A 208,299-nucleotide genomic window follows, 5' to 3' on the forward strand; every position below is an offset into this window, starting at 1 on the left:
CAGGTCACGTGATCACAAAATATCATCTAATACATTTCTTAAATGTCGTCTTCATCAATCAATCAATCAAAAACGATTCTGAATGTCGTCTTCATTGGGTCCAACAATTCCAACCAATCAGAACGCTCCATTCAGGTCACGTGATCACAAAATATCATCTAATAGGAGCATTCTGATTGGTCGCTGCTCGTGTCATCAAACTCTGCAGAATTCACTACTGACAATAATATCAGTATAATGAAGACGACTTTTTATTTAGTTTTTATTGTTAAAAAGCTTTTCTCGAATTACAAGTTTACAAGTAATAAGAAGCTTTTTAAATTGACAGCTTCTCTTGGTTTCCTTGTTTTTCTGTATCTAGATATAAATCAAATTTGAAATAGAAAATCGTCTTCATTATATTGCTTTAATCGCCTACCACCAAATATACAGGGTGTCCCACATCAAATTAGACCGCGTGAATGGGTCTAAATTACTATTTGGGGGACAAATCAGAAAATTTAAGAAGAATGAATCATTTTGAAAAGTTGAATAAGGCTAGTAGAAATTTTTTTTTACAGAAAATGCTAGATGTTTCGAGTATTATGTGCGTATTTTTGCGTAAGAGATTGGAGATAATCTAATATGATATGGGATATATATACACATATATGATTTGATAAGACAATTACTTACTTTGTTTTTATTTGTTTTTTGACAAAATATATTTTTAATTTTTAAATTCTTCTACATTTTTTACATTTTCTTGATTTTTCAAAAATTTAACGTGTTTTTTCATAATAAAGAAATTAAACTGAAATTTTGTATTTTATTTTAATTAGGAAAATCAAAAATCGGAAATGAACCAAAAATTTGCGGAAACGGATCGGAAACCGACCATTAAACTGAAAATTTACAACTTTTTCTGAAAACCGGAAACGGGCCAAAAATTTGCGGAAACGGATCAAAAAAAAGGAAACCGACCAACAAATTGAAAATTTATAACTTTTTTAAAAACCGGTAACGAACCTAAAATATGCGGAAACGAATCGAAAAAAATTAAACTGACCCAAAAACTAAAAATTTACAACTTTCTGAAAACCGGAAACGGACCAAAGATGTGCGAAAAAAGTTAAATATAGCGGAAATGGGTAAAAAATATTCGGAAATCCCTCAACACTTTTTAGTATTGAGGGATTTCCGATATTTCTTGAACAAAGAAGGAAACGGACCAAAAGTCACTTTTTGGCCCTGGTCCGTTTCCGTGTTGAGGTGTTTCCACAGCACCAAAGGAGAAGCAGAGCTAAGAAGATTCCCAAAAAGATAGGTATCCACTATCCAAGGAACCTGTTCTGGAAGAACTGGATCAAGGATGGAACAAGGTGCCATGTCAGGGCTGAATCTCAAGAGGAACTGAGCTGAAAACTTTAGAATGTGATATCCTTAATCCCGATCGGTAACTTAATCTGGAGATTAAAATAAAGAGGAGAACAAGCATTATTTAATCTGGAGATTAAGAAAAAGAGTAGATCAAGCATTAATCCTGATATCCACCATTCAAAAGTTCCCAGCTCAGAGATGGGAACTTTTAAATGGGATATCCTTAATCCTGATCGGATAATTAATCTGGAGATTAAAAATGAGTGGAGAACAAGCAATATTTAATCTGCAGATTAAGAAAAAGAGTGGATTAAGCCTTAATCCCGATATCCACCATTCTAAAGTTTTCAGCTCTGTGCTGAAAACTTTAGAATGAAATATCCAGATATCCCGTCGAATAATTAATCTGGAGTTTAAATTCATGTGGAGAACAAGCAATATTTAATCTGGAAATAATGTCTTTCTGTGGATATCCAACACAAAAGTTTTCAGCTCTGGTTAAACAGGAAATTACACTGTGAAGTTTCTTCATATTTTTCGCGCATTTCCATGAATTGAAATCATGATTTCTGACAATTCATAGAACACATATAATTTCAAATTTTATATCTTGAGTTAAATTATTTTCTAAATTGATTGTGTTCATTTTATTCATTTTTCGTTCTAGTTGGTGGAGCCCCTCAAGTGAAAAATATCCGGGACCTAAAGGCTCCGATGGATGCTCCCAAGCAGAAGAGAGGAGGAAGAAGAGTTTGACAAATGAAAGAAAGATATGTTGTAACAGAACTACTAAAACAAGCAAACAGGTAGAGACAAAAAGAATCACTTTTTTTACCTTAATATTAACTTTTTTGTCCACAAAGATTTTATATTATTTTTTATTTTTTGTCTTTTTGCTTGATTTAAATTTAAGAACCGTCATTTCATTTCATTCTTCTTTGGGTTTCCAGAATTTATTTTTATTTTATAAATTAGGATTTTTCGTAATCTAAAATCATGTCAGGATGACCTTTGGGTGAAATATCGTTTCCACTAATGATTGATCTAACTAACGTACATTCGTACTAACGTTTATCCGCACTATATAGTGCGGATAAACAAATAATTGTTCAATCAAACTTAAGTCCGCTTGGAAAACCAAGACATAGGAAACAAAAATTAAGAAAGAAAAATGATTTTTTTTTACAATTCTAATGTTGGTCTGCTGACATTTTCAGATTTAAAATCTTTTTTTTTAAATTTTTCAATTGATAATATACCATGATTACTATTTTTGCTTTATTTTTCATTACTTAGGCATTGAATCTATTATTTAACTTTTTAAACACTCACTTCAATAATTGAATTTATTACTTAGTTCATTCAGGCACTTACTATCCTATACTAAATCAACTTAAAATTTACTTAAATCATTCATTTATTACTTAATTTTTTAATCACTTACTTAATTATTTAATTTAATTATCTAATTTAATAATTTAAGACCCACAGAAGGGAAAGAGGGAAAAGGAGTATAGGGAACTACGGAAGGGAAAAGGAAGAGACGAGAAGGGGAAGGTAGGGTAGATAGGGAAAGGGAGGGTAGAGAACTGTTGGAAGGTTGGCAAATAAAGAAGTGAAGGAGAGGGGAATATAGGACAGGGAAGGGCTGGAGCTGTTTACCTCTACATATCCACATGACTTTATCCAAAATCAGAGTTTTTTATAAATAATTTTCCCCAATAGTTATAATGCAGCATATAAAACGTGTTAAAAATTTGTCAGACTCCCCGCACAACTTCATAACAAATATGATAAAAGAATAGGATAATCTATTGCTAACGAAGGCCTGCGCTAAAGAATGCATCAAGATTATTTCATCGAGTTTAAGAATTCCATTATTACATTTTTATCCTCATAAGATTAATATTATATTATATTTGTGAGGTTCCTTGAGCACATACCCAAGGGCATATGTTTTTTTTGGCAGGTCATATTTTTCTTTCAATTATTTGCTTTTCCCTACTAAATCAGAAAACATTTCAGCAGCGTCAAATCAATCCTTTTATCATGTTTTTTTTAACAGGAATTTCTTGAAAAACCAAAATATTTTTCAGATGAAAAATTGAGTTTGTGAACTTCGAGGCCAATGCTTCAAAATAAACAAAAATGTTATTTGGTTTTGAGTTCAATATGTAGTTAATATTCTTTTATTTATATTTATATTTCATTGTAATTAAATGATAAATATTATTTTTGGTCTGGATATTATTCCCATTTTCACCAGGGTTTCATCTTTAAATAAATAATTTTTAATCTGAATCATAGATTGAGTCGGTTAATAGATTCCCTGCTCCGCCTGGAGAGGAGAGAGGGACGGGATGGCTGAGTATCCGGGGACGGAGTATCGGAGAAGAATGGAATGAGACGGATCAGGGTTTCTTTCTCCGGAGAACTAGATAAAGAGGAGTCGGTACTCACCTACAGAATAAACGACATTAAACTTCTTCTAGGACAAAATGGAAACATTGAAAATTTGTCTTTATGTAATGAATTATGTATTATGTAATGAAAATATCTTTTTCATAATATATATATTGTACATGTAATGTTATTATTTTTATTATTGCATATGCAATATACATGTTTACTGTATGTATATAGTATAGTGTAACTGGCCTTTGATTATTAATGATAAATTATTACAATACGAGGAAATTGATCATTATAAAACAAAAAAATATTCATCACAAACTTTGACTGATTTTGATTTGTATCCAAATTGAATTCAGAAAAATGTGTTTTTTAAACCAAGCACAGATCGAATTCTTATCATATTGGCAAGAATGCAAAACTTGCTAAAATTTTGTAAGATTGTTTACCAAATAGTTGACAATAGTTCTGAGATAGGCTTGCAACTGCTTTCTCCGACTCTCAACAAACCTCTCGGATCTTGAAAATGAAATTTTTTTTTTGGAAAAATGTCGCTTTAAAAGACACTCCATTTTGCTTTTTTTATAATTATGTAAATTTAGGAGATGCTGCAGTAATTTTACATATACTTCATACTTATTGAACTTATGTTTTGTTGATATCTGTTATAATTATTTCTGCAGATTTGATTTGATTCGATTTGTTTATGCTAATTAAATTATAAAAGTTGAATAAAAATTAATTTAACAAAAATAAATTTATTTCGAAAACGACATTTACCTGTTCCCAACAGTTTTCTTTGGTGGAAAGTTAAAGGATGAGACTACAGGATCAGTTCTCCGTGTTTGTAAATGGAATTCAAGGAACTGATTATATCTTCTGTAGATATTCCATTCACTATCTCTGATCCTAATATAAACCTAAACAATGAAGGTAATTTGAAACAAAAGATTTTAAAAGATCTCAATTAATCAAGACATCAATCATGTAATTAATCAATCATGTAATCAATCAATCATGTAATCAATCAATCATGCAATTAATCAATCATGTAATCAATCAATCATGTCATCAATCAATCATGTATCAATCAATCATGTAATCAATCAATCATGCAATCAATCAATCATGTAATCAATCAATCATGCAATTAATCAATCATGTAATCAATCAATCATGTCATCAATCAATCATGTAATCAATCAATCATGTAATCAATCAATCATGTAATTAATCAATCATGTAATCAATCAATCATGCAATTAATCAATCATGTCATCAATCAATCAACCATTCAAGGAACGCATTTAAATATCCATCAAATAATTCTATCAACATAAAATTGAATTAACCTATTATAATTAAACTATCTAACTTTTAAAAATCAACCTTTATCTTATTTATTATTAATTATTATTTTTATTATTACAGACTAGTTGCCCGTGGAATTTTTCACAAAAACTTCAAATTGTTGAAAAATATTTCCATTTTAAATTTTTTTAGCCTATGTTACCCCCAGGGTATCCATGGGTTCCCTTTAAAAATTTGGTCCAGACATTTGGCCAGCTATAGCTAACATATAAATATATATATATATATGATCAAAAAGCTTTATTATCTAGAATATTTTGAAAAAACAACTACAAAATTATCCATATGTCTCGAATAAATATTAATGGTTCCATAATTTAAAAAGGAATAAGACTTTTGAGAGGTTTTCAGTTTTTTAGTGCTTTCCAACTTAAATACATATTTTTTTGTCTAACATTGTATTTGAATGGGTAAAACTTCAGGGGGGATGAACACTCAACAGAAACAGGACAACGGAAAACACGGAAATATCAAAAATAAAAACCAAAAAATTTAGACCTGATAAACATGATGACGGTTTGAACCCTCTCCAGTAAGAAACACCGAAGGTATCCAAATATTAACAAGAACCCGACTGTTGCCAACACTAATCTCTGAGCTGGCTAGACTAGATGTATCCCAGTTCTCCTGGTCCTCAGGTAGGGGACCACGGAGCAGAACTAGTTCATGACGGAGCCGGTTTATTACACCATCACGGCTCTGTACTCCTCTCTGCAGACATTCATTAAATTCAAGTAGTTCTCCGTGCATCTCAGCTACCTAATATTATGTTAGCGTGGAAATTGTAAAATGTTTAGACCGCCAATGCTGCGGCACTCGAAGGGCAAAAATTTATCTGTTCTTTTAGGTGTTCCGGGGGGGCGGGGGCAAAATTTTATTTAAAAACAAAGCCAGAAATCTTAATTCTAGAAGAGGAATTTCAAAACCCAAAATGAATACATAAGTGTAAAGATTGTCACAAATTTTCAATAAAATTTAAGTAGTGTTATGTTGATGGTGATTTATATCAAGATTTCCTACCTGGATCAACTTCTTTTCGTACTCGCTGGCCTCGAAGTGATAATCCACGTACTTGTTGTTAATCTCGCTGCTCTCGTTCTGGCTCTCCAGCCTAGCCAGGGTCTCGTAGGCCTGTATATTTAATCCTATTTAGTTAATCGGTTTAGGTCAAGCTGAATATTTCATCTTTACAGCTCAGGTCAGCTTTCCTTAACATTTACCAAAACTTTTGAATTTTAAGACTTAACTCATAAGAGTGGTAAATACAAAAATGCGAAGATTTCTTTATCAAAAGTTGTTTGAACTTCAAGATAAAAAAATTAACCCTATAAAAGTTATACCTCCAAAATATTAACATAAAAACGACTAAAAGATGTGTTTGAGGCAAGTTGGGCGGCGTAAAAGCCTTAGTTTAACTTATTATATAAGTATAGAACTCTTTTTTATATTAATGAAATTGCAATATTAAAAGTTTGATTGAATCGCCATTCGCCAAAATCTCAATTAAAACTGAAACTATTTATTTATTTTGATGTAGATCAGTTTTCCTTCAAGCATTAAAGAACATTCATTATAAATGGGTTTAAAAAAATTCTCTATAAAAGTTTATTTGCTCGACATGATTGGAGGAAATTCTAATTAACTCTTTGATATTTATTAACACTAAAAACACGTAAAAATAATCATGAAAAAATTATAACCTGAGGTCCGTCTCTAAGTTTTTGAACAGCTCCGACATATTTCTTGAGCTGATGTTTGAGGAGTTCGTTCTCACGAGAGAGGACGCTGTTCCTACTTTCCAGCTTTTCAACCTAGGCATTTCATTCAGATTTTAAAAGTAAGCTCGAGCTTTAGTCACGCCCGGTTCCATAAATATAAGTGTTTGTTTATAGAATCTTGCGCTTTGTCGCGTAGCATAACCAGCGTTCGCTGTAGGAACGATTTCGCTCCAGGCATGACACCGGTTCTCTGCACTCTACTCTTAATGATTCTGAATGATTTCACAGAAAAATACAAAACAAACTTTAAAATATTTTTTAATGCTTATTTCATAGATAACAATTTTCTAGTTATATGCCTTGGCCAATTACCTAATCTAATTAAAAGAATATATCTAATTTCTTTAGTTCATGGTTGCAATATTAAAAAATCCACTTTCACTATCTGTTGAATCGCTAAAAGAGATCTGCAATTGTACACGGTTTTAAGTGTATTTAAGTGTATTTGGATACACATAGGACAAATAATGTTTCTAGATTTAAGCCGGCGCTCAATTGAAACCGGGTTTTGGGGATTTGAGACGCGGCTCAAATTTATTAAATTCGAACTCTGATTATCCTTGAATATTATCCTAACCTGTTCCTGTTTCTTTAAATTCAGATTTTCTAATTCTGTTTTTATTTCTCGGTTGGACACTGCTTCACTCTCAAGGGAGGACCTAAGAAAAACAGATCAATATGTTAAATATATTGAAATTAAAACTTTTTAATGCTCAGTTAAAAGTTCAAAATTAATATTTTTAAAGTTAAATTTCCCATTACTTCTTTTCTCCAGATTGGTTTAAAATCCTTCTTATTTCTCAAAAAAAAAATGTATTTCTCTAAAATACGGTGAAGTTTTTAAGGATTTTTTTCTCGTAAAAATATCAATACAAAGTTCACCTTAAAGTTTTAAGTTGCTGTTCTAGTTCTTCCTTTTTCTCCATTACAGATAAAAGCGCTTTCCTAATTATTAATTTTATTCAGACAATTGTACCAACCCAGAGAACCCAAACCAAAATATATTTTTGAAAATAAATATGTATCCTACTTTTTGTTTGTTTAGCAACTATAAAGCAAAAAAAGCCAGTTAATCGAAATAAAGAAGAAAAGAATTATGTCGTTGCAACTTATAATTTCTAATCCCTTTATCTTTGCAACCTAATGGCGTAAACCTTTGAAATGTAGATTATTTGATTTAACAGAATTCTTAGTTTGAAATATCTAAGGTCTACTGCATTGGGATGAAAAGATTTGAGGATTAGAAAATAAGAAAAAATAAAACAATTCCTTGATTACATGAAGAATTTGTCACTTTTCGTAATAAATGTCGAGAAATGAATTCTAGAGACCTGAGTTCCTCTGTCCCCAAACTCTTATTACTCCGATCACTCTCTCCACTGCAGGAGCTAACATTACTAAACAATTCAGTTTGTAATTTTTTTTGGAAAAACTTAAAAGTTAAAATTTCAATTCTGCCTATGTTAAAATGCATAATTTCTTGAGAAATCAAAATCAAAATTTAAAAACTCGGGAGAGCCACAGGACTGGTATTAGCTTGGTATTGAGATTCTAAGTAAGTGGGTCGGTTTTGAAGCGAGAATTTAGTTTCCCAGTAAAAATCGTCTAAGTGCGGGTAAATGGCGGGACTAACTATGACCCTGTGCAACGCTGGGTTTCCAAGCTAGTAAATATATATATACCTAATATTATCATTATTAACTGAGAGCTTTAAGTTTGGCATTCCATTAAATGAGTTTGTATCTAGTGGATTAGAAGTAGGAGTGTAATCGAACTCATCCTGCTGCATAGTCGGGGGAGAGGACCGGGATAAATCTCCGGGATGAACAGGGAACAGAGCTCCCACGTCCTAAAGTTCAAGAAATAATGTTTGGAAGAATTGAGAGAAAAATTAAAATAAATTTTTGAATCTTGTCATTTCATATTTAGAGTCAAAAATGTCATTAAAACGTCAATGATTAGCATGATAAATGCCAAACATGTTTTTCCGCTCCAAAAATGAATTTTAAATGAGCATTATGGTTTTGTATTTATCATGTACTAGAATATTACCTTATTAGTTACAGGAGTAAGGGCATCTAAAAATTTTATTGGATTGTCTTCACTTTCTAAAAAAAGAATATCTGAATTTAACAGAATCTATCTATCTACCTATTATGACTCCCCAATACCGCAAGTGTTTTCAGGTAACCACCCCTCCCTGCAACCCAGAGCCCCCTTCTGGGGTGCATGGATCACAGATATAGCATGACATATGCAATGATGCTGTTATGCCCGAGTGGCAGTAGCCGAAGCAGTTAAGCCCCAACTACCGTGGCCTGTATCTACAGCCTGCATGCAACTGTCATTAGGGATGAGTTTTCAAGGTTTGGGTGAAAAAAGGAAAATTGAACATTAATTGGGACAGTGCTTAGGATCCATTTGATTTTGATGCGGATCCGGATCCAGGGCATGAACATTTCTTTAAGATTTAATCATCTTTCACCTGAAGAAGAATTTTAAAAAAATTTATGATTAAAATTTTAGAGATAAGGAAGTTTTTGATAATATCTCTTTTTCAACAATTCAGATTTTTTTGTTGATATTTTGACCCCTGGATCCGAATATTTGTGCGGATCCGGTATAGAAAGCCAAAATGTTGGGGATCCAACGGATCAGCATCNGAAAATGTTTATCCTTAAAATATTAAATGTTGACAGTTGAAGTATTTTAAGGTTTACCTTCCGTTCTATAAGGTTGATTATATATATCAATATCATCTGGTTCCGTGTCCTGCTTCTCCGTCTTCAACCTGACAGGGTCGTAGTAGAGATCCATACTTTGAACACGCTCCCGAGTCTGCTCCGATGCACTTGAAACTTAAAAAAGGAAATTATGCCGCTTTATTTCTTAATTCTCTCAATGAAGGGCATTTTGCGTATCTCATGGTAAAAAAAATCATTTTTATGGAGATGTATATAGAATAAATTGTCAAAATTACGACCTAACCATTGAATCAAAATGAATCATGTATTTCTGAAAATGTTTTTAAAAATTTATAGTATACCCTGTCTTAATTTAGTATAACCTTAGACTAAAATTATAGTTTTGATTTTAAACCAAATTTTCATTTTATTTCTACTCCTTGGATACCTGCTGAACTAAAGGAATCAGTCCGTTTCGGTGATCTACTATTTCGACTTGGAACCGAGCTAAAATCCTCCTCAGGCTCCTCTTGTTTCCGGCTGAATAGAAACGAATCGTCCGTCGGTTGTGAAGAGAAGGGAGAGAAAGGAGACTCGGGAATAGCCTCCTCTCCAAGCTCTGGGGTCGATATAGAGTCCTCAAATGATATAACTTGTGAAGAACTTTTTACTTTCTTCTTCACTTTGGACCGACTTTTAGATGTTGTGATAACTTGATCAGTCTTCGATCCTTGTGCGATCTCTTGGCTTGGATCCTTTGTAGATTGGGATGGTTTAAGAACGGGGAGAAGAGAGGAGAGAGAGTTAGAGAAAACCTGAGGAACGCTCTCTAATTCCCCATTCAGTTCGGGATCATCAATTCTAATCAAAAACTTTTTCAAATATTTAGTTTTAAAAAAGTCCTCTGTAATTCTTTTGTTTTTCAGTGCTTAGGATCCGGATCCGTTGAATCTGCAACATTTTTGCTGTCTGGATCCAGATCCTCAAAAATATGCAAATCCACGGATCCGGATCTAAGGGACAAAATATCAACTGAAAAACTTTTTGCTTTCAAAAGTCAAAACCCAAACAAGATCTTCTTATAAAACGAGAGATTATTAAAAAGCAGGATCCGGATCCGTATCAAAATTAAATGGATCCTAACCGCTGGTTTTATAAAAGTAAAGAATTGAAAAAAAAGTTTCCTGATTGCAAATCTCACAGATGTTAAACCAGCCGCCATACTTGGAAGTAAAACTGATCTTTCATCATCCCTATATTAAAATTAATTTAATATTATGAAAATTAAACTTTAATTGCAATAATCTAACCTCAAAAATGCCCATTCTTCATATATCTGGTTTAGTTTCTGCTTTTCTCGGAGAAGAGAGAGAAGAAACCGTTCTAAGCTCTGCTCATTCAAACTTGACCTGAATACAATTAATTAGAACCTTGACGTGAAGAAATTAAGAAAAAACTCGTGTATTCATTTTCATCATCTTGAATTCTTTTTTTGTACTATTAACGTGATTAACATACGTGATAACGTCATAAAACTATATCTGATGCGATCCCGAATAAAAAGCCACTATGAATACATTACGCAATACACAACATAAATCGTATTACACGTATGTCGTACACATTAAACTTGCATAAGTTCACATGGAAACATACATGGTATCATCACTCAATCGGAGAAGAGAAAATTGTTTGTGATGTGAGTAATAGGTGTGCAGTACAAAATCAGGGAATAGTAGATCTCTATCAATAAGAATAAAGAAAGGTTCTAACCTAATCCAAGCTCTGCCTCTGCCTAGATCAGTGCTAATCTTACTGAGGAGCATAAACCTCTGCTGTTCATGAGAGTTTAATAAACTCTTCAGTAGATTCCAGAGGTTACGTCCTGCCACCTCTCCTCCTCCCACCAAATCACGAACATTTCTAAAAGCATTTATATTATTTTTTTAATCCAAATTTTNGAAACTGTGGCCATTCAACCCAGCCAAGTCCTTCGATTAACTTTGAAATTACATTTAACACTTAAGAAAGAAACCTTTAAAGCAGTTCTTAGATCAATTTAATTTTGATGCGGATTCGGAGACTGGGTTCGCACTAAAAAAATGAATCCGGATTTTTAGGTCAAAAGAAAAATTTTCAAATTAATTTTCTTCTTTTTTTCGCTTATTTTTATGCTTTAATATCATGAATCATTGAGTGATAAATTTTTTGATAATCTGGTAATTTCTTAGTTTACGATTTTGCACCCCCCATCCTATCTATTTTGTCCATGAATCTCATTTGAATCATGTCATGTGGCCGCAGCGCCCGGCCCCCTAGCCTGTCCTAGAGCGGCGCTCGGCCCTTAGCCTGTCCTAGCCGCAGCGCTCGGCCCAGAAATTGTCTTAACCTAACCTTACCATAAAATAATACTAAATAAATAATGATTTTGCTGTTGAAAATTGAATATTGGTCATGTACAAAATTGATAGGAGGTGGGGGGGGGGGGTCCAAAAATCGTTCTCTAAGACAGACCCTGATAATCTCTCGTTTTAAACAGTTCAGATTCGAGTTTTCAGATTAAACAGGTATTTTGCATCTTCCAGGAAGCCAAAATGTTACGAATCCAACGGCACTGCTTTAAAGTTAGGCTTTTTTTTAAGAATTGAATATAAAAGGTCATTTAAAAATTGCTAAAAATATATGATAAGAGTAATTATGACCTGATGACAGCTAGACCCAAGTTAGTATCCTGATCTCTGAGTCCATGGTTCAGGACCAGCTCCAATTGTCTACAGAGCTCAACAATAGTTTCCTCTTCTCCGGTAGCAAGCTCAGTCCGTCCTCCGTATCTAACCTGGAGCAGGACCCTTAGAATTTGTTGCGCAACACGAATATTTTTAGGTTTTCATAGCTGGGAACTTGTTTTGGATGCTCATAATCCCGATAAATTGATCTCGATATCCACAATGGACACTTTTAATTTGAGGATCAGTGCTTAATCTCATGATTTTAGTTATTCCTCCAGGGTAAGATTACCATGAGGGATATCAAATAAAGCGTAAATTAATCTGTAGACCAACAAAATATCGAGATCAAGCATTGATCTCGTTATTAACAATACAAGTGTTCCCAGCTCAGGTCAGTTATTTGAAATGCATCATTATAAAATGAGAAAAAAATTTTGTATGAACATTGAACAGAGCTGTTATATACTAATAAACTCTTAGCAGTTATGTAGGATAGATAGCTTATCCATTATCAATTCTATATATGATAAATATTTGTTTATTAAATTTTCTTATTATCACAACATTACTATTTTTAAAAAGAATATCAATAATATTGACACATTTCAAACAACTCTTAAAATAAGCTATTGTGAAAAAATTGTAGTAATATCGATTTAAGAACTTGTTGAAGTTTATATAAAACACATACCTGACATTTTTTAACGCAGTCTAACAGTTTTTCAAGCAATTTCTGTCTCACCTAGAATATATTAATGACGCATCAATTATTTATTAATAAATTATTTGTAAATATTTGATAATCAGGTAGAGAACGATCTATGGACCCCCCCCCTCCTGTCAATTTTGTACATGGATCTCATATGTAACACATGAATGTAATTGGTCATGTGGCCGCAGCCCGGCCCCCTAGCCTGTCCTAGCCACAGCGCTCGACCCAGAAATAGTCTTAACCTAACAACCTGACTCTAAAAAACAAAAAATAAATAAAAAAATAAACAATTTTGTTGAAAATAAGTGGTCATGTAAAAAATTGAAAAATCGTTCTGCTGGACAGACTCAAGTATCTTATTTTTTTGTTGGGGTCTGTCCTAGTATACGATTTTTGGAAACATATCTTTAAGATAAATATTAAAAATAAGTAGCATATAAACCTGTGAGGCTGAAGACGCCATTTTAAAACAAAAATTAGGAGTTTATTTTTCATCCAGTGGCTTCTTAATTATTTAGCAACATATTATCTAGGAATCGATTTATTTATTTCGTTTTTAAATTCTTGACTTACTGTTGCCTACACAATATAAAATGTAATAAAGAAATAAAACATAGTCAGATGCTAAATCTTTTCCTGTATCGCATTTCAAGATTTTCACAATTTAAAGGTTTCTTTTCCAAATAGATGTTATGTTATTGACATGTTATTGTGCGAGTCTAAACTCCCCTTGTACTTTTTTGTACAGTCCAATGTTTACTGTGAACTGCAGAGAGCAGCTGAGTTTTAATAATTCCGACTTACATTCCTTACATTTATATACTAAACTAATTTTTCTCCGATAGGAATTAGGAAACGGAACAGCGCTGAGGCGGCTCGCGGCCGGGGGGGGGGGCGGGGGGACATCCCCATGGAAAAATTTGGGGCGCAGCTATAGAGAGGGGGCAAATTCTTAATCTTTCTTTAAATTGATAACCCTGGTCCAGGCATTGCCAAAATGTGTCAATGCTCCGACATTTTTAACGTTACTTAATATTTATTAACTCACCTCTTTTATTTAAAGCCCTATAGTGTTATCTATAATCATATCAGAATTTTGGTTAATCTCATTTACAATAAAAGTTATAAGTATTTAAAGAAATTGCAGTCAATAAATAATTAGTTTCCGCAATTTTATATCAGTCAAAAGGGATAAGGAATAAATTGCACTATGCTTTGCAAATTGTTTTAGTGTTTAAGGGGAGTGGGGATAATCGGAGATAGTTTGTTCTTTTTCACTCTCATCTTCTCTCAGTTTGGCATTCAGCTCATAATACAATTTCAGAATTTCATTTGTAGTCTACACGTAATACTTTGCTTGTCTGTCTGCCTGTCCGTTTGTATCCAATAAACGTCAAAACAGCTGAACTGATCGGGCACAAATTTAGTGTGGGACCATACATGACCTCTGGGAAGGTTTATAGATGCTCAGAAGTACAAAAGTTGTTTAGTTCTTCGTAAAATTTTGAAAATCCATGAAAACATATAGTAAATCCGCAATTTGTTTACCATTGTTCCATCGAAAAAAAGTCGCTGAAAGATTGAGCAACAATCAAAAGTTAAAATAGCGATCGACTAGTTTTATAAATTCCGGAAACTTTAACACTAAAACTTTTACATACCGTTCCACATTGGAGAATAACCAATAAATCATATAAAAAAATAACCAGTTGTGTTTTCTGCATAATTTTCTATCCTAGAACCATTTTTTAAAATGATAATTAAATCTTCTAAAACTTTTGTCTAGTTTCAAAAATTCGAAATCAGAGCTGTGAAGTATTTACATGTAAACAAAAAAAGGTTCATGTAAATTGTAAATATTCATGTGCGCAGTTGCCATCACGGACGAGCGCAGATTTTATTCGGTCTTTTTCAGGACAATGTATTATGTAGTTCCCTACATCACTCATTTCATGTCTTTGACAAAGAATTCATAAAAGAAATATTTTATCGGTAATTCTGAATAAAAAATGTCTTTTCTAGTAAAAATTAAAAATTACCATGATAGTCTTAGATCTCTCTCTTTGTATAACCTTATAATTTTCATATAATTGGCTTAACTTTAAAAAATGTTGGTCTAACTGTGGAAATCAGATTCTCTGATATACAGTCTATAAAAAACATATATCCGTGTTCCATATTTTATTTCCATTTCCATTTTTGTAAGAGCACTGAGGAATGCACTGCATGGATAACAATACAGTACAATGTTAGGAAGTTTGATATGAAACACCATCGTCCACGAAGTTACAATAAAGTACATAAGAAGAAAAATTGTCAAAAAATATACATAGTATACATAATTATTCATAGAGCAAATTCTGATTAGATCCTATCCTATCCAACCATATCCTATCCTAACCAACCCTATCCTATCCTATTTGAAGATAGCTTTATGAATAGTGACAGGATTATCCTGCCTAGATAAGGCAGTGGAGAGAGGTCTACCAGTACAAGGTTCCATCTCCTTCCACCAGCTCTCACTACCCCTAGAGACAATAATAAAGTAAACAAATAAAAAAATTTTAAAAATAAAATAATTAATCAATTAAATTTTCCTTTTTTAAGCCCTGAAATTTTGGTAAGGAAGTGTAAATAAAAAAAAACAGACGATTCTAATTTTACACCAAAGTTTTAAAACAGAGATACTTCTAATTCTAAACCGATAAAAAAACGACAAAAGACTTAAAGGAATTGAATCATTGCCACAAACTAAAATTTTCTAATCCCTATAGATATTTGCAACCTGATGGTGTAAACCGTTTATATTTTTAAACTTTGATTATTTGATATTACAGAATTCATAGTTTGAAATAAAAAGTTTTACGACATGTGTTGCAAAGATATTAGGATTAGAAGAAAAAAGAGTTTAGATAGAGTCAGTTGAAAAATGTATTTACTAAAATCAGCCCATTTTTCTTTTCTTATCTTGGTTTTGACCTTTTAAACCGCATAGTTATAATTGTTTAGAATCATCTGATGACTATTTAGTAACTCCAACATTTCTAAAATATCTTAACTATCCCTTTAAGTGAAGGTAAGGATTGCGGTTTACAAAGTTTTTGGATTCAATCGTGTTTGTTGAAGTTTTCTGAATTGTACACTTGTACACACGGGTCTTGTAAAACTATAGAATAGACTGAATAACCTGTGCCCCAATTTTATTAATTTGAGCCGTGTCGTAAATACCCCCAAAAACCGGTTTCAATTGAGCGCCGGCTTAAATCTTTAAGCAATGAATACGATTTTAAGGGGAACCGACCACATTTGAGCCGCGGCCTAAATTTAAGCCACGGCTCAAAATCTTTAAATTCGGCCTCAGGAGACTTTTAAACCTGCATTCCGTATTTAGCATAAATGTTTCTACTTGTTCTTATAACGGTGTATTCCCCTTGATTCAAACTCCTTGAATTTCACGAGTTCATAATCTGACTTGTCTGAGGCTTGTGGAACCTTTCCACGTATATCTCTCAACTCTTCAGCAATAGCTCTGAAAATGTCAACTTTTTAGTAATTTCTAAAACAGGAGTTACTAGTTCAGTCACTTCTTAAGTGCGATATATATGATAGGGTTCAAACCCACAACACCCTCCAATATATCTAATTCCTAGGTTTTATGGTTATTCAAGAGCTCATAATACCTAATATGATAGGGTTCAAACCCACAACAGCCCCAAATATATCTAATTCTTAGTTTGTATGGTTATTCAACAGCTCATAATACCTAATATGATAGGGTTCGAACCCACAACACCCTCCAATATATCTAATTCCTATGTTGTATGGTTATTCAAGAGCTCTAATACCTGATATGATAGGGTTCAAACCCACAACAGCCCCCAATATATCTAATTCCTAGATTTTATGGTTATTCAAGAGCTTTAATGCCTAATACGGTAGGGTTCAAACCCACAACAGCCCCCAATATATCTAATTCCTAGGTTGTAGGATTAACTCAGAGCTCTAATACCTTATATGGTAGGGTTCAAACCCACAACACCCTCCAATATATCTAATTCCTAGGTTGTAGGCATCCCTAGCAAACTTCTTCGCTTCCCATCTTGTTATCTGACGGGGTTCACAAGCTGAAATAGAAGATTTATATGAAATCAATTGTTTGTATATTTACTTTAAAATGATATTTTAAATGTTTTTCGTGAATTAATGGTCACATTTCTATTCATAATGAACTGAGATTAAACATTTCTAAATGATCAATCCTCTAAGCTGACATATCTTACCAAATGGAAACTCCGGAACAGTCACCCATCCATAGTTTCCCCCATCAGGGCAACGGAATCCTGAATATATATATATAAAGTTGTTATCTCTGTTTGTCTGTTTGGTCGTTTGTCCGATCATAACTCAGGAACACCTGGACCGATTTGATTTTGTAAAATCGTTCAAGTGCGGGTAAACGGCGGAGTAACTTTTAAAACCTGGCCAGCGCTGGGTTCCCAATCGAGCATTATAATTCTCTTCAACATCAAGGGTTGGTATCTCTCTTTAAAGGGGTTGTTCGCAAGTTTAAAGTTTGAGTATTTGAGAAAATTTAAGGAGGATAATTAAAATATCTCTCTTTATAAGGATCGTTCGCAAAATTAACTTTTTTAAAATTTGAATATTACAGAAAATTTAAAGAACGATCATTAAAATTTTAATCGATCTGAACTGTTTATATTCCATTCTAACGATCCGAAGAAGTTTGATTTGATCCAAAATATGTTACCAAGAGGTTGAACCATGAGATAGGGATGAAGATTCTCCTGATCTAGAGCAGCTTTCATTTCACTCATCACATCCAGAAGAATATTTGGATCAAACAGACAGTTAACACCGACAAGATCTGCACCTGCTCTAGCCATCCTAGGATCATATCATGCATTAGAAAAACAGGATTTTTAACCTTTCACACCTGTCAATTAAATAAAGAAAGTTTTTTGCCACAAAGTCAAATTGCATATTGTGTAGTTCTCAAGAATACATACCTGACAGCACATTCTCTGACAGATACATTGTTTTCATCTCCTGAAGGGGCCATACACATAGTAGCTGCTACTGGTTTATCTGTCTCCTTTGCTACTCTAATGGCAATCTCCATTTCCTCAATGTTCCGGAAATACTGAAATTTTTCATAGAAAAAAATGGATATGCGAGATTCTTGCATCATAATGGTTACCGACATAACATTTAGTTAGACATTATCTTGTCCTATGTATATTAATTACCTCACAGATAATAACATCAATATCATTTTTAATATAGATCTCCACAGCTCTTCTCAGATCTAACTCCGCCTTGGCATTTGAGCTGGAATCCACGTAGTTTCCAGTCTGGGACAATCCAGCTGAATTACAGACGAATTTAGTTATTCACAAACTCTGATTTTCTTAGTTCTATATCTTTGCAATTCGATCTCTTAGACCTGTTCGATAAAATAATCTAAGTTTTGAAATAGCAAAGGTTACCCCATAAGGTTGGAAAGATATAGAAATTAGAAAATTCGAGTTTTGTGGCAAACCGCAGTTCAATTAAATATATTTTTTTTGTCGGTTTAATTAAGTTTTTCCAAAAACTGTGATTTTGTAAGGAACTATATTCGTAGACCTTCGATATTTCAAGCAATTAATACTGTTCGATAAAATAATTTAAGTTTGATCAATATCAACGGTTAACCCCTTCCGGTTGCAAAGATATTTGAATTAGAAAATTTGATTTGGTGGCAAACACTTGATTCTTTGCCATTTTAAAAATATTTTTTTTCTTCTTCTTAGAGTTACATAACTAAAAGTCGAATTCGAAGCGTTTTAAAGTGTAAAGTCAGTGAAAATTCGTTGTTTTATTAAACCATGACAAAACTTTCTTGAATCTGCAAAATATGAAGATTTCCCTCCCATATAAACCCATATGAGGGGCAAAGTCGATGAGTTTAACATTAAATTTTTGTCTATTCTTTTCACTTTATGTTACCTGCAGTAATGGTTCCATATTGCTTTGCAATTTTTTTGGCAATGTCACAAGATGTTTGGTTTATCTCATCGCACTAAACACAAGATGTTTGGTTTATCTCATCGCACTAAACACAAGATGTTTGGTTTATCTCATCACACTAAACAACAACTTATTACAACGTTAAGATAAATTATTTTATAGACATTACCATTTTAAACTATTTAACAATTATTTCAGACATTTATATTAGGAGAGTTTTTCAGTTTTTTTTTTGCTAAATGAATTTCCTGTATAAAAACCAGTCATACAAGGCGCAGAGTTCAACCTTCATATATTTTTGCCAGCCTTCATAAAGGCCTTTCTTAATACATAATAGTATTGTATTTCTGTGGCTTCGATCTGCTTCTATATTTATAATTTGTGCTTTTTCCAGTTTTTCTTTTAAACCATTAACACTTCCAAATTCAAATATTCTAATTAGCATAATTTTGAAAACTGCATTGGTCGTAAACATTAAATATTTTAAACTATGGTTTATGTAAGGCCAAAAAGTTTAGATAAAAAATATTAAAGATTACACAGAATATATGAAAACTATAGAGGGACTAGAAAATATTAAAGATTACACAATCAAGTTGCAAAGATAGTTTGTTGCGAGTGTTCAGTCACTTAAAGAAAAAGGATATTATTGTGTTATAATAATATACCAAAACTATAGTATTTATGATATCAAATTATATATTTTTATTAAAATTGTATAAATTTACCAAAATTGTAGTAATTATGTAATCAAAATTATAGATAAATATTAAAATAATAGTATTATATCAAAATTACAGTGTTTTATCAAAATGATAAGCATTTTATCAAAATTATTTAGTATTGGATTTCCAAATTATTTAGTATTGGATTTCCAAATCAATCTTTTTACAAGTTTTTGTCCTAAGGCCGAATTTAAAGAATTTGAGCCGCTGATTAAATTTAAGCCGCGGCTCGAATATGATTGGTTCCACTTAAAATCGTATTCAATGTTTCAAGACTTTAGCCGGCGCTCAATTGAAACCGGTTTTGAGACGCGACTCAAATTTATTAAATTCGGACTCTGGTTATTTTAATGAATTGTTAAATGTTACCGTGTACTTGCAGTCCTTGGGAAGATTATCCTCGTGACACCAAAATGTAAATGTTTGAGTAACATCTGCACCTGATCTGCAGAACTCTATAGCAAGCTGTTCAACTGCTCTAAACAGAATGTAAATGTTTGAGTAACATCTGCACCTGCTCTGCAGAACTCTATAGCAAGCTGTTCAACTGCTCTAAACAGAATGTAAATGTTTGAGTAACATCTGCACCTGCTCTGCAGAACTCTATAGCAAGCTGTTCAACTGCTCTAAACAGAATGTAAATATTTGATTAACATCTGCACCTGATATGCAGAATTCAAGCTGTTCAACTGCTCTAAACAAGATTTTAAAAACAATTTTACCCATTCTTTGGAATATCAAAGGGTATTAAAGAGGGGTATGCCCTATTCACAATGGTTTCCTTTTAAAGCTTTATCTGTTCAAAACGTGGAAGATATCGTGTATTTTTCTGGCTTAACAAGTTTTTATTTTGACAATTCCTTGCATTAACTCTGCAGCATTATTCAGAGACACAACAATTTAAAATGCCAATTTTCAAAAAGAAAAACATAGATTTCTATTATCTAATTCGTTCTTAATATTAATAAATGTTTTAAAAATGATGATAACTTACTGTGGATGTTCAGGTGCAGCTTCCGGTGTCCAATCTCCAGCTTTCACATAACTAAATATTAATTTATATATTCTTATTGAGTCCTGGAACTAAACACTGTACAAGTTTATACACTCAACTAGAAGAATTGGAGAAGGTCGAATTCATGCAACTGCAAGACTGGTAAATTAGCAACATTTTTGTTCTTCATAATGAGGAAATATGATCGAAAACATATCAGATTTTAACGTAATCTAAAAGAAATTTTGAGTCTTTGCCCCAAACTCAAATTTTCTAATCCCAATTGAAATATGTAAGCTCAACGACATTTGGTTGCAAAGATGTAGAGATTATTTAAAACTGAGTTTGTGGCAAAGACACAATTTCTTTACTAATCCTTTATGTGACTTGCCACAAACTCTAATGACCTTAACACAGTTCTTGGCAGAAATTTATTTTATATTGCAAATGATTGTTCTGTAAATCCTTCGGATCTCAGTAAAATGTTAGTTAAGAAACAAATGAAATATTTTGATGTCCCATTGGAACATGCATGGAGAGTTCCGGTTTTACAAGAACTTTTAAATACAAGAATGAATAATTTATATGTTGAAGGATTCGATGATTACGTAATAACTGAAATGATTAATATGTTATGTAATGAGTAAAAATCAATGTTGTCTATTTGTGCATAATTTTGCATATCTTTCTCTTTTCTTTTGGAAACCTGTATTTTCAAAAATTCATTTAAACAAATTTAAAATACACCATTTATATATGTATTTATATCTTTGTGTGTGAATAAATCTTTATAATAATAATATTAATTTTTATCCCATTTTTCTTTGTAACTTTATGTTACAAATTTCGTTCTAATTTATATAATAATCAAAGATCTACGACATCAGGTTGCGAAGATGAATGGATTAGAAGCGCTTATTGGTCCTTTACCCTCGTTTCTCCAGGGTTACAGCGTAGCTACCATCTCCAAGTATAACCTCCCCAGCTGCAAGTCTGGACAACATATCCTTAGAGAAAAAAATCAATTTTACAATCTAAAAATGTAGGAAACTCGCAATTAAAAATTTGCAAATTTTTTTGATTTTCTTGTCTTTTTTAATAGATAGGTAGTTCAGCATTATTGTTATGATTTTTTTGTACATTTATACCTTCTTTTCCATTTTCTAGTGCCTTAATGTGATTTATGAATCTGAAAATAGAAAATAAGCATTTTTCTTTCATTACTCAAAAATAAATAGACATAGACAAGTTTGATTTATTTGTTTTTTGAAATTTCAAAACAAGAAATTCTAACAATTAGAACTGGCAAAGCTTCAGATGCTAAATAAGAAAGTTCTGTTAAATTAAAAATAATAACATGTCTTCCGTATATTCAGTAGAAAAGGTTTTGGATTGAATTACAGATATCGCAATTTATTAATATTTAATTTATTGCCTCTCTCTGATTTCAGACTATTCACAGTAGAGTGTTAAGTCACAAGAAGAACTTGATTGAATGATATGAAAATCAAACTTGATTATTTATTTATTTAAAGTGACTGTACCCACAGTATTTACCAGTAATTTGTTGCCGTCTTTTTTATTCCAACGTTCCATTTATATTCCAGAATTCCCTTTCTATTCCAGGGTTTTCTATCCGTCCTGCATTGTTCCCTTTTTATTCCATAGTCACTTTTCTTTTTCAAAGTCCCCTTTCATTTGGACGGTTCCTTTCCTATTCCAGGGTTCCTTTCTATTCCAAGTTCCCAGTTATTGGATACTTACTTACATTTTGGTGATATGCGGTCACTTATTTTTCAGGGTTCCTTTAACATTCTAGGGTTAATTTTTTTCACGAGTTCCTTTTCTATTCAACCGTTTTTTGTCTATTCAGTTCATTTTCTATTCAAGAGATCCTATTCTATTCCAGAGTTCCGTTTCTATTCCAAAGTACCCCTTATCATTAGCAGGATTCCTTTTCTGTTCCATGGTTTCTTACTAATTTAATTAATTTTACTTATTTACTTAACCACGTTTCTCCTGCATTTAGGTGAATATGATCACTGATTTTGCAGAGTTCTTTTCATATTCTAGGGATAGTTTTCTTTTCACGAGTTCCTTCAACGGTTTTTGTCTATCTTTAAGTTCCATGTCTATTTAAGGGTTCCAATTAAATTCAAGGGTTCCTTCCTTTCCTTTCCTATTCTAGAGTTCCTTTTATATTCAAGGGTTTCTTTTCTATTCAAGAGTTCCTTTCCTATTCAAGAGTTCCCTTTTTATTCAAGGATTTCTTTTCGATTCACGATTTCCTTTCTATTCATTAGTTCCTTTTCTATTCAAGGGCTTCTTTACTATTCAAGAATTCCTTTACTTTTTCAGGGCTCCTTTTCTATTCAAGAGTTCCTTTTCAATTCAAGGGTTCCTTTTCTATTCTAGAGTTCCCTTTCTATGCAAGGGTTCCTTTCCTATTCAAGAGTTCCTTTACTATTCAAGAATTCCTTTACTTTTCCAGGGTTCCTCTTCTATTCAAGAGTTCCTTTTCAATTCAAGGGTTCCTTTTCCATTCAAGAGTTCCTTTACTATTCAAGAATTCCTTTTCTTTACCAGGGTTCATTTTCTATTTAAAAGTTCCTTTTCTATTCAATAGTTCCTTTTCTATTCAATAGTTCCTTCTCTATTCAAGGGTTCCTTTTTTATTCTAGAGTTCCTTTTTTATTCTAGAGTTCCTTTTCTCTTAACGATTTCCTTTTCAATCCACGGTTATTCTCTATTCCAGGGTTCTTTAAGGGTTCCTTTTCTATTACAGGGTGTCCTTTATCTTATTTTTTATGTTCCACTGTATTTCTTATTTTCCAAGGGGTTCTTTTAATCAGAGATCACACGTTTTTCCTCTTTTATTTTTTTTAACCATGAACCGACTCTTTATTAGTTACCGCATATATCAACATTATTGCGTAATTTAAAATCTAATATTTTCATACTTCAGTAACCGTGCACTAAACCTGATTTGAAATAAATAGTTGTTTTGATATTTTTTGTTTAATTTATATATTCCGGAAAATAAACATATGTTAGCACTATAGATATAAGTTTGCCTATAAATCAAAAAAGGGTGCCCTAAAATACTGAAAAGTTTCTTCGTGGATTTTTTTCAATAAATATTAAAGGGAGTGTTCGCGAAAAATGAAAGGGGGTATAGGCTTAATGCGATAAAAAAGCACTTTATTTTATTATTAAAACGACTAATACCGATCAGAACGTAGTGTCCATAAAAATTCAGAAAGATGCACCATTCAACTCGGATCGTTAACAAATCAATTTAATTCCAAATAAATCATTCAGATATTAGAAACAATAGTCATAGATTATTTTTCGACGCACTCGCAAGTAGTTCATATTTCATAATATTTTGTACTTTTCATGATCTGAGAGTTACTTTTGAAAACATTTATTCCTGTTTCGAGGACTTTTGATAATAAAGACGATATTTTCATATTTTCCAGGAATGTTCGAAAATCCAGCGCCAGCGAAAATTATTTTAAAAAACAAAATAAAAAATTTTTAGTTGTAGAATCTGAAAATCCCAGCGACTATCACCTGAAAGTTCCAGTTAAGGAGTAAAATACGAAAACATCAGAAAAGTGTAGTGCAGTGTGGTCCAGTCTAAAAAAGGTGAGGCGCACACGTATTTTCCGTTTTGTGCTAAATTGGCTTAATTATATCGTTTTATTTTTCAAACAAAATGCATTTTAAACAAAATCAAATCATAACATATGACGTTGCCTAAATTTGAAAAAGTGTTTTAAGGCATAAAACATACATTTGAAAACACAGAAGCCACGCCTGGATGAAAAGAGGTGTGGTAGGAGAAAATAATGGTGAATTGTTACGTCATTTTTGGTACGGACAAAAAAATGTGTGGTAGGAGGAAATAATGGTGAATTGTTACGTCATTTATGGTACGGACGAAAAATGGTGTGGTAGGAGGAAATAATGGTGAATTGTTACGTCATTTTTGGTACGGACGAAAAATGGTGTGGTAGGAGGAAATAATGGTAAATTGTTACGTCATTTATGGTACGGACGAAAAATGGTGTGGTAGGAGGAAATAATGGTGAATTGTTACGTCATTTATGGTACGGACGAAAAATGGTGTGGTAGGAGGAAATAATGGTGAATTGCTACGTCATTTATGGTACGGACGAAAAATGGTGTGGTAGGAGGAAATAATGGTGAATTGTTACGTCATTTATGACTTGCAAATTCCCGTCTAGCTATTCAGCAAGGGGAAAAATGGCTAGATGAAAATACTCTTTTCGTAAAACAATGTGCGTGAAAAAAATACATAAACAAAAAGATTGAAATCTTACGTATGCATATCATTTTACATAACCGGCCACATGCATCAAATTCTACATAATAACGAAAATACACATGTGCAAGAAAACACATGAATAAAATTTAACATTATTACAGCCATAAAAATGTACATGCAGACCGCCAGATTGAAATTGTACATAACACAATACTAAATTATGAAACATTGTTTCACAGAGTTTCAATTTTTCCAAAAACACTTTTTAAAACCGAATTTTCGGTTTAGCGTTTCAGTTTTCTTTTGAAATTTAGAATTTAAAGCAATAGAAGTTTTCTAAAATAATCTACATATTCTTAAAGAATCTACATAATATAGTAATATTTATTTGTCGTTTATATAAGTGGAAATAAAATTTTGCGCCCTAAAAATTCCACCAACTTACACTTTACATTTAATATTTACGAGATAGCTTAGTTAGAATCAATATTATTAGTTCAGAAATATATATTTTCTTGCTGCTCTGCTAAATATCATAGAAAATATTTTGAACCATTTTAACGCTTTCAGTACTCAAGTTATGAACAAGAATTTCTTCACATTGATTTGAGAATTCTAGAAATATTTTTTTCTTGTCTACATCTTGCTGGGAACCGGAGATATGACCGCTAGCATGGCAAACTTTTCAGAAAAATATGATTTCAATCAATAAATCAATATTGCTTGAGAAGATAAGTTTTCAGAGTTTGGTGAAATAGCTGGGGAGTTACTTGGAACTAATTTGAAGCACCCCTGTTGTCAGAACCTATGGAATAATTCTATTTTAACACACATTGTTGCAGTCTGGTGAGGTTCGTTCAACAGTTCAATTTCTACAATGTTCCCAATACTAACTTTATTTTCTGATTTTACCGACTGCATGCTGCAGATAAATCTAGATTTTTTTTTTACAAAATGTCTGAAGGTCGATTACACGTACGTCGTTATATAAAAGTACATATGATGCAACCTTTAATCCCAACTAATTAATCCGAATATCCACTGTGGAAACTTTTAATTTTAGTCCTTAATCCACTCTTTTTCTCTCTCTTTGGATATCCGTACATTATTTTCTCCAATGAGAGTGCAGGAATATAGTTCGTAAATTGTATTGACCAATGACAGCCTTGAAAATAAATACTATCCCATAAGAGAAATCCGCAATTTCTAAGAAATAAAGAATTTGTTGTCAGCCATTTTGTAAATTAATCGGTGAAGAAAAATATTTAACAGGTTTGAGATTCTTTCGTAACCAATTTTAAATAATGTATTAATAAATAAATGGAAGAGAAATTAAGTGAGGGCCCTTCCAGTCAAGAAAACGAACCAATCTGGCATTCTTAGAATCCAATTTGTTGATCTAAATATTTAATCTCAAGACAAACATAATCTCGAGATTATGTTAGTCTTGAGATTAGCAAAAACAGAGGATTAAGCATTAATTCTGATATCCACCATTCTGAAGTTCCCAACTCTGTACTGCCACAGAATTTCTTCGTGAGAGTTTGGGCTTAAGACTACTAGCCCTCGTGCATCAGGGACAAAATTTCCCCGATTGTTCAGCAGATCTTAATCTTAGGCAGTGACAGAAACCCACCAAATAACATTAAAACCTTTCGTTTCCAGGATTATCACTTCAAATATTTATATTGGTAGATACCCAGATAAATTACCTAAAATGGCCATCCTAGAGTTTCTTGAGAAAAACTCAATGAAATTTAGACAATTTAATCCTGTTGAACATTGGTATTCCTTATGCATGTTGTTACTTTCCTAAATCAATGACTTACTAATAATTTCAAAAACTGGTAAGAGTATGGTGTAAATATTTATCTCCTATCCCATGACTTATAAATCTAACCGTTTCCTAATATTTATCTCCTGTCCCATGACTTATAAATCTAACCGTTTCCTAATATTTAACTCCTATCCCATGACATATAAATCTAACCGTTTCCTAATATTTAACTCCTGTCCCATGACTTATAAATCTAACCGTTTCCTAATATTTAACTCCTGTCCCATGACTTGTAAATCTAACCGTTTCCTAATATTTAACTCCTGTCCCATGACTTGTAAATCTAACCGTTTCCTAATATTTAACTCCTGTCCCATGACATATAAATCTAACCGTTTCCTAATATTTATCTCCTGTCCCATGACTTATAAATCTAACCGTTTCCTAATATTTAACTCCTGTCCCATGACATGAGTAAGTTATGATTTTTACAAGAAAATCATATCATACCAAAGAAGATTGTAAAAATAAATTGAATATCAATTTTTGTTAAAAACTACAAGAAAATGGAAACATAAACCACGGGATTACTTCTACATTCTACAATCTTTATTTTTTTCATTCGTTTCCCAAGATTGGTCAAAAATTTATTACGTAAAGAGAGAAACAACATAAATAAAAACTAAAATATATAATTTGTAACTAAAGAGGTTGATGTCCTTTCTGTTTAAGTTTACTGGTTGTATATTGTTTAACCTCCTCCTCCTTCTCTAGCTGGAGTTTGGTGTTAGCCTCCTGGTAGCTCTTCACCAGGTCCAGGGCAGCTTTGATCTCAGTAGCGTACTGCTTCTGCTTGTACATTCGCTTTATCTGGGGGAAACTGAAAACAAAAACAAGTTTGTACAGGGGCGGATACAGGGGGGGGGGGCGGCGGGGGAAATTCGCCACCCCTCATGAATTTGGAATTTTTTGTTCCTATTTTCAGAATAGCTTATCAATAGCATGCTTAAGGGAAAGAAACCCTAGTGCAAAACAGGAAAAAGTCAAAAAAAAAATTTCGCCTGCAGCGTGATTTTTTGTTCCTAATTATGAATTTTTGTTCCTAAAAAATCTCCCCCCCCCCCCTCACTTAAATCCTGTATCCGCCCCTGAGTTTGTAATTTACATAGTTCAAGATTTTTTATTTTTACAATATTTAGGGGACGTTACAAAACGTATTAGTAAGTATTCCAAGGAAGAATTGTGAGAAATTCACATAGAAAACATGAGTAACATGCATACATATATTTTGCTAACGAAGAAATTACATGATTTATAAAATATTCTTAAATCTCAGAAAAAAATTAAACAATTATTTTCTGGGGTAAATATTCTTTGGTGGAAAATGTAACAAATTAGATATAAACTGATCACAAAACGTCATTTTTTCCCCCCCAAAAATAATATTTTTTCAATTCAATGAATAAATCCCTTTAATATTATCTAGCGTTCACACATTTAAACTTAAAAGTTTATATAAGTTTATATCTAACATATAAACTCATATATGGAACTAACCTCTACTTTATTAACTTTATTAGGTTTGGTCCATCAACACCAAAATATAAACTCATATCGAGTTACTGGGTGGGGTGAGAGTAAAAAAAATGATTTTATTTCGTATAAAGAAATATAGATCCCTATTATTTTATTTGAATTCTGACCTGGGAACACCGGGTCGGCCGTCAGCAAAGGACCAGTCCATGTCGTCTATTAAAGGTCCTTCAGAGTGAATATTAGATGGCAAACCCTAAAAATCAAACATAATAAATAAGTAAAATAAAAAAAATTGCAGAACATGCAGTTTTACAACCAGAAAACAACAAAAAGCATATTAAGCGATTAACGATAAAACCAAAATAGGAATTTTTAAAGATCCACTAACAATGTTTGATGTTGCGGAAACATATTAAAATGAGGGATAATATTGATGTCTTACAATGGACAGTAAGCGTAGTTTGCAGTGATCCTCTAGGCAATTGGAAATGTCTGACCCATAATAATACCGTAAAAGCTTTCTTGGAGATTAATGTTTAAAATTTTGAAAACTGATTAATTTAAAATTGTGGGTTCTCGACAAAAGTGACTTGTGCATCTCCACTGCAGGAAAACATATTTTTCTTATTCAGTTCCAACTTATACACTACACCTCAAGAATTGAGAAGGATATTTAAAATCCGTTTAATTTTGATGCGGATCCCGATCCTGGATCCGCACTGACAAAAAAATGGATCCGGATCCGGGTCATTTCTTTAAGATTTACTGAATGTTTTTAACAAAAAATAATTTTCTAATTTTTAGTTTTATTTTATTCGTTTATTTTTATCCTAAAACTTGATGAACCATTCAGAAATGAGGAAATTTTATAATCTCTTTTTTTTATCAAAAGTTCAGATTTGGGTTTAAGGAGTAAAAAAGTTTTTTTTTGCAGTTTTTGGTTAACATTTTACCCCTTGGATCCGGATCCGTGAATCCGCATATTTTTGCGGATCCGAATCCGGATCCAGGAAGCCAAAATCTTGCGGATCCAACGGATCCGGATCCTAAGCACTGTTTAAAATATCGAAATATATTTTTGAGACCCATCTTTTTTTTTTGAAGCAGTTGAAAAACTCTCTACCACAAAGGAATATTTATAATATTTAAATTAACAGAAATAAACATTTAAACCTAGATTAACGACCAAATCTTTCAGATTATTGATAACAAGAAAGTTTCAGGAGTACCATTGTGAATCGGGCACTGCCATTATTGCATGTAGGGTACCCTCTAAATTATGCGTACAGTCTCATTTAAATACAAAACATTTAAAAACGATTCATATATTGTTTATACTGACGACAAACAAAAAGACAAACGGTTTATACAGACAACAGACAAAAAGACAAACGGTTTATACAGACAACCGACAATAAGACAAACAATCAAGTGTTACTTGATGCTTATAAAACAAAGAAGACAGAAAGGAAAGAACCAGTGTTTAATAAGCCCCATGGGCACTGCGCAGTGAACAAAGGTGTGTATTTTTGCGAAAAATGAATTGTTCTCCCCCCCCCTTTTTGAGTATAATTTATATAAGTTATATATTATAATATATATTAAATATGCTTTCGCTTTATATCAATGAATTTTTGATTAAAGAGTATTTAAAAATGTTGCCCTATGATGTTCGATTGTCCATTTTCCCCCCAAAATCTTCAGATCACTCCCCTCCCCCCCCCCAGGGGAGAGGAGAGGGGTTAATTATGAAAAATATACACCCCTGCCCATGGGTTAGAAAAACCCGTAATTCTTTGCTAATTTCACCTGATCTTCTCTCCAAACTCCGCCCAAAGCTTTCCTTTTTCTTTTCCGAATCCAGCGATCTTTCCGAACCTCGTTCTTAGTATCGTGCCCCTCCTCCACACCGTAAATAATGTGCCTTAAATAAAACTTGGTTATCAATCGGAAATTAATAACTGTACATATGTTACATCAAATCCCAAATGGTTATGGCCTAGGAATTAGGGATGATCATTTATCAATATTTAGCACTATGTCCAACGTGCATTTTGCATAGGATTAGTTTTTATAAAATTCTAGGTTAAAGAATTCACAGATATAAGTGATCGATATGGGTATCAAAAGATCCACATTGAAACACCGAATTCAGAACTTTTAAAGCGTAAAAATCCGTTGAATTTTTAACAAAATAGAGGCAAAAAACTGATGTTTAAGAACAAAAATATCCGATTTTGGCAATAAATCAAATAAGTTTGATATCAAATGCGACATACTATTTGAATTTTTATTTTTTTTACATGTGAATTTTTTTGATTTTTGGCATGCAAAATATCAATTGTGGTCACGGTTTTAAGACAAAGGATCCTGAAATTTGTCTAAAGTCTTATAATTACAGGCACATGATGACATGATTTTCAAAAAAACATATATCTAAGAATTGAATTATGTTCACCTTGTCGCAGTTCTGGATTGCACCACTAAAGGTAGTTGTGAGCGTAGTCTACTGAAAACTCCGGCCTGTACCGTTTGAACCACAGCCATCATATTGTCTGTCTGTAAGAATATTACATTGGTAGGATACATGGAGATTTCTTTTAAGCCAAGTACAGCAGTGTACAGTGTACAGTGAACACTGTACAGTGTACAATGCAGTTCAGTTAACAGTGAATACAACTATGTACAAAATACAGAAACATCACAGTAGCATAGACATTAGACATATAACAATTTTAACACTTCTAAATTAAATAACAAATAAATAGAATTCAAGTTTAATTTAAAGAAAATGTTAAATTGTTGCTAGTAATCCGCAAAAAGAGGGAAAAGGTGGAGAGTATAACGTCGAGTTCTTTAAGTAAAACAGTTTTATTTAATGTATTTATAAAAAAATTTTATCCTTGCTGAATGAATTTAATTATGAGATGGTTATTCCTGAAGGGTGGAATTGAACATCGTATATTTGGAAAAACGATCCTGATAACAAAAAATTCCATCCTAATTAAAAACTAGAAATCTTACTGAGTAATTTTGGGAACAAATTTTAGAAATAAGATAATTATTCTGCTTGGCTTAATACTAGCTTAGACAAATAGTACATAGTATACAACTTCTTCAAACTGATGAGAAAAATTTAAATTAAATTATTATTAACTATTGCTATATAAATGTATTCATAATAATGAACAAAAATATGGGATTCATAGTCTTTTTTGGTGACTCAAAATGCCTCCTGTAAATTGGCATATATTATTGTATATTTGTAGATTTATGTATGTATGTATGTCTGTATAATGTATATGACGTATGTTGATATGGATTCTAAAAAATAATATGTTCTCAAAAAAATTTGGGGTACATGGAAAGCTTAACAACGCCGAAAATTGCTTCATGAAGCCTAAAACCTGGGATTTAAGGGAACTGTAAGCGTAATTTCAAGTGACCCTCCATTTAAAGATAGCAATGCCAGATTTACAACGGTACCCCTGAAACCTTAAATTAATCAAAATTGTAAAATATACCGTCCTTTCTTTTTGCCTCAAAATGAAATTAATTCTGACAACTTCTCCATTGCTTCTTAAAAGCAACAAATGTGCAAGTCACTTGTCGAGAAACCTCAAAGGATAAACAAGAAAGCTTTTAAGGGTACCGTTGTAAATCGATCACTGCAACCTTTAAATGGAAAGTCACTAGAAATTATGCTTACAGTACCTTTCACTCACTGAACGCTTCGGAAAATAGAATTAAATTAGTCTGCTCGCTTGTTCCCTATTCCTGGTTCTGATTCTCAGTTCTGTGGCAGGTTCTCAATAGGAGTTGTAAACTTGAAATCTGCAGGGAACAGATCCTTCGCCCTGGGCAACATCAACTTGTAGGATTGTCGGATTGTTACATCAGCAACTCCTAAACAATATATCTACATCAGGAGAGAAAAAGTACAACATTTTTTAGTGTAAATCCGATGAATTTTCTCTGCAAAAAAAATTATCTGTATTTTATGTCTCTCCAAAAAATCATTATAACTTTAAAAAAAGAGTGAAATAACCTAGGAAGGGGTTAGAAGAAAAAATAGAATATTTTCAAATTTGTGGTTTTATTGATTTATATTTAAACCTGCAATATCGGCAATCTCTCGCTGTGTTCTCTTGTCCTCGCTCGCCTGACTCGCCATATATATTGCAGCAGCGGCTACACTGATCGGCGATCGGCCTGGGACAATGTCGAGATCTACAGCCTTTTTAGCAATATGTGTCGCTGCTTTCTGTACGTCACGAGGAAGACTAAGAGTTCCGCAGAATCTGGACATGAAGTCACCAGTAGTGATTAGTTCAACACTTGTATCATGAGCCTTCAAAATCAATTTGAAGCAGCGACCTGGAATATGTTATGGAATTTGTAGAATGAAAATCAGATTTATTATATTAAACTACTAAAACCATTATCAACCCAAATTACAAACATGAATTTCAAAATTATTTTTTTTTCTTGGGGCGGGGTTGAAAATATGATATCAACAGGAACGTTTATTCTCGTTATAGATTTTCCCCACAAGTATATTCTTTTTATTAAAGAGACTGTTGACCCTAGGCGGTACCCTTAATAGTTGTGCCTGGTCATCGACGACAGAGCTTATAAAACAGCTTGTAAACAAGTTTTCGTAAAACTACAAGCATTTCTGTAGATAATTCCGTCACCATTGATCAAACAAAAGTTTAAAGGGTACTGCTCTGAATCGGACACGCAACTATATAAAAATGGAATGTCACTTGAAATTACGCCTACACTCTACCGAGCCAACACAGTCCCTTTAATATCTTCAATTTTTTAAAACAGAGAAATTAATTTCTGTCTTTTTAGTTTATATCTATCTACTCCCCCATCAACAGAGGATAGGCCAATAACAAAAAATGGGAGGAAAAAACTGAACATGAACTCAAAAGAAACTATCAAGAATAAACATAAATTGTCTTAAAACAGAATATATCCTCCAAAAAACAACAAAAAACTATTTTTACCTATTTCCTTCTTACTCACTGTGCTGACCGCGACAATCTCCTTGAAGGTTCTCGGCACTCCTTCCTGCCGGCAGGAAATGTACAGACACGCAGCAGCAATAGCATCATTAGACCGCCCCTTCAGATTCTTCCCGTCATGCACCATCTTAAACAGATTGTTGGCTCGGTCCACTATAGTTTTAGTCAGGTTTATTCTGTCCGCCATGTTGGAAATAGTTCTGCAGAATTAAAATACTTAATTAATTTATATTGGAGTTAGGAACATTAAGATTAAGAAGTTTGTGAAAAAGAGAATATAAATAATAAGAAGGGGACAGGAGGAGGTAAAAAAAAAGATAGAAAACATTTTTTATTTCGTCACCAAAACTTAAAAAATACAACTTCTTGATAAAAATTAAAAATAATATTTGATAGTCATCTAAAAATATTTAATTATTTAACTTCGAAAGAAATAAATAAGGTGGACGAGGGCAAAGGATGAAAAAATCATAAAAAAAGAAGAAAATGGAGGGAAGAATAAAATAGGATAAGGAGATCTGAGTAAGAAAGAAAAGACTAAAACGAATGAAAATGTCGTTGCTTTTGACTATTTAAAGATGAGTTAAAGTATCTATTTCCCTAAATGCGTTGATGAGTGTTCTATCGGAGCTGCTCTGTGTTTTCCTATTGTTATAAAGAGCTGTTCCATCTGATGTAAAGGATGCTCCCCCACGACCAGGACCTAAAGAAGCAGCATTGTAATTATCTTTAATAACAAATCAACTTAAATGGTGATTTGTTTTTGTGATTCTTGAGAATTCCTTCTGAACCTATCTCCTATACAGAGTTTATCCGGTAAACCCCCAAAAAGTTAAAACCTTTTCCTTCTTCCAGAAAAAAAACTGTTTCTTATCAATATATGTACAATGTACCATGTTCATGGCAATAATCAAATAAAGCATAAAAAGATATTTTTTAAATAGACGATTTTTTATGCAGCCCAGATACGTCTCAGTTAAATATCATGAAACCTATTCACCACATTAGACTTACCAATCATTGTGGTTAGATCACTGCTACCCAGAAGAGTATTCTCCGGTCCACCAACCCTAGACCTATCCTCTCCTCCCTTCTCATTAGAGAACGTTCTCCATTCGGAACCAACATCGATCACTCTAAAGTCAATCAATTAATCAATTTTGGCCTGTCTCTCTAAAATCCAAGCAAAATTTCATTCATTATCTATAAATTAATCTATATCCCGTCTCATTCGCAAGTTCTAGTTATTAACACAATTTATCCACATCACTTCTCTTCACCCTTCAAAATAAGCTTAAATTTGATTCTGCACAATCTGTATCTATCTATCAATCTGTTCATCAATCAATCAACTGAACGATCAATTAACCAACCTATTTTGAACGATCTCCCCTTTGAAACAAGCACAGTTACATTTACTTTATATCATCAACCTACAATCGATTATAGCTTCCTTTGATGATGATTTAAATATTATTTATGGTTAGACGTTGATAGTCTTCAGAAATGGTTTATAAGATAAAATCAATGACGCCATTATAAACATAGAAACAAAATCATGCAAAAATATGTAATGAATATTAAATGAAATTTCTTCAGGAGTTTTATAACTGTAACAGAGTCGGAGTAATAAAATACCTGTCCTTCACAACAATGGAGCAGTCGGAAAAAAATGTACCTTTCGGTCAAGTCTAAACCGCGGTGCAACTACTTGTTTACCTGTCTCCACAACTATACAGCAGTCGGAACAAGTAATTTACCTGTCTCCCAGAACTAAACCGCAGTCAGAACTAGTAATTTACCTGTCTCCCACAACTATACCGCAGTGGGAACTAGTACTTTACCTTCTCCCACAACTATACCCCAGACGGAATTAGTAATTTACCTGTCTCCCACAACTATACCGCTGTCAGAACTAGTACTTTACCTGTCTCCCACAACTATACCCCAGTGGGAACTAGTACTTTACCTTCTCCCACAACTATACCGCAGTCGGAACTACTAATATACCTGTCTCCCACAACTATACCGCAGTCGGAACAAATTGTATCCCCCGCCCTGTAATCCTCGATAAGAGGAGCATCAGGATGGTATTTACAAGTAACTTTACTGGACATTTATAATCTGAAATTTAATTGAAATGATGCGAGTTTATTCTACCATTAAAACAAGGATTCTATAATTTTTTTAAAGATGAAAAGTACAAACAATTATTGATATTCTATCCTCAAATAAGTTATAATTTAAATACTATGCATGAAAAACGATACCATGATGATCACAGATAAAACATAAATATAAGAAGAAAATTACTAAGAAGAACTGAATTACTGTTCACAAGTTCTAAGAGGATTTCTATCAATTAGTGAAGAAATGTTCCTAATTCGTCGATCGGAAGAAAAAAAGTTAAGATGAACAACATGCCGTAAGAAGATATTTAAGCGCAGAACAGGTTAAAGTTTTATAAATCTGAAGGAGGAATGTAAATTGAACATTTAATAAATTAATTAAACTATTACAAACACAATATATTGACATTTATCGATAACTTTCTATCAAAAAGTCCAAAAGTATGATATTAAAGAAAAATGCGCTCCAAGTTCAAATTTGTGAACAGTTTTTACGTTAAATATTCATTCTAACGAATTATACATTGTCAGCTGCTTCAGAACTTTGGTCTGACTGGTTTCCCTCATCTCCCCGGCCAGAAACATCTCGTCGACGACAGTGTAGACCTTGTAGAAGTTGAAGACGAGGTCGAGCTCACACACGTTGTGGAAGTACTCGTTGAGGACCTCGACAAAGTTGTGTATGGCCTCGAGGTAGAAAAGGTTGTTGTCGCTTACATCAACACAGATACAGAAATACAGACCTGAAAGTAAAATGAAAACTTAAAATCCAATGTATGTAAAAACTATAGTCTTCAATTTTAAAGATTAATATTGATATGTTAAAGATAAATCATTTCATTATCCATGTTTCTACATTTTAGAAAATTTAAAAACTGTATTTGGCCTTTAGTCCCCTGCTCCCTCCTGGAATAATACAAAATACGTCATATTCTTTAACCATAATTTTTTTATGAAGGAAGGGGGATGGGGGCCAAATTCTTTTTACAGGATTGAGCTATATGAATTCCTTGTTTAGCGTACCCTTCTTTATACCTGCGTATCTTCGGTAGATGATTTTAAAGTTTCTAAACTCCACAAAGTTTGTGTGCTTCTGATCACGCACGGTGACAACGGCGTGCACCTCCTCGATCAGCTTCTGCTTCTCCTCGTCGTCAAAGTTCATGTACCACTTGGCCAACCTGGTCTTCCCGGCCCTGTTCTGTATCATCACAAACCGGATCATTATAAATAATTTTTTCTTTGGGACAATGAAATAAATTCTGAAATTTGATAAAAAATTAATTTCTCATAGTCTCTGCTGTTGATACGAAGGGATCAATTTAATATTGAGACCTGCTATGGCTCTAGTTTTGTGCTAAAACCACCCCTATCCAGAAAAGTGCTAACTTGACCCTTGAGTAACAATCTGTGAGTCAGTCCAAAAATTAATTAATTAAAGAAAATAAGATCTCAGTAAATCAGCACTAAAGTATCAAGTGCACGATGTATACACCATCTTGGATCAAAATAATTTCGTTAAGAATGATTACGCTATTATAATATACGTAAAACAAGGTTAAATCATAAATACAATGTTCACATTAAGTGTTATCGATACTAAATTATCTGAATTGATTATTGAACGTATTGGATCATTTCAATCCTTATATAATATCGTAATTAGTATTTCAACATGCCAGTTTCTCATCAAAAAGGGTAATCCAGGGGTGTATTCAGTAATTTTTCCTGAGGTGGCTTAATGTTTTTGGCCAAGAAACCCTGAAAATCAACGATTTCACTGATAACATGGATCTCATTTGTAACACATGGATACAATTGGTCATGTGGTCGCAGCACTCGGCCCCCTACAGAATGGCCAGAATGTACGGATTGTACGGATTATTTTTTTACTCATATCAGTAAATTTGCATGGAAAATTTCCAAAAAAAATCTTGTAAAAAATAAGTTGGTTTCACTTAATTGTTGTTTCAATAGACAATTAAAATTCTTTCATAGTTTTACAAGCACATTGATTTATGTTATATAATGAGTTTTCTAAAAAGCTTTAAACAAAAATTGTACGGATTGTAAGGATCATTTTTTAAATGTATGGATTATACGGATTTAAAAAATATTATTACGGATTGTATGGATTTAACCCCAAAATATGTACGGATTGTACGGATTTTTTTTTAAAGTTTTGACCACCCTGACCCTAGCCACATCGCTCGGCCCAGAAAGTGTCTTTAAAATATTTTGTATCAACTACACCATAGCACAGAAAAAACTCCTGTCAATTAAACTAAACTAGTTCCTCACGCGGCAAAACAGAGAGAGACTAAGAGAGACAGAGAGAGAGATTTGGTTTGGTTAACAGATACAGAGTTAACCAGGAAGGACCAGATTTTAATGACGACCTGAAATTCCGACAGGTAGAAATAAAAATGTAAAAAAAATACTGTTGGAAGAATTGTGCATGATGGGGAGGAAATTAAAAAAATTTTAAAAACAAATTCTTTGTTTAAAGGTATTCGAGAATTTATATACATATAACTAATAAATAAGGGAAGTACGGGAGCATTTGTGTGGGGGTCACTTTTGTGCCCCCCCCCCTCGGCGACATTGTGCCACCCCCGTAAAAACCCTTTTCTTGAAAAAATATTGATACCATTTCTAACTATAATGTAAACTATTCGATCATATACACACTTCCAATCAAGTGTTAATAAATTATTTATGTAATAATTTCTTAATTGGACTCATCTTCATATGTAAGCTTCAATGGGTGAAACACAGAGATGGAAACGTATTGACTAAAGCTTTTTTTAATAAAACTTTTTGATGTAAGGCCCCCCCCCCCCCTCCGTACGCCCCTGTTTAAATACTCGAAGTTTTTAACATGAACGACCTTAACGTTAACTAGTATATATTATATATAATTCAGTTCTAAGTCAGAAACCTCAGTATAATCCATCCCTTAAGTTATCTCAGCTCTAGACAGAAACCTGATTATATTCCATCCCAAGTTATCTCAGCTCTAGACAGAAACCTGATTATATTCCATCCCAAGTTATCTCGGCTCTAGGCAGAAACCTGAGTATATTCCATCCCAAGTTATTTCAGCTCTAGACTGAAACCTGAGTATAATCCATCCCAAGTTATCTCAGCTCTAGGCAGAAACCTGAGTATAATCCATCCCAAGTTATCTCAGCTCTAGACAGAAACCTGAGTATAATCCATTTCAAGTTATCTCAGCTCTTGGCAGAAACCTGAGTATATTCCATCCCAAGTTATCTCAGCTCTATGCAGAAAACTGAGTATATTCCATCCCTTAAGTTATCTCAGCTATAGACAGAAACCTGAGTATAATCTATCCCAAGTTATCTCAGCTCTAGACAGAAACGTGAGTATAATCCATCCCAAGTTATCTCAGCTCTAGACAGAAACCTGAGTATATTCCATCCCAAGTTATCTCAGCTCTAGGCAGAAACCTGAGTATATTCCATCCCAAGTTATCTCAGCTCTAGGCAGAAAACTGAGTATATTCCATCCCTTAAGTTATCTCAGCTCTATTGACAGAAACCTGAGTATAATCCATTCAAAGTTATCTCAGCTCTATTGACAGAAACCTGAGTATATTCCATCTCAAGTTATCTCAGCTCTATTGACAGAAACCTGAGTATAATCCATTCAAAGTTATCTCAGCTCTATAGACAGAAACCTGAGTATATTCCATCCCAAGTTATCTCAGCTCTAGACAGAAACCTGAGTATATTCCATCTCAAGTTATCTCAGCTCTAGGCAGAGACCTTAGTATAATCCATCCCATGTTATCTCAGCTTTATAGACAGAAACCTGAGTATAATCCATCCCAAGTTATCTCAGATCTAGACAGAAACATGAGTATAATCCATTCCAAGTTATCTCAGCTCTAGACAGAGACCTGAGTATAATCCATCCCAAGTTATCTCAGCTCTAGTCTAGACAGAAACATGAGTATAATCCATCCCAAGTTATCTCAGCTCTAGACAGAAACCTGAGTATATTCCATCCCAAGTTATCTCAACTCTGGTCCAAAATCTGAGTATATATTCCATCCCAAGTTATATCAGCTCTAAGTAGTATATATAATATATATGTATATAACTTGCAGGAACTCATTGACCGACTTGCCTCAAATGATCAAGGAACTATAGGAGAACTTGACGGGAATGTTCTGAGCTTGGTTTAGAAATTTAATGCAAAACTTAGTTTCCAGGGAAAGCTGGGTTTCTGCAGGCTTTGATACAAAGCTTACCAACAGCTACATAGTACATATGTCTCAGAAACTATCACCTTAAAGTAAACTCCGTATAAACAACAAAATTACTTTGCCGAAGACGACATTCCACAACCACTTGTAAACGTAATCATTACTAACCTTGGCTTTAGGCCTACATTATAACTTATATTTCCTACGCCCCGGTTACGCACCTTCCGCGTATTATTCAAGAACGCGTTCGAATATTACGCACAACGTTATGATCATTCAATTAAAATATCAAAAAAGTTAATTAAAATAAGTTTATAACTTTAATGCTTTTATAGGTTTAAAATTATCATATTTTCATGATTCCCATGAAATATATGAATATAAGACCCCTAGGGCATGTATTGTTGTGTTATGTGTGTGTGTGTGTGGTGTGCGTGTGTGCGCGTTGCATAATGTTCAGTAAGACTGGGGACCGTCTAGAGGTGCACACGAGCGCATCTGAGGAAATAAATCAATCAATAAAAAATGTATAACCCCATTATGATCTCAGGAACTGTTCCTTTTTATTTCCTAAATCCTCTCCTCCTGGCCCCCATCACCCCACCCCCTCCTGCCTAATATGCCCATTATGTCCATGGTATACTTATTCAATTCTATTATTCTACTGCATGCAAGGGGGGGGGGGTTTAGAAGTGAGCAGATTGTAGCGAGATTATACTTTATAATTCTATTAGAACATTCTGCAAGGCATAAACTCTACTATGGTGCATGCAAGGGGGGGGGGGTGTTAGAAGTGAGCAGATTGTAGCGAGATTATACTTTATAATATACTATGGTGCATATACAGCGCGATTCAGAAAACATAGGATTAAAGTGACGATATAAAATTTAGTGAGACATGAGTGAGAAGAATTTTCAATGACGGACGGTATCTCATCATGTAACGGTGTCTATAATCAAGGAAATATACATCATCAAAAGCACTACATATCATTACATATATATATATATTTCTTACATACATATTTCATGAGAATTTATTTCAATAAGTAAGAAGTAAATAACTATATTTTTGTTTGTTCAAAATCTCCACAATTTTCAATTTGCGTGCAGCATCTGAATTGAAAAAGTTAAATTTTATCATTAAGTAAAATTCTTAAAAACCTTTCTTTTAAAGAGAACTGTGATTTAATTTATTACAAATGTTGTTTTGAAGCAATTTGTTTCGGTTTCCCCCATTTTTTAATATTCATTTTATTTAGAAAGTTAAAAACAAAGAAAAATATCTAATGTCTAATGGAATGAAGCCTTTCCAACAAAATAAAGCTTTCGAATCCCTATACTTATTCTACTTGATGGTGTAAATCTTTGATATTTCAAACTTAGAATAAATTTGATCTAACATAATTCATAGTTTGACATATTTAATGTATCATGGGTTGCAAAGATATAGGGATTATCTGAAGTTTGTGTCAAATACTCAATTCCTTTCAAAACAATAAAAACTTGTTCTTCTATTTATAAAGTTTGTATTGCAGTTACAGTATTGTTGGACAATCACATTGTATTCAGATTTAACAAATCTTAAATCCTTAATTGAAAAGTATTCGTTTATTTCTTAGACTGGTCTAAAAAGCATTGACGGTTGAAACAGATAAAGAAAAAGATACGATTCAATTTTATTGAATTTCATTTCATGTTTTATCCATGCTAAAAATCACGTATCTATGGTGGTAGGCGATTGTAACAATATAATGAAGACGACATTTTTAATTGTTAACAAGCTTTTTTTGAATTACAAGTTTATACGTAATTAAAGAGAACATTTTTAATTGACAGCTTTTCTTTGTTTACATTTTTATGTGTATCCATGCTGTTTAAAAGCTCGATATGAATCAAAATTGAAATCAAAAGTCGTCTTCATTATATTAATATAATCGCCTACCACCGTGTAAAAAGATGGATTAATATAAACAATTAAATTGTGTTTAAAAACAATACTAGAATATATCTCTATTAACACTTATTCCTAAATCTGAGCAGAGTAACATCCCGTCAAATTAAAGTTAATTTTTTTCTGTTTTCAATCGTATTCGTAACTTCTCTTGTTGAAGAGATATCGAGAAGAAGAAAAATGTTCTGAATTTCTAATTTTTAACCAAACGAAGGAATTGAGTTCTTGCTGCAAACTCTGATTTTCTAATTCCTATATCTTTGATTCTAGAAGTCGTAGACCTTTGATATTTTAAACTTTAACTTCTGTTAGATCAAAAATTTTGAAATATATAATGTCTACACCATCAGGTTGCGATATAGGGATTGGAAATTTTGAGTTTGTGACAAAAAACTCTATTCCTTTGTATTTCTCATATTTTTGTCTATTATAGTCTAAAGTAAAATTACTGATATCATTACCCACAAAGAAGAGAGTCCTATTTTTGTTGAGTAACCCTGTATATTAAAACAAGCAAATTCTATTTAAATCAAGGGTTGCCAGTATATTTGGACACCCTATAAACAGATTACATTTTGCACATCATTCCACCATTTATAGACAGATATAAACACCACGGAAATGATTTAATGATGCACATCAAGACATTTTTCAATTTATATTGTAAATATATTTATAAGATGTATTCAGTATTCACTGCACTTAGCTAAAAATGGTCCGATCCACGTCAAACTAAAGTAAATAACTAAAATATTTTTAATTTAATACTTGTGTATACAATATACATCAGAAGAACTAAGAGTAAGCTCACAAAGTCGTACTAGTAATGTCACATACAGTAGACCTACTCTTTCGGTCACAATTCGAGAACTGTAAATATTTGGATACTTTAAAAACTCTTTTATTGACCCCCCTCCCCTCCCCCCTCCTGCTCCTTAGAATTAAAAAGTAAAAATTTGCTATCTTCCAAATTATTCCAAATGTGAATGTTTAATTGATTGATTGATTGTGTAAAGTATCCCCACGCCACGAGATACCTTGTAGTGCGAAAATATTCGCAAGTACAGGTGTTACTAACGGTGCCGCGGATATTCGCTAATCCCGAGTGCGCAAATAATCGTTCATTTACTAAGCAAGGAAAACATATCATCTTAAACTATCAAAACTTAACATTCTTATTTTTTAATCTGATTTATTCAGTTTTGAAAACTCCTTTTATTTTAGCAATGTTTTAAACTAAAAAATAGAATTTGATTATGAAAAAGTTTTGTATGAATTAAAATAAACTTTGAAAAGTGCGAATGAAGAGACCACAATTCATGTGTCGAGAATTTCAAAGATATTTGAGAATTAGTAAAAAAAGAGTTAATATTAAAAGATAAATGATATGTTTAAAGAGAGTGAATACTGAATAACCCCAAGATGAGTAATTTTCTATTTGATTCTGAGACTAATGTTGTTCCCAGGTCAACACAGTTACCAACTCAACCTATAGATGCTATATTCGAGGGAACACAGGTATACACCATACAGTGGTAACCAGTAAATAGTGGAATGTTCTGGGAACAGATTCGATTAATTTTAATATGACTATATAGATACTGAAACAATAAGTCAGAATCTTTGTTTTGTAAGTCTCAGGATTAAGCATGTGATCTCCCTCGCATTGAAATCTACGGATTAATTCGATTCCTCTTAGATATCCCGTGGTGTGGTGAAAGCTAAATAGGACTGAAGGGACTGGGCTTTTATCCTAAAATTGAAAGAGATTACGTGTTAAAAATTAACGATACTTTGACACAAAATTTCCGGCCTTTTGGCTTACAGAGTGGCACAAACGTGATAAGTTTTTTTCAAGCATCAAAACAAGATATGAATCTGGAAAAATTAACTCAGAATGAAGTTATTCTTAAAACAAACGGACCCAGAAAAAAAGTTCTTTTAAAATTGTTTTAATAAAATTTTGAGGCCTCTTAACCCGATACTGGGGACCTGAGCTAGTCAGTAAGTAAATACAATTTAGAAATAAAAAATAAAACATAGAAAATATCCATGTTATTATTTTTTCCCTTAAAAGCCAGGAAATACAAACCATCCTATTTTTAAACGGTTTTTAGAATATACTGTGAGTAAACCTCGGGTGTGGCTAATTATTCAAGTGGCATTTCCATATTTCAAGTCTATTGGTTCATCGGGCAAATTCGGGGGTTTAACCTTTTAAACACAGGGAAGAGAGTTAGGGCCATATTCCACGTAATTTGAATAAAAAATTATGCATAATCTGAATGAAAACTATGTAATATTTTTCATATTTTATTTAAGTTCCCATAAATTCACAAACTTATTAAATATTAGATAGAACTTCATATTTACTAAACCAGTTACACAGTAATGTAGCAAATATCGGGTTACACGATATTCTGTAAACCTACAGTACGTTGTATATTTTTAATAATGTTTGTAAACATAAAAGTTAAACCATTATTCATTAAAACTGCGTTTCAATTGACTACGTAGCAAGATTAGCTTAAATCATGATAAATATATAATGACGTACATCTTAATTGCGCCGATTTTAACTGTGCTGTAATACGTAACATGATTGTCTTAATCATAGCTAGATAACGACTTAGGAATTGTAACTACGCCTATCAACTATAAACTTATAAAACTGAAATACAATAGTTGATATAGTAACTCCGTTTTTTTTTTCTGCGTGAGGGTAATTGTCCCCTGTTTTGATAAACAGGTTGAGGATCGTATCCTAGCTGAGGCATTAATAGTCCACGCCAAAGTAGGTTGTGAAGATCGAGTCCTAGTTGAGACATTGATAGTTCAAGATCGTGTCCTAGTTGAGGCATTAACAGTTTACGAGATTGTGTCCTAGTTGAGACATTGATACTTTACGAGATCATGTCCTAGTTGAGACATTGATAGTTTACGAGATTGTGTCCTAGTTGAGGCATATTGATAGCTCAAGATCGTGTCCTATTTGAAATATTGATAGTTTACGAGATTGTGTCCTAGTTGAGGCATTGATAGCTCAAGATCGTGTCCTAGTTGAGACATTGATAGTTTACAAGATCGTGTCCTAGTTGAGGCATTGATAGCTCCAGATCGTGTCCTAGTTGAGACATTGATAGTGTACAAGATCGCGCCCATTGATAGTGGCGTTGATAGATGAGGGGTCATGTCCTGGTTGACATTGATAGTTGTCCAGATTGTATCCGGGTTTAGACATTGGTATATAAGTGAAACTAGATTGTACCTGGATAGATCCGGGTTAGGGAAGCCATTCTGGAGTAGGGTATTTACTACAATAACACATATTTCTAAATGTAAAGGAACTGAAACTCGAATTTTATAATCCCTATATCTTTGTATGCTGATGGTGTAAAACTTTGACTTTGTTTTCAGTAGCATTCATAGTATGAAACATCATAGGTCTACAATACCAGGTTGCATAGGTATACGGATTAGAAGAAAAAAATTAAAATTAAAATGTTGATTTCTGTTGTCCGTTTAGGCGTTTTGGTCGTAAAATACCAGCATTGGGAAAATATACAACCTAATTAAATGATTTACCAAAAGAAAATGGTCACAAATTGGATGAGATACTTCGCAGTCACCATTTCTCAGAGAAATAGGGTGTGAGGAAAGTCTTTTTGAAATTATATAATATTTACAAAAAAAAATATTATATAATATGTACAAAACATGTGTATAAAGTATGAATTGTATATGTATATCATATAAATGTATATTTACAAGTATATACAAATAAAGATCTACACAGAAATAATTGTTTATTGATCATTAAACAAATATAAAAGAATTGAAAAAACAAAGAGCTATATGAATGTTCCATATCTTTTATTCGTGTAATGTAATGACTTTCTTTCTGTTCAGAACCATGAAAGAAAAATCTAGTCTACAAATCTTGATAATAATAATTATAACTAGCGGAAGGGCCCAGCGCTGCCCGTGAAACAAAAAATTTGGGGAAAAAAATGAATAATAATAATAATAATAATAATTATAATAATAATAATAATTATAATAATAATAATATTATCTAAGGCCCCTGAAGAGGATAAATGGAGAAATATACTGCTCCCCCCTGGAGCTGATGGAGCTACAGGGTTGAGTAAGGATGCTATGCCTCTGGACCTTGGAACCTTGCTCAAGGTTCTGGATGAACACAACAAGGACGGAGAGGTTAGTTTTCTCCTTTTTAAGAATACATTTTGAAAGATAAAATGAATATATATTTCATATTTTTCTCCAACAACACTACCATCAAACAAAAGGAACTGATTAATTGCCGAAATCCTTATACTTTTGCAACCTGATGTTGAAGACCTTTCTTTGATATTACAAACTATGAATTCTCCTAGATTAAATATATAATAAAAGGTTGAAATATCAAAGATTAGCCATCAGGCTGCAAAGTATTAGAGATAATAAAATTAGAGTTTGTGGCGAGCAATCAGTTCCTTTATTGCTAAAATGGTTGTTTAACTAAGCTGTAGTTTGTTAAAGAGATTTGTAATCCTTAAATCTGATGTCGGAGTTAATTATACATGTGTATAGATTTATTCTCAAGCTAAATAATGCAACTTGTTAAGTGAATAAAATACTGATTTTTCTGTTTAATTCCTTCAATTCTAAAATATTATAAAACTAGGCTTTTAGGTCGCTTCGCGCACATCTTCTTTTTCAATTTGTTTACATTTCCCCTTAATTTGTATATATTGTAAAACAAAAACAAAAAAGAGTTTGCGAATTTCATAAAAAATGTCATGGATTTTTTAAATTCAATGAATATCGAATTTGCATGGAGGCAAATTTTTAAAAAACTTAATCATCTATAAACCTTCCCTGAAGTCATTTGAGGTTCCACAAAAATTTGGGTCCGATCTGCTCAGCCGTTTTGACGTTTATTGGACAAACAAACAAACAGACAGACACCCAGACAAGCAAAGTATATATATATAGATATCGACAAATTTTTCAATTCATAAACCTTCTCTGAGAACATGTGTTTGCCATACAAAATTTTAGCCCTATCCGTTTAGCCGCATCGACGTTTTTAAATACAGAAACACAGACAGACAAAAAATCAAACTGTGCGATGTTTTTGTAGGGAGAATGTTAAATTATCTGTCCTCCACAGTCCATATATCCCAAAAATGTAACGGAGCTACCTGACCATTATTGAGATCTGTCAAACTCTATTTACATTGGATAGAAATAGAAACAAATTATTAATAAGCAGTGGTATATAATTTGAGAAAAATAACTTTTGATAATCTGAGGGGAAATTATAAAATTGAACATAAAAAAACAAGTTTTTTTATCCTTTTTGACATTTTCTATCCAAAGTTTTAATTGTGTTTCATCCTTAAAATCATTTATTTTCCCTAATTTAGGGAATCCACGAAAAACATTTCCCGCGCAAACAAACTGAACTTCTGGGGGGAAAAAAAGATTATCAAAAGGGGGGAGGGGATAATTTTTCAAGTAAATAATATACAACCCTGAAATATTTTAATTCTTTGAATCTACCTTCTCAGTAAATTATACCTCAGTTCCCTGTTTATATTCGTCTTATTAAATTCTCATACTTAAAGTTTAGATTACTCAAAACCAGCTTAGAGCTAGATATCTGCCCTAATGGGTGTTATTAAACCACTCCCTGGTCCCCCCTCCCTCATACTCCCCCCCCCTTCCACTAAATTCAATACCGTTAATTCTCAAACGCTATTGTCTATGGCTATTTCTCAAAATTATTTTATCTTGAGTGATTTTTATAAACTCTCCTCTGATTTAAATACAACCATTCTTCAGAGATATTAAAGATATCTAGAGGAAGTTTGGGATGTATTGCATGATACAAGAACAAACAACGGATCAGAATCTCATGGCGATCTGAGAATCTTTGAATACATCGATATTTCTGTAATATTTTATTACTGGGAACCCAGCTTTGCCTAGAAACGAAGTTTTCCGTTATAAAAGCTAAGCTTAAGAGACACATGACAGCTGAAGGGCCCGGCGTTGCCCGTGAAAAAAATTTGAAAAAATACTTTTGAAAAAAAAATATTTTGAAAAAAATATTCCGAATTTTTTTAAGCCTATAAGACCCCCCGACAACCCATGAATGTCCACAACAAATTTCAGCCCAATGGGTGTAGCCGTTTGGCCAGCTATAGACAACATATATATACAAATTTCTTGTTTTATTATAAAGATATACTATACGGATCTAAGAATTATATTTACATACAATTGATATAAACTTCCATACTAGATCACAGAATCAATTCATTCAATCAGACTCAGATTATTAGGTATTTACTTGTAACTTTGTTAAACTTATATCCTCTCTGTCTACCCCTATCAAGTTCAATAATCAATTCGTATTTGTTGTCAACTTCTCGTATTTGGCTTGGCACCGTACATTGACCTTAAACCTGAATATTGTGGAACAGGTTTATATTATAAGTATACAATACATCCTTATATATTTTTATATCAAATAATAAGATTTTATGTTTAAAAGAGATGAAACCTCGATATCATAGATAATTCCAATGGTTGCAGTTGGTTACCCTCTCCCCTCTATATAACTGTCTAACCCCCTCCCCCCACCTTTGTACTTTACTACTAATTCTCTAAACTATTTTATAATATTTAATCGCCCCGAGGTAGTTAGGACCGTAACTCTATTTATCCAATACGGTCCTTCTCTTTTCAGAGCTTCGTACTTTTTATACGTTAAACACTGTGTATGAATGAAATCCCCGTATGACAAGAGATCATTGTATGAAACCCCCTGTACGTCTAGAAACCATGTTTCCCCCCCCCCCCTGTATATCTAGAAACCATGTTTATAACCCTACTGTATGAATAAAAACCATATTTATTTTTGAACCTTTCTGTATTTCTAGAAACCATGTTTTATGAACCCTCCTGTATATGAAGAAACAGTGTTTAAAAACCCCCTGTATATGTATAAAACATGTTTTTTATGAACCCTTCTGCATATCTAGAAACCATATTTTATAAAAAAAACCTGTATATCTAAATACCATGTTTCTGAACCCCCTGTACGACTTAACCATATTTATTTCTGAACTCCCCTGTATATCTAGAAACAATGTTTATTCACCAGTCTGCATGTCTAGAAGCCATGTTTTATAAAAAAAAAACCTGTATATCTAGAAGACATGTTTCTGAACCCCCTATACGACTATTAACCATATTTATTTCTGAAGTTCCCTTTATATATAGAATCCATGTTTTATGAACCCCCCTGTATTTCTAGAAGCCTGCTGACTATTCAACCTGGCAGCTGGTTATGGTTCAAGGTTTGCTGCTCTCAGCTCTAGTAATAGTATCAGTTGGCTGGGCCTGCTGCTGTAAAAAAAGATGCTTCCAAGCAGCTCCAACCACAGTTCAGGAAGCTTTTAGGTCAGAGAAATCTTTTACTCATGAAGCTGATTAGTTATATTCATTCATTTCGTTTAGTTTTAGCTGTCTTTTGGCATATTTCAAACAAACTTTAAATTCAATATTAACAAATGATTGATAAGTCATTCATCTGAAAAAAAAAAAATTAACGAGATTCATTTTTGTTTAGGAAGTTGTCGAACACCAGTACAAAATCTCGAGATTTCCCTCCTTCATACAGCCAGGCTGACCTTCATACACTAGCCATGTCAGTTCATGACTACCTCTACCCTCCACCTCAATATCCAGATCTACATAGGTAAGGTATACAATAAATGGATACCCTTCCACCCTCAATATCCAGACCTACATAGGTATACAATACATTGATACCCTCCCCCTCTCAATATCCAGACCTACATAGGTATACAATACATGGAGACTCTCCCCCCTCTCAATATCCAGATCTACATAGGTATACAATACATGGATACCCTCCCACCCTCAATATCCAGACCTACATAGGTATACTATACATGGATACCCTCCCCCCTCTCAATATCCAGATCTACATAGGTATACAATACATGGATACCCTTCCACCCTCAATATCCAGACCTACATAGGTATACTATACATGGATACCCTCCCCCCTCTCAATATTCAGACCTACATAGGTATACTATACATGGATACCCTCCCCCTCTCAATATCCAGATCTACATAGGTATACTATACATGGATACCCTCCCCCTCTCAATATCCAGACCTAGATAGGTATACTATACATGGATACCATCCCCCTCTCAATATCCAGATCTACATAGGTATACAATACATGGATACTTTCCCCCTCTCAATATCCAGATCTACATAGGTATACAATACATGGATACCCTCCCCCTCTCAATATCCAGACCTACATAGGTATACAATACATGGATACCCTCCCCCTCTCAATATCCAGATCTACATAGGTATACAATACATGGATACCCTTCCACCCTCAATATCCAGACCTACATAGGTATACAATACATGGATACCCTCCCCCTCTCAATATCCAGACCTACATAGGTATACTATACATGGATACCATCCCCCTCTCGATACCCAGACCTACATAGGTATTGGATATTGAAAAATCCCTTACCCCTTATTTATCCAGGTATATCTATGACATATACAATTCTTGGTCTATGGATACCTTACTCATTTATTATACATGGTTTACAATATATGGTCTATATATATAGACATTGGATACTATTCCCATATAGTATTCACCCACATAAGAACTTATATTGTTATATTATTATTAAAAGGACTGTAAGCGTAACTTCAAGGTCCCTCGAATGCAAAGATGCCGCAATGCACGATACAGATCAGTATCCTGCTTTGGCTTGTCAGATTCGTCAGATCAGATATATCAATGTTTATAATTATGATAACTGATTATTTTCAATTTTGGGTTCTCGACAAAAGTAACTTGGGCAATTCTAATGCAGGCAAAAATACAGGGATTGTTAGAAGGTAACAGTTTTCCACCTAGAAAACGACAATATCTTCCACTTGATCAAATAATGGTTTCAAGGGTATAATAGTTGTGAATCGGGCGTTGACATCTTTGCATGGAAGGTCACTTGAAATTACACAAGTAACATTATAAGTCTGTTTCCCTGAAGAATAATATAGAATCTAATACATGAAGTAATGCAACAATAAAAGTCAAGTTTCGTGAAGGAAACTGATTTATTGCCATACAGGGTCAACCATAAGGGAAGAGACTGTGGGGAAGACCGCTCAGAATTCACTAAATTTTTTATATTCATGGTTTCCGGCAGCTCTAAGCTTGTTTCTTTTCTTTGCAAAAGCATTTTATGTAATTTTATATTTTATTTTTATCTTTATTTTAATTCTATTTATGGCGAAATACAAAATTTAATCTTCATATATGTTTAAATTTTTGTTTACGTCTTAACCTTTGTTGGTAACATTGTATACTCTACTAAATTAAATAAATTGAGATTTATATATAATGTATATAGGTTAAAGTAAAAATGATCCAATTAACCAGTTTTGCTAAACTATAAATAATTATCAAGTAAACTCTTCAAGCCATGCATTTATACATTTAATGTAAAAGACATTTAAAAAGAAATGAAGAAGACAAAAAAATTATAATTTAACAATTTTCCTTAGGTTCATACTGGTAGCACAATTTTCCTTGGGTTTATCCTGGTAGCATAATTTTCCTTGGGTTAATCCTGGTAGCACAATTTTCCTTGGGTTCATCCTAGTAGCACAATTTTCCTTGGGTTAACCCTGGTAGCACAATTTTTAAGACGAATCAAACTACAGTGTGCTCTAATAAAACATTGAAATTAGGAGAAGACTTTAATTTCTTTTTTCAAAAGTTAAAATTTTTTCAAATAACCTAAAATCAAAAAATAAAATTTTAGTAGGAAAGGTTCAGGTGACCTTGATTACTTGGATCTTGAAGCCGGTCACACCAGGCTGGCCAGGCTCAGCTTCAGCGGCCAATCTCCACAGGTAGAATATTCAAACAATGACCAAAATAAAGTTAAGCTCTGGGTGCCCCTCCAGCTTGTAAATAACCCGGTATTTTACAAGTACTGGAATGATCAATCTTTATGGTTGGAAGTTTCATCTCAAATAAAAATTTGGAAATTGATCAAAACTGATTTATGGAACTGTGTCTTTGCCACAAACTTGAATTTTTTAAACCCTATATCGTTGCAACCTGATGGTGTAAACCTTGATATTTCAAACCAAGATTATTTGATCTAGCAGAAATAGTTTGAAATAACTAAGGTCTACGACGTTGGGTTGCAAAGAAATAGGGATGAGAAAATCAGAGTTTGTTGCAAAGACTGAATTCCTTTGCTCATTTTTTTTCTAGTATTCTAGGTCTTAATTAGGTTTTGAATATCACGGATTTTTTTTTCGACGTATATTCGTAACAATTAAAACATTTCCATCATCATTTAAGAAAAAACTAATTTCATTCTTATTTCTAATTTCATTCGAATTCAGAAATGTACAAATTATAGTATATATATATATATTATTTATATATGAATGATTTGTTTCATTTTCCTTAATTTTGCATATCTACCTAAAAGATAAGCAAAGCTATATGACTTTGATCTCAGGACAATTTAAGCATCAGGAAAAGATGTATCTTCAATCATAGTGATTCAAGAGATAGCTAAACATTTTGATTCAAGAGATAGCTAAGCATATTGATTCAAGAGATAGCTGAAACTATTGATTCAAGAGATAGCTAAACATATTGATTCAAGAGATAGCTAATCATACTGATTCAAGAGATAGCTCAACATATTGATTCAAGAGATAGCTCCACATATTGATTCAAGAGATAGCTAAACATATTGATTAGAGGGATAGCTGAACATATTGATTCAAGAGATAGCTAAACAAATTGATTAGAGGGATAGCTCAACATATTGATTCAAGAGATAGCTAAACATATTGATTCAAGAGATAGCTGAAACTATTGATTCAAGAGATAGCTAAACATATTGAGCTAAACATATTGATTCAAGAGATAGCTAAACATGTTGATTCAAGAGATAGCTAAACAAATTGATTCAAGAGATAGCTAACCATATTGATTCAACCAATTCTAGTTTTTCATCCTTATTTGATAAAACCTTTGTCAGATAGATTATTAGTGTAATGGATCAAGATAGGAAAAAATACAAAGTGTTTTACAGTAACTAATTGCTCTGTAATTAATATCAAGGTTTATATTCGTTCATATCAATATGAAAACAAGATAATGGAATCCCATGAAATGGGATTTGATCATATTATTTATTATTTATTTATCTATGGATTTGATTTGATTCGGACTGAGAATTTTTTTTCGTTATACTAGCAATATCTCTCTTTTAACTTTTATAAATCTACTTTCAAACTACTTGATTTTCATATTTAAGAAACTGTAGATAAAACTTCATGCGAATCCTCAGTTTTAGAGTCTTGTGTCCAATTCTCAAACAGTACCTTTGACTAATAAAGGATTACAGAGTTTTTTTTATCTATTTACAGAAACGCTTGTTATTATTGATAACTTTGTATCGAGGCTGATTTATGTTTTACAGATATTTTATTTACTTTTTGGGAGTCTCGAAATTAATGTTTTCATTCGAATTTTTAAAAACCGCGTTGAACATTTAATATTTGCGGTTCTTGAGACATTTTTTCTGATAAAAGTTTAGAGGTTCCGTTGTGAATCAGACATCAACTCTGAAATTAAACGTGATAAATCCATTGCCTGTATTAAAAAAAACTGAGAAAAAATTTCTGTTAAAAAACAAGAATTAATTACGATGAATTATTTTACTCAGCTCCTCGCCGGACTCCCCAGACTGTATGGACAGCGTTCCTCTGTATCTTCTTTATCTACAGATTCAAGGTAGGTTTAATACAGACCTGGAGATATACAGGTTCAAGGTAGGTTTAATACAGACCTGGAGATATACAGATTCAAGGAAGGTTTAATATAGACCTGGAGATATACAGATTCAAGGTAGGTTTGATATAGACCTGGAGATATACAGATTCAAGGAAGGTTTAGTATAGACCTAGAGATATACAGATTCAAAGTATGTTTAATACAGACCTGAGATGGAATTTAAAGAATTTGAGCCGCGGTTTAAATCTGCCAAAACCCGGTTTATGATATAGACCTGGAGATATACAGATTCAAGGAAGGTTTAGTATAGACCTAGAGATATACAGATTCAAAGTATGTTCAATACAGACCTGAGATGGAATTTAAAGAATTTTAGCAGCGGTTTAAATCTGCCAAAACCCGGTTTAAATTGAGCGCCGGCTTAAATATTGAAACATTTGATACAATTTCAAGTGGAACCAACCATATTTAAGCCGCGGCTTAAATTTAAACCGCCGCTCAAATTCTTTAAATTCGGCCACTGGTGATATACAGATTCACGGTAGGTTTAATACAGACCTGGAGATATACAGGTTCAAGGTAAGATAGTTTAGATCTGGAGATATACAGATTCAAGGTGGGTTTAATACAGACCTGGAGATATACAGATTCAAGGTAGGTTTAATACAGACCTGGAGATATATAGATTCAAGGTAAGATAGTTTAGATCTGGAGATATACAGATTCAAGGTGGGTTTAATACAGATATACAGATTCAAGGTAGGTTTAATACAGACCTGGAGATATATAGATTCAAGGTATGTTTAATATAGACCTAGAGATATACAGATTCAAGGTAGGTGTTATATAGAACTGGAAATACAGATTCAAGGTAGGTGTTATATAGAACTGGAAATACAGATTGAAGGTAGGTGTTATATAGAACTGGAAATACAGAGGTTCATTGTAGACACCTAGAGATATCCAGGAATACCGTGCACACACAAAAAGCAGGATTGAGCAGGAAATTTAAAGTGTCCACATCGGATGTTTAGATTAAGTCATCGGGATTAAGGGTATCCAATTCTTAAGTTCCCAGCTCATGCCACAAAATAGTAGATTCGGGTACTCGGCATTCAATTAGAGATATCCAAACCCAATCATGTTTGAACTAATTTGGCCATAGTATGCTCTTGGTGAAACCCCAAAGAAATCTGGATTCTTGGAAAGAATCTGGAGAGATTCAAGTACTTGGTTTAAAGATCACAAGATATTAATGTACTTGAAACAAATAAATGTATATGTACTTATCACTGCGATCCTAACAATTTATATGGGCTATAGTATAAATACAAACCTGAACAGGATAACTGGGAATCACTTTAGTTCTTGTTTTCAAAAATGTATTTTGACCAGTCAAGTTAAATTAAATCCTAGATCACATGTTTATATTGTTAAGAGAGAAACGCCCAAATAATTTGATATTTTTGATGAAACTATTTAATATTATGCGAAGAAGTCGATAAAATCGAAACCAGAAAGGGTCGGTAAACGTAGTTTCACATGAACCCCGCCCCCGATCATAGAGTTGCAGGCCAGATTTTTTACTCCTTCATTTAAGCAACAATTAAGATATCGACTTCACTCTTCCTCGAATAGAGAGCAGTTTTGCTAGTTTTCTTTCCATTTCTAGGCTGCATAAATCCATAAATCACTTTTATAGAGAAACCCCAAATAAAAATAATAAATTTTCAGATAGGAAATCCAGGATATTGATTTTGCTCCAACGAAGGTTTAAAGGATAACATTAAGAATGGAGAATGATGTTCTGAAAATAAATTTGTCACTTTAAATAACTTCAACACTCCCTCAAAGGAATGTTCCTAGTTTTAGTTTAAAACATGTCCATTAAAACATTTCCATTAAAACATGTCCATTAAAACATGTCCATTAAAACATGTCCATTAAAACATGTCCATTAAAACATGTCAATTAAAAGAAAAATGCCATCAATAATACTCGTCGTCTTTTAACAAAAATGCTCTTCTGATGGTTTAAAAATCAGTAAATAATTTTTCTAGAAAATTCGAAAACGAAGATTTCTCTTTTTATGAAAACAAAAGAGATCACAATTTGGGATCCGAATTTAGAAATCTTTGGCAATCTTTCATTTACGAAATTCCTCACAAACACGGCCAAAGTTGACTTTTTTTAAAGATTCCTGAGTGGAGATTTTAAAAGCTTAAACCCGAGTAAAACCCAGACTCGGGCTTAGATAATACCCAAGTCAAGACTGGTTCTGATTCGACCAATGAGAGACTGCTTAGAAAGCTTTCTCTCTGTAGCAGACAGATTGCCCACAGATAAGCTGTGACAAAGAGATGTATATTTAAAAAATTCGAACTTTACGTAGATACATTATTTTCATACCATTGATTAAATTAGACACAACAAATAATTCCCGAGATTTTAAATTCACACATGTAATAGTTTTTATGAAATTTACAATCATCAGCTGTTGAAGACCCGAGCCTTAAAGAGCGAAAAACCTAAAGCGGTTGGTTTTTACTAAACTCGAGACCATCCAAAACCCGAGTCCTCACTTGAGCTTTACTTGGGTCTAAGTAGACGCCCAGACTGGGTTTTACTCGAGGTTAAGCTTTTAAAATCTTAGTTCTGGTTTCGTTTCCTGCCCCATGTTGAGCAGAGAACTCCTCGAATATCAAGTTGTTTGATCCAAGTGGTGGCTTGAAGAAAAGTTCTATTATGCTGAAAACTAAGTTTTGATATTTTAGGAAGAGTTCATGCAGCCAGGATTCTCTAAGTAGCGGGAGCAGGAAGAACTCTATCATGAAGGATCCAAACTCTAGAAGATCTTCAACAAGCCAGGTTTGATCTCTTATAGCCGCCATTTTATACCGATTATGATAAACGAAAAAAGTCCACTTCAAAATAGCACCACCATTTTCTTACAGGGTTTATCAGCTTAATTTTAAGTGACCCTAAATGAATAAATAACAATTCCCGATTTACAAGGATACCTTTCAAAAGCTTTGTCCGATCAAGTATAAATTAGAAATACAAGTTTTTGTTTATTTCAGCTGTTTTTTCTTTTGTGTTTACTCAGCAGAAATGAGTTGCGCATTTCTTACTTACAATAAATCATAGAGAATTTATCGGATTAAACGCTTTACAAGTAAGAAAAACGACGTTATCTTCCACATTTTTGATCAGATTAAGGTTTCAAGGGTACCGTGGTAAATTGGGCATTGCTAACTTTGCATGAAGGGAAGGGTCACTTAAAATTACGATTACAGTCCCTTTAAACAAAACAAAACCAAATATAAATAAAGTTCCAAAAGGCTTAGATATTGTCTCTAGTGTAAAATGTTTCCTCGGAAATCTATATAAGCCTCCCAGTCTTATCTAAACTACTTCATAAAGTGTTTTCCTCGGAGAACAAGAATTAAAGATTTGATACTAACAGTCCTAATTTTCTAAACCATAACATAAAATGAATATTAAAATACATCTAATCCTCTGAAAAGAAGTTATTATCTACTCCTAAAATACTCCGGAGTAAAGCTGGTTCTGAGCTACTCTTAAGAAAGCTGGTAGTCCTGAGTAAAATCAGTTTACAACACTCAACTACTATGGAGTTATGTAAACGAGTGTAAAGTAATGTTAATTATTACTTCTGAAGAAAGTTAACATTCATCAAAAACTCTCATATTCTACTTCATATATTTTCGCAACCTGTTGGGGAAAACCTGTAGTATTTCATATTTTGACTATTATTCCTAGTAGTTTTCACAATTTCAAGGGTGTCCGCAGGGGGGCTGGTAGTGAACTACCTGCCCTGCTATTCAGGTTGAGTGTACAATTGATTTTCTGATAGCTATAGGGATGTAAGGAGATTATGGTCTAATCATACATTAAAAACTTCATTTATGCAGTACGCTTTCGCAGTGAGTAAGTGAAGTACGTGGCCTGTACAATTAGTAAAGGATTAGCGTACATCATCATTCTAGATACTATAACCTCGTCGGGTGCATTCCATCAGGTTGCAGCACTGAATTACTCTTTGAAATAATTGTTTTATTAAATGTGTTATATCTATAATAGAGCTCCCTCAAATATATTCATATAATATATATGTTAGCTATAGCTGGCCAAACGGCTCAACCTAATTGTCTGAACTTTTTGAGGGAACCCTTGAGTGCCCCGGGGGTAATATAGGCTAAAAAATTATTTTTTAAATTTTTTTATTTCACGGGAAGCGCCGGGCACTTTATCTTTATCAATGACTTATCTGAGTTTTCTTCCAGATTGATTTTGCGATATTTATTCAAACTTGTTCAGATGACAAGATATTAATTATCTAAACTTCAATTACCTATTATTAATATTGCCAATTTTGATCACGAAATTACCCCCCTCTTCTTGAGTATACGCCCCTCCCTCCTCCCTCCCTTCAATCACCCTCCCTCAATCTCCCCCATCCCTCAATAGCCCCAGTTATTATAATATATACATGAACGAACCAAGGTCAGCAATATTAACTAACTCCAGTTATAAGGGACTGGTCACTGTTTCCGGAATTATAAGGGAAACTTCCAATAAAAAGTGGTATCAACGTTACACAACGGTTTCCCATTTCATCTCTGAAAAAATCCGAGAGTTTGGTGTAAAATCCAAAGGTCTGAGTAAAATTAAAGGGCTACAAATTTGAAAAGAATAAAAATAAATCCCAATTTCTTTAAAACCCAATGTCGTAGACCGTAGATATTTCAAACTATGAATTCTGGTGGATCAAACAATGTAAGTTTGAACTATGAAAGGTATGCATCATCTGGTTGTTGAGATTTAGGTCTAATAAAATTGGCATTTGTGGCAAAAACTCAATTCCTTTGAAAAGAATAAAAATAAAGAAGAAGACAAAGTTTTAGAACATTTTTACGAAAAAAAATAAACATAATTTATCTTTCACATTAACAAATTTACAACACGAGTTTTCATAATTTTTTGAAATCAGCCCGGTTCACTAAACTTAAAGGTTCAGAGTTTAGATCAAACATGAAAATTTTCAAGCTAGACATTCTTATATTATATAAATAAAATCTCTCTGATTTCTGACCTAAAAAAATGTCTTTTTAAAAATTGTGGAAATTTTCTCGTGCTAATCATTACACCTCTAATAATAAACTCCTGGAATCATTATTCCAATCCCTGGATCATCTGTGATTTTACTCTAGCCCCTGGGATCATTATACTCCAAACCCTGAGATTTTACTCTAATTCCTGGGATTTTACTCCGACCCCTGGGATCATTTCTCTAAACCCTGCGAAAATTATTCCAAATTCTGGGATTATTTTTACAAAAATCGGGATCATTATTCCAATCCCTGGGATCATTTCTCTAAAAATCTGTAATTTTACTCCAACCCCTAACATCGTTACTTCAAGCCCCTGGGAATTTTCTCTAACCCCTGGGATCATTATTCCAAACTATGAGACTTACTCCAATCCCTGGGATCATTACTCAAAACCCTGGGATCATTACCACAAACCTTATGATTTTACTTTAACCCCTGGGATCATTACTTCAAACCCCTGGGAAATTGATCCAACCCCTGGGATCATTACTGCAACCCCTAGGATCATTACTCTAACCCCTGGGATCATTACTCTAAACTATGGGATTTTACTCAAACCTCCAGGATTATTATACTTCTGGGATCTTCAATCCAAATCCTTAAGATCTGCCACCCTCCCCTTAAATGGACCATTATGTTGACAATGTAAATAATTGCAGAACAGAACCTAGATTTAAAGTTGCAAAAACCAATTGAGGAAGTTTGCAATATAGTTGCACAGTGCAAACTCGTGCACAGGGAAATAATAGATAATAATATGATACAATGGCTGTGTAGGATTATAGCTTGGAGCTGCTGTAGTTGGTAAACTTGGGGATAGGGTTGTAAATGCTAGACAAAACTTGGCAAATTGCGTAATTTGTAGCAAATTTTGCTTGCTTGCTCCGCAAACTGCACATTTTAGCTAGGCTGTGCAGTTATTATTCAGGGTTACCCACAATATGCCACAAAGCAAAATGTATGCAAAATCACAGGTCCAAGGGGAATATTAACCAAAAATATGTAAAAACCCAAATCTTAACTGTTTAAAGAAAGATTATTAAAAATTTCATCCTCTTTGAATGGTTCTTCAAGTTTTAGACATAAAAATAAACAAAATCCGGATCCGGATCTGGATCTTTATTTTTCTTGTATATTTTCAAAGCTTTGATAGAGATTTCTTATTAAAAAGGTAGATAGATAGCTTAATACAGATTTCATCTTGTTTCAGGATTCAAGAAAGAGTTCACGGATTTCCTTCTCCGAGTCTGTGGAGTGCTCTAACGGTCAAACCCGGAGATTATCCGGGACGCAGAACCCGGATCCCTCCAGGCGGAGTTCATCCTCTTCGGTCAGCAGTGACGGGAGCAGAAAGTCGTCTTCCTCCTCACTCTCCAGGAAAAATGGTCTCAGCCACGAATACTTAAACGAAGTAAATTTTTATACTATTAAGGCGGCCTTAAAGTCGGTATGGTATTTTAAATAAACCTGAGTCACAATGGCTAAAATATCCAAATCTTCTTTATGTTTTCTATATTATCTTTATTCTCTACTATTTCTATAGTGTGACATATCACACAATGGAAAGGGAAGACGACATTTAAGTTACATGTATTAAATGTTGTTTTAAAGGAAATAATTTCATTTGTAGCTTTTCAAGTAGAATTGGTTTGTTAACACTGCAGTACAGTTTACACTGCACAATTGTTGACCTTTATGTACATTGGACTTTGTTAGATAATCATAACTTGAGTCTAATGGTCGTCTTCCTATTCTACTGTTGTATGAATCCCACTGTTTATAATTTTTATTCTATATATCTACAGCTGACCAAACAGCTGAATTAAATCGGCTGTCATTTTTTAAGATAACCCGGGGGTGACATAGGCAAAATTTTTTTTACATTTTTTTGAATTTGCACGGGCAACGCCAGGAGCTTGAGCTAGTTTTCTATATTATTTGTGTTCAGGAGTTAATGAAGAAGTTGGAAAGAATAGAACTAGAAGATTCATTAGACACTACAAGTAGTAGCTTGGAGACAGTAGTAGAACTAGAGGATGAGAAACCTGAACCTAGTTTAGAAACAGTCGTAGAGATCGAGGTGGAGAACACCGAACCCGAACCTTCTCAATCAAAACCTGCTCAATCAAATCCAATCTTATTTTTATAATTTTAAAAGTGTATTTTATTTTATTTATATATTTATCGTTTTTTTCAAAGAAAAGTTCGATCCAAAAATTACTGGTATTTTTTGTCTGAGATTAGATATATAGAGTGGATCAAAAGAGTTGGTGGGTTTAATGGGCCCCCCATGTTTTAGAAAATGATTTTTGGCTCATGAAAATTTAAACTATACGTTTCTTCCTTGCTTACTAAATGATAGTTGTACTAAGTGAATATGTACACATCAAAATAGACTGTTCAGTAACCTATTTGCACAGCAACCTGAAATTAAAAAACTCATGTCTGATATACAGTCTCTCCTGAGTCTTCTGAGGTTCGAGGACGGGATATTGGGATGTTTGAGGCCAGGAATCTGTAGGCTATCATCGGTGATAATCTTGAGGGCGTCAAACATCGACTATCTAAAATTCAGTCTCTGAAAAGAACCCTCCTCACCATATATTAGAAGATCTTCATGAAGACCTCGAAAAGAACCCTCCTCACCATATGTTAGAGGATCCTCATGAAGACCTCGAAAAACTTGACCCACTTCATGCCCAGTCGGATATAGGCTAAGGATAAGGGCAAAGGTCATTTTTTTTAAAGACACTGCATCGCTCTTTTGATCCACTCTATATAATAAAGGGTGCAAAAAAAGAGATACAGGGTTACCCATAAAGGATTAGACTGACTGTGGTAAGGGCCTGAACCTCTTTGATTACAACAAACTAAAAATAGATTTCTTTTACATTCCTTAAAGGGAGTGTTCGCGAAAAATGAAAGGGGGTATATGACATATTAACTATATACGAATGCGTCGAAAAATAATCGATGACTACTGTTTGTAATATCTGAATGATTTGTTTGGAATTAACTTGATTTTTTTACGATCCGAGTTGAATATTGCATCTTTCCGAATTTGTATGGACCCTGCGTTCTTCGGTGTGAGTCGTTTTTAACAATTTTCTCCTTATAGACACAACTGATAGAAGTAAGATTAGTAGCGATCAAAAGCGCTTTATTATCGCATTAAGCCTATACCCCTTTCATTTTTCGCGAACACTCCCTTTAAATATAATCTTTTAATGGTTTACTAAATTATTTGGTACAATTAAATATAAATAAGCAATTGTAGGGGAAGAAAAGAGACTGAATAAATTTCATACAGTCGTCTTCAAAGATTGAAAGCCTTTCCCCGGCCTGGAACTTTTGTAAGTAAAGGGTGTTCCAGCCAGTAAACTTGTATTGGTATTATGGCAAAGTTTTCTTTAAAAGTAATCTAGTCAAAACATATGAATACGAAAACTTCTAGTCCTGGACTGTAATTGTGCCATCAAAATTGACCGATAGATAATTTTCCAAATTGTATCACAGTGTCTAGACATTCAATGTCTAGCTGTTAATTTTAGAGATATAAGGTAGATCGAACACAATAAGACGAACAACACTTCTTGCTGACCTCTTTTTTCAATAATCAATAAAAATCAAAAATAATTATTACGTCTTTCTTCAGTTTCATCTATAAATATATTTGGCTTGTCTTCATCAATCAACGTAAGAAAAAGCCGAACCGATCGGGCCCACATTTTTTCTAGTAACTGACATGACCATGAAAGGCAGGCTTTTGACCGGTAAAAATGTCGACAAATAAGATTTCTTAAAATGCACTGGTTTGAACAGAAACATGTTAGCAACAAGTATGGTTTGATGGAAATCCTTTCAATTGGTCGTTATCACGCTACCTTATCAACAATACAATTGCTTAGTTTTATTATCAACCTGTCTTCTTCTTGGGAGTTCTTCCTTTCAAAATGACGAAACATTTTTACTTTGAAATGCTGAGAAAAATTTCAATTCGGTGTTATGCTAAGTTTAGTCCTCCATTTTTCATTTAAACGTTGATCAAAGGAATATTTTCTGTAAATAATATTAGTTTTTAAAAGACTTAAAAGACTCAAAAAGAGTCAAAATTAATGATTAAAGACTAAAAACTAGATTTTTTACTTTTCACACATTATAGTTTATTAAGACAGATATTTTACCTGTTTTGCACTAGGGTTTCTTTCCCTTAAGCATGCTATTGAGAAGCTATTCTGAAAATAGGAACAAAAAATTCCAAATTCAGGGGGGGGCGAATGTCCCCCCGCCCCCCTGTATCCGCCCCTGATGTTTCATATATTAACCCTCACTGGGGTCATGTGAGGTCCGTTCAGCCGTTTTGACGTTAATCGGAACTTACAAACAAACACCCAGACAAGCAAAGTTTATACTAAATATTAAAGGATGAATTTATAAGATATATTTGGTATATACGGAATTCATGAGAAAATCTTATATAGTTCGAATGAGAAGTATCTATAAATATATAAAGTTGTAATCTCTGCTTGTCTGTTTGTTTGTATGTCGGATAATAAGTCATGAACACCTTAATTTGCCTCAAATATTAATTGGGGAACTCGGGAGAACCACGGGAATGTTCTTAGCTCAGGGTTTTGAGATTTTAAGTTGACTGGGTCCATATTTGACGGGGAAAAAATCTAAAATCGTCATCAACGACTCTGAGTTCCCAAGCTAGTCTGATCTGAAGACAAACGTTATTATAACTAATTCGACAAAACTGCACCACTTACGGACTGGTACGAGTAAATGTGCAAAATTTGGTATTCATAGATACAAACTATATTTTCCATAAGTACTAAGCAATAGATTTTATATTTGAGCTTTTTTGAGCAATAATGAAACAATGTTTGAGCAAAATTTGAGCAAAATATTGAATTAAAATTGATTATCAAATTAGCAATTCAGTTGAAATTGAGCAAATCTAGGTACGATTATAACAAATAATTTTACTTTGTATAAAGTATGAAATGTTAGTTCCGGGTTGGTTACAATGAAATAGATGATATAGTTACAATACATCATAGTTTTAATTCTAAAGGTTGGAAGGGGGGGGGGTGAAAACACATTAAAAATGTTGCCTTAATTACAACATTATGCGAACTTTTGGCTCTGGACGAAGGAAATTGTTGGCCTATATCTGTTAAAAATCTATATCATGTGGATTGTGGAACATGTAATTTTAGAATTTGATTTATCTTTTCAAATTTTTAGGGAGCCTCTTAAAAATTGTTGAATTAAAACATTGGATTGAAAACGATGCCTAATACAGGAGGAAGGGAAAGAAAAAAGGAGAAAAGAATTGACTGAAGAAGGAAAGGTGGATAAATAGGAAAGGATAAAGATAAAAACTTGGTAAAAGACAGGAAGGAAAGAAGAAGAAGAAGAAAGTGAGACCAAGAGGAATCAGGGACAAGGAAAGAGATAAATCAAACCACGAAGAGAGAGAGAGGGAAGAAGAAAAAAATCCCGAGGGAAAAGAGAGAGGAGGGATGGGAAGAAGGAGAAGGGATGGGGAAAGAGAGAAGGGATAGGAAAAGAGAGGAGTGATTGGAAAATAGAGGAGTGATGGGGAGAGAGATAAGGGATGGGAAAAGGGATAAGGGATGGAAAGAGAGAGAAGGGATGGGAAGAGAGAGAAGTTGGGAGAAAAAAAAGGAGGAATGAATGATGATCGAGGGAGAAGGGACAAGTGGAAAAAGACAAGGAGATCAAGGATGGAGATATAAGGGAGAATGAACATATGGTGGAGAAATAATAAGGTTGAAGGAACAATATACACATATTCTAAGAAGTTTCAATTTATAAAGATAAAATATTTCTTAAATCATTCATTTAGTTTAAATTTCTGCAAAAGAATAATTTTAGATATTAATTTCTTGAGCACAATACAATCCAGCTTATACAATATACAATATACATGTTTCATACAAACAAATAATTTAGCCTAATGTAAATTTAGAGTAAAACGGTCCATGCTATAACGAAACTGATTACTTGCTTCTATTTCTAATTTTCTAATCCTTGTATCTTTGCAACCTTTCAAAATATGAATTCTGCTGGATAAAAGAACCAATCAAATTTTGAAATATAAAATTTTTATTTGTTAAAAACAGTTTAAGTCTAAGGCCTTACGTTTTATTTGTTGGAAACCTACCAGGTGCTGTTATTTTTACATAATCAACGATTGTTAATAAAACATATTTAAGATTTTTACATTTCTTACGATTTTAAACTAGGAAATAAAAATTAAAAATTGAGGTAAGTAATCAGTTGAACCACTTTTTATCAATATTTACACAGCATTTTGATTTTCAACCATACAGCATACATGATGTTAATAAACTCGAGACTAATACATAAACGTGTTCCTCTAGTCCTAACAGGGATTTATCACATATTATAATATCAACATTTTTAAAGATCATAGTTTGTACTTGAATTTAAATTCAAAGCTTATGAATTAATTATCTATTCGAAGAATTTTTTTTGTAAAGATTATTTCAGATTTTGAAAGTTGTCATTGCGCGGGACACTTTTTAGAATTATTTCATAAGCGCGGCAGCTCGCTCATTCGCCATTTTAACTCTGGTAATATCAGACCCAGCCTTGGCGTTAATCCTGTCCAGGGTCTGGTTCTGTCGAACAAGAGCAGTGTTCATGTCGTTCGACATATTTCTGATATTCCCGATCATTGCACTCACCTAGTTAGATAATAATATAAAATCTAATTAAAGAAATATAAATTCAAAATGGCGGATTTAATATTTACCTGTTCCATATTCTCTTCCATTTCTTCTTCTCTAGCATCGCAAAGAATTGTTGCGACGAATGCTCCGTCTCTAAGTTCTGTTGCTGGTGGAGGGGGTCCTGCTCCTACAACCTTCTGATCCCCCCACACTGCATCATCCTCCTTAAATCCCTTATCCTTAACCCAGAACCTTGGAATCAAACCAAAACAGGCCATATCCATTGCCTAAACATAATATCCATTGCCCAAATATAATATACCTTGTCTAAATATAATATTCATTGCCTCGACATAATATTTATTGTCTAGACATAATATTTATTGTCTAGACATAATATTTATTGCCTAAGCATAATATTTATTGCCTAAACATAATATCCATAGTCTAACCATAATATCCATTGTCTAACCATAATATATTCATTGTCTAAACATAATATCCATCGTCTAACCATAATATCCATTGTCTAACCATAATATATCCATTGCCTAAACATAATATCCATAGTCTAACCATAATATCCATTGTCTAACCATAATATCCATTGTCTAAACATAATATCCATTGTCTAAACATAATATCCGTGTCTAAACATAATATCAATAACCTGAACATAATATTCATTGCCTAAACATAATATTCATTGCCTAAACATGATATTCATCGCCTACCCATTATATCCATTGCCTAAACATAATATCCATAGTCTAATCACAATATCCATAGTCTAATCATAATATCCATTGTCTAAATATAATATCCATTGTCTAAACATACTATCCATTGTCTAAATATAATATCCATTGCCTGAACATAATATTCATTGCCTAAACATAATATTCATTGCCTAAACATAATATTCATTGTCTAAACAAAATATTCATTGCCTAAACATTATATCTATTGCCTAAAAATAATATTCATATTAATGTCAAAACATAATATCCAATGGCTAAACACAATATTCATTGCCTAAACATAATATCCATTGGCTAAACATAATATCCATTGCCTAAACATGATATCCATTGCCTAAACATAATATCCATTGGCTAAACATAGTCAAAACATAATATCCAATGGCTAAACACAATATTCATTGCCTAAACATAATATCCATTGGCTAAACATAATATCCATTGCCTAAACATGATATCCATTGCCTAAACATAATATCCATTGGCTAAACATAATATCCATTGTCTAAATATAATATCCATTGTCTAAACATACTATCCATTGTCTAAATATAATATCCATTGTCTAAACATAATATCCCTTGTGTAAACATAATATTGTAACAAATTCAAGAAAACACGAAGACGATTACCAATGTGTAGCGCAGTTAACCGTGCAAGATTTACAATACATAAAACTATATCCGCTCCAAATGTGTCTCCTCATGGCCCCCCCTTCACCGCCTCTACTCGTGGAGAACAGCGTCAGTTAGCTTTAAACGTCGAGATGTGAACACCTCCGATCAGGAACTACTAATTCCTTCATACTGCCGCAGATGCCTACTCTAGCAACAAATGCTGCTATTGTCTAAGCCTCCAGATGTCCAAATCCACAAAACAGTCGCATGACCTGTGGTATGAGAGGCAAATCGTTCCTCCCCACACATGTTACAGACTGCAAACCCTCCAGGACCGTCACCTAGATGTGAACCCTTTGCTGCCAAGATGCTGACACCTGCGAGCTGACCATCATGAAGCTCCAACTGTTCCATTCCTTTCATCACCAATAATCAATGTTATTTCACTTTCAATTGTTTAGATACTCCCTTTTAAGGGTCTCTATTTTAAAACAAATTTGATTTTATTATTCAATAAAGTTAAGGAATATCCCTTTTGTTCTTTTATTTGTGTCAACAAATATCCATTGCCTAAACATTATATCTATTGCCTAAAGATTGCCTAAACATAATATCCAATTCCCTAAAGATAGCATTCATTGTCTAAACATAAAAACCATTGCCTAAGTTTAGCAATAAAAAAATGATAAATGTGATCAACAAAAATATGATCAATATGATCAATAAAAATATGATCAATATGATCAATAAAAATATGATCAATATGATTAATAAAAATATGATCAATATGATCAATAAAAATATGATCAATATGATTAATAAAAATATGATCAATAAAAGTATGATCAATATGATCAATAAAAATATATCATGCACAGAAAATATTTCGAGTTTATGTCTTTTTCAAGTTAATGGTGGTTTAGGATATCAATTGTGTTCAAAATGTGTTAACGATAAAAACAAACAATAACAATAAAATTCCTTTTCTTGTTCTTAAAACATATTATTTTCTTTTAAACAATGCAAAATTTAAAAATATTAATTTAAATTCTTGGTGAAAATTTGGACTATTTTTTATCTGGTATAAGAGAACAATACACCTTAACCAGAATATAAATTCACATTTAAGATAAAAATAGTTGATTTGAAGAACCATGATGGATATGAAAAATAGAAATATTTTCTGATTTTCCATATTTCAGTTATTTTTGATAATGAGTTGAGTTTTATTGAAAAATATTACTATTTCGTCCTAAAAACTTGGTATTTTTTCCATTACCAGTTTTATATCAAGGAAAGAAATTATTAAAAATTTTAAAAAGTTGTTTTTTTACAAACTTTCCAAATGCTATCTTTTAACACGTTCAAGTTCAAGTAGTTAAATTTTCTTTTTTTTTAATTATTGCTTTTAGCGGTTTTTGTCATTCTGTTGGCACTGTATTTATCTACACATTTCACACTAAAAGTGTACTCTGAGACAGGAACTTTTGTGTGTAGGATCGTTAATTTTGAACGCTTCAATGCGATATCCATATTTGAGAATAAAAGCTTGACCTCTAACTGAAAGTTATAACTCCCACGATATTTCGAAGAGGAATAGAATAAATCCGTAGATCTTCATTAGATGGAGATCAATGCTTGATCTCGAAATTCACAACATAAAAGTTCTAACTTTTTGCATATCCATTTCTTTACATGAGAGCCATGAGCATGAAACACAAAATACTGTTTAGGAGTAAATAAAAAAAATGAATACAAATATAAAATGACGTAAATAAATTAGGATTTATGCCTAAAACAATTTTTTTATTCTAATAATAGATCTATATAATTTCCGGTTTTCTGAGAATAAATATTCAGGTTTCAATGTCAGTTAGCTTTCGTTTCGTTTATTAACCCCTCTGAATAACATTGAACGTAGTTTTTCGTGTTTTGTCGTCCTTTATTCTAGTTCCTGCATTCTCAGGATCAATATTTTCTAGTTCCTGTATTCTCAGGATCAATATATTCTAGTTCCTGTATTCTCAGGATCAATATATTCTAGTTCCTTTATTCTCAGGATCAATATATTCTAGTTCCTGTATTCTCAGGATCAATATATTCTAGTTCCTTTATTCTCAGGATCAATATATTCTAGTTCCTGTATTCGAGGATCAATATATTCTAGTTCCTTTATTCTTAGGATCCATATATTCTAGTTCCTGTATTCTAGAAGCAATATATTCCAGTTCCTGAATTCAAGGATCAATATAATCTAGTTCCTGTATTCTAGGATCAATATATTCTAGTTCCTGTATTCTCAGAATCAATATATTCTAGTTCCTGCATTCAAGGATTAATATATTCTAGTTCCTGTATTCTCAGGAACAATATATTATAGTTCCTGTATTCTAGGATCAATATACTCTAGTTTCTGTAATTTTAGGATCAATGTACTCTAGTTTCTGTATTCTAGGATCAACATCTTTTAGTTCCTGTATTCTAGGAGCATTATATTTTATAGTTCCTGTATTCACAGGATCAATATACTAGCGGGACTCATGGAACCCAAAAGTTTGGGTTTCGTTGGATCCAAGGTCGGTTCGTGGAGGCTTCTTCTCCAGCTGATGCCTTTCTCGGTTCTTCACTCAGTAGATTTATCTCTATCCTGCTCCATAGACCCATATTCCGGATCTACAGACCCGTATCCTGGACTTATAGTCCCGTTTTCCCGGCTCCATTAGCCATAAATCCGTATATGTAGTCCCGTATCTCTGATCTATAGGCAACAGACCCATATTCCAACTTAACAAGTCGTATCTCTGCTCTGTAGACCCATATCCGACTCTATAGATCCGTATTTTGCATTTGTGGACCCGTATCTCGGCTCCATGGACCTATATCTTGAAACCATGGACATATATTCCGCCTCAATAGCACCATATCCCGGCTCTGTAGACCCGTATTTTAAATATTTACAACCGTATGTATCTGAATCAATTATTTAGCATCTGTGCTCTGTAAATGTCCTTTATTCCAAATCTATAAACGTATCAGTATACTAGATCTGAAGTAAAGTAACCCGGATCTTTATTCCAATATTCCGGATCTCTAGACGTATATGAATCTGTCAACGTATCCCGGATCTATAAACGTATCCGGGATCTTTAGACATTTATCATATCTCAGATCTATAGGTCCATATATTCCGTATATATATAAAGACCAAAAACCCGGCTCTAATAGCCAGTATTCCGGGAGCCAGTATCCCGGATTTACAAAGTATTCACCCGGTTTTGCAGTCCATTATTCAATCCGGGCTGCATAAAGACTAGAGTAGTATTTCCATATTCACGACTTATTGTCCCGAAAATATGGATATATCTTTATTGCATAGTGAAATTATATAATCAAATTAAACCCATTAACCATCAGTAACTGATTACTCACTCGCCATAAACTTAAAATTAGAGATTGAGGAAAGTAATATTTGTTTAACTGATTTAAATAATTTTTTGGATTTTTTTTGCTTTCAAAATTTCAACTATGTCTTTATTATATTAAACTTAAAACAAGTTCAGTTTCCAAATTGAAACCCTGGGAGGTTTCGCTCCATTTATCAAACCCATTAAAATTCTGTTTCCAGCTCATAAACCTTCATAAACCTTATTTAATTTACTCAATTTATATTTTTGAACCTCTCTGGCAGGTTACCCTGCAGTAGACTAGGCCAGGTTGAGTATAATAAATTCTGAGGTTAATCTTTAAACCATTTATTAACCAAACCAAATAAATCCTGTAATTCCTTTATCATGATAGAAATGAAAAAGAAAGGATTTTTATAGTTATTCCCAAAGTTTAGGAAATAATTTTGTGACATTACAGTTAAAGCTTTCGCGTACATTAAATGTGCATTGAGTGTGCACAAAAGTCGTCACAATTTAAGTAATCTTTTGTATCTCTTACATTCATGTTTTTCCTAGAAAATCTGAAGAAAACTGTGACATTAAGCAATCAAATCATAAAACTTGAACAATTTGCTGAAGAATAATTATGAATTAAAGTAAGAAAGAATGGTGTTTTTGCTACAAACTCAAATTTTCTAATTCCTATACCTTTGCAACTTGACATTTTAAACCTTTGAGAGATTACAAACATAGATCATTTGATTTGGCGGAATTCATAGTTCAAAACATCTAAGGTCTTCGACATTGGGTTGCAAAGATTTAAGGATAAGAAAATCAGAGATTGCGGCAAAGGCTCAATTTCTCAATTAACTTTATATTAAAATCTTATATTTATTCAATCACGTCACTTTTTCTTGAAGAACTGTTGAGAAAAACCAAAATGTTTTGAGTTTTTTGATTTGCAAGCTGCAGATAAAGTAGTCTTTCGTGGAGTAAATCTAAACTAGAGGGGTTAGCCAAAAGGGGTCACAAAGCCGTACCAGTAAATTATCAACATTTTCTTCAATATTAACTTTTATTAATAAGAAGCGAATCAAGAGAATTGTCTCATGGACCTACGAAATCCAGGAGGTCTTTTTGGTAAATTATTGAAAATCATTGATTTTCTACCATTTTTTATGTATGTATCTGTATTCTGTAAACTTTGAAAGGTATAAATAGAATTTCTTATGAAATATTGGTACCTAGTAACAATACCCAAATATCTAAGCAATCTCTTTAATTTTCTTTTTTTTTAGGTTTTGAAGAATATAAAAAATGTTACAATGTTAAATATATCCGGGAAAAGATGAGAAACTAGGTGAGAGGCTTATTTAGGAATTTAGGCAGTCCACCAATATTTGCTTTAAACACACATATTCAGGCAGTCCATCAATATTGGCTTTAAACACACATATTCAGGCAGTCCATCAATATTGGCTTCAAACAGGCATATTTAAGCAGTCCATCAATATTGGATTTAAACACACATATTTAGGCAGTCCATCAATATTGGCTTTAAACCAGTATTTGGGCAGTCCATCAATATTGGCTTTAAAACCGGGATATTCCATATTCAGACAATCCATCAATATTTGCTTTAAAACCGGGATATAAACACAAATTTTACACAGTATTCTATGAATAAGAATAAGTTATGCTTGTGAAAATAAAAAATAAAATATTTCTCAACCTGCCACAGTTAAATTTTAATTTCTTCATATTCTTTAACCTTCCCAATAAATAATTCAAATATCCGGGATCCTTTTAAATTATATACAGGATCCTTAAAAACAATATCCAGGATCCTTAAGAAAAAATATCCGGGATCCTTTAAAAACAATATCCGGGATTCTTTAAAACTTTATCCAGGATCCTTTAAAAACGGTGTACGGGATCCTTTAAAACTGTATCCAAAATCCTTTAAAACTATATCCGGGATCATTTTAAAACAATATCCGGGATCCTTTAAAACTTTATCCGGGGTCCTTTAAAACAATATCCAGGATAATTTAAAAACGATATCCGGGATCCATTAAAAACACTATCCGGGATCCTTTAAAAACAATATCCGGGATCCTTAAGAAACAATATCCGGGATCCTTCAAAAACAATATCCGGGATTCTTTAAAACTTTTTCCAGGATCCTTTAAAAACGGTGTACGGGATCCTTTAAAACTGTATCCAAAATCCTTTAAAACTATATCCGGGATCATTTTAAAACAATATCCGGGATCCTCTTAAACTTTATCCGGGGTCCTTTAAAACAATATCCAGGATCATTAAAAACGATATCCGGGATCCATTAAAAACACTATCCGGGATCCTTTAAAAACAATATCCGGGATCCTTTAAAAACAATATCCGGGATCCTTTAAAAACAATATCCAGGATCCTTTAAAAACAATGTCCGGGATCCTTTAAAAACAATATCCGGGATCCTTTAAAAACAATATCCGGGATCCTTAAAAACAATATCCGGGGTCCGTTAAAAACAATATCCAGGATCCTTTAAAAGCAATATCTGTGATCCTTGAAAACAGGGTGCTTAAAGGATTGAATATGAAAAGTTTGAGTGCCTGAGAATGATTGTATCTGAACAATTTTCTGCTTTTCTAACCACCAAACCAATATCAATAAATTTCAAGTATTTTTAGATTTTCCCTCGAATAAGAAAACTTTCTTCTAAGCATAAACAATTTTTTACGAATTTAGATTAAATCTTTTTTTAAAAGTGTTAATGAAGAAAAAGAAGATTTAGACATTAGATTTGATAATTAAGTAAGTACTTCCCTCCAACCAAGTTTCCAGGGGGGGAGACGTCCCCCGTGTATCCCCCCCCCCTAAGTCGGTGTACGCGGAGAGAATTATGTTGCTAAGTGCTTCAAAAAATGAGAAACAGTGAGATAAACTTAAACAAAAAACTGCAAATTCTACAAATTGGTTTCTAAAAAAATTCAGTAAGAATGGCAAAAATGTATTCCAGGCTCTAGAGATAAAATTCATGAAACTTGACTAAATTAACTTCTAGCATAACATACAAGGAAAACAAAACAAAAGAAAAACGAAAACTAATTTTGCTTTGTCTCAATTTACCGGATATTTGGAAAACAGTAAATAATCAAAACATATTCAGTCTTTACTTGAAGAAAGCATGTGATTATAAATTATAATCCAGCTCATTCATAGTTTTTAACTAGTTAAAAATCAAATACACTTTGTATTTTTTTATACAAAGAACACTCTTTTATACTAAATATAAGGAGCCCATACAAAACATAGGTCACAGAAAAGAACGTTTAAAAATGTTTAAAAAAATAAATTTTGTAGTTATTTTAATAAGTTTTGAGTTTGATATGTTTTATAGTTGATAAGTTTTGTTGGTTGATAAGTTTTTTAGTTTGATAAGTTTTGTAGTTAGATAAGTTTTGTAGTTTGATAAGTTTTGTTGTTAGATAAGTTTTGTTTTGATAAGTTTTGTGGTGATATGTTTTGTGGTGATAAGTTTTGTGGTGAAATGTTTAGTGACGATATGTTTTGTATGGGCTCCAAATATCTTAGGTTTCTTATGTTTTACTTTGTTTTTGACTGTACAGTGTAGAACAGTAAATTACATATTATTGTTTCTCTAGATGTTAGATAAACCTTGTATTACAGGATGTTCAGATACCAGAGAAATATAAAGGGATTATAGTATTACATATCCACATATAAAAAGGGATTGTAGTATTTCTATTATCAGTTTATACCCTGAAATATCACTTTTACCCCTTGAATAAATATCATTTTTAAATGTTCCGACTCTAGAGCATTAAGTACTTGAGGGGTGGGGGGGGGGGGGGGGTTTTTTACCCCCTTTATTATGTGTTTTTTTGTATACTCCTTGGTTCGAATTCTCTGCTTAGGCATAGAGTAAGGAGACACTGTTCTATCCAGCAGTTAGAGTTAATAGCAAACAGTTAATTTTAATTAGAACTGAAAATAGAAAAATATAAGATGGTATTTTAATATCCGGGACAGAGAAAACTTTATCTTCTCTTCCAAACTTTCATCATTAGAGGTATTAATAGATTACAGGAGGGTTCCAGAGAGCAATAGGGATCAACAGTGGATTCAAGGTATTAGGAGAGGAGTTCAGAGACTTGGCAGGATTAACATGAACTAAGGGAGGATTACAGTGACTAAGGAAGGATTACAGGGACTAGGGGAGGATTACAGGGACTAGGGGAGCACTACAGGGACTAGCGGAGGATTAAAGGGACTAGGGGAGGACTACAGGGACTAGGGGAGGACTACAGGGACTAGCGGAGGATCACAGGGACTAGCAGAGGATTACAAGGACTAGGGGAGGATTATGGGGACTAGGGGGAGGATTACAGGGACTAGGGGAGGATTACAGGGACTAGATGAGGATTACAGGGACTAGCGGAGGATTACAGGGACTAGCAGAGAATAACAAGGACTAGGGGAGGATTATGGGGACTAAGGGGAGGATTACAGGGACTAGCGGAGGATTGCAGGGACTACCGGAGGACTACAGGGACGAGGGGAGGATTACAGGGACTAGGGGATGATTACAGGGACTAGCGGAGGATTTCAAGGCCTATGGACCACATGAGCTAAGGAAAGAGGAGTGATTTGCTTGGACTTTGGGCCGGAGGAGATCAGGGATTATAAAAAGGAAGATTACAGGGACTGATAGAGAATTACTGCAATATAAGGAGAATATAAAAATATCAATATCCTTATCCTTCCCTTTCCACCCTTCCAACCCTTCCCCCCCCCCCTCCTACTTCCCACACCCCTTCTCCTCTCCCACAATTCTAGCTTAAGAAAACTGGTGTTTGAAATCTATACAATCACATATATCTTGTAGAAGACTATCCGTCTATATTAGATACAGGACATTGAGAGTATACAGGCTTAACTCTTTATAAACCTTAAAATACCTGGAATAGAGATTTGACATAAAATTCAAAACAATATTTTTTCATGGTAAAGAAACTGAGTTTTTGCGGCAAACTTCATATTGCTTATTCCCATATCTTTGCAACCTAATGGTGTAAACCTTTGACATTTCATACTTAGACTTTTTATCTAACAGAATTTTTAGTTTGAAATATCTAAGGTTGAAGAAATCGGGTTTCAAAGATTAAGAGATTAGAAAATTAGAGTTTGTTGCAAGTAATCCGTCTTTTCTAAAATCATTTCCTTAAACTCTAGTTTGTACTATGAATTTTACCGTCGACATTTATTAAAGAAAAAGTTGAAGCATTTCAAGAATCAGGAAATTTAAGTAAATTCCCAAGAGATGGAGATGGATTTTTTTTTATAATTTCCTTTTTCAAAACTTTTAGTTTTTTATATTTAGTGTTTTCAGTTAATTTTTGTTTATAGTTTATTTTTGTTTTCAGTTTAGTTTTGTGTTACTAATAGTGAGGAATTTTGCTCTTGACTTGGAATCTTGGTATTTTAACACATCATTTAAATCCTGATTAAAAACGCTATTCACAGTTTTAATATTTTTATGAAAATAACTTTTAAAAATTAAAATAAAAGTCCTTTAAAAGATTCAAAAGTGCCCATTTTCAAAGCTTCTTTTAATGATATGACGTGTAACCGGTAAAACAATTAAATATTAAAAATAAACAGATTTTTTAACTATTCTCTCAAAATTGTGAGATCTTTACTGGCTCCCTCGCGTCAATCCATATTTGGCGCATTTTTTCTGAACAGTTTTTTTCTGATGACTGAATTAGTAAAACAGAAGAAGAAGATGAAAGATCATTATCGAAAAACCATATCTGCAGTCTGTAGAACAGTATATGTTAACATTACTTTCATGGTCTTATACTAGACTATAAAACAATATTACTACAGAGTTTATTGGTAAACAACTTTCTTTTATAGGCCCTGTTTATTAAGGGACTGAGTCTGTAACTTAATTTTAATTAATAATTTATTTTAAAGAATTAAAAGTTCATTCATTGATGATTTCTACAGCAATGTTGCTGAAGAAAATGGACAAAATTTTTTAGTACAATCTTTTCGAGATGACATGTTGTTTGCTGTGAAGAATATGCATATTTGAGTATTTGAGTTCTAGGTTGTCTGTGAAGAATATGCATATTTGAGTTCTAGGTTGTCTGTGAATAATATGCATATTTGAGTTCTAGGTTTTCTGTGAAGAATATGCATATTTGAGTTCTAGATTTTCTGTGAAGAATATGCATATTTGAGTTCTAGGTTTTCTGTAAAGAATATGCATATTTGAGTTCTAGGTTGTCTGTGAAGAATATGTATATTTAAGTTCTAGGTTTTCTGTAAAGCATATGCATTTTTAAGCTCTAGGTTTTCTGTGAAGAATATGTATATTTAAGCTCTAGGTTTTCCTTTCCGTTCTTTCCATCCCTTCCGTCCTTTCCATCCTTTCCATCCTTTTCTTTTCCGTCCTGCATCTTTTTATCTTAAACCTTTTCCGTCCTGAACCTTTCCAATTCTAAACCGTATTTATCACAACAATAATAAACAAATTTACTTGATATCAGGCAAGAATGTAAGGCAAGGAAAGTCAATTTCGGTTGAGTATACTCTGTGTACATATTGAAACCAGTTCTCTCTGGGCGGAATTTGTAAACAATAATAGATGCATCAGTGTTCGTTTAGTATCCGAAGAGGTTAAAAGCATTAAATTTTGATAATTTTGATAATTCACATAATAATTTCCTATGACCAGAATATGTCATTGATTTTTTATGTGAATGATGGATCCCATGTCAGGCTTCGACATCCGTCTTGTGTTTACATTAGCGCCCAGAGACAGTACCATGGGTACTGGAATAGGGTATCCCAACGAGGCTCGCGCACGAATGAAAGGTCGATACGGTACGTATTCTCTGACGTCACTGATTAAAACTATTGGTGGGGAATTCTCAGACCACCAAAGAAATACCAATCACAATTATGCGTATACTCGCCAGTGTCCACTTTGTGCCCTGTACCGGGTTATGACGTAGGTAAGATACAGAAGCTAGAATTGTATGACTACCTTACCCTATTCAAGTACCTTTGGACAGTACACTGCAGTACTAAAGATGTGTACACTTCTGAAATGACTTTCCTTGCCTTACATCCTTGATATCAGGTGCGTATTTACGGGACTATTTTGTTATTTACATTATCATTTATCTTTGATTTTAATTATAAAGCACATCGGGCAATAACATTCCTTGATAAACTATTTATATTTAAAATCAGAATTCAAATCAATTATTCTCTTTTATTTTACGCGAAACTTCCATTAAAGAATTTCGAGTCTCCCTGTAGATATGAAAGCTAAGTAAATAAACCTCTCTTCCGTAGGTTTTATTCTTCCAAGGAAAACCAATACAACATATTCTCTTTTTCTCCAGGTTATATTTAAAACACTCAGACAGGAAATAATCTTATCTTTTAGTGTCACAGAAGGTTCTATTTAAAATCAAACGCTTTTTATGTAAATTTAAAACAAATATTTGGCTTAAAAATTACCGGTTTCTTTAAAAGGAATTCAACGCGGGGGGAGGGGGGGGGGCCCAATATACTTTTTTCATAAAACCCTGAATGAGAATAAAATATGGATTTAGACTTGAACATCAGAAAGAAATGTATTCTACCATATCATTGATGTATTATGTTTTCTTTCGGTAAAAAGATAAATAATAAGATAAAAACCAGAAAAATGTTATGTCTGCTTACAGTACTTAAACTTCAGTGTTGTTGCCAACAAAAATGGTTTAGAATAAAAATGGTTTAGAATAAATATGCATCGATGCAAAATTTAGATTTAAAAAATGCACAAAGAAAATGGAGAATATTTTAACTCGAAGAAAACTAGTATTTCTGTATTTATTGCTCCAAAGGACTTGAGTCTTTGTCACAAACTCAAATTCTTATATCTTAGCAACTTGATGGTGCAAACCTTTGATATTTCAAAATTAGATTATTTGATCTACCAGAATTCATAGTTTGAAATATCGAAGGTCTACGGCATTGGGTTGCAAAGATATAGGAATTAGAAAATTTGAGTTTGTGGCAAGGGCTCAAATCCTTTGTAAACTTTTTTGTTTTCCAATTATTTTCTAATTTACGTTTGACATGATATGAAGTCGAAAGGAACTTGTGTTTACGAAATGAACTTTATCATTGCATTTTAGTTCTTATTTACAGGAACTGTAATAAATAATCAATAATCAATAATCAATAATCAATAATCAATAATCAATAATCAATAATCAATAATCAATAATCAATAATCAATAATCAATAATCAAATCAAATCAAATCATTATTTTCTGGGATTACTTGAGGCATCCTTAATAGGCAAAATTCATATTAAAGGGACAGTAAGCGTAATTTCAAATAATCTTCAATGCAAAAATGACAATGTCAGATTCACAACGGTACCCATAAAAGCTTTGTCTGATCAAGTAAGACTTATATGTCAATGTTTTGTTTTTTAAAACTGATTATTTTCAATTGTGGTTGCTCTATAACAATAAAGTGACTTGTGTATTTCTACTTCAGGAAAACATCATGAATTATTAGAACTAACACTGATAAAACCTAAAAAAAAAACAATGTCTTTAAAATTATGGATCAGATAAAGGTTTTGAGGGTACTGTTGTGAATCAAACATTACCATGTTTGCATGGAAGGTTCCTGTAGCTTAAGTATTTTTATAAAAAAAAAATCATAAAAATGGGTTCATAACTTTCTTATTAAGTTTAAGTGCTTCTCTGGATTTCTATCTCTTGATAAAATTCTACCATTTTCCCGAAGTTGTCAGTCAAAGACGAAATTCTATTCCTTCATCTTCATCTTTAGTTTGATATCAAACTCAAATATTACAATCACATAAGATTCAGAAACTAGTAATATTACACATACAATATAAACGTTTAAAACAAAGCTATTTTCGCTATTCCAACCAAAAATCATATTTTTTATTATCTTTGAAAACTTAGCTTGAGCATTTCTAACGATTGTTTTTAACATTTTTTACCGCGTATGTTGAAAACCGCCATATTTTTTTAGATACTTTTTTCTCATACTTTATTCAAAGAATCGAACGTTTCTAAAAGGGATTTTTAAAACTGGTCCATGTTCGATTCACAAGATATCATTTAAACATTTATCTGAGAAATAATACGGAAGATATTGTCGTGTTTCTATCTGGAAAACTGGTGAATTCTGACGATTTCCTTTTTTCTCTTCTGGTACTCAAAAATAATTAGATTTAAGATAGAACAAGAGTGATAACTTCATCAATTTTCCTCAAAGTTGAGTCAATTTATAGATTCAGAAGTTGAAGCGTTCTAACCTTTAAAGCTTTCTCTGCTAGCGCCATATCTTGGTTTATTCCATCAGCCGCTGATTCAAACTTATCTATCAGCTCCTCTTGATCATCCAGAGCAATCAGTGTTTTCATCCCACTGTCCTAAACCATGTACAGTGTAAATATTATCTATCTTTATATTTATCTATCTATCTATCTATCTATCTATCTATCTATCTATCTATCTATCTATCTATCTATCTATCTATCTATCTATCTATCTATCTATCTATCTATCTATCTATCTATCTATCTATCTATCTATCTATCTATCTATCTATCTATTTATCTATCTACCTGGTGAATACTTGAATCCCCTACAGATTAGAATAATCCAAATTTTATTAAATATTCCTGCTGCAGTCCCACCTCCAGATCCTACTTTTATATTCAGGACTACTTTATACCATCCTTACTCCAGGTACCCTTTATACCATCCTTACTCCGGGTACTCGATATATACCATCCTTACTCCTGGTACTCTATATACCATCATTACGCCAGGTACTCCATATATACCATCCTTACTCCTGGTACTCTATATATACCATCCTTACTCCTGGTACTCGATATATACCATCCTTACTCCTGGTACTCCATATGCCATCCTTACTCCGGGTACTCTATACACCATCCTTACTCCAGGTACTCCATATACCATCCTACTCGAGGTTCTCTATATACCGTCCTTACTCCAGGTACTCCATATCCCATCCTACTCGAGGTTCTCTATATACCATCTTTTCTCTAGGTACTCTATATGCCATCCTTACTCCAGTTACAGGACCTGTGTTACAGGTATGCCCTAAGGTACTATATGTATATCTCTAAATAATATAAACACTATCGGCACAACGCTGTACATAATACAAATACAATAATCTATATATGTAAGTAGTAATAACTCTGTTTGTCCGACCATAACTTATGAATCCCTTGTCAGATTTGCCTCAAATTTTGATTGCGGAACTCAGAAAAATGTTCTTAGTTTGGTTTAAGAATTCTAAGTTAAGCGTGTGTTTAGTTTCCAGGCAAAGCTAGCTGATGTCCACTATAGATTTGATCCAGCGCAGAAAAATAAACCTAAATGCCCTGCTATAGTTCCAGCGGATAACTTCTTATCAATGATACTAAAACGATTGTTATAACAATTGAATTAAAAGATGCCGTTAGTATACTATTTTAACAGAGAATATATGTATATAATTAATTAAATCTTTTGATTTTGCTTGTTTTTAGATGCTGTGTCCGTACTTTGTGTGGCTGAAAGAAGAATAGACGGCGGTTTGATATATTTTCTTTTCTCTCTCAGATTGTTTGAAGGTAGGTTAGCAAGATAAATTTTAAATCGTTTCAGGCTTCCTTGGATTAGAATTTAAGCCAATAGAAGTTTAATTTAACCAATTTATTCTCAAACCAACTGTACTATATATATACTGTCTGATAGTATCTCTGCAGATTGTTATAAAAGTGTTCAGGATACAGGGTTACCCACAATGCATGAGACTTCAGTGACGAGTTATGTCCTTTCTTGGTTCCCCGCGACTGCAACTAGAAACTTGTCAAATCATTCAGCATTAAAAATCAAATTAAAATGTTTATTGTTATATTTGACGAATGCAAGATCTTCTTTAAAGTCATATTCTATGTTGGAACCCTACAAATATTTACATTTTACTTCTGAACAATAACAAATTATACATGATGATAGCAAGGCTAGGAAGATGATATAATAAAAAAACATAAGAAATAATGCCTCTAAATCAACAAAAATATGATTTAAAAACCTAGCTTGTACTACAAAAATTTACATTTTACTGTTGAACCACAAGAAATCAAATATGATAATGATTACAAAACATACGAAATAATGTCTACAAATCAACAAAACTTTAATTTTAAAACCATTTAAAGAATTTGGAAGGTTACAATTTTAAGCTTTGTTATTTTTTTCTCGAATTGTATACTTTACGTGTTGGGGCTAGGACCAGCTAGGACACACTAGGGCGGGGCCGAACTCTGCAGCTGTGACAGGCTAGGGGGCTGAAAGCTACGTGTAGGACAGGCTAGGGGGCTGAAAGCTGCGTGTAGGACAGACTAGGGGACTGAAAGCTACGTGTAGAACAGACTAGGGGACTGAAAGCTACGTGTAGGACAGACTAGGGGGCTGAAAGCTACGTGTAGGACAGACTAGGGGACTGAAAGCTACGTGTAGGACAGGCTAGGGGGCTGAAAGCTACGTGTAGGACAGACTAGGGGACTGAAAGCTACGTGTAGGACAGACTAGGGGACTGAAAGCTACGTGTAGGACAGGCTAGGGGGCTGAAAGTTACGTGTAGGACAGGCTAGGGGACTGAAAGCTACGTGTAGGACAGGCTAGGGGGCTGAAAGCTACGTGTAGGACAGACTGGGAATGTTTTAACATAGAAAATAAAAGTTTGACATAAAATATTAAAATGGGATTTATGACAAATTACGTATATCTTATATATAAGAAGAGTAACACTGGCAAAGATAACACTTGCAAGCAAAGAATTATAATGTAATTGTAAAGATAGTTACGCATTTTTTGTACTGTGCAGTGTACTGTAAAGTAAGCACAAGACGGATGTCACAGCCTGACATGGGATCCATCTTTCACATAAAAAATCAATGGAATATTCTGGTCATAGGAAACTATTATGTAAATTATCAAAATTATCAAAATTAAATGATTAAATATCCTACTCGAAACATCATTGATGCATCTATTCTTGATTACAAACACAGCCCAGAGAGAACTGGTTTCAATTTGTGTGGAGAGAATACGCAACAGAAGTTAACTTGCCTTGCTTTAATACCTTGATTGCAAGTTTGTCGTAGTCCCAACCAACCAAACATTTAGTCTGTAATTTTTTATTTTTTTACCAAATCAAATGTTCCAAGTTAAATTCATGAATGTATAGTTTTTGTGCAAAATGTTTTTACACATTTGTTATTGTCCTCTATTGAGCCATATAGTTCTAGTATTAGAATACTGCAGTGTTCTATACTTTTTCTTGGTTCGCATACCATCCACCATCTGGCTTTTATCAAAAATATCAAGATTGGTATTTCCTTTATTTGAAACCAAAATATGCCAAACGTAACTTCCATCCATTGTGAGGATATTTTGTAAAGAATTTCTGAATTGAAATTAAACATGGAGTCCTCTTTCATAATAAATGAAAAACAGAAGTTCCGCTGATTTCTGAATCGAGGTCTTCATTAAAGTTTTATGACCGGAGGTTTAAATAGGGACTTTCAGCATTAAATATTAATGTAATTATTTGTTTACATGGGTTGAATATGCATGATTTACATCAAACAAACTCATGAAAATACTTTCATTTTCCAAAATTATGTAAAATTTGAAAAGTATTTTAGGCGTACAAAATCCGAACCGTAAAAAAGATAAAACTTTTCCGTTACGCATCATGGTGATTCATTTACGGTTAAAATTTGCTTTAAAAAGATTATTTTTTAATTCATAAAAACAGGGTATAAGCTTGAAATTAATTTATATAAGTTAGGCATGATTAATTAGCTGGGAAATTAGAATCATTATTTTGTGTTAAAATGGTTTTTAAGGCGTAAAAATAAACAAAGTTTGTTTATTTCCTTTTTTTTCAAAATCCACCAATAATAGGGTAAGATATACCTAAAAACTTAAATAATAAGAACAAAAAGTATGGCAGAGAAAATACGAAAACTCTACATTGTAAATTGTGAAGTTATGACTCACTAGACGTTAACCAGGACCTCTAGTTCATCGTGGCTGGGACAAGAACCGAACTCTTAAATGAGTGTGGATTAAACTAATCGTCTATTGTTTGATAAAATTCACCTTCGCCTCCGCACACATCTCCCTCATCCTCCTGGTGCATTCCAGGGTCTCGTCGGACTTCTGGTTGATCGTCAGCTGGAGCTTATCCAGCTCACTCAGCTCCTGCTCGTTCAACTCTCCGTTCTCAGCCGCCGCCATTCTTTCTGGAACAAACCGTGTAAATTTATCTCGTGTTACCTCTTAAAAAGACTGTATGCGTACATACATATATATAGTAGAGAATCATCAACTTTAAATAAAGAATTAAACATTTTGTGAAATAAAAAATGGATTTCATTTTCAGATTTATTAACATTTCTAAAAGAGCAAGCAAAAATTTTTTTGGCAATTCTTGCACTTTTTTGCTTTTTTTGCAAGATTAACTGTTAACAGATCTAAATCTTTTCTCTATATAATAAAGCTCTGCAGTCATATATATATCATACAGGGTGTCCCACATCATATTAGACCGAGAACGGGTCTAAATTACGATTTTCGGGACTAATTAGAACATTTCATTAGAATGAATCACTTTGAAAAATAACATAAGGCTTATATAAGAATTTTCTTGCGGAAAATGATAAGTTTTTCGAGTATTAATGGTTTATTTTGGTGTTAAAGATTGGAGGCAATCTAATATGATATGGGACGCTCTGTACATCATATGTTTGCTAAAGCTGACCTAACAGCTGGACCGATTGGGCTGACATTTTTAGAGGGAACCCATGTGTACCTTTGGGGTAACATAATCTAAAAAGAATTCGAATTTTTTAAAATTAGATTTTTTTAATCCACGGGCAATGACGGGCACTAAGTTGTATTAAATAAAGGTTTAAAATTAGATTTAAGGTAATTTCCAATCATTGTTTAAACAAATTAGATAGACTAATTATTCTAAGGTCTTAATTCAGTTCAATAGTTTAACTTTAATTAATGGAAAAGGGACTGTGAGAGGTACTTTAACTTTTCCATTTAAGAGAACCAATAATTGAAAACAATAAACTTCAAGATTTTTCACAGTTGGCGCTGGATTTTCGAACATTCCTGGAAAATATGAAAATGTCGTCTTCATTATCAAAAATCCTCGAAGCCGGAATAAATGTTTTCAAGAGTAACTCTCAGATCTTAAAAAATATTTTTTTTTTTTTATAAAATATCAACTTTATACGAATGCGTCGAAAAATTATCGATGATTACAGGTTATAATATCTTAATGATTTGTTTGCGATTAAATTGTTTTTTTTTGCGATCAAATGTTGCAACTTTCTGAATTTGATATAAGTCGTTTTTGACAATTTTCTCCTTATAGACTCACCAGATAGAAGTAAGATTTGTAGCGATCACTATCGATAATTTTTCGCCGTAAGCCTACGCGAACACTCCCTTTAATATAAAAGAAGATCTCTTAATGCAATCTTGACAAAAATTTGAACCATTGCGACATGTTCTTTGATTCAGAAAAAAAAACGAGTTAAAGTTCATATTTGAAATTTATTCTTTAACAGCTTCTTTCTTATATTTTGTACGAGTAATCTTTTAATCTTTTAAATTAATTGTTTTTAATGAACAGAAGCCTAGAGCCAAGAAACCATTATGCAACCAGAAATTTTACAATAATTTCCATGTAAAATTGAAATCTTATATATACATATCTATATATAAATTTGGCTTGTCTGTCTGTTTGTTTGTATCCAATAAACGTCAAAACGGCTGAACCGATCGGGCCCAATCAGGCATTAACTCTTCTTATTAAATAGTTATTGAAAAGAATAAAATGTTTTGAATTTCTAATATTCCACAGGGATAAATTAGATTATCTTGTCTGTAAAATCAAAACTTGAGGATCTACGAGGTCACAAAGTCGTAACAGTAATTTCGCAAAAATTTGACCATATTTCCTTCTGTCTAGTTCAGTGTGACGGATAAATCTATACTAACAAATTTTGAATACAAAATTCATGGTTTTTATCATAGGAAAATAGAAAAATATTTAGAAAGCGTAAATATATGAATTTAAATTTCAACAGTTAAAGAAAACCAAACTTCGAGTTTATCGCAAATCATATGTGGCAAAATGTTAAACTTTAAATTGTTTAATGCGGATGGGTTTAGCGCTAGGAGCGACGAGAATCTGCAGAATTATTAAATATTCTGTATATAAGTTTACTCTTGTATATTATTGAAGTGCTAGTGGTAGAAACGCTGCGACAAACTGCGGTATTATTCAGCGGAGGAAGACGGGGCAGAGGACCCAGAGACTCCGTCCTACCAGACAACCCGTCAGTGTTCAGAGGGGACCTGGAGTGAGAGGAGAAGGTGGATACCCGTCCTTGTCATCTTTTCAAAAAATAATGTGAATTTTATTCCTTAAAAACTTTGAAGAGCGGAGATAGAATTAAAGTCCGAATAAGACAGAGGCTCTATGCCTACAAATGGTATTGACTGAGGAAATGGAAAGAAACTGAAGAGTAAGCCGTCCCACGTATAAATGAGTATGCATTTTTAATGCAGTGTTGGGTTTATATACATTAAACAGTTTAGTTATTCATGTTCGTGAGTGTCTGTGGATTTCTCAACTCCGATCCTTGTTGAGAGCTCAACCTGAAGATAGGTGAAGATATTTTTAACTCCGTGAGTCCTTGTATTCTGGTCGGAGTGCAGGCTCAGGTTTAACAAATTTCAAATTCTCTAGAAGTTCCCAATATCACATTTATCATTACTTCTTTCTCTACTATAATCCTACATGCTTAAACATCTTATTTTTGAACTTAAGTTAGATAAGGTTTGTAGGAGAATATTTAACCTCCCCTCCCCTCCCCTCCCCTCCCCTTACCTCCCTCCCCTTCACTTCCTTCTAAGAATACAAAGTTTGTCAATGCAGTATTCATTAACTAATTAACCAATTCTAACCCGGACAAATTAAATACTGAAGCAGGGTTAATAGTTAAATTCTTTCTTTAATGGCAGCATAGAATTCAACAATAAACAGAAATACAATTTAGAAATTTCCTAGAATACGGTTCAGCTTTCCGGGATACAAAGAATACAGATTTCATTGAATACAGGTTTAGTTTGCCAGGATACATTGAATACAGGTTTAGCTTGCCAGGAATAAATTAAATACAGGTTTAGTTTGCCAGGATACATTGAATACAGGTTTAGCTTGCCAGGAATAAATTAAATACAGGTTTAGTTTGCCAGGATACATTGAATACAGGTTTAGCTTGCCAGGAATAAATTAAATACAGGTTTAGTTTGCCAGGATACATTGAATACAGGTTTAGTTTGCCAGGATACAATGAATACAGAGGCAGAATTTAAATAATTTGAGCCGCGGCTCAAATATTTAATATATAATATCTAATGTTTCAAGATTCAGGCCGGCGCTCAATTGAAACCGGTTTTTGGCGGATTAGAGACGCGGCTCAAATTCATTAAATTCGGACTCAGGTTTAGTTTGCCAGGATACATTGTATACACTATACAGGTCTAGTTTGCCAGTATAAAGAGAATACAGGTTTAGTTTGCCAGAGGTCGAATTTAAAGAATTTAAACCGCGTCGCTGATCCACCAAAAACCGGTTCCGATTTCGAGCGCCGGCTCAAATCTCGAAGCACTAAATACAATTTCAAGTGGAACCAACCATGTTTGAACCGCGGCTCAAATTCTTTAAATTCGGCCTCAGGATACAAAGAATACATGTTTAGTTTGCCAGGATACGTTAAATATAGCTTAAATTTTATTTTTTGCTCAAATTATCGCTTTAGAATTAGACACCGTACCATAAGTTGTGATAACTGAGTTAAGTTTTGTAAAAGTGTATTCACTCTGCACCCTTATAATTAGATATATTTTTCCGCATTCATTATAGGCTTGGGGGGAATGCTGATAGAATAAACTGCCCGCATTATACATATCAAGATGGGGGTCATGATCAGTCTTTTGTCAAAGTTTTTTACATTTATTTTAAATGTGTGGTACAAGAAATAATCATTAATGCATAGATATAATGGATCATAGTTTTCACTAGAGTGGAGCACCAAATAGTAACAACTTTAAAAACTAAAGCTAAAGTAAGTTACAAGGTATAAGGCTACGACGTTGTATCGACACTTTAAAATGATGCAACTTTTCATCTATAGCAGTCTGATTCTTTGCGACTGCAAATTTTTGGCAATTTTGAAACTTCTTCTGAACACCTCCTACAAGTTGCTAAATTAGTTGGTTTATGATTTGCGGACATGCTGCTCCCTTCTTGCAGTTTTAGTTTACAATTTAATCAGCTAGGCCAGGAAATAATTGTACCGACTTTATGTGCCGATGGCGAAGTTTTCGGGTAAATAATTCTGGGTTTTATATGTTCGCCATCGGTTTGTCAGAGACTAAATGTTTGCAGGGAGGACCGTTGCACTATACAAGAGTCAAGATTGTATATATATGGTTAGATACTCTGGATGCGCTCCAATGTAGAAAATGTCGTCTTAATGCAATGGAGACTATAAATCCTTTATGACGTCACTGATACTTAACTAACAATCATCACATTTAACAAATATTGATTATGCTAACAAGTTTGAAGTTAAAAATGGAATTATCCTTGAAGATTTCAGTTTTTGAGTTCGTTTATATTTATTGAGTCGCAAAATTTATTATTCTTTAAAATAAGCAGGGACGTCATGTGTGGATCTAGAGTGTTCATTGCTTTAATAGTCGTCCTTATTATACAATTCCTTGACCATAGCATGATTTAATAAAAAATATCTTTCAAGTATTTATTCCCTTACTTTGATTAACTCTTTAAAATAGAATTATGTTACAAAATTAGCGTAACAAGATAAACATGTGTATTTTGTATTTAGCTTAATTACGTTAGTTTCCTCTGAAAGGCATGTTATGTGGTAATTAATGTAGTAAGACAATAACAAACCTAAGTAAAGATATGTTAGAAATTACAAAGTTCTGAACAACAGAAGAAAACTTTTACAAATAAATTCTTTGTTTTCTCTTTGTTTTGGACGTGAGAAATTATCATGTCTGGTCCTGGAAACTTTTAATTTCTAGAATTGAAGAAAATGGGGGTCAATGTCTTATATTCATTCTAAAAAGAAACTAAAGGGATAGGTATCCGGGTTTCTCTTAGATTACTCAGCAAACAAAACAAAATTATTTTTTCTTAAATATAATTTTGTTTTGTTTGCTGAGATTTGGAAAACTGTTTTTCATACCTTTTTTGCTTAATATCTTTCAATTTCTATTCTTGAAACTTAGGAGACTTAAAATGTATGTATGCAGTGTTGTGGACAAAATTTTAAGGATTCATTTGAGACATATATGCATTGTACATTGTAAAACAACCTTGCAGTGATTAAAAACTATTTTTTGTTTCTTCAAAATAAAAAACAATGCATTCACAAGAAGTACATTTTTTATGTTTCAAGGGTATCAGTCTTTTTATAAGTTTTTCAAATTTATATAAAATCTCCATGAGAAACTTATTATGTTTTTATAGTTAATTATATTAGTCCTTTTATTTCTCCAATATATTGTTCACGGGGTTAGTTAGTCTGAAGACTGTGGGAGCTTTTATTGATAAATAAACCCGATACTAGGAGTTATACTTCCTTTATGATATTATTAACAATTTCTTAACCCTACATCATAGAAGAGACTGGACTATTAGAAAAAAAACACTTTAGAAAAGAATGTTAAGAAAAATTGTTGAGAAAATGAAGTCTATTTTTTCATGAATGAATAAAAAACATTCTCATATTTGATCAAATGTCAGTCAAAGGTATTCGTCGGAACTGAAATTTTAAATAAGGGCAAACCAGTTATGTATCTAAGAAATATCTAATTTTTCATTAGATTTTTAACTCAAACATATTAGGTTATCACTTTCAACTATAACTCCCCTTATACTTAGGGTAAATATCAAGGTTTCAATTAACATTCATAAATTGTATTTAATACACCAATAACGTTACGTCTTTCCCATACTGAGAAACATTAATAAACATTAATAGACTTTCCAGGCCCCAGTTTGCTTAGTATTTGCTAAACAAACCATTTAATAACATTCATGTGAAAAAATGTTAAATTTATTCATTTTAAAGTTTAAAATTTTTTACAAAAACGAACTTTTTTATTATATATACTGGCTTAAAAACGAATATTGTTATTATATTTAAATCTTTCAGATATGTCATTAAAAACTAACAAGTGTTTGTTTTTATTTGGCATTACTAAAAGTACAGAAAACATATATCTTACTTCTTTCATTTTAAATTTATTATGCGAATCAAATAAATATTTAAGAGTTAATAAAAAGGAATTAAAGAACTATACATTTTGTACAATATTGATATTATCCATAAATCAAATTATATTGTGCATCAGGAAAAGTTGTGTCGAATTTTGAAATATTTCAAATCTGTAATATTTGTTTAATATTTGTGTGCAAAGGGTTTACAACAAAGCATTAGACTTTATTGACGACCTAATATACCATTAAAATACCACGCACAAGAAGGTTGAATTTTGTCTCCTTTCTTTCAAGGATTGTAGGCATAATTTTTAATGATTTTTTACCCAAAAAAAAACTGTCTATGGAGGTTTCAGGCCCCAATGGTGCTGAGCCCCCTCCCCTTAAAGAAAAAAGTTTTTAGCCCCCCCTCTCCCCTGAAAAAATCCCTGCATACGCCCCTAACTTTTTGAAATTGTTATTTTTTCTAAAAGATTATAAAATATTAATATTTTCTTTGTTCCAATAAAGAGAATAAAATTAAATCCCTCTTTTCAGATTACTTAAAGTTTAATTTCTAAAAGATTTAAAGTTTAATGGTAACAGTATAAGATTCTGTTATCTTCACAACAATTTGAAAATATGATTTCAACTATTACTGTTTTCAAATCTCGTTTGGCGCAAGACAATTTAATCGGTTTACAATCAGAATAATATTTGATATTATCAGAATTTTCAGAATCGATTTATCAAATTTTACGGAGGGGGGGGGGGGGATAATTTAAGCCAAATGGAACTGAGTTTTTGCCACAGACTCTTATTTTCTAATCCCTATATCTCTGCAATCTGATAGTTTAAACCATTTGTATTTCAAACTTAAACTATTCTTCTAACAGAATTTATAGTTTGAAAGGTCTACAGCATCGGGATGAAAAGATACAAGGATTTGTGACAAATGGAATATTCCTACAGCATATATTTTTGTAACTTTTTGTCAAAACCTCGAAAATTTCTCCTTAAAACATCAAAATATTTTTGTTATCCATTTGAAAAATCGAAAGTTTCAACTGTCATTTTTCCAATTAAACGTTTTAAGAAATTAAAGCAATTACACCTTTTCCTCCTTATTTCAATTAAAGCTTTTTTTCTGTATTAAACAAAATCTTAAAATTAAAATAACTTACAAATCCGTTTTATCTGGGTTATCACACTTTCTTCGTTTTTAGACCAGAAAATATTACTTTCAATAGATTCGGGAATTTTTCAATTATCGACTAAAATAAAATATGTGAACCTATTCTTTCAGAAATTGACCTAAATGGTTTACAATACATCATCCCCCCTTTCCTTCCTTATCCTTCTCATGAAAAATCTGAGGGCGTAGTGCACATATATATAAGAGAAGGAATTGTTCTGGAATGAGAGAATGTCAGAATTAAGAATGACTGCAGAGATACTGTTTCCATGAGAACCTGGAGATAAAAATATATTTATTGGAGAACATATTCTCTCAAACCTTGAACAGACAGATTTCATACAGATCCTCTCAAATATATAGAAACATTTGTCACCACACACAAAGTTAAAAAATGTTTCTTTACAATTCTAGACTCACATTCAGTAGAAACTTTGTAAATCTACAAACTTTTGCTGGTCAAAGCTTATCTTAGAATTTACAGAACTAAATTTATGAGATTATATAGTTAATGGAAGAGGAAAGGGGAAGGGGGTGCCATTGTGTCAAGATTTATGATTTTTATGGCTCATATCCTAAATACTCCTTGATACCTGGAATTATCTATCCTATCCTAAGTACTCCTTGATACCTGGAATTATCTATCCTATTCTAAGTACTCCTTGATACCTGGAATTATCTTTCCTACCCTGTCTTATGTACTCCTTGGTACCTGGAATTTTATATCCTATCCTTTGCACTCCTTGATACCTGGAATTATCTATCATATCCTGTCCGTTATACTCCTTGATACCTAGAATTATCTATCCTATCTTATAAACTCCTTGATACCTAGAATTATCTATCCTATCCTATCTTATAAACTCCTTGATACCTGGAATTATCTATCCTGTCCTATATACTCCTTGATACCTGGAATTATCTATCCTATCCTATATACTCCTTGATACCTGGAATTATCTATCCTGTTCTATATACTCCTTGATACCTGGAATTATCTTTCCATTCCTATTTACTCCTTGACACCTGGAATTATCTTTCCTGTCCTATATACTCCTTGATACCTGGAATTATATATCCTATTCCATATCCTCCTTGTTACCTGGAATTATCTATCCTATCCTATATTCTCCTTGATACCTGGGATTATCTATCCTATCCTATATCCTCCTTGATACCTGGAATTATCTATCCTATCCTATATACTCCTTGATACCTAGAATTATCTATCCTGTTCTATATACTCGTTGATACCTGGAATTATCTTTCCTGTCCTATATACTCCTTGATACCTGGAATTATCTTTCCTGTCCTATATACTCCTTGATACCTGGAATTATCTATCCTATCCTATATCCTCCTTGTTACCTGGAATTATCTATCCTATCCTATATTCTCCTTGATACCTGGAATTATCTATTCTATCCTATATCCTCCTTGTTACCTGGAATTATCTATCCTATCCTATATTCTCCTTGATACCTGGAATTATCTATCCTATCCTATATCCTCTTTGATGCCTGGAATTATCTATCCTGTTCTATATACTCCTTGATACCTGGAATTATCTTTCCTGTCCTATATACTCCTTGATACCTGGAATTATCTATACTATCCTATAAACTCCTTGATACCTGGAATTATCTTTTTTAAGATTTAGATATTTATTATCTTCGTATCGAGATTATTCAAATTACCTGGAATTATCTATCCTATCCAATATTCTCCTTGATACCTTGAATTATTTATTTTATCCTATATCCTCCTTGATACCTGGAATTATCTATCCTATCTTATATACTCTATATCTAACCCATATCCTCCCTGAAGTGAATATGCGAGGATTAGAAACCACTAAGTTTAGTTTAGACTGAACAACAATATAATACAACTATACCCTAACACACAAATTCAAATTTTATCTTCAAAAGTACTTCTAGCTATATAAGATGGACCGCCTTTAAGAGATATAGTTTATTTTAATATATATTTCCTTAATCTTATATTAGATTTCAAATTTAAGACAGATGGATATAAACCCAAAAACCAAAATTTAATTTTTGGTGATTTCTGAAAAACAAAAACAAAATAGTGATGATTAAGTTAAAAAATCTGCATAAATGATTTTTGCATTTTCTCGTTTAGAGTAGACAAAATAAGAATATATGGGTTCAGGAATATGTATATATATTCTGATCAGGCTAATAAGAAAGTGTTTTTTTTTGACAACATTTTGTCTTCTAATTTCAGGGATCTCTGAGCTAAAATGTATTAGATCTGTTAAAAAGTTAGGTTAGTTAAAAAAATGGATAATTTCAAATGACCTTCATGGCAAAGATGACAATGCCCGATTTACAATTGGACCCTTATATATCAATTTTTGTAATTTTAAAAACTAACTATTTTGAATTGTGGATTCTTTACAAAAGTGACTTGCAAATTTCTACTACAGAAAAACATTATTAGAATTAGATATTTTTAAACGACTTCCACATGACCGGAGAAAGGTTTCAAGGGTACCTTAATGAATCGAGCATTGCTTTGCACGGAGGGTCACTTGAAATTACGTTACAGCCCCTTTAAGACTCGTTATCTATATATAAAGTCTTATTAAAATTAAAAAATAATCGCAAATTTTATGAACGATAAATAGCATTCATGTATGAGCATTCATGTATGATAATTAGTACAAATACTGAGGAAAATGTAAAAACGGATCTTCACTAAGTTAAAATATTATTAGATTGGTTTGACTTGAACTTGTCCTTGACTCCTTGAGTAAAATTTACAACTAGAGTTTAAATTTAGTTCGCTTTCTTCATCAAATCATGGGGGAGAGTGGAGTCATGGGCGTACTCTGGAATTTCTCCGGGGGATCTTAATCTTTCCAGGGCGGCTAAGGGCCCGTTGGGGCCCCAAAACCCCTGAAACACATAGATTTTAATGATTCAGAAGGGGGCTGAGACCCCATAGCCCCCCCCTGAATACTGCTCTTTGGTGGAGTGTAGACCTGAATAATGTAAAAAGTTCAAACCAGAAAATTTTCAAATATTCGATATATGTGTGCAGCCAATGGTTTACAAGAATATTTTCAAATATTCGATATATGTGTGCAGCCAATGGTTTACAAGAATATTTTCAAATATTCGATATATGTGTGCAGCCAATGGTTTACAAGAATATTTTCAAATATTCGATAAATGTGTGCAGCCAATGGTTTACAAGAATATTTTCAAATATTCGATAAATGTGTGCAGCCAATGGTTTACAAGAAAACATTTTCTCAATATCAAGTGGGTTAATATTAGGATAGGATTTCAAGTTCCAAAAATACACGTATAACCAAAGTTCGGTAATAAAAACACAACTTTTATTTTTCAAACCGAATAGATGTTAAAATCTTGTGTGAAAGTAAAGTTTTAATTTTATAAAATCCACGTGGTACGCAAATTAACAGAAATCAATTTCTTTTCTTTCCAAACTAGATATACCAGAATAGTACCACACTAGATATACCAGAATAGTACCACACTAGATATACCAGAATAGTACCACACTAGATATACCAGATACCAGAATAGTACCACACTAGATATACCAGAATAGTACCACACTAGAATACCAGAATAGTACCACACTAGATATACCAGAATAGTGCCACACTAGATATACCAGAATAGTACCACACTAGATATACCAGAATAGTGCCACACTAGATATACCAGAATCCTAATTGACCCTCTCTTTACATAGATAGCATCTAATACTTAGACATGAGGAAAAGTTTAGATTTACGCGAAATTACTGGTAAGACTTTGTGATATCATGCTGCTCTAGTTTTGCCCAAGTATGAAATAAACAAATTTATTTGGTTACATAATACAAAATCAAGACATTCTTACAAGTAGAGTTATAATTGACAACATGTAAAATGCCAATCATAGGAATTGGGTTTTTCTCACAAACTTAAATGTTCTATCCCTATTCCCTATATCTTTGCAACTTGATGATGTAATCATTAGATCATTTTATCTAACAGAATTTAAAGTTTGAAATAGCCAGGGTCTACGACATTGGGTTACAAAGATAAAGAGATTAGAAATTAGAGTTAGAGGCAAAGAATTCCTTTAAATATTTATTTTATTCTCTAATACACCAATACAATGTCAATGACAATACATCTGAAGCTTATTCACTTATCAAAATCTCAACTGAAACAGGAATACAAAAGTATAATACCTGATAGTATACAAGCCAAGCTCAATGATACTGGTTTTTTACTCGGCCGGCTGTGGAAGATTCCACCTGATGGGGCTTTAAGGCTTTCAACTCTCCATTTTGCATAAGCGGGGCAGTTATGGCTTTCCTTATTTCCGCTTATGCTGGTAAGACGTTAACACAAAGGAAAGCAGGCATCTTCTACTGGAATCGCTCATAACTTTCCTCCTCCAAACTTCCTTATCTCTTTCCTACCTGCTGCACAACTTGATGTCACAAGACCTAATTGGAGAGGCCTCAAAACTTAGAAACAAGAAACAAGAAAAAAGAAAATTGAACATGAAAAATGGAAAGATAACTCTCTGATGATAAGCTTTACACTATCAATTTATTCTGTTAGCGAATGGAGACAACATTGGAGATGGGGCTGGGAGATGTCAACCCCCCCCCCGCCTCCATTTCACCCTGATAGAAAATACACCAGTTTGTGTTATTTGTAGCTGAATCAGTTCTAATTTAGTTGCTGACACATATAATGAGTGTAATGTAGAAAAATTAGAACCTTGTTCTAAAGCTTGGCAAGGATGTTTCAAATTTTCATTTTTTCAAAATTAGCTGAAATATGATTGAAAGATGTACACAAACAAGAAGAAAATGAAGAACAAGAAATATGGAAATGTCAAAATATTTACATCTGCTATAACATAACTTTTTAAATAATATTGTTAAAAATTCAAAATCAAAATAAATATGTAAAAAACATAAAATATAGGTCAAACCCTTTAATATTCTATGGTTGGAACTTCTCATAAAAATAAGCAAATAGATTTGGAAACTTTTGAATGGACCAAAGCTTTTCAATTCAAGGGCTGAGCCCACAAGGAATTTTGAAACTCCTCCGAAATTCTTTTGAAACTCTTCCGAAACATTTTGTTTCTCATTAGGATTAGACACAGTCAAATGAATGGTTTAAATTAGCCCTCTTCTTGAGACCAAAAAACGAGAAAGCTGAGTTAGTTAATCCTGTCCTGTTCATAAGATCCCAACTCAGTATAAAACTTTTAATACCTTGGACTGCATAAAACTAAAACTTGTGAACATATGGTAAATATTTAACACTCTTAATTTGTTTCTGTGGTTAAAAATCTTAAGTATTTTGAACATGTCACACAAGTATAATCTTCAAATAAATTAGAGCATACTGAATTCTCAAACTAATTAAAATCACACTTTTTTATTACAACTACATACACTTTATATACATAATCGTTCCAAATCAAAACGACAGAAACCTTAAGGAATAAACTAATTTCACGTTCCAATTTCAAAGTTGTTTTACTAAATCAAGACTAAAACAACACATTTAAGCTTGTAATCAACTCATAAAAAATATTACAAAACTTAACTTCCAATTTCAGCAAACGGATTGTGCACATTGCGCAACCTAATAATTTAAATCCCGATCTATGTGAATTTACTGTTGAATTTTGAAATTAGAATGACGTTAAAAATGAGCGTAAAACTAAAACTCTAAATCAAACCAACACCAATACTGAATATATATCTGGATTGATTTGCCGCAAACGTAATTTGATATAAATGAGATTATCCACCACTGCTCTTCCTGTCAGTTTCCTGTCAAATCCTTTTAGTTTAATTACTCAACCACCTACTCTCCTAGCTGCGTTACATAAAGCAAAACTTATTACGACAAAGACTGCGTCATTAAAGGGACTGTAAACGTAATTTCAAGTGACCATCCATTCAAAGATTCCGATTCACAACGGTACCCTTAAACCTATAATCTGATCAAAAATGTAGAAGATAGTTTTTCTGACTCAAAAGCATTTAATTCCTATAATTTCTCCATTGCTTTTCATAAGCAAGAAATGGGCAAGTCCCTTCGCAGAGAACCAGTAAAAGAAAATAAACAGTTTAAAGAAACAAAGACATTGATATCTAATTCATACTTGTTAAAATTGTTAAAAACGACTTATACCGTAGAACGTAGCGTCCATACAAATTAAGAAAGTTGCAACATTCAACTCAGATCGTAAAAAATCAATTTAATTCCAAGCAAATCATTTAGATGTTAAAACCAATAATCATTGATTATTTTTCGATGCATTCCTATATAGTTGATATTTCATAATATTTTGAAAACATTTATGCCTGTTTCGAGGATTATTGATAATGAAGACGACATTTTCATATTTTCCAAGAATGTTCTAAAATTCAGTGCCAGCGAAATATTATTAAAAAAAATAAAATTTAGATATAAGCACTCATTTTTCGCCGTAAGTCTAAACCCCCCTTTTTTTTGCGAACACTCCTTTTAATCCAACAATTTTTTCATGGGTACCTTCCATTTATTCAGTGTAACGTATGAATAATTAAAAAGACTGACTTTTTAACATGCTTTGTAAAAATTGTTTCAATTGTGGTTTCTCTGTATTAGTGATTTGTACATTTCTGTCGCATATTAACAATTGAGAAAAACGTCCTAAGCTAGGAACTTGAGAATGGTGGATATCGGGATTACTGCTTGATCTCCTCTTTTTCTTAATCTCCAGATTAAATATTGATTGTTTTCCTCATGAATTTAATCCCCAGATTAATTAACAGATCGGGATTAAGGATATCCCATTCTAAAGTTTTCTCATCTAGTAAAACTACATTATCATAAACATATTATCAGAGAAATGTTAATAAGGTACCATTGTGATTCGGATATTTCCCTTGTTTAAATAGGAGATTATTAGAAATTACGACCATCCCTTTATGTTAGAGGTACAACGTTATAAATTATGATGATTCTAGCTGTTTGCCTTTTTACTAAAAAGATTAATTACTACTTTGTCTGATATAAACAGTAAAAACTCTTTGGTTTCATTCCACCACCCGCCCCCCTCCCCTTCTCAATAAATAGGTCATATTTGATACTTAAGTTCCATAAAACTATAGAAAATATGTATATTTACATCTTCTCTCTCCTGTCCATTAGAAAGTAAATCCGGCTGTATCTGGGATATATATTATATATCCATGAATCCGGACAGCAAATATATCCTGCTCCTACATCAAATATTCATTATGGATATTCGAGAATCCAGATCAAGGATACAGGGTGTACTAGAAATCCAGGATACAGGTTATACTAGATATCAAGATTATTAGGATATCAAGGATACAGGATATACTAGATATCTAGAATATTAGCATATAAAGTATACAGGATATACTAGATATCTAGAATATTAGGATATCAAGTATACAGGGTATACTAGATATCTAGAATATTAGGATATCAAGTATACAGGATATACTAGATATCTAGAATATTAGGATATCAAGTATACAGGGTATACTAGATATCTAGAATATTAGGATATCAAGTATACAGGGTAAGACGTTCAAGATATTAAATTACAGTATGAACCAAATATTAAATATATTTGATTGCAACTGATTAAACCAAATAGCTGGAATTTTATATACTTCTGATTGAAAATAAGTAATCTACAAGTTCAGATTAGAAAAATGAAAATAAAAATCTCGACCTTGTTTACTATAATAAACTCTATAGATAATATAAGAAATTGATTAGAAATAAAGTAAATCAATAAATATTTATTAATAAAATTGTGGCTATACAGTCAAAAATCGGTTCATATAAGAGAGATACAAATGCATAGTTTCTAACAAAGAGCACAGTTAGAGCTAGTTCTTGTGTGTCTTATCCACAAGAGCTTACTCTATATGTACTCTATGGTTTCTACATATATAGTTGGTTGGTTGAAGAGGGATAAAGTATTAAAAGCATATTGAGACTAAAATCTGACAAAACAAAACTCTGACAGAAATAAAATTGCAAGGTTATTAAGCAAGGAAGATAAAGATAATGTTTATGAGATCAGAAAGCTAATATTGGTTTGAAGCTCAGGGGGTAGCTTAAGAGAACCATTACAACCATTAAACCACTTGTAACGAAAACCAGCGAAAAACGAAATCACAATTGTTTGGACTCCTTCATCATGTGCCTTTTTAGTTTGTGTTATGTGCATTACAAACAGAACTGGTCTTACACAAATCTGAATTCCTCAACGTAAGGTTGAAGTGCTAGTTTTAACTAAGATAAAATTATCAATATGATTGTTTTATCATGATAAAGGTTAATAATGGGAAGAATAATCACTGGAGTAAAATAGTTGACAATTGATCAATAAAATTAATTAGATACAAAATTAATTCAATTAATATCAACTTTATTATAGCCTTGTAACAACCACTATTCTAATGAATAGAAAACTGGGAAATCTCATAAAAGAATGAATCTAAAACATAAACATGTGTTCATCTCTCACCGAGTTTAGGTAATTTTTATTTCCTCTTCAGGTGTCTGTTCAGTTTGTATGTTTGAACAGAACCTTCATGAGTACAGGTTGCATCGTTGTTGTTTCACGTTGAACACATAGATCAACATTTATACAAGAATTCATTAAATCTCATTAAAATCACTCATACAGGTCTGTAAATAACGAATAGATTAGCACAGATCAGTAACATTTACATAAAAGAGAGGAAACAGCAGAAATATTGATATGGCTGAATTTACTTCATCAGCGCTGCGGCCTGGTCGTTGGCCATCTTCACCCTTGTAATGTCCGACCCGGCCTTGAGATTGATCCTGTCCAGCTGAGTGTTCTGCCGCTCAACCTCCTGACCCATGTCGTTGGCCATGTTTCGTAGGTTTCCAACCATAGCGCTCACCTGCTCCATGTTCTCCTCCATCTCAGCCTCGCGGTCATCATTCGTGATTTTAGCAACGAATGCCCCGCTAGGAATATCAACTCCTGGAGCCGGAGGACCTCCGCCTCCTCCGCCCTTCTGCTCGCCCCAGATGGCATCATCTTCCTTAAATCCTTCAGATTTCTTCCAGAACTTAGGGAAGATACCGCAGGCTAGGTCCATGGCTTTTAGAGCTTTCTCCGCCAGACCCATGTCAGCGTTGATACTGTCCAGGCCACCTTCAATCTTTTCAAGCTGCTCCCCTTGGTCATCCAGAGCAACTAGGGTCTTGATCCCGGCATCCTTGGCCTCTGCGCATAGGTCCATCATACGCCGAGTACTCTCTAAGGATTCGTCTGTGACCTGGTTGCATTTTAGCTGAAGTCCTTCCAACTCCGTCAGTTCTCTCTCTGGTTCTGGTGCTGCGGGGGCGGCCATCTTGGATTATTCCTGAAATAAAATAAATATAAAAATGTGTTTATCAACTGTAAATTTAATTAATTATTTATTCGACATATAATGAGGCATTAATATTAAATATTAATGCATGTCAAAAGTTGCCTGAATTCAGTCAGCCTTCAGCACAATAAACCTGGAAGCTTTCTTTTTATATTTATGCATTATTAAATAGTAGGTTTTATAAAACTTGGAAAGTATACAGTAATGATGTACAAGATTTCTATATATTTTTCATATTACAGGTCTGAGTATGTTGTGATATACCCGGAGCCAAAGTTTAAGTTTAGCTGAACCTTGGAGAATGTAAACATCATGCCGGAGAACCGAGATGCACTAGGGAAACCATAAACCATAAAACTAGTTTTCATCTAGCTAACTTAAACCACAAAGGTGTTAGAAGAGGGAGAGATTCTAGTTAAAGTTTGATTTACAGTGGGGGGTGTTAAAGTGGACCTTTGACGTAGTTTCCAAAAGTTTGTAAAAAGTAAACCTGTTTCTTTGTGATGAATGATTTATGATATTTCCGAGTTTAGAAGCCCTGGCCCGAGCTCATGTTAGGTTAGTATCAAGTTAACAAAGAGTGTATTTATCATACTTTTCATAAATAGGCCTTTTACACTCAGCGGGGGGTGGGCATAGCTGTTAACATTAGTATTCGGCTTTTAAAATAAAAAATAGTAATTAGTATGAGTATGTAGTGTAGTGATTAGTATGAGTATATAGTGCAGAGCTCAGTATGTAGTATGGAGATTAGTATAAGTATGTAGTGTAAAGATTACTATGAGTATGCAGTGAAGAGATTAGTATGAGTATGTAGTGTAGAGATTAGTATGAGTATGTAGTGTAAAGATTACTATGAGTATGCAGTGAAGAGATTAGTATGAGTATGTAGTGTAGAGATTAGTATGAGTATGTAAGTGTAAAGATTACTATGAGTATGCAGTGAAGAGATTAGTATGAGTATGTAGTTTAGAGATTAGTATGAGTATGTAGTGTAGAGATTAGTATGAGTATGTAGATTAGAGATTAGTATTAGTGTGTAGTGTAGAGATTAGTATGAGTATGAAATGTAGAGATTAGTATAAGCATTAAGTATTTAATGTAGAGATTAGTATAAGTATGTAGTGTAGAGATTAGTATGAGTATGTATAGTGTAGAGATTAGTAGAGTGTGTAGTGTAGAGATTAGTATGAGTATGCAGTGTGGACTGTAGAGATTAGTATGAGTGTAGAATGGAGACTGCGCAGTCCAGTAATTAATAGTCCTGTGGATTTATCCTACCATGCCACATTGAACATCATGTTCAGATTATTTTCAGTTTTCCTTTAAAATATTATTAGAGAAATCTACGTTTTAAGAGGATGGGGAGGGATATTTTTCTTCAGATTTTAACGAGTATTTTTTAGGCAAGTCGCATTTGCTGTGAAGACAAATGTTATGTATGATGGGAGCCTAGACGATGAATCCCCGGTTCATGGAAGTGCGGTCAGCTTCAAGATCGGAGATTATCTTCATATTTTTGAGAAGTTTGACGCCAACTGGTGGGTGGGAAGAAAGGTGAAGGAAGGGTCGGATATAGGATTTGTCCCATCTCCTGACCGCCTTGAGCAGCTGATTCTACAGAAAGCTCCAGTAGGAAAACTGGACAGGGTGAAGACAGGAGCAGGAGCTAATGGTCCTCCCACTGCTCCCCAGCAACAACAAGGACAGGAGAACGGACAGGGTGGCGAGGAGGGGGCAGCTGGGGTCCGGGTTTCAGCTCCTCCTGTTATTGAGAAGAAGAAAGGTTTGCTCGGGAAGAAATGTGAAACCTTGTCACCCTACGATGTAGTGCCTATTATGCGACCAGTGATAATGGTTGGTCCTTCTCTTAAAGGTTACGAAGTAACAGATATGCTGCAGAAAGCTGTGTTTGAATTTCTTAAAAACAAGTTTGAAGGACGGATAATAATCACACATGTCGGAGCAGATCTTTCTCTGGGAAAGACGTCGGTACTAAACAATCCGTCCAACCGTAAGCTCCTTGAGAAATCTAGTTTATCCAGAGCTAAGGATCTAGCAGAGGTTCAAGCGGAGATAGAGCGAATATTTGATCTCAGCAGGTAACAACTATATTTATCAAAAATAAATTCTTAACTAAAAAATATTTTACTATAGGAATATGCAGATTATTCTCGTGGATTGTGACACCATAAACCATCCTTCCCAGCTCGGTATGTTTAAAAAGAAATAAAAAATATTTTAAAAATAATATTTTTCTTCTTCTAGGAGACACGTCACTTGCTCCGATAATGGTCTATCTAAAAATTACAAGCACAAAAGTTCTTCAAAGGTAAACATTCATTTTCCGATTCAAGTAAATTTTGACTAAAGTTGCCTTTCTATTTTAGGTAAAATGTATAATTTAAGACTCATTTAATGGAGTTGTTTTTATTTTATCAGATTTATGTTGCAAGATCTTGATCATTAAATTAAAGTCAGCCTTGTTTCAGGTTAATAAAGTCTCGAGGAGCCAGCCAGTCTAGAAACATGAATATTCAGGGAACATAATCTCTAAGTTAAGCATGGAATATGAAACAACCCCCCCCCCCACCCTTTTCTCATCTCTTTTCCTCCTGTAAAGCCATGATGCAGTGTGAACTCTATGAGATTATTTTTGATTAGATTGTTGCCACAGAGAAGTTGGATCAATGTGATGCCGAACAGGAACAAATTCTTATTAACTTTTTTATTCTTCAAAATCTCAGAGCTTTAAAAACCTAATTTTTCTTTTAACAAATAACACCCCTTCCATTTAACTAATTTTAATTTTAATTTTTTTCTGGAAATATTGAATTTGGTTTTCATTCTTCAGTTTGATTTAATCCTTGATGAGTTTCAGTTGGAGGACGTGTGCGAGCATATAGCAGAGTATTTAGGTAAAAAATCGACTTAAAAAAAATGTTTTTACAAATTTTCTTTCTTTTTTAGAGGCTTACTGGAGGGCAACCCGAGCTCCCCGCCAACCTGTCCTAGACTAAATATATTTCATCCTTTAGTGCCTGACAATCAAAATACGCCTTGTTATTCTCACAAATACTCTTTAAACCAATTCTTTTCATAAATTCGCACTTGGAGCTTACAGATTTAAGGTAATTCATGCCAGTCATCACAACCAGGACACCCTGTGATGATAATCTTTTAGTATAATATACTCAGGACACCCTGTGTTCTTGATTTATGAATGTTTTACGTCACACTAAGGACACCAGCTCTGTGATTTTATCATAATTTATCTCATTACATTCATGACACCTTGTGATGATAAATCATGAACTTTTTTCACCCTTAATTCATGACATTCTGTGATGATAAATCAAGAACTTTTATCATCTTAATCATGACACCTTGAGATGAAAAAAATATAAAGCCTCCTCTCCTTTAGATCTTTAGTATTATTAATATATTCTATGACAAATATATGTTTTAATTGTGTATGCTAATATATATATATGAAAAGGGAGTGGCAATGTTTTGGTTTTATTATTTTTATTTACTTTATAATTAAAGTTTTATAATTCCGAAAGCTGAACTAACCGGAAGAGCAGTTTTGTACAGAATCACATTAGACAAATGTGAACTTTTTGTGAGCAGGGGAATTAGTGAATGAAAGAATATATTGTACAATTTATTCAATTGAAAAAGAGTTAAAAAACTTGAAATTTTTGAAATTTCCAAAAAAAGATAGTACTTAAAAAGAGTCAGAAGAAATATAACATTTTGAAATACTAATTCTTTTACTTCAAGAGTCAATTAAATATCTAAAAATTGGTTTACTACAGACCCGGACAGTTAATCAGACGACTTTACATATATATCTCTGGTAATTTTAACGCACAATAAAGGCAGATCACATTTGGGAATTGGCAGGACTAGGGCTATTTTGTTATAAACGTTTCATTAATCATATTTTTTAAATTAGATTTCAAAGTCGAATGATTACTTATAAATTAATTCCGGATCGTTCTGATTATGACTGAATAAGAAAACAAAGTGGAATTCGGATCGTTATTCTTTTTCAATAAATGTCGCGTAGGATATTGTAATTGAAAGACCTGAGCTGGGAACTATTGTATTGTGGATATCGAGATCAAGGCTTGATCTCAATCTTTAGTTACTCTATAGATTAATTTAAGCTTTATTCGATATCTAGAAAAGACTAAAAATTGTCGTCTTAGGAAAACGAACAGCCGATCAGAATCAAGAGAGTAAGCGTAAAATTTAAAAGTGCCAGTTGATATCGATGTCAAACCATCGAGATTTTGGTATCCAACACGTAAGTTCCCGGCTCTGAACATTAAAAAAATATGTCGGAAATTAAAAAATGCTCAGCAGCAGTTTTTAAGTAATAGAATGAAAAGTACTACAGGGTCACCAACAAAGGTTGAGACTTTAATGATGACCTAAAAATCCTGAAGTATGTTGATCTAAAGGTATCAGCTAATGGGTGCACAGTAGCAATATACATACTGTCTGTTATCTTGTCAACAAAAACAGGAAAGAATTTTGTTAAATCATCAAAAAGTTTAAATTACAATACTTTTGAATGTTAATTGGGTAAATTCAATTGAAATGTAGAGAAACAATGTCTTTTATTCGATCCTACAGTAGGGCCCATCAAATTCTGGAATGAGACCTGTTTTCCTAGAAACACGTAGCGGATATTTATTGCACCATGCGATCAAGAAAATGTAAAGATTTTCATAAAAAAAAACCGTAACGTGTTCTTTATTTTATTCAGTTGAAATGATATCTCCCGAGATTTTGTAACTTGGAATTGTTATATATATGACATACAAATGATCAGGACACATAAAGGGTGTTCCAAAAAACATGGGACGAATTCAATATCGTCTTTGTTATGAATTAGCATTGTAATACCTAATTTCAAAAGCCATAGTATTATTATGTCTGCTAGAGTTTATTTTATGAAAAGGGTAAGAGACTGTAAATATGTGTCTATAATGTCTCCGCAAGATGAACAGTGTAGACGGACAAGTTTACTCTGTTTGTATACTGCAATGTTCTTGTTTTACTAAGTACAACCCGTATGCAGTCAAAACATAAACAAACAAAATGTAAACATAGCAGACGAAGATTACAGCTTTCTCGGTAGGTATCACTATAGTAAATCAAAAAATTATTTAAAAAGACGATATCGAATTCGTCACTGAATTCCCATGTTTATTGGGACACCCTGTATAAAAAATAAATCAGCATAAAATATAAAATACTTGTTTAATAAAAAAAGTAAAAGACGATATTATATAATTATTCCAGTTCCTGTAGTTTTAAAACATTGTAAGTAACTCAGATTAAGATTAAATTTTAAAGGGAGAATCGTTGATATATATCTCTATTTTAAAGGAACTGAGATATTGCCACAAACTCTGAAATTTTCTAATCCCTAAATCTTAGCAAGCTGATGGTGTAAACATTTGACATTTTAAACTTATTAATTACATAAGAAATCCTTACTTTTAAACTTCATACAATTATAAAATTTAAACCATAGACTTTTTGAATTAACTTCAGTTTGGGACAAGAACTCATATATTTAAAACTTTTTAAAGAACATTTTCCAAAAATCAACAGAAAACTCTCAAAAACAAGGTTAAATAAAAATCAAATTAATACAGTTCCTATACCATATCACTGATTTTTATGTATTTAAAACCAAAGAAAAATGTTTAAAGTTATTATAATATGTTCTTTATAATATGTAAATTCAGAAAAAGGGACGTTCACTCTCCAAAATATAGACATTTATACGTTTGTCCTGTCCACTTTTTTATAAAATATTTATCATAAAAAGATGCAATGAAAAAAGTCGTCTTCCCTCAACCGAAAATGTCAGAAAAGAAAGAAGTTTCATAAATGTCGTATTCCGTATTTTCTCCTTTAAACACCATAATCCCCCCCTCTCAAGTAAGGAATCGAGATTTTGCCACAAACTGAATTTCTAATCTATATACCTTTCCAATCCGATGTCGTAGACCTTTGATGTTTCAAACTATGAATTCTGCAAGCTTAAATAGTTCTACTCCATATCAGGTTGAAACAATAAAAGACCTAGAAAATTTGAATGTTTTTTCTTCAATTCATGGTTCGTTGCATGATGGTGAAACTATTTTTAATCTTATCACTTTAGGAGTTTTATATCAGTCTCGCTCTATAACATATATAATGGACAATCATTCACATTCTTAATTTTCAAACGGTTTTTCTTTTTCTTTTTTCTTTTTCTCCTATTTTTGGTCTTAAACCATTAACAATACAGTAATTATAGAGTTGATAAATATATCTGTAATTAAGAATAAAAAACACTTGTTCTCTTTCAATAAACACCCAATTATTTCTAAAAGAGGAATTTAATTGAACACTATATATAGCGGCTGAGATCGAAGTATTTTGTCAAAAATGTCTTCGTTACAAAATTCATACGAGGAAAAAAATGTCACGGTTTGGTTTTAAAAGATATAAGTCTTTGCCACAAACTCTGTTTTTCTAATTTCTATATATTTGCTGCAACCCAACCTCGTAGATCTTAGATATATACCTATAGATGAAATAATCTTAGTTTTAAATATAAAAAAGTACACAATCAGCTTACAAAGATGTAGGGATTAAAAATTTGAGTTTGTGGAAAAGTCTCAATTCCTTTTGACAATAAACAAACGGAAATATTATTTTGTATTTGAGGAGGTATGAAAGATTCTAAAGATAAACCATTCATTATTTATTCTATGGATCACAATATCTCCAACATTTACAATATTCTCCGGTTTGCAATAAAAGGGGTATGTAATACATATGTAACATATTTATCATTTATGTTTACCCATTTTTGTAAATTTTTATTTTGTCATTTTTACAAATTATAACCCTATACCCCTTTACAATAAACAAAAGTTTATATTTTTTACTGAAATTTAAATCTTGCATATTTTTAAAACAACTCTTCTGAAAAAAATGAGTTTAGTAATCCCTTGAACCCTTTATAACATTAAACAAATTACTTTTCTCACTAATGGCGTAAAGTGAAAACTTGAGGAAACACAAGTATTAAAAGTTATATTTCAGAAAAGTAAATAAGGATTCATTTCATTTGAATGTCCTGAAAAAAACGGATCCGGATCCAGGCCATGCAAATTTCTTCGATATTAACTGATTTTTTGAAAAAATGAAAATTTTCCAATAATTTTCTTACTTTTTTTTCTTTGGGCAAAAAATGAACCATTCAGAGATTATTTTTTAACAGTTATATTTTGTATTTTTAGAGCAATTTTTTTTTTTAAATTGGTTATGGTTGAATTTGGATTTTGGACGACTAGTTTAAAATTTGAAAACTAAAACATTTAAAAATTTGTAAAATGAATTTTTTATTCCCAGTTACTCAACTAAAAAAAATTATTTAAAAAAATAATGAACTTGGAGCTGCTATTAAAAATTGCCATTTATACATTTCTTACAATTTCAATTTCTAATAAATTGTCAGTTGTTCTGAACATGCAATTATTGGAACGATTACTCATTATGAATTAAATAAAGTGTTGATAACAAATTACAGTAAAAATTCAAAGAATTCCAACGTTTTTAATAATTTTATTGGATATATTTCACTTAATTTGTATTTTCAGTAAAAAACACATCTTGCGTGTTCCAAAGTTAAATTTTTTAATCTGAGTTATATTTAAAGAAAAAAGTGTAATTTTGTCATGACATTTTTAATAAAAATAAAAATATTAATATATTGGAACCTCCTTCCTCCACTGTTGTAACATAGAAAGGATATTAATGGAATATCTATATCATAAAACAAGCCATTTATATATATGTTGCGTACAGCCGGCCAAACGGGTGGACCGATTGGGCTGAACATTTTTTGTGGACCCTCGGTGGTGGGCTAAAAAAATCGAAATTTTAACGTTTAAATTTCTACTAATTTTAATTTAATATTAATAATCCTTAAAATGCTTAAAATGTCTCTTGTAATTTTGTTCAGTTCAGAAAATGGAATTGAGTCTTTGCCACAAATTCAAATTTTCCAATCCATATATGCTCGCAACCTGACCTTGATATTTCAAACTTAGAACATTTGACGTAACATACACTATATGTAGTTTGAATTAGCTTAGGTTTTCTACATGGTGCCATGACAAACTCCTGAAAGACAAACTCCTGAAAGACAAAATCCTGAAAGACAAACTCCTGAAAGACAAACTCCTGAAAGACAAACTCCTGAAAGACAAACTCCTGAAAGACAAACTCTTGACAAGACAAACTCCTGACAAGACAATCTCCTGAAAGACAAACTCCTGAAATTATGAAAATTTTCTCTGAATGAAATATGATAATATTCATAAACTTTAGGAAACAAAATCCGCAAATATCCTAGAAAAAATTCTCAATCTTTAGTAATTTGAATATGCTTCAAGCAGCAAAGTATTGCAATGATCAGAATAACAAGCAAATTTATTATAATTTATTTTTTATTATTTTGGGTTAGGTTAGGTTAAGACACTTTCTGGGCCGAGGCCTAGCGCTGCGGCTAGGACATGCTAGGGGGCCGAGCGCTGCGGCCATGGGTTAGGTTAGTTAAGACACTTTCTGGGCCGAGCGCTGCGGCTAGGACAGGCTAGGGGGCCGAGCGCTGCGGCCATGGGTTAGGTTAAGTTATGACCCTTTCTGGGCCGAGCGCTGCGGCTGGATTAAATATAAATTGTGAAACATTTTTTTAAATTTAATATTATGGAGTTTGTAATTCAGAAGTTTTTATTTTTAGGAGTTTGTCTCGTCAGGAGTTTGTCTTTCAGGAGTTTGTCTTTTCAGGAGTTTGTCTTTCAGGAGTTTGTCTTTCAGGAGTTTGTCTTTCAGGAATTTGTCATGGCGCCTTCTACATTGGGTTGCGAAGATATAGGGATTAGAAAAAAAGAGTTTGTGGCTAAGACTTAATTTCTTTTATTATTGTTTTGATTTAAGTTGAAAATTTGAGTGGCGGATTCTACCGTCTGCATGAGTAGCATATATGTAGCATATATGTAGATCTAGTTTTGTAAAAATATTTTTATCACACTTCTAATATTTTTAACATCAAAGTCTACTTTGCAAATAATTTGAATATTCAAATTATATCTGTGAAATTAATTCATTTCACACACGAAATATATGAATGTATTTTGTAAAAATGTACAAGCTTTGAATTAGTTTCCTTTTCAACACTCTTAAAAATAGCTTAACATCCTCATTTAAATTTCTACAATTCATTATATTCTTCCAATCTGGGGCCTTTTTGTTTCTAAATAATTAAGAAAATATGAAAAAAGAAAATTTTACCAAATTTCGACTTTTTTTCTAAATTCTAAATTTTGAAATTGTAAGAAAACCATTATTTCCTTGTCTTCTGACATTTATTGCTTAACTTTACAGGATAAAATTGTTCTTTAATGAAAGCAAAAATCAGTTGAATCTGTAGGAAGTGTAGAGAAACTTGTAGAAAGTGTGAAGTGTAGAAAGTGTAGAGAAACTTGTAGAAAGTGTGAAGTGTAGAAAGTGTAGAGAAACTTGTAGAAAGTGTGAAAGTGTAGAAAGTGTAGAGAAACCTGTAAAAAGTGTAGAAAGTGTGAAGTGGAAACTTGTAGAAAGTGTGAAGTGTAGAAAGTGTAGAGAAACTTGTAGAAAGTGTGAAGTGTAGAAAGTGTAGAGAAACTTGTAGAAAGTGTGAAAGTGTAGAAAGTGTAGAGAAACCTGTAAAAAGTGTAGAAAGTGTGAAGTGTAGAAAGTGTGAAAGTTCGAAAGTGTAGAAAGTGTAGAAAGTGTGAAAGTGTAGAAAGGTGAATGTGTAGAAAGTGTGAAAGTTCGAAAGTGTAGAAAGTGTAGAAAGTGTGAAAGTGTAGAAAGGTGAAAGTGTAGAAAGTGTGGAAAGTGTAAAAAGTGTAGAAAGTGTGAAGTGTAGAAAGTGTGAAAGTGTAGAAAGTGTGAAAGTGTAGAAAGTGTGAAAGTGTAGAAAGTGTGAAAGTGTAGAAAGTGTAGAAAGTGTGAAACTGTAGAAAGTGTAAAAGTGTAGAAAAAGTGAAAGTGTGAAAGTGTAGAAAGTGTAGAAAGTGTAGAAACTGTGAAAGTGTGAAAGTGTAGAAAATGTTTAAAAATGGAAAGGATTTGGGACTGGAGACTTTACATATTTACATATATCATACAACTTTTCGGATTTCAAATGCATTAAAAATAAAAAGGTTTCCGTTTTTATTTATTTCGATCTGAAGTGCCTGGCGTGGAATTTGAAAAACACTATCTATTCCCTTCATAATACAATATATGGTAAAATGAATTATGTTGACATAATGACAATGCACAAGGACAGTTTTTCCCCTCTAAATTCAACCTGAACTTAAGAACATCAATATCTGGTGAATTTTTTTTTTTAATTCTCTGTTTTCCCGAGCTTTTTTGTATTATAAAAAATGATGAGGAAATGTAGAAAACTATCTGATAAAGGAAAAAAGGGTGGTTTCTTCTACTTAAAAATGATTTTTTAAACCAGCACAAAATGCAGTTTAAAAAAGTTTATCTATCAGTAAACAAACTAAAGTATCTTTTTCCCCTGTGGGATAGAAAATAATTTATCTTTGCTAGTTTACATCTATTCTCTTGCTATAGGATATCTGTAAAGGGAACCAATTCAACTTTATAAAAATTCTCTTCTCTTTTTGCTCATGTTTTGATTTCTTTTCTCCCCCTTCCCCCACATTGGACCGCATGTTGAATGTCAATTTGTAAAATAAAATAATTTGAATAATGAAATTCAGAAATGTATTCTAAATTCTAGATTTGTAATATGATAGCCAAGAAAACTTAAGAACCTTGCTGAAATAGACGAACATATCAAATCAAAAGTTCTCTTTTATGAATTGTGAAGCACTTAAACAAAAAAGAAAAACATATTTTTGTTGAGCTCAGCAATGATCATGTTTTTATCATGCAATATGCACATTAATACAGGGAGGTATTCTAAATTGACAATGTTTTAGTGGTTCAACACTACAATAAGGATTCTTAAAAATCCAAGGGTATAAGAAAATTCATACGGAAGCGTTTAAAGGGGGGTTCAGGGCCCCTCCTGTAAAATAATAATTTCCAGGCGGGGGGGGGGGGGGCTTTATCAGATGTCATAAAAGGTTAAGCCCCCCCCCCCTCCAAATTGCTGAATACGCCCCTGAATGCATGAACTTAAAGCACAGAACATTTTTTTAAAACAAATAGATTCGATTTGTGTTTTTCTTTAGAAAAAGATTAATTTTTTTTTATAAAATCTGCATAACATATTATAACTAGTATTTCTGCTAATATTTAACTAAGTTTTGTTCCAGAGGCCAAAGCTGTTCAGAGCAAATTATAGAGAATCAACAGTTCCATTAAAGTGGAGGGAACTAAAAGTTTTCATTTCAAAGTGAACAAAGAGTTACGGAATATGAATGCAAATTCAATGAAAAAGTGATTACACCAAATGGCAATGAGTGACTAAATCAATGGAAAATGTGAACCAAATGGATTTCAGTGATCAGAAGTTTTATGCAGCTGCATTAAATTGCAAGATTTTCAAGGTTTGAAATACCAAACTTGGTTTCTTTTTACAAAATTGCATCGGCTCTAATAACAGGATTAATTCCAGGGTTGAGACTAAAATCCAAGCAGCAAGGGGATTATAGGATCTTATTCTTAAAGGGACTGTGAGCGTAATTTAAGATGACAATGCCCGATTTACAATGGTACCTTAGAAATCTTAATCTGATCAAAAATGTGAAAGATCCCGTCGTTTTTCTAATTTGAAAAGTGTTTATTTCTGTGAGTTTCTCCTTTGCTCCTTTAAACAAGAAATTCGCAAGTCACTGTCTCAGAAAACATAAATGAAAATTAACATGTAAAGAAACAAAAAACATGAATATCTAGTTTATACTTGATCAGATAAAACTTTCAATGGTACCGTTGTAAATCGGGCATTGGCATCTTTGCATTTAGAGTTATTTGAAATTACGCTCACAGTCCCTTTTAGCGAATAAGCAATTCAAATTATCCCCCTCCTAAAACCTTTACCTAGGAAAAGATGCCATAAAAGGATAAAGATAGAAGGGGTATCAAGTCACAAAATTGAAACTTGACATTACTGATAATTTAAGTCTATAATTAAAATATGATTTGGTTGATTTCATGGCCTATGGCTTAATTTTGATCAATACCAATATGTGATCCGTCTATTAGACAATCCTGAATAAAAAGATGTTTTTACAAAGCATGTAAAAAAGTCTATTTCTTTTTTACTTTTCAGTCATACCATGCTCTCTATATGTAGAAAGTCAATTGAAATTACAGTCCCCTGATTTAAAAATATATCAATTGGTTTACTGTGGACTTTCAATTCTCCTCCATTATCATTAATTTTCTCTGAAGTTCTTAACCTAATTTAGTTTGCTAATGTTACTTAGGGGAATTCCACTCTTTAAGTAAGCTTACGAGAAGGAGAGAGGAAGGGATGTTATAATCTTAGATGATAAAACATTATTCTTAAAAATTATTTAAAATTGTTTATCTAGAAGTCAGCACTCTAAGGATCATCTATCTAAGGATCAAGCATTGATCTTCATACGATGCAGATCAATGGATTAATTTAATCCCTGAAGGGACATCTTTTATCAAGGAATTAGGCAGTAATCCTCAAATTTAAAAGTGTCCACACTGTATATCGAGATCAAGGGTTCAAGATTAACAATATTCATACAAAAGCTCCAATCTCAGGTCCTATTTATAAACCTAAGAACTCAAAAAGTGTTTGAGTTACGAGGTCTAAAAGTCGAACTAGCAATTCTGTCTAAATGAATCTCTTTCATATGTTTTAATTGGGTTGCTATATAAGTTAAAAGATATATCTACCCCTTGAACCAATACAAAATAACTCAGAAGTTCATTATATACGTATATACCTTCTCATCTAAATGAATCTCTTTCATATGTTTCAATTGGGTTGCTATATAAGTTAAAAGATATATCTACCCCTTGAACCAATACAAAATAACAGAAGTTCATTATATACGTATATACCTTCTCATCTAAATGAATCTCTTTCATATGTTTTAATTGGGTTGCTATATAAGTTAAAAGATATATCTACCCCTTGAACCAATACAAAATAACAGAAGTTCATTATATACATATATACATTCTCATCTAAATCTTTATGGCGGTAATTTTGCCCAAAAAACCTCCAAAAATTGCTGAATCAGAAAATTGATCAGCATAATTTTTTCTTTCTAAATATCTAAATGCTAGCTAGACAAAATCAAGATTGTTTTGGATAAAAATAGACACAAACTAATAATAATAATATAAAAACCAGATTGTGGCTCTAATTTGTAACTGGGTCGTACATATTCTTTCTTTTTCTTATTTTTCCTCAGTTTTTTAATTATCTTTTCTCTCTGTTAATACTAAATAAGGTGAATCCTGAGAAGGTTTCTTCTTAACGATTTCTCTGTCTCTCATAGCATAGTTATGCCTGGATACAAGATACACCCAATTACGGATCTAGGATAGAACCTGATCCTCCTCCTAGTCCTCTCTTATATCTACCACAATTTATTTAATAACTATACAAGAGGTGGGAGGGAGAAAGATTCAGCCATCAAGTATTCATGAGCAAATCTTTTCCAATTTAGCCCACAGATTAAACAACATTTTTCTTTTCTACTTTTTCAGGTTTTTAAGGGTGTTTTTCTAAAATTCTAGTTTCTGAATTATGCTTTTCAAGCCTTTTTTAGTACATCATAAAATTTTTTTTTTATCTACTTTTTTATGACTATTATTTTTAAATGAAGTTTTAGTGAAGGTTTGCTGTGCCGACTCTCTAGAGAATACATTAAAACTTTACATCTAAATTCTCTACCCTAATTCTCAACCTTATTCGCTCCTCACTTATATCTACCCTGCTATAAAAAGTTACATCAATTTTTAAGACTGGATGGACTTATGCCTTAGAAATATACAATTTAGACCGTTATAAAAGCACTGGTTTTAGCCTTAGTTTTTAAGAAGTAATTGGAAAAATTCTCATCGGTTTTTTGGACCATTGTGTCCTGGTTAATTTCATAGCTTATTTCCTATCTATTCTTACTCTTCTACACCTATCTAATACTACGTATAAAAACCTTTTAATATCCTTTTTACCCCAGTTCTCTTTTGTATCTATTGTTGATTCTGTACAACGTTCATTGAGAAAATGTTCAATCAATATTCTTTATAATAAATCAATATTTCCCCGGGCACTGCATTCTTCTAATAAAAAACCAAGGATAATCTCTAAAAATACCATGAAACATAATTTTATAAAAACAATATATCAGACTGAAGGAAGCAATTTGCTCAAGGGTATTTCCAACCAATACAAATTCTTTTTTTACATCTTTACAAATTGAGAGAAATAACCGAGCTCTGACAGTCGAAATATTAAAAAGTGTGTAGTTTTTCAGGGCGGGGGATCATAGACGTATTCAGGGGGAGGGGGCTTCTCCCCCCCCATGGGTCAGTAAAATCTATGGTTTTCAGGGGTTTTTTGGGCCACCTGAGCCCACCCTAGGAAAATATTCCTGACTACACCCCAGAGGAGAATCAAAAATAGGTAAACAATTGATCAAGTTGAGTTGCCTATTTGAAAACCGGAAATGTTGAGGATATTCTAAACAGAAGGAATTCCCTGGGGAATAAATCCAATATATTGATTGATGCATGAAATATGATTAATCTTCTCCTTGAAATTATAGAAATTATTAATAATATGCTCATAGCAGATTCTTTAAATTGATCTTTTATGGATTTGAGTATTTACTACAAAATCAAATTTTCTAATCCCTACATCTTTGCAACCTGATAATTCAAAAAATTAATTGATATAACAGAGATCATATTTGGGAAATATTTAAGATCACGACATTGGGTTGCAAAGATATGTTTTTATCATTTATTTTTACTTAAAAATTTTTAAAACAAAATTTTAAAAGGGCAGTGAATTTTTTTTCTGGCTGTTATCTGTTTCTAAGCTGACATGCAATCACTATGAAACAGCATACATTCTGCTAGTTGTAGCATGCGGCAACTGCATGTTGTGTGTCTGCTTTAACATGCAGCCACATTACTGAAGCATGAAAGAAAAAGACTTCTATGAATTGATTAAATGTTATGAGCTCGCAATTTAAGGGTTACTTCGAAAACTTAACACCATAAACCTCAAAATACCTCCATTTTCTTTAGATATCTATGTTTATTCATTAAGTATAAATATCTGTGTGTTTGTATGTCAGATCATAACTCATGAACCCCTTGACTGATTTGACTCAAATTTTGATGAGGGAACTTGAATGAATTACAGAAATGTTCTAAGCTTTGCTTAAAGTTAAGTAGATTGATGTTTGTATGAAAACTCAAGTTTTCAGGCACAGTTGGGTTCCGGCCCAAGCTAGGGGGTTAATACAATTATTCTGTTCTGAGGAATAGCAATCTTGCAGTTGAGTGAAGGAGATATACATGATAATTTAGAAGATGATCCTTACAGAGCAGTATTAAAATATCCTTCTTAAGATTGCACTGATCCCAAATTCAAGAGTTTTGACATTTTGTAATAGTAGGTCACAATATATCAAACTGTGCATGATCGAAATTTTTCGGTAATTCCTAATGATCAAATTGCTTTTTTTAGACTTTTACCTTTTAATATATTTTTTGTTGTTGCGTAACCAGAGGTGTAACATGAGAAGGGGGGGGGGTCCTATCATTTTCACGTATTGCCTTTGACAGGGGGGCGGGGGGTCTAACTATATTATATATATATATCTATACTTTTACAATAAAAATTTCCTCCCTTTTTCATTTTGAGCTTGTAATTGATTGAATATTGAATTATGCTATTTACAACCTGTAACAATTAATTATTTTTATTTGTATTAAAAAGAACTTTCTTTAGACTAAATATACATTGAATACACAATATTGTGCAGTGAATATTACTATTGATGATAAATGTTAGATCTCCAGGGGTATAATTATAAACCAGGAAATCCTATTTCTTTGTTTACTTAAAAGTGTATTGCAGTTTTTGAAAGAAATGATATTAATAAACATTTTCGGGTTCCTGGTTTAGACAGTACATTTTGTAACCCTGGCACAGCTGTTTAAAGAAAAATGTATTGATCTGTACAAACTGTTCTTTTACAGGGTTACCCAAAAAAATGAGACTTAAATGACGACACATAACTCTTAAAAAGTATCTAATTCAAGGTCTATTTTAGTCTTTGAATTAGTCTTCACAGTTGCAGAGATAAGAAAAAATTCCAGATCAGTCGTCTCTGAAATCTCATATTTTGTGGGTTACTATCTTAACAAAACGAACTGTACAGTGTACATTTACAATACGGTACAGTACATAATTTGCAGAGTAATTGAGGTTATAAGTAAGAATCCTCTTTAACTTTATTTTATGAATGAAACAAACTTTAAATTAAAGATCACGATTTTGTTTACATAATTGTACTTGTGTGAAATTTAATTAGAATTATTTATAATTTTTATAGAACTTGATTAAACGAGTCTAATAAAATGTTTCTAATTTCATTGTTGTTTGACAAGACAAAGTGTAGGACTGTGTTTTTATATATATATAGTATAGATTGCAACTATTATCTGTTGTTTATATCATGTATTGTATAAGAAAGCTTCCAACTTTATTATTAAATATTTTGTTTTTATAAACCTGAGATAACGCCTCAAAGATGGATTAATACCTGAGTAATAAATGTGGGCGTGTAGGGCAGGGTAGGTGTGTCTGGGAGGAGAAGGCGTGTCTGTAGGATAAACCTCGTGATAAACCTCCCACACTGAGACTGGAGTATGGAGGCAAACCTGACTATGGAGTCCCGAAACCTCCATCTTTATTCCAACCCTTGGAAAAATTAGTAAAAATATTTTTTTTTCGTTTAAAAATTAATCTTAAATTTATAAAGTTTAGTTTGTTGCGAAGAAAAAAAAAATTTCTATGATGTAATAAGTTTCGGGGCCCTTCTTTCTGGTCGGAGGTTTGAGGCCGAGACAGGCAGGGAACCAGAGGAGGAGGGGGTAGATTCCCGGGGAGGGGGGAATAGCAGAGTTGGGGAAATCTATAGATGGCCGGGGGGTGGGGGGATCAAGAGAAGAGGACAAAACGCAGGCGTAGATGTTGTTAAACCAGCTGAGAGATACACGGTTTTAATTAAGGATGACGGATAAAGAAAGTACGCAGGGATTTTGCGTAACTAACGATTTTTAACCGCAGATACGCATTTCTAAAAACCCGACAGGTTTCCCCTGTTATTGACTAAATGTTTGCTTTCCTATTATATGAATTCATTTAACTCTCTTAATGTTTTATAGTATTAAAAAGGCAGCTAGATACAAAACCATGAATGATAAAAAATCATCATTGACCCGTCCTATCATTTCAAATTATTTTATTCCGCGCGTTGGAAGAATTTTTTTGGTTTTGTTAAAAAAGGAAAAGAGAGGAACGGATAAGAGGTGAGCAGAGGCGGACAAAAAACAATAATTTAAAAAAAAACTAATTTTGAAAACGTATCCACCCCCAAAGTAGGAATTTTGAACGTCGAATTTGAGCTCAAAATCAGGATTTACAAATCTTTAAAATTGTTTAATATGTCTCAAATGAATCCGAAAGAAGTTTTCCTCAACACTGCATACTCAGTTCAACTACCTTGCATAGCCGGTCACTCCCTTTAATTCTTTTCTTTTCTTGCAACCATATGGCGTAAAACGAAGATATTTCAAATTTAGACTATTTGATCTAACAGAATTCATAGTTTGAAATGTCAAAGATCTACGACATCGGGTTGCTGAACAGTTAAAGTTTGCGACGAAACTCACTTCCTTTAACAATAGAATTTGTTTACCTTTTCTACATTTAGAGCAGTAAATATCAATATTTTTAAATATATTTTTCACTATTTATACTTTATTCATCAAAGAATTGTACTGAACAAATTGTTTCACGTCCCATAACGATATTCATAGTCGAAGTTCTTTGATATTCATAAATATATAAAAAAGCTGACACATGATTCTATGTTAAATTGTTTCGAAAGTAAAGATTCACAAACGCTAGAACTAAGAAAACTGAATTATCGTGAAGAATTCTCAGAATGAAATACGTATCTTAATTCCCGGCAATTGAATGCGTTTATTTGGGGTTTTCCTCATTCTTGAATTTTCAGAAGTTTTTTTTTCTGTGTCTGTTTAAAGAAGAGCTAAGATTTCATATTTATAAATACAATTTCATTTATGAACTATTTATCTAAAAAATATATGACTCGAACCATATTTAATTTCAAATAGATCACTAAACTATTCAAAATTTAGCTCACAAATATTAAATAAAAACCAAAAGCAAAAATTACGATATAATATAATTCTCATAAGCTAGTTTCAATTTAGAGTTATCACAAAAATCACATTTAAATCTAGTGATTACATTCTACATTCTACATCATACTTTTTTATACTTCAAATTCTAAACTCTCGTTAGCACTGCAATCCTTGCTCTCATCAGCTCCCAACTTCAACCTTATGTCCTTAAACATTAAGTAGATTTTAATCAAGTAATAATAAGTTATTATTTATTTATGTATAAAACATGAAGTTTATAGGGTTTGGTGGGAGTGTCGAAAATATTTTGAAAATGAAAGCGCTGTTTTAAGGACTGAGTCTTAGAGTCTATGCACTTTTTAGTTATAGTTTTTATTTTATTTCTAGATTTGGTTTTCTTTGACCGTTTACCACTCAATTTTTTATTTTGCAAAAAGAAGATACCTGAACTATGTTGATCTTAACGCGGTATCTCGTTGTATCTCGTTATATCTCTAAACGAATGCATTTTTCCATCTTTTCTGTAGGAAAGACGAACTATCATTAAACATTCACTTACCATTCCTTTACATTTCAAAAAAGCTTTACATTTAAAATTAAAGGTTAAGAAAAAGAAAAGTTATGTAACGAAAATTAAGTTTACAATTGAGATATTTCAACTTGATCTCACACGAACTACAATCTAACATGTTTATGTTAAAACAAAAAAAAAACAATTTTCTTTAATCAAAATCTATATGTCGCGGCGAAACAAATCTACGAAGTATTAAATTAAAAAAAGTCCGAAACTTATCAGAAATAGAAAAAAATAGATTAACAAGCCAACGTAAATAAATTTAATGCACAGTAGGTTCTGTCCTCTGGTTGCAAGGACATGGTTACATGGTATTCGAGGTCAGGGACCACGAGTAAAAGACAAAACTCTGGTCTCTGATATGGCTGATAACTGTGGGAAGCAGATCTTGAGGTCGATGTTGAGAATGTTTTTCTACTTCTTATACTCTGCATCCTTAAACAAATTGACAACTTTCACTTTTCAGAGCTAACTCATATTAATCATGAAAGTCAGTGATAATTAGAGAATTCTTAAAATAAGTTAAATAATCTTAAAGGGACTGTGACCGTAATTTCAAGTGAGTGATCTTTCATGCAACGATGGGAATACCCGATTCCTAACGGTACCATTAAAACCTTTATCTGATCAATGATATTGTTGTTTTCTTAGGTTTAAAAGAGTTTGATTCAGATAATTCCTCCATGTTTCTGGACTAAAAACGCGCGCGCAAGTCACTTTGTATTAAAACCACAATTGAAAATAATTAGTTTTAAAAATAATTAACATCAATATATAATTATATATATATATATATATATATAATTAATACAGTCCGTCCCTTTAACAGAAATAAATCAATATATACGACGACTGAAAACAATGAACATAAACAAAAAAATCCATCTTACAAAAAAATCAATTCTAGGGACATTAAGACTAGGACTAAGGTAACCTTAGTCTGAATTTATTTCTCCCAGAAATGAGTAAAAAATCTAAAATCTTACCAAACGTGCCTCATAAGCCTTCATCTCTTCATTGTGCCTAAGTAGTAAAATATGCATGTAAAATTATGTGAAAAAACATTTCCATATCTTAATCCACTCGAGAATTTATAAGTTTAAGAGTATTTACAAACAATGACGAAAATCGAAAACCAACGCATCTTTAAATGCGTCGCAAAAATTAAAATTAATGTTTTTAAACATAGAAAGAAAAATAAGAAAAAATACTGGATGTGAATAAGGTGCAGTCCGGGCGATAAATGGGTGAGCACACTGCAGATGTTAAGTTTATGCATATATGACGCCATTCACGGTCCAAACGAGAAGGTTTACCCTCCCACTCTCGTTGGAGTGGGAAAAATCGTTTTGGTTAATATCTTTGATTAGAATAAAACTTTTGCTTTGTGTAAAAAAAGCAAACTTGTCTTGTGAAGCCATAAAAACTTTAAATGTTTGATAACAGGCCTCAAAACAATGAACATTCTTAGTTTTGTGTAATGGAAAATTTAATATACTTGAGTCTCTGCTCAGCAGCCTTCTCATAGTACTCCTGCTTCTCCGAGTCCTCCAATCCGTTCCATTCTGCTCCTTCACAAAGAAAAGAAACATTTTAAATTCGGTGTTAAATAAGGTGCTCTAAAACTCTAAAACTCTTCAGTTCTTGATATTTGTTTCTATCATGAAGATTAAAAAAAACATTTTAAGAATTTTTGGAGAATTAATTGTAATTTAAAATTTAATGTTTGGATTTACATAAAAAGTGGTTTCTTTCTTTACATATTCTTTTGATGATATATCACGTAGCCTTTGTTCAAAAATTAAATGGGTGGGGTGGGATTTTTGTCGAAGCAATGTAAGGAAACTAGGAAACTAGACGTGAAATTGGAAGCTATTTTGCCTTTTTCATACTTTTCCCCAACTAATTATTAATTAATTATTCCTGTTCATTTTTTCGAAATTCTTTTTAAGTTTTCCAAATCAAACATTAACAAGGGGGTGTGTGACAAAAACATTAGGAACAGCATTTGTCTTTTAAACACTGAGAATATACTGTTTCTTTTCTTTCACATACAACCCGGAAATTTTAAGGGTATTTTTGTGACTTCTATGTGATAACCATGAACTATGAAAGGGCCGGGGCGGGGCGGGTGGTGTCTATCCCTGGATTTGATATCCATGAATTCGTTAAAACGGAGAGAAGTGTCCGCCTGAATTAACCCCCAGTTACCTGCTTGAGCAAACAATACGCGATGAGTCTCTGATCCCCCCTCTTTATCCTTTATCTTCCGCACAGCTTCTTGAACGAATATATTGTACGCAGAGAGAGATTTTTTAGGACGGTTCAAGTCCTTCTCCATCATACGCATTCTCTTCTTCAAAGCCCTCCGCTGTTTCTGATGTTCCAGGGCATCCTTCAAATCCCTCTCCGCCTCCCCAAGTATGTTGTTCGTTATGTGTCTCTTCATCCAGTGTTCAAGGTTGGGACTTGATCCTCCTCCATCATCTCTCCGTTCTACTCCGTCCTGGACAGATCCAGGTCCGTAGGTGGACTGAGCACTGGAACTGATATTATCATTTTCCATCATAATGAAAACTAACTAAAAAAAAAACTATTCAAAACCATGTACATTGTGAAACAATGTCTTCTATATATGAATTTGGCTTGTCTGTCTGTTTGTCTGTTTGTTTGTCTGTTTGTTTGTTTGTTTGTTTGTATCCAATAAACGTCAAAACGGCTGAACCGATCGGGCCCAAATTTTTTGTGGTACATCTAGGGACCCCAGGGAAGGTTTATGAAAAATCAAAATTTCAAATATTTGTCTCCATCAAAATTCAATCGTCATTAAATTTTTAAAAATTTTTAAAATCCGCGAAATTTTTTGTGAAAATCCGCGAATTATTTTTGTTTTGTTTTACGATGTACACAAAGAGAACATGTTCACAATTAATTTAGAAGATGGGCGCGAAGCGCCCTAAAAGCCTAGAAAAAAGGGCGCGAAGCGCCTTGAATTTCTAGTAATTTTACATTTATATAGAAAAGGAACATAGAAAAATGGTTCTTTACAGTGTAAATAGAAATAAATAATAAAAGTTTACAATGCAAAATTAAATAATACAAATAATCACAAGCTAAATCATACAGTTACACAAATTTATTTTAACTAATTCTTTGGAAGCGGAAGCTTATAAAATCAGTTAAAAAGGAATAGAAGAAACGAGAAAACAGATGAAAGGAAATATAAAAAAGGATTTTAAACCAGATAACGCAATCCTCTCTTTGTGTTATTTAATCTATGCATGATTTTATGTATTGTTGCATAAAGGAATCTAGTCGTTGCCACAAACTGAAATTTTCTAATCCCGATATCTTTGCAACCTTATATTTCAAACTTAAATTATATGATCTAATTCATACTTTGAAATATCTAAGATCTATGACAATGGGTTGCAAAGATATAGGAATTTGAACATTTAAGTTTGTGGAAAAGACTTAATTCCTTAATCATTTAAATAACAATTCCTTTGTATTGATATAAATATATTTTTTTTTAATAAAATATGAAGTTTAAAAACTGAAATATATATTTATATATAAAAGGAGTAACTTGTTATATGTCTTGTAATAGACCAAATAAACTAAATTTAAATGGCAATATAATATATGTTTACGTTTATTTTCTACAAATAATCCACAGTTAAACATTCCTTCTCCGCTAGGATCTGATCCAGGGTTAGTTTCTGAATAGACATGAACAGAATTCCATCCGAGGAGAGATTAGCACATACATCATCTCTAGTAGTTCCTTCCGGCAGAGCGAAGGTTCTCCGGAACTGTCTAGATATCGTCCTAGTCCCTGATAACCAATGTTGGTTTTGAAATGCTGATATAACAATCATTCCGTTCTCCTCGACGATCTTAATCTCGTCCGGTCTGAAATGATGAACGTCGAGACACAACATGAGACTGTTCTTGTCGCAATGATACATGATGAGCTCCTCATCTCCGTCCTCTGGGAAGAGGTCGAGATCCCCGGTCAACCCCAGTTTCAAGGAAACCATCCAGTGTTTTGGAAATACCAAAGTTTCGTCCATTTTTATCCCTTTCTCTTTCTCAGCTTCAGTTTTCATTTGTTGTAGAGCATGTTCATCCTTTCTCCGAATCTCCTCGGATACTTGTAGAACGTGCTCTTTCAGCTTGTCGCATTTGTCCCAGTTCAAGTGGAAGAATGGATCTTTGAAAAACAATCCACGAAGAGTGACGGGAACTCTCATTTTTAACTATTTGATCAGGAGGAAACAGCTCTGAGACTGGATTCAATCCTTTCTACCTTTCTTAACCAGAAGCAGTAGACTACTGATTCATGGATTATTCAGCAGTTACATTATTAAGAATCCAAAAGGGTTCATGGAAAACATATTGGTGTATGCAATTGGAGGGGGCCCATAATTTACGCATCAGAAGAACTTGCACTGACCGACATCTACGTCTTAACGATCGCCATCTTCTGCGTTCTTAGTAAAATATCTGTAAAATTATAAAATTAAACAACTTTTAACTGAAATAAATTTAAATTTAAATCTACCAAATATTAACACTATTTTATATGCAATTTATGATGGCATGCAAAAGATCACAAAATACACATCTAAATAAAGATGAAATGAAATATTTTCAGTGTTTACAAAAATGTTTTTGACCCCATCGAACTTTTTATTTCAAAGAGATTGTCACACTGATTCTTAGTTAAGAAAATTGTGCTTTTTTAAAATTGAAACCGAATTCTTTAAAATTACTTTTACAATCCCTTAAAATTTTACATAAAAACATGAGCAATATCACATTATGTCTGTAGTTAATTCTAATTATATTTATTCTGTTTTCCAATCCCAGATGGTTCGACTAATCAGTCCCTCCACAGGAAGCTCTTGCTGAGGCGGAGCTGCTGGGGGAGAGTAAACCTCGTTCAAGAGCAGCTCAACTCCCTGCTCTTCCTCCACCTTGAGCTCATTCCCCTGGAGAACATCTCTTTGCTCCTCTCCCTTCGGGAGATCATCTCCCTGCTCCTCATCACCCTGGAGATCATTTGGTGAGTGTTGATCTCTCTCCTGGAGCTTCTGAACCTCTTCATCATTTGCAGCTTTTGATGTCTCACCCAACCTTCGTCTTTTATCCGTCTCAGATAAAATAGGAATATCAGGTTTTTCGTGGATTTTTATTTCCGTCCTTCCCTCCTCCTGATTCCCACTTTCTTGGTTTTGTGTTTGGCTTTCGGATTCTTGATTTATCTGTTTCAAACTAAAACATTGTGTAATTATAAAAAAATCAAGAAACAGTAGTACTGTGACAGATCACAAGCAAATCGAGTCTTTGGAACAAAATCAAATATTTAAACCTCAATATCTTTAGAACCCGATGTTGTAAACCTTTGATATTTCAAACTCATATTATTTGATCTAACAGAATTCATAGTTTGAAATATCTAAGGTCTGAAACATTTGGTTTCAAAGATATAGTAATTAGAAAATCAGAGTTTGTGGCTAAGACTCAATTCCTTTAAAGAACATTAGGTTTATAATCAATTCAATATCTACATTATATTAGTCAAGCAATTAATGCTAACCAATTAGTAACTCACATGATTTTACTTTGTGGATAATTCAGAGCAAGATAATATTTATATAAACATCAAAATGTTCCACATGATATTTAGATCGTTTATTGCAATGTTGGTGATGTTTTGGACATAATAGAAAATAATAATATATATGGTTTAATATAAAAAAGTTAGTATGCAGAAAACACAGGGATCTTTCGATTATTCTGAATGTATTTTAGAGTTAAAGCTGTGAAATGATCCAGTATTTTAATAAGTCCAGCCAATATTATTATCGTAATTTTGTATCAGTTCTAACCTTAGCTTCGGGAAAAATGAGCAATTTGACTGTATTTTCATGAACAAACTCATAAAGATGTCTTTAAACTAGTTCAGCTCTCCTGGTGTAGTAACTTTACATTTACTTTTTGTTAATATCTGTTTTAATGATGGTTGTCCAAAAAGAACGAGACTGCAAAGATGACATAAACTCTTAAAATATGAGGATTCCAGGATTAAATTAAGTCTTCTATCTTGAATGTATTAAATGATCTAGAGAAAAAGAAAAAAGTTCATAAATGCATGGAGAATTATAAATTCAAGGAAACAAATTGTACATTCTTATTCTTTGTGGGTTCCTGAAAAAAATAAATGATTTGGATTGATTCGATCTGAATAAAATTGTTATATGTACTGTGATGTTTGGGTACCTTGCATGTTTTCTAAACTGCTTGTAATAAGAGTTGAATACCACGACGATCCTGTAGACGAGGAGGAGAGCGAAGACGATGATGATGCTGAGCACGAGATGCCAGATACCCTCGACACAGTAGTGCTCACTTTTCATATTGTCCCAGTCGACAGTAGGCCGGTAATGGAAGAAAACATAACTAAATATTGAGAAGGGAGGTTAGAAAAATTTAGATGAGGCAAGGACTAAGGACACCTTTATTTCTAGGCTTTATTTGTTCCTATTTTATACATTTCAGGCATGTGGACATTTCATGAGTATGGGTATGAGTATGAGTATGAGTATGAGTATGAGTGAGTATGAGTATGAGTATGAGTATGAGTATGAGTATGAGTATGAGTATGAGTATGAGTATGAGTATGAGTATGAGTATGAATATGAATATGAATATTAAAATGAATATAAATATAAATATAAATATAAATATAAATATAAATATAATATAAATATAAATATCAATATAAATATAAATATAGATGCTAAATATTTGTACCAGATGTAGCCATAGATGACGAGCTCTACCAGGAAGATGGGGCAGCAAAGGTAGGTGAGGAACAGGTAGATGGAATTGAAGCTGCTGTTGTAAACGACGTCGTCCCCGACCATCTCTATCAGGCGCTGCTTTAGATCCTGATTTATGTACATAGTAATAAAACAAAACTAACGACCAGAGGCGTATACAGAATACAAAGTCTTGAATATTTCACAAAAAGTCCAAAATGTGTAAAGTTCTTCTAAAAAAAAAAAATTATGAATCTATTTTTATAAGAATCTACAATTTACATAAATATTCAATATGAAGCTTGAGTGCACAATGTATTATTTATATCAACTTATATCTTTATTTTTTTCTAAAACTATTTTCTATATAATCCAGTTTTATGTGAGAGAACATGTTGGTGGTGAGGCCCAAGTAATCATCTTTATACTGGAGTATTGGCTACATTGTCCTTGAAAGCTATAACCATATTTTGAATATTTTTCTAAAACTATTTTCTATATAATCCAGTTTTATGGAGAGAACATGTTGGTGGTGAGGCCCAAGTAATCATCTTTATACTGGAGTATTGGCTATATTGTCCTTGAAAGCTATAACCATATTTTGAATATTTTTCTAAAACTATTTTCTATATAATCCAGTTTTATGGAGAGAACATGTTGGTGGTGAGGCCCAAGTAATCATCTTTATACTGGAGTATTGGCTATATTGTCCTTGAAAGCTATAACCATATTTTGAATATTTTTCTTGTTTCTTTTGTAAAGCTATATAATCAAAAAATTTATTTAAACAAATTTAAACTACACCATTAATATATGTATTTATATCTTTGTGTGTAAATAAATCTTTATAATAATTATATTAAAACTTTAGCTTTGAATTATATCAAAACTGGTCAAGCGAATCAACTACTATATTATGTATAAGAAGTAGGTTAAAATAGAATTTTTTTTAGAATTAATAATATTTTTGAGGTATATTCAAAGTTTAAAATGTCTGTAGAATCTATAGACATAATTTTAGGTGATCCTCCATGTTGTTTTTCTACATAGTGACTTGCGCATTTTTACTTAAGGAAAACAATAAATAAATCATAAGAATTTAACACTTTTCAAACTAGAAACACGACGGTATCTTCCACATTATTGTTCAGATAAATGATTTCAGGGGTACCTTCATAACTCGGACAAGTCCCTCTTTTAAATGGAAATTCACTTAAAATAACATCTACAGTCCCTTCATATGCATACTTTTTTCTTCTAATAAGTAAAATGGTAAAATAGTTTCCGCTAAATATTAATAAGGCCCTTCCTTTTTCTTTATTAGGTTTAACGTAATTAAACAGGACAACCAGAAAACAAGAAGATTGGATAAATGATTATCCGTATTTTGCATTAAATAAATACATGAATCAATATGTGGTAAACGGTAATGTAATTTACAATTAACCTCAATAAATGATGAGATGAGTAGAAGAACTCCTGCTGCCATCAACCACTCCATCACCTCGTTGTTGCAGCTCTCTACGGGGAAGGACAGGCTGATGCTGAGCAGGGCCCCGGTGAAGTTGTCAGCTGTTGATCTGAGAAATATTAAAAATCTAATGTTCTAAACAGAGTGCTGAGGATCCATTTTGATGCGGATGCAGAGTAGGATCCTGGATCCACCCTTTCTCATTATAAAGGAACTGAGTTTTTGTCACAAACTCTACTTTTCTAATCTCTAAATCTTTGCTACCCAATGTCGTAGACCTTTGATATTTTAAACTATGAATTCTGTTAGACCAAATATTCTAAGTTTGAAATATCAAGGGTTTACATCATCAGATTGTAAAGATATAGGGATTAGACAATTTGAGTTTGTGACAAAAACTCAATTCCTTACTGATTTTTTTAAAGACAACTTTTTTCTCAAATTTTTCATTACTTTTTAATGCGAAATTTTTTAAAAATCTCTCTTTTTTCAACAATTGAGATTTGGGTTTGGAGAGCAAACAGTATATTTTTACAGTTTTTGGTGGATATTTTGCGGATCCAACGAATCCTAAGCACTGGTTTTCAATCAAACCAACTTTAAACTACACGAAAAAGAACATTCACCAACTCGGTAGAATGTTGCCAACACCTTGGTAGAGCTTGGTACCCTTCATAATTAATATGCCAGCAGTAATCAAGAGGATGCAAGCTCTCACGCAATTGATGAAATTTTTGCCAAAATTGTTTTTTGAAAAATAAAGCTGTTGTATTTAAATAAACATGATTAGGGATACAAAAAACGTACGAGAAAGTTACTAAGGTCAAATCAACACTTCAAAGTCGACCCAGTTTTGAAAATTGATGTAGTTTTTTATTGCAGCCTGGATCTTTGTGTGCCGTACATTTTTCTGTAAATAATCATCTTTAACCTTAGGAATAAACCTTGCTTAAAGTCTTCAAACAGAAACAAAGCTTTCTTTACGTTCTTTAAGATTTGAAATAAATCGGTTGACAAAAACCGAAAATATATAAAGAAATTCATTTAATTAAGTTTTACGTTTTGGTTTAAAATCATTATTTTTTAAAGTATCAATTCGACCCAATAACCAGTTTGATAAAAAATATTAAGCATATTTGATAATAAAAAACCAAGTTACTTTGCCAGAAGAGGTTCTGAGAATGCATCATCGAAGAATGGTTTTAGTCCATGCTTAACATAAAAATTCTCCAGCACACTCCACACATATCCTTCATTCTTTTTTACACGCCTAAATACGTTTTAATTAATAGACCAGCAGGGATAAATACCGTGGTCGCCGAAAACAACGAAGCCTTTCAAACAAACGTATTGTTTAAGATTGCGCTGTAAACGAAATCATCTTCCCACTGCGAAATATCCTTTATAAGGCCTACGACTCTTTATCAGATAAAAATATAGAATTCGAATCCTGTAATATTCACAGATAAAAAGTAGGACAAGACAGGACAGGACTGATCCTGGTATTATGTATATTGGGGTCTCAGTTTTTGCCACAAACTCAATTTTTAAATGCCTATATCTTTGTAACCTGAAGGCTTAAAAAAATGTTATTTCAATTTTTCAAAATTAGATTTTGTCATCTAACAGAATTCATAGTTTGAAATATCAAAGCTTTTATCATCAGGTTGCAAAGATATAGGAATTAGAAAATTTGAGGTTGTGGCAAAAACTCCTTTCATAAGGCTGCTTAAGATAAATTGGAGCAGACATAGGCATAACAAAAGAATTTTCTGTATAGGGGGGAGGGGGAGACTCGCAAAAGATTTTAATTGAGGGAGGGAAAGGAGCTAAACCAGGAGGAGGGGTGGTGGCAGGCGAAAGAAGCAATCTACCAACCTTCCACGCCAGTTGGCGCTCCTTATTACTCCTTAACCCCTGACCTGTTGTATGGTTGAAGTCCTGAGTGCTTGAAGTACCAGACATAGTACCAGAGTATGAGTATCGACAAGCCTACCAACACCTGACCCAGGAACACTACAGCTCCTAGGGTTACATCAGTGGCCTGACAGTAGTCACATACCTGGCCGGCCACCCCGGTCAGGTCAGAGAATATTTCTAGTATTACACATCGTGGTTTATAAATAAAGACGATAGCTATAATTTATTTATCTTTTGTAAAAAAATTACCGCGGAATATACAGGGTGTCCCACAAATCATGACAGTAGGCGAATGGTTTTGAATGTCTTCTTCTACATATATTATATTATATATCAAAGACTTTTTGCAGTTTATTTCGTTAGCAAAATCTTTTACTGAAATTATTTTACTTTGAAATCAATTTTACTATAAAATGATCCTGCCATTTTATATTTCTTATATATGATAATTAATCTCTTTTATTATGGGAGAAGACATTTAAAACATATATTAACAAACTGTCATGTTTTGTGGGACACCCTGTATGTACATAAATTATTACTAAAAGTTATAATTTGTTAAGTATCAACACAAATCAAATAAAACTATAATATTATTCTGCAGGGAAAAACGTAAAAAAGATTTTAATTCTGACTATTTTCGTCTAAAATAACGACCGTCCAATGAGGATCCACTGTCAAGTGTTACCTGTATTTTTTAACTGTCATTAAATAAATCTTGAAAGTGTTCGTTCTCCATTTATTAATTGTAAATGAATACAGCATCAAAACTATCGATATCTTAGAACTAAATTATGCGGATAAGAAATGAATACAGCATCGAAACTATCGATATCTTAGAACTAAATTATGCGGATAAGAAATTAATACAGCATCAAAACTATCGATATCTTAGAACTAAATTATGCGGATAAGAAATGAATACAGCATCGAAACTATCGATATCCTAGAACTAGATTATGCGGATTAGAAATGAAACCACAAGGTCCCTGTTTTATCTCTGTATAGGACTGCATCCTGCATATTCTGAAAATCTGCACCAGCAAAGAGAATTCGAACCTGAGGGCGTTCAGTATCGTTTTTAGTGAACAGTGTATCATTCCTTAGAATATTAAATTAAACATTCAGTATTAAGGTAAATTTTTTTTAATTAAGAATCCGGGCAAAGAATAAGCTAGCAATTTAGTCAGATACTAGCTTGGGAACCCAGATTTGCATGGAAACTAATCTTTCTCTAAGAAAGTAAACTCGACCAACCACAAATTCTTAAACTAAGATATTTTTGTGGTCATCCAAGCTCCCGCATAAAAATTGAAGGCAAATCAGTCAAGGGGTTCCTGAGTTATGTTCGGACAAAAAAAACAGAGATTAATACTAAATTTAACTAAAATTTAGGGATAAAACTTAAAAGCCCTTTAAGAAGATAATGGAAGCAAGTTCTCTAGAAAAGAATTATCACATATTTAGGGATACAGGGTAATAATTATGTTTAGATTAGGCTTGAAATAGTTCGGATTAACAGACAAGAATTTATCACAAAAAAAATATTTTTTAAAAATAATTATTTTTTACCTGAATATTCTAGCTGAGCAGTTATCGTTCCTGTTAAACTTGATTAATCCATATTGTCTCTTGAAGCTTATTTAAAAAAATAAGATAAAAATTTATCAGACAAAGATAAAAATTGACAAGAAAAGTCTTTTAAACTTTGAGCCACGGCTAAAATATAGTTGGTTCGACATAAAATCGTATTCAATGATTCAAGATTTAAGCTGGCTCTCAATTAAAATCGTTTTTTTGCGGATTTGAACCGCCGCTTAGATTCATTAAATTCGAACTCTTGCGTTATAATTCCAAGTGACCCTCAATTTAAAGAGGGACTTTTTTTCAGTTTTTCGAATGTTTTGATAGTTTCTCAAATTATTTTTGATTTCTTATTAACAGTTTGATTGAATTCTAAAAGTCAGGAAACTAGAATAAAATCTTACCTGAAGACATAGATAAAGTATCCTAAAGTTAAGACTAGAGGGAACTGAATCCCCTGGATCAAAGACAAAACAATGAAGATATAGATAAAGTATCCTAAAGTTAAGACTAGAGGAAACTGAATCCCCTGGATCAAAGAATGTTAATTAGTTAGTATTTCAGAGTCCTAGTGTTATTTCTGTTAATTAGTTAGTATTTCAGAGTCCTAGTGCTATTTCTGTTAATTAGTTAGTATTTCAGTCTTAGTGTTATTTCTGTTAATTAGTTAGTATTTCAGAGTCTTAGTGTTATTTCTATGCTTAATCAAGTTTAAATTATGAAAAAATAATTTGCTATTGGTTTTCCTTTCAACCTTTCTCTCTCCTTCAGGACTATACCCACATGATAAAAAAACCATAAATGCAGTTCCAAAGCAAGGTTGCAATATGGTATCTGTATTTCCGATCATAACTCATGAACCTCTTGACCGGTTTGCTTCAAATTTTGATTTAGGAACTCGAGGCACGCAAAAGTTCAAAGCTTGGCTTAAAAATTCTAAGTTGAGTTGGTTGACTTTAAAAGAGAAAGTTTAGTTTCCAGGCAAAGCTGGGTTCCAAAGCTAGTATTTTTATATTTTCCAAAATTTCATCAATGATCCAAAAATGTTTTATTCCTTTCCTTGATAACATGCATTAATATATTGAGAATATATTTAGTTTGTTGTTGGCTTGATTTACAACTATATCTGTCCTCCATACTGTAGATAATAGTCTCCATGGACATCACAACTATACTCAGGAAGTGACTTAAACCTAAACAAAGCTTTCAGAATTTGTTTACGTATTTTTCTAAAATGTTTTTATATATAACTTTTTTACAACAAATTAAGTATAACATAATCTATTAGTGGTATTGAAACCTGAAATATGGGGAAAACAACTTACAAAAAGACCTATAAAAAGACCTATAAAAAAGTGACAATTTCCATTATCCGATATTCAAATACATATTTGAAGGATTGTGAATTTTTTCAATTTTTTAATAATTTGACACTAAAAAAAATACAACTTTCTTCATAATTTGAGGTTCAGACAAAATGGGTTTTATGAAACACCTTTAAAGTACATTGTAGCAATAAATCTAAATAGCCTAAATCAATGTTTAGTCTTTCAAAAAAGTTTAAAACTTTTAAGTATTATCATATATTTTTAAACTAACCCTTTAAAACGAATGCTTAAAAAGGTACTGACCTAAAAGGAAGAACATAAAGATGTATGATCTATCTTGACAGTTTTCAGCATCATCCAGTACATACGCGATAAACATAGTTTCAACTAATCCAGGCAGAAATATAGAATTACGCCGCAAGCTAGAGAAAAAACCAGTCACCTCATTTTAATTTTAAGAATGAATCTCGTTCAAATTTTAATCTAACAAGAAAAAGTATACTAGAGTCGCCAGAATAAACTCAAAATTGGAAAATAATCCGCGATCGTACTTGATTTGTTGACAACAGTTTGTTTTCTTAACGATAAAATTTCTGCTCAGTAAAAAGTAGAGAAAAAGAAATAAAACCATTAATACAGGATTCCTTAAAAAAGGAATAGACTCTATTGCCAACTTGGAATACTACAATATGACAATATGAAGGTTGAATTAGTAAGTATTTTAAGTATATGTTTGCTCGTAGCGCCATAATTTCTTTTATGGGGTTTTATTCGCTAAAGTGGGGGGGGGGGAATCAATCTTGGTTAAAAGTATTAAAAAACATTAAATAACCAGCCTTTTGATCAAAATCACTCCCCATCCAGAGGTGTGTGGGGGGGGGGGGTAATTCTTGAAATTATATACCTCTGATGAAGCGATTATTATAATCGGCCAAATGACCGCTTTGTCGATATAAAAATATTGTTGAAGTGATCTGATCTATTATCCTGTATCTCTCCAGAATGAATGAGTCGACAAACATCAATGATCGAGGAATCTCTTCTCCCGGCCTAAAGCCCATTTTGTCTATAGCAGCACTCAAACAAGAAGACTTAGATTTGAATGATCAAGTAACAAGCGATTTAAAAAAAATAGCCGTCGAGATTTGACCGCAAATAATTTCAAAAAGTTGTTCAGTACATTATCAAAACTACAGGGTGTCCCACGTCATATTAGATCGTCAATCGGTCTAAATTACGATTTTTTGACTGCTCGGAAAGTAATTGAATAAGGCTTATATAAGAATTTTTTTGCAGAAGTTGCTAGGATTTTTTTTGAGTATTTTGGCGTATTTTTGAGTATTTTAGAAATAATCTAATAAGATTGGGACGCTCTGTATGATAATAAAACATTACACGACACAGCGTTCCTTAAGAGCAAAAAGGTTTAACTTGGTATTGCGGAGCAAATTCAACTTGTTCCTGGTTCTCATGCATGAGGGTGATTGGAAACAATTTTCCGTCAAATTATATCACTCCGTTCTGGGGAAATAATGAGGTTCTTTCCGATACACCCTGTACAACTGAAGACACCTTTTACATGCTTATTATCTTTTCTGTTGAAGTTATTCCATTAATTTCTTTTCCCAGACCTTTTTGCATGTATTACCTTGTTCAGAATAAATTTTCATGAGTATTCTACCAAAACTAAGGTCTGTACCTTCAAGAGAGTTTAAAGTTTCCTATTTTACACTTTATTTGTGTTCAGAAAACTCCTCCACTCACAACTTGCACAAAACGTTAACCAAGGAACAAACAAAGAGGGTAAATACCATTTCAAATTACTAGAGGATGATACAGGTTTCCATAAACCCCATTATGGAACAGGAAACAGGTTTCTATCAAAACATATCCCATTGTCCTAGTGAGTTATCGATGTTTGTAAGGCACACCCTGTATAATGTAAATGCAAATGTATGATATAACAGATGAAGATGAAAGAGCCAATATGGTAGATGAAGATAGAAGAATTAAGGAAAAGGTTTATGGAGTATGGAGATATAAGAGTAAAGAAAAAATAAAGAAGGATTAAGATACGAGAAAATATGAAAAATGGAAGGTGTAGATTGTAAAGGATAAAGGATAAGGACAGAAGAGTAAAGGATAAAGATTTAAAATAAAGTTGGAAGAAAGAGGAATAAATCATAATGGATAATGATTTAGATGAAAGAGTAAAGAATACAGATTTAGGATTAAGATAGAAGAGTTAAGGAAAATTGATACATGGTTAAATTAAGATGGCAAAGTAAAGGATAGAGATTAAGAATTAATAAGATGAAAATGGAAGAATTAAGGATAAGATGGATAATTCAAATTAAAGTTTTTAACATGAAATTTTGCTCATTTTAACCAAACTGTCATAACATTCCAAGCTCCAAAATATACAGGGTCTATCTCTTGGAACCAGCGATATCTCACCAGGACAAGCAGATATGATTTTATGGAAACCTTTTCATGATGGTCTTAATGGAAACATATATTTATACGTCTGTAAAAATTAAAATGGCATTCGCATTCTTAGTTTGGCTCTTTGCGGCCGTTTGCTGCAAGTTGTCGCAAGTTGCGGGTTTCTCAAAACCTAAATGAAGATTAAAATAGGTAGCTGGATGTACTTGAATACAAACTTGAGTTTTGGTAGGAGGCTCATGAAAATTCATTCTAAACAAATTATTGCATGCAGGAAGGTCTATAAAGAAATCAATGGAATAACTTCAACAGAAAAAATGGTACTAAGCATTTAAAAGGTGTCTCCAGGTGTACAGGGTGTGTCTGAAAAAAACCTCAATATCTCACTAGGACGTAGTGATATGATTTGACGGAAACCTGTTTTCAATCCCCCTCATGCAGGGAGAACCAGGATCAAGTTGAATTTGCTCAGCAATACCAAGTTAAACCTTTTTGCTCTTAAGGAACACTGTGTCGAATAATAAATTCAAGACCGGCAGACTGAGAAATAATTCAGTTTCAAAGTAGAAAAACATCTAAATATTAGTTGTTTCACAATAAACTTTTCTATTTATTCCTATAGGGCAGAGTATATAAATATAAGTTTACTATCAACATATAAAACATGGTCCACAGTTTTGGCCTTTTGCTTTACCTATTCTCACAGATTAAATATAAAACACTCATGATTGATGATTACATTAACATCATGCGTTTACATTATAAAATACACAACTCTAGAATGCCTCGTACTGTTTTAACAAAACTAATTTTTATATTATAAATAATTGCAGAATTATCTAAGTTTAGATGCTTGTAAATTCAGGAGTATCTGTTCTCTGTCTAGAGGGTTGCATCAGGATGTCTCTCCATGATCATCCCAACTCCTTGTCCTCCGGCAGCACAGGCTGCGATCAATCCAAACTGTCCGTCCTCGCGGATCATCCTAACCACAAGATTATCAATCTTTTTTAACAATTTTGGATTGAGAAGTGTATAATTTGAAACACATGTTAAGGGCTATTACGAGCCAGTTCCAATATTTCCTTTCAAACTTCATATCATTTATAAATTCAGAAAAATATAATTTTTGAACAGGGACAGTCAGTTTGAACAGGAGGAATTCCGTTTTTTAGATAGTTTTTTAATCTTGTTTCCTGTTTGCGGTGTGCATGGCTAGACGAACTCCAGTAGCTCCGAAGGGGTGACCAAGGGAGAGGGATCCGCCCCACAGGTTAAACTTAGACATATCCACGGTTCCAACCTTCTGCTTTAATCCCATCACATCTTGAGCAAACTTGTCGCTGTCCATCGCCTAGAAAACAAATAAAAATGTTTAAAAAATACTTCACCACAAAAAAATTATTATTTCTAAGTAAATTAAAAGAAAAAACTACTAAATTTTTATCCCCTCCGTGCTCCTGAAAAAACTCCCAGATGTGCCGACACATTTTTTAGGAAGCATTAACTAGCTCAAATACAAAATTTAGCATTTTAAAATAATTTTCCTAATTGGCTTCATTTTACTCTTTTTCCCGTCATTTTTGGCCTTTTTAACCTTTTTTAACAATTCTCGACTAAATAGGGTTAACTCTGTCAATTTTCAAGGTATTTTAAAGAGTGATACCATTTGGGAAATCCTTTAACTTGGTTTAAAAGATATTTGACGATTTTCCCGATTTTTTTTATGCTTTTTGATGGTCAAACATTTAGAAAAAGGTGAACAATCGCGTATTTTTTACATCTTTTGTCAGCTCCATCTAGGAGGGCTTAAAGTAATTTTTTTCAATCTAGGAGGGTTTAAAGTAATTTTTTTTCAAACTGAACACCATGCTATTTGAAAATATTTTGACAGTTCAGAAATGGCCTAAAAAATGATTTTTCTTGAAAAGTGTAAAAAAATCCATTTAAAAAAACGGTTTCTGGTGCAATTTTCTCCTCAACTCCACTTGCTGATGCAACTTATAAAGAAATTGGTTTTTTTTCCTAAAAAGATGCCCATTGTTGTTAAGATTGCACAGTGAAAAACAAATGTTGGATCTCTTTTATGACGATTGAGCTTTAGACATTTTAGTAAACAAATTTAGCAACGCGTAAAATCCCGGTTTTTGAGTGACATTGCTGTTAGGCCAATCGAAATTATAAAGACTTAATAATTCTCTGAAAGGTTAATAACTCCATTATCTCTAAAGATATTGGAGTTTTGTATTTTTGCGTTATAAAGACATTAAAGGAAATCTTTTATGAAAACAATTTTTTTATAAGTTTTATCATTTGGCTAAGCATTGATGAGAAAATTGCATAGATAAAGATAGATTGCGCATAAGACGACATTTTTCATCTTGAAAGATATAAATGTAGAGATGTTTTAAAGATATTCCTATTGTATAGATTAACTAGGTCGGTTGTGAACATGGCTGTTCTTATATCATTGAGTACTTGTGGTGTACATGAGTTCTGTAGAGAGAAATTTGTGTTAGTTTAGTCCTTCATGTTTTTCTTTAGTTCTCGTCAATATGATACACTGCTCAGTGAACTATTGTTGTTCAAATAGTTCCATTCCCGGAGTTATTTTACACTCTATTATGAAATCCATTAAAACACCAACCACCCCGCTTATCAATGAAGTACACTTTGACCCCTAGAAGTATGAGTTCGCGGACTGTACAATTCTTGGTGATTTTGCGTACATAAGCTATCTATGTTTATTTATTTATCTATGGAAAATTGCACCAGAAACGTTATGTTATCAAACTATTGAGCAAAAATATTTAAAAATATAGTTTCTGCTTCTATGTGAAGATTATTTTTACTTACATTAATATTGGCAAGGATCTGCCCGGCGAATGCCTCGTGGTATTCCAAAACGTCGATATCACTGAGTTCAAGACCAGCCTGAGCCAGAACCTTAGGGGTTGCGTAGGTAGGACCCAACAACAGCTGATCCTAAACATACAGGGTGGGCATGAACAAATAGTCATACACAGTACACATCCGAAATGATATAAAAAAACTGCATGTTTCAACCGTTGACTGGGCTTTACAATAAAAGAGGAGATTTTCATCTTCCTAAATACATATTTAAAATAGAAATGTCTTAAATGATTCAGTGCCTATGTTTCGTGTGAGGGTTCGCATTTTTAAAGATATTTGTATCCGGACCTGAATCCGGATTGAGGTGCTGCGAAACAGAATTCTCCTCAGGCCAATACTATTTAAGCTTTTTATCAAATATACTGAATTTAAAATAAGTGAAAATATATCCTGTTTTGTAACTACTCATATATCTGATATTGAGTGTCGTACATTTTTATACAGCATAAAAAAAGTTAAAGAAAAGACTTGATATTGTATTTTTATGTAAAAAGAGATAAAATGAGTTATTGATTAAATACATTACCTTGGGATCCTGGGAGACGTATGTGTATTGTCTAAGATATGCCTTGGGCTTGAATCCGTACTGCTTGGCTTTCTCTTCGGTCATTATCAGACAAGCTGAGGCACCATCGGTTAAATAGGAGGAGTTGGCAGCGGTCACGGTTCCGTGGGGTTTAATAAAGGCAGGTTTCAGTTTGGCCATCTGCTCCTCTGTGGATACTCGGATACCGTTATCTTGGGTGATAAAATCCTTGCTCTTGGGAACCTTAATAAAGAGAAGTTATTTTTGTTTTCTATATAATAAATCTTTTCGCTCATCTCTTTATATACTTTGCATGTCTGTCCGTTTGTATTTAATAAACGTCTAAACGACTAAACCGATCGGGCCCAAATTTTGTGTGGGACCTCACTTGTCACCAAGAAAGGTTTATGGATGCTCAAAAAAATACAACAAATTTTTAACTTTTTTGTTTTTGTTTATATTGTACAAAGAGAAGATTCTTATAGATAGAGTCACAATTAAAAGAAGAGTCTAGTAAATAGATATATTTGAATATCGGTATACATATATAGTTTTTTTCTCTTGAATTGCTGCCTCGTTAATACTTGAATAGATAATGATGTTCTTTAAATTTCGCTATAGAAAAAGAAACATCCTTTTTTAACATTTCTAATATTGCATTAGTTTAAAATTTCCATTTTTTTTCCTTTTCGACTTTCTAAAAATAAGAATGTAACATCAATTTTGGCAAGAAAAAACGAAAAATTGTATCCGTAAACTAATAGATTTCTTCTTGATTAATTTACAAATGTATGTACACGCCATTATCGTAAAATAGTTTTTTTTTTGTAAAATCCATATAAACAATATAAATAACCTTAATATAATCTCGATACGGAGATAATAAATATCTAGATCTAGAAAGTATATATATATTGGAAAAAATACATATTTAAACATCTAAAATGTATATTTAAACTGGAAAAAGTTTAACATTCTCTATATATTTATGTATGTGTGTGTAAGCTATAGCTGGCCAAACGGCTGAACCAATCTTACTGATTTTTTAGTCTTAAAAGAATTTATATTTTTAGTTAAAAAAAATAATTGCAAATGAACTCAAAATAAAAAATAAAAAATGCAAATTAAGCAATCCAGTCAGATATAAAACCGCTTAAATTGATAATATAGATATTTATTTTTACTCAAGATTAATTAGAATCTACCTTAACGGGGATGATATCTGTAAGGTATCCCTTGTCTCTAGCCTCGGTTGCCATGATATGAGATCTCCTGGAGAAATCATCCTGCTCCTTCCTGGACACACCGAAGGTGGCGGCCAACCTGTCCGCCGAGTGTCCCATCGTCTCGTTGGTCGAGAACTCAGCAATAGCTGGCAGCTCAGGGTTCAGGAAGTCGGGGCGGAGCTCCGCGAGCAGAGCAAGTTTAGCGGCGACAGATTTGGCCTTGGGAGCCTTGAGCATGAGTTGTCTCATCTTCCTTGAGTGTCTGATTGGAACATCAGACATAAACTCTACTCCACCAGCAACACACACATCATATACACCTTAACAAAATAGACACTTTTAAGGAATTGTAGACGTTTTTTCAAAATACAATATCTGAATAGTGTGATATATCCGATTCACAACGGTACCCTTTTTATATTTTCAAGAATGGGCGAGATATCCATGTTTTTCCCTGTGAAAATTGATAATATTCAACCGTTTTTTCACTGATAGAGTGACCGCTGCGCAGAGAAAAATGAGGAAATCATAAGAATGTAACACTATTCAAGCTAGAGAAACGACCATATCTTCCACATTAGTAATCAGAGAGAAGTTTAAAGATATATCATATCATATCATACAGCTAGGGATGCGTCCAACAGCTCCTTGACCTACAAGGGGTATGCCATCACAATCCCCTATAGGTGAAGGCTTTTCAGCCTGACATAGTTTAAATCCTAACGTCGGACACACGACCAAATTTGAGCCATGTCACCGGTCTGATTCCTTTTGTCAGCTAGTTGCCAAACAGTTGTATTAAATACATATTTAAATGCTGACAGAGAGAATCTCCCTCCCGGTTAACTGAGTGTTTAAAAAGGGTATTCATGAGTTGAAACGAATAATTTTAAAATGAATTGATAAATAAGCTTATAATAAGTTATTGAGTTATAGAGAAGTGATTCATAAAATGAACCGACAAATAGATTATATGATAAATTATAAAGTTCTATAGATAGTGGGATTCATTATCGATTTATAGATAAGGGATTCATAAAATGAATCGACAAATAGATTATATGATAAATTTAAAATTATATAGAGAGTGGGATTCATTAGATGAATCGACAAAGAAATTATATGAAGGGATTCATAAAATGAATCGACAAAGAAATAATGTGAAGGGATTCATAAAATGAATCGACAAAGAAACTATATGAAGGGATTCATAAAATGAATCGATCGTTTTCTACATACCTCAGGCCTGAGATAACTGAAATAACGTCAGCAAAAAAATAATAGTAAAAATAATGGTTGATTGATCCTTTCAATAAAAATTGTTTATTCGGACCTGCATTCATCATTCCCATGCACGTTGTCATAGCTTGGTTGGATGAGATACAGGCCATGGTGACAGTATGAGCTGGAATCCTGTCTGAGAACCCGGCTCCTAGGGCAGCCTCACGAGCTATATTACTAGTCTTCACTTCCTTTAAACAAACGTTGATAAATTCAGAAATATTTTTAGTATTTCTTAATCCGGGTTTTCACAGCATCCGGTGGTTTTATATTGTATTTGTATAAAATTTAGGTTAATATTTCTTTCCTAACCCAAAAATAGGAACTGTAGAAATTATTTTTAACGGAAATTTAGGGCAAAGATTTTTTTGTATTCACCGCCAAATATCTATTCCTTTCGATATTTCTTTGGCATAAAATTCCGGGATTTTTACCGTCTTAATTTTCTAGGGAAATTAGAGGAAGAATAAAACCCTAGTAAACGATTCGGTGTTTTAACTTGAAGGATTATGTTCTAGCAATATGAATTATGTTCTGGCAATATGGATAACAAAAAGTCGTTGAACTACGTAGACTACGTTGAACCACTTCTCTTCAAATTGAACTGGTGCACAAGAGAAACGGTTCAACTACATCTACATAGTACAACCTTTTCTCAATATTTATTAAATCTGGACCCAGGTTTACCTGAATAACTGTTCCAATGCAAATATAATCAACAATAGATTTATCCAAGCCCAGCTTGTTGACCAGACCGGTCAACGCGTAGCGCTGAAGGTCATGTGGCATCAGAGACTTGTACGCTGTGCTGGAGAGAAGGAAGGGAGTTCTAACTCCGTCAACAAGAACAATATTCTTCTGTCCGGCATTATTACACTTCTTCGCCTAGATATGTTAAAATTAAAGAAAACGAAAGCAAAAACTCATATGTCAGCAATATCAAGAAGACAGTAGACAACAATAACAAATTTTTTTTTGATCTCAGACCATATAACCAAAATTCAAAACGAAACAAATCAAATCAAATTAAATCAAATCAAATCATGAATTTTAGGGGAAACTTTAGGTTCCATTAAGCAGCTCGGAGGTTCAATTCCCGATTGTGTACTGGTTTTCCAGCCCGGATCTGAATTTAATTTTGAATTTTGCTAAGAATCTTGTTAGTGACTTTTCCTAAAACCGTAAACATTATGATTCCAGCAACATGCCCAAGTTTGAGCCATGCAACCATTTTTAGATTAATTTCGTTCATTATGGGCCAACTTATTGATAAATATAAATGAAAGAGGCTAGCCCAATGGTCGTGTCGATGAAAAGAAACAAAGTCCTTTTATACAACTTGCATCGTTTATGTATCAAAACTGCAATGTGACTAGGTGTTATAATATTTGTGATTAATTGCTTAGGACACATTTAAGAAATAATTCATAAATATTTTTTCGACATTTCATTATTGAAGGAAATAAAGTACACCTCGATTATTCCAATGTTTTCTAGTTACCACTGTATTAAATTCATACTAATCTTACATTTTCATCCATACAATATATGGTTTCACATCATGAGTTAAATAATTTACTATAAACCAGCCCCCACACTCCCACTGGAAGTGTCCAAATTGAAAGAAAAAATTAACCTGGACTGATGTTGAAGTGGAAAGTCCTCTGGCTAGGAGAGAAGTCTGGGAAAGTGAAACCTTGGTTAAACTGTTCATTTTCTCTAGAATATATAGAACATTTCAGGGAGGTAGGTTTTATACAGGAAACATGTTACGTAAAATAAATACATGAAAAAAATAGTAATCATCATGATTAAGAATTTCAGGTAGTTTTGTACTTTTCAGAATATAATTTTCTTGTTTCAAATACAAATCTGCTAATTTGCAATTGTAACTCACTTTAATACAATAAGTCATTTTATGATAAAATATAATTATACATGTTAGTTAGATATAAAATGTGCCAAGCGCATGATAAAACAATCGTTACGTAAAAATATTAAAATTCAAATGCGCTTCACCTCAAAGGTACGTGTAGTTTTGGTCCTTATACATTACAATTTTCATCATGTGTAGAAAATACAGCTGATTAATACTTAACATAAAACAAAATTGTTTTAATTCAAAAGAACCAACTTTACATCTAGTACAGAAAGAAAATGTGTCCTATGAATTAAAGGTACGGATGCTCTATCGTGTACAAATAGAACATATAAACCCTGAACTAGAAGGAAGTGAGCAGCTGCTACAAAACATATTCCCACAACCTCTACATTGTCGGACTCCATCGCAGCTTCCACAACAGCTGCTTCTACAGCTGGAGCAGTTTATGATACAGCTGCTTCCGATGCTTCCCCGGCAGATATAACAGGTGAGACTAGTAGGACGACAGCTAGGGTTGATACAGGAGCAGCAGGACAAGGACGGATTCATCTAAAAAATTATCATTTTGAGTCTGGATAAAACCTTACTTTAGTTTGAATCATAGTTTAAGATAACTGGGAGACAAGATAAACCTAACCTGAGTTTGAATCATTGTTCAGATAGACTAGAGACAAGATAAAACCTAACCTGAGTTTGAATCCTAGTACAGTATAGACTATTGACAAGATAAACCCTAACCTGAGTTTGAATCCTAGTCCAGTATAGACTAGAGACAAGCTAAATCCTAACCTGAGTTTGAATCCTAGTACAGTATAGACTAGAGACAAGATAAAACCTAACCTGAGTTTGAATCCTAGTTCAGGATAGACTAGAGACAAGATAAAACCTAACCTGAGTTTGAATCCTAGTACAGTATAGACTATTGACAAGATAAACCCTAACCTGAGTTTGAATCCTAGTCCAGTATAGACTAGAGACAAGCTAAATCCTAACCTGAGTTTGAATCCTAGTACAGTATAGACTAGAGACAAGATAAAAACCTAACCTGAGTTTGAATCCTAGTACAGTATAGACTAGAGACAAGATAAAACCTAACCTGAGTTTGAATCCTTGTTCAGTATAGACTAGAGACAAGATAAAACCTAACCTGAGTTTGAATCCTAGTACAGTATAGACTAGAGACAAGACAAAACCTAACCTGAGTTTGAATCCTAGTTCAGTATAGACTAGAGACAAGATAAACCTAACCTGAGTTTGAATCCTAGTACAGTATAGACTAGAGACAAGATAAAACCTAACCTGAGTTTGAATCCTAGTAAAGTATAGACTAAGGACAAGATAAAACCTAACCTGAGTTTGAATCCTAGTACAGGATCCGGTATTGGTGAGACAGAGCTGTTTATAAACTTGTTTATCTTTACTTGGCAAACTTGGATCTATAACAAAACAAAAATGTTTTAATCCAATTAATTCAACTTTAAGTTGAAATATTCTGTGGCATAACTTCCGGATTGGACATTCATTGTTTATTACGATAATATGAATTAGCTCAGAGTCCAGCATTGTGGAGTATACAATTTTGAAGAGTATATTATACTTGTCAGAGAAATATGTTATTGACGAATATCTCCCTCTATATCTATATACAAACGAGGTCAAATTTACATAGAATTACTGGTACTACTTTGCGACCGTGTAATACCACTAAACGCAAAAGTGAGAAAACTGAAAGGTCAAAAAAGATCACAAGCTCTTAAAGAAATGAAGTTGTGTTTAAACTAAATCTAAAATTAAATGTACTCCAGTTCAGTGATATAGACCGAAAAAAATATTATTTAGGATTTAGATATTTAAAATTGGTTACCTAATTTGGTTTCAGCATTATTGTTTGCTACATTCTTCTGTCCGCGGAAAAGCAAAGACAAAGTTTTTTCATACACAGATCTCATATTCAACTCCTTAGAAAAAGGATAAACTATAAAATTATAAATTGGTCAAATCAAATAAAAAAAGTGTGTTTCGGTCCTCGAAGGACACCAAATAAAAATACTTGTGCATGAAACTACTAACCTTTAGCACTCCAGTGTTAACTTCCCTCTCGGAGATGTGGTTCTTTAACAACCCGGAGTAGTTTTCTTCATCCTCAGATCTCAGTCTCTTCGGCATTTTATATCTATGGTACATCATTCATCAAATAAAATAATTAGATTTCTCAGGTTAAGCGTATCTGGTTTCAAATCACAGAGTATTTAGAATTCTATTATTAAATAAAGTCATCATCACTATTATAGTCGGATATCTTGGGGAAGACGGTAGATCTTTTCATCTTCTTTTTCTTCAGCTTAGAACTACTCTTACCCTTAACAAATATTCAATAAAATCAATATGAGAATGAAAAAGACGGGATAACAAAGTTCGTGTCAAACTATGAATTAAAGAACAAAATCTTGTTTCAAACGAAATATTACAAAGTAAGAACCTCGTTACTTGTAAAAAATGTTGGGATTGAAAAATGAAAATTCTTCTTTGATTGTAACTGTTAACTATCTTACCTTAGTAAAGGAAGAATCTGTTTCAAGAATATCCAGCGCTTCCGGAGATGTCAACTCCCTGCAGTTCTAAAGTTTTTTTCAATGATTTAAAGTTAAGTAAATTATGCATTCACTTTGAAATTAATCGACAAACATACAATTCTTTGTACCCTTGCTATTAAGATTTTAAATCTTCAAAACTCCAGTTTATTTCTTTTTCGGAAAAGTATATAAAAAATTCTATTTGATCTATAAGCGTCAGGATGGAAAAAGTACATTTCTGAACACTACTGTGTAGAGCTACTATAATATATGTACTTAAAACTTTGTATTGTGTACTTTCGCTTGTACTGTTACTGTTTCTATTACATCAGGCTTTAAGGGTGCTTCGCACCCATCTTCTAATTCATTTGTAAACATTTTCTCTTTCAATACATTGTTAAACAAAACTAAAAAATTCGCGGATTTAAAAAATTCGCGGAAGGTTGATGGATGATCGAATTTTTGAAAATTCGATCATCCATCAACCTTCCCTGGGGTCACGCGAGGTCCCACACAAAATGTGGGCCCGTCGTTTTGACGTTTATTGGATACAAACAGACAGATAGACAGGCAAGCAAAGTATAGAGACAGATTGCTGTTAGACTCTACGCAATAAAAAAAAATATAATTGACGAGAACTCTTGACTTTCTATTCAGGTTAATTTCCAGAAAAATAACTTAAAGTGAAAGTATAATCTTTTTTAGTTTGCCGTGTAAAACTAGCATGGAAGCCTTGTCTGCACTAGAAATTAGCATAGAAACTGCAATCAGCTGTTAGCTTACTTTCTCATGATTAATATTTAGGGTTCAATCCTTCATTTTATATAGTTTACATCTAATCATAGTTCAAATATTTCTAAACTTGACAGGATATTTTCAAGAATATTATAAGAAATATATAAAAACGACTGCCCTTAAGCAATAATATGAAAGATAAGAACGTGTGTATGATTAGTGTTATGTCCATATTATCATAATTTTTAAGATAACTAAGATTATTATTTTTATTATTATTATTATTATCATTATTATTGATATTCTTATTATCTGATTTGTCCATCAAAATTAATCAAATCATATCGGACAGGGACGCCCCATAATCACACTCCGATTCCAAAATAAGTTAACATGCATTTGAAATACTAGCTTTAGAAACATAATAACATATTGATCTACAATCTACATCCTCTAATAAAAATTATGTCAATAATTAAAACTAACATTCAGTTCTCTCCATATTCTTATTCTATTAATTGAAGAATAAAATTGTCCCCTCCCCCCCACAAAAAAAAAATTAAACATGTAAAAATAAACACCATAATTTCTCGAATACCAGAATGCTTAACTAATCATGAAAATTAACAAAAATGACTCACCAGGTTCTCACTGGACGAATTAGTTGAGGACATATTTCTCTTATTCTCTTCATTCTCCAGGCTGCCGTAGGTCTTACTCCGATCTTTCTGTTTTCCGTTTAACCGGGTATTCGAGGTTGGAAATAACGGTTTCCTGGAGGAGAAGTTTAATTCATTCTCTCCGTCAGACGGAGGTAGACACTCATCATCCCAGTTTATTGTATCCTCAAATACAGGTCCTTTCTCCGGGGTGTCAGGGATTATTGTTGCGTCAGGTTCGAGATTTTTAGATCTCTTCTTCATCTCTCGTTTCTCCTTTCTCTTTCGGAACATCTGCGCCCACCTGGAGTAGGTTGGTTTCAACTCATCCACCATGTTGTCTACTCCACCCAGGAATATACTCTTCTCGCTTACATCTAAGGTTTCTTCAAGTTCAGGAATTAACAGGGAGGAATCTTTTGTGACTTGAGGGATCTCGATTTCTTGTACGGGTTGATAAATTATCTCTTTGCTCTCAGTTTCATCATCGAAAACTTCAATGACTGATTCTGTGTTGGAATTGTCAGTAATTACATTCGAGTCGTCATTGCAGAAATCAGGAGAATCGTCGAATATCAAATCCGCTACCTTGGTTCGACGGGATTCGAACTTTTTCACAAGAGTTTCTTCAGCTTTGGTTTTATGTAGGGGTTCTATAACTTTGCTTTGAATTTTTTCTTTATAAACAGGTTCTCCGACTTTGTTTACATTCGACAGGGACAGGATGCTTAGACTGTTGGTGTTGAGCTGGCTGGTAGAGTTTAGATGAGTCACTGAGTCAAGGTTTGACATGGAATCAAGATTTGACAAGACAGATCCTTGACTGTTTCGATCCTTTTCTAACTTCTGAGATACTTGACGCTTAAACTCCTAAGAATAGTAAATTATGAAAGATATCAAACTATATATAAATGGCTAAACACAATTCACAACGGTACCCTTTTAATATTTGTATGAGAAACAATGTGAAAGGCAAAGACGTTTATCTAACTTGAAAAGTGTTAAGCTCTTACAACATTCGCCTTTGTTTCTGTAGCAAAAATTCCGCAAGTCACTTTTATAAAGAAACAAAAATTGAAAAAAAGTTACTTAAAAAAGCTTGAATATTTAATTTTTTTCTGGATAACACAGAGATTTATGGAGACCGTAGCGAATCAGACATTTTATAAATGAATGGTCACTTGAAATTCCAGTTCTTTTATGTAATTCGTAACTAATGAAAATATGAGAAAGTTGAAATTCGTACTTCTCTTACCTGTAGCCTTGACAGTTTAGAAGATATTGTTTCCTGTTGACTGGACCAAGCAGAGAACTTATTCTCCTCACTCATTGAACAAGGTTCATCTAGCTCTGGGTGCACAGAATCTATGGTGGCAGGAGATTTACTAGGAGATGGCAGAGCCTGTGATTGAGCAAGAAGTTCTTTCTCTTTTTCTGCATCATCGTGTTCCATCTGTTTCATTTCCAGAAGAAAATCAGACTAGTGAAACAGTCAACATTACTTAAAAATCAGACCAGGGAACCGGTAAGGATCATACGGAAAACGAAACGTGGAAATCAGATTCGGCATAAATAATAGAAAATCTACAAGTCAAACTAAGAAACCATCATACATTAAAAATCAGACTGGAAATCATGGAAAACACAATAAAATAATAAATATTTACCGATGTGAACATGTTTAAACTGTGGAACATATCTCTTGTATTGTTGTAATGCACAACCCCTTTCCGAACCCACTTAGATAAACCGTTCACATAGCGCTCATTCTTCTTGTACCTAGAAAATACAATTCAAATACGTGATGTCATATGAAGATTATAGATTGGAATTCAGAGAGGAATTAAAGGTAGTCTATGAGTTTGAATCAATAAGTTAAAAGAAGTGTACGTCTTGTGGGCTTTCCAAACTTTGACAGAGGCATTTGTTCTAAAATCCACTAACCTATCGTCAACCATGAGAATAGCTCCCCAATCCTTCCTGTGTCGGATACACCGGCCCAGAGCCTGGTTCAGTGCCCTAAAAGCCTGGATCTCATACCATTCTCCTCCACTCAGCACATTCCCGTTCCCCCCACTCCTCTTCCTATCATTGTACTTCTTCTTCAGATCAACCAGGGAGTCCTTGATGTTAGGGAAGGGGATCCCCACACAGATAACTCCTCTAGCGTTGTTATCAGCAAAATCTAAACCTTCACTAACCTTACCCCGGCATACAGCTAGGAAGAGTGCTCCGTCCTGACCGGATTCTCCTGAACCGTTGTTTGCCGCCACAGCGTCGTAAAACTCTCGCATGACTCCGTCCAGCTGGTCGGAGAACCTGTCAAGAGAAAGAATATATTATATTGGTTGAAAATCTCAAAACCAACGATAGCAATGTGATGTGCAATTTTCGTGTCTTTAAATGATTTCCCTGAAAAGCAAGACATTTTAATTTGAGTGTTTTAAATTTGCAATTTTTCCTAAGCCTGCGTTTTTTTCGCTTTCCCAAATGTCATTGGTATATTCATCCTTAATCTAAAAACGGCTAGTAGATGTCTTTGTACAATTATCAAAAGTATGGATGGTATTTTTATTGTTTATTAATACAAAGTTGAATACCTGGGTTCCCGAACTATAGTTTTCTTCTCTAGTATCCCGGCCCAGGTACCTGTAGCCTGCCATCTGTTAACCATGTTGTCCAGCATCTTGTAGCTGGGTAGGAACACCAGAATACCGTGGGGGATATTCCGACACATACTCTCCACTAGTTTGCCAATCTCATCCTGGAACGTTAGCGTCTCAGTGTTCCTGTAGGTTGCGTTCAGGTTGTGCCCGGTGGGTCCGTGACTCAGGGTCCCAACCCAGACCTGCTTACGATCTATCACGTGATCAGCCTCCAATGTGATTGGAAACTTGACGTCCAACTCCGATGCAAAGGTTACAATGGGTGAAAGGGTTCCACTAGTAAGAACTATACTCCGACATATGTCCTTCAGTTCGTCAAAACAAACTGCAGGGTTTAAACACCAGAAATGCAAGTTAATCACATTGACCAGAGCATTCTCTCCTTTTCCCATCCAACCCTTTCCTGCTCCACCCTTCTTCCTAGCCTGGGATCGAACCACGGCCATCCTATAATCATCTCTGTAAATAGATTCTCGTGTATTCATATACTCGAGCAACATAAAGATTCCGTCCAATACATCTGTAGCTTTCTTAGAAAGAATCAGTGTATTCTCCTCCCCAGCCTCCTGCTCCTCGGTAGCTGCAGCTTGCTCCTTGAGCGCATCCTCCAGCATACTCTTGACAGCTGTATAGTTAGATGGAGCAAACACCATCTCATTCCATTCCGCTATACCACTAGTTCCGGTCCAAACACGAGAACTGGAGTTGAAATCACTATAGTCAGGTTTACTATCAATGCATTTCTGCATCCAGTTGGCCAGCCTGCTACAGAAATCCGCTAGTCCACTGTGAACCTGCTCCAAGATCTTAAACCCAACCATCTTCTCACACTCCTGCATCGCGATGGCAATATCGTCGATGTTAAAACTTCCACTGACAGCGTCTCTTGCACTGTCCTCTATATTATGAGCCTCGTCAAGGACGACAATCTGGTTTTTGAGATTAATCTCCATACTTTTTCTAATCTTAGGATCAACCAAGTAGTTGTAAGGACAGATTACAAGCTGAGCAGTACTTCGTAGTTCTCTTACTGAGAAGTAGGGACAGCATTTTACCTTCTTCCCAACCTAAGAGAATAAATCGTTTAACAAAACTTAATCTTGAGGGATTTGCGTATTAGACTTACATCAATGTATTTAAAAATCTTTGATATACAAAAAGTACAACTTAACTTTGCATAACATTTTTGTGAATGTGAAACTAATGGTCTGTAAACCAGAGAGTTAAAAACCAGGGATATTCTAAAACCATCTCCAATTGATTAAATAAAAAATGTATGTATTGGAATTTTTTAAAATAAGAAATAAGTCAAAATCTCATCTTTGGGCCCTGTCAGGATATCTCTGAGTAGACTGCTTACCTTGACAATATCCTCAAGGTCCCAGGCATTTTCGTGTCCGAGATGGAACCTCAGGCTATAGTGGGACGCAAGCTTGGATTTCACGTTCATCTGAAACCTAAAAAATAGATAAGGGTCGAACTTTTAACCTCTTGTATAAGTGTGTGCTTTGCCTAGAGCACAGCTCATAAATAAAATCCCTGAATCGATTTGATTTACTTGATTTAATTTCCCGAAAAGTATTTTACTTTCCCTTTTAAATAGTATAAATGTAACACTTCGAAAAATGTTTTATCTGGAAAGTATTTGGCACTCAATTATATAAAACCTAACACCTAAGATGGTCTCCCGATCATTCTCCAACCTCCTGAATCTATCCTTAATATTCTTCTCACCTGCATCCACCTCCTTTCTTCTTATCCATGAGCTCCTGGCAGTCCTGGTTCTTATTAAAGGATCGACTAATGGTTGGATGAATACAAGTGTGCTCTCGGGATCCAAGGATCGTCATCCTTACTCCGGAGTAAGCAGTCTTATTCAGCTCCCTGATAACCATTAGTCTTACCAAAATATTCTATTCCAATTAATTACAATTTTTCAATTTAAATAAAAGTAAATTCCAGTTTTCTCTTATGTAATTTACGCGTTGATCTACTTTGATAACCATTGTTTATTTTCACTCATCTCGGGCTTTTTCATTATTCATTGAATGTGTTTGACCTTAAAACTTTACTATAATTTCAGTGCAACAAATTTAATGTAATAATAAACAATGGTAGCCATGAATACTGACAAAAAGTTTGAGTTACAAAATATTATTTAGACTAATGAGGTTCCTAACGATCTGAGAAACCTGCTTGTGTGTCCTCGTTCCAAAGAATATTGTTGGAACCTTCTGCTTCTTCGGCATACGGAGAAGATTACAACCCGGAGCTAAACCAGGAACATCTCCAGCTGGTAGATGGAACCCTACAGAGTTCTCATCAGGACCATTAGTTTTCTGACGTTTAGCACTTGGTTCGGCAAAATCATCCTCATCAGGATCTAAAGGAACATATCAAAAAAGCTCTGAACTAAAATCAAGAACTCTCTCTATTTCTAAAGTGATGTGCCCAACTCACAACGGCACCCTTTAAATTCTGACAATTTCCCTTCTTGTTATTGCTGCATAAATCCGCAGGTTATCTCTATACTTAAAATAAATCGCATTTGAAAATAAACAATTTTCAAAAAGAAAAACAAGAATATTTTAATTATAAAGGTACCGTGGTGACTGGTGAATCAAGCATGTAACTCTCAGAATTGATGGCTTTTCATATTCTTCGATAGTCCTTTGGCCTTGAGGGAAAAACACATGTGCTAAATAATGATTTTAAACCTGGAATAAATCCTCCCCCCTCGCCAGCAGCTTGTAGTTTAATCAAATCAGATGCAGTGCTCTCAGTATTAAACCCTGTTCCTGATAATCCAACCGGTTCATCCTGGAACAAAATAATCCAATAATTATATTAATAATATTAAAACAATAAATACAGTCTTTAGTCTGTAATTAGCAAGATAGCAATGAAAGACTAAGCTTGGATGGAATAAAAATATTATTAAACGGTGGCCGAATTTAAAGAATTTAAGCGGCGGTTTAAATTTAAGCCGCGGTTTAAGTATGGTTGGTTCCACTTAAAATTGTATCAAATGTTTCAATATTTAAACCGGCGCTTAATTTAAAAAGGGTTTTGGCGGATTTAAACCGCGGCTCAAATTCTTTAAATTCCATCTCGGAAACAAATAAATTTTTAAGAAATTATAAAATAAAAGCATTACGAAAAGAGATCTGAAAGCCTCCGTCTTTAAGAACCCAAAATAAAACTTTAACTAGCTTCATGTAATTTTCTAGCTTTGTATTTGTATCCCCAAAAATATCAATTATTGTTTTAATAACATTCATCAATATTTCTGTACAGCGCGCACTAAAGGCATGTGAACAGTAAAGATTTAAAATTGTGGTAATTGATTTCTTTTGCAAAATATGGTTTTATGATTTTGATCAAAGCTGTCCCAGAGTGTCCCTACCTGCATTTCTACACCAGGTCCGGCCATTGACAGCAGCGCATCTCTTATCGCGGGATCCTATATTGTTTTTAACATTATTTATCTAGGAACAATCTACGCTAAAAAATATGTTTCTTTCTTTATTGCTGTTATTGTTGTCCATTATTATTATTATTATTAAAGGACAACCCATCATTCAATGAAATAGGGGTCGGCGCTCCTAGCCGCCGAAACGTATCCATGGGCTGACCGAACTTACTGTAGCAAAAATAATTTGGTAACCTGACAAGGTTATTTATATATACTATATATTTTCAAAATAATTCACTTTCGATGTCTTGGAGAAATAACGAAAAATTCGAAATTAAAAGGTATGTTTTTTTGACTCGTTTTGATGCTTGTCACCCAAAAAATAATTTTCAAAATGGGTGACGGGGTGGAACTGGAAAAGAATGATTATTAAAGAAAATATGTTTCACCTGATTAGCTGTTGCTTGCTCTAGTAAACTATTAAACTCTGTTACTCTCTTCTGTTCAGTTTCCTGCCAGGCTAGCGAGGCACACAGTAAAGCCAGAGATTTACCAGAACCTGGATAATCAAATTAAAAATAGTGAAAACTACACATGTGCTTATTTTTCTTATTTTCTTTAATTCTGTCAAGTATAAACAAATGAAAATAGGGAATAAATACCAAACTCAACAAACAAATTACATAAAAAACTGAACACTTTCACCAATACAACTTAGGTTTAGAGAACTATACATACATTTATTTCACTAAGTTTTAATTATAAATATAACATATGTAGTTTTTTTAATCAAGTTTATATGACACAAACTGACTAAGGAACAGAGGCTTAAGCTTTTGCTTGCGCTTTTTCCCATTGGCTCATCTTGATATCCACAGCGTGAACTTTAAGTTTGATTCTGGGGATTAATACAATTACAGCCTGAGACAATAACAAATTGAATTGAATAGACAAAGAGACTTTGGACAGGGATAAGAACCGATTGAGTTTGTTCCGAAATATGTCAGCTTTGGTCTCAGTTTAACTCTTGTTTTATCTAAAAATAAACTATACGTAATCCTAACCTGTTGGGGATTCCAAAAGTGAGTTCTGACTGCGCTGTAAACTTAGAATAATCTTGGACATCATCGCAATCTGGGATCCATAAGCTTTAGCAGGGAATTTAACCTAAATAATCAGAATCTCAATACATCTCTCTTCATAAAAAGAAGAAAAAATCATTTAAATTTTTAATTTCTTAATTAAAGAATCTTCCGGCAACCAACTGTTCTTTCAATGTAAGAAAGGAAAAAGGTTATTTAATTAATTTATAATTATATCAATAAAAACAAATAGAAAAATCTATTTATTTCTTTTCAGAACATGGATATTGGATCAGAGTATTGCGAGGAAAAAATTTAGATTTGTTTTAATAAACTTTAAAGAGAAAATCAGAGAATTAAACAGAATTTAAAAAATAGAAGCTGCTCATTATGTCAGATATCAAATAAAAAAGAAAGTCCGTAACATCTAAAAAAAATATTAAGTCCGTTACAATGTAAAAAAATATTCAGACTCCCTTTCTCAAAATATCCTGAGAATAATAATAAAAAAAATCTTTTTCAACTTTTTTGTCAGGTTCTCCACTCCTCCCCCCATTCCTTCCAACAGTTCTTAATCTCAATTTTCTTCGTGCCCTCAAAAGGCTAACTTAAAACTGTTTATTTTAAAAACGTATTTAAATAGGACTTTGAAGAAATCCAAAAATAATCATGACTTAATAAAAAGCTAGATTGGTGAGCTAGTTTAACTTGAAGAGAAGAGGTTCAACTTTGTCTACTCGGTTCAACTGATTTTTTTCTTTTGATTATCTGGTCTAACTACATTTAACTATTCTTTTTTGTAGAAATTTTACCATTTATAATATCTATTGGCTATTACTATATTTTTAATAATAAAGGTAACCTTGCAGCCCGATATGGTCAACTCCGTCGGGGTCAGCATTGTCGTCTTCCGCCTCCTCAATAGTTTCTTAATTTCATTTCATCTTCTGAAGTTTAGAGAAAGTATAAAAATGAAATGCGTTAAGCAAGGAATGATACATTTAATAAATACTTGATTGCATAACTCATCAATATTTAAATTGGCACGGTTTGTAACGTTCAATTTGGTGAGATTTCTTTTAGTTCCTTACGTTGGAAATTGAATAGCAAAATATTAACAGTTGTGAAAAACGTGGGCTAACAAGGAGAGAACAATGTACATATTTTACAAGATTGGCTCATTGTGAATTTAAATTCATCATTGGACACTATACTTAATCTGGTGATTCCTTACTTTTATACAAATGCTACAGTATGAGAATCGACACTATGATCCTATATTATTCCAATAAGTGATCCCCTTCGTTAAAACTGGCGTTCAATTTCCATTGGTTCGTGTTCAGCATCATGTTCATGTTCAGCTTCGAGTTCAGGTTCAGCTCCTAATTCAGGTACAGCTTCATGTTCAGCCTCAGCTTCAATTTCAGCTTCAGCTTTAAGTTCAGCATTAGCTTCAAGTTCAGCTTTAGCTTCAAGTTCAGCTACAGCATCAAGTTCAGCTTTAGCTACAAGTTCAGCTACAGCATCAAGTTCAGCTTCGGTTTCGAGGTTCTCCTCTTCGTTCAAAATCTCTGAAGATTCAACATGTAATTCTCCGTGATTGAGCTCGGCTTCCTCATCAACTTCACCATCTACACCATCGTATATATCCGTCCCATTCTTGTGTTGCTCCTCATCCAAGTGTGCAACAACTGCGTAAACCTCGCTAGAGACAAATTCTCCGCCTTCTCCTACTTCTAGTCCCTCGGGTAGCTCTGCAACCTCAAGATCCATCTCCTTGTACTGCTCCGGGTAGTAAAGTTTAATAAGGTTTTCAACAGGAACCTCGGCATCATTCTCCAGCATATTGATTTCATTGTCCTTGTTCTCATCTTCTCCATCCTTCTCATCTTTCTCAATAGTTGCTTCATCATCACTTCCACTTCCATCCGGAGCATAATCCTCCTCTTCCGTCTCATCTCCTTCTTCATCATCCACATCATTGTTTTCTTCCTCCTCCTCGTCTTCACTAGACTCATCACCAAGCTCCTCTCTGATCTCCTGAGTTAACTCATCCATCTTCTCAGCATCAAATTCTTCTTTTCTAGCCTCAATCTCAGCCTGAGCAAAATCTAACTGCTCCTGAACCCAACCTTCCTCCTGCCACTCCAGGTGGTGCAAAGCGTAGACCTCAACTTTACTTAGTTCGGAGAGGACAGCCTGGAACTGATCATCTTCAGTCTGTTCGTTGAAATCTTGTTCATCTTCATTCTCTTCAGCTCTAGCAACCCTAGTTGCTTGTCGATCAGTATCATCCTCAGCAGTAGCCAGAGCAGTTTCAAACACTCCAATGGATTTTTTTGGAGCTTCAGCTTCAGTTTTCTTTAGATCCTCATTGGTTGCAGATGATGTTTCCTCAAACAAATCATGAATAGTTTGTTTTTTAAAGAATGCAGTTGTAAAGTTTCCTCCCTCGATCGCTAGATCTCCGAGCAATCTTTTCTGATTTGCTTTCTTTAGGATGTTCTCCTCAACCGTCCTCTCACTGATCAACCTGTAGATGTGAACGTCCCTGGTCTGTCCAATCCTATGACATCTATCCTGAGCTTGAGCGTCCATGGTTGGGTTCCAATCACTGTCGTAGAATATAACTGTATCAGCACCTGTCAAATTTATCCCAACCCCTCCAGATCTAGTTGACAGGATAAAGATAAAGTACTTGTTACTGTTGTTAAAGCGTTCCATCAAAGCCTGTCTCATCTCAACCTTCGTGGAACCGTCCAGTCTCATGTAGACATAGCCGTGGTAGTTCAGGAAACTCTCCAGAATATCCAACATCTTGGTCATCTGAGTAAATATTAAGGCTCTATGTCCCCCTGTATGAAGTGTCCGAAGAAGAGAAGAGAGAACCTGGAGTTTACCGCAGTCATATTGGATCAACCTTGTATCAGGAGTTTGAACCTGAAACCTTGAGATAAGGAAATCACCGGGAAACCGTTTATGTTTAGGATCATCATCCTGGTTGGATAAGTCTCTCCTAGCCGCAGTCCAGGTCTTTGGAACATTGATAAGAAATCTATCAAAAATTTGTGTGATTCTAGCAACTGCAGAGTCCATGGTTTGTATTAGTCTATGACTACTATAGCATTTAATCTCCTGTTTATACGGGTTTATTTTAGGCCGACACGTTAACTGTTCTAATCCTGTTCTTAGTGCTTCTCTAGGGATAAAACACATTTGTTGTATAGTCTCCACCAACTCACTTCCATATAAGGGCAAAAACTCACATCGTCGGTTGTTTAACGCAAAATTTCTTTTTCTGCGGCTAATTATAAACGCGTCTTTGGCAGAGATGAAACTTGGTAGATTAAGTTCAGCTTCTCTTGCCTTGGCTTCTAGTCGACGTTTCTTTGCCTTGTTTGGAGATTTGGCCGCTAGGGTTAGTTTCTCCGATGCAAATACACCAAGGCTAAATATTCCCTTAGCCGTTCGTTTATTGTTTACTCGTGGAATCTTTCGACGCATAATTTCCTCGGGTTCCTCTACTTTAGTTTCCTTTGGAGTTTCTTCTGGTTTCTTTGCTTCAAGTTTCTGAACCTTCCGGGGTGGAGACCAGAGAGGGAAATCTTTTTCATTATCAACCTGGGACGCAGCAGATATTTCTACTCTAGGTACCTTGGCAATCTGGAAATAGCCGGACGGAGTTTTCAGCTTATGTCCGTCCTGCCACAACCACATATCCTTGTTGGAGAGGTTGCGCGCTGGTATAACGTATCCTATTCCGGTCTGCTGTAGGTGAAGTACAGGTGACTGAAATTCTATTTCTTGTTTAGGGACGGGAGGGTTTTGAGTTTTCACCTGAAATCTCATCTTGTTGCTAGGACACATTAGTTTAGAATCGGAGGAGGGTGGATGCAACATTCTCCGGTTAGAACACTTGAGACTACTGGTGCGGAAGGACGTGTAAGGATCAATATTCATCTCATGGTGGATCAGAAGAAGGGGTGACGAAGAGAGATCAATATCTTTCCAAACATTGTAGTCCCGACAGTGGTGGACAAGTTTAGGAAACTGGAAAGTAACTGCCTGCATTACAAACGGTGATAGAGTTGGACGTGGTTCAAAGAGATTTGGATGATTACAACATTTACGTAGCTGCATCAATACATTGATCACAGAGAGTAGGTTTCCACTGGACAACGTCTCTTTTGTCTTTGCCCTTGACATAAAATCATCATAGAGAAATCTTTGACGTTTAGATAGCGGACATTTTACAAGATGCTCATACTTCTTAGGCAGCTGTTTCTCGACCTCGTTCTTTAATCGTCGAAGAATGAACGGACGGAGAACCTTGTGTAACCGTTTGATCAGATTATCGTTGTACTCGTTGTTCCCCTCAACCATCCCAGTCAGAGGGTTGGAGAACCACTCCTTGAAGTCCCTATGGGATTCGAAGACGTGAGGCATGAGGAAGTGCATGAGGGACCAGAGCTCCATGAGATTGTTCTGAAGCGGAGTTCCAGTGAGAAGAAGACGACCTAGAGATGCAAAGTTCAGTAGAAGCTGCCACCGTTGAGATTTAAAGTTTTTAATGTGTTGCGCTTCATCCAGGATAAAGTATTGCCACTTAAACCTTCTGAAACTACTGTGATCCTGAATAACCAGCTTATAGGAAGTGATGCAAATATGAAATGCATTGGGTTTAGTCCAACCCACTCTCTTCATCTTACGCTCCTTCTGACTACCAAAGTACACCATGACCTTGAACCCAGGACACCATTTCTTTATCTCCATCTCCCAGTTGAGCATGACGGATGTTGGAACAACGATAAGATGAGGTCCCCAGTTTTCGCGATCCACCGCCAGGTGTGCTAGTAGTGCTATAGTTTGAATTGTCTTTCCTAATCCCATCTCATCTGCTAGGATTCCGTTCAAACTTCGCTCATAGAGAGAAACCAACCAATCCAAACCAATATGCTGATACTCACGGAGCGTATGTTTGAGGAGTGAAGGTATCTTAGTTTTAACAGTAGTTGTCTCAAGTGTGTTTCCAGTGGGTTGAAATTTAGCCGCCATACTTGCATATTCTTCTAGTTTATCCTCTCCTTCGACCAAAGATTTTATTCCTGGATCCTTCTCATCCTCATCAGTCGACTCATCAGACTCTTCCTTCACCTCCTCCTTTTCTTCCTCGACTTTTTCACCATTGGTTTTATCATCGTTGTCTGTGTCTTTTTCAGATCTCCCTTCTTTATTTTTATCTTTTTCGATTTTCTCATCGGTTGTTCTTACATTTTCTGCTTTCTCTTCTTCCAACTTTTCTTCTTTAATATCTTCTACTGGTTTAACACCAAGTTTCACATCTTCCTCGGCAATCTTTCTTTCAACCTCGGCAAAATCCACAGGTTTCCTTCTCCGTCTACTCCCAGAGCTTTCAGTCTCATCCTTAGTTATCTCCTCTTTTATCTCAGGTTTGGGATCGGAGTCTGGAAACTGGTCTGGATAATATTTACGGAGTAGTTCCTCAATAGGAACCTCAGCTCCCTCCTCCAACTCCTCGAGTTCCTGTTCTCTCTTGGTGTCAGGTTCACATGTCTCCTCCTGGTCAATGGTTTCCTCATCATCACTACTTCCACTTTCCGGGTTGTATTCTCCGTCTCCGGCAATATCTTCCTCAGTGTCTCCGCTACACACACTCTCAGCTCTACTAACCTAAAGAGAAGGTTTTAAAAATCGAAAAAATTATGCACAAAGATGTATTTTTTATCTTTGTCCTTAAGGTCCCCTTTCTAGGGGGCACAGTGTTTCCAGGGCCGGTAAAAATTCAAGTTTTGACCCCTCAGAAAAAAACTAATTTTATTTTCTAACAATATGTTGAGAACCAGAACAAAAAGAGATTTAAAACAATTTTATTCCTTTCAGGGTTGAGAGAGCAGTTCAAAGTTGAGCCAATAATTAAAAAAAATATTCTGCTGAAATTAATAATTTCTTGCGTTGTTCAAAATCCTGTGTGCGAAGCTTAATTTTCACGAAGAACAATGTTTGATCACTTAATAGTTATTATGAATAAAAAGAATTTTAAAAATTGTTTTCAATGTTTCTTTCCGAAGTGAATTTTTTATCACAATTTTTTTCATTTTTTACTTATTTTTAAAATGGCGGAAAGATACCAAACGTGTTTGTAAGCCTTAAAATTAATATTTTTTGAAGGTTTGGCTCATTACTTAACAGAAACAACAAATTGCCTTGCAGAATGTTCCAGATTTCTTATCATGTTTTAAAAAAAACTTTAAACAAATTTCAAAATGGGAAAATTCAAAACAGACTAGTGCAACGGTCTGAGGGCAGTTAGGTCAATTTTGGAATAAAAATCTGAAATTTCCACTAAAAATGGGCTTAGCTAGCGTTTTTCATTGAAATATATGCACCAACAAAAAAGTTCTGGACACACTGTGGGGGGGGGGGGGCTTTTTTCAAGCGATTTAAATTTTTTACATTCTCAAAATTTCTCTTTAATATATAAATTCAGCGATAAAAATCCCATCTACAAAAAAATCATGTCGCCAACCTGTCCGCTCACATTCTCCGCCAAACTCTCCGCCAGAAGTGTCGAGTATTTCTCCGTCTTATCGACTATATAGTTTAGATGCTGGTCCAGAGCTTCCTTCCTCTTCTTCTCCAGCTTTTGCTTTACCCTCCACTCAAACAGCTTCTGGGCGTTCCCCCAGAACACTTTCACCTCACGTGCCATGCCTGCAGCGATCTTTCGAAGATTTGCCTCGCGTGCTTTTTCCGCGCGCAGTGCAGAGAGTTCTTTGTCTTTGAAGTGCTTCTGAACCATAGCAGCACATTTGCGTGCGTTAGCTTTCTTGATTTTAACTTCCTTTTGAACAACCTATCAAAATAAAATAAATAAATTTCCGGTAATGGGACAAGTTCAAATTTTATAAGATAAACAGAACAGTTTTTTGGGGGGAAAATCTGCTTTTTCAGATGAACCTTACAAAATACGAAATTTCGACAGTAAAAAATATTAGAACTTCTGATATTTCATCTTTGGTTTATTTACATATCAAATCATATCAAATCAAATCAAATCATTTATTAATGCAAAAAAAACAATATTTTATGAATTTAATTTTTAATCACAATATAAAATACTATTTTCCGCAGCTTGCGGACTCAATAGCCTGGGGCTGTTTTAGCTTTAATTGATTTTAAAAAAATTTCAAAAAAACATACAGAAGAAATAATGAGTGTGCAGCATAAATCAAAGGTGGGGGATGGAGATAGAGAGGGATTCATAAAGTAAACAGAGAGTAATTAATATAATGGATTTTAATTAAGAACTTGGGCTCACAAGTAAACAGCAACTCCGACCAAGAAATTAAGTGGGGGGGGGGGGGGGGGTTAGATTAAATTGTTGTGTGGATCGCATCGGATCCTTAATCCGTCAAACGATAAAATGGTTCAGGATTTGTGTTTTGAGAAAAAGTTAGTAATGTTTATTTTGGATGATATTCTGTCACTTGGATTCGGTTCGGATCCAGAAAACAAAATTATATTTAATTTTTTCCTCCTTATGAATAGTATTAATTTCAAAATTTAAAATTTCATTAAGAAAATGTTGGGAAGAAAGCTGTTTTTGTTTAACTAACTTAAAAAGTTAAAACATGCTTATTCTAGTATGTCAATATAAAAATGAACTGTAAAAACTGTTTGTTTTTAACCATAATACGGCAATTTTGAAAAAGATAATATTTCGAAACCTGGGAAAGGGGTAAGGGGGTGGGGTTGGACACTGGATACACTTGGTTCCTATAAGCAAATAAAACTTACATCTGAGAGCCAGGTCATCTCTTCCAACACGAAGTCCCAGTGCACTTTAGTTTTGGGTTCAGTAGCTCCCTTGGGGATTTTCTTGTCTACCCACAATCCTTTGGCCTGAAATAATGTCGAGTTATCAATATTCCAATACCATCTGGTTCGGCATGTTTTTATCTGTTTTAAAGTTCTTATGTGACTCTTTAAAAATGTGAGAAGTTTAACATATTTTAACATGAATGCTCTAAAAGATTCTATTTTTCATTATTCAAAATGTTGACTCAGCAGAAGATCTTACAAATCGTTCGCTATTCAATGATTGTTGTTTAGTTCAGGCCTAATTCTTTCCGTTTCTGTGAATATTTAGGATAATAGGATAATTTATTTAGTTCTGAAATACCTAAAGTTTCAATAACTGTGATTAAGTGACCCTTTTACTCCCTCCTCTCCATCTATCCTTACATTAAGTCCTGTGTCGTATCCCATGCTATCTACAAGTACCTTGAGTTGTTGAACCCGTTTGAGTATCTCCGATTCATGAACCAACCTTCCCTTCAGTCCGACTCCAAACTTTTTCTTCTTTTTCTTCACTAAACTTACAACGCTTCCGTCCTCCTATTTTAAAACTGTTAAGGCGAATCTTGGTAATATCTATATGTGCCAATTCTATTTATTCAAATAATATACTTACAAAATTAAAAAAATTAAAATGTAATGGGGGGGGGGGGGAGGGGAATAATGCAGACTATTTTCTCTTTTTTAACTGACTATTTACTTTTTGATAATTTATTCCCGAACTCTTCAAAAATAAACTTTTTTTCTAGAGAGGGGATTTTTTTAAGGAGGGAAAAATTAATTTAAAAAATATTTGCCCCTGATTACCTTTTTAGGAGAAGCTGAGCCACCAGATCCATGTCTGGGACTTCGACTGTTTTTTGAAGGACTTTCAGCAGAACTTAAACATTAGTTTTTTTCAAATCGAAAAAAAATAAACCGTTTCGAAAAACATGCATTTAAAAAATTTAAGAGTGCTGGAAATATTAGACCTTGATTCAGACAAATGTAGAAATTAATAAGTTTTTACCCAATTGATAATTCGGTGCCACTCCTTGTTACTCTGATCTCTTCAGAATTTTTTGTTATCTCATCTTCTGAACTATCCCGGACTCGTCGTCTTAGTCTTCCATCCGAGCTGGTATCATGTTTCCGGGATCTTGTGTCAGGTGAGCTCTCAGTCATATCCCGGTTCGTCTCATCACTCCTAGTATCCTTCAAACCCGGAGATCTTTCTCTAGTTCTTCGTGGTTCTCGTCCTTCTACTGAATCCTTTGCTTGTCTAGTTAATCTTGGTTCAGAAACCATATCGGATAAAGGTTTGGATTCCTCTGTTGAGTTTTCTCTAGTTCTTCTAGATTTTTCCTCTTTTGATGATTCTGGTTTTTCTTTTGTTGAAGAATCTCCAGTTTGCCTTGTTCGTCTTGTTTCGATTTTGTCTTCTTCACCGCTTTCGACGTTTTTATCTTTCTTCCTTTCTAGTTCTTTCTTTCGTAGGGGTTTAACATCCTTAATATCCTGGCTAGACCGCGTTTCTCTGAGTTCAGAACTGTATCCTTGTTTAACATCTCCTAAACTTCGTCTGGATCTCACGTCAGGGACGGATTCATCCCTAGCATTGGTCGAAACTGATTCAGATCCTCTTGTGGATCGGGATGGAGACGCTTCCGCATTTTTCTTACTCTGCAGAACTGGTATTGACGCAGTTCTCTTCGTTATCCGTCCTTGAGGTGTGTTTTCAGCAGTTCGTCTGGTCAACCGACCCTCTGGAGTACTATCTCGCCCACTCCTGGTTTGTCGAACATCTTGGGATTTAAAATCTTTTGATTTATCCTTGTCTAAACCAGTCATACTGCGCCCTCGCCGGGTTTCTCTTGTATTAGAAACTCCAGGTTCTTCTCTGGGTTCAGCTCCTATATCTTTCTTTGTGGAGTCTATTTTTGGGAGATTTTCTTCCTCATCCGGTCTTAAAACCATTTCTAGAAACCCTCCCTGAAAGTTTTCCTCTTCAGTATCAAAATCATCAATCTGTGATGAACTGGTTCCGTCGACTCTCTCAAGGCGAACAGAGACAAGTGAAGAGAGCTTCTGATCACAGTTTTTATTCTTCTCAGTTTCCTTCTCATCCTCAGAATCTTTTGCTCCTTCACTGTCAGTCCTGCAAAAAAATTAAAATGCAAATCATTCATATTTTGTGTTTAAATTAATAGCCCCTCTGGCCTCTCCCAGTATAAGTGACCAAATCAAAACAAAAATAGACGTTTTAGTTTAAAAAATAAAAATCTTACCCTAATACTTCAGATATCCCGTCCTCCTGCGAACCAACCTTGTCCAGATGAGCACTATCAACTTCATCTTTACTAACTCTTGATGGATCTTCTATTATGTTTCCCTTTTCCTTTACAGATTCAAGAGAATCTACCGGGTTTTCACACGATGCGTCCGTACTCATTTTATCATCCTCAGATCCAACCCTACTCCGAGATTTATCTTCTGATCCAACCCTACTCCGAGATTTATCTTCTGATCCAACCTTACTCCGCGGTTCATCTTCTAATTCAACCCTACTCCACGGTTCATCTTTCGATCCAACCCTACTCCGCGGTTCATCTTCTGATTCAACCTTACTCCGCGGTTCATCTTTCGATCCAACCCTACTCCGAGGTTTATCTTCTGATCCAACCCTACTCCGAGTTTTATCTTCTGATCCAACCCTGCTCCGGGATTTGTTTTCTGATCCAACCTTACTGCGTCTTTTCAGTTCACTTTGTATGACCTGGTCTGAACCGACTCTATTCCTGATGGTATCTTCTAATCCAATTCTCCCATTTTCGGTCTCAGGTTGCATATCTAGTTCTACATCTTCAGGTTCAGTCCTACTTTCGGATTCGTCTTCTAATCCTTCACTTTTATTTGATTTAGTTTCTTTATTATCACTAGAACTATCTGAATCTGTTCTTGTACTAGAGATCAACGAAGTTCTCCTCGTCTCTAGTTTCTTAGGTTTAGTACTGGAGATATCCAGGGAACTTCTCCTGTGTTTAACTTTGCTCCGTCTTGATTTATTTTCTTCGGCACATTCATTGTTAGTTTCCACCCGTACTTCTAGAAAACAAAAACATTCAATTTACAAAGAGAAACTTTCTTAAAAATAAAATTTTGTTTCAGAAGTTAGGTTTTATGCATATTCTAGAACTAAATCATCTATAACCTTCCACCCCCCTCTCCTCAACCCCCTCAAGATAAAGCTACTAGAATAAATGCTTACGTTTCTCCGGGGATTCTGGAATGATATTCCATGCGTTGGCAAGCTGGAGAATAACAGAGGTGAGAGAGTTTGATCTATCTTGTTTCACCTCACTTGTATCATATCCAACCAAACTATCCTCCTCAGAACTCATCCTGCACTCCGTCCTGCTAAATCCTCTTGTTTAGTTCATTTTGATTCTGAAAAAAAAATAGAAAATTTGTGGCAAAAAAATGCTAGACGCTGATTGTTTTGAAAACATCAAAGCCCGTGTGTGAAGTTGCGACAATAAGGCCAGATATTTTCGAGTGCCAGTGAACCTCTTTTATATCTTGTAAACCCTGATAAGAAATAAACCTTACAGTTTGATCATTAAAACATTTAGTTATTAAACTGGAAACTGTCCATTATAAGGATTGTTAGGATTTAATAAAGGATAAAATGCAGGGTAAGAAAGAAGAATGAGGATTGAAATGAAGGAGATGGATATATCTCCAGGATAAGGAAAGGATTGAACTGAAGGAGATGGATATATCTCCAGGATAAGGAATAAGGAAAGGATTGAACAGAAGGAGATGGATATATCTCCAGGATAAGGAATAAGGAAAGGATTGAACTGAAGGCAAGGGTCGACACTAATAGGCCCACTGTAAAGGTTTCCTGGTGTATAAAGAGAAGTTGTGGAGGTAAACCCTTTAGTTTCTCATCTTCAGCTCCAGCTTCTGTATCTCTCTCTAGAGCTAGATCCCACAATGCAATCTGAATTCAGTTCAGAATGAAATAATTTTAATTTTACTATGTAAAGCCAAAATTACGCAATGTCGAAAAAAAAATTTATTTCTACCTGATCGTCCGCTCCACTGCTAGCAAACACTGTATTATCGTCTTTATGCCACTCTAAACTCGTCACTGGACTGGTGTGATGTTTAAAGGTTGCAACAGGGTCGGAAATACCGCCGAAACTTCTTAAATCCCAGACTTTAATAATTCCGTCGTCCCCGCCGGAAATGATAAAAGGATCACTTGGGTTCCAGTCGATCACGTTCACGTCTGAAAAATGCGCATTTCCCTGGGTTAACATGCAGGCCTGGCTTGGCTCAGCACGCACATCCCAGATTTTTATTGTTCTATCACAGGAGCAGGACGCCATCACACTTTTTTCATTCGGAGACCATCTGGGGACCAGGAGGATTAATTAAATGATTTTTTATTTGTTTTAATAATAATTTCTCAACAAAAATTTGTCATTTAAAAAAAGGAGTTATCTGATCAAAAATGAAGTTACTTTCAGCTCAGATTTCTCTTTAAAAATGACTTGCGCATTTATGCCGCAGATAATTAAGAAAATTGCTAAAATTAACAAAGTTTTTGCAACAGACTCAAATTTTTGTAATGCCAATATCTTTGCAACCTGATAGTGTAAACATTTTATATTCAAAAATTAACGAATGCTTGATCTAACAGAATTCATAGTTTGAAATATCATAGGTAAACGACATTGGATTGCAAAGATTTAGGGGTTAGAAAATCAGAGTTTGAGGCAAAAACTCAGTTCCTTCTCCCATTTTTAAGATAAAAAAGCGACAACATCTTACTTTTGTAACTCAGATAAAAGTTACGAATGTACATGTGATTCGGACTCTCCTATTCTTAATAGGAGAGTCCCTTGAAATTAAAATGTTGTTTAATGAATCCCTCCTGCCTTATATCTTCTACAGATCTTGTATGGGATGAGTATGGAGCTGAATTGATATTCCAAACTCCTCCCTCCGCTGGACTCCACACATGGATATTCTAGAAACAAATAAAGGAACTGAACACTTGCCGCAAACTCTTTTTTATAATCCCTATATCTTTACAACCAACCTGTAATACCTTGAGTATTAGATAATAGATTTGTAATAAATATCGTAGCGTACAGACTTAAGAGAACTTTTTGGAGTTAGGCATTTGCTACAGATATATCAAAATTTACTATTTAAAGCATTAAAGGTTAACGACATCAGATTGCTAAGATGAAAGGTTTAGAAAATTTGAGTTTGTGGCAAGTGTTCAGTTCCTGCGTAAATTTCGTTGTATAAACCTGAAGTAGTTTACTTAAAATGAGAACTTTTAAATGATCGCCCCGAGTTTAATTAATTAGTAAATTATCTCTCATGTTCAAATGTCAGTGAATGGGATTGGGCCCCAGTGGGAGATCATGCACTCATCCCCCCTCCCCCTTGTAATATGGGGGTAAATGTTGATCTTGATCCAATATTTTGCGATGATTATTTTATGGAAGTTTTGAGGGGATTGGGGTTGAGGGATGCATGATACACCGAGAAGGCAGATACTCTCCCAGTAAATGGGATTGGGCCCCAGTGGTGGATTACGCACTCATCCCCCCTCCTTAATTTTTTGCAGTTGCAGTTTACTTTGAGCCCAAGATCTTACTTAAAATCAAATATATTAATTACTCTCTGTTTACGTTATGAATCCCTCTCTGTCTTCATGCCCAACCTTCGATTCATGCTGCACTGATTTTTCTCCTTAGTTCTTTTTGTGTATGTGTTTTTTTTTAAATGTTATCATTCAATTAAAGAATTTGGTTAACAAGGGGGCTCAGCTAAAACAGCTCCAGGCTATTGAGTCCGCCTGCTGCGGAAAATAATATTTTACATATTGTGACTTGTATAAATTAAATTCGTAAATATTTTTTTTTCAGAAATAAATGATTTGATTTGATTTGATTTAAAACTGGATCGTTTAATCTTCCCGTAATGAACACCAAAATTAAATAAGACTCGACAATACTATTCAGAGCTGGGAACTTTTGAATGGTGGATATCGGGATTAATGCTTGATCCACTCTTTTTCTTAATATCGAGATTGAATAAGGCTTGTTCTCCTCTTTTTTAAAATCTTTAGATTAGTTAACCGATCGGTATTAAGGATATCCCATTCTAAAGTTTTCAGCTCTGCAAACATACTACAAACCCCGTTAACTATCTAAATCTTGATAAAAGTTAAATGTTTATCTACCTTATTACAATCTCCTGAGGCTAGAACTCCTGATTCTGTCCCGCTCCAGTCTAGAGCAAACCCTTCTGTCCCGTGTCCTGAGAATGCCTGGAGCGGAGTAGTTTCCTCCTTGTAAACCTCCTTCCCTGGTAAATCTAGTCTGGAGAGAACATTCGTCAGGTTCCATACTCCAACAGTTCCATTCTCACCCCAGGCTGCAGCTACAGGGGTTGGACCTGATATAGTCTTGGTTTAGTTCAGCTAAAAATTCCTAATCAAGAGTTTGACAAGAGTTTATTTCTTTCTTCAGACATTTAAATAATAATAATAATAATTATAAGATCTGAAAATACAGGGAGTACTAAAGATTCAGGATAATTATTTACATTAACATCTGATGTTTCTGCAAAAACGATTCTCCATGTACATTATCGTACAAAAAAAAAACGGCCAGAACCAAGCTTTGTCTGTCTTCAAGTTGGCAAGGAGTCGGACACTTAAAAAGATAAATAGGATAGAAAAAAGTAGTCCCTTTTTAAACTTCAGATATTTTGTTAATTCCAAAATATAGACAAAAATGTAACAAAAGCACTAAAAAGTATACAAACTTCCATTTTGAGAAAACTATGACGAGAGAATAAATGTATTGGGAATAGACAAGATAAACGTTTTCCCCCTAGGTTATCTGCTGCTAGTGTTGCATGGTACATGACGATGTTAACTCACCTATCTTAGTGTATTTAACTCTATTGACACATCCTGCATGTTTTATCCCGGCCATCTTTAGGAACGGTTTCTCCTCTTCCGGTTCATCGATATCACTATCCTCGTCCTCATCCCTCGGACGGACACAGTTCAAGTTACTCATCCGGAATACTATAATGTTGTTTGCTGTCACCTAGCAGAGTAATTCAAACCTTAAAATATCATCAGATTAAACTTACGAATAGGATTGTAGTAGAAATTGAAGAAAAACTCTTCTACTCTAGCAAAAAAATTTAATTTTCCTAAATCAATCATTTACAGGAAAAGGTTTCATCAGGATTTTGCAAAAAATGTTTGGGCCAGAAATAATGTTTACTTTAAAATGTATCAAATAAACCCAAATGCAAGCAGTAAAAACAATGTAGGGACCCATGCCTATATGGAGGAAAGAAGCTTATTTAACAACAGCATCATAATAATATTAATAATGAATATTAAAATTTTGTCAAGGTTTGAATTCCTTAGCAGCCTGAGTACCAGCAACACATGTCACACTTAAAGGATAATCCTGCTTCACCTAAATTAAAGGGGATTTAAACAAAAATATTATTAAAAAATGAAATAAGTTCCTTCAATTTAAATTCTTGTTTTATTTGCTCACTGGTAAAAAAACAGTGGGGTTTATTAGTTTATTGCTTTCTCAATATTCCAACATCCATATTCCTTTAAAAAACCTAGTGAGAAAAAATCTAAACCAGTGGAACTGAACCCGTAGATCAAATTGTTAGTAATTAAATTCGAGAAACTGTACAGTGTACACAAAACATAAGAAAAAGAGCGATATTAAAGATAAAGCTGGGTTAAATCACTTCAAAATGTTTCCAACAAAACGTTAAATCAACTGACCGACTGGGTCCACAGTTTGTTTGGAACCTGGAGTAGCATAGCAGAATCTTTTCAGAGCCAAGTTTAGCTCAGAATTTATAATATGAGAACTCTACCCCCCCCCCCCCCCCCCCNGGGGGGGGGGGGGGGGGGGGTCAGACTGTACTTATTCCGAAGTTTTTTACAAAGCTGAACTGTACCTGATCGTGAATAATATCGAATGATAAACAAGGAGGTCCTAGGCTACACTGATGGTAAATATTATATGCATTTTCATCAACCTGAACAATTAAATAAATCAAAATCAAATTAAATCTTAATAATTTCTCAACGATGAAAGGATTGGAAAATGAAAATAAAAATCAATAATAAGTTTAATTTTTAGAGTGCCATCAATATCGATAATTCTTCGTTATTCTAACTAAAAATTAATCATCCCAGATTTTACAAAAAGTCACTCGTGGATTTCTACAACAAATAAGACGACTGCGAACTTTCGCTCGTCAGAAAGATCACCGACGAGATCTCGTTCATCGTTCAGTAAGTATAGGTTTAAAGGTTAATGTCGTGAAATTATGATAGAGTTAATTTACCGTCAGAGTTTCTCCCTCCTCAAGTTTATCTCCAGGTATATAAACATTATCCTCTCCATCATCATCATCACTAGAACTATCCTCAGCATCATCATCCTTATACAATACATATATAAACATTATCCTCTCCATTATCATCATCACTAGAACTATCCTCAGCATCATCATCCTTATACATATATATAAACATTATCCTATCCATCATCATCATCACTAGAACTGTCCTTATATAGAACATTATTCTCCTTGGATCTACCTGGAGCTATCCTAGATCAATCTGGAAAAATCTAGATCAATCTAGATCAATCTAGATCATTCTAGATAAATCTATCTGGATATTTGAAAATTACCTCATCTTTCTGTGGGACCTGTCTTGCCTCTTCATCCTCGTCAACCTCCATGGTCGGATCCTTGCTCATCTTTTATCTGCAATTAATGATTACAATACAGAGACATCTAGTGTCACGAAGATCTAACTAGGATTACATATTTTATCAATGTGTCCGTTGTACATAGTGCATTGTATTGTGTACAGTGTACACTAAGGGATTGTTACGAAAACATAATAAACATATTCTATTAGCTTTCTTTCTTTCTTTAGTTTGATTTCCGGTTAATTGCATATTCTAACGGAAGCGTCAATACTTTCTTGAAAAACTTAGTATAATTTTAATATAATTTTAATCATTAAGATCAAGTTCGTCGATTTCTGATAAAGCCAATATGAATAACTTTTCTGCTCAAAGAAATTTGATTAAGGGAGAAAAACTATAAAAAATGGAATATGAAGTAAACCGAGGTAAAATTTACTCTTGACTTGAGAACAAGATAATAATTATAACAGAAAACTTCAGAAGTTAAAACTGTTTTTATTCCAGTCCTACCAGAAACTATAAATTCCTTTTAGTATTTATAAATATTTGGGGCGGAGGATCTTGATCTTCACATTTCTTGCCTTGAAAAGTTTAACTTTAAAATTGAGATTTAAGTAATTAAACCAAATTTTGAAGTTCTGGTTTAAATTATAAAAGTATTTAACTACCCTTACGTGAACAATTTCTAGAATAACTATTTGTTTTTGACTGTCGGGTGTTTAGGTATTGCATTGAACATTTGAACAGGTTTGTTTGTAATACAACGTAGGTTAAAACTCTGAGAAATATTATGGCTAACATGGAATAAAATATCTAATAATAAACTCTTTAACACAGAAATAAAATGCTATCTATCACAATAACGAGTGAGGATTATAGTTAAAAGTTTTGTGTCAGAAATAATGAGATCATTAAAATATCAAATAAAGAAAAAAGTCAAATAAAATAATGAATGTTGCTATCCTTGGTGATGATAATGTAGATCATGTCTTGTCATTTACTTACATTTAAATATCTTTAGAGGGGTTAACAACAGAGTCTAGATTAAATACATTACAATACTTCAGAATATTTGGTTTTCATGATCAGCAGTTACATAAATAAATATTACAGATAAACCTCGTAAATTTGTTTGTTATATATAGGTTGTAGCCATGATTTGGAAATCCAAAAAAGTAAGGGGTACGGAGAGATAACAAGAATTTATTTCTAAGGTTTTAAAACTGCTCACTCAAATAGCTCTTTTTTAATTCATAAATATCAGACTTTTCAACCGGAGGATTACATCAGTTTTCTAAAAGACCTTCAGCTGTCTAGAGATCTTTCAGCTACCTAAATGACCTCTATCTACCTAAAGAGACTGGTTTTCTAACTGTCTGCTCCAACCTATTTCTTCTTGGATCTTCTCAAAGCACTCAAATAGATGAATATAGTAGTGTGAGAAGATTCGAACAATCCTGTCAGGTTTACCTTCTCTCCTAAACATATGGGAAGATCATAATAGAAAGAAATACATTCTAAAAACTAATTTTGAATCTTACTCTGCAGTTCTTTGCTTATAGATCAAGGATAAAGTACCAGGGCATATAATCTATCATTGATATTTAATATTGAGAATAACTTAAAACTTCTTTTCAAAAAATTCCCCCTTCCCACTCTTTCAATCACAGGTAATAAGTATCCAAAAAAGTGACCAAACCTGCCAGCTCGTTGATATCCAATTTTATTGTCCCCAAATCATCGAANATGAATGCACTTCATTGTCCTAACCTGTAATGAAACTGGAAGCTGGGCCCATTTTCCTCCGCCTCGAACTGAGTAATCGTCTCCCAGGCGAATTCTATGATCTGATCCTCCAGTTCTCCGTCCTCTTTACAAGCCTGTAGGCGGAGAGCCTCGAAAGTAACAACAGGAACAACATGACCTTCTCTCCGGGCGTCAGAGGAACAGTGCGGGAACACAACTCCTCCGTATCCCTCCATCTGTCTCACAGTGGCAAGATACTCCTTCATCTTCTCTCCGTCCTGGAGAGCCTTCAACTGATGCAACCTGTCCTTAGTGTTAATACAACCTTGGTTCACCTCGGCCACCGCCTGGTAAAACAAAATTTTCAATGCAACAGGATCACTCTCCAGTTCAACTTCTACTCTAGGATGGAACAACCATTTTCTAAAGGACAAGCATGTTGCTGTTGCAGTACTGTAATTTGCTATGTACAGAGAATGCGGAAACTCCGTGGGTTGAACTCGACGCTCAAAGTTATGCTCCACAATCTCAAAGAGGAAGAAGAACTCCCAGTTCTCCGGGAACAGACCGATCTTCTGAGCAACCATCCTGAAAACCTCATCAGCAGTTGAATTCCGCTTTGCCTTGACGGATATAACCTGCTCGTCCAGTATGATTATCTTGATGTCCACTAGGGGAGACGAAGAAATTTCGTCTTCATGCTCAGTCAAGAAGTCCTGCAGGGTTTCACTCTCAGCAATAACTCGAACTGCGCAAACCCGCTCCAAGTAGATTTCTAAACCTCGTCTCCTGGAATCAAGTTGCTGCTCACTCAACGAAAACGGCCATTTCCCCGGGAGTCGGGGGAAATTAAACCCAATAAACTCGTTCTTCAGACAGTTGTGAAGATCCACAAACTCGCGGTATCTGCGAGAACAAAGATGTCTGCCAGCAATGTAAATATTATAAACAACAAATTTTTCTCCAAGATCCTCCAGATGTTTGTAGTCGGGAATAGTTATAGGTAAAGATCGTTTCTCCGAGTAGTCCAAGAAATGAACCGGAATAGTCTCCGGAGGTTCAAGTCTCTCCACGTCTCCGGAGGGAAGTGAAATAACAGTCAGTGTCAGAGAATCCCCTCCGGACTTTATCAGTTCAACAACCTGGATACAAGATCATTTAATTCTTTTAAAATAGACAACTGTTATAATGCAGTATTTAGAATCCATTTCATAATGATGCGGATCCGTATTTCTTCACCAAACATAGAACAATTTCCAAAACTGTCTCCCTCTTTTTAGTAATTTTCATAACGTTTTTATAAATTTTATAAATTAAGTGTTTTGAGAGGACCATAATATTTTTTAAAGTGTTCAGGTTGATATTTTGTCCCATTGATCTGGATCAGTGGAATACATGCTTTTGCGAATCCGGATACAGAAGACTTATATGTTCCGGATTCAACGGTTTAATTAAATGTTAAGAACTTATTCCTAATAAAAGATTTTACCTGTTTGTGAGTTGATCCCTCAACACTAACTCCATTCACCTCTAGAATTCTATCCCCCCGGAATATACCCGCCGTTTCCGCCGCTCCACCAGGTAGAATCGCCGAGATGTGTTGAAGAGGGGCGTAGAGCTCGCCGTTTATAGATTTCAGGTTCCCACCTTCACTCACCTGTCCCCGAACATTGAAACCAAACCCTGATAAATAGAATTCATAAATCTAAAGTAAAAAACTTAAGTTAAAAACATTCAACATTATTAAATTGAACATTCAGCTAAAACATCTGCGTTATCTTCGTACATTTTAATGTTGTTAAATAAGATTGTAAAGTATCGATTCCACTTATGAATTATGCAAAAGAGACAAACGCTAATCATTGGATCGTTGATTGATCACCAATAGTCCCAATGAATATGAAGAATGCAGGTCTATGATTTCCAATCAAGTTAGCGAGCTTGATATAAACGTTGAGTGACTTGAAATTAAAACTGAGCCCTGAAGAGATTTTAAGTGACTCTCTTTTATTGTAGGTATGACCGATTCACAACGTTTCCCTTTAGATCTTTATCTCTACAAAAGTGACATGCACATTGGGTCCGTCGTAGTATACTAGGAAATTACCCGCACACTTCTGCTTCACAACAAAGGGAGGATGTTATCAGAATTAAACACTTTTGAAGCTAGAGAAACGAAGAAATCTTCCACATTGACTACCAAATAAAGGTTTAGGAGCATAGATAAAGATAGATTGCGCATAAGACGACATTTTTCATTTTGAAAGATATTAATGTACAGAGATGTTTTAAAGATATTCCTATTATATAGATTACCTAGGTCGGTTGTAAACATTAATTATTCTTATGTCATTGAGAACTTGTGGTGTACATGAGTTCTGTAGAGAGAAATTTAAGTTAGTTTAGTTCTTCTCATGTCCTTTTTCAGTTCTCGTCAATATGATATATTGCTCAGTGAAATATTGTTGTTCAAATAGTTCCATAAAATTCACTCCTGAGTGTTTTAATAATTATGAAATCCATTATAAAACACCAATCCACCCCGCTTATCATTGAAGTACACTTTGACCCCTAGAAGTATGAGTTCGCGGACTGTACAATTCTTGGTGAATTTGCGTACATAAGCTATCTATGTTTATTTATTTATCTATGTTTAGGAGTACTTTATAAAACGGGGAAATGTCCCTTAGTAAATTTATGGTTTAACGACAGCCCCTTTAAACACTAACGCATTCTAACCGAAGGATATTACCTGTATCAGTTTTAACGACCGTGACAACATGAGGTTCCAGAATACGTTTTCTTTGTCCTCCATACGCCTCCACCTCACACATATTAAACACTGATCTGAAACAGAAGGGTATTGATACAGAAACAGGAATCATTTAGATATTCTAAAAACTTCAAAATTGAAGGGTCCGTCCTGGAATACGATTTTAGACCCCCCCCCCCGCTCCTACACGACCACTTATTTTTTAGCAAATATGTTATTATATTTTTATTATTTAAGGGTGAGGTAAGGTTAAAACAATTTCTGGGCAGAGCGCTGCAGCTAAGACAAGCTGGGGGTCCGAGTGATGCGGCTAGGACAGGCTAGTGGGCCCATTGCTGCGGCTAGGACAAGCTAGGGGCCGGGCGCTGCGGCCACGTAACCAATGATATCCATGTTTTCCATATGAGTTTCATGTACTTGATAGGAGGGGGGGGGGGGGGGGGGTGTGGCTGATAGACTAAGGGGTCGGCCAGGACAGACCTTCAATTTCAACAAAACTAGTAAATATTTAGGGTTAGGTTAGGTTAAGAAACTTTCTTGGCCGAGCGCTGCGGCTAGGACAGGCTAGTGGGCCAAATGCTGCGGCCACAAGACCAACTTTATCCGGCCTTGTGTGTCTTTAAAAACTACCTAAAAATCGATATAATATAAAGTACCAAAGTGATAGGAGGAGGGTCTAAAAATCGTATAACAGGAAATTACCTATATCTTCGTCATGCCAAATATTTGCGAAACTAAGATAAGAATTTCCATACTTAAACATATTTAATATAAATAATTCATCAGCAGCTGATTTTCACCGCCATGGTTGGTAATGCGAAAACTTGAAGAAAATGCCCCGTATCGTATTAAAATTGTGAAAATTTTATCAGCAAGTCTCGCAAGAAATAAGACGACATTTTACAAAATCAATGTTTAAAGCAAATCTTATGGTGGTGTATTTTTCGACCTACTGCACATATCCGCCATACTCTATTTCTGACCTACGCCAAATCCGCTATACTACACATTCGACCTACTAGCACGTGGTATTATTACGGCTGCTATATGGACTTGGCCGCAGCGCCCGGCCCCCTAACATCATAACATGTTCTAGCCGCGGCACTCGGCCCAGAAATTGTCTTAACCTAACCTAACCCTCAAATAATACTAAAATAAACAGCTGGCGTAGGTCATCTTGTTTCATTTTATATCAGATGTGTTGACTTATAACTGAATATCCGGTTGGTTTTTTATTGTTTAAGTATAACACACATTTTTCTTGCCCCCCCCTTAAAATGTTTAGAGGGGGGCCAAAAAATTTTTCGCGCTTCGCGCGAAATATTTCCCCCTAGCCCCCCTCTAACCAAATGTCTAGTTGCGCACCTGGAAAGAATATAAAAAAAATGCTCCATTTTCCTTTTATTCTCAATATTTCTTTTCCCTGTGCTTCGGAGAGAGGGGGGTGAACATCTTTTGGCCCGAACCTATAATTTCTAAAGACCGTTGAAATTTTGTCAGTCTTTTAGCTTACATTGATAGTTTCCAGTAGCCTTAACATGTTTGCTTTAAATTTAAAACATGTAGCACACTTACAAAAAACCATGTTTGTAGACCAAAGACTAAGCCTAAACTATAGATATTCAGAATAAATAAGTTTTGAGTCGTCATTTTAGTTTCTTCCTGAATAGATAAAAACATAAAGGAAGAAACTAAAATGACGACTTTAAAGTTATTTGAAGGATTTATGATATTAAATACGGAAACAAAGAACTTGGTATATATCAAATAGGTTAAAATGTTCCATAACTTGTTAAGTTGTTTGATACCAAAAAAAATTTAAATTATATAGCAGAAATTGTTGTTGTTACGTTGATTTAAAAGTATGACATATTCAAGTGTATGGTTTTTTGACGAAATAAACTGCAAAATGTCTTTAATATCTAGTATACAGTATATGGAAGAAGACATTCCAAACTATTCACCAAAGTCATGTTTCGTGGGACACTCTGTATATAAGTTAAGCAATTTAAGATTTTAGGAACTTAGGTCAAAAAAGAAAGAGCTAGGAACATTATAGATAAAAAAGAAATAAACCAACACAAATGTTGGGTCGGGTGAGTTAGGAACAAAAAAGGAAGAGCTTATACATTAGGAACAACAAAAGAGGAACAACAGAACAATAAAATGAGAATCATAACAGGAACAATGACTATTGAGCCAGCTTGAAACAAGAAAAAAAATTAGGAGTTTCATACATGTATGCAAGAACACGAGAACAATAAATGAAATACACAATCTGAGAAACAATAAAAAGATTGTTAAGGAATTAGGAACAAAAATAGAGGATTTAGGGTCTATAAGGGGCACAGTGTTAGGAATAGGAACAAAAATATGAACATTAAGCATTAAGCAATTGTTACAAGTCAAGAACAAAAATGAAAGAACGAGGAATTAGGAACAAAAATGAAAGAACTAGGAATTAGGAACAAAAATTGAAAAATTAGGAACATAATTCGTAAATCATGAAATAATTATCAACACATAAAGGTACAGAAAAGGAAACATACATAATACATATCCGCAAAGAATGTCATTCGTACTGTACATGAATTAGGAACAATATAGGAAATAGGAACATAAAGCAAGTTAGAACAAAAAGAAATAACTAGGAATTACAATTTTGATGAATTTTTAGAATTTTTTTTGCAGACCCGTAGCTGCCGTATAGCTATCTGACAAAAAAGAAGAAAATGAAAAAATGGAAAGAATTGGAAAAGAAAAATGAAAGAAAGAAGGAAAAATGGGAAGAAAATTGGTAAAAAATCTGTTTTTTGTGTAGAGGATTTTTTTCAAATTTAAGGAAAATTGAGTGATAATTCCCGTACACTGTACAGTAATAATTTCTTATTATACTTCGGCGCCCATTTATTAGTCAACAATTGATTATCAAAATCGTATTAAAATGGTTCTTCCTGAATTAAAGTCTAGAACAAAAAAGTATTTGCTGCAGAATTTATTTGATTTTCATTATAAGATTGTACAAAGGTAAAAAGTATTTCTTGAATGCAACAGTATTTGATCCTGGGACAATCTCCTGAATTGATAAAGATTCCTGGAACAGAAAAGATTGTTTTTTTTTTCGTGACTTATGCAGGATTTTATATTATTACTTTTATTATCTATATTGTTTTTCATGTTATTATTTTTATCATTTGAATACAAAACTAACCGTATTCCAATGATTGCCAAGGTCTGGTAGTAAATAGATTTCTTCCAATTTTTATCCACATAGTTCCCTTGAGCTGCACTAATACTAGCCTAGACAGGGCAGGGCGTCCCATTAAACTTGGTTATAAAAAGGCGACATTGAGATCGTCACTAGATTCTCATGCTTTTTGAGGCACCCTTTAGAAACATACTTTAGCTTTAGAAGATCTTGCAGATCCGAAATTTAGTTTCAACATTAGTATTTTTATCATGATTAGAGAAATTAATGAGTAACTTGTGTAACCTGCATAATTTCTAAATCTGAAGAATGAAAAACTTTTTCCATTTGTCGCACCAAGAATTCTGCTACATCCGTAACTAGACACAAAAATATCTTTTTGTTGTAAAACTTTATTTTTTTGTTTTTTCATGAACTACTTACAATTACATTCTCCTCCATTTTCATCAATAACTTCTCTGACAAGCTGATAAACTTCTTTATACTTCTCCTTCCCACCAGAACCTGGATAGTGGATATACTTCAATTTAGGGGATTTTGATTTTTACACATTTAAAACCTGAGCTTTGCGCTGCGAATTTCATTCAAATACTAGTCTTCCATGCATACATACATTGCACATTATTAAACAACGAAAAACAAGATTTAAAGCTGGATCTAAAATAAGGATTTATTCCTTTTTTATTTTTGGACCAAAAACTCTTTAACTGATGTAGATTTTTTTAAAGAAACTAGCTTACCAAGGTTGAGAAGAGTTGCCAACTTTTCACTAAAACTTGCCAAAATTAGCTGAGCAGGGTTGCCAAATCAAGGTTTTGATAAAACTTAGCAAGGTTAGTTGACTAGGTAGAGCAGAGTCACCAACTCCCAGTTCTTCATAAAACTTACCAAGGTTAGCTGAGCGGGTTGAAAAGGATTGCCAACTCCAGTTCTCTTAAAACTTACCGAGGTGTTAATCAGGGTCCAACTAGATTTCTCATAAAAACTTACTGAGGTTAACTGAGCAGGTGGAACAGGGTTGCCAACTCCAGTTCTCAATATTTACATGCACTTCACCCTTGCAGGTTTCTTCCTGTGCAAATGTTACAAATGAAAAATCTATCAAAAATGTATCTCTTAGTTGGTTTGCATTTTACAATTACTTACAAATTAACGTGGTGTGAGAGATTTATATCATTTATTAGAAAATGAGTTTTACCTGGCAAAGTGCAGCGTGCTTTTCACCCTCTGAATTTTGATCAAGACATCTAAAAGTGGAGAAAAAAATGTAAAATTTTTTTTATTTTATTAAAAAATCGTTCTTACTTTGAGCATCCACAGGGAAAGTACCAGGTACGAGATAACTAAATAAAACAAAAAAGGTTTTTAACGAAAAAAAATTGTTGGAAAAAGTATAGAAATTTTTAAAAATATAGGTCTATGGGCGTTTTTGGACACGGTAAAATTTTACAAACATATATATATATATATATATATATACATACATATATACATAAATATAATGAAAACGACTTTTCTATTTAAGATTTGAATGTTAGCAAGCTTTTATCGAATTACAAGTTAACAAATAATCAATGAGAAGCTTTTCTAATTGACAGCTTCTCTTGACTTCTATGTTTAACCCAAAATTACAATTTAAATTAAGCAAAGTGTATTCATGCTGCTCAAGAGCTTGATTTGAATTAAAATTGAAACCGAAAGTCGTCTTCATTGTATTGATATAATCGCCTACCACTGTATTTAAAAAATATTAATATTACATATCACACTTTAGGACAAGAGATATCTCAATTGCGTTAGGTCAGGAACATGAAAACCTCTGTTGATAAATATTCAAGAATTTTTGGAGAGTAGAAATGGATTTTCTTTTCAACTCTTTTCATAGGCTTGTATTAATAAAAATAGACCTTTTTGGTGTTTGATTATTTTTTTACAAAACTCACAGAATAATAATTTCAAATAAGAATTATTAATTCACCTTTGCCAGTCTATTGAGCCGTGGATCTGCATCATCCAAATATGTTATAAAAAAACTATTCAGATTCATTCTAGGGGAGGAAACCATGGATTTTATCTCTAAAACTCCTCCTAAAAAGGTCACATTTGAATTTTTTGTTGAATTTTTGGCATTTTGTATTTGGATTTGTGTACTGTATTTATATTTGATTTTTTGAATTTTGTATTTGGTATTAGGTGTTTTTTTGGTATGTTGTATCTAGTATTTTTAATTAATATATTTTGTATAATTATGCCTTATTGAAGTTGGAATCTTTTTAAATTCGTAACTCTATTTAAAATATATAATTGTGAACCATACCCCTCAAATTTACCCTGTTGTAAAGGTCGTCTCCGACAAACTGTACCTCCGTTGAATCCTCCGTCCACCCACCAAACCAAACATTGCCAAGGATTTTGCATAAACATAAACAATAACCTCATGGAGCTAATAAAACTTTAAGTGCATTAAAAGAACCCATTTAAACATAATTTTCAGTGAATCATTTGCAATCAAACAGTGAACTTATTTAACCAGACGAATATTTATTTTCAGAAGAATTAAATTGCTTTAGACTTCAGTTCAAACAACTTTTCGGCCTAACACAGTTTTCTAGATTGTAAGTTCCATTCACAACAGTACCTTTTAAACCTTTTTATTAATCAGTTCACAACAGTGCCTTTAAACCCTTTATTTATCGATTTACAACAGCAAAAAATATGATCCCCAAATCCTGCTAAACCTACTAAACCTAAAATCTCCAATCCTGCTAAACCTACAAAACCTAGGATTCCAATACTCATTTATTGATAAAAACCTTTAACTGTTTAATCTTTATTAACAATTATTATTTATATGCATGTACGCCAATAACAATTTGTATTTTGTAGGAAACCTCGTTACTGAAATATACTTTTCAAGAAGTTGTTCTCATCTATGTGTGTCTGGTAGAAAAGAGTGTTTTCCTTGCCAACTCGCCTTATTTCCCTCTTTCGAGTATTATTCCTTTTGTTCAGCTCACAATAATGTGCATTTCTAGCGTTTCGATCATAATTGGGTTCACACATTTTCAGTATTTTACAATCTTAGTAAAAAATTCACATGAAAATTAATTGGTGTGTGTCCTTTAAATTTGGTTTCAATAATGCGGAAAAACTAGAATTTGAACCTGGGTTAAACACTGTTGTTGCAGTCGGAGAACAAGAATGATCGAAGATTGAAGCTGCTCTGTATAACACTAAAATTAATTTATCAAATAAGAATTGCGAAAAGAGAATTTTAAAGTTGTCAATAGCCGTATTTCACTCAACAGTTTGGACCTCTGAATATTCATGTGTGCTTTATTGCACCACGGTTTTATTGCCTTTTTAATTGTACAACATTATTTGCATCATAATCTTCTACTAAAAAGTTACGAAATTAAGAAAAAAAAAGTTTGATCATTGACAACAATTATTTTCTTAAAATTACCTGTTCCAACACTCTCCTCTTCTCCATTATTATCTACCCGGAGAGAAAATGAGTTGACCGCTAACCGACCGTAGATTCTCAAATACTCCTAGATTCTCCATGTTTGGAAAAAACATTGATCACCAGAAAATTCTGAAATTGGAAGACGACTTTTAAAGTCAATTTTTAACTTTTAAAAGTCCAACAAGCACGAGAAACAGCAATTGTGCAGTGTAAACAGACCCTTCTCACTAAATATGGGATTTTATAAGTGTCTGGTATACTTATAACTGCTTTGTAACAACATCAAATACATTAAAGTATTGCTATAATGTCGTCTTCCTGTTCAATTGTTTTCTGGTGTTCACTGTATCATAGAAAGAAACTCATTTCTCGCATAAAACTTAAATTTTTAAAATCCCTTTATCTTTGCAACATAATTCTATAAACCTTTGCAACCTGATTGTGTAAACCATTGAAAATTCAAACTTTGACTATTTCAATCGAGAAGAATGCTTACATTGAATTATCAAAGGTTGGAAGGATTAGAACTAATCGGTTTCTTTATAAAATCAAACGTTTTCATGTAATTTTAAAAAACCAAAAGTTTTCATACAATTTAAAGAAAGATTTTATGGATGAATTCTTTCCTCTTTCTCCGGCATTAATGATCCAAGAAGAGTCGAAACTTCCTAAAAATATGAAATTTTTAATATGTTTTTAGAAAATAATATTTTTGTATCACCTTATACCAGCATTCGCCTAAACTAGGGTCATTTGTGATGTCATCATAATCTAAAGAAATTTAAGGTTAAAAATATTGTAAATACTCTAAAATAAAAAAATAAAACTTACGATCCATCAGATCATGGAAGGTTCTAGATCTCTTATTGTTAATCTTCTCTTTTTCAAGATATCCTTCACTCTGCACTTTCAGAACAGCTCTTGATACAAACCAAGCCCTGGTCAAAATAAAAGAGTAAAATATGGAGTATATTGTCAAAATAGAAGAGTAAAAGAGGGAGAATTCTCAAAATAGAAGAGTAAAAGAGGGAGTATTTTTAAATAAAAGAGTAAAATAGGGAGTATTCTCAAAATAAAAGAGTAAAATATGTAGTATTCTTAAATAAAAGAGTAAAAAGGGAGTATTCTTAAATAAAAGAGTAAAATAGGGAGTATTTTCAAAATAAAAGAGTAAAAGAGGGAGTATTCTCAAAAAAAGAGTAAAATATGGAGTATTCTTAAATAAAAGAGTAAAATAGGGAGTATTCTCAAAAAATAAAGAGGAAAAGGAGGAGACATCATTATGATCAGTAATGTTTCATATCTATATATCTAATGATGTCAGTAGAAACTTTAGAAAACATCGGATAGAAATAAAAAAGAAGTAAAATTCGTTTATTAGATTAAGTTTATCCGATATATTTTTCGTGAACCCTCCCATAAAATAATGAAGTTAAACCTATGAGGCCATGTTCCTCTTCCTCTCAATACACAGAGTTCACACTCAACTCTAAACATATTAATAAATATTAGGCTCCAATTACGATGCACGGGCAGCCGTAGTACATTTGAAGTTCCGAGCCGGGTCAACCTTTCCGGTTCCAGCTTGTACTGTACCTAGCTCTATGGACAGGAATAGCCGGTGTAACAAGGTTGACGCGGTCAGACTTTATGCTTCATATAGGTTGAATTTACTTTTACTAAAGGGGCAGATTTGCGTGGATGGATTCTATAATTATCATGAAACACAGAAAATGTGCAATGTGCAATGTACATACACACTACACACTACACAGTACACAAAAACAAGATCAAATAAACATAAAATTGCTTTTAATGTCATTTTCCCATTCCACAGCTTCGTATTATGTATTATATGGATTATGATAAGACTATAGAACCAGCCAAAAGATATCCAGATGTTTATCAAATAAAAAAAATTGTACATGTACATTGTACATGCGTAGCTTCTTAAAAGGAAACAAATATGCATTGCTCATTGCTAAGAACATGTAAAGCTGTGTCCTTGAAGATGTTCTACTCTACAGTATTCACTACAGTACATATACCTATGTACTTCAAGATGTTGTACTCTACATGTTTCACTACAGTACATGTACCTGTGTTGTTCAAGATGGTGTACTCTACAGTATTCACAACAGTACATATACCTTTTTTACTTTATGAAGTTGTACTCTGCAGGGTTCACTACAGTTCATGTACCTTTGTTGTTCAAGGTGTTGCACTCTACATGTTTCACTACAGTACATGTATAACCTGTGTTGTTCAAGATTTGTCCTCAGCAGGTTTCACTACAGTACATGTACCTGTGTTGTTCATGATGGTGTACTCTACAGTATTCACAACAGTACATATACCTTTTTTACTTTATGAAGTTGTACTCTGCAGGGTTCACTACAGTTCATGTACATTTGTTGTTCAAGGTGTTGCACTCTACATGTTTCACTACAGTACATGTGTAACCTGTGTTGTTCAAGATTTGTCCTCAGCAGGTTTCACTACAGTACATGTACCTGTGTTGTTCAAGATGTTTTACTCTGCAGGTTTCACTACAGTACATGTACCTGTGTTGGTCAAGATGTTGTACTCTGCAGGTTTCACTACAGTACCCAACCATTCTACACTTAGTACACAGTTCGATTCCTTTCCACTCATCATGACTAAATATGATTAATTTCAAAAGTACTTAATTACTTATTACGAGAATAATGCAGCAAAGTCGTCTTTTTCTTTGTAATATGATGCATCACTGAAGATTTTGCAATCTTTGATTGTTATGAATCCTAATTTATCTTAAGATTATAGCAGTTTGAATTACAAAATCATTTAGGACATTTACATTTAAATTACTTTGAAAGGAAAGTGTCAATGTCGTCTTGAAAATAGGGATTGTAAAAAGCACTATGTTTTTCAGTTAAATTTTGTTCAGATTTTTAAGAAGATTTACATAGATTGGGAGAAAAGATTAAGAAATGACGCTGCTAATTCTGAAGCAGCTGAACAAGGAACAAACAATATAAACATTCTTATTAATTTCAAATCAAATTATTAGAATGTTAAAAATATTTAATATTTCTCCAAGCTAACACTTACAAGGAAAGACAGTATTCGCAAACTTTTTCCTTGAATTGTGGTTGGATTGCAAATACAAAGGGTTTACTTCGGACCAACACATCTCCTGATATATCATAAATACAATCTCTGATATCGAGGAGAAGAAGAAGAAGAAGAAGAAGAAGAAAAAGAAGGAGAAGAAGAAGAAGAAGAAGAAGAAGAAGAAGAAGAAGAAACAGACCCATTTCACTTAATGAACATGAGGCAGAGCAATTGTACAGTGTAAACAGACCCATTTCACTTAATGAACATGAGGCAGAGCAATTGTGCAGTGTAAACAGACCCATTTCACATAAGAAGTGATTTAATAACTTACTTATAAAGCTATTTGCTCTGTAACAGCATAAAATGCACTTCAATATTGCTTTAATGTCGTCCTCCTATTCCACAGTTTTGTGGTTATCACTGTATAAAAGATATTGAGATTAGAAAATCAGAGTTTGTGGCAAAGACTCATTTTCTTTTTTTTTTTACCAAACTGACTTTTCCTCAAATGTCAATTAAATTAGGTTAAAATAGACACTGTCACTTTGGAAACTAATAGAGGTCATAATTTCTTTAGTCTTTTTTTGTGTTGCGAACACAACATTAGAATTTCTTTTAATTTATAAATATGACTGAATAAAATTTAAATATATTTCATTGGCCACTGATATTTAACTCTGAGTTGAGTCTGTAAACTGATGTGTAAGATGCTTTCAAGTTTTCAGATTAGGGAAAGTTTTGAGAAAGTTTTCTGTTGTAGCGAGATTATACTTTCTATATCAGGAGTAAAGGGTTCAGCATAAATAATAAATTGATAAACTTATTCAAAATTGTTTTTATAAATTCTAATTTAATTTTGATAAATTTTTAGGTTTGAAATATTTGTTTATGAAATAAATTGTGAGGATTGTTTTGACTAAGACAAGTGATTTCTACTTAATAATATCCTTATTTGCACTTCAACAACAAACATAAATGGTCTTTTTTTGGATTTTCTCTAGTCGGAAATTGTATGATTATTACGAGTTAAATGCGAGCGAAATTAATATAAAAAGTAATATGTATATTTCCGATTTAAAAAAACAAACATAATCATGAGTGCAGGACGCTCTGTGCCCCTTTATTGTTAAAATATCGACTGTTTGATTTTTCTTCTGTTATAAATACAACTTCACTACTTTCTCAGATCTTCTATAACAGTGATAACCAGAAAACTCTGAAATAGGAATTGATTTTTAAACTCAAGTTATGACTTAAACCGGCCAATGAAAATGAGGCACAGCAATTGTGCAGTGTAAACAGACCCATATCAGTAAACAAGTGATTTAAAAACTTTCTAGTAAAGGTATTTGATTTGAAACAACATCAAATTCACTTTAGTATTGCTTTAATGTCGTCTTTCTATTCTACAGTTTTCTGGTTATCACTGTAGTATTTATCTTTAAACTATACGGATGATAAAAAGATTTCAAACGAAAATCAGACTTATCATCAATTCAGCCTTTTTTTAGACAAAAACAAACAAACAGACATACAAAACAGACATACGAAATAGACATGCGAAACAAATACACTTATAAATATTTTGAAAAGAATCAGAGTGAGAATCTATCGAAAATTTTCAAAATATGAAGAAATGAAAAATGGGGGGAAATATCTTTTCTATTTGATATTTTTCCATTGAACTGAGGAGAAAGGAAGGTTTAATAGGATCTATGTAGCGAGATGATGCTGTAACTAGACGATATTAGCAACCATCATCACTCCCTACTCTGCTTCCGGCCTTACTTCCGGTCTAGCTTACTTCCGCTGTCATAACTTCCGATATACATATTTAATATCAATGTTGGGAGGAAAGCATACATCACTTGAAGGGGATCCTAGAGCTAACATATATATCTATAATCTATTACATTTGTTCACAAGAATCCATTAAATAATAAAAAAGAAAAATAATGTTAGGTTTCTGACATTAATGTTTTAAAATGTAATTATATCCATAACTCATAACAAACTAAGAAATAATTAAATTTCATTTGTCGATCTGTTTATTTGAAGCTCAGAGTTTTAAGAAAATACATTTGGATAGATGAATTCTGTGGGATCCATTGAAATACTCAAGATTGATTTTGAATAATGAAATGTACCTTAAACTCAACATATTACGTACTCAAGTAAACACTGTACACTGTACAGTACATAGACATCAAATACACAACAGATTGCTTAGTTTTAGTCTTCACATTCCATAGGTTTATGGGTTCTATTGTATATATCAAACGAAGAAAAAATGTACCAAGCTGGAAAATAAAATTTTGATTTAAGATTTGATTTGAAAACTTATTAAAGATCCAATCGTCTTGACTCTTGATTTTCTTTGAGAAAAACAGCAGAATATACTATTATATTGTATCTATCCATATGTGACTGAGGATAGGAAATTAAAGAAATCCTCCAAAGTATTTCTATTTCCGGAATAAAGGGGGTCACCTACCAGATCTAGGATTACTTCCGGAGATGGGTTGCTCAAGTGGATGGAGGAAGAAGAAGATGAAGAGATATGAAAAGGAGAGGGGGAGGGGGGGGTAAAAATATAATTGAAAAATAATGATTTTGAAACATGGAGAAAGAGAAAATGGAAATTGGGAGCGTAAATATCGACTGCTAATTTTTATAGCTTATTTTCAAAACTGAAAGTTCTTAATCTTGATGATACATACAAACTAGTGTTCTGGCATTTATGCATGGATACTTTAATGATAACCTTCCCTCTTCCTTCCAAAATATGTTTAAGTCTCTAGCTGAACCAAATAGAACAAAGTCATATAAATTAGAACGAGTTTTAAACAAAAATATAGAAAGCTTTCCGTCCGCAATGTTTCCAAAATTGTGGAATGCAATTAAAATTGACCTTAAAGAAACTAAATCTGCAAAAATATTTAAACAAAGAGTAATCAATATTTATCTTGAGAATTATGAGAGGTTTAAATGCGAAAAACCTAGCTGTATATCGTGTGAATAATTTTTATATAAAACAACTAAAATAACTGACACTTTATTAGCTTATTTAAATGTGTTTGTGTATCCACCCTCATTAACACTTTAATTTATCTCTACATTAATCCTTCTGATCTCACCTTACAATCTCCTTCCTTTCGATCAACTCCTGACTACATTCAAAAACATAATTTGATGTGTGTAACCAATTACATTCAGTATCTTTAACTAACTTAGGGCCAACCACTCAAAACAACCTACTCTGGTTAGGCGGGTCCAAACTGCAAAGTAAATTGTGATTGCTTATTTTTAATATCTCATGCTTTGTAGTTGACTAAAACTATGAAAAAATGAAAGGAATAAAATGCGGTGTTATTCAGTTGCTGCCTATTATAAGTAATTTAAGTTTTTTGAAATATTATTTTTGTAAATTATTTATACTTTATATTTTACTATTTTAAAACATTTAAATGAATAAAAAATATTCAAAAATATCACTATATTTTTTTTTAGAATAGGCGAAAACATTATTTGATAAACTAAATTAATTCGCGATGGAAATTTTCTTAAATTGATGGTAACCTAAAGAATGTTCGATTTTATCTTGTTAAGACTGTCTGATATATACTAGTCTATAGTTGATATATTGTTATTAGTAGTTCCTGTATACTACATAGAGTAGATACACAATCTTATATTCTCAAATCCATCTGAAGACTGAATGTACAGGGTTACCCACAAACCATTAGACGTGAAAGATTTTTATGCAAAATCAAATCACTTCTTTTTTCTTTCCCATAAATCCATAAAAAGGAATTGAGTTTTTGCATCAAACTTACATTTTCTAACCCCAATATCTTTGCAACCTGATGGTGTAAACCTTTGATATTTTAAACTCAGATTATTTGATCTAACAAAATTTATAGTTTGAAATATCTAAGGTCTACAACATTTGGTTCCAAAGATATAGTGATTATAAAATCAGAGTTTGTGGCAAAAACTCAATTCCTTGGCATTAGTTTTAAGGACTGAGTCGACATGAAATTGTCGCAATGCCTTGGCCTTTGATTTGATCTCATCAACTCACTTATAGTTTTTGATTAAACCACACGTTTATTGCTTTGGTTGTTCAGAAGCTATTGGCAAAATTCTTATCGATTATTGCTTGAGAGCTTGCAACCTTTGGATCAACGTGAGCTTAAAAGTAACAAAATTCCTTAGATTTTTATCGATAAACTATTTATTAATCCATATTTGCAAAGGCTATTATAAATATTATCTTTGAATAAGAAGGAAGGAAAGAGATGAAAAATAAAGAAAAAGATTAGAAAAGGATTTTTAGAAAACTTTACGATGCAGTTGTGTCCTTGATGGAATTCCTTAAATATAGTTTTCAACACTCATTGACGTTTAACATCCCTGATTTACGATTCTTGGTTCAAGTTAAATCAGAGTATTACCACGCCTGTATCTCCGACCGGAGACAAAAATACCGCTCTCAGAGACATATGCCGACCCTCCCCCCCCTCACATATGCCGACACCCCCTCCAATATACCTCAATAACCTACTCCCCTTCAACGGAAGAAAGTGTTTGGGTTATGACCTCAATTCGTGTGTCAAATTTGTTTAAGCGTGATTAGTATTAACACATGGACTCAGGGACGTTTGCCAACAGATGTGATTGGAGGGATGGCAAAAGGGTGAAGGGAGTTTAGAGTTAAAGGAGAATGTAGGGTTCGGAGAAGGATGAAGGAAGTTTAAGGTTAGAGGAGAATGTCGGGTCTGGTGAAAGGTGAAGAGAGTTTAGATTTAGAGCAGAATGGAAGGTTCGGATAAAGGTTACGGGAGTTTAGAGTTGGAGGAGAATGTAGGGTTCGGAGAAGGATGAAGAGAGTTTAGAGGAAAATGTAGGAATCGAAGAAGGATGAAGAGAGTTCTGAGGAAAATGTACAGATCGAAGAAGGATGAAAAGATTTTATAGGAGATGGTAGGGTTCAGAGAAGGGTAAAAATATTTTAGAGGAAAATGTTGGGTTCGGAGAGGAGAATATAGGGATTAGAGAAAGGTAAATGGAGTTTTGGGCTAGCGGAATTATTATAAGAAATGGTTCAGAGAGCATATAGACAAGATAAGAAGAGGTTTAAAAAAAGATGACGGTTGAGGGATTGAAACAAAATTAAATAGACAGGTTCGTGCTAAGGACAATGAAGGATTTGGAGCTAAAGGGGTCAGAGCTAGAAATTAAAGCTTTAGAAACTCTAGAGTTGAGCTAAAGTAAAGGAATTGGAGCTAAAAAAAAGGCCAGGAAGTTAGAGATAGTTGGCGTTTAGGGTTTGGAGCTACAGAAGGTTAGGGAGCTGAAGCGATAGGGTTTGAAGCTAGAGAAGGTTAGGTAGTTGGAGCTAGCTGGTGTAGAAGGTTCGGAGCTAGAGAATCCAGGAAGTTGGAGCTAGCTGGAGTAGAAGGTTCGGAGCTAGAGAATCCAGGAAGTTGGAGCTAGCTGGAGTAGAAGGTTCGGAGCTAAAGAATCCAGGAAGTTGGAGCTAGCTGGAGTAGAAGGTTCGGAGCTAGAGAATCCAGGAATTTGGAGCTAGCTGGAGTAGAAGGTTCGGAGCTAGAGAATCCAGGAAGTTGGAGCTAGATGGAGTAGAAGGTTCGGAGCTGAAGAATCCAGGAAGTTTGAGCTAGATGGAGTAGAAGGTTCGGAGCTAGAGAATCCAGGAAGTTGGAGCTAGAAGGAGTAGAAGGTTCGGAGCTGAAGAATCCAGGAAGTTGGAGCTAGATGGAGTAGAAGGTTCGGAGCTAAAGAATACAGGAATTTGGAGCTAGAAGGAGCATAAAGAAAGGTTTGCTCGGTTTTTAAGCAAAGAAATGGAAGATACATAATGTTAAAAATACGAAATAGAATTGTCTCCGTAATGTTTACTCGGTTTGACAAGGTTTCAAGTAAGCACATGTTCTGCAGATATCAATACCTAACTTCTAGCTTGGGGTTTCAACCTTTGAGATCTCTCTTAACCCTGTCTTTCAGGCTTTTAAACACAACCTTTCAATTTGGAACGGAGACACACATTAATGCTTTTTCTTTTTCGATTTTTACAAAAAATTGTAAGAAAACATTAATTTTGTGTTTATTTTTTATTATTTTTTTTGTAAAAAAGATTTTTTCTCTGTATTATTATTGATTTTTAAGGTGACTGTCGTGGAAATTTCAAGTGACCCATAACAGGTATCGTCGATGTTTTTGCTTGAAAGGTTCTCTGAATTATTTCTGAAGCAAACTATCAACACTAAACGTTATAGAGAAACCACATTGAAAATAACCCTTTTTTCAAAGAGAAAATGATGGCTACCAAATGCAAAGCTTGTTAGGGTACTATTGTGGATCGGAAAAAACTCTCTTATTTTTTTAACGGAGAGTCACTTGAAGTCACGTCTATATTCCCTTTAAACTTAGTTCATGATCTTTGGTCTAAACTTTCCTCAATCCCCTGGAAACAGGAAATGTAACCTGTGTCTCCAAATATTTGAAAGAGATGAATGTTAATTTTCAAAGTTTAAAACTATTCATCACGTATTCCAGGTTCCTGGCCTGTCAAAGTAGCAAAGTTGTTTAAAAAGCATACAAGATTAACTGTGTAGTATCGGGAAGGAGAGAATAAAAAAAATCATTCTTACTCCGATCTAAAATGAAAAGACTCCCTCCCTTTAGTTTCTATCTAACCAAAAAGAACTCCCTCCCCTTTAGTTACCATCTAAACTAGAAGTACTCCCTCCCTTTAGTTACCATCTAAACTAGACGTACTCCCTCCCTTTAGTTATAATCTAAACTAGAAGTAGTCACTCTCTTTAACACGGATAATAAAAGGATTTACTGAAAGGATCATCTCCCTTCAATCCTGGTTTAAACTGAAAGGTCTATCTCCCTTCAATCCTGATTTAAACTGAAAGGACTATATCCCTTCAATCCTCATTTAAACTGAAAGGACTATATCCCTTCAACACTGATTAAACTGAAAGGACTATATCCCTTCAATCCTGATTTAAACTGAAAGGACTATATCCCTTCAATCCTCATTTAAACTGAAAGGACCATCTCCCTTCAATCCTGATTTTAACTGAAAGGACTATATCCCTTCAATCCTGATTTAAGCTGAAAGGACTATATCCCTTCAATCCTGATTAAAACTGAAAGGACTATATCCCTTCAATCCTGATTTAAACTGAAAGGACTACATCCCGTCAATCCTCATTTAAACTGAAAGGGCCATTTTCCTTCGATCCTGATTGAAACTAAAAGGACTATATCCCTTCAATCCTGATTGAAACTAAAAGGACTATATCCCTTCGATCCTGATTTAAGCTGAAAGGACTATACTCCTTCAATCCTGATCTAAACTGAAAGGTCTATCTCCCTTCAATCCTGATTTAAACTGAAAGGACCATTTTCGTTCAACTCTGATTTAAACTAAAAGAACCATCTCCCTTCAACCCTGATTTAAGCCGAAAGGACTATCTCCCCTCAACCCAGATATAAGCTGAAAGGACTATATCCCTTCAATCCATATATAAACTGAAAGGACTTTCTCCCTTGAATCCTAATTTAGGGTGAAAGAACCTTTCACTTCAATCCTGATCATACGTACTCTCACCTCAAAACCTCATTTCTCATTTCGCATTCTGCTCTCATTAATTAGCATTTACCCTAATAATAGGAACTCTCTTTTACTCTGCTGATGAAATCTACCATGGCGCCAATGATCACTCAGTCATTAGTACGACACGGTCCACGGAGAAGGAAATATTTGTTTTGTTAACCAGGTCGGAACAACATGACAGGTTTACTTAAGGTTGTATGAGTACCTGGAGTATAAAAGTTTATATGTGAAAGAAAAACATCCTCTAACCGGCATATGTCAGGATATCTCTTCTAGGTCTTTAAATACATAAACCTGTCTATCTATCTATCTATATATCCTGGAGCACATGCCCAGGATATACGGATTCGAGGAGCTATGATAATATTTACATATTGGGAGATCAGAGTTAATATATTTAAGAAACTAAATAATATATATTAGACACATATTTTCTGATTTAAGCAGAACTTGTTTTTACAAAAATGTATAATATTGATGTTTTCTGATTTTAATGTTTGAATTGAATAAACATACAAAATACTAAATACACTTATCTTGTACAAAGAAACAAATTACTCGTCTCAGACTCTAATGTTCGAATCCTTGCTTTATCTTTTCAACCTGATGGATTAAATATTAAAAATTTCAAACGTTTAACTTTCTAACCTAGAAGAATTCATAGTTTGAAATGTCAATGAGCGACGATATCAGGTTGCAAGGATTTAAGAATTAGAAAATCAGAGTCAAAGTAGTCAGTTACTTTCTTAGCATAAAATAACAAATGACGAGACCTAAAAATGTAGAAAATGTTGAGGACGAAAGCATAGCATCTGTATAAATATAAAGTAGTAGTATCTGTTTGTATGTCTGATAATACCCCAGGAACCCTTAGCTTGACCGATTTGCCTTAAATTTTGATTTAAGAACTCGGTAAAACCACGGGGCACACTTTTGTATAAGTTTAAAAGTTCAAAGGTTAGTGTCCAAGCAAATTTAGGTTCCCAAGATGAACTATTATACAAAAAAAAAGAATTTGTGTTTACGAGAAACAAGAGAATATTTTTTAAATTATTGAATGGATAGATAAAAAAAATCTATTTCCTAAAATCAGAAATTCTTCATTTCGGAAAACCTAAAGAAAGAGAAAGAAACTCTCACTGCTTGTAAACCTCCTACCCTAGTTTGAGACAGTTTTACAAGTCTACGGTTCCCCCCCCCCCCCCATTTACTTGACAATTTGGGTTTCTGAGCCCAGATATGTTGGTATCTACTGGGTTTAAGAACAGGCTGTAAACTTACAATTAGCAAATGTTTGAATTGTCCCGAATGAGAGATTGCTTGAACGCGTTGATGTGTGAACTATAGACCTAGACATTCTGGGTCATATTCATTCATGAATCTTTTAAAGAAATTTACATGCATATTTTGGTTTCTTCTTTTATCATCCATACTTATTTTTCTATTTATTAAGTTGATTTTTAATAAAATTAAAGGAAATGAGTCTTTGCCACAAACTCAAATTTTCTAATCCCTATATTGTTTGCAACCTGATAGTGTGTAACCCTTTGATATTTCAAAAAATTATTTGATCGAACAGATGTACGACATTGAGTTGCAAAACTATAGGAATTAGAAAATCGGTTTGAGATTGAGGCAAAACTTTTTGTTAAATTTTTAAATTAATAGATTCCTATTTATACATCCGTCAAATAGTTTTGTAAATTTTGCTCATCAGTTTAATTATAACTTAGGTTAATAGAAAGTTTTTTTTAAATTTCAGTTCGTAAAATACATTGAGATTGGAAATAATATTTGTCATTTTTAAATTAGATTTAATTTTTGATAAGATAGATAGATAATGAAGTGTGGAAGTAAGATAGATAGATAATGAAGTGTGGAAATAAGATAGATAGATAATGAAGTGTGGAAGTAAGCCTATGGATGTATTGTCTCCCATCTCTCTCGGAAGAGGCCTTTAACACGGCTTTATACCCTCCTTTATGTTCCTTTTTGACACTGGAATGGGGGAAACGGATTTATTTTATGGGGAACCGGTCAGCAAATTTTCATAAGGTAAGAAGCTAGAAGGGGATATAGTTAGACGGATATATAGAAGACTAGGAGGACAAAATATAGGGATATGTAGTTTCGGGATTATTCAAGGAATTCGCCTTTTCTCCTTCATTTTTCTCAGAAATAAGATTTTTTAATTTCTTTTGGTTTTGGTGATTCTTTTTGCGGCTCTTTGACGAATAAATTATATAATGCTCGTTCTTCTTTAGATTAAATATTCAGATTTACTAGTTTTGATCCCATCTTTAACCGTTAAATGTAATTTTTTCGTGTTTTTACCACTTTTTGTTTGTTTTGGAATTCAAAGTTTTAAAAATCTAACATGTTTAATTCGATGGGTGTTGATAGAAAGGTTCTATTTAGTAAGGGCTTTTTCCCCGATATAAGATGATCTTTTGTTAATCTGCTGATTAATTTAAACTTTACGCTATCCTGCATGGTATCGGACCCAGTCAGGGGTTGAAAGGAGCTTTCATTAAGGGAGGAATAACTGAAATTAAAAGATTAAGCATGTATCCTCAAATTAAGAGATTAAGCATGTATCCTCAAATTAAAACATTAAGCATGTATCCTCAAATTAAAAGATTAAGCATGTATCCTCAAATTAAAAGTGACCACAATGGATTTACGGGCGATGAATAAACAAGGATGAAAATGTTGAAATTGTGAACAAGAACTGTAGGATAAAGATTTATAAATATAAATTTAATTTGTGTTTTTTGTAAACTTTATATATGTTGTCTTGTATTATATAAATCTATGATTCCTTTTATTATTGTTATTGTGGTTAAAAGCACTTTTCTATCTTAATATGTATAAATATTTGATCTGTCTGCTGCATTATCAGGTTTCGCAATTTTCTTTTGTAACAATATTTGAGTAAACAAGAGAATTGATTTTACTTAAACACTTGATCAGATTGTCGGAGTATAAGAAGTTGGAAGGTCCCGGATTTCATCAATCAAGCAAGTTTAGTGCAAACATGAAAGTGCTTGTACTGTTTTCGTCCATCCTTCTCTGGGGGCTTACTACAGCACAGGACGCAGACCCTACAGATCTGGAAGGGGGGGTAAGTTGTTGTCGTTTCCGTTTTAAAATGGTTTCTTTAATCACTGTCACTTTTAATTATGGAAATTTTCTCTCCAGCATAGAGTCGAGAAACAAGAATAAAGAAAATAAAAAAAACTGAAAAGATTTTTCTTTATTTTTACTTTTTTCAACTCTCAATAAAAATTTGAATTCTTGCGATAGAAATAAATTTATGATTGATATTTGTAAATTTTCTTCATCTTGAGAAGATATTTTTTACATGGTCCAAACCAGAGATTAATGTTTGGAATAAGATTAGAATTAAAACTTTTAAACACGTAGTTAAGATAGAACATAACTTAGGACATACATATATGTATATTGTGTATGTATGTAAATCTGGGACATTTCAGTAAAAGTAAAATCAACCCAAAGTCTGACCGAGTCAACCTTGTTGCACCGCGGCTAGTCCTATTGAGTGTCTGCTTTATCTACCCAATGTCCGGGCGATACAGTTCAAACTGGGACCGGAAAGGTTGCCCCGGAATCTATATATTAAAACACTTTGCTCATATAAATATATCTATAATAGGACATTACCTTTTTATTTCCATTAACAACGGTTGCCACTTTATCCAGTAATGTATAAACAAATAAACATTGATATTATATGTATGTAATTTCATAAAAAAAATACATTCAAAGTTGTAAGAAAGTACAAAATAATAAAATTAAGGAAAAGAGAGAAAACAGAAAGTAAAGAAGAAAAAAGAAAGAAATATAATAGTCAGAACCCAAGCAAAAATAGAAGAAATAAAAGAAGAAATTTATAGTTAAATAATGAAATAAAGAAATAAGATAGATAGATAATGAAATGTGGAAGTAAGATAGATAGATAATGAAGTATGGAAGTAAGATAGATAATGAAGTGTGGAAGTAAGATAGATAGATAATGAAGTGTCGAAGTAAGATAGATAGATAATGAAGTGTGGAAGTAATATAGATAGATAATGAAGTGTGGAAATAAGATAGATAGATAATGAAGTGTGGAAGTAAGCCTATGGATGTATTGTCTCCCATCTCTCTCGGAAGAGGCCTTTAACACGGCTTTATACCCTCCTTTATGTTCCTTTTTGACACTGGAATGGGGGAAACGGATTTATTTTATGGGGAACCGGTCAGCAAATTTTCATAAGGTAAGAAGCTAGAAGGGGATATAGTTAGACGGATATATAGAAGACTAGGAGGACAAAATATAGGGATATGTAGTTTCGGGATTATTCAAGGAATTCGCCTTTTCTCCTTCATTTTTCTCAGAAATAAGATTTTTTAATTTCTTTTGGTTTTGGTGATTCTTTTTGCGGCTCTTTGACGAATAAATTATATAATGCTCGTTCTTCTTTAGATTAAATATTCAGATTTACTAGTTTTGATCCCATCTTTAACCGTTAAATGTAATTTTTTCGTGTTTTTACCACTTTTTGTTGTTTTGGAATTCAAAGTTTTAAAAATCTAACATGTTTAATTCGATGGGTGTTGATAGAAAGGTTCTATTTAGTAAGGGCTTTTTCCCCGATATAAGATGATCTTTTGTTAATCTGCTGATTAATTTAAACTTTACGCTATCCTGCATGGTATCGGACCCAGTCAGGGGTTGAAAGGAGCTTTCATTAAGGGAGGAATAACTGAAATTAAAAGATTAAGCATGTATCCTCAAATTAAAAGATTAAACATGTATCCTCAAATTAAAAGATTAAGCATGTATCCTCAAATTAAAAGTGACCACAATGGATTTACGGGCGATGAATAAACAAGGATGAAAATGTTGAAATTGTGAACAAGAACTGTAGGATAAAGATTTATAAATATAAATTTAATTTGTGTTTTTTGTAAACTTTATATATGTTGTCTTGTATTATATAAATCTATGATTCCTTTTATTATTGTTATTGTGGTTAAAAGCACTTTTCTATCTTAATATGTATAAATATTTGATCTGTCTGCTGCATTATCAGGTTTCGCAATTTTCTTTTGTAACAATATTTGAGTAAACAAGAGAATTGATTTTACTTAAACACTTGATCAGATTGTCGGAGTATAAGAAGTTGGAAGGTCCCGGATTTCATCAATCAAGCAAGTTTAGTGCAAACATGAAAGTGCTTGTACTGTTTTCGTCCATCCTTCTCTGGGGGCTTACTACAGCACAGGACGCAGACCCTACAGATCTGGAACCTCTGGACAAGATTGATGAGAAGGAATTTGAAGAATTTTACCATCTTGCTCCAGTAGATTCTGCAGAATATGAACGAAGAAATAAAGCTCTGGAAGAGAATGAGAAGGAAATAAGAAAGATCAATGAAGAATACGCTGCTGGAGAGATCACCTGGTTTGATGCCTTGAACGAGTTCTCCGATCTTCCAGAAGATGAGTTTGAACATGAGAGAACAGGATCTCTGGACGGATCACAGTTTGGACGAGGACTTCTAGAACCTTCTCCCGAGTACAGGGTTGACAACCAATCTGAAATATACTTTGCTAAACTCAGATTAGACAGGGCTTCAGTTCCTGCTGCCTACGACTCTAAAGCTCTGGGTAATATTTTGATCACATCACACTGAATTAACGGTTCGATCCTAGTACAGTACCACAAAGCTGTCACTTTCGATTCCAATGTAACCAATTAAATGTTTTTTATTTATCTTTTTGTCCGTTTTAATGAAAAAGTAGTAGAAGACAGCTCTGTAAGTTTTAAGATAGCAAAGTTATAGACCAAAACGTGACTTTAAATTGAAGGACTCAAATACATATATCCCTAGTTAGTAAAGAATGATGTTTTTACTTTTGTTTTGTTCAGGTCATGTATCTCCTGTAAAGAACCAGCTGAAGTGTGGATCCTGTGTTGCTTTCTCCAATATGGGAGCTGTAGAAGTCTGTATTAAGAAAGCAGCTGGAGCTATCGGAGATTACTCTGAACAGCAGTTTTTAGATTGCGGTTATGACAATGAAAACGCTTTTGGTTGTGATGGAGCTGCTCCTCATGCTTACCTCAAGTGGGCTTCAGATAAAAAGATTGATTTGGCTCATGAGTCCCAGTATCCATACCTAGCAGAGAAATCTTCACTCGTCTGCCCTGCAAACCTTCCTTCTTATAATCTAGGAGCAAAAATATCTGGCTCTGTGTACACATACTCTGGAGACGAGGAACTATTGAAGCAGTTGGTTTATAAACACGGATCAGTTGTAGCTAGCGTTATGTCTACAGGTCCATTCTCAGATTACAAGGGAGGAATCTTTGCTGGATGTCCTGCCGGAGAAACTAAAACCGATCATGCAATCCTTGTGGTCGGATACGGATCTGAGAACGGGTTGGACTACTGGTTGATCAAGAACAGCTGGGGACCAGACTGGGGAGAGGGAGGATATATCAGGATGCAACGAGGAGTGTCTATGTGTGGGATTGGAAAATCTCTGGCTGCTGTGTCTTGTGAGAAAACCAGCGGAGCTACAGATGCTCCTCTAACCACCAAGAAACCTTGTCTGAACAAGTATTCAAACTGCAAGGATTTGGCGATTGGATACTGTTGGCAACCATCCATTGCTCAGGATTGTGCTGAAGCTTGTGGATTGTGTGATGGTATGACTCCAGTAGCCTCCTATACCTGCTACGACAAGTACACAAACTGCCCAGATCTCACTAATTATTGCAACCAGGATAACATTGGACTAAGCTGCAAGAAATCTTGTGGAACGTGTTTTGCTTCCGCCGGTTAAGGAAAGAATTGTACAAAAAACTAATAGCATCAAACTGTAAAGAAATTGAGTCTTTTCCACAAACTCAGATTTTTAAATCAATTTATATTTGGAACCCAATAACGCAGACGTTAGATATTTCAAATATTAGAAATAGTAATCGAGTTTTAAGAATAAAATTTGAAAATTAGACGTAATTTTTTGTCAAAGCAGAAAAGAGAAAAAATTACATAATCAAATTGTAAAAACAATTTGAAAGATTAAGATTTCAAATAAGGTTCCTATTTATTGAAAAAAAGTAGTTCGACTTTGGAAAGTTGTAAAATATTTGGTTTTGAGAGAGAAACAAATTTTGCCTTCATGATGATAAAAATTAGAAATTAGAAATTTATTCGGTAGCGTAAAATATATTTTCAAGTTTTAGATTTTAATAATTTAATTATTTAGGTTGAATAATTTAGAAGAAAAATGAAAGTTTTGCGAAAAACATCTTTTTGGAACTTTTATTTAACTCCCCTTTACATTTGGCCGCCTTAAAATTATTTATTATTAATGTTAGGTGTAACATAATAGTTTCAACTAAAAACATTATTATTTTAGTCATGCTCCTACCGAAAAATGTTAGCTATAAAAGGACAAAAGAGGTATAATTGTTACTATACGTCAATTCCAAAATTGATTTAATTTTCTGTAACTTAAATATTAAAAACAGAAAAACAAAAAAAAGCTTTAAAAACCTTGATTTAAATATTTTCTATTTTTGTATCGACTGAAGAATGAATGAATGAATGAATGAATGAATGAATAGGTGAATTGTCTAACAAGTTGGTCTAACATGAACCCCTTTACTTTTATTATTTCCTCTAAAAACAAATTTTGAGCAATTTTGTCTGTTTTTTCCAAATTTCGGTTAAGAATATATATATATTGAAGGGGGATGAATGAGGGTTTAGTAAATCGGAGGTTTCACCCTGTAATTATGTACAGTCCTATCCTTACATTAACTTAAAAATATTTTAGAAAACAAGAAAATAAGAATACAAGAGATAGAAATATATTTTTGACTTTTTTCATTTGCTTTGTGTTCAGAAAAGATAATTTATGATACATTGGAAGGCCGGGCGTTGTTCGCGGAAAACAAAAAAAAATTGAAAAGAAAATTAAAAATTTGAAAAAAAAACATTTCGAAATTTTTTATCCTGTAACGTAACACCCGGCCACCCATGAGTATCCACAAAAAAAATTCAGCCTAATCGGTCTAGCCGTTAGGCCATCTATAGGCAACATATATATATATATATACGAATGTCTGGTTTTATTCAATAGATTAAAGGGAGTGTTCGCGAAAAATGAAAGGGTGTATAGGCTTAATGCGATAAAAAAGCGCTTTTGATCGCTACTAATCTTACTTCTATCTGTTGCGTCTATAAGGAGAAAATTGTTAAAAACGACTCACACCGAAGAACGTAGTGTTCATACAAATTGAGAAAGATGCAACATTCAACTTGGATCGTAAAAAAATCTATTTAATTCCCAACAAATTATCCAGATATTACAAACAATAGTCATCGATTATTTTTCGACGCATTCGTAAATAGTTGATATTTCTTAATATTTTGTATTTTTCATGATTTGAGAGTTACATTTTTTCCTGTTTCGAGGATTTTTGATAATGAAGACGACATTTTCATATTTTCCAGGAATGTTCGAAAATCCAGCGCCAGCGAAAATTAATCTAAAAAAACAAAATCAAAAATATTATGAAATATTAACTATATATGAATGCGTCGAAAAATAACCGATGACTATTGTTTGTAATATCTGAATGATTTGTTTGGAATTAAATTGATTTGTTTACGATCCGAGTTGAATGTTGCATCTTTCCGAATTTGTATGGGCGCTGCGTTCTTCCGTGTGAGTCGTTTCTAACAATTTTCTCCTTATAGACGCAACAGATAGAAGTAAGATTAGTAGCAATCAAAAGCGCTTTTTTATCACATTAAGCCTATACCCCCTTTCATTTTTCGCGAACACTCCCTTTAAAACAACTCTAAATTGTTACATGACTTACATAACTCGTAAAATATTTTTCCACACATTTGAAAATTTGGTGTCGTTGGAAATCTGAGGCCATTAGGACTTTGATAATGTTACAATTATTATGTAACAGTTTCGGTTTATAACAGACTAGCAAAGAAACCCAGCTCTACCTGGACACTAAGTGCTCGCTTCAAAAGTCAACTCACTCAACTTGGAATTTTTTAACCAAGATTAAGAAAGTTTCCCGTGATTTTCCCGAGTTTTTCAATACAAATCTCACGAAAATAAGTTGAGTCTTTGCGTCAAAATCTGATGTTATAATCACTAATTCTTTGCACCATGCAATATCGTAGACCTGAGATATGAATTCTGATAGATCAAATAAATTTTTTAGTTTTGAATATCAAAGGTCTATTACATCGGGTTGCAAATCTATAGAATTAAAAATCAGAGTGTGAGGTAAAAACTCAGTTTGTTTGTCAAGGGGTTCATGAGTTATGATCGAACATACAAACAGACAGACAAACAAAGATTGCTATTTTAAATTTATATTGATAAACATCCTACATAGCTAGTTGCTCTTAATATCAACGTAAAGATCCTACCTTGTTAACATAGGATCTACTGGATACAGTAGGATATATAGTATATATGAGGGACCTATTAGTAGGGTATACAGAATTCAGTAGGGACTTATTAATAGGATCTACTGAATACAGTAGGGACCTATTAGTAGGGTGTACCGAATACAGTAGGGACCTATTAGTAGGGTGTACCAAATACAGTAGGGACCTATAAGTAGGGACTTAATAGTAGGATATACAGCAGGGACCTATTATTAAGGTGTACCAATTACAGTAGGTACCTCTCAGTATTTTATACAGACAACATTAGTGACATATTAGTAGGGTGTATCAAATATAGTAGGGACCTATTAGTAGGTTATACAGACAACAGTAGGAACCTATTAGTAGGGTGTATCAAATATAGTAGGGACCTATTAGTAGGCTATACAGACAACAGTAGGGACCTATTAGTAGGTTATACTAAATACAGTTGGTACCTATTAGAAGGTTTTAAAGAATACAGGAGGGAGCTATTAGTTGGGTTTACTTAATACAGTAGGGAGCTATTATTAGGGTGTACATAATACAGTAAGGACCTATTAGAAGGTTTTAAAAATACAGTAGGGACCTATTGTATGACATACCGAATACAGTAGGGGCCTATTAGTAGGGTGTACTAAATACAGTAAGGACCTATTTGTATGCTATACCGAATACAGTAGTATACTAAATTCAGTAGGGACCTATAGGTAGGATATACTAAATACAGTAGGGATCCATTAAAAGAGTGTACTAAATACAGTACGGACCTATTGGTAAGAGAAACAGACATAAGTAAGGATTTATCTGTATGGTTTACTAAATACAGTTGGGACCTACTTGTAGGGTGTACTGGATACAATAGGGACCTATTAGTAGGGTATTCTAAATAACTAGGGACTTATTAGTAGGGTGTAACAATTAAAGTAGGGACCTAGTAGTAGGAACTACTGAAAACAGTAGGGACCTGTTAGTAGGGTATACTGAATACAGGTGGGACCAATTAGTAGGATGTACCGAATACAGTATGGATCCATAAAAAGGGTGTACCAAATACAGTAGGGACCTATCATTAGGGTGTACCGAATACAGTAGAGATCCATAAGAAGGGTGTACCGAATACAGTAGGGACCTATCATTAGGGTGTACCGAATACAGTAAGGACCTATCATTAGGGTGTACCGAATACAGTAGGGATCTATTATTAGTGTTTGCCAAGTACAGTAGAGACATATTAGTAATTTATACTAATAATTACAGTAGGGACCTATTAGTAGCGTGTACCAAATACAGTAGAGACATATTAGTAATTTATACTAATAATTACAGTAGGGACCTATTAGTAGGGTGTACCAAATACAGTAGAGACATATTAGTAATTTATACTAATAATTACAGTAGGGACCTATTAGTAGGGTGTATCAAATACAGTAGAGACATTTAGTAGGGTTTGCCATATAATACAGAAGGAACCTATTAGTAGGCTTTACAACAGAATACAGAAGTACCCTGGAACTGCTGCAATTGACTCCGAAAGAACCCAAATTACTGGAAAATTAAACTAAGATTTGAATTCTAGAATTCCAGGTTTACTCCGGGTATACTCCTGACCTTGGTCCGTCAAAGTCTCCAGATAAATAGTGTGACGAGTCCTGATCGATGGTAAATACCCGTGGAAACCAGTAAACTTCTAAACTCCTAAATTGGCACAACCATTGCCCAGAACTCATTACAGTTCAGGGGCTAAAACCTCTTCAGGTGGAACCCCTAGCAACATTGTCAAATAAGTTTATTCAAAATATTCGCAAATTATTTAATAGAAGTTACATAAAAAATTTTAAAAGAATGAATATCCCCCTCCCCTTACAAAGACGTAAAAACACGGTGGTTGCCCCTAAATTGGTTTTTAGTCTCTGAATTTTGGATTAAAATTGGTTTAGGATATTCCTGGAATTGTAAAACCCTATTCACAAACTCAAATTTATTTGTTTTCAACTATAATTTCAAGCTTTTAAACAGGATTTTATGGGTTTTATGGGCAGAATTCTACTTTCATATCTAAGATAAATATTGTTTTTCTTCAAGAAAAGAAAAGAATAATTTTTCAATTTCAAGAGTAATTTTTGTTCTCATGCAAAATCTAAAAGAATTTTTTTATTACTCCTTACAAACTGTAAATAAAAACAAGAATTTCATAGTCTCACCTGTACATGTCCTTTGTATAGGGCTACAAAAAATTAGAATTAAGTTAGTAAGGAGAAACACAAACCAAGAACACGTCTTAAATATTGATCCATAATTTTTATAGCTGTCGAGTCTCTGATGTATAAAGTCAAAAGAAGGAATTGAGTCTTTGCCACAAATTCTGATTTTCTAAACCCTATATCTTTGGATTCCAATGTCGTAGACCTTAGATATTTCAAAATATGAATTCTATTAGATCAAATAATGTAAGTTTCAAATATCAAAGACTTGCGAAATTGGAATCCAAAGACATAGGGAGTATAAATTCAAAGTTTGTGGCAAAGACTCAATTCCTTTCAAAGCGAAGCGAAATATGAATCTTTGTTTCAGAGCATTTCGTGTTTCTCTTCGCACTTTATATTTTTAAGGTTACATGCCAAGATGTTCAATTTTTACATCATTAAAAAATAAACATTTTAGATTTCCCATATTTTTGGTTCTTCATTCATAAAACCAGATCTTTTTGATGCAAAATGTTTTATTTTGAACGTTTATAATCCGGTGAGACCGTGAGATTACACAAAAACTTTGCGCCCGATCGGTTCAGCCGTTTTTATGTTTATTGTACACAACAAACTCATCTGTATAGAAGCATATTGATATGACAAAACTCTTTTTCTCTTAAAGAAATATTGTAAAAAATAGTTTTCAATAATATTTATGTTTATTTGTGAAGTTTAGTTTTTACAGATAACTGTCATTTAGTGTTTGGTATGTGCAAAGGTTGAAAACGTTGGGATTTCAGAGTTTAAATATTCTTCAAGGAAACATATAAATCAGGTATTATCTTTTACGGGAGTAAAAACCCGGGTTTTATCTCATCTTGTGACAGGTTCAGGTTCCAGATAGGACTCTTCAGTCTCTAGCTAGACCTTAGGCACAAGAGAATAATAGAAATATTTCTGAATCAATGTCGTCGGTCCAGTTTTAAAATTTGTCTCTAGTCTCTTACAGTCTTTAATCAATAGTCTCTACTCGTCGATAATTTCAGGTCTCTGATATCTATTCTTTAGTTTCCTAGTCTCTAATATCTAGTCCATATTAAAAGTCTATTATCACTTAAAGATTTTACTCTCTAGTCTTTAATGTCCAGTCCCTAGTCTCTAGATACTTGTCTCTTGCCTCTTGTCTCTTGTTTCTAAGTCTCTAGTCTACTGCTTCTAGTACCTTTTCTCTGGACTTTTGCAATCTTTTATCCAGATATCTCTCTCCAGGTATCTCTCTCCTTATATTCATATCTCTCTCTAGGTATCTCTCTCCTTATATTCATATCTCTCTCCAAGTATCTCTCTCCTTATATTCATTTCTCTCTCCAGGTATCTCTCTCCTTATATTCATTTCTCTCTCCAGGTATCTCTCTCCTTATATTCATATCTCTCTCCTTATAGGCATATCTCTCTCCAGGTATCTCTCTCCTTATATTCATATCTCTCTCCAGGTATCTCTCTCCTTATATTTATTTCTCTCTCCAGGTATCTCACTCCTTATATTCGTATCTCTCTCCAGGTATCTCTCTCCTTATATTCATATCTCTTTCCAGGTATTAGTAGTTATTTCTTGAGTTACTAGAGTTTGTTCCACAGTTAATTTTTTATAGTCTACAATGATAGTTATACATTTTCAATTCAGGGGAAATTGAGTGAATTTAAATATAAGAGAAAAACTTTTTCCGCCTTCTTTTTTATATTCTATAAGCTTATCAGATGAAATAATATATATGATGATTTAAACAGACATCTTTTAATAAACTTTAAATAACTGATGATCTTAATAAAGTGTGTCCTGTACCGCTTCATCATCTTCAGGTTGGATGTATACTGTACAGTGTACACCACTTTCTCTTGCTTCCTGTCCAGTTTCATCATCTTCAGGTTCAATGTATACTGTACAGTGTACACCACTTTCTCTTGCTTCCTGTCCAGTTTCATCATCTTCAGGTTCAATGTATACTGTACAGTGTACACCACTTTCTCTTGCTGCCAGAAAGTGAGGCCGGTACTTCAAATGAACCTGAGTTTTCAGTAAAAAGACCATACGCAAATATTTAAACTTTCTTATTGTATCTCAGATGGAAGTTTGAAGAGTACTGTTGTGAATCTAACATGTCAATCTTTGTATCTATGTAAGGTAGTTGAACTGAGTTGCAGTATTGTGGAAAAATTCTTTAGGATTCATTTGAGACATATTAAACTTTTTAAAGATCTGTAAATCCTGAGTTTGAGCACAAAGTCAACGTTCAAAATCGTACTTTTGAGTGGATACATTTTCAGAATTGTTTTTTTAGATTATTAAATAACGACGACAAAAAATGGAAACAAAATTCTACAGTAAACTAATTAGTTGTTTAGGAACCGGTTGAGAAATTAAAAATTAACTAATCTTTTTAAATTATTAGTTTCTATAATCTCTCTTTGATCACAAAGATTTTCTGCAGAATTTATGGAATTTTAAAAAACCGATTCTGAAAACGTACCCACCCAAATTCATGATTTTGAACGTCGGCTTTGCGCTCAAACTCAGTAATTATACGTGGAAACGTTTTATATGTATCAAATGAATCCTAAAGAATTTGTCCACAACACTGAATGCTTAGTTTTACTACGTTACATAGCCGGTCTGTCTCTTTAAATTGAGGGTTACCTTAAGTTCATTTATATGAAAAATTTTTGAAGTTGTGAATTTAAAACTAGAATTTAGAAATGTTTGAAGATTGAGAAGAATGTTCTGGTTCTAATTCTATCCTTGTCTCTCTGCTCTCTAGTTTCCAAATATTGAACTTTTTATCGATGAAGAGAAGAGAGTAAAGCGTCTTTTTGATTTCCTTTTCCAATTTTACCATGGAAACCTTGTAAGAGAAGCAATCTTCTACTTCTTACATTTCTTTAAGGTTTTGTATTACATTTCTCGATAGATTTTTCAGAAATCTTTTCAACACAAATATCCTCACAATTCCTTTGTAAATAAAATAGAAACAATGTCAAATAGAGAAATTGTTTCTATTAAACATGTTTCTTTAGCTATAAACATTTCTTCTCCAAATATCGAAATATTTTTCTTTTCTATTTGCATTACCATGATTGTTGGTTCACCACTTGGGAAACAAAAAATTGGACATGAAAAACAAGTTTTAAAATCAATTGTTTTTCTTTAAAAATCATTTCTTTTTCCCATTTTCAGTGAATGAAGCCCTAAGAATCATCTGAGGGAGGGGAACTTATTAATTTCTTCATGTGATTTAGATATGAAAGTTTTTTTCAATACATACCAAATCAGTGACCGAAGGCTTGACTTTTTTCATGTTTTAATGACTTAAAATGTTTATCCCCGAATTATAGGGCGGATTATAAAAGTTGGCTCCCAATTCCAAGTAAAATTTTCACTGGTGAATTAAGAGATATAAACAACCTTTTTTAATAAATCCCGCTGTAGCAAAGGCTAAAGATATCTTGTTGATTATAACCAGAAAGGGACTGTAAGCGTAATTTAAAGTGAACTTCCATACAAAGATGACATTGCCCGATTTACAACGGTACTCTTCAAACCTTAATCTGACTCAAAAAAGTGTTTAATTCTGATAAAATCTGAAACGCTTCTTATAAAAAAAATGCACAAGCACATGAAAATGAACAGTTGAAAGACGCAAAACTGTTATATCTAATTAATACTTTTTCAAACAAATCTTTAAAGAACTTTTATATCTAATTCATACTTTATCAGACAAATCTTTAAGAACTTTGTTATCTAATTCATACTTTATCAGACAAATCTTTAAGAACTTTGCTATCTAATTCATACTTTATCAGACAAATCTTTAAGAACTTTGTTATCTAATTCATACTTTATCAGACAAATCTTTTAAGAACTTTGTTATCTAATTCATACTTTATCAGACAAATCTTT

At 33.4% G+C, this 208,299-nt stretch overlaps 19 protein-coding genes across 35 annotated transcripts; 3 read left to right on the plus strand and 16 right to left on the minus strand.

Moving 5' to 3' along the window:
- Positions 1 to 3,532: 3,532 nt before the first annotated feature.
- Positions 3,533 to 13,761, minus strand: LOC111700816 (sorting nexin-29). The gene is made up of 20 exons (XM_023471859.1): positions 13,682 to 13,761; positions 13,488 to 13,550; positions 13,025 to 13,075; positions 12,307 to 12,440; positions 11,378 to 11,527; positions 10,915 to 11,013; positions 10,789 to 10,857; positions 10,053 to 10,465; positions 9,641 to 9,778; positions 8,973 to 9,028; positions 8,603 to 8,769; positions 8,252 to 8,317; positions 7,803 to 7,865; positions 7,498 to 7,579; positions 6,843 to 6,953; positions 6,163 to 6,273; positions 5,641 to 5,901; positions 4,552 to 4,691; positions 4,221 to 4,290; positions 3,533 to 3,819 (listed from the first exon to the last, which is right to left on the minus strand). Exons 2-20 carry the CDS (start codon positions 13,506 to 13,508, stop codon positions 3,661 to 3,663), a joined length of 2,361 nt encoding a protein of 786 aa, XP_023327627.1. The 5' UTR covers positions 13,509 to 13,550; positions 13,682 to 13,761; the 3' UTR covers positions 3,533 to 3,660.
- A 1,450-nt stretch (positions 13,762 to 15,211) lies between these two features.
- LOC111700817 (betaine--homocysteine S-methyltransferase 1) lies at positions 15,212 to 21,983 on the minus strand. The gene is made up of 12 exons (XM_023471860.1): positions 21,943 to 21,983; positions 21,725 to 21,801; positions 20,795 to 20,845; positions 20,170 to 20,278; positions 19,055 to 19,127; positions 18,313 to 18,431; positions 18,073 to 18,206; positions 17,814 to 17,950; positions 17,326 to 17,385; positions 17,055 to 17,169; positions 16,452 to 16,574; positions 15,212 to 15,573 (listed from the first exon to the last, which is right to left on the minus strand). The coding sequence occupies exons 1-12, from the start codon at positions 21,952 to 21,954 to the stop codon at positions 15,462 to 15,464; spliced, it is 1,122 nt and encodes a 373-aa protein (XP_023327628.1). The 5' UTR covers positions 21,955 to 21,983; the 3' UTR covers positions 15,212 to 15,461.
- Positions 21,984 to 27,490: 5,507 nt separating this feature from the next.
- On the minus strand, positions 27,491 to 31,005 carry LOC111700819 (39S ribosomal protein L52, mitochondrial). The gene is made up of 4 exons (XM_023471870.1): positions 30,860 to 31,005; positions 30,211 to 30,325; positions 28,569 to 28,654; positions 27,491 to 27,745 (listed from the first exon to the last, which is right to left on the minus strand). Exons 1-4 carry the CDS (start codon positions 30,988 to 30,990, stop codon positions 27,568 to 27,570), a joined length of 510 nt encoding a protein of 169 aa, XP_023327638.1. The 5' UTR covers positions 30,991 to 31,005; the 3' UTR covers positions 27,491 to 27,567.
- LOC111700818 (transcription initiation factor IIB) lies at positions 30,960 to 35,643 on the minus strand. Of its 8 annotated transcripts, XM_023471863.1 has the most exons (8): positions 35,448 to 35,643; positions 34,452 to 34,573; positions 34,038 to 34,140; positions 33,420 to 33,637; positions 32,518 to 32,778; positions 32,116 to 32,307; positions 31,426 to 31,808; positions 30,960 to 31,145 (listed from the first exon to the last, which is right to left on the minus strand). In XM_023471863.1, the coding sequence occupies exons 1-6, from the start codon at positions 35,552 to 35,554 to the stop codon at positions 32,192 to 32,194; spliced, it is 927 nt and encodes a 308-aa protein (XP_023327631.1). In that variant the 5' UTR covers positions 35,555 to 35,643; the 3' UTR covers positions 30,960 to 31,145; positions 31,426 to 31,808; positions 32,116 to 32,191. The 8 variants fall into 8 exon arrangements, with proteins under 8 accessions (XP_023327631.1, XP_023327637.1, XP_023327635.1 ...); XM_023471869.1 differs by having other exon boundaries at positions 30,960 to 31,808; positions 32,127 to 32,307; XM_023471867.1 differs by having other exon boundaries at positions 30,960 to 31,824; positions 32,127 to 32,307.
- A 277-nt stretch (positions 35,644 to 35,920) lies between these two features.
- LOC111700821 (AP-2 complex subunit sigma) lies at positions 35,921 to 36,846 on the minus strand. Its single transcript, XM_023471871.1, has 2 exons — positions 36,602 to 36,846; positions 35,921 to 36,309 (listed from the first exon to the last, which is right to left on the minus strand). Exons 1-2 carry the CDS (start codon positions 36,789 to 36,791, stop codon positions 36,071 to 36,073), a joined length of 429 nt encoding a protein of 142 aa, XP_023327639.1. The 5' UTR covers positions 36,792 to 36,846; the 3' UTR covers positions 35,921 to 36,070.
- Positions 36,847 to 42,772: 5,926 nt separating this feature from the next.
- Positions 42,773 to 61,012, plus strand: LOC111700824 (uncharacterized). Its single transcript, XM_023471875.1, has 10 exons — positions 42,773 to 42,891; positions 43,152 to 43,272; positions 45,835 to 45,972; positions 49,085 to 49,230; positions 49,400 to 49,528; positions 51,672 to 51,762; positions 53,607 to 53,674; positions 56,449 to 56,542; positions 60,020 to 60,220; positions 60,758 to 61,012. Exons 2-10 carry the CDS (start codon positions 43,177 to 43,179, stop codon positions 60,956 to 60,958), a joined length of 1,164 nt encoding a protein of 387 aa, XP_023327643.1. The 5' UTR covers positions 42,773 to 42,891; positions 43,152 to 43,176; the 3' UTR covers positions 60,959 to 61,012.
- Positions 61,013 to 63,614: 2,602 nt separating this feature from the next.
- LOC111700813 (synaptosomal-associated protein 25) lies at positions 63,615 to 83,720 on the minus strand. Its single transcript, XM_023471856.1, has 4 exons — positions 83,582 to 83,720; positions 79,702 to 79,818; positions 65,621 to 65,824; positions 63,615 to 65,552 (listed from the first exon to the last, which is right to left on the minus strand). The coding sequence occupies exons 1-4, from the start codon at positions 83,717 to 83,719 to the stop codon at positions 65,394 to 65,396; spliced, it is 618 nt and encodes a 205-aa protein (XP_023327624.1). The 5' UTR covers position 83,720; the 3' UTR covers positions 63,615 to 65,393.
- Positions 80,426 to 112,278, plus strand: LOC111700812 (voltage-dependent L-type calcium channel subunit beta-3). Of its 3 annotated transcripts, none has more exons than XM_023471855.1 (11): positions 80,426 to 80,514; positions 80,956 to 81,039; positions 100,704 to 100,798; positions 100,995 to 101,019; positions 101,868 to 102,563; positions 102,619 to 102,674; positions 102,730 to 102,793; positions 102,954 to 103,002; positions 103,126 to 103,167; positions 103,316 to 103,379; positions 103,432 to 103,935. In XM_023471855.1, exons 3-11 carry the CDS (start codon positions 100,774 to 100,776, stop codon positions 103,479 to 103,481), a joined length of 1,071 nt encoding a protein of 356 aa, XP_023327623.1. In that variant the 5' UTR covers positions 80,426 to 80,514; positions 80,956 to 81,039; positions 100,704 to 100,773; the 3' UTR covers positions 103,482 to 103,935. The 3 variants fall into 3 exon arrangements, 2 of the variants coding, with proteins under 2 accessions (XP_023327623.1, XP_023327622.1); XR_002765055.1 differs by lacking the exons at positions 80,426 to 80,514; positions 80,956 to 81,039 and adding exons at positions 85,858 to 86,171; positions 111,867 to 112,278 and having other exon boundaries at positions 103,432 to 103,592; XM_023471854.1 differs by lacking the exons at positions 80,426 to 80,514; positions 80,956 to 81,039 and adding an exon at positions 85,858 to 86,171.
- Positions 98,830 to 117,426, minus strand: LOC111700815 (synaptosomal-associated protein 25). Of its 2 annotated transcripts, XM_023471858.1 has the most exons (3): positions 117,321 to 117,426; positions 106,476 to 106,572; positions 98,830 to 100,452 (listed from the first exon to the last, which is right to left on the minus strand). In XM_023471858.1, exon 3 carries the CDS (start codon positions 100,438 to 100,440, stop codon positions 99,826 to 99,828), a length of 615 nt encoding a protein of 204 aa, XP_023327626.1. In that variant the 5' UTR covers positions 100,441 to 100,452; positions 106,476 to 106,572; positions 117,321 to 117,426; the 3' UTR covers positions 98,830 to 99,825. The 2 variants fall into 2 exon arrangements, with proteins under 2 accessions (XP_023327626.1, XP_023327625.1); XM_023471857.1 differs by lacking the exon at positions 106,476 to 106,572 and having other exon boundaries at positions 117,321 to 117,425.
- Positions 117,427 to 118,972: 1,546 nt separating this feature from the next.
- LOC111700823 (non-histone chromosomal protein 6) lies at positions 118,973 to 122,163 on the minus strand. The gene is made up of 5 exons (XM_023471873.1): positions 121,736 to 122,163; positions 121,023 to 121,095; positions 120,511 to 120,547; positions 119,395 to 119,959; positions 118,973 to 119,156 (listed from the first exon to the last, which is right to left on the minus strand). The coding sequence occupies exons 1-4, from the start codon at positions 122,091 to 122,093 to the stop codon at positions 119,939 to 119,941; spliced, it is 489 nt and encodes a 162-aa protein (XP_023327641.1). The 5' UTR covers positions 122,094 to 122,163; the 3' UTR covers positions 118,973 to 119,156; positions 119,395 to 119,938.
- Positions 122,164 to 123,163: 1,000 nt separating this feature from the next.
- On the minus strand, positions 123,164 to 124,028 carry LOC111700811 (uncharacterized). Its single transcript, XM_023471853.1, has one exon. The coding sequence runs from the start codon at positions 123,778 to 123,780 to the stop codon at positions 123,187 to 123,189; it is 594 nt and encodes a 197-aa protein (XP_023327621.1). The 5' UTR covers positions 123,781 to 124,028; the 3' UTR covers positions 123,164 to 123,186.
- Positions 124,029 to 124,032: 4 nt separating this feature from the next.
- On the minus strand, positions 124,033 to 135,683 carry LOC111700806 (uncharacterized). Of its 2 annotated transcripts, XM_023471848.1 has the most exons (13): positions 135,591 to 135,683; positions 133,645 to 134,066; positions 132,961 to 133,079; positions 132,389 to 132,522; positions 131,734 to 131,786; positions 131,318 to 131,383; positions 130,735 to 130,847; positions 129,748 to 129,922; positions 128,985 to 129,095; positions 127,802 to 127,934; positions 126,347 to 126,483; positions 125,813 to 125,992; positions 124,033 to 124,804 (listed from the first exon to the last, which is right to left on the minus strand). In XM_023471848.1, the coding sequence occupies exons 2-13, from the start codon at positions 133,716 to 133,718 to the stop codon at positions 124,378 to 124,380; spliced, it is 1,722 nt and encodes a 573-aa protein (XP_023327616.1). In that variant the 5' UTR covers positions 133,719 to 134,066; positions 135,591 to 135,683; the 3' UTR covers positions 124,033 to 124,377. The 2 variants fall into 2 exon arrangements, with proteins under 2 accessions (XP_023327616.1, XP_023327615.1); XM_023471847.1 differs by lacking the exon at positions 135,591 to 135,683 and having other exon boundaries at positions 133,645 to 134,136.
- A 210-nt stretch (positions 135,684 to 135,893) lies between these two features.
- Positions 135,894 to 151,060, minus strand: LOC111700809 (trifunctional enzyme subunit beta, mitochondrial). The gene is made up of 9 exons (XM_023471851.1): positions 151,052 to 151,060; positions 142,685 to 142,767; positions 141,736 to 141,933; positions 141,101 to 141,239; positions 139,747 to 140,087; positions 138,542 to 138,784; positions 137,959 to 138,087; positions 136,299 to 136,456; positions 135,894 to 136,087 (listed from the first exon to the last, which is right to left on the minus strand). Exons 2-9 carry the CDS (start codon positions 142,760 to 142,762, stop codon positions 135,985 to 135,987), a joined length of 1,389 nt encoding a protein of 462 aa, XP_023327619.1. The 5' UTR covers positions 142,763 to 142,767; positions 151,052 to 151,060; the 3' UTR covers positions 135,894 to 135,984.
- LOC111700805 (Fanconi anemia group J protein) lies at positions 144,864 to 155,008 on the minus strand. Of its 2 annotated transcripts, none has more exons than XM_023471846.1 (16): positions 154,923 to 155,008; positions 154,043 to 154,145; positions 153,428 to 153,537; positions 152,970 to 153,026; positions 152,281 to 152,383; positions 151,739 to 151,946; positions 151,298 to 151,447; positions 150,924 to 151,020; positions 149,498 to 150,630; positions 148,842 to 149,216; positions 148,565 to 148,676; positions 148,153 to 148,362; positions 146,880 to 147,767; positions 145,483 to 145,548; positions 145,001 to 145,289; positions 144,864 to 144,888 (listed from the first exon to the last, which is right to left on the minus strand). In XM_023471846.1, the coding sequence occupies exons 1-15, from the start codon at positions 154,959 to 154,961 to the stop codon at positions 145,194 to 145,196; spliced, it is 3,747 nt and encodes a 1,248-aa protein (XP_023327614.1). In that variant the 5' UTR covers positions 154,962 to 155,008; the 3' UTR covers positions 144,864 to 144,888; positions 145,001 to 145,193. The 2 variants fall into 2 exon arrangements, with proteins under 2 accessions (XP_023327614.1, XP_023327613.1); XM_023471845.1 differs by having other exon boundaries at positions 148,153 to 148,377.
- On the minus strand, positions 155,006 to 165,382 carry LOC111700804 (helicase SWR1). The gene is made up of 8 exons (XM_023471844.1): positions 165,186 to 165,382; positions 164,206 to 165,022; positions 162,948 to 164,075; positions 162,746 to 162,818; positions 162,365 to 162,478; positions 161,879 to 161,983; positions 160,608 to 160,934; positions 155,006 to 159,751 (listed from the first exon to the last, which is right to left on the minus strand). Exons 1-8 carry the CDS (start codon positions 165,316 to 165,318, stop codon positions 155,366 to 155,368), a joined length of 7,083 nt encoding a protein of 2,360 aa, XP_023327612.1. The 5' UTR covers positions 165,319 to 165,382; the 3' UTR covers positions 155,006 to 155,365.
- On the minus strand, positions 165,363 to 170,772 carry LOC111700810 (glutamate-rich WD repeat-containing protein 1). The gene is made up of 10 exons (XM_023471852.1): positions 170,701 to 170,772; positions 170,351 to 170,446; positions 169,958 to 170,038; positions 169,393 to 169,449; positions 168,894 to 169,065; positions 168,189 to 168,403; positions 166,867 to 166,958; positions 166,009 to 166,339; positions 165,825 to 165,923; positions 165,363 to 165,505 (listed from the first exon to the last, which is right to left on the minus strand). Exons 1-10 carry the CDS (start codon positions 170,767 to 170,769, stop codon positions 165,401 to 165,403), a joined length of 1,317 nt encoding a protein of 438 aa, XP_023327620.1. The 5' UTR covers positions 170,770 to 170,772; the 3' UTR covers positions 165,363 to 165,400.
- Positions 170,773 to 170,775: 3 nt separating this feature from the next.
- Positions 170,776 to 176,021, minus strand: LOC111700807 (sorting nexin-27). 4 transcript variants are annotated; one of them, XR_002765052.1, is made up of 6 exons: positions 175,999 to 176,021; positions 175,223 to 175,317; positions 173,960 to 174,153; positions 172,495 to 173,612; positions 171,399 to 172,202; positions 170,776 to 170,976 (listed from the first exon to the last, which is right to left on the minus strand). XR_002765052.1 is itself a non-coding variant. In XM_023471849.1 (5 exons), exons 1-5 carry the CDS (start codon positions 176,004 to 176,006, stop codon positions 172,076 to 172,078), a joined length of 1,542 nt encoding a protein of 513 aa, XP_023327617.1. In that variant the 5' UTR covers positions 176,007 to 176,021; the 3' UTR covers positions 170,776 to 172,075. The 4 variants fall into 4 exon arrangements, 2 of the variants coding, with proteins under 2 accessions (XP_023327617.1, XP_023327618.1); XR_002765053.1 differs by having other exon boundaries at positions 171,393 to 172,202; XM_023471849.1 differs by having other exon boundaries at positions 170,776 to 172,202.
- A 2,181-nt stretch (positions 176,022 to 178,202) lies between these two features.
- LOC111700822 (histone-lysine N-methyltransferase SMYD3) lies at positions 178,203 to 185,095 on the minus strand. Its single transcript, XM_023471872.1, has 16 exons — positions 185,014 to 185,095; positions 184,485 to 184,580; positions 183,359 to 183,409; positions 182,752 to 182,858; positions 182,642 to 182,691; positions 182,547 to 182,588; positions 181,918 to 182,005; positions 181,616 to 181,684; positions 180,430 to 180,539; positions 179,757 to 179,794; positions 179,650 to 179,698; positions 179,442 to 179,523; positions 178,875 to 178,955; positions 178,737 to 178,810; positions 178,455 to 178,543; positions 178,203 to 178,209 (listed from the first exon to the last, which is right to left on the minus strand). Exons 2-16 carry the CDS (start codon positions 184,535 to 184,537, stop codon positions 178,203 to 178,205), a joined length of 990 nt encoding a protein of 329 aa, XP_023327640.1. The 5' UTR covers positions 184,538 to 184,580; positions 185,014 to 185,095.
- A 10,594-nt stretch (positions 185,096 to 195,689) lies between these two features.
- On the plus strand, positions 195,690 to 199,539 carry LOC111700825 (digestive cysteine proteinase 1). Of its 2 annotated transcripts, XM_023471876.1 has the most exons (3): positions 195,690 to 195,786; positions 197,984 to 198,352; positions 198,615 to 199,539. In XM_023471876.1, the coding sequence occupies exons 1-3, from the start codon at positions 195,714 to 195,716 to the stop codon at positions 199,529 to 199,531; spliced, it is 1,359 nt and encodes a 452-aa protein (XP_023327644.1). In that variant the 5' UTR covers positions 195,690 to 195,713; the 3' UTR covers positions 199,532 to 199,539. The 2 variants fall into 2 exon arrangements, with proteins under 2 accessions (XP_023327644.1, XP_023327645.1); XM_023471877.1 differs by lacking the exon at positions 195,690 to 195,786 and having other exon boundaries at positions 197,887 to 198,352.
- The last annotated feature ends 8,760 nt before the right edge of the window (positions 199,540 to 208,299 follow it).

Source organism: Eurytemora carolleeae, unplaced genomic scaffold (assembly GCF_000591075.1).
Source record: "Eurytemora carolleeae unplaced genomic scaffold, Eaff_2.0 scaffold398, whole genome shotgun sequence".
NCBI classification, from domain to species: Eukaryota; Metazoa; Arthropoda; class Copepoda; order Calanoida; family Temoridae; genus Eurytemora; species Eurytemora carolleeae.

Excerpts from the sequence above, each read along its gene's own strand:
- LOC111700812 (XM_023471855.1), top strand. The coding sequence starts at position 100,774 with ATGCCGGAGAACCGAGATGCACTAG. Across the intron at positions 100,799-100,994 it reads GGAGAACCGAGATGCACTAG|AAGCCCTGGCCCGAGCTCAT; the intron begins GGAAACCATAAA and ends TTCCGAGTTTAG. Across the intron at positions 103,003-103,125 it reads CTAGAAACATGAATATTCAG|ATTGTTGCCACAGAGAAGTT; the intron begins GGAACATAATCT and ends ATTTTTGATTAG.
- LOC111700804 (XM_023471844.1), bottom strand. The coding sequence starts at position 165,318 with ATGAGTTCTGAGGAGGATAGTTTGGTTGGATATGATACAAGTGAGGTG. Across the intron at positions 162,819-162,947 it reads GGCACCGAATTATCAATTGG|TTCTGCTGAAAGTCCTTCAA; the intron begins GTAAAAACTTAT and ends CTAATGTTTAAG. Across the intron at positions 162,479-162,745 it reads GCTCAGCTTCTCCTAAAAAG|GAGGACGGAAGCGTTGTAAG; the intron begins GTAATCAGGGGC and ends GTTTTAAAATAG.
- LOC111700824 (XM_023471875.1), top strand. The coding sequence starts at position 43,177 with ATGAGTAATTTTCTATTTGATTCTGAGACTAATGTTGTTCCCAGGTCA. Across the intron at positions 49,231-49,399 it reads ACAGTTCAGGAAGCTTTTAG|GAAGTTGTCGAACACCAGTA; the intron begins GTCAGAGAAATC and ends ATTTTTGTTTAG. Across the intron at positions 53,675-56,448 it reads TCTTTATCTACAGATTCAAG|GAAGAGTTCATGCAGCCAGG; the intron begins GTAGGTTTAATA and ends TTGATATTTTAG.
- LOC111700818 (XM_023471869.1), bottom strand. The coding sequence starts at position 35,554 with ATGTCCAGTAAAGTTACTTGTAAATACCATCCTGATGCTCCTCTTATC. Across the intron at positions 34,574-35,447 it reads GGTATAGTTGTGGGAGACAG|AGTGATCGATGTTGGTTCCG; the intron begins GTATATTAGTAG and ends GATTGACTTTAG. Across the intron at positions 33,638-34,037 it reads ACACTCATCAACGCATTTAG|AACTATTTCCAACATGGCGG; the intron begins GGAAATAGATAC and ends TTAATTCTGCAG.
- LOC111700813 (XM_023471856.1), bottom strand. The coding sequence starts at position 83,719 with ATGGCGGCGGCTGAGAACGGAGAGTTGAACGAGCAGGAGCTGAGTGAG. Across the intron at positions 79,819-83,581 it reads AGATGTGTGCGGAGGCGAAG|GACAGTGGGATGAAAACACT; the intron begins GTGAATTTTATC and ends TACATGGTTTAG. Across the intron at positions 65,825-79,701 it reads TAGCAGAGAAAGCTTTAAAG|GCAATGGATATGGCCTGTTT; the intron begins GTTAGAACGCTT and ends TATTATGTTTAG.
- LOC111700815 (XM_023471858.1), bottom strand. The coding sequence starts at position 100,440 with ATGGCCGCCCCCGCAGCACCAGAACCAGAGAGAGAACTGACGGAGTTG.
- LOC111700822 (XM_023471872.1), bottom strand. The coding sequence starts at position 184,537 with ATGGTTGGGTACTGTAGTGAAACCTGCAGAGTACAACATCTTGACCAA. Across the intron at positions 178,956-179,441 it reads CACCTGCTCAGTTAACCTCA|GTTCTGGTGGGAAGGAGAAG; the intron begins GTAAGTTTTTAT and ends TCCACTATCCAG. Across the intron at positions 178,811-178,874 it reads AAATGGAGGAGAATGTAATT|TTACGGATGTAGCAGAATTC; the intron begins GTAAGTAGTTCA and ends TTTTGTGTCTAG.
- LOC111700807 (XM_023471849.1), bottom strand. Across the intron at positions 174,154-175,222 it reads GGTCGTTAAAACTGATACAG|GGTTTGGTTTCAATGTTCGG; the intron begins GTAATATCCTTC and ends TCTATTTATCAG. Across the intron at positions 172,203-172,494 it reads AGCTTCCAGTTTCATTACAG|GAGAGAAGGTAAACCTGACA; the intron begins GTTAGGACAATG and ends CCATATGTTTAG.
- LOC111700806 (XM_023471848.1), bottom strand. The coding sequence starts at position 133,718 with ATGGGCTTTAGGCCGGGAGAAGAGATTCCTCGATCATTGATGTTTGTC. Across the intron at positions 132,523-132,960 it reads CTTTATGTTCTTCCTTTTAG|GTTTAAGTCACTTCCTGAGT; the intron begins GTCAGTACCTTT and ends AGCTTTGTTTAG. Across the intron at positions 131,384-131,733 it reads TACTTTATCTATGTCTTCAG|CTTCAAGAGACAATATGGAT; the intron begins GTAAGATTTTAT and ends TTTTTAAATAAG.
- LOC111700825 (XM_023471876.1), top strand. The coding sequence starts at position 195,714 with ATGAAAGTGCTTGTACTGTTTTCGTCCATCCTTCTCTGGGGGCTTACT. Across the intron at positions 195,787-197,983 it reads ACAGGACGCAGACCCTACAG|ATCTGGAACCTCTGGACAAG; the intron begins ATCTGGAAGGGG and ends CAGACCCTACAG. Across the intron at positions 198,353-198,614 it reads CTACGACTCTAAAGCTCTGG|GTCATGTATCTCCTGTAAAG; the intron begins GTAATATTTTGA and ends TGTTTTGTTCAG.
- LOC111700809 (XM_023471851.1), bottom strand. The coding sequence starts at position 142,762 with ATGAACAGTTTAACCAAGGTTTCACTTTCCCAGACTTCTCTCCTAGCC. Across the intron at positions 141,240-141,735 it reads GCATTGGAACAGTTATTCAG|GAAGTGAAGACTAGTAATAT; the intron begins GTAAACCTGGGT and ends GTTTGTTTAAAG. Across the intron at positions 140,088-141,100 it reads CATGGGAATGATGAATGCAG|GTGTATATGATGTGTGTGTT; the intron begins GTCCGAATAAAC and ends TATTTTGTTAAG.
- LOC111700823 (XM_023471873.1), bottom strand. The coding sequence starts at position 122,093 with ATGATGGAAAATGATAATATCAGTTCCAGTGCTCAGTCCACCTACGGA. Across the intron at positions 120,548-121,022 it reads GCTGCTGAGCAGAGACTCAA|GCACAATGAAGAGATGAAGG; the intron begins GTATATTAAATT and ends TTTACTACTTAG. Across the intron at positions 119,960-120,510 it reads AGGCTTATGAGGCACGTTTG|GATGCAGAGTATAAGAAGTA; the intron begins GTAAGATTTTAG and ends AATTTGTTTAAG.
- LOC111700805 (XM_023471845.1), bottom strand. The coding sequence starts at position 154,961 with ATGCTGACCCCGACGGAGTTGACCATATCGGGCTGCAAG. Across the intron at positions 153,538-154,042 it reads ACTTTTGGAATCCCCAACAG|GTTCTGGTAAATCTCTGGCT; the intron begins GTTAGGATTACG and ends TTGATTATCCAG. Across the intron at positions 152,384-152,969 it reads GACCTGGTGTAGAAATGCAG|GATGAACCGGTTGGATTATC; the intron begins GTAGGGACACTC and ends ATTTTGTTCCAG.
- LOC111700811 (XM_023471853.1), bottom strand. The coding sequence starts at position 123,780 with ATGAGAGTTCCCGTCACTCTTCGTGGATTGTTTTTCAAAGATCCATTC.
- LOC111700810 (XM_023471852.1), bottom strand. The coding sequence starts at position 170,769 with ATGAGCAAGGATCCGACCATGGAGGTTGACGAGGATGAAGAGGCAAGA. Across the intron at positions 169,066-169,392 it reads CTGGTACTCAGGCTGCTAAG|GTGACAGCAAACAACATTAT; the intron begins GAATTCAAACCT and ends TTACTCTGCTAG. Across the intron at positions 168,404-168,893 it reads AGTTAAATACACTAAGATAG|GTCCAACCCCTGTAGCTGCA; the intron begins GTGAGTTAACAT and ends AGACTATATCAG.
- LOC111700819 (XM_023471870.1), bottom strand. The coding sequence starts at position 30,990 with ATGTATCCTACCAATGTAATATTCTTACAGACAGACAATATGATGGCT. Across the intron at positions 30,326-30,859 it reads CAATCCAGAACTGCGACAAG|GCACATTATTTACGGTGTGG; the intron begins GTGAACATAATT and ends GTTTTATTTAAG. Across the intron at positions 28,655-30,210 it reads GAGTTTGGAGAGAAGATCAG|GGTTTGCCATCTAATATTCA; the intron begins GTGAAATTAGCA and ends TTTGATTTTTAG.
- LOC111700817 (XM_023471860.1), bottom strand. Across the intron at positions 18,432-19,054 it reads ATATGGAACCATTACTGCAG|CTGGATTGTCCCAGACTGGA; the intron begins GTAACATAAAGT and ends TCTGTAATTCAG. Across the intron at positions 18,207-18,312 it reads TTGATGTTATTATCTGTGAG|TATTTCCGGAACATTGAGGA; the intron begins GTAATTAATATA and ends GAAAAATTTCAG.
- LOC111700816 (XM_023471859.1), bottom strand. The coding sequence starts at position 13,508 with ATGGCGTCTTCAGCCTCACAG. Across the intron at positions 13,076-13,487 it reads TGGCGTCTTCAGCCTCACAG|GTGAGACAGAAATTGCTTGA; the intron begins GTTTATATGCTA and ends AATATATTCTAG. Across the intron at positions 4,291-4,551 it reads AAGAAAACTGTTGGGAACAG|ATCCGAGAGGTTTGTTGAGA; the intron begins GTAAATGTCGTT and ends TTCATTTTCAAG.
- LOC111700821 (XM_023471871.1), bottom strand. The coding sequence starts at position 36,791 with ATGATCCGGTTTGTGATGATACAGAACAGGGCCGGGAAGACCAGGTTG. Across the intron at positions 36,310-36,601 it reads CATCTACCGAAGATACGCAG|GTCTGTATTTCTGTATCTGT; the intron begins GTATAAAGAAGG and ends TTTTACTTTCAG.